At 55.0% G+C, this 224,623-nt stretch overlaps 9 protein-coding genes across 20 annotated transcripts; 5 read left to right on the top strand and 4 right to left on the bottom strand.

The window, feature by feature from the left end:
- Window positions 1-28,059: 28,059 nt before the first annotated feature.
- On the top strand, window positions 28,060-40,166 carry ANGPTL4 (angiopoietin like 4). Its single transcript, XM_080384683.1, has 7 exons — window positions 28,060-28,616; window positions 29,264-29,374; window positions 29,855-29,984; window positions 34,287-34,400; window positions 34,489-34,584; window positions 34,863-35,138; window positions 35,702-40,166. Exons 1-7 carry the CDS (start codon window positions 28,086-28,088, stop codon window positions 35,881-35,883), a joined length of 1,440 nt encoding a protein of 479 aa, XP_080240809.1. The 5' UTR covers window positions 28,060-28,085; the 3' UTR covers window positions 35,884-40,166.
- A 496-nt stretch (window positions 40,167-40,662) lies between these two features.
- On the bottom strand, window positions 40,663-46,033 carry CNN2 (calponin 2). Its single transcript, XM_080384684.1, has 7 exons — window positions 45,882-46,033; window positions 42,583-42,704; window positions 42,140-42,206; window positions 41,893-42,030; window positions 41,625-41,741; window positions 41,172-41,318; window positions 40,663-41,094 (listed from the first exon to the last, which is right to left on the bottom strand). The coding sequence occupies exons 1-7, from the start codon at window positions 45,942-45,944 to the stop codon at window positions 40,828-40,830; spliced, it is 921 nt and encodes a 306-aa protein (XP_080240810.1). The 5' UTR covers window positions 45,945-46,033; the 3' UTR covers window positions 40,663-40,827.
- Window positions 46,034-47,179: 1,146 nt separating this feature from the next.
- Window positions 47,180-67,752, top strand: ARHGAP45 (Rho GTPase activating protein 45). 4 transcript variants are annotated; one of them, XM_080384621.1, is made up of 23 exons: window positions 47,180-47,526; window positions 49,681-50,011; window positions 51,645-51,788; window positions 52,863-52,947; window positions 53,353-53,425; window positions 53,913-53,991; window positions 54,378-54,515; window positions 54,752-54,816; window positions 55,337-55,447; window positions 56,050-56,130; window positions 56,337-56,516; window positions 56,734-56,871; window positions 57,128-57,318; window positions 57,638-57,798; window positions 58,196-58,294; window positions 58,771-58,872; window positions 59,441-59,604; window positions 60,121-60,309; window positions 60,686-60,823; window positions 63,215-63,453; window positions 63,733-63,994; window positions 64,440-64,542; window positions 65,025-67,752. In XM_080384621.1, exons 1-23 carry the CDS (start codon window positions 47,437-47,439, stop codon window positions 65,384-65,386), a joined length of 3,525 nt encoding a protein of 1,174 aa, XP_080240747.1. In that variant the 5' UTR covers window positions 47,180-47,436; the 3' UTR covers window positions 65,387-67,752. The 4 variants fall into 4 exon arrangements, with proteins under 4 accessions (XP_080240747.1, XP_080240748.1, XP_080240745.1 ...); XM_080384622.1 differs by having other exon boundaries at window positions 47,254-47,526; window positions 58,217-58,294; XM_080384619.1 differs by lacking the exon at window positions 47,180-47,526 and adding an exon at window positions 47,851-48,319.
- A 434-nt stretch (window positions 67,753-68,186) lies between these two features.
- Window positions 68,187-70,899, bottom strand: POLR2E (RNA polymerase II, I and III subunit E). Of its 2 annotated transcripts, none has more exons than XM_080384632.1 (7): window positions 70,580-70,899; window positions 70,355-70,470; window positions 69,852-69,932; window positions 69,585-69,643; window positions 69,334-69,412; window positions 68,828-68,906; window positions 68,187-68,345 (listed from the first exon to the last, which is right to left on the bottom strand). In XM_080384632.1, the coding sequence occupies exons 1-6, from the start codon at window positions 70,809-70,811 to the stop codon at window positions 68,841-68,843; spliced, it is 633 nt and encodes a 210-aa protein (XP_080240758.1). In that variant the 5' UTR covers window positions 70,812-70,899; the 3' UTR covers window positions 68,187-68,345; window positions 68,828-68,840. The 2 variants fall into 2 exon arrangements, with proteins under 2 accessions (XP_080240758.1, XP_080240757.1); XM_080384631.1 differs by having other exon boundaries at window positions 68,187-68,502; window positions 70,580-70,897.
- Window positions 70,900-71,270: 371 nt separating this feature from the next.
- Window positions 71,271-73,585, top strand: GPX4 (glutathione peroxidase 4). The gene is made up of 7 exons (XM_080384633.1): window positions 71,271-71,412; window positions 71,667-71,761; window positions 71,898-72,042; window positions 72,119-72,270; window positions 72,466-72,490; window positions 72,906-72,965; window positions 73,303-73,585. Exons 1-7 carry the CDS (start codon window positions 71,338-71,340, stop codon window positions 73,333-73,335), a joined length of 585 nt encoding a protein of 194 aa, XP_080240759.1. The 5' UTR covers window positions 71,271-71,337; the 3' UTR covers window positions 73,336-73,585.
- Window positions 73,586-74,951: 1,366 nt separating this feature from the next.
- Window positions 74,952-142,906, bottom strand: SBNO2 (strawberry notch homolog 2). 5 transcript variants are annotated; one of them, XM_080384616.1, is made up of 33 exons: window positions 139,637-142,906; window positions 126,473-126,696; window positions 125,258-125,337; window positions 118,282-118,405; window positions 101,007-101,168; window positions 95,091-95,183; window positions 94,435-94,531; window positions 93,913-94,073; window positions 93,331-93,464; window positions 92,720-92,810; window positions 91,218-91,361; window positions 90,586-90,703; window positions 90,054-90,159; window positions 89,694-89,847; window positions 89,110-89,286; window positions 88,457-88,554; window positions 85,887-85,969; window positions 84,646-84,846; window positions 83,913-84,088; window positions 83,584-83,715; window positions 83,164-83,299; window positions 82,381-82,493; window positions 81,802-81,873; window positions 81,299-81,407; window positions 80,917-80,991; window positions 80,417-80,560; window positions 80,121-80,215; window positions 79,791-79,883; window positions 79,441-79,572; window positions 79,138-79,214; window positions 78,788-78,978; window positions 78,117-78,395; window positions 74,952-77,951 (listed from the first exon to the last, which is right to left on the bottom strand). In XM_080384616.1, exons 2-33 carry the CDS (start codon window positions 126,596-126,598, stop codon window positions 77,779-77,781), a joined length of 4,146 nt encoding a protein of 1,381 aa, XP_080240742.1. In that variant the 5' UTR covers window positions 126,599-126,696; window positions 139,637-142,906; the 3' UTR covers window positions 74,952-77,778. The 5 variants fall into 5 exon arrangements, with proteins under 5 accessions (XP_080240742.1, XP_080240741.1, XP_080240740.1 ...); XM_080384615.1 differs by adding an exon at window positions 129,427-129,550 and having other exon boundaries at window positions 74,952-78,395; window positions 139,637-142,904; XM_080384617.1 differs by having other exon boundaries at window positions 77,859-78,046; window positions 139,637-142,905.
- A 5,911-nt stretch (window positions 142,907-148,817) lies between these two features.
- STK11 (serine/threonine kinase 11) lies at window positions 148,818-197,612 on the top strand. 2 transcript variants are annotated; one of them, XM_080384630.1, is made up of 10 exons: window positions 148,818-150,290; window positions 160,632-160,715; window positions 164,534-164,623; window positions 165,866-165,998; window positions 166,432-166,568; window positions 167,082-167,209; window positions 174,854-174,911; window positions 186,768-186,961; window positions 195,191-195,425; window positions 196,908-197,612. In XM_080384630.1, exons 1-9 carry the CDS (start codon window positions 150,001-150,003, stop codon window positions 195,397-195,399), a joined length of 1,323 nt encoding a protein of 440 aa, XP_080240756.1. In that variant the 5' UTR covers window positions 148,818-150,000; the 3' UTR covers window positions 195,400-195,425; window positions 196,908-197,612. The 2 variants fall into 2 exon arrangements, with proteins under 2 accessions (XP_080240756.1, XP_080240755.1); XM_080384629.1 differs by having other exon boundaries at window positions 148,821-150,290; window positions 196,911-197,612.
- Window positions 197,613-197,797: 185 nt separating this feature from the next.
- On the bottom strand, window positions 197,798-206,141 carry CBARP (CACN subunit beta associated regulatory protein). Of its 3 annotated transcripts, XM_080384623.1 has the most exons (11): window positions 205,938-206,141; window positions 204,641-204,834; window positions 203,569-203,640; window positions 202,785-202,930; window positions 202,613-202,674; window positions 202,093-202,258; window positions 201,847-202,021; window positions 201,478-201,630; window positions 200,935-201,142; window positions 200,623-200,806; window positions 197,798-200,284 (listed from the first exon to the last, which is right to left on the bottom strand). In XM_080384623.1, exons 2-11 carry the CDS (start codon window positions 204,731-204,733, stop codon window positions 199,102-199,104), a joined length of 2,442 nt encoding a protein of 813 aa, XP_080240749.1. In that variant the 5' UTR covers window positions 204,734-204,834; window positions 205,938-206,141; the 3' UTR covers window positions 197,798-199,101. The 3 variants fall into 3 exon arrangements, with proteins under 3 accessions (XP_080240749.1, XP_080240750.1, XP_080240751.1); XM_080384624.1 differs by having other exon boundaries at window positions 203,569-204,834; XM_080384625.1 differs by lacking the exon at window positions 204,641-204,834.
- A 796-nt stretch (window positions 206,142-206,937) lies between these two features.
- On the top strand, window positions 206,938-210,480 carry ATP5F1D (ATP synthase F1 subunit delta). Its single transcript, XM_080384634.1, has 5 exons — window positions 206,938-207,111; window positions 208,115-208,268; window positions 208,723-208,811; window positions 209,343-209,470; window positions 210,351-210,480. Exons 1-4 carry the CDS (start codon window positions 206,977-206,979, stop codon window positions 209,463-209,465), a joined length of 501 nt encoding a protein of 166 aa, XP_080240760.1. The 5' UTR covers window positions 206,938-206,976; the 3' UTR covers window positions 209,466-209,470; window positions 210,351-210,480.
- Window positions 210,481-224,623: the final 14,143 nt, after the last annotated feature.

Genomic DNA, 224,623 nt, shown 5'->3' with positions numbered 1-224,623 from the left:
TGGGACTGAGCTCTTGTATCACCCTGCATGGAATGGTGAGGAGGCCTAGCTGGGCTTTACTGCTGCTGTAGGGGCAGTTTTGCCAAAACCCAATGGTTTTCTGGCACTGGAATGTTGTAGTTTGGCTGTCTGAGGCTCTCAGACTTTCATGGCATCGTGGCAGAGCCCGGCACGGCTGTCCCCAGTCCTGGACCTCACGCTGGCCAGGGAAAACATCCCTGACTGTCCCAAGAGCATCCACCTGAGCAAAAAACTCTGGGAACTGATGAGTTTTCAGTTCATGAGGAATATTAAAAAGCTTTTTCTGGTCCAGAAGAGGGTCTCAAAAACCAGCTTTCTCTGTGAATCCCATTCCTTTGCTCTCTGCCAGCTTTGACTGGGACTGTGCATGTGATCGTGCCTCAGTTTCCCCAATCAGGGTAGTTGGAAAGGGCATATGCGTGTGCGTGTGCGCATGTGTTGTGACGTGCACTAGTGTGGCAGCGTGTTTCTCTGCAGCGTGCCGGGGAAGAGAGCCCCAGGAGCTGGAAGTGGCTGCAGACCGACAAACAAACAGGCTGCACCCCTGCCCCTCCGCACACTGCACAGAGATGGAGTAGCGTCAGCACACAGGAAGACACAGAAAGCTTGGGCCGGCTTTCAGCTGGCTGCCTGCAAGCTTCTGCTGCCATTCTGCCTCATCTCCTGGATGGAGAGAGCCTGAGAAATGCTGCTGGAAATGCTGGTGGGGATGGGCCGCAGTCCTGTGTGCTGCAGCACCAGCTGCCTCACTTGCTGCAGCTCTAGGTGACCATTTGTTCCCTGGGCAGTGGGATCCCAACCTCTTGGGCAGCCTTGTCCCCTCGGTGGGCAGTAGGCTCCTGAAGCCCGGAGCATCTCGGTCCTCCCTAGGGCAGTGGGCTCCTGAAGCCCGGAGCATCTTGGTCTTCTCCAGGGCAGTGGGCTCCTGAAGCCCAGAGCATCTCGGTCCTTCCTAGGGCAGTGGGCTCCTGAAGCCCTGGGTGTCCAGGGCTGGCTGGTGGTGGCCTATGGCTAGGAGAAGCCGGGTGTGCTCAGGGTGCACCTGGAAGAGCAGCCAGTGGGATGTGTTCCAGCTGTTTATGGCTGTTGGAGTTCATCACCGCTTGCTCCAGCTCTGCCATGCCTGCCCAAGCCCCACTGCCAGCTCCATCACCCCCTCGGTGGCCCTGTGAACTGGTGGGCCTGGCCACGGTGTGGGACCCACGGGCAAGGGCTGGTGGGGCTGTGCCGGGAGCGATCCCTGGAGCGACGCCTGGAGCAGTGCCTGGAGCAGTGCCTGGAGCAAGGCGGTGTGAACGCCTCTGCGTTGTGTCAACAACCCAGCCCAGCACGCTTCCCCGCCTGGCCGCAGCAGGATGATGTCCTTGTTTTCTGCCTGTGGGTTTGGGAGCGGGCAGGAAGCTCGTTTCCTCGGATCCTTCCTCCCCGGGATGCTGCAGCAAAACAAAGGACCCGGGAGTGGAGCAGGAGCAGCTCCCCCAGCTCTCCAGCTGCCTGTGGGCTGCCAGGACCTGGGGAAGGGTCCTCAGGGGGCTGCTGGACACCCGCACTGGGCTCAGCCGAGCTGGGCGGGGGGAAGGAGCTGGTCTCCCCCCACCCCACCACCTCCCAGGCACCCCCTTGAACCTGATACAGCACCGCTGCACGGAATACAGAGCACCTGCCATGTCACCTGCTCCCTGGGGACCTCCTGCTCCAATGCCACCCCCTCCTACATCCCCCTGATGTGTGCGACCCTCTGCAACCTCTTGTCCCCAGCGTGGCCCTGTGGGACCAGCCCTCACCCAGGTGCAGGGTGCCCTTTTTCCCCATCCCCTCCCCCGTGTCCCCTCTGATCTAGCCGCCTGCAGGTGACATTTTGTGCCCGTGCGGCACCGCGGGAGCAGGCTTTTATCTCCGGCAATATTTCACGCTCTTGGCATGGCACCCAGCCAGCCTGGGGAAGGCCAGGATGGCTTTTTTGCTTTTTTTTTTTTTTTTTTATGGCTGCGTTTGCAGTTCAGCCTTATCAAGGCTGAGGAAAATGCCGTGTAGGGTTTCCGAAGCCCGGGATTTGTTTTGGCCAGAGGCCAGCCCTGCCAACAGCACCAGGGGGGTGGGGTGGGGGGGACAGGGACACGACGACCAGCCCCACTGGTCAGCAGCTTGCTGCTGTTACTTGGCTATAAACACACCCCAACGGTCGGTGGGAGCTGCCAGCACGATGCTCCTGGATCTGGGATTTTCCAGTTACCGGGCTCATGCTGTGCACGGAGGGTTTGGAGCCTCAGGTGCCTTGGAAAGTTGTGACCTTGGCTTAAACTCAGTACTCCTTAAAAATAGCCATTTTTATTTTGGGCCCCCTGGGCTGTACCCCTATGTCCATCTGTAGCCAGCGGGGCCACAACATCCATTTTGAATAGAAGTGCCCACACTGATTCTCCCAAAATGGGATCACCACTGGAAGGGGACAGTTAGGGAGGACAACTGCTCCTGTGGGTTCATGCAACCTTGGGGTCAGTTCTGCAGCAGGATGGACTCCAGGCTGCTGCCCCGTCCCTGTGGGGAATGCTCTTGCACAGCAGCGGCAGCCCTGGCACAACTTCGAAGATCCTGGGCTCTTGGTGGAAGGGGAGGATGCTGGCCTGCGTGGGGACACGGATGTCCCCACCACCTAGTGGATGATGTGGGCTCGGCTTCACCCACTGATTTCCAGCTTGTCCTTTCACCCTGCAGAACAGGATGGGGATGGGTGTGCACTGGGGGAACAAACCAGCCCCAAAATAACCTTCTTCTTCTTCTGCCCTCTAGCACCTGGCAAAGGCACCAGCTGAGTCCTTTGGACAAAGACGGAATGTCCTGGCCAGCGGATGCTCTTCTGCCCTGCCACAGCCACCAGCCAACCAACCTCCCAGTTTCTCCACAGGGAGTTTTTTTCCAGCCGTTTTCAGCTTTCCACTCACCCCTGCTCCAGCTCCACTCCCCCCTCTCCAGCAGAGCCCTCGGGCTGATGGCATCCGACTCCGTTTTGACATTTCCAGCGATGCCAAGAAAGGCCACATGTGTCCTGGTACACAGAGCGTCCTTCTCCACCCGGCACCCGCAGCCAGCAGGTTCCCAGCTGCCAGGGATCTGCCAAGGGCCAGGGCAGCGCGGCGGGACCTTCCCGGAGGGAACGGCACAGATCTGGCATTGAAAGGCAGCAGAAAAGCCTTTCTGTGGCCGTGCATCTGGGTCTGGCGCACAATCGGGCCATTGAGCTGGTGACAGCGAGCGAGGCCAAGGAGATGGGCTTCCCCGCCCCCACCCCTCCCAGGGCTGCTTTGGAGCCCCAATCCCCCTCCCCGCAGCACCTCGGCTTTTGCTTGCTGCCCTTGAATCTCCGCCAGGAACTTCCCACCCCATCCGCTGGACACAAACAGGTTCCCCAAGCACTGGCACTTTGCCACCGCTTCCACTAGCTCCCTCCTGGCCACCTTCTGCCCATGGAGGTGGCACCACCACAGCCATGGCCACGGTGGGCAGTGGAACAGCCCCATGCCAGCATCTGGCTGGGTTTTCTGTGCCAGCAAGCGGAGAGGAGCTGGAAGGTGGCTGGATTTTTCCTGCAGATGGTGCACGGTGAAGTCAGGGCTTCCTAACTTGCTGGGCACAGCGGGGACACGGGGAGCAGCGGGGTGTGCAGGACCTGTGTCACTCCTCCCTTGAGCAGGACGAGGGTGCTGCTGTGGCCCGTCCCTGCACCCCAGGACTTGGCAGGGGGGCACCCACAGCACTACAGCACCCAGGGGCTGAGCACTGTGGGCAGCAGGGTGCTGCTCCAGGCCTCCTGGCACTGCTCCAGGGTGCAGCAGCACCCATGGGTGCCCTCCAAACGTCACCCCCTGAGCATGGGACACCCGGCCAGCGAGGGCAGACACCTGAAAGAAGGGACATTTTTTAATGGGAGTTTAGGGGTTGCAACACAGGCTCCAGACGCCAAAGCTCCACAAGTTGTGGGGGGAGTGTGAAGCTGAGGAAGTGTCCCCCCAAACTGGTGTGGCTCCAGGAGATGGGGAGCAAAAGCCTTGCCCAGGGCCACCTGGCCCCGCTCGGAGCCAGGTGACAATGCCATGGCATGGCCAAAGGGCACAGGGCAGAGGGGAGCAGTGGTGGCAGCGGGGTGGCTGTGGGGGGAGCAGAGCAGCACGGCGGAGCTGGGGGTGGGGGTCCTGCCGAGCGTGGCAGGTTGGGGTCCTGCCCAGTGTGAACCCCTGGGGCTGGGGCCAGGGGGGCGTTGGGAGAAGGTTGTGACAGCCAGTGGGAGCTGCCGTGGTGCGGTGATGGGATGGCGGGGGGGACAGGGGGATGGGGTGACTGAGCAGGGCACAGGGTGAGGGGGGCACAGGGTGATGGGGTGAGGGGGGCACAGGGCGAGGGGGTGACAGATTGAGGGGGTACAGCGTGATGGGGTGGACAAGGGATGGGGTGAGGGGGGCACAGGGTGAAGTGGGGTGAGTGGGTTACAGAATGGGGGGACACAGTGAGATGGGGGGACAGGGGGACAGGGTGAGGGGGCTCGGGGTGAGGGAGGCACAGGGTGATGGGGTGAGGGGGTGACAGAATGGGGGAGAGGGTGATAGGGTAATGGGGTGACAGAGTGAGGGGGGAACAGTGTGATGGGGGACAGGGGGATGGGGTGAGGTGGTGACAGAATGGGGGGGACACAGTGTGATGGAGGGACAGGGGGACAGAGTGAGGGGGGCACAGGGTGATGGGGGGACAGGGTGGCGGGGACCCGTCACTCGCAGCTCCGGCGGTGCAATCCCGAAGCCACGTCCCCAGCCTTGTCCCCATCCGCTCGCCCCCGCACCCCGCACCCCCTCGCCCCTTCCCCACGCCCGGGGAGCGGCTGCAGGTGGCCCCGCGGCACCGGCCCGATTTGTCCAGGAGGGGGCGCTGCCGCCCCGGGAACGGCCGCGCAGCCACCGGGGGGGGCGCCGGGCTGCGGGGGCCGGGGGGCGCGGGGAGGGTGCTGGGTGCATGGGGGGGTGCTGGGGACGGGGTCTTGGGGTGGGTGCGTGAGGGGTTCTGGGGATGGGGGGTGTCAGAGACAGGTGCCTGAAGTGGGGGAATGGGGAGGGTGAGAGGGGGAGTGCTGGGGTGGTGAGGGGGTGCATGAATAGGGTGGGTGCTGGGGTGGGTGCTGGAGGGGGTGAGGGGGCGCATGAATAGGGTGGGTGCTGGAGGGGGTGAGGGGGTGCATGCGTAGGGTGAGCGCTGGGGTGGGTGCTGGGGTGGTGAGGGGGTGTGTGCACAGAGTGGGTGCTGGGGTGGGTGCAGGAGGTGGGTGAGTGGGGGCTGGAAGCACCCAGAGCCTGCCGGGAGGTGACAGCCAGATCTCTTCATGGCTGATGGGACGAGAGCCCACACAGCCCAGGTCAGTGCAGAGAAGCTTTTTGTGTCCCCCCCTGGCCCACGCAGCCCCTCAGTGGCTGCTCCCAAATGTCTGTCCGCAGTGCAGGGTGACACGGAGCGGGGGGGTCATGGGGGAGCGGGAAGCATTAGGCCCCAAACTGCATCTTCCACTCCAGATCCTGCAGCGCTGTTCTGCACCACTCGCTTGGCTGTGCACACTTGGGGTCAGCATCAGCCCCCAGTATCTTTGCTGGACCGGAGCATCCCTCCCCATGCCACGGCCTCATCCCAAGGCCCTGAGGGTGCTCCACCACCTAAAACATCTCCAGCAGACCAACAGCAGCTCTGTAGAGCTCGTGGTCACTTTTTTGGGGGGAGGTTACTGCCATGCTGGTTCTCTCCCCCAAGAGGATGCCCACAGTGGCAGAGGGGATGGCTGTGGACAAGGATGGGTGGCAGCCCTCAGGGAAAGCAAAGCTGGAGTGATCCGAGCTCTGCTGCAGAGCCTGGGGTGCAGGGGTGCCCGGCCATCAATCATTTAGTGCTGTTAATTTTTAATGTGTAAAAATCTCTTTAAGTAAGGAGCCCGGCGCAGAACAAGGCTGATGATTAATTCAGGGAGTGACGCACAGAGGCGAGTGCTGGGCCCGGCGTGTGTGCGGTCCCCGGCCACAAAAACAAGCTGGGGGGCAGGGAAGGGATGGAGCTCCCATAGGGCTGATGTCACAGGGTCACAGGTCAGTGATGGCACTTGCTGGCGTCTACCCCAGGACTGGTGGTGGTCCTGCTGCAGCCCCTCAGGGGTCGCGGGTGCCCCTGTTGGGGGATTATGAAGCTGGGGGTTGCTCAGAACAGGGTCTCCCTGCTCCGGTGATGCTGCTGGTGGTGTTGGAGGCTGAAGGCTCTGGCAGCCCCTTCACGCTGGTGTGCCCTTGGAGCCCCCCCAGACCATTTCCAGCTTGCAGCTGTGTGCCAGTAAAAGCACAAATTAGTAATATAATATATATATAACATAACATAACATAACATAACATAATATAATATAATGAGAAAATTCACTAATTATCAGGAATAACACACTGCTGGTGGAGATGGTTGGGCCGTAGGGCACACACTGCACTTCTTCCCCCTCCTCATCCTCCCCACCGGGGTGAGAAGACCCTAACTCTCCCACAGTGGCCTCACAGAGGACAAGCCCAATCAAGAGACCATTGGTGGGGTATGAGATAACCAGAGAATAACCCATCCATAGCAGGATAGGGAGAAAAAGCGTTGGCGGAGGGTGTCTTGCTGCAGCAATACTGCTCATGCCTGGCCACGGCGCAGCGCAAGGGCAGGGCTGATGCAGCCATTGCAAACCAGCTGCAAGGCCCCTGCTGTCGAGCATCCAGCAGGTTCAGGCATGCCGAGAGAAGAGCAAAATGCGTCAAACCCAGCTGAGTCACCCCCTCCCCTAGCTCCCGTGTCCCACCAGTATCCCCCAGAGCTCCAGCGAAACCCTCCCTTTTTAGCTGTGGTCGGATCCTGGCAGCACGGGGGTGTCCCCAGGGAGCTGCGTGAAGGAGAAAGTATTAGTATATATCTATTTTATTGAAAACTGCAACTCCCCAAGAGCATTTTGAGCCTCCGGGCTTTAACATCAAGTATTTGGAGGAGCTGGGCTCGGCACTCCTCCCTTCTAGTTAAAAGGCAATTAATTGGGGATGTCTCATTTGAGGGGGCAGGGATGGGATCTACCCTGCAGGGAGCCCTCGCTTTTAGCTTTGGTGATGCCGGCAACAGAGCAGCGAGGGATTTTTCTGATGTCTTACACGCTGCTTGTGAACTGTGTCGATAGAACCGCAGCACAGGGACAGCCGGCTCCAGACGTGCCTTTGGGGAGGACCTGCCACAAGAAGAGTGACGGCAATAATCCAAGAAATGTTGGAAAACACCACGTCATCCAGGACCCCAGGAAAAAGCACCAATGCATTGCTTTGGCTCTGAGGTTTTTGGGGCCGAGGTCTCTGCAAACATGTCCCAGGGTCAGGCTGGAAGGGAGTGGGGAGGGGACCCTGCAGAAACCTGCCGCTCCGCACGAATGCAAAGAAAACAAGTGGATCTGCAAGTCTCCAAATTCCACGTGTGCTGCAGAGGAAGGAGTGATAATGGAAGGGCTCTGCTTTCAGGGAGGCAAGTTTAAATAATTAAGAGGAATAGTGAGGTGGAAATGAATGTGCAGAAGGTTTGGGGCTCCCTGGAAGGAAGCGGAGATGAAAGGAACGGCTTTGCTACAATATTCATAAAGCTCTGAAGCAACAGCATGCGTGCCTGGAAGAAGGGCTATTGCGTGAGCTCGTCTCCTTTGGAGACCCCATCTCCTCTGGAGACCCCATCTCTTCTGGAGACCCCATCCAGCACCAGCGTGGGGGATGTGGCTGGCCCTGGGGGTGCTGGGCATTTCCAGGGCGCAGCGGTTCTTGTGGCTCTTTGCTAATTACCCCATGAGGGAGGATGGATGCCTCCGTCCAGCCCAGCCCCGGGCCATCAGGGGGCAGCTGCCCACCACAGCCCCTTTCCCTTCATTCTGGACTTTATTTATTCCTTTTCCCGCGCCAAGGATGCAGAGCTGGGAAAGACAGTGCACAAATGGGTCAAAAACGAAACTTTTTTGTGGCGCAACAGCTGGGACACTGGTGCCTTGTGCACTAGTGCTGGTTCATTTGTTTGCTGTTTTTCAGGGACAGGGATAGGAGCTTGTGTAAGCCACAAAGAGCCGGTCTCGCCTGTGTTTTTTCTTTCCGTGCGTTCCCCATGTGCGGGGGGCTGGTGCTTGGTTGGCATGGCACAGCACGAAGCAGAGCCATGAACATCTGGAACACTTTTTAGATAGAAGAACCTAATGTGACTGGCCTGGTTTTTTGGCTGCTAGCTCATTGGTGAGCCCAGGCTTCAGCTCCTGAGGGGTTTCCATTCCCGGCATTGCCACGGGATGCTGCCTTAGCAAACAGCCGGTGCAGTTGCCTCTTGTCTCTCTGCTGATGGTCCCCTCCGGCATGCGGCTCCAGGTCAGCTCCAAGCACGCTGCAGCTGGTCCCAATCTGGCAGTTCATTTATGCATGTGCTTGATGCAAAGTAAGTAAGAGCTGTTCTCTAAAGCTCTGGTGTCTGTGCAGGGCTTGAACTGCCCTGTCTTGGGCCCTATGTGCCCCATTTTCCTTTAGGAAATGCATGCTTTTCAAATGCGTGCTTGTCTGGAGTTGCCTATTTTCAAGACCAAATCTAAGTCAGCCCCTGCCTTTTCTTCCCAGGGGGCAGAGGAGGGGTTTTGCCTGGTTTGAGGTGCCTGTAGGAGTTTATCGCTGTGTTAATGTGAAGTCTGGCGTGCTTCACCGTGGCCACTGGCACAGAAAATCCGCCCCCCCCCCAGCGGGTGCATGCTTGCTCTCCGCTCACTTGGCTCTGCTCCACACCAGCCCATCGTCATCTTGCTCGGTCACTGGCCACTCCACATCATGCGAAAGACCTGTCAAATCATTTAGTTGCTGCTACTGTTACGAAATCCCATGGAGTTGCCACAGGGGAGGCTCGGCAGGGGCTGCAGACAGGCTGTCAGCAGTGATGGTGATGGGGGGGATGCAGACACAGCAAAAACCAGCCCACTAGCACAGTGTGCAGCCCATTTTCCTCGCCCTCCCCAAGCCAGGCTTTGCTTCACGAGTGGTTGCGGAGAGATCAAAACAGCAGGAACCTCCTTCACGCCATGGGGAGCGCCGAGATGCTGTGGGATATGGGGGTAGCCAGGAGCTGCTGGTCCAGGATGATGCAAGGACATGTGAGCAGGACCAAGTGGTCAGGGTCTCATGCAGGATTTTGTAGGGACCAGCAGCAAACTCTGGGCCAAAGAGGGATCTGTGCTGAGACTGGGAATGTGAGGAGGGGGAGGGGAAAGCAAAGCAGCTGCCACCCTGGGGGTGGGCAGCGGGATTAGTGATGCCAGGGAGGCAGGAGGGCTGTGGTTTGAAGACATGGCTGGTTTTCCCCAATGCCTGTGGCTGCTCACAGTGATGGGGAGCTCAGCTGGAGCTGAGGGGCCCAGGGGACCCCTGTGCTGCACCCCGAGGAGCACAGCCTCCAGCCTCATGGCCCCAGCACGCTGGAGCCCAGCCACGGGGGCTACCTGGCATGGCAGCCACCCCGCAGCGTGGCTTCTAGAGCTCCATCCCTACTGACATGGGTACTAATGGGGCTGGGATGCTAACGAGGTTCCTGGCTGCTTGCTCACCCTCTTCTTGCCAGGACTCAGTGGAGAGGCCACGGTGCAGCCTCCCAGATGTCCCAAAGCCCTTGGGAAGAGGAGCCCCCAGTGTCCCAGGGCGCCCCGGCCGGGTGAGGGTAGGCTGGGTTTGCACGAGCTGGGGCCATCCGCCTCCTCTCTGCCCTTGCACTGACAGGGTGATGCCGATGGCACGAGGAGCATTGTCTCACCAGGGGACAGAGGGACACCGCACCCCACCCCCTGTGCTCCACCTGCCACATGACCAGAGCACAGCCAAGGGGGACACCCCCAAATTCACACCTTTCTCCCCCAGATCTCCTAGCTGGGGAGAGGATCTGAGGGAGAGGATCCTGGAGGGGGGATGGATGCATCCATGGCGCAGAGCCCTGTCCCAGGGCAGGGGGTGAGGGATGCCCCAGGGACTCAGCTCCCCTCGCTTGGGGGCCACACTCGCTCCTAGCCCCCTGCCGAGGCCAAGCCCCAGGGCTGAGGGTCCTCCAGGTAGGAAGCCCCACCAGCTGCCTCCTGCAGGATTTCTGCTCCCTGCTGGGGCAGTGGAGGTAGCTGCAAAGCCTCCTGCGTGCTGCAAGCAGCCTTCAGGTGGAACCAGCACACCCACAGTCTTGCCCTCCACTCAAACCGGGAAGCCAACCTTCCTTCTTGGGTTGATTGCTCTTGACGTCGAGCTCTTGAAGCTGTCCCTTGCCTTCCAGCAAGTTCCACTCTTATTAAACCAGGACAGATGTGTGTCCGGGTGAAGCTGGAAGAAAGGCAACATGCAGAACCCAAAATACACTGGGAAATAGCCTAAAAATTCCTGGTAATTAAGCAGGGAAGTGGTGTTGGCCTGTTTTTAGGACCTTCTTGCAGTGGAGGCATTGCACTTGCCCCTCTGCCCTGGGGAGTGTCTGATGCTGGGGACAACAGCCTTAAACCTGTGTTTCTGTGGGGTTCGTATGCCGCAGCGGGGCAGAGGCTGAGCCCTGTGCTAGGGGAGGGTAACCCCGGGGGGCACAGCTGAACCCAAGGTGTTTGATACCCCCTTAAACAAAGCCCGTGTTGGTCTTGGATGGTAAAAGCCCTTCCCAGTGCTCTGGCCACAGCCCCAACAGATGCTCTGTGCTTGGAGTAGGGATGGAGCTGGGCAGCAAAGACCCCCCGGCCAGGCTGCTTTTGGCCTTTCCCCCTTAAAGTGGGCAGAGCTGTGTCTTTATTCCCCCCCCCCCCCCCCCCGCCCCGGGCAAGTGGCTCCTGGGTGATGTGATGATGGTGCCCAGGACCCTGCTGGTGTGGGGGTTTTGCAGGCACTGTCCATGCTGGAGCAGGGCTTGGCCGGGGGTCTCTGCAGCAAGGGGAGCAAAGGATGGGGCTGCAAAAGCTGCTTAAGGGATTTGAATTCTTAATCCCCATTAGAAATTAATGTCCAAATCCCTGGAATGGTGGCAAATCCCACTCCAGAAGTTCATTTTTCTTCAAAGCAAAAAGAAACACAAGCTGCAGCGTGCGGTACTGGCAGCCTGGGAGTGGGGCTGGCCAGAGCAGCTTGGGGCCACCTGCTGCAGGGCACCCATGGGTGCCATTTGGGGACAGCCACCCTCATTTCCCCTTGGACCCTGGGACATTTCCTCCCAAACTGGCTGAGTATTTCAAAGCTTGGGGACATGCCTCGGGATCTCATCCCAGTGAGCGCTCTCCCCTCCGCAGCCCAGCCATCAGTGAGTCCCCAGCACCTTCCTCCCTTACTTTAGGAAATATTTTCCTCTTTTGCAAAGCAGAAGGGTGGAAAATGGCTGAGCTCTGGGGAATCCAGGCAGGTTGTATCACTTTGAAAGCAATTCCCATCTGACTTAGCAAAGGGCTAAGCTAATTTTACACATGACTGACTTTCACACCTTTAACAAGAAGCAGTTTCTTTTTCAAGGAGAAATGCATATGGCACTTAAATTGATTGTTCATTGAACACACACAGCACAAACTGTGGTGGACACCCAAGGCATTGGAAAAGGGCTACAGAAACACATGGAAAAGTGGGTTTTCACCCCATGGAAATATGTGAATAGATCCAGACATGCTGAGGCTCACTGACAAGGACCACAGCTTGTGCTAAAGCCAGTGAAAAAATCGAGGTATAAATCAATCAGTTTTAACATCTGGCTCTAGCTGGCCTTTTCCTGGCATTTCTGCCCCTCGAAAGCTTCAGCAGCAGCGTTTCATCCACCAGCGTGTCTGCAGCCGTGGTGATGTGCTGCATGGGTGCTGGCACAGGGAGCACCCGGCTGCAGGCTGAGCAGCGCTGGGATGAACCCTGGGCAGAATCCTGGATCTGGGATGGCGCTTTGCCTTTTCCTCTTTTTGCCTCCGATCAACACACCCCCCATGGGCCATGGGGACTTATATTAACACCCTGCTAACGCTGCTCCTGGGCTGGGGGGGCCTGCAGGGGCTCCTGCTTGGAGGAGGATGAGCTGCAGGACCTTTGCGTGATGCAGGACCTTCTGCCTTTTGGTCACTAATAGGTGCAAAAAACTCAGCACAGCGTTTGAGGCAGACCCTGCCACGCTCGTCGTCATCGTCTCCCTCTGTACGGTAAGGATGTCTGTGCCTTTCCACCCACCTCTAAGAAAAGCCGCACCTGGGGCAGGAGACAGCGAGCGGTGGGAGAAGGAAGGGTTTGTCACAGCCCCACAAGCCCAGGGGCCACGGGATGTCTCTGCCCATCAGAGCAGGGCCAGCCCCAGCACCAGGTCAGGGTGGCTACAGCATTGGGTAATTTTTGGGCAACCACAAGCCAAAAAAATTGGGCAACCACAGGCAAGGAGGGAGGCAGCCCACATCTCTGGCAACCCATCCCAGGGCTGCATCTCCTCTGGGGAAGGAGCTTTCTGGTGGGTCCCACCCAAACCCCACGAACAGCAGCTGCTGCTGCTGGGAGCTTGTCCCCAAGGGTGGACAGCGACTAAATCCCCCCCAGCGAAGCCCCCTGCTCCCAGAGGCTCGAGGGGTTTTTGCATCTGCCCCTGCTTCCAGCGAGCTGCATGGGAACGGGCTCTTCACCGTTATCCCAGCCCCATCCCAGGGCCGAGGCTCCTGCTGGCAGAGCACCCCCGGACCTTGGCAGCACCAGAATTTTGCTGTCATTTCCTTGCACAGGCAGTAATCGTAATTAACATCCTCACGGGAGCACAGAGGGAGCCAGGCACTGTCAATTTGAATGATGTTTTAATTCAGGTTAATTAAAGGGTTCAGGCAAGAACAAACAAGCAGACAGTCTCCTCGAAGCAGGCAACAGGAGATCTGAACCCAAGCTGACAGCCGCCCACGGGAGACGGCCGGTCCCTGGGTGCTGAAGGGGGGGAACGAGCTGCTTGCAGCTGCACGGGGCACAAACCCAGCTTCTCCCAGGCAGGTATCCAGGGCATCACCCCAAGACCCCAAACCACCTCGCAGCGGGGAGGGAAAGGTCCCAGGTCAGCCCAGGACCTGGCAGGGGCCCAAACCACTGAGTCAGGGAGATGTTTCTTCAGGTCTTTGCAGGGTATCCCCCAGCCACTGGGTGCTGTGTGGGTGCCCCCCACCTCCGCTGCATCATGTCTGGGGTGGGTGCCTGGGATGAACCCCACATTTTTAGTGAGGCAGGATGTAGATTTGCTCTGACAGGCCAGCAGCTGGAGCTTAGGACCAGAAGAGCTTTCCAAGCTGAGCCAACCTCCATGGAGGTTGGCTTTCCGTGTGCTCGGCTCCCAGCATCTGCCTCGACAGGGGTGGCTTGTGCCAACCTGCCTGTTGGCACGCCTTCATCTAAAGCTGAAGTTGACAAACCCTAAAGTATTGTCCTAAATTTTAGGAGGAGGCAGGATCAAGCACTTGTGCAGGGTTTTCTGGTGCACAGCACAGGGGACGGGCTGTGGTGGAGGATGCCTGGGGCCATGCGTCATCTACGTGGGCTCTGTGCCTGGAGCGTGAATTATTTCTTCTTTTCACTGTAAAAATGTGCTTCTCAGGGACATGTTCATGAAATATAAATGTGAGGCTTGCTTTAAGCGGGCAGAGACCAGAGATGAATGGCGGGTCTGTGCAGGCAGCAGCACGCAGCCTTTCACTTCCCAGCTGCAATTAATAATTTATGATTTTCATAACATAAGCTGTAATCCGGGAGCCTGAAATGCCCTGGGGGCTGGCAGGGGTCTCCCACAGCATGCTGCCACCGGCACTTCACCCACACTGACAGGCACTGTCCCCATAGCTACCCTCACAGCACTGTGCAGGATCCAGCCACAGCTCGCCATCCCTGCGGGGAACTGGGTCCCCAGTGAGGGTGGGTGGTCACGGGTTAGTGGTGGGCTGGTGGATGGTGACGGTTGGTGATGAACTGGTGGTGGGTGGTGAGGGATTAGTGATGGGTGGGTGGTGGGTGGCAATGGATCAGCAGATGGGTTGGGGATGGGTGGCAACTGGTGGTGAGGGGTTAAGGATGGGGGACAATAGGCTGGTGTTGGCTCCTGATGGTACCATAAAACTTCCCAGTTTGGGGACAGAAGGGTCGAGAAGAGGGGTGATAGCCTGCTGGAGGGTTGGGTAAATCCGGATGAAAACTTCTTTCCATCACCATCCCTGGGTGAGAACCTGAGTCTCTGCTACACCCAGGCCTTCCATGAGGAAAATGACCCAGAACAGTTCATTTTGAGTGAGCTGACGCTAAGCCCAGGCCCAGGACATGCCAGGTGCTGGGCCAAGGTTCAGAGGGTTGGGGACCTGCTTGTGCCCCTGCAAGGGACAGCACCGAGCCAAGTTAGAGCCAGATCAGGGATGTACAACTGGGATTGTAACACAAGTGTGACCCCCGAGACACAGCTCCAGGCAAGTTGCCCAAAAAGGCTGAGCAGGGGTACAGTCAGGGTGCTGTCCTACAGGCAGCCCCATCGTTTCTGCACCAGAGCCCTGCAGCCCAGTTAAGCATCCTTCACTGCCCTTGAGACGAGGGTGATGCCAGAGCCACCATCACCCACCGTGAGTGGGGACACTGCCCTGGGCACATGTCCCCAGGCAGAGGCTGGCTCTAGGGCAGGGGAAGGGTCCCCAGCGGGTGTGGGGTGGCACTGGGGCTGGGTGAGGTGTCCCAGCTCCCACCTGCCTCTGTCTGGGCTGAACTTCCCCCTGCCAGCTTCTGCTCTGTTTTCAGCACAGATAGAAAACAAACCCTTTGGGGCTGTTGGTTTTTTCTTCCTTTCCTAATTTAGATGGTCCCAAGGCCCCACAGGCAGATAAAGGCAAGTTTATTCCTTCCCCGTGTTTATGACGCTGCTGGAACATGCTGCTCCCACAAATGTTACGCCAAGGGAGCGTGGGGAAGGCTCAGCTTCCCCAGCACGGCTTAACTTTCACCGACAGCTGCCCATCGCTGCTCACTGCCCCCTCCTGTGCCCCAGCATCGCACCCCACCATCACGCCCCAGTATCACACCCCAGCATCACACCCCAGCATCGCACCCCAGCCATGCCACTACTGCCTCTGGCTTGGCTTGGCAGTGGGGGCTCTGGCTGTGCCAGTCCCTGCATCACCCCTCCCGGAGCAGCTGGTGCCCTCAGCTCCTGCTGCGAATCGTGCTGGTGCCTCAGCTCATCCCATGAGCCAGGAGAGTCCCAGCGCCACATGAACCCATGGCTTCACGTCAGCCTCAGCCCCTCCTCACATGCCTGCCGTGTCCCCATGTGTGAGCACAGGGGCAGCACAGAAATGCCCTTGGAGGACCAACTAATGCCCCCCTGTGTCCCCAGCAGCCCTGCTGTGCCATGGGGGGCAGAGGAGGCAACAGGGCAGAGTGAATGCAGAGCTGGGCAAGGATGCAGAGGCACCATGGCACCCTGGCTGGGCTTGACACGGGGCTCCTGCCACACTAGTAGGGATGGGGGCTGTTTGGGATGCAGGTCCCTTGCATCCCGGGCTGCATCAGGAGAGTTGGGAGAGCTCAGCCCTCCTTTGTCCGTCTTGGTGGCTGCCCCCAACCCTGCCAGGAAGGGTCTCAGGGGGATGCCAGGGCAGCTCTTGCAGCAGAGCAGCTGCCACCGTGGAGCCCTCGCTGCTGAGGATGCAGGCATGGGCTGTGTCTGGCTGTGAGTGCCGGGCTGTGCAGGCTGTCGCAACGCTACACGAGGCACCGAGCTGTGTTTGCTTGGCTGGGACAGCATGTCACCACCGGCAGAGTCCGGGTTGCATCACGTCAACGGAGAGGGGAGAGCAGTGCCCAGCCTCCATCTGTGGCCCTGGCCAGGGGCAGCCACTGGCTTGGCAGGGGACAGGGGCAGGGGACGGGCAGGGAAGGGGAGAGGATGGCTGCAGGAGAGGTGGCGGGGACAGCAGAGAAGACAGAGGGCTTGTTGCCTGGGGGGAAGAAGCTGAGGGTGAGGAGCACCCGGAGGTGCCGGAGGGAAGAGCTCAGGGCTGGGGGCTGGTGTTAGTGGCTGCTCATTAATACAGCAGTAGTGGGTGAGGGGTGCCAGTGAGACCACCCCCCAGCCACGAAAGCCCAGAGGAAATGCCACTGGGGACGCCAGCGTCTTCCACATGAGCCCCAGACCCTGCACTGTGAGCATCCCTCCTGGGCTGCTCTGGGATGCTGCCAGTGTCCCGCCTATTCCTAGGGTTCGGCAGAAAAATGAACTCAGAAATCCCCCTTGTGGGACGGTCAGACAGCAGGAGGTCTCCAGGGGGATGCTGTTGACGGGGACCATTCCCTCTCTGCTGAGATCCCAAGAGGCAGAGGCTGCGGTGTGAAGCTGGTGGAGCTGGTTCCCCTGTGGTGGCTGGCACCCGGCGCACACCCTGCTGCTCACCACCGAGGTCCGACTGCAACGCAAACACCAGCTCGCCTGGCCCAGCTTCCCAAAGCTGTCCCAAACCCCAGGCCAAGGGCTTGCCAACTCCTCCCGGCCAAGGCTGAGCCACCAGCCCGGTGCTGCCTTCAGTGAGCCATGGTGGTGATGCTGGGCACAGCACTGACCCCAACCTGTGCCTGGTGGCCAGTGACAGGGTGCTGGGGTGAACTTGGGGTTGTCCATCACCACTGGTGGGGAGAGGGAGCTCCGTCCCCACCGATGCCCTGGCTTTGTGGGAAGGGACATCACCATCCTCTGAAATCAGCCCGGAGGCTGGGGAACGAGCCGATCCCTGGGCAGCAGTGGGGTCAGGGATACCTGGAGGGGAGCTGGACCTTGGGGAGGAGTAGGGTGAGGACAGTGAAGGAAATCAGAGATAGGGGCAGGAAATAACAAATGTGAGTCAGCCAAGAAGCACGTGGGCAAGGACAGTTTGTTATCTGCAGGAGATAATGCTGGCAGGATGGAGGAGCCTCGGAGACGGGCTTGTAGAAAGGGAGAATCAAGGCACAGAGGTGTCTGAAACTCCAGCAGCCAACGCAGTCCTTTGTGTCACACTCAGCTATGGCACCCCTGGGTGCTGAGGGGACTGTGTGGCTCAGCACCCAGCCTTGGGTGCTCTGGACAGCATGTACATACACTTTGGGATGCATTTCATAGCCTCCAAAGGTTTCCCTGAAATCCTGCACCGGGTGTTTATCCCCTGGCAGACAGGACTAGCTGCAGCGCAGCCTGTCTGCTTGTCTGCTTTTAGTCTGGTGGAGATTAAGCTCTCCAGGGCCTAATGGCAATTCTTTTGGCAAGCGTTCAGTGGGCTTTAATCCATCTTATCTCCACTCTGAAAGGATGAATTAGGCGCCTCTCCAAGCTCTCAATGGGGAGCAGGAGCGGCGGGAGCTCTGGCAGCACACAAGCTGCTGTGGGCGCCCCGGGGATGCCCTACATACGGCAACGAGCCCAGGAGCCAGAGGCACGCTTCCCTCTGCACAGCGGGACCCTCTCCCCCTTCTCCCCCTGAGCACCCAGGTGTTGGGATCACCAGGAGTCTTGGCCTGAGTAACGAAGGTCCCAGTTCCCTTGGGATTTGCCTGGGTATGAGCCAAGGACGGCTTCTTGGCTTGCGGGGGAAGACTGAGGACACCGCTGCCCCGCTTATCCCGGTGCAAAGGCTCCCGTGCCAGCACCATCCAGTCCATCCAACCCACCTGGTACCCAGGGATGTCCCTGCTCCCATGGTGCGGATGCAGTCAAGACCCCCAATTAACACAGAGGACATCCCGGTCATGTGGGATGGTCCCATCGTCCCACTCGCTGCCCTGAGGTCAGGCGCAGGGACTCTGAACTCGCCTTTTGCAAACCTGTCCTGACGTCTCTAATGATAACTGTGTTTGTTAATTAGGGAGTTCTTCCAGCCCTGCATGATTTGTTTGGTCAGTTGTGAGGGATGTTGTCAGGGTAATGTAAATGAGGGGTGGCATTCACCTCCCCAGCAGCTGTCTGGAGTGCTGGAGTCATGTCTGAGACCTGAGGCACTCATTGCACACCAGGGAGACCCGGTTGGTGCAGGTGCCACAGGCAAGGATGCCGCTTGGCTCAGCCACACATAAGTATTTGGCCCCAGGAATCGTGGCTCAGGTACCTGCCCAGCAGGGTGGCTGCTCGCGCTCATCCCCCCCGCAGGCACCCAAAGACTGTGTCCCAGCCAGGCTGTCTTTTAGATGAGTGCCCATCACCATGGCATCCTGCCTTCTCCAAGGGTCTTCCATGTGAGATCAGAGAGGAAAGCAAACCTGTCTGTGGGCTTTGCAGAGCCTGACGTTTCCCACTTTCCTGCATCAAAGCCCTGCTGGCGGTGGGCGGCTGGGAGCTTAATTTTTTTTTTGGCTGTGGTATCCCTTGGGTGACAGATGGCCCGGTGGCTCACTGGCTCACCCGCCCACCCAGCGGGGGTCAGGGCCATGGTGTGGCACCGGCACAGGGTCTCCCTGCATCTGCCGGAGGGGACCGGGTTGACCTGAGATCAGTCAGGGCCAATTTGCAGGGCAGTGGCAGAGCCCCCCGAGGCACCACCCGGTGCAAACCCCCCTCAGCTGGGAAACACCATTAGGGGGGAGGCTTCCTGCTTTGCCATGGCACAGCAGAGGCGGTGATGGGCTCACCACAGGGATGCTCCCAGCCAGCACCCATGGGTGCTGCCGAGGGGCCCGTCGCTGTCGGATTGCCCTCCTGGGGGAGGCGAGGTGTGGGTGGTTCCATGGCGCAGCATCACTGCCGTCCTTGCTCCTGGCCTCAGGCCTGTTTGCTCTGTGCCGAGCCATGCCACCCATGAGTCAGCATCTGGGGGGTGGCCAAAAGGCTTGTGGAAACTCTGGGTGCTGGGTGACACCCTGGCCAGTGAACCTGTCCCACCACACCGGCCCCCAGCCCACCCCTGTGTTGCATCACGGTGGCTCCGGGGGGACCCCAGACACCCCTCCTTAGCTGGTGAATCTTTGCTGGAAGGTTTAAGCTGTGTCTTGCTTCTCTCCTTGGTCCCCAATGCTCCTTTTCCCCCTTTGGAAGAAGAAGAGAATTAACTAAGCAAGAATTAATCAAGAAGCAGAAAACAAAGCTGCCGATTTGCAAATGAGACATCAAGTATTGCAGGACCTGCCCATGTCTTTCTGCTCGACGTGTGTACTTTGGTCCCAACCCAGGCTCGTCTGGCTCCGGCCACCGGCCGCCCGGGTGTCTATTCCTGGTCCGAAAGCCCCGCGCTGGCAGAAACCCTCTCTCCACGTTGCATCACCAGCTGAACTCCGGTGCATGCTGTCTCCAAAGCAACAAGCAGCTAAAAATGGTAGCAAGTTTGATCTGAGCCTGAGCCAAGCTTAATTTTTAATTGCTTCTAATTTCACTCTCTGGGCTGGGTTTACCAAGCCGGCCAGAAAGGTCGCAGGGCAGGTGCAGGCTCGGTTACCCGCGGGCACCAGCACCCTGCGGTGCCCCCGGCCCTGCTGGCTGCCTCGCTTCCCTCCCTCAGCTCCCCTGGGGGCCCCATTTGTCCCCTCTGTGGCAGAAGGGACTGGGCACCTTGCTGGAGCCCCTGAAGGCAGGGGGCCAATTTTTAAGCTCTTGGGTTTGTGCGTTCAAAAGACCAGCATGGTGTGAGGATTTGCCGGTAAATCCCAAACACATTGTGGCATTCCTGAGTCCATTCCCACCCCTGTGGCCTTCACTTTCCCAGCCCATGCCTACAGCCTCCCTTTTCCCATGATGTTCCAGCCCAGCCCAGCCCACCCTGCAACCTCCACCATCCCAGCCCAGCCCAGCCCATCTCAGCCCATCCTGTCCCATCCCATCCTGTCCCTTCCCATCCCATCCCTGCAGCATATCCATTCCCTTCCTTTCCCATCCCATCCCATCCCTTCCCATCCCATCCCATCCCATCCCATCCCATCCCATCCCATCCTTGCAGCATATCCATTCCCTTCCTTTCCCATCCCATTCCTTCAGCCTCCTGCTTCCCATCCCATGGTCCGGGCAACAAGTCAGCGGAGTGTTTCTGGCAGGGAGACACACGGGGAAGACCGCACTCCACACTCCCTAGAAGTATCTCCTCTCCCAAATCTCTCCCAGAGCAGGGATTAGGAGGCCACATTCCTGGTGCGGTTCACGGCTGCCAGCAGAGAGTGAAAACTGGCCCTGGCTCAGAGCCGCTGGAACCTTCCACAAAATCCCCAAACACGCTGTGCTTGCGCTGACAAAGCAAACAGTTATTCAAATGACAAAGGTCACCTCTCCCCTTTCTGACGGCTATTTTTGCACTGCATACTGAAGTCCAAGGGTAAAGAAACTGCAGAGCCAGGCATGGCTCCATCCCTTGCACCATCTTAGGGTGTTAAAAGGATTTGGGAAATATGAAGAAACCATCCCCGGGGCAGAAGCTGGGAAGACAGGGTCCCTCCCACCTGGTTTTCCCACTGATGTCCCCCAAAATCATCCCAACGAGCTCCAAGCAGGGGTTGCAAACATTTGCAGGATGTGGTTGCTTAGGGGTTGTGCAAACGAGCATCTCCCCAGCTGTCACCAAAGCCCCGAGGCTGCAGTGATGGGCTTCCCCAGAAAGCATGGGGCATGGCCATGAGCATCCCAGTGAGACTCAGCACCGTCGGGAAAGCAGCAAGTAAGTGCCAGCTCCATCCTTGCCCAGGGGTGCGGGTGCCTGCAAGGCTGGGACTCCCTCACTGCTTCCCTCTGCACCCTGGCCGGGATCAGAGGGTTGCCTGGCTGACCGTATTGATTGGGGTGGTTTTGGGAAATGATCTGTTAGCAGGAGCAAACCCCAAAGCTGCTATTTTAAAGTGATATTTGCCCACACAAACCCTAGTTTGCAGCTGCAATAGAGGAGTCGCAGTGCCTGGGGAGTCACCACCAGCCACGATGCTCATGGTGCCCTCAGCCACTTTGTTTGATGGGAAACATCCATTTTCGATTCCTGTTTTTGAGGTGGGGGGATTTTCTCAGATCGTGTTCAGGATTTACCTTTACTCTGCACTTTGCAATGGGGAAGCAATTTGTAGGCATCCCTGAGCTGCTCAGACGGGTTCTTGGCAGTGGGATTTTTTTCTCTAGGTATCTGCTTTTCCTTGTGGTGGGAGGATTCCCAGAGGCCAAATCTGAGCAGCTCCAAGGGCACACGCTCAGCACCAGGTGGATGAGGTGGTCTGATGTGAGCATCTGAACTCAAAGCTCAGATGCAGAATTGGACCCGCTTCAGCTTTGCTACCGTCTGCCGAACAAAGTCCCACAAATCGAAACATCCGCCTGCACCGGGTAAAATCCCCACAACATTTGTTTTTTGAAGAGATTTAAACTACACAGAGATTGCTCTGTCCCAGCCCTGCCTGAGCAGAACCACTTCACACCCACATGCTCCTTCTCTGGGCTGTGCAAGAGGACGTAAGGCAAAGCTGGGTGCGGGATGCTCCAGGCGAGGGACCTGTGGGTGCTGGGTGGTGGGGGTGGGATGCCCCAGGCAAGGGACCTGGGGGTGCTGGGTGCTGGGTGGTGGGGGTAGGATGCCCCAGGCAAGGGACCTGTGGGTGCTGGGTGCTGGGTGGTGGGGGTAGGATGCCCCAGGTGAGGGACCTGTGGGTGCTGGGCAGCTCCCACTTGGGAGACCAAACCACAGCAGAGCTGGGGCTGCTATGTGCTGGGGAGAGCATGGATCCACCCTGCAGGCAGTGAAATTCTCAGTTTACAGCTAAGGAAACCAAGAAGCAGTCGCTTCTTTTTGGCCTACAGGTGTTGGAAGCCAGCAGGTCTCTTCCCAGGGGGAAAAGCAGCTATGGCCCCCTGGGGGTGCAGGGACCAGCAGGAACCCCGAGGAGCCCTTGACTACAGTGGCTGCCGCTGGCCATGGGTGCAGCACAGCTGAGCCCAGCAGCAGCATCACCCCGGCCCTGGGGCCAGCCTGGTGCTGCCAGCCCGGCTCCAAGCGGTGCACGGTGCCCCTCGCTGCAGGGGTGTCCTGATGGGACGGGGACCTGCCCCCCACCAAAGGAGAAGGAAACAGTGGGAAACAACCCCATGAGCAAAGTGAGAGATGAACACAGCATGTGGCAGAGCTCAGGAAGCCAAGCGGCGCTTCCTCAGCACTCACCCAGCAAGGTGTCAGGCAGGAGTGCAAGCCCCCGAGGGCCAGTGTGGCCACCCATCCTGCGCATCCTGGTGTGCCAAAAAACCTTCCTGGGCAGCAGGAGTGACCCTGAGGTTTATCACACAGCACAGCCAAAAGAGCCACTTGTGCTGCATCAGGAGATCCAGCCTGTGAGGAGTTGTGCCAGCGGGATGCGCGGGTCATGGCCACCAGCAGATGCCAGCTGATAAGTGCTGAGTGGTACCAGAACTGCCTCCATCCTCATCGCAGAGGAGGGGACGGGTGGCTAAGAGTGACGACAGGACCATGGATGTGCTCGCGGTGGGCTCCCTCCTTCCAGTGGCTGTGGGCATCTCCTTCCAGAAACGGTGAAGGAAATGAAAGACTGTTCAGAAAACATCTGGAGAAATCCCCCGTCACCCCTGTGCCCACGAAAGGCTGTTCCAAAGCCACCGTCTGTCACTAGCCGGAGGGTGCTAATAAAAGGGAAGCCACCGTTGTCTTCTCGGGAAAGGAGAGCCCAGCCCTGGTTTTGGTGGCCTGGTCTTTCCCATCTGAGCTCGGGAGCCAACGGAGCGTGCCAAGGGGCAACCTCATCCCCTGGGGACCTGGAGCTCCCTGCACCGATGAGCTGCAAGGGCCAGCCAGCCAGAGCCCCTAATTCAAAACACATGTTGTTTAAATCAAGAGATGACTGTAAAAATAAGGGTCGGATTTCTCTAGCTGCCAAGTCTCCCATGTTAACCCAAGCCTTGCTGTTTCCTGCCTTCTGGCATGTTTGACCTTTCGCATAGTAACTCTGACGCTTTCCACGGAGCCCCGGGATGGCAGGAAGAAGAATAAAGGGTAGTGAGTGAAGACTTGCATAACCTTCATCCATCCCTAACAGTAAAATAAGGCTGCTTGGACTGAGTGTCACGGACCTTTTATGTCGGCTCTTTAAGGTTTCCCTGCTCTGGGCTGATGATGCCTGAGATCCTCCCTGGGCCAGAGGAACCCCAGAGTGGCTCCAACCCTTGCCCTGTCCTCTGGATCCCGTAGGGGACATTGCAGCCCGCGTACCAACATCTTCTCCCCTCCTGGGCTGCCAGCAGTTTACCCAGGGCTACCCTGGAAAGCTGTTGGAGAGAGGATGGGAATGGAGCCTGGGCAGCATGGCTGAGCTCCTGGCAGCTGGTCCTCGTTGGGGGTGGACGGCTGCAACTGATTTTCCATGTTTCTGACTCACGCTGCTTGGAAATTCGTCTCTGCTCAAGAAGCAGCACCGTCAAGAGCTTTTGTTAACTTGCTGACAGGGGCGGGGGGGTGTCCCTGGCCCTGGGGAAGGACGAGGCTGGTGCTCAGGCAGCCTGTGCCACCACACTGTCACCAGTCCCCTTGGGATGGTGGGGGACAGGGTACAACCCAGGTGGCCACCGAGCAGGTCTGGGCAAGCTGCAGGAGCCGGGCTGGTCCCTCGCTGCCGTGTGCTGAGGCCAGGAGCCACACAGCCCCTCTCTGGAGCAGGGATCTGGTCCGGCAAAGCTCGTGCTGGGGAAGAGGGGCAGTAAGAGACCCCAGTGCGGGAGGGTTTAGCAGGCAGAACTGTTTTGCTAGCAGGGCTGAGCCCCACGGATGTGTGACAGATAAATCATTGCCAGGACCAGGTTTGAGCAGAGACCAAGGCAGATGGGGTGCCTGCTCCAGCCGGGAATGCTGCCAGCGCCTGTCTGGGTGAGACGTGCTGCTGTGCTTAGCCAGGGGCCGGTAGGAAATCCCTGTTGGATGTCTCCGACCTTCGCTGAATCAGAATAACTGTTCCTCTGGAAAATCTAAATTTATCCCTGAAGCAGTGACGGCATAATTCACATATGCCCTATTCCCCTCTCGTTGGAGTCTCCTTTAAATTTGTCATTTTCAACAATAAAGCAACACTGTGAGCAACCTTCCTATAAATCAGCATCTTTCCCGTCCCTCCTGGTGACGTGAGCCCAGGGCTGAGCAGCTGCAGGAATTCAGGCAAGTTCAGACCGGGCTGAACTTTTGCACAGTGACCCGCAGGGTCAGCACGGGTAGGAGTGGAATGGGGAAAGGCAGAGAACAAAGACTCCCATCGCAGCCCGCCTGCTCACAGCCTGCTGTGCACAGGGCAGCGGGATGGGGACGGGGATGGGATGGGGACAGGGATGGGGACGGGCTGCCAGGTGCATGGGGGCTGTTTGGAGGAGCTACTTGCTGTGAGTGCAGGATATAACGCCTTTCCTGGTCGGCTGAGGTGGGAGAATTACATGGAAGAGGAGATGGGGAAGGCAACGGGGATGGGGCTGGTGATGAGGATGGCGATGAGGAATGCGCATGGTGACTGGGATAAGGATAGGAATGGGGATGGGAGTGACCCCTCTTCCCACAGAGAGACCTTCACAAAAAGTAACTTCTTCTGGAGTCTGCTGTTCCCTCCCCAGGGGGTGACCCCAGCTGGGGGGACCCCGATGAAGCACGCAGAGAGCCAGGGCACAGCCCTGAGGGTCACAGTACCCTGCTGCTCCCTGGGCTGCTCCAGAGTCTCAAAGGCCACCAGATCTGCTAGGCAGGGGCAGGCTCCTTGTGGGGTCCCCCCTGGGGGTATGCTCTGCTGTGCAGGACAGAAGGTCCCTCATCCCCCTGGGAGCAAACCTCGGCCCCTCCCCAGCCCCAAACCCAGCTGGGCGGTTGGGACCCCACAGGGATTTTGGCCACAGCTCTTCTCCATGCAGGACAGACCAGGGCTCCCTCCTGGCATGGAGAAATGCCCGGAGAGACCAGTCCCTGCTGGCCAGGCCAGTTGAAGCTTTATTTAAACCTGAGTGCATCCAGCACCTTCCCAGTGACCTGTGGTCACTCGCAGCCCAGGGTAGGTCAGGCCCTCAGGGAACTTCTTGCTTGTGGATGTGAAAAATTTCTATTTCTCAGGGCAAATTGGAGCTGTCCCAACAGGAAAATATAGCTAAAGCAAAATGCATAAATCATGTGGCTCCTCAACAAGCTTCAGCTTCTTACATCACCTCTCTCCTGCCTCGGCACAAACACTGCAAATGCAGAAAATAACCAGTGGGAACACGTCGGCTTCGACACCCGGCATAACCCCGTCATTTCCCAGGACAAGCTCCGGGGTTGGGTAACGGCAGGGCAGGGAGCAGAGCCGTACACAGGATTCATTTTGCCTGATGTCATTAACCCAGAGCAATAGTCAACACATGAAACTGTGCTTCCCAGTTTGCCCCAGTGACTGGGGGGGAGTTGGTGATTCCCAGTCCGGAGGGTTCGCAGGAGCTGGGTGCTCCAGCTTCAGGCTCAGCAGGCGCAGACGCTGCCAGCTCATTCTCTCCTGGCGTGCCAAAATCCAGCAGGACCAAGATGAAAAGAAGAATTTTCATGGGGTTTTTTTGGGGGGACAACCCCATCTGGGAATTTTTGGTGGAGCTGTGGCTGTCTGCATTCAGGGTGGTGGGTATGGGCAGAACGGCTCCTCGCCGGGGGGGGGGGGGGGCACAGATGTACAACATCTGGCATGATCTGGGTGTGCAAGGGGCACAGGCCAGCCAGGTGCACCCCAAGGTGCCACACAGGGGCCCCAGGCCCTGCAGAGAAGCCTGATGCTCTTTCTTTGCCAGGGGTGACCCCTCCCCATGACGCCCCCCCACCATGTCCCCAGCTCCTCTTCAGCAACTGCAGCAGGGCGAGCACAGAGGGGCCGCCAAACCTCAAATGTTTGGACAAAGCAACAAACATGCTTCACATTTTTTGTTGTTTCTTTTTCTCCTTCAGTGTTTCCTAGCTCGTTTGTGGTTTTTTCTCCTTCTTGTCCTTTTTCCTCCTTTGAAAAATTCCTTCTGACCATGAAATAAGTGAGAAAGCCCTCACTGGCGGAGGGGGCTGGGAGCTCTCTGGACTCTGCTGAAATTTCCCAAATTCCTCCTTCCCCAGCTCCTACCTCTGTGATTTCTCCCTGTGCTGTGCTGCTATTGCTTGCCCTGAGGCTATTGCTCACCCTTTCCCTTTACGCTTGGAGCCAAGCCCAGGGCCAGAACGAGAACAAGAAACAGGGATGACCAAAGGAAAAAAAATGAAATCCTGAATATTAATCGGCCACGGGAAAAGAAGTTTGGCCGATGGAAGCAGCGGGCGCACACACATCATCGCTTTGATTTGACAAGGCTGAGTGGCGTGAGAGAGGCTGGGCTTCAAAATCAGCTCTGCAAAATGGAGTGGCAGATCTCAAATGCAGGCTCTTGGTAAAAAATCCTCAGGGAAAAGCTGTGCAGGGTGGGAAAGCTGCCCCCAATGGCCACTGCCCTTGGGAAGCTCCCATGCCACCATGCTGCTTGCACCCCTGGGTGACACGAGGGCTCCCAAGTGGGTAAAACCTGCTGCCAGGTGGTTTGGGACAAGAGGAAAATTAGCTTCTCCCACCCCCCCAGGGACCGACGGGCCATGCCCAAGCTGCAGGCTGGGAGCAGCAGTGGTGGGATGGAGACAGAAGGGCTGGGGGCTTCTGTGGGGCCGAGGGGAGGCGAGCAGGGACCCCCCTGGTCCCACGGGGGCTCCGCCAGCCAGGCACCCAGGCAGGGCCCAGCAGGCGGTGGCAAGGGGGTATTCAGCCCCTAAAGGTGGTGTGGGTGGGAAGGCAGCTCCCTGCTCTAGGATGCGCGTTGCAGAGGAGGGACTGAGCGCTGGGGTGGCAGGAGGAGATGCTCGACGGAGCGGGAGCAGAAGGCCTCCATCTGCTCCGATCCGAAAAGAGCTGAGGGTGGCTCCACCACAGTGTGTGAATTCCTTCGTGGGGAGAAAACAGAGTGAAAATCCCTTTAAACTGGCAGAAAAAGGCAAGACAAGAGGGAAGAGCTGGTAACCAGAGTCTCAAGGATAATTGCAAATAAGATGCACATTTTCCACAGGGGAATGACTGGAGCCATAGAGGGGGGAGGAATTCATCCTTGGCACTCTCGGAGCCCATGAGCATTTAGAGGAGCAAACACCTTGCTCACCCCAGGTGTGCTGAGGAGCTGACCCCAAGCGTGCACCTTCCCCAGGGCTGGCAGCACCCTGCGAGGCATCAGCGGGGAGCCCTACACCTGCACCGTGCGCCTGTACCGGGGCCAGGGCCACCCTGCACCCACAGTGGGCACCCAGCCCAGGACCGCAGCACCCATTTGGGCATGGCCTGGGAGCCCTGTCCCTGCAGCGTACGCCCACTCCAGGGCCAGCAGCTCCCAGCGGGGCATGTCCAGGGGGCGGGCACAGGTGCAGGCACATGGTGGGGCAGCACCCAAGGCTGGGGGGCTCTGCGGAGGGGAGACCAAGTGGCAGCGACATGGATCCCCAGTGCAGGATGAGGGGCAGGACAGTTGGCAGGATGGGATGGGAGCGGAGATGGGGATAGGATTGGGAGGGGAATGGAGACAGAGATTGGGATGGCGATGGGGGTGGGATTGGGAATCGGGACAGGGATTGGGATGGGAATCGAGACAGAGATTGGGATGGGGATGGGGGTGGGATTGGGATGGGGACAGAGATTGGGATGGGGATGGGAGTCGGGACAGAGATTGGGATGGGGATGGGGGTGGGATTGGGATGGGAATGGGGACAGAGATTGGGTTGGGGATGGGGATTGGGATGGGGGTAGGATTGGGAGGGGTATGGGGGCAGGCATGGGAATGGGGACAGGGATGGGACTGGGGACAGGGATGCGACAGGATCCGAGGGCAGGCGCGGGCAGGGCTCAGCGGCAGGGACCGAGGCTGCCCCGGGCGCGGCGGCCGGAGCCCGGGGCCGGTGGGGGCGGGCGAACAAAGCGGCGGGGCCGGGCGGCGGGGCGGGGCCGGGGCGGGTCCCTCCCCCCGCGGTGCGATATAAGCGGTGGCGCGGTGGCGGGGCGCGCACTGGGAGCGGCCGGGCAGCCATGCAGCTGGCAGGGGCAGCGCTGGTGCTGTGCGCCGCCGCCGCGGGGGTGGCCGCGGCTCCGGGACCGGCGGCGGGGCAGGGACCGGCACCGGGGCGGGCGGGGGCCGAGCGGCGGGCGGCGGCGGGCAGCAAGGAGCGGCGGGCGCAGTTCGCCTCCTGGGACGAGGTGAACGTGATCGCGCACGGGCTCCTGCAGCTGGGCCACGGGCTCAAGGAGCACGTGGACCGCACCAAGGGGCAGATGCGGGAGCTGGGCAGCCGCCTGAGCGCTCACAACAGCTCCATGGGGCGGCTGCTGCGGGAGGCGCAGGAGCGGGGCGAGAGGCTGCGGGCCAGCGTGCGGGAGCTGGAGGGCCGTGGCCGGCAGCTCCTCAACCTCTCCGAGGCCCTGCGGCAGCGCCTGGAGGAGGTGGCGGCCGACAAAGCCGCCATCCAGGGCCGGCTGGAGCAGCTGGAGGGGCGCGTCCGGCAGGCGCTGCAGGCGCGGCCGCCCGGCAACCAGAGCGCCAAGGACCTGGGAGCGCTGCAGGTGAGGGGGAGCGGGGGGTCCCGCATCCCCGCGGGGAGAGCGACGGCGGCTCGGCTCTCTCGGGGCGACGGGAGCGGCTGGGAGGGGGCGAGAGCTTGCGGCACCCGGAGGGGTGGGTGGGGGTCGGCTTCAGGAAAGCGCTGGAGGGACCCGGTGGTCCAGGGGGCGCCGGGCGCACTCGCTGCCCCGGTCCCGCATCCCCGCAGCGGCCGCGGGGAGAGCGACGGGGGTCCCGACCGTCCCGGGGCGACGGGAGCTGCTGGGAGGGGGCGAGAGCTTGCGGCACACGGAGGGGTGGGTGGGGGTCGGCCTCAGGAAGGCGGTGGAGGGACCCGGTGGTTCGGGGGGCGCCGGGAGCACTCGCTGACCCAGCCCCGCCGAGGGTCCCGCAGCGGCTGCGGGGAGAACGAGGCGGGTCCCGACCGTCCCGGGGCGACGGGAGCGGCTGGGGGGCGGTGGGCACCTGGAGGGATAGGGGGACACTCGGAGCAGTGGGTGGGGGTCGGCCTTGGGAAGGCGCTGGAGGGACCCGGTGGTCTGGGGGGCACCGGGAGCACTCACTGCCCCAGCCCCGCCGAAGGTCCCGGTCCCCCTGGCTCTGCCTGTTGCCGCGAGGTTCACCGGGCTCCCCCCCTCCCTGCCCGCAGTCCCTGATGGATGCACAGAACCTGAGGATCGAGGAGCTCCTGCAGAAGATCAAGCAGCAGCAGTACAAGCTGGACAAGCAGAATCTGCAGATCAAAAGCCTGCAGAGCAAGGTGAGCTCTCCTCCTGCCCTGTGGCTGGGAGGCACAGCCCGGTCCCCCGCGCTGTGGGGACCCCAGTGTGAACCTTCCCGCAGCCCAGCACTCTGGTGACAGAAGTGGCTTTGCAGCCGCTGTTTGGCCTTGGGGACCCTATGGAGCCCACGGCCCCGGTCCCTGTGCCGCAGCATTGGTGTGAGGGTAGCAAATGGCAAAGCTTCCCAAAGATTTGCACAGAGGAGTAAGAACTGGTGTGTGGGAGCAGAGCCTCCCTGGCTCTTTCCTTTGAGTTTATCTGCAGACTAAACTCGTTAGCATGGGTGTGAAAAACCGCAATCACTTCTGGCTTTGCCAGCCTCACATATTTCCTGCTCCTCGAGGTTTTGGGGGAAGTTCAGCCCCAGCTCTGGTCATGGGGGAGCAAGCAGCAGCTTGGCTGACCAGCTCCCCTCGTAACAGCACTGAAAATGAGCCAAGATAAAACTGTTCTTTCAGGTCAATCTACTGATCCCCTTGCACCTGAAGGACAACAAAACGCAGTCTCCAAAGTGGAAGATAAACCTGAAGAGTCACAGCCTCACCAACCAGAGTCGGAATGCTAGTGGGGAGCCTGTGTCGATGCAGAGTGAGTATCAAGCCGTGCTGCCCCATGCTTCTGTGCCAGAGCAAACCTGTAGCAGCTGCAAGTGCTTGAAAACAGAAGATACAATTGTCCTGAGTCAGGATGTGAGATTTGCTTGCAAAACTGGAGCTTAGGAGTTTGGCCAGACTGAGGGTATCTGGAGCACGGGTGGGATACTCAGCAGGAATTCAAGGATTTAAGAGGATTTTTTTCTGCCTGATGTTTAGAATGCAGTCAGGAGTGGACAAACACTGCTGACAGGTATTTGTCAAAGAGGATTGGCAGGTGGGGGGGGTGAATGCAGGCAGGAAAGGAGGATCTGTGCTCCTCGGAGTTACTCTGTTCACCTGCTCTCGCTTCACCAGTCAGGGTCTGCTGTCTGCTGGTGGAGGGGAGGGTTAGGGAGCCCTGGATCATGAGAGGAGAGCTGGATCCTTGTGCATCCATCTCCCTTGGCTCATATTTAAGGCTCTTACATGAAAGACAAGTGCCTCAGCTCATGCTATCCTTAGCAGAAGGTGCTGAGCTGCACGAATGCCTGGGCAGCAGAGGCACCGGGCACTCACAGCCCTGGGAAATGTGCACTGGAGTGGGTGAGTGGACCCTGCATCTGGAGCTCCTGGCTCTGCCTGGAGCATCCTCTCTGCTGGCAAGGGGGCTGGAGGAGCTCCTGCAGAGCGAAGGGCAGCAGAGCAGGGGTCCCCAGCTGTGCTGCATCATGCAGCCTCCCTCCTTGACAGGAACTGGTGTCCCAGCAGGATTTGCTGGCTGGGAGCAGCTGCTCTCATGTCAACTGAATTGTGGTGCTGGCTCTGTCTGTGCAGCTGTCTGAGGATGTCCGCTGTGAGCCAAACAGAAACCAGGCAGGGTGAGGATGCATGGGGGAATCCTGCCCAGGGCTTAATGCAGGGATAGCTGTAGGAAAACACATGGTAATTTGTATGTGGAGCCTGGAAGCTGTCACTGGTGTGCCTGAAAGCTGGGTGGGCAGAACAAAGAGCTGCAGAAATTGGTGTGGACAAGGAGAGAGATGGGATGCAGGGCTCTAAACTGCCCTCCTTGTGCACTGGTCAGCCCGCAGTGGGGCTACGTGAAGTCTCCCTTGGTCAGAGCAGCAACTAGCCAGCCAGAAAACTCTCAGAATCTTTCCCCCACGTTTTTTCCCAGCTCTTTGTGACTTGCCCTCAGCAGTGTGTTATAGAATCTTAGAATCATTTGGGTCGGAAGGGACCTTCAAAGGTCCTCTAGTCCAAGACCCCTGCTTAGCTCTCTGGTTGTGCTGAAACTGGAGTGCAGGGTTCAGGTCTCTGCTACTTACTGGTGGCAGAGGTAGGGTGTGCTGTTGGCTCTCTGCTGGCTGATGAGTGCTGGGCGCAGCAACCCTTGTGAAGCACGGTGGGAGGCAACAAGGGCCCACAGCCCCTGGCATGCTGTGATGTAGGGTGTGTGAGAGCTCAGCACCTTCTTGTGCCATGCTGTCCCTGACAGAGAGACCCTGAGCATCCCTGGCATCCTGACTCCCTCCCACCTGGCTGAGCCGTGAGCCCCCCCTTCTCTTGCCTCATCCCTGATGTTGATATCACTGACAGAAAACAAATTGGCTTCCTCTCATTAGCAAGTCGAGTGAGTTTTCTGGCAAATCTTAACAGCACGTTGTAGCTGGTGGGCCAGCCCTGTGCCCTCTGCCTGGGGAGGCTTGTGGCTGCTTCCGAGTGCTGGGAAGGCTTGTGCCGGCAGCTCCCTGTGTATTGTTGGGCAGAGCCAGAGCGCTGGCACAGCCCCAGGGAAGAGCTATGAACTCCACCAGCAGCCCTTTCAGAAAGACCCTTTTATTTGCATCCAGTGAACACAAGTGGGGTTTTTTTTTTTAAGGCTGGAGATGGCACGAGGCCAAGCATGTGAAAGTTGAAGGCTTGAAGCAGCCTGGAGAGTGAAAGGTTTAATCGCTTGCAGAAAGAGGATCACGTCTTTAGGCAGAGCCTGTGCTTTCTGGCAGCTGGCCGAGTAGGGGAAAGGTAGAGCCCTGCTTGCTCTCTCCCTGTGGTGCTGGGACTCCAAAATAATTGGGTTGGGGAGGGTGTGGGGGAGGCAATGCAAACAGCTCCAGGCATGCCCTGCTCTCTGCAGGGAAGGGTGTTTATCCCAGGTTGGTGACCTACCCTCATGCCTGGAGATCCTGTTGGGTAAATACGATGCCATGCCCGGGGCAGCTCCAGCCAGCCTTGTTGATTCTTCTGTCTTGTTTGGCTAAATAAAGGGGGAGGGAAAGAAAAACATCCAGAACAGCCAGGAGGTCTTGTTGTTCTGGTGCCATACGGATGTGCAACATCAACTGGAACTAACAAGCCTGTTCCTCAAAGACAAAGATTGAGCTGAGGCTGTTCAAGCAGCTGCATCTCATCCAGCTGCTTGAAAGTCCCTGTTGCACCAGGGAAAACAGAAGAGATCTGGGTGCAGTGAGTGTGGCCAGGGCCCAGAAAAAAACAAAACAAAAAACAAAAACAAAAAAAGACAGGGATGGCGTTGACTTCTGCACACTGGGGCCACTGGGCATCTCCCCAGGTACTATCCTGCTGATGCTGGGAGATACAGTGGGAGAGGAGGTGAGGGGCTCTGTGGGGTCAGGCAAGCCCAGCAGCCTGTGGCACCTCTGGGGGGCTGGGGGTGCTGGGGCTTTTCCTTCCCCTGAGCCCCGTTTGGCTTCCCTGGCTGCGTTCACCTAGGAAGTGGGGATATCAGGGATACACTTGACCTCCCTGCCATGCTGGGTGGCTTTGTGTGCTTCTGACGGTGGGGGTGTCCCACTGCAGGCAGTGGGGTAGAGGCTGCCTGTGCTGAGGAGGGGTCTGGGGAGGAGGGGGAGAGGGTGAAAGGTGGTGGCAGGTGTCACTTTGCCATCCTCTCAGTCCCCCTATGCTGACCTTTCCTCCAGTTGTGGCTCTGCTCTGCCCTAACACAGCATCGGGGCTATCCAGGCACCCAGCAAGGACGGGGACAATGCTCTGTGGGGGCTGCTCTTGCCCTCAGCAGCTCAAAAGCCCCATTTTCCCCCTCCTGTCCCAACATGAAGTCCCGTGGCTGTGGGGGAGGCCCCTCTCCCCGCTGCCAGCCCTGACCCTGGGGACAGCTATGGCAGGGGTGACCCCACGGGGGGCTGCGTGGGCAGCCAGCACCCCAGCACAGCCTAGGGCTTGTCTTCAGGTTTCTTCTCCCGTCTGTCTTGGGGTCATGCTGGCAGCAGCTGTGAGCCACCAAAATCCATCCCATCCTCGTGTGGGGAGAACAGACCCTCTTTGTCTGGGGGTGACGGGGGCACCTGTCCTGGCTGACAAAGAGCCCCTTGACTGTGCCGACAGCCTGGGGGCTGCAGTCCCTGCACATCCCCCTGCAGCCTTTTGACTTGGGTTTTGTAACAGGTTCCCCCCTGCCACCCCCCCACCACCCCACCCAGTCTCTTCTCGGCTGCTGCGGGTGGTGGTTCCTGGATGGACTTTTATCAGCGCTGTTGAAATGGTGCTTTGCTGGCAGCTCCGGGCAAAGTCCTTGCAGGGGCAGAAGGAGAGGTGGGAGCCTGGCCAGCATGGGGATGGAGGGGGACAAGCTGGGGGGGGGCAGCCTCACCCCTGGCAATCCACTTGTGCAATGAGCTGAGTCTCCCTGGGGTCCACCCACCCCTTCCCTGCCCCGGTTGGTGCACCTTGGGCAAAAGGGTCACCCCAGGCTGGCCCAGTGCCTGCTGGTGGCAGGTTGCCCAGCAGGCTGGTGTCTGGCTGGGGCCACCACAGTTGCCAGGAGCAGGAGTAGTGTGCTGGATGCTCAGGCATCTTTCTGACATCGGGACTTGGGGGGGTTCTTTCTGCCCCTGAGAGGCCCTTTGAGGCTGCTTCAGCCTCGGGGTGGGGTGGGGATGCTTCGCCCCGCCTTGCCTCTGGCGTTATCCCACCCCAAACGGCCTGCTCCTGCCTGCTGTGGACATGGAGGGAGCTAGGAACTCCCTGGGGCTTCTCGATGAGGAGCCATGCTCTCCAGCCTAGGTCATCCCAGCCTGGCCCAGCGCCTGGCTTCTGCCTTGGATGGAAGCCCAAGGAGCTGTGTTTGGATAAATGGGAAGATACGGGGTCACAGTGTTTAAAGATGCCGAAGTTGGAGGCTGTCATCTCTAGCGTGTGGCCAGAGCCACGGCCACCGCTGTGCACAGCTGGCTGGGCTTGTGGCCAGGGCTGCAAGTGCTGTGGTAGGAGCAACCTGCTGAGAAAGTGGGACTCGGGGCCATCCTCAATCCAGCGCTGTTTCCTTCCCCTGCAGAGCTCCCAGAGGATTGCCACCAGCTCTTCCTGGCCGGGCAGCAAAGCAGTGGCGTTTTCCAGGTGCAGCCTGTGGGGTCTCAGCCCTTCAAAGTCTACTGTGACATGACGGCAGGTAAAGCAGTGGAGATGTCCTGCAGCACTTTGCGTGGTGGTCTTGCAGATGGTAATTCCCTCATAACTGTGTTTCTCCCTGCCCGCAGAAGGTGGCTGGACGGTGATCCAGAGGCGCATGGATGGCTCTGTGGACTTTGACCAGCTTTGGGATGCTTACAGGGATGGCTTTGGAGACCTTAGAGGTAGGTGGATGACAGTGTCTATCTTATCATGGGGTTAAGTGATACCTTTGCATAAGTTATTCCCCCTTGCTGGCTCCTGGAGGCCTCTGCTGAGGGGAGGGGGGGGCATTCCTTGCAGAGGAAGAGTCCTTGTTCTTCCTGACTTGTCCCGCAGGTGCCAGTGATCCAAATGCTGCGGTGTCCTGGGTTGTCCCTCTTTGTCTCTGGAGCCTGTTCACATGTTTGTTTTGCACGGCGTGTTTGTGTCCCTGCAGCCAAAGCAATGTGTCCTGTTTCAGGTGACTTCTGGCTGGGCCTGGACAAGATACATCACCTTGTCCAAGAGGGAAGATACAACCTCCTGATTGAGCTGGAAGACTGGGAGGGAAATTCCCAGGTGGTTCAGTTTGTCTTCAGCCTTGGTGGTGAGAGCACAGCCTACACGCTCAACCTGCTGGGACCCCTGTCCGGAGAGCTGGAAAATGCCATCGGGGATTTCAGGCAGCTGCCCTTCTCCACTCGGGATCGTGACCACGATCTCAAAGCCGACACAAACTGTGCCAAACACCTCTCAGGTTGGTATGAGCTCTTCCTTCCCAGTGATGTGCACTCTCCATTCAGGCTTCTGCTCTCCGGTGATGGGCGTGAGCGGGATGCTGACCCTGTGGGATTAGACCCCTGTGGTCTTTAGCCTGGCTTGTCCTCTGCTTTCCTGGGAAAGGCGCATCCTTGGGAGGAGTGGTGTTGGGGGATGGGAAGCTGAAAGCAGGAGGAGCTCATGATTCAGGTCTTTGCCCCAAACATCTGTCTAACAGCTTTGCTGGCTGCCACCTTGCTTGGAAACCTTTCCAGCAAAGCAGAGGCTGGTCCCCAGGCCTGGGATGGGGCTGCTGAAGGGTTTAGGGGGTTTTGAACACAGGAAAGCAGCAGGGATTTGCAGACGCATCTTGAAGTCAGATGGGATCTGTGCCAAGGTTTCCCAGTGCGTGGGACCCCTCGGGTGTGTATGAGGTGGTCTTGTAAGGTGCCAGAGCCCTGGAAGACTGGGGGAAATGAGGGGCAGCAGCTGCCTTGAACCTGGGTTTGTTTTCTGTTGGGAAGTGCCATGGGCTAACCCTGCCTCTCATTGCCTTGCTAGGTGGCTGGTGGTTCAGCACCTGTGGCCATGCCAACCTCAACGGGAAGTACTTTCGCTCCATCCCCCGGCAGAGGCACGAGCGCAAGCAGGGCATCTTCTGGAAGACATGGAAAGGCAGGTATTACCCGCTGAAGTCAACCACCATGAAAATCCAACCCGCAGCACTGGAAGCAGAGCCCTAAAGCTTCCACTTGAGACTTGACCTTCTCTGTGGAGTGCAGACCTGAGCTCCCTCAATTTGTGTTTACAGAAAAAACAAACCCACCCTCCCTGGGAAGTCCCTGGAGGAGAGTTTCCCTTGGTTAGCAGCCCTTTAGTGGCATGACACAGCTCTTCCCTATAAGTAAAAACAGCTCCTTATTGCTGAAACCCTTGGATGGGAGCTCCTGAACCAGAAGAGGAGCCACCACCAGGGAGATCTAGCTCCCGAGCATGCACAAGGGTCTTCCAACCTGCCACGCGCTGCTGTGGCAAGTTCAAGTTGTCTGGTGCTTTCTGTCCTGTCTGAACACTTCTGTGCTGGTTTTGATGGGCTGGGGGGGGAAGGGGAGCCTTGCTGTATCCTGTCTTTCACTGTTCCCAAATGATGTCCTGTGTATCCTTCCCCTGCTGGGGCTGTGGAGCAGTGAGCCTCGGGCAGCTCCATCTGTGCAGCCCCTGCTCTGGTGACTTCAACCCACTGAGAATGGAGGTTTTGGTGGGAAAGCTGAAGGACACCCTGTGCAGGAGGGGACCTCGGACTTACTTGGCTTCCCTGGCCCCCACGGCTTCAAAGCCCTCTTTCTGGCTGTGCTGGAATTTGCCAGGAGCTGGGGAAACCACTGCCAGCTCCAGGAGATGATGGGTGGGATCCTGCAGGGTGGCACAAGGGCCAGATCCTGGAGGGCTGCTGGGTCTCAAGCTCCACCTGGAGCCTACCAGGGGTGGTTGGGATGGGCACTAGGACAGCACAGGTACAGAGCAGTGACTGTCCCTGGGCAGGACCAGCCCTGCTATAAATCCCCCTCTGGCCTGGGGGCTGCCTTCTTCCAGCAGACTCCACATCCTTGGCAGTGGGAATGGTACCATCCTGCACATTTGCCCCAAAACTTGCTCTGAAGGGCCAGGGGACAACAGGGTTTCTCTGCCAGAGCCACACCACCTTGTCAGGTACATACCCTGATGTACAGCATCGCCTCTGCCTTTGGGCTGGGTGGCTGGGGAAAGGTGGGCAAAGCAGGTCCCCAAAAACTGTTACGGGCCAAGCTGCCGTCTTGGGGCTTCCCAAGCATCCTGCCCTATTGAAGTCATATTGACTACTGTGCTAAATATTGTAAATAGTCATTTGTAGGATGTTGGGTCTTGTCAGTGAATTTTCTGGTTTAATTTGTTCCCATATTTAAATGCAGTGTTAATAACAATGTGGTGTAATTTATAAATGTTGATGCTGGAAAAAAAAGCAACTGTAGTTTGTGTATTTTAAACTTTTTTTTGTACTAAAATATCTTTTCTGAAGAAGTCTTTTAATAAAAACAAGCCTGTAACTGTCCTGCCTGGATTATTTGCCTGATGGTTTACCAGTAAATGTGTGGGAAATGTGTGAGGACTACGGATTCAGAAGCTTCACTTGTTGGGAGTTGGACCTGAGCACGCTGCTTCCTTCTGTCCTCAGTTTTCAGCTGCAGTCTTACAGAGCTCTCTGGGATAAATCCCTGCTATAGCCCCCAGCAGTAGTTTTTAGTCTGAAATTTATGTACCTCCAAATTTGTTTTCCCTCTGGCAATAAGGCCCTGGGGCAGCAAGTTTCCAAGTGCTGATGAGCTGGCTTTTCTTGCTCCCTGAAAGCAAACCTTTACACCAGGGAGGTGTTCCTTGTAGCTGGCTGGAAAACCTGGTGCTGATGCCTTGAACAAAGGCTGAGGTCTGAATTATTGGGGTGGATTAAAGTCAGACCCACTCAGGGCAAGCCCTTTTACCTGCTCACACCATACACGCACAGCTATCTCCCAAAAGCATTTATTGTGACTTCTGGGGATTAATTGAATTAAATAAACTGGGGATGGAGCAGGAGCCTTGAAGATGAGGAGGGGTAAACTCCAGCTGTGCTCATGATTAGAGACATGTGGCCTGGTACTGGAGGTGAGAAAAAGAGTAAGTGCTAAGAGCTTCTTCAGCTGGTCAAGGAAAGGGGACAAAATTGCTCATTGCAGAAAGATGAGACTGCCCTAGTCCCCTAGAGTAGCTGTATAAATACCTGATGCACCTGACTAACCCTGGCTCCTGCATCTTCCCTGTGGAAAAGCCTGGGGTCAGCCCGTTATACCTGTCTCTGAGCTATCTGTCTGCTCACCCTTGTGTTCAGAAATACATTTTTAATTTTCCATTTGATTAATTCAAAGCTTGATTAGTCCCTGGGTGTGCCAGCAGTTGCTGGAGTGCCATGTTTCGGTCTGGATGCTGAGGTCATCCAAGTGGATGTTGTGCCTCGGAAAGCAGCTGGTGAAGGAGCTGTGGCCCCAGCACCTCCAGGGTGCCCGGTGGGCGCCCAGCACCGGCCGGGGGTGGGCTGGAGCCCCGGACCCGGACCCTACCCCGGACATGGACCTGGAGCCAGCCCCGGACCCTGCCCGGGACCCCTGCCCCGGACCCCTGCCCTGGATCTGGACCCTGCCCGGGACCCCGGACCCGGACACTGCCCCGGACCTCTGCCCTGGACCCGGACCCCGCCCGGGACCCCTGCCCCGGACCCAGACCCTGCCCCGAATCCGGACCCTGCCCCGGCCCCGCGGCTGCAGCCGCCGCTTCCCCCGGTAGCTCGGTCCTGCCGTGCAGGTCCCCGCGTCCCAGCAGCGCCAACGCCACCCCGTGTCCCCCACCCACAGGTCCCACTCCGGGGCCCCTGCAAGGTCCCCTCTGCAGTCACCGGTCCTGGGTCCCTGTTTCCAGCTGGAATTCCCTCGGGATCCTCCAGCTCCCTCACCCGCAGCAGCACTGGGAACACCTGGGCGCGGTGGCGTAGGGCGCAGCGCCCCCCAGCGACAGCGACAGAAACGGCACCGCGGGGGGGGCGCGGAGCCACGCTCCGACCAACGGACCGGGGGGGTATGGGGGCTGCCTGCGGCGACATGGGTGCAGCCCGGGGGGATGCTGGGGGAAGCCCCGGGGGGATGTTGGGGACATGGGGACAGTCCCGGGGCGGGTACTGACAGCCCCGGGGTGGTGATGGGGACACGGGGACAGCCCTGGGGGGGCGATGAGGACGGGGGGGGGGGGGGGGGGGGCACACGGGCAGCGCTGGGAGAACGCAGCCGGTGGTACAGGTCCCCCACCCGCAGCACCCCCCGGCCCGGGACCCCCCTTATCTGCTCACGCTGCCACCGAGCGGCCCCTTTAAGAGGTCCCGCCCTCCCCGCGCTACAAAGTAGCCACGGGCGTGACGTCATGGGAAACGGCTGTTAAAGAAGGGGGCAAGGGGTGTGCGAGGGGTAGGGGTCTATCCTCGTCGTCCCCGTTCCCCCCCGAGCCCTTGGGGTGGACGCCCCACGGGGCAGCGGGAGCCCCCCCATAGGCGCTGCAGTCTGGCGGGGGGGGTGCTGAGACCCCCCCGGGGGGACAGGTCCACCCGGGGCAGGGGGCGCACCCACCCTGCGTCTCCCCTCGCCGGACCCCCGAGGGATAGACCCTTCCCCATCAGGGTCCCCGAGGCTGTGGCAGCCTCGAGGTGGGGGACACCGGGGTGGCACCGCGGGGCTGGGGGGCAGAGCTGGCCCCAGGAGGGTCCCGAGGGCTGAGACCACCGAGCCACTGTGGGCAGCACCCAGGGCCACCGCTGGGCACGGTCCTGGGGGCTCCCGGGGGACCCACTGCGGTTTGGGTCCTGCAGGTCCCTCGGCCGTGCTCAGGGCGATGGGGGGTCCTGAACTCATGCCAGCGGGGTCTGGCTGCCCCGTGTTTAACGGCAGCGCCCAGCCCTGTGTCGCGGGATGGCACATCCTTCGGGAACCTTCTATCGCCCATGCTTGGGACCAGCATACAGTGGCACCGTGAACCCCACAGCTGGGTCCCGGCTCTGGCTTGGCCCCACAGGGACACGCAGCAACTCTTCTCCATGGAGCACAGCACCAACACGAGGAGCTTGCACCAGAAACCAGCTCCTGCTTAAGTTAAAAAGGTATTTTTTAAAAAACAACAACAAAAAGGTTTCAATATAAGAGCATCTGCATTAAACGCCCCCCAGGAGGACAAGCAGCCAAGGGGCACAGCAATGTGCTGCACCATGCACCGGCGCTGCCCTGGCAGCTGCCCACACCGGGGCATCGCCCTGCGGTGCAGGATGCGGCCCTTGGAGCCAGCCTTGGCTCCAGCCTGCCCAGCGAGTGGATTACTGTGGCTTTGGGAGCTGTAGCCGGGTGTGCCAGTTCCCAGCCCAGCCCTCTGGCCACCACCGGGGCCTTGGAAACTTGGTCCCTACAATTTCGGGGGGGGGGGGAACCAAACCCCAAAAAAGGCATTTTCAGCTTTGCTTTTAGGGAACATGTAAGAGTGCAAGGCTGCTGGTGGTGCACACACATGCAAACACTCGCATGCATACTACCCATCCCCAGGCCAAGGCCCCACAGTGCCCTGGGTTACCCCCTGGGCTCCCCCTGTGCCTGGGGGTCTCTCCCAACCATGCTCACACCAGCCTGACCCCCCCCTTACTCTGCAGGGCTGAGCCGGGTCCTGCCAGCACAGGGACGAGAAGCAGTACTGGTGGCTGCGTGGGCAGATGCCCCCGACTCCTTGCTGAGGGATCCAGGCACTGCCACAGCAGAGCATCACAGGGATGGGGTGGTGGGCGCCGGGTGGGAACGCATCTGCATGGCTGTGCGAGAGGAGATGCTGCTCCTCGGTGCTGGAGCATCTGCTACCTTCGTGCTGCAAACACTAGGGCTGTGCCAGGGCCTCAGGGCTCCCATGGGCTGTGGGAATTGGCCAGTCTCTTCTCTAGAAATGAGGTCTTTATTTCTTTGCTCAGAAAAATAGATTCATTTCATAATTACAAAAAAAAAAAAAAGTTTAAAAAGAAGGAATGATGACAGTAGAGGCTGGAATGTCGCTGGGTCTGTACATGAGATGCTGTGAGACGGGGCTGGGCAATGTCCCACTCAGTAGCTCTCCTCCTCCTCACAGTAGTAGTGGTACCCTGGGGGGTCCCCACTCTGGTCACAGGTGGCATTGGCCACCTCGCCCTGGCTGCCCTGCGGGCAGTACTTGGGGTCATAGATCTGGCGACCGAGGCCGAAGACCTGACCGCTCTGGTTGGCACCCTGGTTGGAGCCCATCTGCAGTGACATGGAGGAGTTGTCGCACTTCTCTGTCCCCATCTTGGCATCGTAGATGTGTCTCCTGGTGCCCGGAGCTGTCATGCCCACCTGGAAGGACAGGATGGAGCAGAGCTCGGCCATGGTACCCTGTACCATCCCTCCCCACCACAGCCACAGCGGCTCACCTGGCTGGCACACTTGTTGGTGCCCATCTGGAGGCTGATGGTGGAGTGGTCCATGGGTGGCAGGATCTGGTTTTTGGGGTCATAGAGGTGCCTCCTGGTGCCATAGGCAGTCATGCCGGACTGGCTGGCACACTTGTTCGTGCCCATCTGACAAAGGGTTCTGGTGAGGACCATGTGCTTCCCTACACGTGCCCCTTCCCCTCCCTCCCCATCTCACCAGAGGCACAGCCAGTGCTCCCCTACCCAGCCCGGGTGCAGCCTCTTCAGACTCCTGGCCATTGAGTGCCAGACATGGAACTGAGACGGTCCCAGATCCTGAGGACATCTGAGGCACCTTGAGCCTCGGGGCCTCCCAGCCATGCTTGGAGCTGCGACGGAGCTGGGGTTTTGATAAAAGTGGGGCTGCCCTCACCCAGCACCCTGGCCCCTGGGGGCACACGCAGGGCAGCCCACCTGCAGCCCAATCACACACTGCCCAGCCTTCATCTTGGCCTCGTCAAAGTTCCTCTGCTGCTTCTCTGAGTACTTCACACCGATGTCCACGCCGCTCTGCATCCCCTTTGTCTTGGCCTGACGGGGAGGAACAGTGAGGAAAGATGGGGGTCCCAGACCTCCCACCCTCTCCCTGGGCAGGTGGTCGGGGGGGGGGGGGCTGTGGGGTCCCACGGGCACCACCCCAAGCTGGGGAGCCCTCCCAAACCGCTCACCCCTGCACGCTCACCATGCCCGCCAGTGCCAGCAGCGACACCTGCACCTGTGTCAGGTTCCCGCTCTCAAAGAGGTCGTTGGCTTCAAAGAGGTCCACGGGGTTCATGCCATAGCTGGCCATGGCCTTGATGAAGTTGGAGAGGTTCTCGAGCTGGGGGCAGGGGGAGAGGGTTAAGACCCCGGTGGGTGATGGCGGAGGGGCTGAGGTGGAGCCGGGGCTCCGCAGCAGGTGGCTCGCAGGCAGGGCTGCCCCCACCTACCTGGTGCCAGTTCTGAGCTGAGCGGTTGATCTTCCTCACCGAGTTGGGCTGCAGCTTGTTCATGAGCCTGGGGGGAGGCAGGGGGGAGCGGGGGCTATGGCAGGGCAGAGACCCCAGGTGCGGTGGGGCACGGGCCCCTTTCAGGAAGGTTCAGCCCAGGTCTCCCCTGCAAGCGTGAGGTGATCCCCCCCACCCCCAGGTCCCGGCTGATCCCCAGGGCTCCCCCCAGGCGCAGGCACTTTGGGGGTGACTCCAGCCAAGCAGCACCACAGAGAAAACCTCTGACTGCCATTAGCTGGGGGGGTCCCACCAGCACGGGCATGGCCGGCCCCAGCCCACTCTTCCCACCCCAAGGGCTGGCGGGGGTCCCCGGGAAGGCAGGTGCCCTCCTTCCCCATCCGAACGGGGACAAGGGGCTGTGCTTGGCATTGCCCGGGACTCACTCGCAGAGGATCACTCCATCTTTCAGCCCCTTCTGGAAATCGGGCCCGATCTGCTGCCCCGTGACGCTCTCGATCCATGTCCGCAGCTCAGCCTCCTTCTGCGGGTCGTACTTCTGGGCGAGCTGGGGGAGACGGCACGGGGGCAGCTCAGGCACGGCCCCAGCAGACACCCCAAAACCCTTACGAGGGACAGCTCCCCCACCACCACACACAGACCCACAGTGAGGTCTGGGGACAGCAGCCCTGTCACAAGCACTGTCTCTGGGAAGCCCTGGGGACGCTGGCAGTGCCAGGCTGGTCCCCAGGCTCTGCAGGGTGGTGGAGTGAACCCCCAGCCCCAGAGAACCGGGTGGTAAGTGGGTGCGACAGGCCAGGCAGGCACGGCGGGCAGCGTGGATGGCCCCCTATTCGTTCAACCACAATTTTCTGGTGCACGGGGACCCCTCCGGGGCGGCAGGTGACAAGAGCCATGGCTAGGAGTAAAGCCACAGTGTGACTCCATCACGGGGGAGGACATATACCCCCACCTCCAGGCTCCCACATCCCCATCCATCAGCTGGTTTTAGCCTGTCTATACATACAATCTGGGGAGCAAGAGCAACTGGGATGCCCCTGCCCATGCCCCTGCCTGTGCCCCTGCCCATGCCCCTGCCTGCACCCCTTGCACGGGAATGGGGCCAGGAGCACGAGCACGATGCTGCCATCAGACACAGGTGCTGGTGTGGCCGGATCCAGCGCGAGCCCACAGAACCCAGTGCCCCTCACACGTGGCAGCTTCTGAACCTTCGCAGGAGGATGAGGAGGAACTGTCCACGGGGGCTGGGGGGAAATGCACCCTGCAAGGGCCTGTTCATCCCAGTCCCCTGGAGCCCATGGGAGCCCGGCACTGAGCCCTGGGGGTCCCAGCCAGTGATGCTTTCCCCTCGGTGGGGCCAAACGCACGCGCTGCAGATTCCTTGGCCGCAGATTCCTTGGTCACCACGGCTATGCCAGGAATGTGGACGCCTCCTCCCAAATGGAGACCAGCTGCCCACGCCAGCAGCATCACCGCCAGCAGCATCACCGGCAGCGTCGTCTCATCCCTGGCCCATGAGGGAAGGAAAAGGCACCCCAGCCCGGTGCAGGAAAGAGGGGGCTGTGCAGGAAGCCCCCGCAAGCCCCAAGTGCTGTCCTGCCCCAGACTGGCCCCTCCTGCGCTCAGCTGGCACCTGGAGATGGCCACAAGGCAGCCACCGACCACTAGCCCACCCTGTCCCTTCCTGGTCCTCATGCATGCTGGGGCTGTGAGTCCCCAGGGTCCTGGACATGGGGAGACCCCAGGATGGGCATGGGCTTGCCGCGCTGCGTGGTGGGGAGATGCTAGCCATGCCTGTGGGCTGTGCAGAGCTGTGGTCCTGCAGCCCCGGCCCCAGAGGGCAAGCTTGGCTGGTGTGGGATGCAGGGATGGTCCAGCTGAGCAGGGTCACGCTCACCACACCATGTGAGTCCCAGCCGGGGCTTCCCACTGTCCTGCCAGCTGATTTTCTGGAGCGTGGGCTGTCAGCACCAGTTCCTTTTTCCACCCCACGGCAAGCACCGGGGTTTCTCAGGGGCAGAGGGGACCAGCCCAAGAGCAAAACCCACCACAGCCCAGTCTGCAAGGACTTGCATGGACTGGGAGAGTGCCACTGGTTTAACTGGTTCCCAGTCGGTGATGTCAGCCTCCAGCAGACACAACAGGGCAGTTAAACTGGCTTAAGTCTTGCTGAATCAAGCTGAAGCACCCAAGAGCACCCAGCAGCGAGGCTCCAGCACGTGTCCACCTGCTCGGCGCTGGTGCAGCCCTGCCCAGGTGCAAGCAGGGGCCCGTCTTTGCTCGGTGATGAAATGCAAATCCCCAGCGAGGCTGAGCAAGGGGAGCTCAGCCCCAGCCACGGCTGCAACATCCCCGCAGCCACGCGTGGCCGAGTCCTGGCAGCGGTGCGGGCAGTGGCTCATCACCCCTTCTCCTCCCTGCCCCAGTCCCGTCCCCATCCCAGCAGCTCCTATGTCACCGGGCAGGGCACAGCCACGCAGGGCCACCGGCCAGCTGCCCCAGGGCCAGCAGTGACCACAGCTCAAGCTCTGCTCGCCCAGGGCCGGGCACAGCCCAGCGCTGTGGCTGCTGCCCGGGGTGGCAGCGGTCCCTGGAGCCCAGCCCCAACCACAGCCCCGGGCTGCACAGCCAAGGGAAGGGTTTGCTGCACCCGCTCTGCTGCCCCCAGCCCGGCGGGACCCCTGTGCCCATAGTGCCAGAGCCCCCCGCCACAGCAGCGCAGCCCCCTGCAAGGGGCACAGCGAAGGCAGCGATGGTGGCACCTCGAGCACCCAGCGCTGCCCGCCAGCACCCAGCCCCCTCCGGCACTGTGGGGGACGGGAGGGCCGAGCTGCCCGGGCAGGGGGTGCTGGCAGCCAGGGCAGCTGCCTGCTGGCCGGGGGGCCAACAGCCCGGCGGGGGACACCGGTTCCCCTTTCCCCTTCCGGCCCCGCGGCGGCTCGGTGGCAGCTCGGCGGGCGAGTGGCTCGGGTGTGCGAGGCCTGGGTGGCCAAGGGTGCCCCGCGGGTGCCCGGCCGGGGGTATCCGAGGGGCAGCTGTGGGCCGGGGGCTGCTCCGGCCCGAGTCCCACCGGGGCCACCAGCCCCCTCCCCAGCGAGGCCGGGCCGGAGCGTCCTGCCCGAAGACGCGGAGCTGCGGGAAGCGGAAAGCAGAGAAGCTCCGGGGAGCCGCAGCGAATGGTGTCCGGAGCCGCGGGGGGTCGGGGCCATCGCCCCCAGCCCCGGGTGCAGCCGGACGGGAACGGTGCCCCGGGGTTTGCTGGGGGCGGGGGCGACAGCGGTCACTGAACCGGGGTGGGCCAGGCAGCCGGCGCCCGGGACCCCTCCCAGCCCCGGCATCCCCGGCTCCCCATCCTCCCGGGATGCCCTGTTCCGCATCCTCCCGGCTCCCTCTCTTCCCACAGCCCCCCGGTTCTCTGCCCTCCCGGCACCCCGGGCTCTCTGCTCGCCGGTGGCACCGGGACCCCCCGATCTCTATCACTGGGACTTCTCTACTGTCCGCCCCGGTGGCACCGGGACCCCTCCGGCTCCACATGCCCGGAGTGCACCGGGACTCCCCGACTCTCCAGGACCCCAGGATGCAACCGCGACTCCCCAGAGGCACCGGGATGCCGGGTCTCCAAGGCCGCCGGGAGCACCGGGAGCCGCAGCGCCCGGTGGCCCCGTTCCCCCCCGATCCCCGACTCTCCCTCGCCCGGTGGCACCGGACCCCCGCTGCGGCTCACCCTGTTCTTGACCTCGGCGGAGAGACCGTAGGACGGGCCCTTGTTGAACTGGGAGCTGCTCATGGCGGGGAGCGGGGAACGGAACCGGTACCGGAGCGGGGCGCGGGGCGCGGCGGGGCGGGCGGGGCGGGCGGGGCGGGACCGGGCCCCGGCCCCCCCGCGCTGATTGGACGGGACGAAATGCCCAAATAAGGGCAGGAGCGGCCGGAGCGCCGGGGCGCGGGGGGGGGAGGATTGACGCTGCGACATTGGGGACCGGGTCCCGTCCCGTCCCGTCCCGTCCCGTCCCGTCCCGGGCACGCACTTATAGACAGACAGACACACACCCCCCTACAGACACACAGACACACAGACACACACCCCACCCCTACACCCCCCCACCCCACCCCCCACCCCTACACCCTCCCACCCCACCCCCCCCACCCCTGTAGGCGGGCCCACCCCCCCACTCCCCCCACCGCCATAGGCAGGCACACGGGCGAGCATCACCCCATACACACGCATACACAGATGCGCGCACCCCGGCCCGCACTCCCACCCACGGGCGCCGCCGGCCACGCGCACCCGCGGCCACGCGGACAGGCGGGGCACACGGAGGCGCACACCTCCCCCCCCCCCAACCCAGTACACACCCCCCGCTCCCCTCGCCCCGACCCCCGGAACCCTCCGCAGCCGGGCCCGGGCCGGCCACCCCCAGCCCCGCTGCCGGCAGGTGGCCCGCTAGACGCGGCCCCGTCGTGGGGTCCCGGGCCCGAAACGGGGTGTCGTCCCCCCCGGGCCACCCGCGGGGACCCGAACAGCCCGGGGGGCAGCGGCAGGGGGTCCGCACGCTGCGGGAATGGCACCCCACGGCCGAGCCGCTCCCGGGGTTTATCCGGGTGCTCTGGGCAGTAGAGGGGCTGCGTTACCCCACGGGTGGGTGTCACGGGTGGGGGGCCAGGGGCAGCGCAAGGACCCCAGGGGGGCAGCTAGGGCCGGGCCATCCTGGCAGTGCCACGGAGCCCACGGGAGACAGAGCTGGGAGCACCCCGCGGGTGGGGGCCCAGGGCCCTGCAGCCCACCCCCCACACACACACCCTCTGGCAGTGCCCTGTGGGAGGGGGCTCGTCCTCCCCAGACTGATGGACACCCCCAAACAGGAGTGAACCCCACAGAGGCCTGGGGTCCCGCAGGTGTCAGCCCTGCTCCCACAGAGCAGGGCTCTCTGACCACCCCCCTACCCCCCCATGCAGCCCAGGGGTGCAGCACTGAACCCCCCCCTTGCAAACAGCCCCCAAGAGCTCCAGCATCTTCTCTGCAAGGCTGAGAACAGGCCCGAGCCCCGGGGGGGCAGCCGGGGTCCCCCTTCCCCCCGGCTTGGGTGAATATTTGGCTTTTTCCTGTTTCAGGTTCGGCGGCGAAGCCGATGAGGAAATAAGGCAGCGTCACACGCGCCCTCCTGACAGTTGGCCCCGGCGAATGTGGCCGACGCGGTGACTCGTGTGCTGGAAGCCAGACACCGGCCACGCCAAGCGAGGGGCCACTGAGGCCAGGGGCTCGGCCGCCCCCCAGAACCATGTTCTCCCGGAAGAAGCGGGAGTTGATGAAAACCCCCTCCATCTCCAAAAAGAGCCGAGCGGGAAGCCCCATCCCACAGACGCTGCCGGTGAGTGCCCACCATCCCCCCCCCCCCCGAAGTGGGGTGGGGGGCGCAGCACCCATGGAGCTGCTGGGAAGAGTTGTGGGGTGGGAAGGGGGATCTGGGTACAGCCAGGAGGTCTGCGAGGAGGAGGAGGGAGCTGAGGAAGGACCCTGCTCGCTGGGCCTTGGGGGGGGAGGATTTTTCCCCAGGTGAAGGGGAGGGGGCAGCTGCCTGGGGAGGCGGGAGGTCAAGGAGGGCTGGGGGAAAAAAGGGGGCTGTGGCAAAGAGTAGGGAAGCCTGGTGGTGGGTGGCTGCGGCCGAGTGTTTGGGGAGGGCAGAGAAACCCCCAAACCTCCCCGGGGAGAGGGGCAGGAGCGGGGGGATGCCTGTGATGGGGCAGCCCTGGTACCAGGGCTCTGCCATTTCTCTGTGTACTTGTGGGCACCCCCGCCTCACTGTGGGGGTGGCCGGCAGCCGGGGCCCCCCTGCGCACCCCAGCGCTGCCCGTCCTGCGCCTGCGCTGCGCCCGCGCCCCAGCCCACAGAGCATGGGGAGAGCCATGGCCGGCGGGGCAGGGGCGCCGGGGCCTGAGAGCCCACCCGCTGCTCCTTAGCTGGGGGCACCCATCCCCTTCCCCACCCTTCTCCCCGACCCCCTGGGGGAGGGCCTATGGGTGGCAGACGGAGGGATGCTCGGCCGGGCGGCTGGGAGGAAGAGCTACAGCCCCTATCTGGCGGGGCGTCGCAGGACGGGTAAAGCCAACTCGCCCAAACGCTCCCTGGACTCGCTGCCCCACGCGCCCGCCGTGTGGCTGACGGTACGGCCGGGTGCACCCATGGGTGCTGGATGGGGGGCACTGGGGTCTCCAGGGCCACTGCACCCCGGGGTGGGACAAAGACAGGCTTTTAAGGGCTGGGTTGGCCCCAGCCATTTTGGGGTGGGGGCCTTGGGCAGCCCCCTTGCTGCCCCACAGTGATCTGGCCAGCCCCGGGGGCAGAGCGGTGCTGAGTTGCCCCAGTTCGCTCTCCCCCATGGCAGCCTCGTGCTCTCAGCCAGCTCGGTGTCTGCCCCACCAGTGCCAACGGCGACTTCCAGCAGCACCCGGCTGGGGATGCTGAGACCCAGCACACTCGTGTCATATCTGGGTGCCTGGGGGTTGCTGATGGGAGCTGCTGGAGGGGTGAGGATGGGGCCCCCTCCCCGTGCCACAAAGACACTTGCTAGATGCATGGCCCCCACTAGATACACGGCCCTGGAAAGCGCCATTAGTGCCGGTACCAGCCCCTCCCTCCAGGCAATGTTACCCCTAGAAACTGGGGGCTCCCTCCAGCTGTAAACATCTCCAGAGAGTGGCCTGGGAGGGGACCCTGGGAGGTGACCCCATTCCTGCCCCATCCCTGGCCGAGCAGGGCCTGTGCCTGACCTGGGGATGGGACAGGCAGAAAGAGGAAGGGATGTGCGGGGCCAGATCCTGCTGTGCCAGGGTCCCCAGGACCCCTGAAGATGGGGAGCTTTGGCATGGTGTGTGCTGGTGGGGACAAGGCAGTGTCACCCAGATGGTCATTGTGTGTCCCCCAGGACAAATCTAGAGCCACAGGGGCTGGGGGTGGGGGTGGTCAGTGGGGGCTGTGGGGTGCTCCTGTGCTCTGGTTTTGGAGCTGATGCTCCTTGCAAAACCCCTGGGCTGGGGGTGGTTAATCCGCTGGGAGCCGGGAGCGTTGGGCAATGCCAGGGCTGCCTTCGATGTGGTGGAGGGGATGGTGGGGATGGTGGATGCGGCCAGGCGAGTGCCCAAACCCTGCCAGCTGCTGTCCCACCCTTGTTCCCTTGCAGGTAGAGCCACTGCCTTCACCCTGTGGGGTCCTGAGGCTGTGCCCGCCAGCCCCCACCCCAAATCCCCAAAGGGCTGGAAACACTGGAGTGGGCTGTGCCTCGTCCCCGTGCCGCAGCAGGGCAGGATGGCTCTCAGTCTCTGCTAGGGTATCTAACTGGGGAAACTGAGGCACAGCACAGCTGCAGGACCCGGCACCAGCCCCTCAGACACCAGCCCATCCCTCCAGGCTGGTGGAGTGGGGGGTCCCGGGGTGCTGTCCTCTCCCTGCCCAAGCTGGGGTCCCGGCCGTGCCCCGGAGCACTGGCTGTGCGTGCTGGGACCTCACGCTCATCCCTGCTCCCCAGGACCTCTCCCGCAAGGATTGCCTGGAGGCACCTGGCACCGGCCCTGGGGAGCTGCCCCCTGCCAGCTCCAAGCTCAGCACCAGCCCCAGCACCGCCGGTACCCTCAAGCGCCCCACCAGCCTCAGCCGCCATGCCAGCGCCGCCGGCTTCCCCCTCACCACGGCGGGCCCCAGGCCCATGGCCAAGGGCCACAAGACCCCCACATCCTACAGCCCCATGGACGGCACGGAGGGCCCCTTCATCGACACAGAGGACATCTCCCAGCTGCTGACGGACGTGGCCCGCTTTGCCGATGCCCTGGAGAAACTGCGGGATGTGGTGCTGCGGGACGGTGAGTGCAGGGATGCTCCCGGCTCCTGCCAAGGCAGCACCAAACCGCCTGCCTCCCCGGGGACAGTCCGGACCCATGGGTGGGGGGTCTCTGCTTGGGTGGGGGGTCTCTGCTTGGGTGGGAGGGGACTGGGACCCCCAAGGGGTCGTGCTGAGCTGCGGGAGCTGCTGGTAAGAAGGTGGTGGGTGGCTGCCGGGAGCTCGGAGCCAGGATAATGTGGCTTCCTGCCTGCAAGCTATTTTCATCCGCCCGTTTTCCTGTTTACAGCACAGTGGTGCCAGCTGCCTGCCAGAGCCCCCGGAGCCCCAGGGGGTGCTGGGCATGGCCCCCCAACCCCACCGGGCCAGCCTCACCGGGGCAGCTGGTGGGATGGGGTCAATGCGCCAGCATGGGGCTGAGTGGGCTGCAGGGCCATGGGTGGGTGTTCGTGGCCACCCACCCGGGAGGGAAAGGGGATGGTGATGATCTCGTGGTCCTTGTGGCGAGGTGGGGCTGGGGGGGTCACATGACACTGTGTTTTCGGCACTGGCTTTGCAAACATGTTGACGCATCCCCACTCACCATGGAAAATGGCAGCACCCAGCCCGGGGCACCGCTGCCCACAGTCCCAGCGGCCGGATCCACGGTGCGGCTGGGGTCTGTGCTGCTGGGGGGGCCATGGGATGGCAGCTAGCAGGGTGATGCCCCCCAAAGTCCCTGCAAAGGTTTGGGCATTACAGGGCAAGGAGGAAACAGCCCTGAGCTGGACAGGAACCGTCCCGCTGCTGTCCCCACTCGGGGTCTGCGGTGATTGCTGGACCCCATGTGGGACAGCCAGAACGGTGCCATCCCCAAGCTGACAAAGAGACAGGGAGAGGTTGGGGCTGACCTGCAGGATGCAAGCATGGTTTTGGGGGCTAACTCTCCCCCGCACCCATCCATCCTCATTCCTAGCCCCACTGGTGTCCCCACTTTCCACTCTGGAAGGGGCCTGGAAATGGGAAACAGAGGAAACCCCTTCCCAACCCTGAGCAGGGGGCTGGGACAGGGAGCGAGGTTTGCCTAGCCAGGCGGTGGGTGCCAGTCTCCCACCCCAGTGCTTCCCTACAGGAGGGTGCTCACCTCCTAACAAGGCTGACAGCACCCAGCCCCAGCACCATGCTGGCGGGGAGTCGGGTCGGACCCCTGGGCTGGCAGCTGCAAGCCCACGGAGGGGACAGTTCCCTGGGAAGGACCTTGTGGGACTCGGCGAGCCCGGCTGGATGGGGCACAGCGCAGGACAGACCTGCTACATCCCTCCAGTGGCTGGGAGCGCCCAGCCGGTGGGAGGGAAGGGAAGGAAATGAGGAGGAAATTCCCAAACTGCTTTCAAGGGAAAAAATTACTACTAAGGACAAAATGCCTAAAAGGTCAGGCTGCCCCAGGCCTGCCGCTGCGCCGGGCAGGGGACACACTGGCTGGGGACGTACCGGACAAGTGGGAGGTGGCCATGCCAGTCCTGGGAAGCCCCAAAGCCAAGGGGATGGGCTGCATTGTCTGGGAGCCTGGTGGGACCCTGGCTGGGATGTAGCTGGCAGGGGATGGATGGCAGGCTTTGGGGATGGGAACACAGGGCAGGGTTTCATCCCCCATCGCCCCCCCCCTTCTCTTGCAGACCCCAAGGAGCCCCAGCGGCCACTGGCCCACGAGTGCCTGGGTGAAACCCTGCGCATCCTGCGCCAGGTCATCAACAAGTACCCGCTGCTCAACACCCTGGAGACCCTGACAGCCGCTGGGACCCTCATCTCCAAAGTCAAGGGTGAGACGATGGGGCTGGGAGCTCTGCCCCCTCCCCTCCTGCCCCGTGCCAGGGTGTGCAGGGCCCGGGGAGCCCAGGGGTAGAGGCAGGGAGGGCGAAAGCATCCTGCTTGCTGTGTTTTAATTTTAAGGATGATGTAGTATCAGAAATGACAGAGCCCAGATCCCTGCCTGCGGGTTTCCAAGCACAGCTGCAGGAAAAACACTTAAATAATCAGATCCTGCTCCTGGCAGCACCTCGTGTTTATAAGAGCGGGGTCTGTGGCACCCAGATCCTGGCCAGGGCACTGCCTCCTGCCCGCAGCAGCAGCAGCAGGGAGGGGGACAGCCGCGCTAACCGCAGGCAGAGCACAACATTCTGCGTCACTGCGCTGCTTCCTGGACACCGAACAGCAACCAGCAACCGCGCGGGGACAGGAAACCTCGGGGTGGGTGGCAGGAGGGCTGGTGTGGGGCTGGCCCCACGCGGGGCTGGGATGGAATCAGTTCAGGCTGTCCACGTGCCCGGGCAAAGGGGTGGGAGCGCCCACCTTGTTGGGGTGGGGGTGGGGGGCTCAGCACCCCGCAGAAGCTGACCTGAAAGGCACCAGGGTCTGCCCAGAAGCCTTGGCTGCCGGCAAAGGCATCACGAGCATCCCTTGGCTTGGGTGTCTGCCAAGCGCCGTCTGCCTCAGCTCCCACTGCCGCTGATGGTTCCTCTTTCAGCCGTGGGCGAGAGCCTTCCTGGAGGAAGCCATCCCGCCTCGAAGCAGGGGGCTCTGGGGGTGCCAGAAGGCAGTGGGACGGGTCCACAGACAGCAGCACTTTTCCAGCAGCCCTGGGTAACGGGAGTAAATAGAACCGTGAGCCAAGGGATGCTGGCAGGGAGTCAGTCCTGGGAGCAACGCGGGGTCAGCGGCACTGCGCTGCACTGGAGAAAGTCCATCATCCATAGGGATGATCGTCTCCTCCCCACTGCTCCCTCAGGCTTGGCCCAGCCCCAGCCCCCCAGCAGGGCTGAGCTGGCAGGTCCTGCTGCTGCCTGAGACAGGGATGCGCTCGCAGTGACAGGGCTTCTGCATCTCCTCGTTTCCAGGTTTCCACTACGAATCCAACAATGAGACGGACAAGCGGGAGTTTGAGAAGGCCGTGGAGACCATCGCGGTGTCCTTCAGCAGCACGTAAGGGACTCTTGGCCAGCTGTCACCTAGATGGATCCCATCACCTCCACCCCTCGCCCCATCCCCTCCCCACACACACAGCCCCAGTGACCACTGGTTTGGGGGGTGGTTTGAGGACCAGAGAGACCCCACGGGGAGGGCAGGTTCACTCCTCCTGGAGGGACCCCCAAAGCCTGCTTGAACCCACAGGCTCATCGCCCTCTATGGTGCTGGGCTCTGCTCCTCCACCTGGGCTGCCAAGGGCACGGGGAGCTGAGCTGATCCCTGCTGAGAGCAGAACTGCGGCTCTGATACCCCAGCCTCACCCGGTCCCTTGGATGCGGGTCGGGTTCTGCCAGGTGACAGCCCTGCTTGTCACTGCCCATCCTCCCTCTGCTGAGCCCAGCTGTGTTCCTCTTGTCACAGCGTGTCGGAGTTCCTCATGGGGGAGGTGGACAGCAGCACCATCCTCTCCATCCCACCCAGTGACCAGAACCAGGTGAGTGATGCCCGCTCCCATCATGGGGGTCTCGGGATGTGTCGGGGCGCTCAGACCTGGCCCAGGAAGGGGCTGAGCCCCCAGCCCCAGACGTGGGATCCCCAGCTCACCTCCAAGCCTGGTGGAGCTGGGTGTAGGCTTTGCCTGCTTGCTCCTGCCCTCACCACCATCCCAAGGAGGGGAAAAGCCACCTGGCAGCTTGATCCAAAGGGCAAGGTGGATCGGGAAGGGATGGAGCAGCTCTGTCAAGAGGCGTTAAAGAGGGCTCTGGTCACTCTCCTTCGCTCTGCCCTGGTCTGGTGTGTGCACAGAGCAAATTATTTCTCCAGCGACATTCCCCTTAGCTCCTGGCCACAGGCACAGCAGACTTCCAGCAACAGCAGAAAGGCTCCAGCATCTTCGGGTTTCTGTCTCCCCTCCATCCACCAGCCCCTCCGACTACTCCCCTTTTGTCTGATCGGTCCCTTTTCTTTCCCAATTCCCACAGAGTATGGAGAGCCTCTATGGGGGCATCCCTGGGCCTGGAGGGGATGCCATGCCTTCGGGCATGGAAAGCTATGACACAGGTAATTCCACAGACTCTGGGTGCAGGGTTTGGGGTGGTAGGGTACCTGCCTGAGCAGATGGGCTGACAGGAACCAGCATCTTCCCCACCGCTGCCATGGTCCTGAGCTGCACATGGCTTCTTGGCTGAGAAAAGGCAGCAGAGCTGCTGCTGGCAGCGGGGACACCAGCACAGCGTGATGCTGGCACAGATACGGGGAGGTTGGCACTGAAAGCTCAGGGAGCTTGCAGGGGTGAGCCGGGCTGTCCTGGGGTTTTCCCAGCTGTCCCAGTGCTCCTGGGAACAAAAAGGCACATGGAGGGAGCAGGTCAGTGAGCACAACAGCAGGAGCACATTCAGCATGTCTCTCCTCTTTCTCTCCCCATCTTCCCCTGCATCCCATCACAGGCCGTCCTCCGGCCGAGGAGGTGGATGTGATGCTGCAGCGCTGTGAGGGAGGGGTAGATGCTGCCCTCCAGTATGCCAAAAACATCTCCAAGTACATGAAGGACCTCATTGGATACCTGGAGAAAAGGACCACGCTGGGTGAGACGGGGAGCACGGCGGGTGGGTCCTCTCCAGAGTGGGGCTGAACCCCTCACGGCAGCATCAGACCACGTCGAAGTCCTCTATGATAAGAGAGATGGAGGGAGTCAGACCCTGCAAGGGCAGTGGTGAACTTCAGTCCTGAAGTTCCTGATTTATTTTTCAAAAGGAACCCAATCAGCAGGGAAATCCCAGCGTCTCATACGTCTTTTTCCCTTCCCACCTTTTTCTTCCAGAGATGGAGTTTGCCAAAGGGCTTCAGAAGATGGCAAACAGCTGCAAGCAAACCATCAGTCAGGAGGTAAGTCCACATGTCCCTAAAGCCACCAGCATCCAGGCTGGTGGGCTGTGTCAGGAGCAAGCAGCCCTGGAGAGCTCGCTTTGCACGGCCCAGGAGAACAAGCGTGCAGCTCTCCAAAGCTCTCTGCTTGGCCAAATTCTTGGGTCCAAACCAGAGCAAGGGATAATGCCGAGACCCTGCAAAAGCTCCTCCATCAGTGGCCAATGCTTCTGCCCTGGACCTGCCAGGTATTCCAGCAGGGAGAGCCCGGGCAGTCTCCCACGCCAGATGTGCCCCAACCCCTGGCTCTCCAGCCCAGGCACTGGGCAGGTGACACCACGGAGCCCTTCCAGCCTCCTCCAAGCAGCCCCTGGGCAGCCCGTGACTGCGCTGTCTTGCCCAGGACAGGGCTTGCACCAGCAGCAGGCAGCCAAGCCGAGCCTCTGGCTCTTCTTCCCTGAACGCCGCGCTGCAGGATGCGTCTCCTCTGGTTCAGGCTGCGGTGCTGAGGCTCAGGATGCTGCATTTTTTTGTTCCTCAGACGAACATGCCTTTCCTGTCCATCTACCTGCTGGCCCTGGAGCAGGATATGGAGCACGGGACGTCGGTTCTGCAGGCTGCCATCACCCTGCAGCACCAAACATTCCTCCAGGTGAGAGCACAAAGGCCGTCTCTCCCCGGTGGCTGGGCAGCGAGGGTGGCTGGTGGTCTCCTTAGTCCTTCTGCCACAGGCAGCTCTTCCAGAATTTGGAATCCTGCTGCTGTTCGGCTCAGCCACAGCTTGGGCTTGGCATTCCCTGGCTTTGCTCCGGCCTCGGCGGATCAAGGAGCCCAAGCTCTCAGCCAGCTGCTGGGTCCTTTGAGGGGTTAGATACAGGGTCTAGGAGAAGCCCCCCAAGTCTGGAAAATCGAAGAGCACCCCCTTACTGATCCCCACCTCATCTGAGGCCTCTCTGCATTGCCGCTTCCTCACCTCCACCACCACCAAGCTGCACCATCTCCCAGGGATCTGGTGTCCTGCCAGAGGGTGGATCTTGCTTAGCTCGGGCTGGAGGGAAACTGCGTCTGGCAGCACATCCCAGGCTGCAGATTTGTGTCCATGGCACGAGCCCTCCCGTTAACCGAGCCCAGATGTGCTGGGGAATGGTAACAACAGCCACAGGGAACTTCTCCTTGCAAAGCCTTTTGCAAAGGGAAGAGCGATGAGCATTTAGCTCAGACCACCATGGGGGTTGTTTCTCCCTCCCGATTCAGCCGCTAACGGTGAGACGCCTTGAACATGAGAAACGGAGGAAGGAGATCAAGGAGCAGTGGCACCGGGCACAGAGGAAACTGGTGAGTAACAGCCCCCCTGGCATGGTGGATCCTTTGAGGGTGCTGGACCCCTTGCCCCTCCCTGGTGGTGGTAGATGCTTTGTCCTTGGGTGCTTCTGGTGTGCTGGGGGGTTCTGGAGAAGCGTGGGGGCCCTGGGAGCTTGCAGGAGGTAACCATCCCCTGGCAGAGCTCCGTCCTCACCTTGGGTCACTGTCTTCGCTGGCAGCAAGAGGCAGAGGTGAACCTGCGCAAGGCCAAGCAGATCTACATGCAGCGCAGCGAGGAGCACGACAAGGCCAAGTACATGGCGGTGAAAGCGGAAGAAGAGCAGCAGAACACCACCAGCAGCATCACCACCAAAACCCTAGACAAGAAGAGGCGGCTAGAAGAGGAAGCCAAGAACAAGGTAGGAACATGACGGCTCTGGGCTGGGGCTGAGCATCTGCCTGGCAAGAACCTTCTCACTCCTCGCTGTCCTAGCACAGGAGCAGCCCTGAGCTCCCCGCAGATCCTCGGACACAGCACGGAAATGCCTAGAGGCATGGGGTCCAAGCGCAGAGAGCAGTTCCCCTTGTCCTCCTTACCCATGAACCGCTTCCATCCCTTCCTCTCCCACCTCTCAGGCAGAAGAGGCCATGGCCACGTATCGGACCTGCATTGCGGACGCGAATACCCAGAAGCAGGAGTTGGAGGATACCAAGGTGAACTCCCTGCGGCAGATCCACGAAGTGATCAAACAGAGTGACCAGGTCATCAAGATGGTGAGTGGGGCTTGCTTGGGATGGCCCCCCAGGTACGAGGGTGGCCGTATCCTGCCCAGGAGGGGTTCAGGTGATATCCAGGTGGTGCAGAGCTCTCCTCACTCCCTTGGGCTCTGCAAAGCCAATGCTGAAGGCTGCAGACCAAGCACCACTCTGTGCTCCTGACTTCTCATCTAACCTGGAGCTCTTTGTCTCTCTCTTCCTTGCAGCTCAGCTCACAAAGCTCACGTCTGATTTCCTTCTACGTTCTTTTTAGGCTACAATCTCCTTCTATCAGATCATGCACATGCAGACAGCTCCGCTGCCCGTCAACTTCCAGACGCTGTGTGAGAGCAGCAAGCTCTACGACCCCGGGCAGCAATACGCCTCTCACGTCAAGCAGCTGCAGCGAGGAGACGAACCTGACACCCAGTACGACTTCGAGCCCTACGTGTCACACAACACCTGGTAGGAAAGGAGAAGGGGAAATCATTCCCGGTTTACATTCATCCTCTCTGTCACTGGCAGCCTTCCCCTGGGCTGGCACTACCTCTGCTGCACAACCAGCATGCTTTCAGCATGCCTGTGGGCGGCTCCTGCTGGGAATACTGGGGCTGGACCAGCTGGGAATTCCCTTCACATCCTCCGATGGATGAGACAGGGTAGCTAGTATTTAAGTGAGGACGGTAAATCCCACGGCAGGACAGCAGCCATGAATAAGGTTTTCAGGTGTCCATCCCTCCCACCCACTCAGACACAACCTTTTCTCCTCCTCGTCACCCACCAGGTCCCCCTTCACTCGGGCGCGGAAAGGCAGCTTCAATGCCAATGATTTCTCAACAAACACCGGCTCTGACGGGGCCGGGCTGCCCAAGGACGGGACCCCCTCGGAAGGAGGTGCAGGAGCCAAGGAGCAGCAAAGTGGGGCCCCGGCGGCTGAGCGGAGAGGTGAGTCTGGAGCACCCACCCCCACAGCACCGCTTGCAGCAGGCTGCATCCTCCCCACGGTCAGGATCAGACCCCGACCTCCACGGGTACCGAGGGGGGCTTCTCCTTGCAGCAGGAGGACAGGCTGGAAGCCTTGCAGGCTGAATTTCCTGAAAGATGCAATATCAGTTCTATGGGGTTTATTTGCTGCCCAGTGCTACCAAACAGACCATTCTCCATCTTCCCATCTTTCTTTCTCTTCCTGGGTGTGTTACTGAAGGTATCACGACCCCCCCAGCCCCTCCAGCAGCCTGTCAACAAGAAACCGAGCAGCTTCCTTCAGTAATTTCAGTGTCTCCCGGAGTCCAGGATGTTCTACTGTGTTTCTCTCCTGAACACAGAAAACAATCTCAAATAGGCTGTGTGTTTTCCTCTGCAGGTGGTAGGGGACACCAGGTCCATAAATCCTGGCCAACCTCCATCACTGAAGCTGACAGCAGCCTGGATTCCAACACAGGTAATTACCGAAAACAGCCCAGGGTGGGCAGTCCTTCCCCTTCTGGGATGCTCAGCCGAAACCTGGAGCATCGGAGTTAGGCAGTTATCTGCTGCGTAATAACATCGTGGTGTAAATAACTGCTCCGATCCCCATCTTCAGCGGGACGGGACAGGATGGGACGGGACGGGATGGGACGGGACGGGATGGGACGGGATGGGACGGGACGGGACGGGATGGGACGGGATGGAATGAGATGATGGGACAAGACAGGGCAGGACAGGAGGAGGAACCACTGGACCTTTGCACTATGCTGGCTGCAGCCCGCTCCCTTGCAGGGCAGCTCCCCATTTCCCATTTTCTCCAGAGGCAGCTCCGCCGGCAGCGCCAGGCACACGGCTGCTTGCTGGAGGATTCGGCCGCACGCATCAGAGCGTGCTCAGAAGAGAAGCAACGCTGGCAGTAGCCTCACTGGCTTGTGGGTTTTCTTCTGGCAGGTGAATTCAGCCATAAACTCCAGCGACTGTCGTCCAACGGCACCATGTCCTCCAGCGAAGAGCTGGGGGAGAAGGACGAGAACACCACCCCCTTTGAGCAGAGTAGGTGACCACGTGGCAGGTGACACCATGCCGTGCGCCCACACAACACCCAAAGCTCACTGCGGGTTGGCTTTCCCCAAATTCAGTAGCTCTGGAGGTGAAGTGGACAACTGCCGGGAGGATGCCTGGCAGTGACCCCTGGAGGAGCCCACAGCGTTGCCTTTGCCGGGGGATGAGCTCTGCTCAAGCCAGTGGGAGCAGATGAGCTAGGGCTGTATGCCTCGGCGTACCGGTTAGCTGTGGCACCACTAAACCACAGGATGACAGACCAGTTGGGGTGTGAAGGGACCTCTGGAGACCATCCGGTCCAGCCCCCGCTCCAGCAGCTCTCCCAGAGCACGCTGAACAGCCAGGCAGGGTTTGAACATCTCCAGAGGAGACACCGCAGCCTCTCTGGGCAGCCTGGCACCCTCAAAGGAAAGAAGTTCTTCCTGATATTCAGGTGGAAGAACTGGTGCATCCAGCTGGTGGTCTCCTCTGTGACAGCGACCCTTCTGCTCAAGCTTTGCTTAACATTGCCTCCTCAGGAGCCAGGATGCAGATGCATTTATTTTTGTTCTGCTCACAGGCATCAACGGCATCACCCCAGAGATGACGGCTCCAACGGGGCCCTTCCGAAACATTGGCTTGTCCAAGGCTGCCCAGACTCATCGGCTGAGGAAGCTCCGTACCCCTTCCAAGTGTCGGGAGTGCAACAGCTACGTTTATTTCCAGGGAGCAGAATGTGAGGAGGTAAAGCTGGGAGAGGGGGAAGAGAGCTTGGTGCATGGAGCAGATGGACGATATGTCCCATGGAGGGGGTGAGCTCACCGCTGCCTGTGCACGGTGCCGTGATTCGCTGTGTCCCGGATGAGAGCAGCCTGCTGCAGCGCAGCTTTGCACTCCGGCATCAAGGATTCACTGTAGAAATGCAGCCAGGAGCTCTGACACACGCATTGTCAAAACCGTGGATGCAACCACAGCCAGGAGTTGCCAGCTGGCTGTGGAAGCAGAGGTGCCAGCAAGGAGTTTGGGGCAGGACTACCTTAGCCCAGCTCTAACCTGTGTGTAGGAAGACGTTCCTCCCTGGGGAGGGGTCCACGCGCTTTGCATTGGTCCTACAGTGTCTCCGAGGCATTTTTCCTGGCTGCCACCAAGCTCAAGGAGCTCCTCCATCTCCAAGTGATGCCTGGTGGCTCCTAGCAGCTGCCCTTCCCCCTGCCCCACGGTGCTGTCTCTCATCCCCACGCATCCCCCTGTGTTTTCCAGTGCTACCTGGCCTGCCACAAGAAGTGCCTGGAAACCTTGGCCATCCAGTGCGGCCACAAGAAACTCCAAGGGAAGCTGCAGCTTTTTGGGCAAGACTTCACAAAGGCTTCTCAGAGTAGTGCCGACGGCATCCCCTTCATCATCAAGAAGTGCATTTCCGAGATTGAGAAGCGGGCACTGAAAACCAAGGTGACGCACTCTCTCTTCCCTCTTCTTCAGCTGGGCTGGCTCAGCTCCCTTCTCCTGGGTCCATCTCCTGCCTTGCCATGATCACGGACGGACCCGTTTGCCAGATGACTGGGAGGGCAGGAAGCCCTGGAAAGTCCCAGTGGATAAAATTGCCCCCGATACCTCAAACTCTGACCTTGGAAACTCTCTCCTCTTTCTTCCCTATGAAGGAGGAATGACAGTGATGCATGAGCTGGAAGGGAATGTTCCAAAACGGTGCCTGAGGGGCACTTCCAACCCCAAAAGGAGAGGGCGGGAGCTAGAAGCTCACTATCTCCTGCAAACACAAAGACAAACATTCCTCCTCATTTCAACTCCGCTTTTCTTGCTTTTACAGGGCATCTACCGAGTTAATGGTGTCAAGACCCGTGTGGAGAAGCTTTGCCAGGCATTTGAGAATGGGAAAGAGCTGGTGGAGCTGTCCCAGGCCTCCCCTCATGATATCAGCAACGTCTTGAAGCTCTACCTGAGACAGGTACGGTGCTGCTGATACCTCCTGCCGGCGGGGAGGCGGCCAGAGGATCTAGCATCCCAAAAACCCCAAACTTGCCTTTCCTGAGCCGTCTCTGGCAGGAGGAAATCTGCACAAACTGGGCTTCATAACCGTGTGGCTGTGGGTGGTGAGAGGGGTCCCTCCCGGCTGGGCGGGGGTCAGCGGTGGAGATGGGAGCATATGCATGAGTGGGGACGAGCAGGCACGCTGCGCTGCCTCCGAGCTGCCAGGTTTCTGCTCTGGGTGACCTTCATACAACTCTCCCACCGGCGCTTCGCCCGGCTCCCCCGCCACGGTGGCAGCGGCATGGCCATGGCCACCCACAAAACACCACGTCCCAACTGGGGAACCAGGGACACAACAAGGGAAGGGACCCAGCAAAGGTCTCTCCGCACAACAGAGCCAGGGCTGAGCTCACGTCACCCCGAGCAGGGCTGTGCCCCTGGGGTCACCCTGCGGGGGGCTCAGCCCTGTGCCATGCTCCTGGGGTCACCCTGTGGTGGGCTCAGGGTCACCCTGCGGTGGGCTCAGCCCCATGCTGTGCCCCTCTGGTCACCCTGCGGTGGGCTTAGGGTCAACCTGCGGTGGGCTCAGCCCCGTGCCGTGCCCCTCGGGTCACCCTGCGGTGGGCTCAGGGTCACCCTGCGGTGGGCTCAGCCCCATGCCGTGCCCCTCGGGTCACCCTGTGGTGGGCTCAGCCCTGTGCCGTGCCCCTCAGGTCACCCTGCAGTGGGCTCAGAGTCACCCTGCGGTGGGCTCAGCCCCGTGCCGTGCCCCTCAGGTCACCCTGTGGTGGGCTCAGCCCCGTGCCGTGCCCCTCAGGTCACCCTGCAGTGGGCTCAGCCCCGTGCCGTGCCCCTCAGGTCACCCTGTGGTGGGCTCAGAGCCCTGTGCCATACCCCTCAGGTCACCCTGCAGTGGGCTCAGAGTCACCCTGCGGTGGGCTCAGCCCCGTGCCGTGCCCTGCCACCCGCAGCAGCTCTGCCCCAGGCACCCTCTGCTCCCGGCGCTGGTACCCAAACTGGCAGTGCAAACAGTGTCACCCACATCCTCCAACAGCCACCACAAGGCAGAAGGAGAGGAAGCAGCTTCTCCTGCACCCTGCAGCCTTACCACTTCACTCTTTAGTGCTGCTTCTCTCTGAGGGCCAGTGTAGCTCCACAGAAGGGCTCCTGCGTGTTAACTCGGGAATCAGGCCCAGCTCCAGCAAGGAGGCTTGTCCCTGGGTCCCCTGCACTTGAGAAGGGCTATGAATTGCCCCCGTAGTTTTTCCAGAGAAGAAAAGCTGAGTGGGAAAGAGAGGAAGAAATCAGTCCTGAGCCACGATCCAACCTCTCACTGCAGAGAAATGGGTTTAAAGTCCCTCTGTAAGCTGCTGGAGTGGAGGGAACTGCTCCGCTGTGCGAGGCAGCTGGTCCCCAAACCCATGTTTAAGCCATTCTGAAAACATCCCCAGCCCTGCAAAACCACCAATTAGTTAAAGTGCTGCTCTGGCTGCTTTATACAAACCTCAAAGCAGGAGTTTCCACCTAAGCCAGCCCCACCTTTGCTGCAGGCTGTGCCGGTGACATCCTGCCTCCCCCAGCCCACAATCCATCCCTGTCCTCCTCCTGCTGCCGTGCCCACCCTGGGCCAGGGCTTTTCTAGGGGGGAAAAAAAGAATCCCTTAACCTTGACCCAGCAGAGAGCACCCACGGGTGGAGCAAATGCTGCTTTTTGCTTGGACCTCCCAGGTACTAATTGAGGAGGGCAAACAAGGCTGGATTGATGCTCTTCAGGAGATGGATAAATAAACATTACCTCCTGGGTAGCAGCATTTGCAAGTGTTGGGGATGTTTCCTTGCTGGTTTTCTCAGCTCAGCAGCGCTGGGCAGGTTGATTTAAAGAATCAATTAGCAATATTCGAGTGAGCGGAGGTTATCTTTATTCGGCAGCGCTGGGTGCATGGGGGATCGCTCCACCGAAGTCATGCACCCCGAGGGGATTTTTCAGTCCCCTCTTTATACAAACTCATACATATTCATTAATTTTCCAGGAAATCGTTTACATATTCATTACAATTCCAGGAACTCATTTACATATCTCACTGAACTAGTGACCATGATTTAATTCCTTGTCTTTGCCACGTTGCCACAACAGGAACTTAGGACCAGATAGCCTTTTTAAAGGTGACAAATCCAAGGACTTGGCAATTAGTACATCCCGCATGTTAGCAATAAGGGCCCTTGGACGTTTCCCAATTTTTAGATAAACATAAGTACATCATCCTATAGATAAGTGGTACATCATTCATCATTCAGGGTCTAGGTCTGGCGGTGGGGTGACCCTCCTGGCACGGCTCTCCGGCACCCATCTCCCTGTTCTCGCTTGCAGCTGCCGGAGCCCATCATGCCCTTCCGTATGTACAACGAGCTGATGGGCCTGGCCAAGGAGAGCTTACAGGGCGGCGAGGCCAAGGGCAAGAGCGGGAAAGGGGGTCCCGAGCTGGTGGACAAAGGAGCCGACACCGACAAGGTGGTGGTGAACCTGGTGCTGAAGCTGAAGGAGCTGGTGAAGGAGCTTCCCTGGGAGAACATGGCCACGCTGCAGTACCTCCTGCAGCACTTGAGGAGGTGAGGAGGGCAGGTCCAGAGCCCATGTGGGTGCTGGGGCACCTTCCCTTTCTTCCCAAGAGTGCTGCCGTGGGGACAGCCCAGCTTTCCTGGGAGCAGGGAGGTAGATCCGTGGCTGCAGCTACTTCTGTGCCACTCACGGAGCTCGCGTGTGCCACAAGAGAGGACTCTGTGCTGCCAGCCCAGCATCTCCTCCAGCCTGGATGCACCAGGGTGAGCCCTGCCCGTCCACCCATCCCTCCTCCCTGCTTGCTCTCACGAGTTCCTCCTCCTCCTCAGGATCGTGGAAGTGGAACAGGACAACAAGATGACCTCGAGCAACCTGGGCATCGTCTTTGGGCCAACACTGATGCGCCCGAGGCCCACGGATGCCACTATTTCCTTGTCCTCACTGGTGGATTATCCCCACCAAGCTCGCATCATTGAGGCGCTCATCATCTTCTATTCGACCATCTTTGAGAACAAGGAGCCCACGGTGCTGGCCGACCCCAGCAAATACGTCACAGATACCAAGGAGGAGGCAGCCAGCTGCTCCAACCTGGTAGGAGTCCCTGGGGAAAAAGGAGCACCTTTAGGGGATGTGGAGCTGGCCCGCAGCCCTAACACCCCCCACGCCCCGCACCCCTCTCCTGAGCAGGGTCCCAGCCTCATGCTCTGCCCTGTGGCTGGCACCGGTGATGTTCCCCATCCCTGACGTGCCAGGGTCCAGCCAACACCGTTGCCTTTCTCTTACAAAACTTGCCTTGCTTTGTCACATCCCCGCGGGCATCCCACTCCACCTGCAAGCAATTTGCTGCCCCAAAAGTCCTGTCTCAGTAGGTGAGACAGGTGGGGGGGGGGGGGGGGTGGAGAATGGAGCCTATGCGCTTTTACACAGGGATAAAAAGATGGCATTTTGCCAGTGAACGTTTTCTGGAAGCACATCTCGGTGAATGAGAACGTTTTCTTCCCCTCCGTGCCCTCACCGCTGTACCCCTTCCTTCCAGGGCAAGGCAGGCTCCCAGCCCACCGCTCTGCCCGGCAGCCTCCCCTATCTAGAGCTGCCTTTGGAGAAGGGGAATTTGGGGTACGGCGCTGACTCATTCACAGGTAAGTGAAAGGCACCCAGCGGCTCCTCCACAGTGGGCACCAATCCCTCGGGAGGTGCAAGACACGTCCCTGGTGGGCACAAAGCCCTTCCCCTGTCCTGAAGACCCCCACATTTACATGTCCCTGGTGGACACAAAGCCCTTCCCCTGTCGTGAGGACCCCAAATTTGCACGTCCCTGGTGGACACAAAGCCCTTCCCCTGTCCTGAAGACCCCAAATTTGCGTGTCCCTGGTGGACACAAAGCCCTTCCCCTGTCCTGAAGACCCCAAATTTGCGTGTCCCTGGTGGGTGCAAAGCCCTTCCCCTGTCCTGAAGACCCCACATTTACATGTCCCTGGTGGACACAAAGCCCTTCCCCTGTCATGAGGACCCCAAATTTGCATGTCCCTGGTGGGCGCAAAGCCCTTCCCCTGTCCTGAAGACCCCAAGTTTGCCGAGCAAAGCTCCTGCTGATGCCGTGGTGGTGATCTCTGTCCCATAGAGTCTGGTGACCGCTCTGTTGACTCTGACTCCGAGCTGGAGGACAGTGGGGAGCTGCTGGCCGCTGCGGACGGGACCCCCCGAACCCAGCTAACGAAGCAGGGCAGCGAGACCAGCACAGACGAAGCTCAGTTCTGTGATGAAGGGAGCGAGGGACAGCGGAGCCGGAGCTGCAGCATGGGCCAGTCGGACGCGGAGGGCACCGCTCCCCGCTGCTGCAGCCCCCCGGGAGAAGAGCAAAGCGATGCAGAGGAATACCCCGAGAGCCGCCTCGCCGCTGCCGACACGGACTACAACACAAACCAGTCCAACAATGCAGCCAGGTGCCACGGTGGCCACCAGCAGCAGCCCTGGTTTATCTGAGCCACAGAACAGAAATCCCATGGACCCTGGGATGGGACAAAGGGACAAAGCCCAGGAACTCCCCAGGCGTAGCGATGCGGGACGCTGTGGTGCTGAGGGGTGGGGAGGGAGGGTGCGGAGCCGCAGGCAGCTCAGGGGGCTTTGGTGTGTCAGCTGCAGGCAGGTCCTGGCTGGTTCGTGGCTGGAGCTTTCACATGAAACCCCTGAGCCTCCAGCTCCCGACAGGGAGAATCGGGTCAGTCTGCTGCGACTGCCGACGGAACCCACCTCCTGGAGCAGGGCAGATCCTACTTGTTTGGGGCTGGGCAGGAACCCAGGGCTTTGCTGTGCCCGTGCCAGGTCATGGGCTTAATTCTTGCTGCGCTCCTTAATCCCGCGCCTCTACTGCAGAAATGGAGACAAGATGAGTCAAAGGATCGGACCAGCCTCGCTGGCTGCAGCCGGGAGGTGACGCAGGGAGAGTTGCCCCGTGGCTGGCAGGGGAAGGGGACGTGGCTGGGCACGGGCACCACACGGACACAGGGACACCTGGCTCTGCCACCTGGGGGGCAGCACCCCGGGCAGGGGACACGGCCGGAGGGGCACCAGGTTCGGCGCAGCCCAGTAAAAGCCACCGCACCATCTCTCACAGAGCCAGCCTTGGCTCCGGGGCTGTGGCTGCACCACTTGCCAGCCCCTGCAAGGTACATCCATCACTTCTAACTGTCTGTACCAGGCAGCCAAAGGCCAGCAATGAACCTACTGCCTCAGCACCTCCAGCCAACACAGGACTCAAGTGGCCACGTGCCTTTGCCGGCTCGGCTGACGAGGTTTGCGTTGCTGCTCGTATTTATGGTCATTTTTCTACTCGGCAGGAGCTGCACAAAGGGCAACCCGCAGGCTGTGAGCAAGCTCAGGGGATGGGATTTCCTGGCTGCAGGGTCCGGAGCATTGCCTGATCTCTCAGGGTTTGGGTTTTTTTGACAGATGTTTGACCTTAAAAAAAAAAAAAATAATCTAAGCTGCCAGTCCAGGACTACATGTCTGCTCTTCCACTGGGTCCTGAGATGGAGCTGGGCAGAGAGCAGGTCATCCAGGGGCGATGCCTCCTGCTCGGGACCACCATGGCCTGAATTGAGTCACAGCCCCTGCCAGTGTAAGAGGCTTCTTTTTTTAGTTGTTTTTGGTTTGGTTTTGGTGGGTTTTTTTGTAAACTGATGACCTTTCAACATGAATCCACTACCTCTGCTGGCAAAGGAACTTCAAAGGGTTAAACGAGACCAGCCAAAGTATTTTTTTTTCTTTAAAGCTATGAGACTTTTCTGCACTGAAGCATAGAGAAACAAGTAGATATTCTAGCTTACAAAGAGCTGAAAGCTGTTTCCTTCTATTACCCTGTTTGTTTTGTACCTGGGCTGCGCTCCTGCCTCTGCCATTAGAGCCTCAGCCCCGGAGGGCACGTGGCCAGCAAAGACCAAGAGCTCGGGACAGACACCCAAGGGCACCTGGCACACCAGCAACTCCCAGCCCACGGCTCCTAAGAAATTGCACAAATCCAAAGCTGTTTTCTAATAATTACCTACCCTTCATGATGAAGATCATCATGAGATGCTGGGCTCCAGACCGTCCCTCGCTCTGCTCACGCACCCAGACCTCCCTGCTCCGGGTGTGAAGAGACAGCAAGGGGGAAGGCAGAGCTGGACCTCGGGCCGAGGAAGCCCAGTGAGCGAAGCAGCAGTGATGTTCTGGCTGAAGACACACCGAGCAGTGCTGGGGGCTCTGCGCACCTCACTCCTGGGTGACCAGCCAGACGTTTGGCCCCGTAGAAGGTTGGTCTCCAGCAGAGGGGAGAGCCTGGGTTAAGGGCTGGACTTGGTGAACTTGAAGGTCTTTTCCAACCTGAATGATTCCATGGTTCTACCATCACAGCTGCCAGAGCTCTCAAAGACTAATCGGAAACACAGCTCAGCATAGTAGGTCAAAGGTACACAAAGCCAAAGTTAATTTACAGCTGAATGGTTTATAACTGAGCCAAAGAAGAGCTGGAGATATCTGCGAGATGTTTTTCCAGCAGGTCATTTCCACGGTAGCAAGAGTAAGGAGGCCGGCTGCCCCCTCTTGCTACCAGCACTGCTACGGGCGGTACCGTGTGTGTTTGCGAGGATGGATGATGGTTGAATGCGAGTGAGGGAAGGGACAAAAGCGATGCTTGAGCTTCACATGGTAACAGCCACCCTTCTCTTGGTCTATTAATTCAGCATGGGAAAAGTCAAGCGTGTTTGTTATGACATGCCTGTACTGCTGTATGAAGCTGTGTGACATGTTTTGCTGTGTTCAGATTGACATGCTTCTGAAAAAAATAAATAAAATCAGTGTGTTCAAACCCATTTGTCCCAGAGATCCTTCCAGACTCACACACCCATGGCCGCAGGAGGCTAAGCACTGTAAGGAAATACTCCCACATATTTCTAGCAAGTAAACTGAAGTTTAAACACCCTCAGAGACCTGGAACAGATTAAAATGAAAATGACTGGGGGGTGATATGCAACTCTCCACGGCAATATCTGAGCACCAAGGTCTCAAAACAAGGTTAAGCTAAGGTAAGAACATTGAACACCTGTTCAAAACAAGAACAGACAAGGTAAACAACAAGGGAAGTCTGAACTGCAGCATTGAAACTGCATATGACAGCTGGGCCAGAGCTCCGCAGGGTGGGTGCTTGGCTCAGCCGTGATGGAGAGTCCTAACACAGGGACTCGCAAAGTCTAGAAGGCTTTGCTACAGAGAGAGGCTGAGAAATACAACAACAGTGAGGAACAGCCAGAGTACAAATCTTTATTAAAAATAAGTTCCTATAAAATAAAATAGGAAAGCAAAGGTCTTTTTCCACTCGCTTCTACTCTGCACGCTTCTGTTGCTTCAGGTTACTTCCATGGCTTGAGTCCTTAATGACAACTAAGGAGTTACAGCAAAGTCCATGCTGGAAAACAAAGGGATGAGGCCAAGTAACACGACTGCATAAAGGCAACAAGGAAAGAGCATTTTCTTGGCCATCTAGGGAAAGGCAGACATCTCAGAGTGTCTGTAAATCACCAGTGGATGGGAGGATCGGCAGTTGTCACACAACTCTTCCACACCTGGAAGAAAAGAGAACTCGGGATGTGAATCCCCCGACACCTCCCTCAGCAGACTGCTCTCAAGGCCAAGCCCCATGAACAGCCTGAACACTGACAGGCACATCCTGCACGGCAGACACCGAGGCACGTAACCAGGTAAGCCTTGATCTGGTCTGTCCTCTAACCTAGGAGTTAACAGTTCCCTCCATAAACAACTTAAAGCTCTAAGATCACCTTTTCCTGGAGGCTGTTTGCTTCAAGTCAACCCTGGAAAGCTCCAGCCTAAGTCTCAGGCACTATCGCCCAAAGCTCTCTGCTAGCCACAGGGTTTTGTGCTCTGCCTTACCCAGCGCTCCAGATCACTGCACCAGCCTGTAGGTGATGTACCGGCCTGCAGTTTCACTCGGTCTTATGATCTTCACTACCTAGGAGGCCAACAGAAGGAACTCATGAGGGAGAGAAGCTGGTGGCGAGTCTCCCCTGTGGGGCTCTCTGTCCGACACAGGCAGGCGCTCAGACCCGGATGACGTGGCTGCAAAGCCATGGCACTCGGCAGCCACAGAGATGGCCAGCGCTGAGCTCCCTGCATAGCGTGGAAGTGCCAGCCTCCAGCATGAGAGGAGGGGGAGATCACAGAGCATGGGGCTGGCGTCACATCTGCTGCCTGTTACCAGCTGGTTCAGCAGGCAGCCAAGCCTGCTCAGCGTGCATGCATCTGTGCCTGACCCACAACAGCTTTTACATTTGAAAGAGATGTCTTTCCTGTCTCCAAGAGTTCTGAAATACACCGAAGGACCTCCCCTTCTTGCCCTGCCCACCGGGAACTGTTGCCTGAGTCTATTTCTCTCTTACCTGACCACGTTTTATTCCGAAGTACCGGGCCACAGGATCCCCAGCTTGTATCCTTGGGAGCTGGTTCTCCCTCAGCTTACTGCACAGGGAGTTAAGGAGAAGCTCCCCCAGCAGATGGGCCCAGGTGCCCGTTCATTAGCACAACTCATGGAACAAAGTAATAAACCATCACATGCAGATGTATTCATTTTCAGCCCAAAGCAAGTGTGCATCACACCCAAGCAGGAAGGGAAGGAACAAACAAAGGATACTATCTGGCCAGTAACTCAGTTACTTCTTCCTTTGTCATGACAACATGCTCTGGGACCAACTGTAAACAACAAGGGAGAGAGACTAAGATTAGAAAGCAACTGGTTCTTCACAGCACTGGGAAGAGCAACGCATTTGTAAGAAAGAAACCCAGGACTGTGTCACTTAGCCCGGTCTTCCAACTGAGAGGTCTCGGGAGCTGCCCAAGCCACAGCTCAGCACAGAAGACTGAGCATCCCGCCCTCACTCCACAGCCCGACACTGCTCACCTCGTGTTCTGTGATGTTGATGAGAAGCTCTTGCTGCAGGAACTGCTCCAGGATGTATTTGGGAGCCATATCCACCAGGGACTGGAAAGGGAGAGGACTGTCAGACGGCAGCGCCGCTCTGGGACAGCCCTGCCTGTGCCCAGATCTGCTCCTCAACAAAACCGTTACTGCAAGCGTGGAATGGCTACACTTGCGCTCACACAGCTACAGCTATGCAGGCAAAGAGCACACAGAGCTCCTGACTGCTGGCAAACACTCCCTTTTCTCTCAGGCACCTCCTGCTCCCACCTGTTCGCTGGAACCAGAACCAGCTGTTCCGGCGATACACACCTGGGTGTTAAGCAAGTGCCTGTATCAAGGTACAACAGGCTTTAGCAAGTATCGGGAAGGAAAGTTTAGGCTTTTATCTACCTCAAGCAGCACTGACAGACAGACAGATGGAGCACCTGTGGCCCACAGCAGCCCTGTGGTGCAGGGGCGGCCTCCCCCACGGCCCCGGGTACCTGCTTCGCCGACGGGGTCATGCCCTGCTGCACCACGATCAGCGCCCTGGTGATGTTCTCCTCCTGCATCCTCTGGCAGTACATCTTGATGGTCTTTATTCCCACCTTGGGCTCCTCTGGGAAAGGAGGTGGCCCCGGCGTCACCCAGGGCCCTCCCAGAGCCCCCCACAGCCCACAGCACCCCCCACCCCCCCAGGCCACGGCCCGGCGCCGGGCCCCGCTCACCGGGGAAGAAGACGAACATCTGGTCGGTGGGATCGTCGTTGTGCGCCACCAGCACCGTCAGGTCGGTCCGCCGAGGCCGGCCCTCGCTGGGCTTGTCCCCGAACTGCGCCTTGAACTCCTCCAGCGTCTGGTCCAGCTCGTCCTGGGTCACCAGGTAGCCCCGGTCGTGGCAGAGCTGCATGATGGTCTTACGGATCTTCCACAGCCGGTACGTCTCCTCCTCGTCGTCCATGGCGCCCGCCCGGCCCGCACCGCCCCAGGCCCCCGCCGGCCGCCCGCCTCGGGCCTGCGCAGGCGGCCACAGGCGGCGCCGGGGCGGCCACGGGGGCCTCGGCCGCGGGGGCTCCTGGGAGCTGCAGTCCGCTGCCGGCCGACCCCACCGCCCGCTCGGTGCGGGGGGCAGCGCCTCCCCCTCCCGCAGCCGCGCCGGATCCCCGCCCGCCTGTGCCCCAGCCCGAATAGGCCGCGGCCGCGCACAGGCCAGCAGGGCCGTCGCCGCCGCGGGGGGGCCGGTCTGCAGCGCCCGGCGGCCGGCCCCGCCGCTCGGTCCATCCCTCCCCCCCCCGCTCCCGTGGTTTCGCCCGCGCCCCCCCCGCGACCTCGCCGAGGCCACCACGCCTACCTCGCTCTTCCATTGGTCGGCTTCCCATCCATCACCCTGCTGGGCACGCCTCCTTGCGCGTTGACTGGCTGCGGACCGGGAAGGGCGGGGCTCCCGGGGCGCCGATTGGCTGAGGGGCTGGGGGCGGCGGGGCGCCATGGGATGGGCGCGGGCGCTGCGGCGGGCAGTGCGCTGTGGGGCAGTGGTGGTGCAGGGCCCGGCCCGGAGCATGGTGAGCGCGGGGCGGCGGGGCCCGGGGCGGGCTCCCGTGGGGCGGCCAGGGTGGGCGGCGGGGGCTGAGGCCTCGCTGGGCCGGGGGGTGTGGGGCGGACGGGGGTGCGGGCTCCCCCGGGGTAGCCAAGGCCGCGGGGCCGCCGGTGCGGGGCCGTCGGTGCGGGGGCTGCCCTGGGGCCGGGGGCGGTGGGGGCCGCCCCGGGGCCGGAGGGGCTGCGGGGGTCGCTGACGGCGGCTCCCGGCGCCCCGCAGTGTGCCCAGGCGGAGGACTGGCGCTCGGCCAAGGCCATCTATGATTTCCACGCCCGAGACATCGACGGCACAGACGTGTCCTTGGAGAAGTACCGGTAGGGAGGGGGGCTGGGCGCCGCGGGGCCCGGGGGGAGGGGAACGGCTCGGCAGGCCACGGTGCGGGTCACCGAGCCGCAATGGGTGCAATTGCGTAACCCGGGAGAGCAGCACCTGACTGACCCCCCTCCCCAGGGGCTGCGTCTGCATCATCACCAACGTGGCTTCCAAATGAGGCAAAACCGCTGTAAACTACACTCAGCTTGTTGACCTGCACGCCCGATACGCTGAGAGGGGTTTACGCATCCTGGGTTTTCCCTGCAACCAGTTTGGAAAACAGGTACGTGGGGGAGCGGGATGAGGGGGCTGCTTGGCTGCGGGGCCACTCAGGGGACCCCCTCCGTGGCTTTCACCAGGAACCCGGGGACGACGCTCAGATTAAGGCCTTTGCCGAAGGCTACGGTGTGAAGTTTGACATGTACAGCAAGATCGATGTCAACGGGGACGATGCCCACCCCCTCTGGAAATGGATGAAGGAGCAGCCCAAAGGAAGAGGCACCCTGGGCAAGTGAGTGGGGGATGGGGGAGCCACCAAAAGCCCCAGCCCCATGACAGGCGGGGGGGGTGGGGTGGGGTGTGTGTGTCAGCTCTGGGCCACTCCAGCTGAGTGGGCGGCTTGGCTGTGGCAAGAGGAAGGGCTTTTTTTTTTCCAGCCAAAATCTCACTTCTGTTTCTTTTTTTTGTTTGTTTGTTTTTCATCTAGTGCAATAAAATGGAACTTCACGAAGGTAGGATACAGCTGCCTTCTCCCAGGCTGCACCTGCGTTGCACCCACACTCTCTGGGGGGTGCAGGGAGTCCCCAAGATGTTGCAGGGAGGGGGGATCCTCATGCACAGGCTCTGCTCTGTGTGGTTATCCTGCATGTTGGGGGCAGAGCATCCTGAGGGGCTCCTGCGCTGCCCTGGTCTCTGTGACTGGAGACCCCTATGGCCATCTAGCCTGGTTATCTCGAGCCCTGTCCCAGAGAGGCAGTAACCAGCTGAGGTGGGGAGCAGGTCTGCCAGGGGCTCCAGCTCTGCAGACAGGGTCTACCACAGCCAGACCCCCACCATAACCAGCTCCCTGGGCTGCTCTGCTGCTCACAGGGCTGCAGAGCCCCATGTTACAGCTGGACTTACCTGGGTGTTGTTTCCCTTCCACAGTTCCTCATTAACCGGGAGGGCCAAGTGGTGAAGAGGTACAGTCCGATGGAGGATCCCTATGTAAGTCTGCCGCTAGCGTGGCTGGTGTTACAGCTCTGCCTGACCCACAGAAGCGCACCAGCCGCTCTCTGTGGATCCCATTATTAGTCAGATTGCATCTGTGGAGAAATGCAGCGGTGCTGGGGCTGAGCACTGCTCCAGGGCAGGCTCCGCTGCTGTGTCTTGGCTCTCTTCCTCCTTTGGCTGGGGGAGAAAAGGCACTCCTGTGCTCTATGGCTCCAGGGAAGGGGGGGTGCATGGTTCCAAGCGCTCCTTCTGGGGCAGGATGGAAGGGGCTTCGGGTACGTTCTTGGGGCAGTGACGTTCTCATAGCACAGTGCTCCCTTTGTTCTTGCAGGTGATTGAAAAGGACCTGCCTGCCTACTTGTAGATCTGCTCATGTCGCCGCTGCACTGTCCCTTTGCCCCAGCACCAGCCCTCCTGCTACCTGTGGAGCCTCCTCATCCAGCCCCAATGACGGTCTGTCTTCAAGCCAGCTTGCTGGTGAGGCAGACCTGACGATCTGGCGTGCACCCGCTGGAAGGTGACTTCTCAGGGCCGGTGGCTGCTGCTGGGCAGCCCTTTTCTACAGGCGTAGAGCAGCACCAGGTGTCCCTTTGCAATAAATGTGTTAGAAGTGACTGGTTGGTTCTGTCCAGGTGTGAAATGGAGTGGTGGATGGGGCTGGGTTTGTTTGTGCTGCTCCCCATGAGAACCCGGAGCTTTGCAGGGGAGCTAAGACCTTACACAACTTCCTGAGCCCTTCCTGAGCCCAGCAGGGATAATCCTTATTAGTGCTGAGGGGGGAATTGCACACAAATCCTGGGTCAGCCAGTGCTCCTGATGGAAAGCCAGAGGAGGGGGAAGGTGTGTATCGCCTCTGGGACTGCAGCTGGGCTCCCTCCTCGCCCTCAACTAACAGGCAGGTGCCTTGCTGAGGCAATTGCATTGGTTTTCTCTAAACACAGACTGTGGGCAAAGTCTGGGTGCTCAGCAGCACAGCCCTGGCCTGGATAGCCCTGGCAGGGCAGCAAAGGGGACTGTTCCAGCCATGGCGCAAGCCCTGGCCAGAAGCAATTGCTGCAAAACACCACCAAGTCGTGTTGGACACGGCAAGAACCTCACGTAGCTGGAGACATGTCTGACTGCAGCGTGTGGGACCACGGGTGCACCAGGTCATCCCTCCTCCTCAGGAAGGCTCAGCTGCAGCTTGTTGGTGCTTGCAAAGGTGCAGCCTTGTCTGGCTGAGGCCAGGGTCTTCCCAGGGGCAGGGAGAGCTCATGTTTTACACGTGATCTGTGGTGCTGGAGTGCTACCTTGCCTCTTTTCCCCAGGGTCTGGGGGAGCTGCTGGGTCTCCCCTTAACACCCACAGCCTCCAACCACCCCGGGGAGCCCTGTCCTCAATGCTGGGCCAAGGTGGAGTGGGGAAGATCCCCTGGATCCTTGCTGGGGTCCCCCCACAAGTCTAGTCCCCCTACCACGTGCCTGCCAACAAGCCGGCTGGACCCCCCCCCAGGATCGGTGGGCTGGTCTGGGGAAGCCGCCCCACGCGGTCTCGCCATGAGCTCCACCAGCAGCACATGCTGCACGGCCACACAAGGCTCCCCCCGCATCCCACCACCCACAGGGACAGAGCGGGGCTGGCAGTGCCTGGGTGAGATGTCCCGGCGCCACAGCAGCTTGGACAAACACGCCTGGACAGTGGCTCCTTTATCTGTTTGCCCAGCAGAGCCGGAGGGAGCCGCCGCACTGAAGGCCAGCGCTGGCTCCAGGGAGGATCCTCTGCGTGACCCCTGCCTGGCTTGTCCTTGGGAGAAGGGGATGATGGCTGGGGACAGCAGCCCTCAACTGCCACCGAGCTGCTGGTGACACAGGAGGTGAACTCCAGCTGCCAGTAGGACCCTGGTTCTCAGATTCCTGATCCGAGTCCCAGATGGGATCCTGGGGCAGGTCTGGACAGACGGACAGACAAACAGAGAGCTGGGACTTAAAAAATTCTCGTATGTGGCTTCCTTTCCATTTTTACTGAGCAGAATGAAAAATTATCTTCTGAGGCAAGTAGAAAATTCAAGAATTATTAGTCAAAGGCACATATTCTAAAAAAAATTCTTTACATATATACATCTCAATTAATTATAAATACACATAGAAAAACAAAGGCAAACAACAAGCGGATTAAAAAGTGCTAACAAAAAGGTGTAAGGGAAGAAAAAAAGGGACTCATTTAAAAATACATACAATCAGTAGGACAAATGCATAATAATTTAGTTAAAAGATATTGTTACATATTATTAACCCTGACAAAAACACAGGATCGGGGCAGGGAAGGGCTTCTTTGAAGGTGCTCTCTGTCTTTCCAGAGATCAAGGAGGGAGAATTGCATATATTTTAAAATTAACGTCAAAGCCACCAGGCAGGGCTCCGGCTGAACGGCGGCGAAGTGGCTGGCGGAGCGTGCCTAGCAGGAGAAATCCTCCTGGCTATTCCTGAGTTTAAGCCTCTCTGAAATGGGTTTTTCCTGGCATCTTTTTCTCTCTCCTCGCTGACAACTCAGCGAGCACAGAGCAAACGAACCAGGACGCCGGCGAAGCCAGGGCCTCGCCATGAGTGGTGTGGACTGGGACAGCTTTTAAATAGAGGAGGGTCTGGGGAAGGGGAGAGCCTTGCTCTGTTCTGGACCAGGAAAAAGGCTGTTGCGGCACCCCGAGCAAGCGGCGATCCCTGGGCAAGAAGCAAGCAAAGCTGCAGGAAAAGCAGAAACCTCTCCGGGCAGCAGCACGGGGGCATGCAGGGGCGCCCCATCTTTGGTGTTTACTTTGAGGTAAGGAGGTTTCCTTGCATGCAGTGAAACGCACCCCCGAGCTGCCCTGGCTGCAGGGCTGCCCCCCGGCCAGGTGGGCTGGTGGGAGGCAGATGCCAGCTGGGGAGGGTGGGGGGTAAGGACAAGCCCCCGAAAGGAAAAGCAGGGACCAGAGCAACCTCAAACACAAGCCCAGACGTGCAGCTCCACGGTCTCCATGTGACAGGGAAGACGGTTCCCGTCTCAGCAGAAGCACAAACGCTGCGGACACCGACCCAAAGCACTTCTCAACAGCAAAGGGGGCGCCTGGCCGGTCCCCGAGCCCCGGCGGGTGGGCATGACGGGGGTCAAGGCGAGGGGACCCCACCAGACACTGTACAGCTCCAGCACCCTCAAGAGTGACCTGCCAGGGCACGGGGGACTCCAGCAAAGGCCTGTCCCCGCTGCACCCCCTGCCTCAGGCCCTCCCTGGAGACGGCCGGGCCAGCCGGGGAAGGCGTCCCATCGTTCTGTTCCCCTGAGAACATCCTGGTGCCACTTCTAGAAAATGCCTCGATGACTCAAGGCAGAGAAAAGGAACAGAGCAGAGGGGAGGGTGGCAGAGGTGCTGCCAGGCCTGGAGCATCCCTGCCAGCAGGCAGCTGCCTGCCAGACTCCTTAGATTAAAAGAGAGAAAACAAAAGTTTCCCTGGGACGAAGACGCTGCTGGATTTGGGATGGTGGCAGTGGCGGCTGGAGGCCACCTCTGTCCTGGGGAGGAGGCAGCTCGCCCAGCCGCTCCCGGCCAAAGGCTGGTGGGTTGTTTGGGGCAGTGCTTTGCAAAGCGGACTTTTGCTCTTTGGTATCGGAGGTTGGATTTGCAGCATGAGCAGGGACACGGCCCATCCCCGGTGCTCACTGGGGAACTTGTCCCTTCTGGGGCCTGGGAGCAGCTGTCCCCGAGGTCAGCGGTGGGCAGGGCTGGGTCGGCCAGGTCCAGCCACCCGGGGCTGTGTCCGTGGCCCAGCCAAGGACAAGCCCGATGGAGCGGGGCCAGCGAGGCGGCCAGCTGAAAGGACAACATGCAACAGCAACAAGCTGGGCAAAGCACGGTCGGCCACGGCGAGCTGGCAAAGCTAAAGTGCAGGACAGGCTGATGGGACACGTGGCCCTTCTGCTCCGGGGAACCCCCCCCCAGGTCCTGGTGTGGCTGAGTTCTGGCAAAGTCCCCAGCTCTGTCACCACACTGACAAACGGGGGGGGGGTGGGTGCAGCCAGCTCCTGCCCTCTCCCGCAGAGCTTGGGCAGCCCCAGAAGTGTCCTCCCCAGGAAGGGCAGAGCAGGCACAGCCAGTTTTGCTTTGCTCAGCCCCGCACAGAGGGATACACCAGCTCCGTGGCTCCCAGCTCCTCTGGGACAGCACCCCCCTTCACCCCTTCCTTCAAAGCCAGCCCTCCAGAGCAGCCTCGAGGTCCACAGCAGGGCCGGGGCATCCCAAGGGAAAGCTGGCAGCAGCCGATGCGGATACAGTTTGGTCAGCCAGCTCTCGGGGGAACCGGGCTGTCACCCTTCAGTAACAGACCAGGTCACTCTAGAGACCAGACGTGCCCCCTGCCCAGCTCGGGGGGCAGCAGCTGCTGGAGGTTGGAGGGCTGGGGAAGGCACGACCCAGCTCGGAAACTCAGTAGTCTGCAGGGGGATGGGCACAGAGGAGGGGGCATCTCTCCTCAGCCCTACACGGGCACTGACCTTTGAGCAGGACTCCACCACAGCAGAGACCATCGGTCCAGAGCAGCTGAACTTGGCAGCACTCAACTCCCCCCAAGCGCATGTTATATACAAATCTATACGTGCCTGACTGTATATTATATATAAATAAACTTTGCTTTAAGGAACTATAGGTTGTTGGGTTTTGGTTTTTTTTTCTTCCCTCAAAAACAGAAAAGGATCAGTCCAAACCAGTAGAAAAGCCGGGGCTCCCCAGCTCTCACCTCTGCACCAAAGGATATGGATCCACAGTGGCCAAGCATCACCCGGTGTGCCCAGCTGGCTTTCAGAAGTCTGGGAAAGGCCCACTGAACTGGATCACACTCTGGCGCTCCTGGGGGGGCCCATTTAACGTCCTTAGCATGTCCTCCAGGATCTCTCTAAAGTTGATATTCCCATCCTCTTGGGCAAAATCTTCCTGCTGCTGCTGCTGCTGCTGCTGCAGCGCCTGCAGGGGTCCTGGGTGAGACAGAGGCAGGTGTTCATGCAGCGAGGAGCTCAGAGGCACGTTTCCCTCCAGGACAGGGGCCGGGCTCTGGAAGGCAGAAGGGTGACTGAAGCCAAAGGGTAATCTGTGCTGCTGGTGTGGTTGGAGAACGGGCTCCGAGGGGAAGCACAACGCACCGTGCTCGGGGTTCATCGCCACGTCGGGAATGCTGTTGTTGGGAGGGCTGTAGGTCAAGTCCAGGATCTCATCCTGGCACAGGGGGTGCCTGGGCAGGGGGACCCCGGCCCCCATCTGAGTGAGGTCCAGGGGCTGTGGCAGGATGTGCAGCGGCAGGGAGAACTGCGAGCTCTGCTCTTGAGCCTGGAGGAGTCGGCTGTGCTTTCGCTTCACGTTCTCGTCCATCTGCTTCAGCTCCTCCAGCACCTTCTGGACACAGCTCTCGGGGATCTTTATCCCTAGAGAAGGAATGTGCATCAGTTCCCACAGCACTTCAGGAAGGGACGGGGCACTGTGGGGACAGAGGGATGGGCAGCAGCACCAGAGCTCGTTTTGTCAAGCTTGCTCTGCCTCTCAGCCAGGCTGCAGAGCAACCACAGCAAAAGCAGCTCCACTGCAGGCTCGCAGCGGACAGCAGCAGCACCGCTTCACACGGGCACAGAGGGGACAGCCCAGTGTGCCCAAACACATCAGGGTACCCCCAGCTCCCCTGCTTTCCCGTGGGGTCACCTAAGCAGCGGGTGCTTCCAGGCTAGAACACACCCTTTGAGGAAGGGAATCTTAGCACTGGGTAGTTGGGCCCCTTCCTCCTTCTAAAACATCCTGCTCCCCTTCCCAGCATTTCACCCACCAACTTGTTTCTTCTTCTCCTTGGTCTTGAGGCGGACGATCTGCAGGTAGCTGGTGTTGGTGATGTCTGCCATGATGCTGGCGATCTTGCTCCAGACCCGCAGCAGGGCCCCACACAACATGTAGTAGTGACGCAGGCGCATGCCCTGGAAGCACTCCTTCCCCTCCTGGATCAGCTTACAGCTCCTGTTCCTTCAGTTCCAATGGAAGAAACCCACCCGAATCAGCACGGGCTCCCACGGCAGAGCAGGACTCCCCACCCACAGCCTCCCTGGTGCAGCCAGGGACCCTCTCCCCAGCACCAGCTCTGCCATGGGGAGGGCAGGACAGCGGGGGCTGCAGGTGCCTTACCAGGCAGCATGGTTACAGTTCTTCAAGGAGAAGCGGTAACTGCTCTCCCAGTGCTCCTTGGCTTCCTCAGGCAGCACCTGCAGAAGAACCACAGAGATTAGAGATTTTCCACCATCTAACATGCAGCTGAGACTTGAAATCCAGGGCTGGTTGTCAGAACACCCGGGTGCTACCACTATCTCTGCCCAAGCCAGGGCTACAAGGAGCCGTGAAGGGGTTACAGTAAATGTCCTTGCAAAGCCAAAGCTGCCCAGAGGAGGCTTTTCCCTCTCCCCACGTTGAAGGGCTGCAGCTCCCACCTACCCGCCGGTACTTCTTCTGCAGACTGTCCAGGCTCTCAGGCTGGCTTTGCTTCCCAATATTTGGCTTGTAGAGGATGAAGTTCTTGCCACGGCTCTGCTCAGCCAGCAGACAAGTGTGTTTGTAGCCTCGCATCTGTCGGGGTAGAGCTGATGGTTACAGTCACAGCCTCTCTCCCAAGCCCGTATTTCCCTGAACTAACCCCCTTTCTTCCAGGATGGAGGTTCTCGGAGGCATCTCCCAGCCTCCAGCAAGAAGTCAGACACAGACCTCTTAAAGCCATGGCAGACCTTCTCCCATTGGAGTCACCCTCCAAGCTGAGGGGGACACCTGGGCAGAGCCCAGGGACCTACCTTGTAGGAGAGGTAGAACCCATCGAAGGATCCTGTGAGTTTGAGTGACTTCTCATAAGCTTCCTCCCACTTTAAGCCTCTGTCAACACTGATCTAAACAGGGACAGACAGAGTGATTCTGTAACTTCAGGGGGCAGGACAAGTGCATCGCTGTCTGTCTCACAAATCCCACCCTCAACACAAACTCCCAGCATCAGGCACCTGCTGATGACCGAGGCAGATGCCACACAAACATGACACAAAGCCACAGGACAGGGGGAAGGACCCACAGCCTGACTGGGAAGCACCGGAGAAGACTGGACTGCAGACACAGCTGTGCAGGCTGCCTACCTTATAAAACACGACCTGCCCATCCTGCGGGTGTCCAGGGGTCAGGAAGACCTCCTTGCTCTCCTCGTAGATCTCATCCACTCCTGGGGCTAAATCTGTAGAAGAAGAAAAGACTGCTGTAAGATACATCTTCCCGTCCCACCTCCCCTCCCTGCAAGAATCTTTAAGATCTGTGCTGTGTGGGGACACCGCAGTGCCCGGGACGGCCGTGGAACTGCCATCAATCAGCACAGGGAGGAACAGGGAACTGCAGGGGTGCGGGAGGGAGAGGTCTGGCCACCTCTTTTTCTCAGTACCTAGAATGCCCATGTCGTATTTGCCCTCCTTCTTGTCCTTTTCAATCAGATAGTCAAAGGTGTCAGAAAAATACTGGAAGAGCATGTTCTGCTTGTCCACCTCCAGACCCAGGATGCGGTTCAGGAACTTGGTGATGGAACAGTCTGCAAAAACACGGTGGGTCAGGGAACAAGACACAGCTGGGCACGGAAGCCAGCAGCACAGTCCCGCAGAGAGCCACCCAGTGTCCCTTCCCCACGGCAGCCCAGCACTCCAGCACAAGGGAGCAGCCCCAGGGCTGTTCCTCCAGGCTGCGGTCAGCTGCCAGGCTGCTGCAGGGAAGCGGGATCTGCACTGCCAGCTAATCCCGGCAGGACCTTCCCCTCAAAGCACACATCCTGCCCCAGATGCACAGCAGCCCCCTCAGGACTGTGCTCCCGTGCAGACGACTGGGTGGGCCACCACACCCCCACCTTTCTCATTTCCCCCCTGCTCTGGGCAGGAAAGGCTTGACACGTACCCTTCTCCACCGAGACAGTGCCATACTTCATCTGATTGCAGCAGATCCCCACGGAGATGAGACCTTGCTTCATTTCTGGAATGGCAGAAGGCAGCTCATGCATTTTAGGTTTTTTTAGCAATTTAGCAGTCCTGCAGGGCTGCTGCCGCTCCAGCTGCGCCCATTATTTTGCAGCTAAGCCTCTCCCAGACTCTTCCTCCCCCAACACCTGGCAGCGTGACGTACATCTGGGTGGCCAATTGCCCCACTCACTAATGAGCTGCTAAGCCAGAGGTACCGTTCCCTCTCCCGACCTTCTGCTCGGTTCTTCAAGCACCACCAACCTGAGACCCACCCGGTCAGCAAGACGCAGCAGAAACCCCAGAGCTGGTGATGTTCTCACCATGGAAAAATGCAGCCTCTCCTCGGTCATAGCTCTTGGGCACAGGAACCCTGTTCTCCATGTGGTTGAGGATCGTGGACAGAACCCTGTCGAGTGCTTTAGCACCATACTGTGAGAGGAGACAAGAGTCACGCACAGGACAAACCTACGCAGCCCAACAGTCGCAAGTCACTTCTGCTGGCACTACAGAGAAAACCATCGCCTCCAGGAAAGCCACTGAGCTGGTGGCTGTGCTCAGGGGGGAGCTGGCAGGGGGATCCTCTGTGCCCAGGGGACCAGAGCAGAGGAACCTGCACCCCACACCGGCACTGGCAGGCGGGCAGAGGCGCTTAAGGCTGGTTATTAATTCGGTTCTGAGCGCTGCAGGTGCGGGGAGCTGGGTGCTAGGACCGATCCTGCCTGCAGATGCCAGCAATGATCTTCCTGGCTCTGGCTCCCGCTAAAGGCACCGGCTGCTTCAACCCCTCCTTGGCTGAGCCACCCTGAGAGCAGCCCCAAATTACCTTATTCTCAAAGTTGTACTTGCTGAGGTCTCGGGATTCAGTGGCCCGTCGGTCTCCGTGAGTTAAGGCACCCTAAGGAAGGCACACCAAGCAAAATATTCTTACTTTTCACTGTTGCAAAACCACCAGAGAAGGATGGCCAAAGCTGCATCTCAGAAGAGGCCAAGATAAGAACGTGCTGCGGGGAGGCAGTGCTCCTCCGGAATATTGAGGCTTTACCAAAGTATTTGGGGATTTATCAGAAGTGAAGAAAACTTAAACAGAGACAAATTATTTCACTATTTCATCAGCTTTCTGGAAATAAGACGGGTGTACGCTCCTGTAATGGTGGGGGAATTCCAGCATCTGGAATTGGGTTCTGCTTCCCTGAAACTCCTCCTGATGCCTTAGTTACATATTTTTCTTCATTTCCTTTCCCAAATCCCAGGGTGCAAAAATCCTTTTGCATTCCACAACAGCAGTTCCTTCAGGCAGGGGTGATGCAGCCCCCCGTACTGTTCACACTGGCCACGCTGAAACGGCAGCTCTTCAGAAAGGTGGGGAACTCACACGTTAATCTCGCTGCTGTGGGGCACTTACTAGGCTCTCCAGACGTTTTGCCACGATGGATGCAAACCTCCTCTCCCCTGCCAGCTCAGAGATAAGGAAGACGTACTCTGGAGCAGAAACCTGGTTCGATCGGTGCGTCCGACCTACGGGGACATGAGCACAGAGGTGAAAGGAGAGGTTGGTACAGCCTGTCTGGTACAAGAAGGGAAGCAGAGTAAGAGGTGAGAGCACCGCAACGATTTTCCATGTCCTGATGGTTTTCAAAGGAGATGGCTCTTTGGGGGAAAAGGACAGAGGCACAGTCGCATTTGGCACCCTGGTGCTGGCAGAGGTGAGTTTGTAGCTTTGACCCTCCGGAGCAGAGGAGTGACCCCGCAGTGTGAGCTAAGATGTGCGTTATGTCTTTTGTGCTCATGTACTGAGGAACCATCCTTCCCCATCCTACAGGGCCTCCCCCCAGGGTGGAACAGAAATCCCCAGGCACCTCAGCACATTTCATAAGGACACAATGCTAACTCCTATGGGAGGGTTCCCCCCCTTCCCACACGGCAAATCACTCCTGAAGTCAACACAAACCTTCCTCACAAGATAAAAGCAGTCACAACTACTCTGGGTCTGCATTTCCATCCTGGCAAAGCATGGGAGTGCTGTGCTCTGCATGGTGCTGTATCTCAGAAAGCTAAATACACCTGCCCTGGCTGCAGCACAAGTGTGTGGCCACGCACACCTTTCCTTCCCCGGGCTGCCCATGGCTTCGTGCTCTGAACGATGCTCAGGGGAAGGGGACAGTGGCCACCACCCCCCAGCCCTCACCAAACTGCTGTATGGCCCGGTCTGCACTCCAGGGCAACTCCAGCGTCATGTGGACCCGGCGCTTCTGGTTTTTCACCCGTCTGTCTGCTTGGAGAGAGATCCCTGAGCTGGAGGCCTCGGAGATTATTGCTACAAGCTGAGGAAGAGAGAGGACAAGTGAGAAAAAGGAGAGTGAAGCTCCTGGGCATCTGCAACACTGCTTCGAGAGACAGCCAAAAGTGTCACTGCAGCCCCAGCCCGCCAAGGGATCCAGTACTCCCTGTCACCTCCCAGCAGGTCAGAGACAGAAAGCTGCAGAGCCTCGTGGACCTGAGGCTGGCAAGGCACAACCGTGCAGTCACCCTGCCTTCTCCTTCCCCTCCCAGCGTACTCACTCCCCTGCAGACGTTTGGAGGTGTCCTCAGCTCTAACCTGACTCACCTTTTCCCCTTTCATGAAACGCTCCTTCTCCTTCAGGTTGACGTGGTCTATAGAGAGGCCTTGCTCCGCACGAGACTCGAACATGACGGAGCCGTCTGGTCTGCAAACCACCCGGCCCTTCCGCCCCGTCATCTGCACACACCGCACAGGAGAGAGAGAGGGTGTCAGAGGGGAGATACCTGCACGGCACAGCAAGTCCTTTTAGAAAGTTTTTTCAGCTCGCAAGGAAGGAGAGAAACCCCCCCCTTCCAGCAGAAACCTTCTTTGCTGGCCCCTTTTTTCCTGTCACCCAGTGCCACCCGAAATATACTCTTGATTACGAGGAGTACCTCAGCCACATGCTCTGGGCCCCCAAAGTGATTGATCAGTTCATCCAAGGTATTGAGAGGTAGCTCTTTGCCCAGTGCTTTTACTTTTGCTAGGAGGTCCTTCTTCATCTTCTCCACCTGTTCTACTTCTCTCAAGCCATGCATCTCTTTCTGGGAAGGCAGCATGTGAAAATTACCTGCAACGTAAAATGCAGAAGTTTAGAGTTACCTGGTAATTACAAATGGGGGGGGGAGTTGTCCCCAGGGGCTTCTGGGGGCACTAGCTGATGAGCAGGCAGACCCCTTGACTTGCAATAAATGCTGTTGAGCATGGAATGCAATCCCTCTGTGCTTCCCCCTGCTGTGGCAGGGAAAGGAGCACGCACGGCAAATCCTTCCTGCTCACTGATCACAGCAGGTTAACGTGAATCAACCTCACAAGCCCAAGTTTGACCATCACCGGGTAAGACCTAGCCAAAACCATAAGGCTGTCCCAAGCACAGCATTCCAAGCAGATACCAAGAGAGTCTCCTCGCATCCGCTCGTTGACTCCCCAACCCTCTCAGCCAGACCCCCCCAAAAGGGTCATATCTGATCTGCCGCCCTCCGTGCTTGCGGGGCGCTGGGGTGGGTGGCTGCCTCCAGTTGCATTCCCATGCACTGGCTGCCAATGCTGTCCACACCAAAGTGACTCCAGTTCCCAGCTCCCCCCAGCTAACCCCAAGAGCTAACCCCCCGCCGCTGCTCTGCTTACTTCTGTCCTCAGCCGCGAAGCCGTTGAAGGTGTGCTCAACAAAGATCACATCATCTGTCTCAAACACAGACTCCGGGGAGGAGTTGAAGTCACTGTCGAGCCCCATGTCGGAGTCGGTGCTGCTGTCGTCGCTGATCTTGATGACACCCACAGGGTCACACATGCCCTTCAGAGCCTTGGCACAGCGGCCCCTCTGCTTCCCTGCAAGGGAGAGCAAGCGGCGTCAAGGGAGAGTCCCCAGCCCCGTGCATCGGTGCAGAACAGCAAGTGCCAGCTCAGAAAAAGGAGGAGAAATCACAAAATAGCTGAGATTGGCCCAGATGAAAGGCTGATCTTGGAAAGACAGAGCCTTTTGGGCGGGGGGGAGGGGCGGCAGTTAGGAAGGAAGGGAGAGAGGAGGAGGGAGGGAGAGAGAAAGAGAAAGGAAGAGAGAGAAAGGAAGAACAAGGCAATCTTTATCAGGGCTGAAGCTAGTTGCACACATCAGGATGAACACGCAGCCGGCTGTAAGCAGCGCTAACTCCTCGGGAAGGAGTCCGCAGGTCTGACTGCCTCCAGAGGAACGTGCAGGACACGGGAAGGTGCCAGTGTTTCGGGACGTTGTTTACTTCCAAGCACAGCAGGACGTGCCCCTGCTACGTGAGAGGGTTCACAAACCAGCTTGCACAGGCTGCTCTGCAACAGCAGCCAGTCAGGGTAACCTCCACGGTCTGCCAGTGCCACTGTCCCCCTTTTCCCCCTTTCCCACATCCCACTGGAGGAGAAATCCCCAAACTCTTCTTACCTGCAGCCGCAGCCAATAATTTGGCAGGGAAGTGATTATTTCGCCCCCCTCCCCCAGGACACCTGCCATGCTATAAAATACGGGGTTAGTGCAGAAACCCCTCTTGCTGCAAGAGGGCTTCAGACATGCAGCCAGGACTCTTGTGCAATCTGCCCACCAGTCTAGGCCAGGGAGCGGCTGAGGGAAAGGGGAGAGCTACTGGGCAAGTGGTGGAGGCGAGGACCTACGCTGGGGCAGGGAAGTGAGTTAGAGGGAGGGAAGGGTGAATGACCTAGAGCTGCTGTCCTCCAGACGCGAGAGAGTGATGGCAGATGTGCGGGAGGGCAAACTGAAACCAGGGCAGAGTAGCAAAAAGCATGAAGTAGGGAAAAGGGAAAAAGGAAAAGAAAAAGCTGAGTGGCTGGGGTGAAGCAGCAAGGCAGGAGGTCAGATGCTGGGCAGTGGAGTGTGCTCTTACGTTTTCTTTTAATGCCAGTTCCTTTTTCTCTCTTTCTTTTGGTTGAAGGAAAGTGCTTCTGAATTAGTGATAGAAAGACGCCTCTGAAAGTAAGATGCAAAATTTATTCTAGCTACCAGGAATAGGAACATCTGCCGGTTATCACGTAGCAATGTGCATTTGAGATAGCACCACATTTCGTGAAAAGAGGGGTAAACCCTGCACAACAACTACCAGCGCGTGCTCAGCCAGCCGCTGGCACAGCGTGGCTCTCCAGGACAGCAGCCACCGGCACTGAGCGCGTCTCACCAAAGGGTTCTGCCGTTGGGGCAGCAGATCCTCAGCCTTGAAATGGGCACGCTGAGGGAAGGCAAAGCACTGTCATGCTGAGAAAAACGCTCTCTGCCGTGGCCTCCCTGTTGGCAGAGGCAGCGGGGCTATTCCAGGGAGCCACTGCAACGGCAGCAGCACAGCCCCTGGGCGCTGCACTATCACACGGCACGTCAAAGTTGCAAGACCTTTATATAGCAACTAAGAGGGAGTTTTAAATGGGAAACACTATACTGGGAAGCTGTTACATCGCTACTGAAAAATCCAGTAAGTCCCAGTGTCCTAGCCCCTCTCCATGCTCTGACAGCAGAGATCACAGTCAGGCTGTCTGACAGATGTGCTCCGCCAAGTCCTCTGGTTAACGGGACGTGGGCCTCCTTGCCCACAAAAAAAGTGACAAAACACACATACGTAGTGTTTTTCAGATACATAGTGGTTTCAGGTGAACGGAAAAAAATCAGAAGAGGTGGGAAATAAATGTTTCTGTGGGCTGTTCTGCAAATAAAAGAGCAAATGCTTAAATGCTGATCATGTCGGGTGGGGATGAACCCCCAGTGCAATGAGAAGGCAGTGCTGAATGAGCTCTGGTTAAAAAAAAAAAACAAAACAAAAAAACAACAAAAAAACAACACCAACAAACGCTGAAAGCGACAGCTGAGAGGTATGGACATGACATCTTGCCCATGTGAGAAAAGGGGAGCCTTGGGAACCAGGGAGGGAGCTCCAAGACCCTTGGTGTGAGGGGCTGAAGGAGGCAGAGACAGTCCCACTCCCTGTGCTGGCTGTTAAGCGACTGCAATGACACGGTGCCAGGACGGGCCCTTTTGTCCTGTGTGCTGCAGTGACCCTGGGCTCAAAATGCCAACGCTCACTCTACTCTCAGGTCTGGAACCTCCCTGCCATGAAATCTGGTTCATTTTCCCACCACTTGCACTCCCGTCTTCCCTGCAAACAAAGGGTTGGGCTGGTATTCACTCACTGACCAACCCACTTATTTTTAACCCCATTTCTCGGCATCGTTTAAACAACTGCTTCTTCCCAGCAGGCTCCCCTCCAGAAATCCCCTGAAGTGCTGTAAAAGCAGGACGCCACATTTGGAGGCTCAGCAGATGCCAGAAGACACTCAGTTATCTGGCCAGCGCTGCTGAACAAAGAGCTCTTGCCTCCAGAAGTGGGGACAGAGTCAAGCAGAATGTGCGCTCAGTGACAGCTGAGCCAGGCCCCAAGGGACCACGCAGTCCTCTAGGCCCAGTTCCTCTGGATTCGGTGACGGGAAAACCAATCCAAGAGACTAAATCAATCCAAGCGGTTGTTTAGACCTGCCTTGCTCACTGTCACCAAACTGGTATTTCTTTTTCAGGAAGGGTCTGGAGAAAGTAGAGTAACACAGACCAACACAAACCCCCCATCAGTAAGGGAGGGAAGCTGGACACGTACCGTCTCTGGTATTTCTCATTGCTTTTACCTGCATTAAAAGTCACTTCAAAAGAAAAGAGGAACAGCCCTGCCACCTGCCTAACAGAGGAAATGCAACTCATCCCCGTGTCCCAGGTTTTTGTCACCCATGGGGCAGGAATAGCCACGTTCGCAGGACGGGCTGGTGTTTTGGAAGCTACAGAAATGAGGGGGAGCATAAGCATCATTCCCTGCTGAAAGGGTAGCATGGGTCCTGCTGCTGGCTTCACCTCAGGCACAACCAACTCTCCTTTTACCCAGAACGAAGGCATCACAACCAGGACACCGGTCCTGCCTTGTACATGGGCTGAAAGCCAAAACTGGCAAATCTGAACTCCTCGGACCACTCCTTCCTCTCACTGCTCCAGCGATGCTGCCTCACATCATCATCCCAGCCTCTGTCATTACATGAGATTCTCTCACTCATTTCTTCAGCGTCAACAGCCCCATTTTTCCAGAGTCAGACCCACACAAGCTACACCTGAGCTGACATTTCTGGCTCTCCTATGCCTGCTAATTGTTTTACGTGTGTTAAGAGTCAAACCAGGCTGTTGTTTGGGCAATGTGGACCACAGGAGACTTCAAAATCCAGGATCTAGCTCATAAAGTCACACCGAAGAAACAGTGCATCAAGGATCCAACTAAGCATCCTCTCCATTTACAGCTTGTACAGGGCAAGTAGTTATAAAACTGCTTTCAAGAAGTGCAGGTGGTAAGTGGCCCCAGGGAAGGGCTTTCCCTAGCAGCCTCCAGCCTCCCATGCATCCCCCCCCCCCCCCAAAGAAAAAGAGGGATTTTTAACTCACTCTGCAGCAGAGACAAAACAATTTAGATGCCCATCATTTTCATCCAGTACTTCTCTGGTGCGAGCTTCCCCGGTGGACTGCAGGCCGATGACAATACACTGCAGGGAAACACAAGGGATGGCACGGCAAGGTGTCAGGGAGGGTATACAGCAGCCGGCATCAGGGCAAACAGCTACAGGCTCAAGAGATTGTGTTTCAGTCCCAGCGGCATTTCCCCTGGACCCTGTCCCAGAGATGTGCTGAGCCTGTGGCAGGGCTCCTGATGAAGAACCATCTCTCCAGTCTTTCAGCATCCAAAGATGCTCAGACCACGAGAGGATGACTCTGATCTGGTACCTCTTCTAGCCTGAACATCACCCAAAATACCCTTCGAGATCAGCTTGCCCACATCTACCATAAACAAACAAGGTGATGCCTTGGAAGATGAGGCACGTTAACTCCCCAGCATCGTTTACTGTGAATGTTCTCGGAAACCTGGACACTGCACTTCATTGTGGTTTATCAGGAGAGAAAATCAGCCTTAAAGAGGTTTGAAATTGCTTTCAAGTCAAGCTGAACAATAATTAACTCCCTTTGGTTGCAGACTACAAAAAAATAATTTCTAACATAAGACTGATGGCTGCTGCCACTGCAGCGAGGCTCTGGTACCACACCTTATCCTTTGCCAGCTCTTCCTTGGCAAGCTCAACGAGTCGCCGGACTTTAGCAGCAATGCAGAGATACTTGAAGAAGCGCTGGTGAGCTGACCAGAACTGACCCCACAAGGATTTCCGAGATTCCAAACCGATCCAGTCGGCTGCCTGCTGGAACACCACCAAGGCCTCTGCCCACTGCAAACAATACCGAGAAAGGCTGAGTTAATATCTTTGGTTTTATTTGCATTACTGCTGTGCAGGAGGTTATTAGAACAGTCTGGGGCTTGAGAATCTGATTTAACATCAGTATTTATGTTGCTGTGTTAGGCTGAACAAACTGATCATTCTCTCCTTTCTGCATTAGTATGATGTTGCAAGCTCTGGTTTGCAAATATGGAACTTTTAAATAGAAGCAAAAAAAGCCTACAATTATTTTTTTTTTAACATAAGCTAAGCGTGCATATTCTTTTTTTTTCCTTATGAACAATCTAATTTTGTAGTCATGGCCACATCTACGGTCCTCCAGCCCTCGGGTACAGCAGGTGCCCATGCCCAAAGCACGACTAAACATCACTCTCCCCGGTGCTGCAGGACCAGCTCACCAACTTCGCTGCCTTGTCGTAGACAATCTTGTACTGCTGATCCAGGGGGATCTCCTCGATTCTGAAGGTCACTCCAGTGAAACTGAGCTGCCTGGCAATGTACATTCCACTGACCTTCATATCCATTGCCACGATCTCCATTGCACCAACTCCCCTGGGAGAGGAAGACAGCTGTGAAATCCCTGCCTCTGCTACAAGGCAGCACTGGGTAAGTGCCCCTGGAACCACCACCACTCCTGCCTGGCTCAAGCTGCCCTCAGACACTGTCCTCAGGCTTTGCACCCATTTCCCAAATGAAAATATTACATGAAGTATGGAATGAAAATATTTACATGAAAAGGGATGCTGGACACGACTTACCTCTTTTCAATTGCATGCAGGAACTCATCAAATGCTCTGAAAGGGGTGCCCTCCCCCCAGATCCCCAGGCGGCTCATGTAAATCATGTTTTTTGGCTCAGAGGCACCTGTTTGAACAGAATTCACTGTTAGCAAGACCACAGCAGTTATGAATAGTTCTGACTCAAGTGAACTCTTCAGAGGATGGTCATTTGCCACTGCGCCTTAGGAGACCCAAGGACCTGTCCAGATATTGCCCCCCATACTCTAAGCGGGCAAGCGTCACCATACAGCCGAACAGCTGGCCAGGAACAAGTTAAACTGGAGAGAAAGTAGCCTGACTTGCCAAAAAGTCACAGTAACGGTAGTGTGATGGGGCTTGGGGCAGATTTTAGCACCCTAGGCTCTCCTCTGGCACTGCAGCACCATTCACCTCTCCTTGCAGGAAGGTGTACTCCCAGCACATGCCCTCTCATCCCAAGGACATCCTTCAGATCCGAGGTGACCAGCAACTGTTTACAGATGATGCCCACACGGTGCCAAGAGCAGCTCACCTGTGGCACTGGCATAAACAACCCTCGCTCGAGGCAGTTTGTTCTGAAGGTCCAGCACAGCTTTGCCCATTTTAGTAGAGCTGGCGTTTTTGGCTTTGTGGCATTCGTCAAACACAATCTGGGTGGGAATGTCAGTTAAGGAGAAAAGATTTATTTTCATCCCGAGGACGGGAGCAGACAGAAAATGCAACAGCCTCCTCCAACCAGCTGAACAACCAGCCCCAGTATCAACAGGACTGACTCACTCCCCGCACCACATGAAATCTGTTGGGTTTTGCTTAGTCCTTAGAGCCCAAAGTCATTTCCCCCTCCTTCTCCTTTCACTTCCAAGGTGCGTCTTGTAATGCTGAGGGAGAAGAATGCTGAAAAGGTTAATTCCAGCTGCATTCTTCCCCTCCTCCTCCCATCACCAGCGCAGCCTGAAGAGGAGGAGAGAGGAGCTGGGGGGATGCATGCCTTACAGCATTTAAATATCTACCGAAGGCACCAGGCTGCTCAGCACAGCTGCTCCCAATGACTTCAGATGGCCACACACTCTTTGTTCCTTGGTGAAGTACAATCACAAGCATTCCATTCTTTTCTCTCTCCAGTTTTGGTTTTGGTTTGTTAAGTATTTTTTTTTTAAAGGATACAACTCCATCAAAGTTTTCCCTGCACCAGTCCAAAATCTGTTTTAAGCGCGTCCTGTGCTGTCCACCAGCCTGGCTTTCACCAATCAGCGCAGAATAAGTGGCAAAGAGGACTCCTTCTGAGGTAGCTGTGTCACCATATTTAATCTGCAGAAAAAGAAGAGCAGCGCACACGCTCACGATGCTTGTCGCCTGTATGTCGCACCCATCCTTTGCCCACACTCAACACTGTCGATTGTGCTGCGACTGTGCAGGACACACACTCCTGCCTTCAAGAACAAAACCCAATCTGAGAGCAGGGCAGACAAAAGACTGTTGGTAGCTGACGTCTTTAGCACTTCTATTTGGCACTGAGAGATGGTGATGACAGGGACTTTAAATGTCTGGAGAAGTTCCACTAGCCAATGTGTCAGCACATCTGGATGCATGCAGTGAAATGGGGAGACCACGCTAGGACTTCAATTTTCTGGCCAACTGGAGGCACTTGATTTTTTTTTAAGCAACAGTTTAGAATGTTTAATGGTTTTGAACGCTCCCATCTGTTTTAAATACTTCTAGAAGCTAATTTTCTCTTTGACCAGGTGAGATTGTTGCCTATCTTACTGTCATAGGTCCCACCTGTAACAAAATAAAAGGTAGCGGAAAAAACCCCACGGTCCCAATCTGAAGAAAGTTCCATTTAAAGCCTTTTTGGTTTGAAAACAAACACCCCTTTCAGCCTCTTAGTAGAGTGCACTCAGAGGTGTCAAACACATGTGGTTTTCATTGACTTCACGAGGGCTGGTTGTTTGATACCATTAAAAACCAGAGGGAAGTGTTTCAGTGAACTGGCAGACAAGCCTGGACTAGGCTGATGCACTGGACAAGAGACTAAAGCACAGGCTGTGAAGAGCCCGTGAATAACCATTACATCACTGCTGGTTGTTTCTTTTGAGAAATGCTTCATCCTTATCACTGAGTAACTGGAAGAAAGTCTGAAAATTCTCCGATTTGCTCAGCTGGGGGGAAATACCACGTGCTCAGCCCCAGCACCAGGTGTCTGCAGCAACCTGCCAGGCACCAATCTGTGCACTTTTATGTGCTCCCTTACTCGCATGCTCTGAAAAGCAGTTCCAAGAAACCAGTGCTGGGAAACGTTAGCCCAGGAGAGCAGAGCACGGCCACAGCTAACAGAAGTTGTTCCCTCTGCGGGACTCTTCAGGAATGACGAAAAAGGTTCACGTCCTGCCGTACTTTGCACTTGCCTGATGCCACTTCTCGCTCCCTGCAGGAAAAGAGCTCTGTGCTCACAGTGCAGCTCTGCAGAGTGTATAAAAATAGCAAGAGCCCCGAGTGGGAAGAGCACGCTGAGGGAAGGGAACAGCAAGCAGCTTGCTGTCTGCTACCGCCTGTGCCACCAGCCACACAGAGGCAGAAGCGACTGCTGCTTTACAGGCTAAGGTGGATCCCTCTAACCGGTACTGCAGGCTGATTTTCCAGAACACCATTACAACTTTTCTCCCTACCTTATTCAAAGCATGCACAGGAATGTGGGAGGCTTCAATGTCTTTCAGGTCTCTCTCAGCATCATACTTGAGATCGTTAGAGACGCTGAACCTGCAAAGCAAGACGGCGGGTCTGGTTATCTGCTAAGGAGCTAGTCAGGCCACGCAGAGTGATTAATAGCTCTGACTAAAGCACCAGTAGGTGCGCAGAACTGTCGTATTTCCAACTGCCCACACACCTCAATGCAAAATCCTACAGCAGACTCCAGTCTGCCACTTACAACAAGCTGCATGTGTTCTGCAGTAAAAACCCCCTCCCCAGGGGCCTGAGACTGCACGCAGGAAGTCCACGAACACCCCCAACCCCCCCGCTGACTTCAAAGAGCGTGGGGACAGGCTCGTGGTACATCATCTGCTATTTCACAGTGACTCACTCTCCATCACCGCTGCAGGGGAAGTCTTCCCGTTTCCCAGACAGCAAACAGGCGCGAAGAGGTGGAAACGACTTACCCAAGGCCACAGCATGAGTCAACTATAAAGCCAACATCAGCACTAAGGAATTCCTTACTCCCAGATCCAAACTAACTCCAAGGTCTTACGGGAAAAGAGGAAAGAAAAACCCAACAACTTACCACAGAGCTTTTTTCCTCCCTTTAAGATAATTTTCAAAAATGATGCCCGCAACTGTCCTGCCCTTTCCAACTCCAGCACCGTCCCCAATCAGGAACCCAGCTCGCTGCCCGTTGGGTAATAAAACTTCATGTTGCTGCAAAATCAAGAACAGAACTGGAAATTAAACTAGATTTGCCTTTCCTAACAGCTTTGATGTGAGGTTATAAGAGCACCACTTCACCCTTTCACATATCCCATCAATGCCAGCACGTTTCCTGCTCAGATAAACAATGGCAGGAACAGTCGCGTGTCACGGCCAAGCTCACAAGTGGCAGTTCACAGAAACGGCCCCCAAAATGTAAAGCACTCCCCTCTGCAATAAAAGTCAAGGATTCTTGCCTCACTGGGAAACAGACCCCACAGAAGTCCCCAGCTTCAAATAATCCTTTCAAAAGGCATTTAAAATCCCACATGCCAAATCTTCCGAAGTTTTATCACCTACACGACAGGTTATTGTAAAACACACTTGAACATTTGTTCATATGAAAGGCAGATTCCTTCTGGTGTAAGACATGCAAGCTGGGCAAGCTGGAGCCCTGTACCTGGCAGGCATAAATGATTGCTTCCAGCTGTAGTGCAGAGAGTGACCCTTTGTCGGCAACAGAGCGTGGCAGGGAAAGGCTGTAGGTGATGTCGGGCGGGGGGACGCTGGACAGAGTGCTTGTTTCAACCACAAGGTCAGGGTGGTGCTTCCCAATCTTGGCTAAACAACACAGAAAAAACATAATTCAAGTTCTTCACACCTACGGGGCACCTCCTATGAATAGTCTGTAGCCCCCTGTTCAGGAACAGAAGCGACAAGCCCCACCCCTGCTCTTTACTCTTTTGTTCCATTTAAATTTCAGATTGCCACAATCAAGCCATGCCTCCCCCAAAAGCAAGCAACCGAAAAGCGTTAAGTTAGCGTAGCACCGATAAAGGATCAGTACACTGGTGAAGTTCTAGAAAATCACAAGCCTGCAAACACCACATAAGGCTTGCAGGAAAATAAGGGAGCCGTTAATTAGGTTGGTCCACAATGGAGTTAACAGAACTTCCCACATTCATGCGATGGCAACACTCACACTTCGAAGGTATATATTCTGCATAGGTCTCTGTTTGCCCCAGCTCTTCTGTTTCCTCCTCCTCACCTTCATCCTCCTCCTCTGCAGGAGCCTGAGACTGAAAAGAAAATGTGAATGTTCTCATTTTGCTACGGACACACGCCATGCTAGAAACTACACCATTTAAGCCATCCCTATGCAAATTCACAAACCCTTCAAATACAATTAATCTATAGACTCCAGCAACACAAGGAAAACCATCCGTGAGAGCCTGCCCAGGGGGCCCAGCAAGTGCTATGAAGCTACTTTCAGCGCCTAGTCCCCACCAAATTAGGGAAAAATGTTTACATCGTTTTCAGATGGGCTGTGGGCTTGCATGAATTCTGCCCAGCTGTGCTCTGATCTGGCCCTGAGTAAGGGACCCAGAGCAGCTTTAAACTCAGCACGGCACTCAGCAGCATAAAGCAAAGTTGTGAAAGCACAAATTATTCTTTAACAAAGCCAGGTTCCACCAAAGGAAACATAAGACACTTCTGGGAAAGGGCAGTGACTTGTAGATGCCTGATTTTCTCGTCCCACTCCCTCTGAAGGGCAAACAGAACTGCTCCCCTCCGTGTGGATGTCACCGAGTTAAGAGCCTGGTGTCCGACCCTACCGAAGCCACCCGTTGTTCTCACCTGGTAGCTTATGAGGAGCGGGGTGCTGGGGACAGCAGGAACGTGGTCACTCGAACTGTTCAAGCCAGTGAACGATCTGCTGGGTGAGAAGAGCTGGAACAGAACAGGTGTAGGTGAGAAAGCAGTCTTACCCCTCAGCCCTCCGACCCCAGAAGATACAACAGTAAAAATACTTGGGCTCTGTACTCAGATTTTACATTCTGATGTTGTCAGTGGACTTTAATACCGTTTGTGAATGAAAAGCCCTGGGCAATAATTCCAGAAACAAATAAATCTTGCAAATGTCAGCCATGCCTTTGTCAACATACACACAGGGAACAACTGGCCAAGGTAAATACATTCTTGCAAGACGTGAACGTTTTGTGTAGAAGCCCACGTGGGTTGAAAGCCTGCACGTCCTCCCACACCCACGGGACAGGAACCTTTCTGCACTGGCTATAGTAACTACAGGACATTAAGACGGGTCATCCCGAAATGCCACGTTTTGCCTTGATCCATGAGATCTCGGGCATAAGCCAAATTTTCATACCCCTCCCACTAGCACTAACAGATTTCTTGTGCAAACGTTGCCACTTTCAAAGGACTCTTACAAGCCAGCAGTCCCCGTCAAGACCCGATTGAAGTTTATTATGGGAACACTGGACTTGCTCTGCACTGGAGCAGTTACGCTAGTTGCTATTTTCCGTTTGCTTCAAAGGCAGCTCTGTACAAAACGGCTCTGCCGTTCCCAACAAGACAGGACCTTGTTAAAAGGAACTGTGTAGATTCCCATTGCGGGATCATGTGTTATATTCTAAACCGACAAATCCAGCTGCGAGCTCTGGGTTCTGTTGCTAATGGAAGAGAAACAGCATCGCTTTGGGGACCAGAAGGGGAGACAGGAGCACAGCCAAGGCGATCCAAACTGGGGGGGAGCGGGAAAGACTGAGCAAAATTGCAACTAAAAGCGAGCGCTGGGAAAGGACCGAGCATTAAATCAGAACACCGGCACTTTACATCTTCTTACAAACTGCCCTTGAGGCAGGCATTTACTTAATGATTGTGCAAATTTTTTTTTAACATTAAAACCACTGTTCTAAGTAATTACCGAACTGCACCAGAACACAACCCGCGGGCCAGCACCAATTAACAGCTGTCCCAAGGTGAAGAACCACCACCCTTTGCCTGAGACCACAAAAGCCTGCGCGCTTCCAGCTGCCCCCTCAGGCTCACCAAATTCTTGCAGAAAACAGGACCACTGGTGAGGACCTCCACTACAGAGACCAGCCATGAGGCCTGGGAGCTCAAGCCGCACCAAGACCCCCACCCAGCTGGCAATGTGGGGGTCAGGGTGCCACACGGGCCGGCTGGGTCTCTCCAGGCACCAGCTGCTGTGTCGGAGTTAATGATGGCTTTGGACCATCCAGCCTGCTGCACCGCAGCCTGCCAGGAGAGCTCCTGAGACACTCCTAGCTGGGAAGGTACAATCGAGGAGATCCTTCGTGTGCCCCCACCCCAATAAAATCACCCTGGAATTTCCCGACAGCGAGCAAGGTCAAGCCAGCAGCTCATGGCATCCAAAGCAATCAGCAACTCCAGAAGCAGCACGACTGCAAGTTTAGAGCCTGCAAAGAGTGCCAGACTTACAGAGAGACCAGCAGAAGTGAAAGATGGGAAGTTCTTAAGCATAAACATGCCGATTATTTCCTATTTTTAAATTAAAAAAAAAAGAAAGAAAGAAAATTTAAAAAAAAAAAAAAAACCACCCTCCATTACTGGAAGCCTGAGTCAGAATTACCAGAAGGAAGCTGGACGGAAGAGCTATTTTCAGTGCCAACAAATCTGGAGAGCAGGTGAAACATCTCCACCTACAAATCTGAGCTCAGTCTAAGAGTTTCTATTTAGGCAAGAGAAAGGCCCAGATCTGCTGGAACAGCAGGACTTGCTCCTCTCAGTTCCAGCACTGGAAGGTTAATCCAGGTCTGGGTTTGTATCACGCAATCTGCAGAGTACAAACCCCTGCCGTCCCAGTTCAGTGGGGCTCTGGCACACAGCGTTTGACCTCAGGTGTTGCAAAGGAAGTGACAGAAATCCTGGTGGTTGGGAGTACTGGAAAACTAACCACCTGGCCGAGAAATGCTGTGAGGGCTAGTCCAGGTGGGACCAGCAGCTGGACTGAAGGATAGGGCATCTTTCCCCAGCCTGAACTTGTACCATTTCTTCCTTTCTCTACTCTCGCTCACCTCCCAGTTTGATTTTTCTCCTTCCTCTATGCTGCGTGTCTAAAAACATTCATAGAAGAGGCATGCAGGGCATATGGGAGAACACTGGGGTGTAAGCAGGAGAGACTCATTCAGTAAAGTTGCTGACACATGCACAAAGACTCGGTCTTACTCCATTTTTTTCCTTTCTGCATTATTCTCCATTTTGCCTCACCTTGCCATGAGTTCAGTGGGAAAAGAAACAGCGACATACGGCTGACAAGCCACCTCCCCTCTGCATAAATTCATTCCCTATGTATTGAGCTAGGACAAGGCTGTTCACATTTTTCAAGTGCTGTGGATGAGTTAAGAAAAAAACAGATCAGCAGCTCACAAGAATTCTAGCTACAGGCTTCAGAGGCAGGGCTTTGCTTCCCCAATCTTAAAAACACTGTAAACTTGTGAGATGGTTGTGAGAAAACACAATGGATTACAGGAACTATTTTTAAAAGGTATTTCACAACTTCATTACAAATGCAGCAAGCATGGGTTTTGTCTGCTAACTCCTGCAAGTATGTAACAGTGGAGTAGCTCTTCCCTCCATGCCCATTCCTGAAACGATAAACACATTATATACGTCTCCGTTCTTTACGGATAAGAGCTCTCCCCACGCCTGCACATGAACACAGCTCTGCGTCCAGCCATTTCCCCTTCAATCACAAACACTCCACCTAAAGCTTCAGCGCTGGGCACTTGAGATAAGGGTTTCTTAGTGAGCTTGACATGTTCAGCGTTGCGCAGTCTCGCTGTGATGCTTTTAACTGTAATTTTGCTCTGTCCTCGCTTCTGAAAACCCGTTTCCCCAGTGCTAGTGACAGCTGATAGAAACAAGGGGGAAGCTAAAATAGGGATATGGTCTTTCCCATGCCATGTCTTCAAATTACTACACAACAGAAGGCAGTTCATAATTTATTTTATTTTTTTTTTTTAAAGAGGATGAGGTACAAGGCCGTTCTTGTACCTGGGATCTACACGTGGGTCTCGCAGGCAGGACACACCCCGTTTCACTCTCAAGGTATCCCACGCATCACAGCTGTGTAAGGATTGCCATTTCCACTCTGCCTGAACCTTGGGAGACTGAAATTCAGGAAAAACTACCACCCTGACAACACCGTGTGAGGCTAGCCATCGCTCCTGGGTAAAGCTGCCTACACAGCTGCCACTGGGATGTCCTGCATCAAAACAGACTGGGACTGCACCTCCCCAGCTCACATACGGGGTAACAGGACCGACACGCAGCTCTGTACGGCAGCTTCGTAACTGCTCTGGCTACTCAAAAGCCAAAATTCCTGCAATTTTATGGAAAATTACAGTGATGTAATGATGTGGCGAGGGACAGGGAAGGATTATCTAAATTGCTTGTATATTTGGTGCAGGCTATCAGCAAAGCCTCCATCCTGCACTGAATGTTATAGTAAGGAACGTTATCTTTGGCACTGCCTTCAGATTTCGCAACAGATCACTTGTTTGCCTCCTTTAAGAACAACAACCACAAAAAAAGCATATTTGAAACTCAGGTAATAAAACAGTTGTCAATCACGATCCAGCCTGACAATCCGTTTACCTTGTGTCCCGTGAGTTATCACCTCCCACAGAAAAATGAAACCGAAATCTCCTGCCTGGGACCTGCTTAACTGAGGCCTCAGGAAATAAAACTCAAACTCAAAAAACCAAACAAAAAAAATCAAACTCAGTGAAATTAAAAACCAATCAAAGCCACCCCCAACCACCTCTGTATTCAGAAAACACAGATAAGGCAACGTTTAAAATAGTTAGAGATTCTTTTCTAAAGGAAGTCGTTTATAAATGGAATTCCAAGGAGTTAATAAGCTTTATCTGAACCCAAGTGCTCTGCAGAACAAGGGGCAAGGGGAGGAGGTGAGAGCGGCACACAGCAGAGACCTAGACGGCTGCTCCCCCAGGCCAGAGAAGTTGGTCTCACACGTATTTGTTTCTCACTTGCATTCTTTACGCTGGGTTTAAAACGGCTTTTCCCACTAAGATTTTTGCTGTATACTCCACAGATACAAAACTACAAGCTTTTTTAAGCATCGAGTATCTCGACCAGAGTTCACACGTTTAGAACAAAGGACACCAAGGAACTATTTCTGTAGTGATTTAGGCTACGACGTAAAAAACACTCAATAATAGGAAATTGGGAGTCATAAGGCATAGGCCTTCTCTGTCTCGGGGGATGCATCTGCTTTCTAGCTTTTTTCATCCCCCAGTTTACAAGCCTGTGATGTCTTCAGCCTTTTCTTTTGTGCAAACAGCTCAACTCTCCTTCCTGCTGTCTCAAACCGCAAAGGGGTCCAGCCTGTGCGTGGATCGCCTGTGCAGCCCTCACTCGGTAGCACAGCAGCGTGACCCTTGGTGTCCAACACGATCACTCGCGGGCAGCAGAGCAGCAGTACTCGCTGCCTCCCACTACAGACACGCTGCGGGCCAGGAGGATGCTGCACAGGTCTATGAAGGTGATGCAACCTCAGTGATTTCAGCAAGAGCTCAGGTGTCTGATTTGAGGATCTGCATAAATGGCCTGAGATCTCACAGAAAGTTTAAGGCAGGCAGGAGCTTTGATTGCCTGAGTGCCAGGCTAGGACCCTCACCACCAAGCCACGTTCCTTCAGTGCCCAACCTGTCACTGAGCCACACAGCAGCAGCATCTGCCAAGACTCTTACTTCCCAGCTGTGACAACCAGCCAGCTTTCTTCATGGAAATAGGCAGACACACCACTAAGTGAAAATGCAGCCTCTAAACACAACAGAACCTCAAAATACAAGAGCAGCTAAAGCACGGCCATGCCAGATTGCCTTCTGGGGCATTCACACTGAATCTTTTTCCCCAGTGTCTTTGTAAGAGAATGACCTACAAAGGAAACCGACTGCACAGCTGGGCATTCACCGTGACAGCCGAGATCCAGAGATTCCACAGACACGTATGATATTGGTTCCGCCAACAACCAAACCCGTAGCGACTGATACCAGGTTGTGCAACAGTGAGTAACCAGTCCCAACAGATGAGGGAAAACAGATGGCAGAAAGCTGGTAAAAATGCACAGAACCACATGTTGCTGTGGGACTGTCGGGAGATCACACGCCCAGGGAAACTCAAGAGACGTAAAAGCTTGTAGGGACTTCGACTCACAAAGTAAACACAAATGGTTAGTATTAAGTTGAGACAGGGTTGGGGGTTTAGTCATTGTTACTAAAATATCTGCCATGGAGAATAAACAAATGGTGGCTGCTGCTGAGGGCAGTTAATGATCTACACCACAGTGTTTTTCCTGCAGTCCTTCTCTTCAGCACTCCTGAGCACCCCGTCACAGTCCACTCTGGACCTGCTGAATGTTTTAGGGATAGACCTGACCCATTGTGCACCTACCCACCACTGCCGTCAGAAGAAAGAGCTAGTGCCTGCACCACACTCTGAAAGAGTGCAGGTATCCCTTTGAGGATGTCCGGATTCCCTCCTGCTTCCAGGAGACTACAGTTTGTGTCATCATTTCACCCCATCCCTCCTCAAGTGAAGTTGGTAATAGCAAAATAACACCATTGTACCACAAATCCATCCCTGCAGGGAACTGAGTTGTTTCTTAATTCCTTGGTGAAAACACCACGGGATGAAGCCTAAGGTATTTATTGTCAGGGACGATGGAAAAGGAGCAGCCCATACCTCTATTTGGTTCTGCTGTGGTGTGTTTATATCCCATAGTGTTGGCACGTGGTTCAGACCATCGGCAGGCAAGAAGTCCTTAGGATCCGCAATGTCAGAGAGGGAATCCGCAGGGGATGAGAAGAGGGAGTTGTTGGAGAGCTCATCGAGGTATGAAGAATCCTGAAATGGAGAAACAACCCCAATTAGAGGAGGCAGGATGAGAAGACCAGAGACCTCCTTTCCCACACCTACTCATCCAGGAATTTTTAATTTCTTGCTATTAAATGAGCAGCTCCTTGACTTCATGCTCCCCAAAACTTAGAAATTAACTTTTAAATGAGGACATGCTCTAAGCAGCTGGTTTAAAATCTCAGTTTCTTGAAAAAGTAAGAAAAACATGGACCGGACAGAAGTGCTGGTACATGTTCAGGACTGACTCAGGCTGCGCACAATTCTACATACAGACTGGGAGAAAGAGGAGCATTCAACAAGCTCTGTCACCTCAGCTTTGTATTTGACCTTGAAGAAGTCTGAGGGGTGAAAAGTCCTCAGCCTAACACTCGGAGGACTCAAGTATTTCATTCATGCACAGAAACCCACAGAGTACTAGCTACACCTAGTAATGACACAGCTGTTTAACTGCAATTTCTAACACAGCGATACCTGGAGGCTTCGGGAAAAATTAAGTCTCCTCGTGCCAGGTCGTGCACAAAGAAGGCTGCCAGGAGCAGGGGGAAGGAGCGCTAGTGTCATCTGGATTTGCATCTAGATGAATCTTGGCAAATCTATTAATCCTTTTCTCAAGGGCATGCCTCAGTCCGGACAAGAAGAGAACGTGCTTCAGTGATGAGGATCAATCTCTGCCCCCATTCTTTTTCTGCTGCCTGTCCTGAGATGCCTTACAACCGTTTTATTTTGCGCAAACCCGGTGATGATGATGGTTTGAGTCACACGAACTCTAGCTCAGAAAGAGCCTTCAATCCCCATCCTACGATCAAGTCCTTGTCTGTTTTTTCAAATTTCAGGTGGCAAGAACCAACAGCCAAGAAGCACTTCTTACTCTGCATCCTACAGCACTTTCCCTGACTCCATCACATCATCTCAGTTCTCCTTCCACATCAAATACCACTTTTAAAGTTTTTCAAAGCAGAAAAACCTTGTCTGCTGTTTATTGAAGAGCAACATACTTCCAAACGCCGAGGTCCTGCTGGAGGCAAGCCTCTGTCCCAGGGGGACAGGCAGACAGACCAGCAGGTCTTTCTTGGTGCCCCACAGGACCCTGCCAACACAAACGAGTTTTGTGGTTCCTCACAAGGGTCAGGTCTGTCAGCAGATGGCCAGCTCAAGCTCTCCGCTAGCCCAGATAACCTCATGAGTGCGTTATTACCGCAGCGCGGCTGCCAGGAGAGCCACCGTGTCTGATACAAGGAGAAATCACCGTTCATTTCCAGTTAAGGGCCAATTTCCTACTACAAGGCAGAAAGGCAGCCAAAGATTTTTAAAAGTCACTTAGCCCTGCCTGACATGAAATCACGCACAGCTGAGCCTGCTTGCACTATTCCTAAGGGCTTCAGGCCAAGAGCTGGGTCAGCCTCCCTCCCACGACTGCTATCAAAAGTTACAGGTTTGCAGTATTTAAAACCATCAGACATATTCCCTTCACCTTCTTCCCAGATATGTCTCGTCTGGCACCTGAGGAGACACCCTGTCTGCTCCGAAGCCACAGGTGCAGGTGCTGCAGCTACGCAAGCGCATGGATGTGCTGAAGCAAAGGCAAGCGGTGACAGAGGTCACAGCGCCACGTGTGACGTTTGCATCCTTCAGTTACCGACGGGGGGGACCCGAAGGCCTAAAGAGAAAGAGCCGGTTCGGTTGTGCCACCAGGGTGGTGCTGTGCAGGACACCCTCCCATGCCACACGTGCCACCGCAGCGGTGCGCCCAGCCGCAGCCCTCGCTCACCATGCTTCTGTGGCTTGTTTAGGATCACCCAGAAACCAAGGCTTTTCCAAGACTGAAGCAGGCACCGAACTTTATCCTCTAAAAATTACGTGACCCCTGGAAATGGGACTCCATTTCGCACCTGACCAAGTAGGAAGGCAGCTGGGTAAGTCTGGCCTTTCTCGGCCAGAGCAAGCACCTTCTCCATCCTGCAGCAACGTGCCCACCTCCCACAGCCTCAAGTTCCTGATCTGGAGTGCCGCACGGACAGTACACGTAGGATTCAAGCAAACATTGCTCAAGCCACTGAGATTTTTTTTTTTTCCCCATTAACTCCCCCCTCCCCAGGTCTGTAGCCTCTCTCAACCTTCCAGTCCCCTGCAGAGACACTCGCCGGTTACCCTGAACCGCTGTGCTGCTGAAACAAGCCACCATCTCCCCTCACTGTCTTCCCCACCCTTCTGCTTCGTCCTCTGGGCTCACCATCCTAAAAACAAGCGCTGCAGGAGTTCAGCAGCCTCGGGCTATCACCACGATCTACGCTCCTCTGCTACCAACACCTCTTCAGATCCAACCAGGACACGGGTAAAGCAGAGCGCGTTGACATCTGGGCTTACTGTGGAGCTTGGGAAGAGAGTTTATCACCTGATGCTACTCTTCCATATTATGCCTGTTATAAAACGGTTTAGATCCATTTTGTAGCAACTTTTCTGGACATTCCCAGAAAGGAGGAAGAGAGAGGTGGACAGGCAGATGGACTGCCCCTTCACCCATCCGCTCCGGTTCCTGATACACCGGGCTTAGGCATAGTCAGAGGACCCAAAGCAGCTGAGAACTCCGCTTGGGGTGTCTTGACAATCTAGATGCTACACAGAGGATAAATACAGACTGATATCAAGAGGCTCATAATAATTGCTTTGAAGACGTTACTTTCAAAGCCCAGCACTAGAAACAACAACAGTTATCTTCTATGAGCACCCACCACAACAGTGGTGGCACAAACAACTCCTGGAACTACAACTCTCCCACTCAAAAACCATGATGGTCCAAGCAGCTTGTCCACACGCGGTGAACAGCGGCTGGTTATCAAGACACAGGCATGCTGCTTTTCACAGGTGCCTGGGGAGATCCCGAATGCAAACCTAAAAAGAAAAAAAAGCAGCACACCTCATCTCAGGCCTGGCCACCTCGCAGGGGTCGCATGGTTTCCAGTAGATGGGAGGAAGGGCAGAGCCCTCAGAGCTCAGCTCACACGGTGATCTGCAAGAGCTAGTTCCTATTCATAACAATCAAAAAGAGGCATCATCATCCTCGATTTTAAATCTACAAGATTACAGGCATTATTTACAATCTGCACGCTGAGAGGAGAAGCTTGTTTTTCCTCTCTCAAGGACACCTGGCAGATACTACGCTATGCACAAGAAAGAGCTAAACCAAAAGGCTGGAGTTACAAGGCAAATCCAGCTTTGTTTAGCCAGGGATTTTCTTTTCATTACGAAAAACTTTCGTTACATGGATCCATTTCAGCATTTCCCTGACAGCGTCCCAGTTGAGGGCTCCACCACCCAGGGATGGCGGCACCAGCATCTCAAGGAGCTGGAAGCTCTGAGATCCCCACCTGGTCTCATTGCTGAGCTATGGGGAGACACCTCTGCGCTGGTTTTATTCATTTGCAAATACCCCTGGCAGAAGGCAGTTCAGTAGGAAATGTCTGCAAACACACGGGCACGGCACGGCAGCAAGAAGGCTGTGGAGCAGACTGGAGTGGCCGCTGCACATTCAGATTCTGAAGACCAGTAAAGTGCTGGGCTGGAACAGCCACGGGAGATGTGAAAGCACTGCACCACGACTCCAGGTACCCCAGCGGGCATCCCCTGCTTTCCCGAGCCCAGCACCTTCAATCCCCCAGCAAAGGCTCCAGCCCCACCACCGCTCCCTCCACTCAGGGCACCAGACTGAAATGGGAAAGAGGAAACCAGCCTCCAAGTCCGAGGAAGGATAGCATTAGTCCTGGAAATTATTTCAGTGATCCCATCCTCTTGCAGTATTACTAGGTATTAGTCACAAGCTTCCAGTCTCCCATTTGTCTTAGCTAATTATACTATCCAAAGAGCACTAAAAGTAGTGACGTGCTAGATCCCTGCCCCGAAGAACTTAAGAGTGCAATCTCAGTAAATTAGCCTCGCTCGTACACAAAACACAGTGTAATTGTTTATGCAAGGCCATACTGATAACTACAACCTGTGTCATTATAAACCGTGCCTTGACTAATTACTCCACTGGTTTATATGGGGCAAACGGGAGCAGCGAGCTTAGTCTCCTCAAGGGAAAGGAAGGATCATCACCTAAACCGTCAGCTCGTGAAATGACAAAGTGAGCACGAGGACTCCTTTCTGCAGTGGGATAAAGCCACTGTCAGACCCATCGATACCAGTTACAGCTGCTCCCCGCCAGGTGAGACCCTCAGCCAAAAGGTGCTGAGCACTGACACGCAGACAGAAGCAGCTGCAAACAAGATGCCAGCGTTAGGGGTGGAAGAGATGGCCCAAGAAACCACGAGAAGCAAGGAGGTTACAGGTGCAGCAAGCACTGAAAAGGGGCGATGAGCTGAGCAGGGAGTGCAAAGGCAGCTCCCAGACCTGCGATGTGCTACTTCTACTTCTCGAAGAGTCTGACGGGCATGAGAAGCTGCTCAGCGACACCACTCCAGAGAGATCACCCACCTCAGTCATCAGGATTAGAAGCAAGTTATTTTGTCCCTGTTTGATTAATAAGATTTTTTTAATCTTCTCACTGGAAACGAGGTGTTTTTTTACAGTAACAGCACTTATTTTATGTTTCAGTGGAAGCTGAATTTCTGCAACAGACAGACGTTACCCCACAAGGCAGGATCTTTATCTCAAATGCTATTCTGCAGCTATTCTCCACATAAATTTTATTTCTGGAATTAGGCTACTTTGGTTTAGGGGGGTTGGAGGGTTTTTTTCCCTGAGTTTTTGGAGTTCCCCCCACCCCTAATTTAGCGTAGCAGCTAACTCCAGGCAGCACATTGCAGATCATCACTGGTGGGAGAATTTTCCTGCAGGGGGGCTGGCAGACCTGCTTTGCTTCCATCTCCTCAGCCTGCTTCGTTAAACACTCCTCTGCACTGGGACAGTGAACACCTGGGAGAAGCACCAGCTCGAAGATCTCAACCCTGAGCCCTGCATCTCCCAGACTTTTCCCAGATTCTCCCGTTAAAAAGACAGACAAAGAGACCTTGAAGTCTGCTGTGAAAACACAGTTCAGAATTAACTGCTCAAGTCAAAGATTAAGTTTAGAGAGGCCCACCATAAAACGGTGAAAGGGCAATTCCCTCACAACAGAGTGACCACTTAACGGAGACTTTTATAAAGGGTCAACAGCCAGCTGATGCAGAAGCTATGCACAGCTCCTGGCTGTTGGTCTTGCCAGAGTGTTCTTTTTTCACACTGAGGTTGAAATAACATCAACGTACTAGAACATGAGATGGAGGATCACAAATCGTTGTCTGGTCTTCATATCAGAAGATGCTCTGATGAGTAACTCGGTAAATCAATGCCAATCATTTGATGGGAGATCTAAACTGTGAGTGCAAACCATAGAATAGTTCGGGCTGGAAGGGACCCTTAAAGCTCACCTAGTCCAACCCCCCTGCCACGAACAGGGACATCTTCAGCCAGAGCAGGTTGCTTAGAGCCCCATCCCACCTGACCTTGAATGTTTCCAGGAATGGCACCTCGACCACCTCTCTGGGCAACCTGTGCCAGCATCTCACCACCCTCATCCTAAAAGATTTCTTCCTTATATCTAGTCTGAATCTACCCTATTTTAGTTTAAAACCATCACCCCTTGTCCTGTGACAACAGGACCTGCTAAAAACTCTGTCCCCATCTTTCTTACAAGCCCCCTCCAAGTACTGGAAGGCTGCTGTAAGCTCTCCCCACAGCCTTCTCTTCTCCAGGCTGCGCAACTCCAAGTCTCTCAGCCTTTTCTCCTAGCAGAGCTGTTCCAGCTCTCTGACAATTTTTGTAGCCTCCTCTGAACCTGCTCCAAGAGGTCCATGTCTCTCCGAGCTGAGGGCTCCAGCACCGCAGCGGGGTCTCACCAGTACGAATTGCCAGTCAGTGCCACTGGGGCACACCAGATTTCTATCATTATCCCACAACAGTTAGCAAACCCAAGAATTTACTTTTTAGAAAAGACCAGAAAAAAATCTGAGCAAAACAACCCAAACACTTAACCTCTTCCTCCCAACCACTGGAAACATCTCAGTTCCTTTAGTCAAAACAAAGTCTTTCTTAAAAATAATGAAAGAACAAGTGAAGTCTAAATACAGAAGGAGTATGCATCCTAAAAATATTTTTGGCCGCCAAGCTATCAATATAAACAGTTTATTTGCTCACAGTCCAGACACAGGGGAAACAAATACTTCTACACAGCAACTACGGATTACTCAGCTACATACCACACAGTTGATAGAGGGTTGTTTTTTTTTTAAAAAAAAAAAAAAAACACAACAAAAAAACCCCACCACATAGATAATATACACAGGGACACACAAATAAACATACCCAACAAAGCTACACTGCCAAACAAGAAAGATTCGGTGTCTCAAAAATCACAGATTAAGCAAATTACATTTTAGAAAAGACAAAATCAAGAATTAACAGCTGCAATGTAAGCAGCCGATGACTAAAACAGAATCTTCTAGCTGCCAAAACTCAAAATCTTTCTAAATGTGGGGCAATAAACTTGCAGTCTTAAGAGTTCAGTTCTCTGGCTGGGATGGCGTTTCCCTTGCTTTTCTGTACCCGGCATCTGGTTTAAAAATAAAATGCCTGAAAGCCATTACAACTACATAAACACACCAATCAATTCTCCACACAACTCCTTTTCCTCTGAGCTTCACAGCTAGCGACCAAGTTCTGAGAGGAACAGCCTCCAAGTAATGCACATTTCAGCAAAACACAAATCACATCTTCACCACAGTAAATCCGCTCCCACTGCCTCGCATCGAGTCGTCGCCCCTAAACCTCTGCTGCCAGTGCAAAAAAATACGGGGGGGACACAAGCTTGGGGGAGCAGCTGGAGCTGGCTAGCCTCACAAACAAAACACACAAGGAATTCCAAGGAGGAAGGGGGGGGGAAGAGGGAAAGGAAAAAAAAAAAAAAAAAAAAAAAGAAAAGAAAAATCAGGCATTACCTTGTAGCGAAATGGGAACTTTAGCCAGAACTGCATTTGGGACATTTTAAAACAGCATTCAGTTTGCTGTCGGCAGAGCAGGACGTGGATGAAGCAGTAAAATGAGATTTTTCGGTATATAATGGAGAAAGGTCTTCATTCATGACCGCAACAGCAGCAACAGCCAGGAAGAGAGCTCATCAAGGGTTTTTAAAAATTAACATGCAGAAGAACGGAGTGAAAATGGAGGAAAAAAAGACAGCCATCCAGCACGTCTGTCCTAAGCCTGTGGAAATTTGCATATAGTGTTTAGTCACGAAGGAGAGTGCTTTTACTTCCTCTAAGTACGAGGGCTGACTTTCAGGAAATGATGCCTGCTTGGTAAGTCAGTGAAATTACTGGCAATGCGATGAGAATTACTGTATGTGGTGTAATTCAACCACAGATACACTGTAAACAAAGCCGTGCTGCGCGGCCAGCCGCCGAGCAGGAGGTCAGGCAGGAGCTCCTGGGTCGTCCCTGGAAAACCAGCGTTTCCCCCCCACAGCTTTGGGGCTGGGGGGGTTCTCCCCCCCACCCCAATTCCAGACGAAGTGTAAATGTCACAGATATATAAACTGAAAAAGATCATGAGAAGGATTCACAACTTGGGGTCCCCAACCCCACCCCAGGTCCATGGGCTTCCTTCTGTCTTCAGTATCTGCCCCACCCTAAATAGTACAATTAAAAAATTGGGAGGGGAAAAAAAAAAAAAAAAGTACAGCCAGTTTCTTAACTTGCTTTTCTAGATCATTATTTCTCAGTGTCCAGAAATATTGCTTTTTCTCCCCAAGGCCTTCCCTTTTAACTTTAACTTGGTAACAGAAATATACAGAATTTCTAGCGGGGAAGAGAAAAAGGCACAAAACCCGGGATATCTGAAAAGGAAGAGAAAAAGGCACAAAAAACGGGACGTCGGAAAGGGAAGAGAAAAAGGCACAAAACCCGGGATATCTGAAAAGGAAGAGAAAAAGGCACAAAAAACGGGATATCTGAAAGGGAAGAGAAAAAGGCACAAAAACCGGGATATCTGAAAGGGAAGAGAAAAAGGCACAAAAAACGGGACATCGGAAAGGGATTTGTTCAGTGTGAGCTTAAGGAACATCTGCACCACCACAGAGGGTGAAGGAGAAGTGAGTTTGCCAGAGCACTCACCGCCCTGCAATAAACCCATGAGAACTTCTCTGTTTGCTCCGGGTTCCCGTTTGTTTCTCCCTCACCCAGCCAGCAGCACCGGTGCCAGGCTCCGGCCACGGCATTAGCCCCCCACCAGCTCGGCTACCCCAGCCTGGACCGCAGCTGGAGGTGGCACCGCCGTGTCCAGGAGCGCAGCTCCAGCCAGGCTCGCTGCAGGACACTGGGACAGCTGTGCCATGGCAGGGCAGGGAGAGGGGCTCAGCCTGGCCACCAAACCCGGCAGCCAACGAGCCCAGCAGCATGGGTACACGTGCTGAGGACGGCGAGAGGAGCGCTGGTTGCAGGTCGCTCCGTCCCTGCTCTGACTCCTTCCACGCAACCATAGCAGGGCTTCACATGAAACGCAGCTCATCACTGCTCCGCGCTAGAGCCGGTGTGCGGTGCCTGCTGTCATTGCTGATGCAAGTGCTCCTGGGGCCTCGTGCTGAGAACTGCTGGAAAAATCCCACGTTGCGAGGCACTTCTCAAAAAAAAACCCAAAACTTTGGAGCAGCCCCTACCAGACCTGCAAGAGGTGAGAGCAAAAAATGAGGTGCTCTCCCAACCCTTCCAAGAGTCAGGGGAGACAAACTGGAGGGGAGTAGGGTTTTTTTAGGACATTGGATGAGGAGGGAGGACTAGCCCCTGCCAGGAAGATGCGCTGGGTCCTGGCGCTGGAAAACCACCCACAGGGCATAAACGTGCAACAGGGCTCCTTCCAAGGAGCACAGCCCAGCCCACCGCAGCACAGCAGTTCCACAGGGATTCATACATTAATCGCCCTTAATAACGAGGATCCACGTTCCATCATGCAGAACACTTAGTCCAAAAACGTTTTTGCAATAAGCAAATGGGAAAGCCAAATGCCTTTCCCCAGGCACTCAGCCTGCAGCCAGGGATGCTGGTGCCACGCTCACAGCAAGCGAGGAAAAGGCAGCACCAGCAGCCCTGGCCCCAGGAGGAGCTGGAGCATCGCTGCCGCGTTCCTCCCATTAATAGAGCACATTTCACCTCCGGTGAAGGCTGCAAGCAGCGGTTACGCAGGCGCTGCGATGGCAGAGGCGTTCTGCAGGAACTGTGGTAAAAACGAAGTGTTTGGTTTCTGTGGGCAGCTGGTTTGGGGTGGAAAATGGCAATGGGTTTTCACTGCTGCTTTTATTTCAATTTGATTGTTTTAATTAGCTGGTAGTGCCCTGGAGCTTGGGATAGGTGCTTTAATGATGTGCTTGAAGAGACCAAATACATTTTTGAAATGGCTTAATTAGTGACTTGCTGGTGACTACCTTGCTGTGTGACCTTGATTAAACCACCAAGCCTTGCCTGACACTACTGAGGTCTTGCTGTTTATACAACCTTTTAAAAAGCAGGTGGTTTATTTCCTCTTCCCTTTCTGTTAGTGGACAAATAGGGCAAAACGTAGGCAATAAAACTGGATCACCAAAAGGAAGCACGATGTATGACATCGTTATAGACAACCAGGACTGCTAAACTGATTTTGCAAGGCCACAGTAATATAATCACATAAGATAACCCACCGAGAAACCGTCACCTGGAATTTTAACAACCTGTCCTAGGGAAGAAGGCATGCCACAGAACTTCTACTCTCCACAATTAATTCACGAGCACATGCTGACAGACAGGAAGAGCAAAGCAGAATTATTCTGTCATCTTCCAGCAAAAACTGGAATGTCCAACCCAGTTAGTTACATTGTTGGGTAACCTTTAAGCATCCTCTACCACCTCCTAACCAGTGCCCTGCAGGACAGCTTCCTGAACACGCTGATGGTTTCTTGAAAGCACGTGCTGAGCTTCTAGGAAAGCCCAGATACAAATCAATCTAGAATAACACACCTGTACACAAGACCTGCCAGCTCATCACCCTCGTGCAACCAAAAAGTTCAGGTTTAAATTTCCCGAAACACAGGCGTTTCAGACAGGTCCAAGGACACTCCAGGCTCTGCTTCCTGACCTGGTGAGACACTCGTGGAAAAAGCCATCAGGCCGCTGCAGGTCTCTGCAAGCCAAGCTGCTGGGCACCATCCCATGCTAACAGGCAGCTGCACAGGCAGGAGGGATACCTGAGCAATGAGTAGGCTATACTATCAGATCGCAGCAATATGTCTTGAAAAAAGAAGTCTAAAAGTAGCTAAAGGGCGGCAGAGTACTGAATATCTGAACACTGCAGTTTGTGCGAGCAGGGTTGGGGTTTTTTTTCAGAGGGATGAAAGAAGGGAGAGTATGTATTGTACAGACCATGCCTTGCTTCTCCTGTTCCCATGACACAACTGGTTTCACCCAGCTGGGTGTAAGGCTTTGCTTTGCATTTTGGCTGTTTTAAGAACCAGGGGCCATTCCTGCCCCGCACAGGGCAGCCTCTGCTCTAGTTTCAAAAGCGAGTGAGATGCAGCAAGGTGCATGGAGAGCAACTGCACTGAGAGGCTTTGACAAGTTGAGACCACAAATGGTTTATTTTTAAAAGACACTAAGAGCAAGGATAACAAACCAGCTGGTAGGTATTTTATAACCAGAGCTGAAATGCAGTGTATGTGAGGGGGGTGTCTGGATCACAGCAAGCCCTACCAGCACACCGCTCCCTCGAGGACTGGAAATTTGGAAGGCGACCACTGCTTCTTCGGGACCGGGGAGAGGAGCAGGGGACAGCCAAGCAAGCCCAGAGGGGAACTCCCAGGCTGGTGCTCCTCCTTAAAATGAGGAGAAATCAGGAAAACTCACGAAGCATGAAGGAAAACCAGCGAGAGAGTAAACTCTTGCAGGTGATCCCGAAAGCTGGAGGAAAGCGGTGCACAGCAGCAGGCAGCGAGATGGTGCGACTGGGGGAATAACACACACGTGAGGCCAGGAAAAGGAAAATGACTGAAGGCAGCGGTCATGTTGCAGGCAGTATTTCTTGTGGTGACTGCTGTGACAGCACCACTGGTGTTCTGAGCACATTATGGATCAGGACACACTGTGACAGCCAGCAGAACCGGAGATGGGGAATCTCACTTGATCACACTGACCCAGACCGATTCTGCTTTGAATTAACAGGTCTATTTTATAACATCTCCCAGTGGTCAGCTATTAAATTATATTACCGGCATTTTTTTAAGAGCACTCTGTGTTTCAGACCCGTTCCTTTTCCCACTTTTGTTAGCTTTATGAAGAGGAGAAGGCAGAGAATGGTGCTTGCCAAGAATTTCAGCAGGCAGTTCTCCATCGCCTCCTGTGCCTTCTCTCCTGCCCAGAGGTGGACATCGCTCTTTGAATGTAGCAATACAGATGAAAACTAAGGCTGAAACGAGGGAGATGTCTGAGCCTTCCAGCCTCTTGTACCCCCTCCTAGGGCCACAGGCATCCTGGCCGGCTCCTGCAATCCACAGCCAAGCACAACTGACAAATTATGTCTCAAAAGCAGAATTATTCTCACTTAACCACAGGTATCTCCACCTGAGATGGTCCCAAGAGCTCTTTTTACACATACAAGGGAAAGATTTATTCCTAAAGCACAGTTCATCCAAACAAAAGGAGACATTGCTTTAGAATAACGTCAGCTGCATCCCAGATGTGTCCTCTCCTCCTTGATCACCAGCTCAGGGTGGCTAAATCAGATGATCAGAGACTGAGCACTTGCTAGGTGAATTTTACGCTGATGCCCAAGCCCTGCAGTTCAGGAAAACGCTGCAGCACCCACACAGACCTGCCTGGTCTGGCTCTTGGCTGTGAACCGCACACACAGGCACTGACCAGCTACCGGTGTGCCTGGCTCCAGCGCAGCTCACCATCAAAGCAGCCAAACCCTCTACACGAGCCAACAGCCTGGGCTGATGCCACTGCATCCTCGTGCACCCATGGCCACACTCGCCCAGCTCTAAGCTGGGAGCTCAGGGGGGTGCATGGCCGTGCCGTCTGGTAGATCATCTCCAAGTGCATTATCCGAGGCATCCTGACCCAGGCACGCACCCTACATGCGATGGATGACCCCACGGCAAGGCAGGAAACCACAGTGAGAGCAGGGCCACAGCAGACACGCAAACATCGCGGTCACAGCCGTCCTGCTGGGAGTGCATGCCATCATCACCAACACGATCTCACCGTGCTTACTGTAACAGGGTCAGGTGAGCCGCTATAATCACAGCCTTTATTTTTCTAAACCAAGGCCTGAAGTAAGTGTTAGGCATTTCACCGAAAGTGTTTATAAAGTGTAATTAAGCCAGCCAAAACTCCAACCCTGAAGTGCAAAAACAAAGACATGAGCATGTAAAGCAACTTGTTCATAAAGTGCTTCAAAGGCACCAGAGCCAGTTAACTGTCTTCAAATTGATTTTAGTATCTCTGTTCCCTGTAGACATAACTCCAGGACAGCAATAGGAAGTTCCAGGATGTTTCTTATTCCAGGAAACTCTTCATTTTAGTCAGAACCAAGTCTTTCATATAATTTAATAACTGTTACATTGATTTCTCTTAAATCACCACAGCTCTGTGCACTGAAGCACTTTTAAAAATTAATACTTTTTTTTTAAGAGTAGGTTAATTTCTCCCCTTAATAACAGAGATTAATAGGAGATTGCAAGGGGCTGGTAGTGAAAAGAGGGCTGGTTTATGATTAACACTCATGGTCAAGAGCCCCCATATACCACGAGCAGATCAAACAAAGCGGTAACTGCATCTTTACAGCATTACTGCAAATGACTCTACCCAAGAGCAGCCAATTCCTCCCTGCCCCCACAAGCTAAATCGATCCGGACTGACCTCCTTCCTCCAATCCAAGCACAACTCCAATTTTACAAAGCGTACCCGAGTTTACTGCCAAAGCGTTTCTGCGTAGAGCTGCTTCGCCGAGAACAGGAAGGGGCTTGTGCGAAGCCCCCTTGCACACCCACCGTGCCCACACCTTCCACACTCGACAGATGCTGCTCACCCTCGCCACAAAAAGACCAAGTTTATTTTTCAGCGTAACTTACGGCAAATGAAGTCGGAAGAAGAGGCTTTTGGGCGTTCAGAAAGTCCTGATCCGGAGAGCCACAAGGAGCAAGTCAAATGAAGTTAAGCAAAGGGATATATAGCTTGACTATCAGAAAACAGGCAGGATCATCTTAAATTACAAAAGGCTCAGAGGAAATGGGCAGAGTCGTGTGGTTTAAGTAATTCTAAACAGGACAGAACAGTGAAGGTTAAAGAAAAATCTGTGGTGGCTAAAAGCAGCGAGTATTTACGTGATAGGTATGCTTTTCTAGAACAGGCTGCTCTGCTTTTATAATAAGGCTCTGGGGACAGACTACAGCTCAACACACCTGCAAAGGGACAGCAGATGCCAAAGCAGAAGTTAAAGCCTCCTGCACTGTGTGTTTTGTCGTAGCAGTTAATAGCTCTTACCATCAAGATAGCACTGAGACAATAAAAATGCCTTTGCAGCAAAATTACTGCCCACAAGTACTGGATTCCAACTCACCAGCACCTGATAACTGGAGGAATAAACAGCAGAAAGGGAAGGAAGCAATGGAAACCAAAAGCAGCTTCTCTTCAGGACTTTGATTTCCCCAGACATGTGTGCAGTCAGTAGACTTTTTCCATAAGGAGATGACACCACAGGGTTGGGGCACGACTTTGGCTTAAGACAACAGTTGCCAAGATGAAGAAGTGCTATCAGACCCCAATATGGCCTCATATAACTGTTTTCTAAACCTCAGTTTAAGCCACTTGTTTATATAAAGAATGCAAATAGACCGGCAAGGGTGCATCACTCAAAAGCAACCCAAAAACCAAAAATATTGTGGAGGGAACAAGTTCAAGTTGACACTAGGCTGTTCTGACCATGCAAATGAAGCACCTTGTCCCATATGCATATTGCACTGAGCAAGGCTGCTGTGATACACACAGAAATCACTCCTCACCAGACCTAATGGCAGCAGTGAACAATCCAATTACATAGAAACTCCCAGAGCAATTAAGAAATGTGGCAGCTCCCACTCACGGCATCCTCAGGCCAGCAAAGGCTTTACACTCTGAAGGTGCAACTGAGGACCTCCAAAACAAAATACGGAGAGAAGACAGCAGGGAGCAAATGCCAGCGCTGAGGAAGATGCGTCAGCCTTCCCACTCTCCAAACCCTCGAGTCCCCCAAACCCCAGGGCACACGAACAATCCTCCAACCACTGCCACCTTTACTACGCAAATACCTCAAAATCATTAGTCGTTAGACCTTTTAAATCCTTTTTCCTTGAAAACTCTGTAAGAAGCCAAGCTGCCTAGAGGCCACGCAATCCGAGAGGAGGCTGGGGTCCTGCTGCAGCCCAGAATGGTTCCAGGTATGTTTTGGGGAGGTGGCGTTCACCGGCTTGCTGTCAGGTCGCACACAGGCATCACAAACACCACTCCAGATCAGAGATGACACTGATTTCCAGCCCTTCCTCTGCCCCTCGGGACAGCATGCAGAAGTCAAGGACTGGCCGGCTGCTGAGATACACAGAGAAGGATGTCACCCAAAGGGTGACATCAAGCTCTCTTGCACCACTGAACAGGCTGGATTTTGGTACCTCAGCAAAAGAACAGTCTGTGTTCATGTACGAAGGCAGCACAAGTTCTCACATAACCCAATCTACCTGCCTGCCCAGCGACCACAGATTTAATCAAGCATCTCTTACCAAAGCATGCAGCAAACTCCTCATGTTCTCTCTTTGGTTTTGCTCCTCTGTTTGGCATGGTCGTAACAGCACGAAGTTTAACAGGACTTGCCACTCCTACCACTGCACCGGGCAAGGATGGAAAAGACAGGTACTTTCCTATACAGTCACCTGGAAAGATGTAACCACCCAAGCTGCTCCCACACCTTCTGAACAGCATGTTTCAGCTTTCCAGGCAGACTGTTAATATTTAACGGTTTGGCATCTGGGACAGTAAAAAATCAGTAAAGTGGAAGATATTGCTGAATCAAGGGATGGAAAAGCTCCAGGACACTCCCAGATGACTCCAAACTGATGCCACTGCCTCCAGTTAAGTGCCTGCTGCTCTACTGGATCCAGGCTCCAGCACCGGCTCCTGTGAAAAAATCATCAGCTCTTCTTTGGATGAGCAACGATGAGCAGCTCAGAAAGCCCTAGGTTTTATCAATGGATTTCCACACTGGTGCTCATGGCATTCTAACACGTGAGAGCACTAGCAGCAAACAATGTAGAAAGCTCTGAAGTCAAAAGGCAAGTGTTGAGGAAGACCGATCTGGCTCCGTACCTCAGCAGAATATGCCATTTGAGCTGGAGGATGACTAAAGAGTGAAACACCTCTTCAAGAGCAGTAGAGCACACCACTACTATTATTTCAGATTAACGGGCACTGTCACACTAGACACCTGGTGAGTGCTGCCAGTCTGCCCTGTGGCAGCTCGAGACAGACACCATCCCTCTGAGGTATGAACTCCATCAGATCAGTTTCAGATTGGAAAACAAAGCTCTAACAAAGGTCCTGCTCAGTTTCAGAGCACACAAGGTGAAACATCACTGCCTTGGGTTATCTGTGGGAATCTCCAGAAAGCCCTAAGCAGTAATGTTCAGTGCACAGACCTACAGACAACCAGCAAACAGGAGAGAAAAGCACCCATAAAAATGCTCTGTTCTTTGGGGGAATGTACGTGGCACCTGCTATTACATGGCACAATGCTCGAGTGAAAGAACCACCTTGGCTGATTCAGAGAAGGATGCTTTATTGTTTCTATACTTAAAGCAGAATACTTCAAAGCACATTGTAATAGGTGCAGTCTCACAACAGGTGGCTTCAAAAGAAAGAGTCCAGGCAAAGTGTAACTGCCTACAATCACCTTGCTCCTATCTGTCACTTCCTCTCCACAAGGAAGAGAGTGGCACAAGAAGTATTTCTTGTTCTGGAAATCATTTGAGGTCATTTATGGCTGGTTTGTCTCAGAGCCCTCCTGCTCTTTTGTCACCTAGCCGACACAAAGCATCATCTCCTTTTCACAAAGGATCTCAAAAAATCTGCTCTTCCAAGCTGGTCAAGATCAATTTCTGTGATGCAGCAGGGGAAGGAAGCTGATCGACCACTTGGGTACTAGAAAATACATAAGTTAAAGAAATAATAAAGCCCTTTCCCGTCAAACCCATCAGCCAAACTACACCAGACCTGCAAGCTGAGACCTCTGGAGAGGACCCCTCTCCCTCTTCCCATCGCAGCCTGTTAAATGGCTTCCACAAGTTCATGAGATCACATTTCTGTCTCGTTCCTCCCACAATTAATTCTGCAGGGGGCAAAGATCAATGCTATTACAATTCATTTACTTATCTGGTTTTATCCAGTCAGAAGATACTGGTCAAGAGCTACTGGTGATGACCAGACCCGCTGTGCCAGGTGACTCACTAATGTGAGGCTTTGCTCAGGGAGCTGGATTTGGACTACCACACCAGTGGCCCACCTCACAAGGCACAAACCATTTTCTCCCACACTCCAGCTCTGCAAAAAATGAACTGGCTCCAATCTCGGCTTGCTAGGCACTGAGCTGATGCAATCCCTAAATATTTACTATTCAGGAATCCACCACTTGTAATCGGTGAGAAGCACAGGCAACGTACGCAAGTGAAGGGTGTTTCAGGATGCAAATGATTTAACTGTCTGAAGCACGTTCAAATTCACACTTACCTATATCCTCCTGCAAGTGGGATTCTCCTGTGCACTTTCAGTGTTTATGTTAAACACCACTTTAAAAGACAGAAGCAATTTCACCACAGATAAGCTCCTACCAAGCCAGCAGATAGCTTCTGAATTGCCGTTGTCAGAGAATCTATCCCAATTGCACGCAATTCCTATCAGGCGCTAGACAAATTTAAGAAATTGCCCGTCTCTTCCTTTCCCCTTAGTAAGGCAATACTGAAAAATAAAACCCATCACCGCAAAGTACCATTCTCCCCCAAAGCCATCAGTAGCTATGTACTTACCTGAGGAAAATCACCATTTTTTGGTAAGAAGTCAGTGGGGTCCACAGATGCATAGTTTGTATCCAAGAAATGTGGTCTGCTGATGGAATTCATATAAAAATCGCGAGGGGAATTAAAATATTGCCTGTAAGGAAATGGGAAAAGCAGTTATTTCCTGTCAGTCCTGAGTATTTCTCAGGTTGCTTCAGACTCCATCATCAGCGGTGAAGCTGCAACTATGGGATGACACGTAAAGGAGATTGGTACTAAAGAAAAGCTGTGTTTATCCAGAAGAGATATCTAGGCAACTTAATACATCTATACCAGTTATATCCTACTTCCCATACTCCGTAGCGTAAGAGTCTGGAGAGCTGATTAAGAATTCAATTCTCAGCAATTTGTGTAAACTGGGAAGCATTTAATAGATAAAAATGGTCTGAAGGGCTAAATAATATTGCAGTCCTGACAACAAAGCAAAATTAAGCCTCAGCAATGCGCCCGGGTGCAACGGAACCTGACAATCACGCTCCGTAAGGACAAGCATCAAGTTTCACAGGAATGTCACACCCCAGCGCTAGTTTGGGCCATAAAATTGAGACAGCCCTGCAAACCAGCACAGGCAGGGAAAGAGAGCACCCCCTTCACACCCCCTTGATGGCGAGGTTTATTGCTCCCAGGTCTTAAAAGGCAGATAAAAATGGAAGGGTGAAGGACAGGCAGCCCTAGGCAGAACTGTGCACCCAGAGCTGAATGATGGACCTAACCAAACCCACCTAGTGACAAAGCACGATCCCTGCCGAAGGAACTAGTGAAAAAAAGCAAAGTGAAAAAAAGCAAAGGTCTATGCCAGCACTTCTTCTGCCTCCTACCCCCAGCAGCCCCCCACCCACCCCCCCTGAGCAGAGAGAAGGTAAAAACTGCAACCGAGCAGACAACTCCCTTCCTCCCACCCAACCCAGGAGCAGCCTCTGGCCCGAGTTAAAGCACCGTCTTCTGGTTTTACTATTACACAGGCAAAGCCCTTTCCCTCTCCTGCAGGAGCAAGGAATGTGCTTCGTAATCTTTCCCGTAAGGGCTGCGCACTGGTTGCTTGGGCAATCGCCACCCAACACGCTCGCAGGCTGGAACCACTGGAACGTTTCACCCCATCTGACTGGTTTCCTCTTGTGGCAAAAGTTGTACGCTCTTCGCAACGCCAGAGTTACAGAACCCACAAGCAATAAACTTTAACAAGGCACGGGGGGGGGGGGGTGGGGGGGGAAGAAACAAAATTTAAAAAGAAATCCTACCCAGGAGCAGAGCAGGGAATGACTGCACTGCCAAAGTACTATTAAGCAATTAAAATGCCATGTGCGGCTAGCAGCTCATTAATACGCCATGCTTAACATTTACATATGTATTTATGTGCAAACACAGTTATCTCACTCCGCTAAATACATTTTTCCTGCTCTTTTTTCATCATTAAAAAGAATTTCCTCCCAAGGAACAGCTCCCTCCCGCTCTGTTCCTTGTTCTCCCCTTATTTTTAGTGCTGCCGGTTTCACCCCGTGCAAGCACGGAGGTGTGAATTTAGCACACCTGACAGATCCTCTGACAATCCAGCACCGACTCACGGCTCCTCCTCATCTATTCAGGCAAATTAAAATTCTGGGAATGACTGTATTTACACACAGGGAAAGGCTTGTTTAAACTGCTTTCAAGCTGTGGTCTCACTGTCTCTCTTGCACGAGGACAGAGCTTGGCCAGTGTTAACTAGCTAACCAGGGAAGGAGAAAACTATTTTTACCGGAAAAGTGAACGCAGCCTCCAATTTCACCAGCACCTCGTGGTCTGGACAAGAGTCAGTTAAGGTAATGGGAAGGAGACCAAAGCAGCCACAGTGTCCCTGGCCTGAACTGCTGTGGAATGACCAGCCCTGGTATGTTATTTTGCTTTCCTTCTTAACCTTGGTTTTCAAATCTGTGAACGCAAGACGCATTTTTTTCTTGCCATCTGAAATAAGAGCCAATAGCAAAACTCAGTGCACTGCTTCGAGATCCTCTTAGGAAAGCCGCTGAGTATGCAGCATTTGTCAAACTCCAGATTTCAGTACCTTTGGTGCTGTGCTTTACCCTTCTTTGAATAGGACCTTAAAGATCTTCTCTCTCATTTGAAGAGCTGGCGTAAAGACACTGACAAGTTACCTTGAATTAAACTGGGGGGGAGGGTGTAATAGTAAGTGTTAACTGGAAGAATCAAGTACATGAACCTTGCTGTACTGCCAAAGCAAAGATGTAAAAACAGCCTCATAGCAAGATGGCCCTGTATGTACCTGCTTACATTCTCCAGATTTAGTTACTGGTGAACTGCTCCATGGAAGCTACTCTGGGTCAACTGCCTCCCCTCAGAGGCAGAGGGTGTTCACTGGGTAAGTCATCATCATTTTAGAAAGGAAATTGATACCGGCTTTAATCACACTGGATTTACTGCCCATTCACACTCCTATCATAAGATCTGACTTTGAGCTGCAGCACTAAAGAAGGAACCCGGTGTCCTGGGCAATAGAAAACACCACCTGCATTTGTCAGCTCCGACACTGCGAGCCGTGTCCTGTCATGGAGACACTCAACTTGCCCACAAAGAGCCAGACTACAGCTAACCTGGCCCATCCCAGAGCCAAAATCCCTCTGATCAAACTTGGAGGACAGTCAGGGACATGCACAACCAAGGTCCATCCGATGACTACGGACAAACGCTACACCAGCTCCTTTCAGGACAGGATCACTCTCCCCATTGAGGTTGGCTCCTGAAGCAATTGAGGTCCTACATCAATCACTAACCTCTAATAACACATACACTTATTATTTAGTCAGGGAAACTCATCTCTTCAGTGCCAAGACCAGCGTCTAGGCTAGGGAACAAATGCTAGGGAGTTTGGAGTTATCTCATTTTACTTTTCGGCTGCAGAAAACCCAGTGCTGATCTTGCTGAATAAAACCAGACTTTTTTTAACCCCAACAACTAAATGCATTTAGTTGTAAGTTCTTAAAGACACTGTTCCGCACAAGGTAAAGCTGATTCCAGAGAAGCACTGTGCTCTTCAGGCAGAAGAGGCTGCACTGGCACCAACCAGCCCACCCAAAGAGGAATGGTCCCCGAATCCTGCCACCACCAGCACCACCTTGCCTTGTGGAAAGGTAGTCACTCCCAGTGAAACCACACAGACAAAAGGGAAGGAACGCTGGTCTCCCACTTGTGTTTGAACTCTTGTCTCAAAAAAGGGAAGGAGGGGATCTGGCTGAAGAGCATGGTCTGAAGAAATCAGCCTTTTGCTGCGTGAAGAGGAGGTTGCATGTACTGACCCAGTACAGTCCTTCAACAGGTACCGGTGAAGAAAAATAAGCACCTGCTCCCTGCCCCACAAGCAAAACAAACCAATAAAGCCCAGCCCAAAAATTCAGCTAGAAAAAAAAAAAAAAAGAATATTTAGAAATCTAACTAGCCCATGAAGGCGTGCAACATTCAGAACCCAACAAGCACCAACAGTTTTACCACAGAGAGGTTTTCTACCCTTCTTTAAGGAATAAAGCAGCTGGCCCACAGAAATTCTTTCACCCCCAGCTCCTCGGGGTGGGGACACACACGATATGAGCTGGGTGGGGAACACCTTTGGGTTACATCAAGCTTGGAAAATTCCTCTGAGGAGCAAGACTGTGTCTCTTGCTGCCACCCACTCTAAAGGGCAGCAGTTGAACAGCTTGGCACAAGGCAAACCTGAGCCGACAGCTGATGACCCAAACCATTTGATGTCAATCCAGCCGCAGGGTCCCAGGGTAGGATATTTCACAAACTCCCAAAGAATCTTGGGGGGGGGGGGGAGATTTTTTTTGTTGGGTTGTTTTCATTTGGGTTTTTTCTTTTGTCAAGAAATTGATCATTGCCTTCAGTTTTTCCTGAAGCTCAAGACTTTCAACAGCAGGACCCAGAGGAACACACTGTGGCCGGGCTCTTCCAGGAATCTACAGCTCAGAGGTGAGCGCATCCCTCCCAGGAGAAGGGTCAGCATACTTTGTCAGTTCAAGCTTGCTAGGCTACTGTGATATTGTGCCTACCTCGCACGCTTCATACCAGCTGGCTCATCCATGCACCTGAAGCCCTTCTGGGGCCACGCTGCAACTTCACTGGGGTCCTCCCATGTGTATTTTGGCCAAGCTTTATGCTCTGTTACATCCATTCAGAGATGCAAATTCCACATCTCAGGCTGGCAGATGAGCAGAGATGAGCTGCCAAGGTCACAGGCTGCCTCAGGATCAGCTGGGTACTCTTCTTCCCTATCACTAGACCAATTCATGTTTTTCAAAGCCTGTTTTACTGTTTTAGCAAGCAATACTCCATACATAGGTGGCAAAGTGGGAAAGAGCCTAAAAACAGCAAGAAAAGGGGGCTGTGTGTTTTGGAAACTGGGGGAAAAAAGCTTTGCTCCAGGTTTTGAGAAATACTTTTTTGCAGATATGTGACATCACTTCCAACAACACAACTGGACCGACCCAGATTTCCCCGGAGCAAGGAACGTGTTGAGCCTACAGCTGCAAAGGAAGCCCAGCTCCTCAGGGGTAATTGCCTTAGAAATGAACTGAGCTGCAACTCTTCCCTACAGGGGACCTGAATCTTATTTGTTCTTTCAGCAAGGTTTAATACACTGTTTACATTTTTCAGGTTAAGAGAATCTGAAACAAAGAGGCAAGCTTGGGTATCTTTTAAAGAAATTCTCTGGCATGAAAGTTAACTACCGAAAAGAAAAGAAACGGGAAAAACCTGCTTCAGGACAAAGCTGTTGCTATGAGAATAAGCCACAGATACTTGCAAATGAGATTTCTTCTGCAATGGTTTTGAAAAGGAACTTGTCCTAACTCTAACGCCACCTGCATTTTTCTATTTTACAACATGGGCTATAATTACAACACCCTTTAAAATCCCATTTTTTCAAGGTTTCCATCCTTTCCAGGATTCCTACCTAGAACACCCTAAATCCACCTAAAAAAAGATTCAGCTGCAGTTTTCAAATAAAAAAGGACAGATTTTTTTTTAAATACACATGCAAGTTGCACCTGAAAGGTAATTTTTACAGTTATCAGGATATGAAAAACAGGATGCTAAAGGTTCAGCCTTGGCTACATCATTCTCTAGCAAATAATTACAACAATGAGCCTCATTTCCAAAAGTAACTATAGCAAAGTCAACAAGTTTGCATTTGTAAATGCAGGCATGTCTTTGCAGGATCAAGGCTGTAACGCTTCCAGCAGAGTTGACATGAGCAGCATTAAGCAGGAAGAAAGTGAGGGGCAAAACCAGAACAAATGGTCAAAGAAAAAAACACCCAACACAACAGATAAACACAATCTAATCTTGTGGTTCAATACAGCAAAACAGAAATTCTGTTATAGCTCTCTTGAGGATTCACAAAGTGTAATTTACAGGAATCATGCTCAAAAAGTACACCCTCTTCCAATCAGAGACAGGCTAGCTAAGAGCAAAGATACGGAACTTGTCTGATAACTCCCCTCAAATTCTCACTTTGGGGAGTAACTAGCAAGGCAGAGCTCCATTCAGCACCTGTGGGACAGCTTCTTGGTAATCTTATATCGAGAACTGCCCTATTCCATGCACCCCATCATCACCAGCTGGCTCACTCTGCAGGCTGAGGTGGACCGGGCTCACCAGAAGCAAGGAGAACCAATACAGAAACAACATGTGTCTCATCCCTCCGAAGAGAGGAGCCGATTCTCAGGCTGGAACTTAAAGACACTCATGAGGATGGATCTCTGCTTTTCCACGAAGGTGCAAAAATCCCTTTAGGAAGGAGGTTAAACTAAATCCCCAAGCACCAGGAACACAGTTATTAGTTCACGCTATCACATTCCGTTTCTTTTATTTCTCTTTCCCCCCCCACCTCTGACCTAAATAAAAAAACATCCTGTATATCTGTGCCACTCCCTGTATTCACAGAGACCAAAGCAGCTGTCGAGCAGGCTTCACACCTTCTTCCCAACAATCAGCATCTCCCAGTCCCAACCCAAGTCACTCAGTGGTGGCACAAGGCCACTTTATGTTGTCCCAAACATCTCCTGTCACATTCTACCTTCGGACCCAGGATGGAGGTTCATCATAAAAGGGAGAAGGAAGAACAGTGTTTATTGTTATGCAAAGATCCCCAAAAAAATGCTATTTTGAGCATGTAATCTAGGAAAGTTTTTGCACCGATTCTAGAAAGCACATGGCTGATGTCTTCCCCATCAGACGGGGCCACTGCTGCTACGCGAATGTTTCTGAAACCCATCACAGCTACACTTCACAACACTAAACGGTGCTGTGCACTAGACAGCTTTGAATTTCCTCACACAAGCTCATACTCATCACCTCACACCTTGTGGGACAAGGTTATCAGTGAAGAACATCAGCTACAACCAGAGGAAAACATCATGACTCTTGATGGCCTCTGGGTTGCAGTCAGGGGCTGTTTTTTCAATATAGACGTGAGCTGGTAATATTTAGTCAGCTTCCAGTCACCTACATGGCAAAAGATTTTAACCTCACCCTCTGCCACCTGGTACCAGTAATACCTTCTCCCTTGTCTGCACCGTCTGTATAAAGCTAGAAATTGCGTGATGCATTTGCTCAGCTAGACTGTGCTAATGGGGTGTTTTTAAGAACTCCATTAGCATAACAAACCCAGGTTAAAACAAGGCTGTTCCTCGTAGCAGCCTTCAGGTTTACCAGAAATCAAAGTTTTTCTCATATTTAAAAAAAAAAGAAAAAAAAGAGGGAAGAAAAAAAAAGCTGTTTGCCCCTTTTTCCAAGATGTAGCAGTTTATGAAATGCCACAAGATCAGTGCATGATGCAATTATTTCCCCATCAGTTAGTGAAATAAATAAACAAGGAAAGCAGTAGAGAAAAACGGTTGAATCATAAGGGTGTGCAAGAGCAGAGGGGAATTATACAAAGGAGAACAGCACTCACTGGTTTTCACTTGGGAAGGATGAGGTTGGGAAAGAGGCAGGGTAGCAGCTACTCCATGAGTCGGCAACCAGCATGGAATTCTGAAAGGAGAAACCAGAACAGTTACAGCAGCCGAGGTCTGGCACAATTACCTGCAGCTGCAGATCTGAGGCCAGGCTCGTGATTTCTCTCCCTTGGTGCTTTCCGTAAGCAGAGGTGGATCTTCATCTCTCATAGCAGGAAAAATCGAGTGCTGCACTCCAGTTTCAGCTTTTGAACCTACTTTCCTGTTACCATCCCCAGAAGGGCAATAGGGTCAGTCCCCTTTCTGAGCCCTTCCTTTAACTTCAGTCTCTGCAGAAAGCGAGCACCAACCCATTAACTTGAAATTGGGTTGCGTAGTTAAACACCCCAAAACAGTCTCTTCTTTTCGCCTTCCTACCTCCTAAACAGTCTCCCAGCATTAACAGGAAGCTTTCAGCTCAGCACGTACCAATACAATCATGGAAAGAATACAGTATCTCATTACTCAGCTACAGATCAGTCTTTCATCTGTCCTTTTTTTGTGTTCAGAGGAATGATACTTCATGCTTGAAGCAACATGCACTGGGGGGAAACAGGCCTCTCTTTTTAAACTCTAGTTTCCTATATGTGACAAAACTCAAAGAAGTTATAAATAGAAAACTGCAGGAACACGCTATGTTAGGATAGAGGTTTGCTTTTTGCCCTGTTGAGAACAAATGCATCGAGTACTTGGTCTTGTTTTAGCAGCTGTATCAGGACAAATACAACCACATTCATCTCTGCCACTCTCAAAAAAGGCACAGCTGGACCCAGCAATAGATTAAGCTTGGCTCGGGGAGACAACCTGGGTAGGAACAGAGTCTGCAGTTCTGCGTAAACTCTTTAGCCCCTTCCCAAGGAGCCTGGCACCTACCAGCTTTCAGAGAGGCATTGTTTTAATCACAGCTTTGTTTTTCTCTTCCCACTTCAAAGGCAGCAGACAGCTGGCACCTCAGCCCTCCAGTGTTCCCAATCAATATTTCATGCCCCTGGACAGCTGCCTAGCAAGTCTGGTAAATAGCTCCCGTAAACATGCACAAGGGCTCCCAGGACCCAACAGGCTGGACTGCTCTGCTCAGACCCCTTCTGGTCTCCAACCAGACCCTTCAGCCCCCTTCACCCTCCAAACAGCTCCTCCCTCCCCCTCGCCGAGAAGCTGCTGGGGCCCCTCACCTCCACGGCTGGCAAGGTGAGCTGGGAGCGGAGGCCAGGGATGCTGTACAGCGTATTGCCCGACTGCTGGTGCTCGTGCTGTGGATAGTTCTGCCCCCCATCCATGGCAGGGTGTGCTGAGGGCATCAGCCTGTGTCCTGCCGCATCAAGTCCTCCGGGCAGGTGGAACAGGCTGCGGAGTGGTGGAAGGTTCTTTATCTGTGCTCTTCACCCTGCACCATGTCCTAGCACGGAAAAGAAACACACGTTTAAATTTTATGAAAGGAGAAGAAAAAAAATAACCCCCCACATTTCTAAGACCAAACGTAGCTAAGAGATCAGCAAACAGGCGTCAGCCTGTGAAGTGCCTGCTGCCTCTTTATGAGAGAGAGGATTTTACTGGGGAACAGGTCTCAGATTCACCCAGACCTGCGAACTCCCAGCACACCTCTCCTGCCTCAGTGCAAGCACACTGCGGAAGGCTGACAGATCACACCATTGTCTGCGATTTCTGCAGTAGACACACACAGCTGCTTTTTAGCTTGAGGAATTTTCTTGCCTAATATACAAAAAGATTCTGCACTTCTGTGCAAACTCACGACAAGCAATTCCCCCCAAATAGCTTGTTTTCATGAAAATATGCTACGTAGGTGGAACATCATTCCACAGAGTACCAATGGTCGTGCTGAGCAACGAGTGACTCACTTCACAGGGTCAGTGCGCTGTATCTTCCACCTCACTGTACTTTGATATCCCCCCAACTTCACAGCAGATGTTCAGTGTGCACTAATACTTTTCACCACTGCTATGCACAAAGGCCAAACCAGACAGTAGACTTCTAGCATTAATGTTATTAATCTAAAAAATATAAGAATTTATCAGCTATCTTGCGTTTTCCCTGTTGCTAGCAAGATGAGATTTCAGAATCATGCTTGCTAAAGCAAGAGTATTGTTCCGGCAGGGATCAACCTCACGGTAACTTCTTCAGTGTAACTTCTTGTCTTCAGTGTTAACTTCTCAGTCAAAACCTCCAAAGTAAGTTCTGATCCCCCCAAGCCCCTAGATTCTCCATAATCCCAAAGGACACCCATTTCCAATTGGATTTAATGGATTTTAAAAAAAAAAAAAGATAGTAAAAGCAACCTATACAACCAGAGAAACAAGAGAAAAGCATCTGTGACATCTTTACACCCACTGCATCTTTCTTTGCCCCTCTTCTGCCTCCCATGACCCTGTCTGCCACCAGAAGCCCGTAGCACGACAGCCAAGTAAATGAAACTGGCCAATATATTCTCATCAAGCAAGCCAGCCAAGCAGAATAACTAAGTAGCAGAAACTGAAGCTGCAATTTAAAATATGCCATCTTTGATCACTTGGAAAGATACTATTGGCTCCACGTAGTATTTCTGAAAAGTTGTTTCTGAGTCAGAGCCCCTTTAAAAATAAATGACCTTTCTGTGGACTAAATTATTTCTGCATTTGTAATGGAAAGTGAAATTAAAGTGGCTCTTTCTTTCTCTGGTGGCAGCAGCCATGCCAGGATCCCTCTCCAAGGGGGGCTTGTGTGTGCAGGCTGCAGAATCTGCAGGGGATCGATGAGATCCCCGCCAAACCCGTGGTGGAGGAGCTGACACTAATCCCTTGGTGAAAAACGACCAGGTAAAGCCCTGGTTCAGGGGAGTTTCTGGGTGAAGAGCAAGGACCGAGGACCCCACTGCCTCTGCTCCTCTAACACACTGCGGGTGCACAAATGCCTTCACAAGACACAGACTTCCAGAGTGAATCAGATCATTTGCCAGAGGCTAAGCACTCCGCAGTTTGAAAAAGTATTCCCCTTTTTATTTTAGCTGAAGAGGTAGTCACGCTGGGATGCACACACTTGACGTATGCTCACGAGCTCACGAAAGCTGCTGCTTTGGGGGGGGGGTGGTGCTGCAGAGCAGAAGGAAACTTTTGCAGGAGCAGGCTGGCTGGCAGTGGGTTTAAACAGACTGCAGTTCCTAGAACGTTGCTAATCCAATCTTTGCCTCTTCCCACAGCCTGACAAATCATAAAGGAAAAAAAAAAAAAAGAGAGAGAGACACTAAGTGACCAAGACACCACGGTGCAAACTTTTTCCCTAGGAACAGCGCACAATGAAACATCCCCACCAGAAAACCAAGTTTATACACCAGCACAACTAACACCAGGCTACCTGAAAAGATCATTAAGCTACAAAAATCTGAGATCATTTTAACTGATCACTAACAGAATAAATTCTTTTTACAAAGGCCCGGAATCACCTAGATCCTTTTCACTGGCTTTATTTCACCAGAGATTTATTGCAGTCTCATTCTTTTACAAGCAGAAGTGTTTCTTTTTACTACACTATAAAATCCACACTCAGGCTTTACAGTCCATAAGCCCAGGAGCAAAAAATAGCTAAAACCACTTAGCTAGCACCCCAGCATCCTAATTAATATTGTTCTACTGGCCTCAAGCCTCTTGATTTATTAGCCAAATGTTAGCACCAGGGTTCCCAAAACACAGCCTTGTCGAAAAGTTGTAGTCTTGAAGCCTCATTAGAAGCTGCTTAATCACAGCCTTCCTTGACAAAAGTCAGCTCACCAGCCCGGCTGCAGAAGCAGCAGCATTAGTAGCGGGTGCTCTGGCCCCATTCACGCAAGACCTAAGTGTGTTGATGCTAAAGTTCTATCATTTAAGCAAAAACCTGCTTTATGTTACATGTCCTGAAAACAAAGCACTGCAGATTAATTTCCTTAGGCAGCCCAGCCTTCACATCCCACCTCTCAAAGTAGCTCCACACACAAAAGACTGCAAAGAAGACATTAAAATATTCAAGGACTTCTTTCTCCCAAGTGACATGACTCACTGCAGCAGAACTCACGAACAGGGATGCATAAACGCAGACTTTGACCCCAAGCCCATTGTGAAGAAATGCAGTAAAAAGCTTCAGCAGCGAGAAATGAAACCACCTATGTTTCAAGCGTGAAGGCTGCCCAGTCATCCCAGGGGATGCTTTCCTCTCTGCACTTCAGGGCTGATTGCTTCTTTTCCTTCCAATTGTTCTCTGATGCCACTGGTGCTCCACAAGAGATCCTACAAAATTTTAAGTTACATCTAAGGAAGAACGTAGTAAGAGACAAGAGAAACGGTTATCATGATGCCACTTATCTCCAGTGCACAAAACAGATTAAACTGAAGGGTTTGCTTAGAAAATAGCCCAGCCTCATGCCTTCTTCCTGTCATGAAATTCACAGCTTTTCTTCTTGTCTTAGTGGATTTGACAAGAGGACCTAGATTAGAAATTAAGCCTGTGCTACAACATCCCAATCCCCCAGTGAAGCAGTGGGGAGCGGAGACCTACAGCAAGGTTTGTTTTCCACTTCCATCAAGCCTTCCAACTCAAGAGAGACATCAGTGGTACAAGGCTGTACGGAAAACAACAGGAAAAACTTTACAAGGCTCTTTTCAAATGCTTTATAGAGCTACAAATGGCACTGTATTGGGGTTTTCTGAGGGGGGAAGTGTCCCTTTAAAAAAAAAAAACAACAACAACAAACAAACAAAAAAATCCCTACCTTTAAATACTGTTCAGCTGTTCCTGAACAGAAGTGGTGAGGTTTGCTGATCTAAGCGTCAACGTTACAGACTGCTTTAGAAATATCGATATCCTCGAGTAACTTTAAAATACCGTGTCTGTTCTTTTCACCAGAGTTCAGGTTTTTTGCTGCCTTTTTTTTTTTTCCCCTATTTGTAACAGCTTTTGATAGGAAATCAGAAGCAGTTATTCCCGTAACAGCTGTAGCAAATATACAGCTTTACTTACACATCCGAAGTAACTTACGAAGGCTAAAATCAATATCAGAATTTCTCCCGGCCTGCTGTACATTATCTTGTGTCTTGACAACACCAGATTTCACTGGCCAGATTCTCTGCAGAGCAGTGCCTTCCTTTACAACAGCATTAGTTCTCCAAGAAAACTTTTGTACCATAGATCATGCCCAATTAACAAAACGAAGGAAAACAGCTTAAGGAACTGTAAACCTCGATGCTTAAGCAATGGTCAGATGGTAGAAGATGCCTTACAGATGGGCAATCCGAATACTAGAGATCTTTTGTTCACAGATGCCAAGAAAACCAGTAACACAGCTAACAATGAAACAAACCTAGACGTCGTTGAGACGAGATGAATCCCCTCGACATTATCTAGTTAACCCAGAAAACAGAGCACGCTGAAGAACCATTACCGTAAAGCACAAGTGTCACCCAACAACTAATAACCATCACAAGGCTGCTGTGAACTGCCCACCCATGTGAGCTTCTTCCTAGTCTGATAAAGGCAATCACGCCCTGTCAGCATTTACTTATACAGAACAAACCGCTAAAACAAGCTGAGCACAAACGTGGCAATAAGCAAGCTGGAAGCCTTGGTTTATGCGGGGGGGGAGCTCTCTAGCTACTGGGTATTCCAGAATACATCCAAGCATCAACAACAGTGGGAAGCAAGAAGCTGCAAGGATTCACTCTCCATCCCACACCCTTCCATCAGTTGCCTTGATGCCAGAGGATGCTGAAGGTGCTTCTTGTCCGACCAGGAGAATGGCATCAGCGATGCGGCAGCAGAGCACGTGCTGGATGTCACCAAACCCAACCTTCTCCTCCCTGCCAAAGCTTCAGTACTGCAAAATAATCTATTTGCCACGCAGGAAGATTGGCTACATCAGGTTCCTGGGACGATTAATGTGGAGTTTGCAATAGCTCTCACTATAAACTCAAGCACCTATAAGAAAGGGCTGCTGTCTGCCTTACACAAATTCCAAGAAAAAACCTCACTAAAGCCAGTTCCAAGGATCTACAAGATCCCAAGGGCAGCAGGACAATACCTGTCCCAAGAACAGAAGTGGAAACAACCTTCAGTATGCGCATGTCCTACCATCCTCCTCCAGGCAACCTCGTCATGGAAAACGATGAAAATCAGCAAGTTCCTTGCAAGCCAAAGCAGGCTCATTTCCACATCCCATCCTGTCCTCTTAACAATAAGAACTGATAAACACAGAGGCCCTCAGTCTGCAAGTGAACCCTTACAGCAAACTTTTTTCTGAAGCATTCTTTCCACTTCTTCTCTTACCAAATACACTCCAACAAAGCAACAGTTCCCACCATCGAGGCAAATCAGAGCTCACCAGTTTAAGATCATTTCCATGACAGAAGGATGCAAGTGGTCCACCAGGATTTTTTAATTTCATTTTTTTTAATATACTAGGGTGCCACCAGTGACCAGTTTGACTTGGGAGTATTACAAACTCCAAGGCCAGCAGTGAACAAAACTTAATTACTGATACCAATTTTTTTTATCTTTCCAGTCAAAAAAGGTTCTAGTTACATTGACTAATACTTATTTCTTCTAAAGTTTAAGAGTAACCTCTACTACCATCTAAGATTCAAACCACAGAGTTAAAACTCTTTCATGAGTCATAGATGAAAAACACTTTTGAAACCCTCTCCTTTGCCCTGTTAGCCTTTGAGAACCAGACTTGGGATGCTTGATCATTATTCACTTTTAAAATTTCTACTTAGGAAAAAAAAAAAAAAAACAAAACACCAAGGAGAGTGCTACTAGAAAATTCAAGAATCGAGATTTGACTCAAGTTTTTCACAGCACTAGAAAATAAAGAATGCAGAATCATGGAAAACAGTGGCCTTGAACTCAATGACAAAAGTCACACCAGGACATCATACTGAAACAAACCCTGGTGCGTGGCACACATCACATCCCCGGGAGCACAGGAAAAGGTCGTTAGCGCCAGGAGGTACCTAATGCTAATAAGGAATTTCAAAAAAGCTTCCCAAGTGGATTATGCTTCAAAATGTAACTGCAAAGTAATTAGACTAATTTTACAGATGGGCTATTTGTCATATAGAATTAGTTGAAGCACTCCAGTGCCACAATAACTGTTCAGGGAGCAATACAACAACCAGAAAACCCAAACCCATAAAAACAAAACAAACAAAAAAAAGAAAAACCACAAACAGTGCAAGGATAAATCCACTGAAGAAAAATAAAACAAAATCACTAGAATGGATTTTTTTCATTTCCATGACACAAAACCTATACGATTATCAAAAGTTATCTCAAAGCACCATCTGTAAAGCTGCTTGCTTATAACCAAGCAGAGGAGTTTTCTGGAATCACCAAAGACGAGGCTCCCGGTCATGTTAAAGGTGGCAAAAAGGGTAAGGGCTGGGAGAGGAGAACGCCAGCTCTGCAGACCGGCCTGTGGTACAAGTGGTAGCTGGGACAGAACGTAAGGGAACCCCAACAACACAAGGATAAAGTTCCTAACAGCAAGAATTTCCTTCTGTGAGCATCACTCATAAACAGCGATGTCCCGCATTCGGAGCGATGGCATAAAGCAATGATTACATGACCCTGAAAAAAACAGAGGACTTGCTCCTTTGAGGCTGAGCCACCTGTGTTTAATAATGAAACTGGTTCCCTGCATAGCGTGATAAAGCCTGGTGAGCAATTTGATTATATCACAAGTTCTTCCGATTAAGCTATAGGAACAGTTTCGGTATTAGTAACAGTTGGCTTAAAGGTTTGCTGTTCAGCCCAGATGGTAAGGGGGAACTTCAGCCTGGAATTCCTGTGGAATTCAGCATGCCTAGAGGTTACAGAGCACAAATTTCAAATTTTAACAGCTTGAGCTTTTTAGGAATTTATCAGACCAGCACCACAGCAGACAATCTCCAATTTGAAAGGCATAATGAACTGCTCTGCAATAATCAGGATGAATAAAACTGCAGGTAAGAGCTCAGCTCACGGATACCTGCAATCAGGAGAGGTGAAAACAACCCATTGTCCACGCAGTAAATGCGAACACTTCCTCCTGTTGTGTTTCAGTCTTTGTTAAGTGTATTTTAAATTGTCTCCATTAAAGGCAGATAGCTGGGCAACCACAGGTATGCAGGGCACAGTCAGAGCTAGACCTGCTGATCCTGAACTACCCTGCACTCGACAAAAAGACCTCAGAAATCTGATCTAATTCCTTCTCCTGCTTGCAGATTAATTCCCCTCCCGCCTGCCCACCCACACCCGTGGAGCAGAAAGGGAGCCCCCCAAGCCTTGTGCCCCCTCCCCACTCCATCCACCCTTTCCACCAACACACTGCCACTGCTGAACCATCGACACGGGCACCCGCAGGAGCTGCAGCTGGAAGCAATTCCTCAGAATAAAATTAGTACATAACGGCCCAAAGAAATGGGAACTTACTACTACAGAACTCTTAAAAGGCATTTTTATATCTCAAGCACCAAGCTAGCTTCAAGTTCCTCTTTAGTGTTTCTCCTTGCCACATTTTTTGATGGTTGAGACCGATCAACATTTTGCCTGGAGGGATGAGAAGGGAAGCCTTTGAGTCAGAGCCCCAGTCTCACTCTCAAGAAACAGGAAAACCAAGGGAGAGAAGCTAGGATCTCCCCTTCTGACACAGTCATGGTCCCCTCACAGAGCTACCATGAGGCTCCATCATATTTAGCGTAGGGACTATCAGATAAAAGATAGTATCAGAGTACAAAAGTTCAACACAGACGGAAGTATCTGATCTTTTCCCTGTGGTTAAGTCAAAATATGACTGGAAATTTTTTCATTCGCTTTGCTATTTGCAACATCACCCTTTTTCATTAGGCAAATCTGGCTCTTTGCAGAGCAAAATTAAATACAGTACGACTTGTTTATGTATCTGAAACTGTGTTGGAAAAGGGATTTCAAGTTAATTTACAAAGAAGGCAGAAGTTAATGCAGAAACAGAAAATACGGTGGATGACTCACTCCAGCTCTCTACTAATCTTAAGCAAAAGACTGGTGAATTTATATATGCAAGCCAAAGAATCTGACGTTTGTTCCTCACCAGGAGCCATCTCAGAAGAGGGACCTGTACTGATTGCATGTATGAAAACACAGAAAGGAAGAACACATCTCCGACCTTCACAACACGGAAAAAAGTGAGCCTGCTGCAGACAACTTCAAAGTAACGTTAGAATGAGTTACAGAAAAGAGGGGAGAAAAATCTAACCTCAGGCAGACATGTGGCTCAGTCCAGTTACAAATGCCAAGGACAACACCCATCTAAAAGATTTATTATCTGTGATGAAAACCAAATCACTTTGGGGCATCCCAGCTGCAGCCCCTCTCGCCACCCTGACCCCCCGAACACTTCCTGCAAGGCAGAACGGGCACAGTACTTGTGCCACCAGAGCTGCACAGCTGCAGGCACAGCACGGCCGGGCTGGCAAGTAGCACCCAAGAGGAGACCGGACAAACCGTGTAACTAACCCGGGTGCTGCAAGCCAACGCAGAATTGCAGCGTGGAGCAATCTGACAGATTAGTCCGTAAGCAAAGGGAAGAAGAACTCAGATTATTCCAAAGCTTCTTGCCAGACCTATGCAAGATACATGGTGGTGCAGGCAGAAGAGCAAACTCGTCCTCCAAAGACAGTAGTGTTTCGAGAATGAAAAGGAAGAACTTTACTCCTCAAGCAGTGCTAGCTCCTCTTCATTTGAAGCTCAGATCATACAGGGAATAAAAATAATTAAAAAACCAAAGACAGCTTTTTGGAGGGGAAAAGTCCTCTTTACAAGAAAACAACAGCTGTCCCAAACAGGTAGACTTACTTTAAGTCAGACAGGTTTAAATTAGTATACAACAGACTTAATAATTAAGTGCCAGGAAAAAAAAAAGTTGACAAACAACACATTTGGAGACAGGTCAGGTTGCAAGGATCGTAAAGGCAGAGGCAAGAACAAAGAACAGAACAAGGAACTGCAGCTGACAAAGTCAGGCCAAAATCTGACTTATTGGGGAAGAGCACAGTGGCTATATTTACACTATACAGGTTCACCATGGAAACAGCCATACCATTAGTGAGGAAGTGCTGTACAGTGCGGCCAAGTGCATCCACATATGGAGACGGACTGCGCAGACAGCAACTGCCACCCCATCCCATGGGAATGAGTTCAGGCCCCAGAGCCAGTACAGCTAGTAGGGAAAGGAGGTTCACCTCCCCATCATCCTTCCACCCCTACCAAACACCAACAGGGTCATTCTCCTCCCCATGAGAGGGATCAATGCTGGTATAAAGCACCTTGCACCAACCAAGGCCGGTGCTGTACCCAGAATCACACTGCCCATCACCGGGATGCCCCTTGGTGCTGTTTGGATACCTGTGAGAGTCACAGTGGCTTTAATCCTTGCACAGAAATGGAAAACTAAATAATGAGAGGGGAAAAAACCTTAACCTGGAGTCTTGTTGCTGGCATCTGCCCCAGTGTGCCATTCTCTGAATTTCCAGGGATTACTATTAGGCAATTAAGTGGCCCAGCAGCTTTAGCAACTGGTTCATTAATCTATATCCAGTGACATAAATCGTCTTAGATCTTCCACAGATACTTTTGTTTCAAGGCTGCACAATTAAAGTTAATTACTGATGCTACCTACAATGCTGACCTCACTTCTCATTCACTCAGCTCACTGTGACTCCAGGACATCACCCACACACACACCCCCACTACACTGTCTCTCCACCAGCTTCACCGTTTCATGTTTCGCATTACCTCCCCACCATGTAAAGCAGACAGCCGTTCTCTCGACTCACAGGCTGCCCTAATGCTCTGTCTCCAGATTCAAAAGATCTGCTTTGAGCAACAAAACGCTTCTCCAAGAGGGACCCAGAGAGACTCGACGTAAAGCTTGCTTGCAGGGCAGAGACAGATTCCATCTGTCCCTCCTCTTCCACCTGAGAGAACAGACATGACTATTTCTGGACAGAGCACAAATGCCTCCCCATACACTACACGCGCCTCTGCCAAGAAACACTCAGCACATTTTTGTGTAAATCTATACAGCGCTACCCTCACACAACCATGCACTGAAACCTCCGCAGCATAAACACACCAGCCCTGTACGGCAGAGCTTGGGCATCGGCAGTCCAGCGCCTCAGACAGCAAACGCACAGAACAGTTCTCAGCAGCAGGAGCCCGAACACCCCCCCGCAGTGGGGCAGACCGCGGGGGCTGCTCCCCTTCTCACATTTGTCGCAAACACGGTCCTGGAAGGACACAGACCACGGCAGGATTGGGGCGGGTGCTGGCTTCCCGCTAAGCCGGCCGCCCCGGTGCTCAGCACAGCCAAGGTCCAGCAGCAGCACAGCACACCTGGGCAGCACTGAAACACAAGCCCAACACAAACACTAATGAAGGCAACCTCAGAAGCACACCTGCAAGGTAGAAGCGCGTTATTACACTACTTAATTAAAGGGAATGAGAAGAGCACAAAGAACTTAGCTGACTAAGGTCAGAAGCCAAGAAAACACAGGCCCTTGCTTCTCTACATTTTGCTCTACCCCCAGTTTCAATCACGGGAGACGCGTTGGAAGAAACACTCTCCTCTGGCGCTGAGCAGGTCTTGGTGTTCTGTTTCACATGCAGCCTTTCACGGCGGAAAAAGTACTCCAGGACATCAAAGCCTGCTGCTTCCCTATTGATAATAAGCACATAAACACCACCTCAAGCCAGCCAAGCTTCAGGCATGCTCAACGTATGCTTTCTCTGTGAAAGAGGCATATATTCACCTCTTTCATAACTACATGTTTACAGACCTTGATCATGTTACCAAAACAGACTGCAGAGTTTTAAGTTTTAAGCTGAAAAAAATGTTTCAGGAGAATATAAAACTCCTAATTAAGCCTAGAAGGCTTTCCTGAGAGATCCAGGCTCTCACAATTATAAAGCACAGTGCAGTACTCAGTGACTACACAGTTAGCTCTTTATTACAGTGTCACTATTCAAAAAGCTTTAAACCTGCGTCAGCATTTTTATTATAGACCTTCCATTTCAGGGATCTATAACTTAACCATGAAAAAGGCCTATTCAGTCAGGAAACACAAGCCTCAAACACACCATATGCTCACTACTTTAAACAAAAAATAAAAATTTTTAAAAATTCCTGCCCGTGTATACTTTAGCATTAATAAAAACCTGCGATGAAAGTAGCTGTAGCTTTTCAATGAGCATCCGGTCTGGCAGACGCAGCCTGTCCCATGTCTGGCACATGACGAAACATGACGCTTGGTCATGCTGTTGTTCCAAAGTCGGGGGGGGGGGGGGGCGGGATTAGTGGGGGGATCCACTGCATGGAGAGCTCCACAAGCACAAAACAAAACATCGACACTCAACAGTGAGCAACCAGGCAGCTAAAGGGAGGACAAATGATTTTCTAGAAGTCTGCTCCCGTTTGAGGATGAGGATGTAAGACCCTGAAAAAAGCAAACTATGGGAGGAAACTACATTTCACAAAACACTAAAAATTTCTAGGGTTTTGGTTGCTTGGGTTTTTTTTAAAGGTGTGAGTTCATACACAAGAAAAAAATCCACACACGGGACTCGGCAAAATCTTTCAGAACCCTTTTAAAAGAACCAACCTTGAGATCTAATCATTAAAGAAAAATAATGTTGCAAAACGCACTGGCCATGCCATCTTCTGCTAAGCTCCCTGGGTTTACCGTTACATTCTCGTTTAGAAAGGAAAAATATCTTGCTGGCCTGAAAGCCCTGCAAAAGCACAAGTACAATTCCAAGAACAGAAAAAAACACTATTGAAGGAAGACGGTGGGGGAAGCATACCTTTCTTTTTCAACTTTAGTCAGCCATCCTAGCTACTACATGAAACAGTCCCAGATAGAAAATGACACTGTTTAATTAGACAAAGATCCTCTAATGTCCATCACAGTTCTGTTAACTTCAGCATCTGATACTGGGCAAGCTGGCAAACAGAATTCAGGGATTTCAGGCACTCCAGGATAATGCCAGCTTTGCACTACACCAGGGCTAAGCACCAAGATTTCAGATGGCTTTAGGTTGCTGCTTTGGCAATGACTGAAAACGTACTTTAGACGATTCAAACAGTCTTCCTTTAAAGAGTACTCACACTAGTGTTTGAACGAGACTTCGTTCTGTTTTGCTGTTAAAGGTACAGGCTTATTTTAGGAAAACGAGGGTGCAGACATCAATCAAACAGACGCCCATCAAAAAAAAAGCAAGCGGCAGAGACACAAACAGAATTCAGGCTTCCAAAGGCTCCAGCTGGCATCCTACCATAGGAACCCTGCAAAAACTTTTTTGCTGCTTTTTGAGATGCTCAAAGTTCGCCGAACTCACAGCAGAGGGGAAATACATTCCCATCGCCAGCCGCTCTTCAGCTCAGCCGTACCCACGAAGGTCGGAGATGGCTCAGCACTTCAGGCGACACACGGACCATCCGCAGAAGACAACAGCACCGCGCAGCAGGCAGGGCCAACACCTCCCCGCCGGCGGAGCTCAGCATGGGACTGCGGGAACCAGAACCCCCTCACGGGCCTCTGGATCCCCCACGGAACCTGCCCTTGGAAAGGTTTTATTTTAATGGTAAATCGCGCAGGGTAATTCGAAGTCACAGCCTCACACCGACCTGTACGGCTGGGACGGCGCTTTCCTCAGTCTCGCCTGAGTGTTTAACCGTGTTAGAGCCGCGCATGGCTGTGACCGGCGGCAGCCCGGGCCGGGGCCGTGAGGGGCCGCGGCCGTGAGGGCCCGCACCGGGGCCAGGCCGGGCCGTGAGGAGCCGGGCCGGGGCCGGGCCCGCCGCGCAGCCCCGGGCGCGTTTCAGGGCAGCGGCCCCGCCAGGAGGGCACCGGCGGGCCGGGGGAGGCCGGGGGGGCGCAGCGGCACCAGGTGAGACGTCCCCGGCGCACGGAGACCCCCGCGCCGCGCCCGGCGGGACCGGGCCTGGCGGCCGCACCCCACGAGCGGTGACCGGCCCACGGCAGCGACCCTGGCCCCAGCCACGGGGCCGACACGCGTGGCCCGGCGGCTTCGCGGTCCGAGCCCCGGTCAGCCCGAGAGCCCCGCCGCGGCACGGGGCGCTCCTCAGGCGGCCCCGGGCGGGGCAGCGGCAGGCCGGGGCGGGTGAGTGCGTTCCCCACTGCCCCAGGACCCCTCGGCCTGACCCGACCGCAGGGGCTGGCCCTGGGCTCTCCGCCCGCGGAGGGAACCGGGCCGGGGCGCGGCGGCAGCCCGGCCGGGCCGAGCCCTCAGCCCTGGGGCAGTACCTCCGGAGGAAGCCAGCGCGGGGCGCGGGCGGCCCTTACCTGCGTCCCGGGGGGCTCAGGCTCCCGCCCGGCAGCCACCGCCTCTCCGCGCTTCCGGGTTCCGCGGGGCCATCTTGGACACGGACTTCCGGGCCGGAAGTGGGCGGCGGGCGGGACCGGGCCGGGGGAGCTGGGAACGCGGCCTGGCCGGGCGGAGGGGCACGGGGCCCAGGCAGGCGGCCGCCCCGGGGGAACGGCAGGCCCCGGGCCGGGAGGAGGCAGGACAGGGACCGCGGGCCCCTGCTTGGTGTAGGGGCAGCGGGGGCCAGGCAGGGCCCGGGGCTGAGGGACCCGCCGCGGCCTGTGTCACCGCCGCCGGCCCGGTGCCCTGCTGGCCCGTCCGGAAGGCGGCACTGCCGCCTGGGCTTTTCCGACCTGGGGGGCTTCTGGCAGGCCCGGCCCTGCCACCCCGCCGGCGGCACGGCTGGGGAGCGCTCGGCCTGCCTCCCGCCATCGGTTCCTCGGGGCACCCCGGGGCCTTGGAGCTTCCTGGGCCGCCCACAGCCAGAGCGGGCCCTGGCAAGTTGTTTTCCTTGCCAAAGGAAAGGAAATTCCTCCGTTTCCCTACCTGCAGAGCAGTGCAGTAGCTATCTGCCCGCAGAGAAAGTGGGAAAGCTGGAAAAGGAAACACTTACATCCTGACCAGCTTCCAAGGAACCTCTGCCCGCTGCCATCCCACAAGAGCCTTGCTCTAAGAATTAACAGCAAATCAGCTGAAGTGCTGAATCATGGAGCTGAAAAATAAACTGCTCTGGCAAACCATCCCATGCTCCTTGCTTGCTTCTCCCTCCCTCCGGTTCTTGTAACATTATTTATCTTTAATTTCCTATTGCTTACGTTGGATCTGTGCCTCTTTTTAAGTCTCAGGATAAGAACAAAAGCTGGATGGGGTCATATAAAAAAGCACACCAGATATGTCTGGTTTTATGTTGTCATCCCCAGCGCAGCAGTGGCAGGAGGATGTCTTGGGTTGGATTTATCCTCAAGAAGGAAAGCACCAGCAGACCAGAACCACCACCATCTGTTCTGCCTTTTGAAACACCGGGCTCTTGCCAGAGGCACCGGTGGGCAGGAGGGGGGGACCTCGACCAGGGAGGTCTGTGACACCATGGCCAGAGCAGGAATGGGCAGACTCACCTATCTGGCTCACCAAGAAGCTTGGCCATCAGCAGCAGCTGCGTGAGGTGCTCTGGTTTAACCTCCAGCCTGTCTGTTCCGGTGTAGGGATGATCCCGTTGATAACGGGGAAGCCAGCCAGCTAACGGGAAGCACCAGGAGCCCTGTGCCTGCAGCAAAGCCCCAGACAAGCAGCTGCAGCGAGGCGTGGATTTAGGGATGTGCAGGAGCCCTTGTCTGACGAGGTGTGCTGGTTCTGGCTGGGGTGGAGTTAATTGTCTTCACAGTAGCTGGTATGGGGCTAGGTTTGGGATTTGTGATGGAAACAACATTGATAATTCAGGAATGTTTTCGTTATAGCCAAGCAGTGCCTACACAGAGCCAGGGCCTTTTCTTCTGCCCCTCACCCCGCCAGCAAGGAGCTGGGGGGCACAGGGAGCTGGGAGGGGACACAGCCAGGACAGCTGACCCCAACTGACCCATGGAATATCCCATACCATAGGGCATCATGCTCAGCATGGAAAGCTGGTGGAATAAGGAGGAAGGGGGGGATGCTTGGAATGATGGCATTTGTCTTCCCAAGTCACTGTCACATGTGATGGAGCCTTGCTGTCCTGGCGATGGCTGAACGCCTGCCTGCCCATCAGAAGCAGCGAATGAGTTCCTCGTTTTGCTTCGCTGGCGTGCACAGCTTTTGCTTTACCTATTAAATCAGCTTTATCTCAATCCACGAGCTTTCTCACTTTTATGCTCCCAGTTCTCCCCCCCATCCCAACCAGGGGGAGTGGGTGAGTAGCTGAGCGGGGGCTTAGTTGCCGGCCGAGGTTAAACCACGACATGAGGCTGGGAGGATAAAAGGTTCCTTGAGGAGCTGGGTGGTCCCAAGCCCCGCTCCCACCAGGGGAGTGGCTGCAGGACCCTCCAAAGGCTTTCAAGGAGTCAGGGACCCTGGCCCTGCCAGGGTTTGCATGGGAACCCCAGCAGCATAAGCCCAGCCAGCGGCTGGCGAGAGCAGCATTGCAGCCATCAAAGGAGCTGTCTTCAAAGGAGGCGATGAGAACAAAAGGTTTGGAGTTTACTCACAGTAGCTCTGAAGGAAAGCAGCCTGCCTCCCGCTCTGCGTGGGACCCTCAGGCGGGCACTTGGCTGGGCACAGACATGTTCAGCTGGTGTCGTTCCCTCTTCCAGGAGCTGGAAACCTCATCTCAGGTTGCTTCAGAGCCAACAGCAGCAAAGCCTCAGCCTCCTGGGCTCCTTCACCTCTCCCATGGCCAGCTGCCATTAGCAGACAGCTTGCGTGACCCCAAACCCCAGCCTCCTAAACCAGCTGAGGACCCTTACAAAGGTAGAGGGGAATGCAGCCCCCCACCACCACCCAATGGCCATAACATATGTGGCGCAGCTGGAGCACCCCAAACCAGGACCCCCATCCCGCAAGCTCTGCTGTGGGGAAGGGCATTGCTGCCTCTGGTGACATCCCCTCCCAGACCCAAGGGGAAGGTTCCCTTTCTCCTGCTCAGACCCAAGCACAGCATTTTATCACGTTTGGGCTTTTAATCCCATCAATGAGCACTGCTCTCAGAAGACTTGATTCATTTGCACGCATTAATTAATCAAAGCAATTGTGTCATGGTTTCTGAAATATCCTTTCTCCAGAGCTTAACACCAAAGGCTCTGGCTGTGTTAAACCACAGCCCTGTAATAAATCACCCTGCGCTGACTCTTGCGCCACACATGGCCACGGGCACACAGGAGGTGTGAGTAGCATTGCTGAGGGCCAGGTAGGACTGTCCTCATCCCCTCCAGGCTACCAGCCATCTTATCCGAGAGCAATCACTGGAGTCTAGCTAACCATACGTTTTAAGGGTCTAAAATCCCCTAGAGGTATTTATTTAGTGTGGTGTAAATCTGACTAAGTAGATATGCTAGAACACACACTGATCCATTCAGCAATGAACCAGTCTCCTCCTGTAACCACCACCGCCTCTGCAGCTGGTGCCACAACCTCTTATGTCATTTACCACGATTGCCGCCTCCTCCCTGTCCCAGCCCGGTTCCCATTTTAGATGTGAACCCACTGGCCACGCTGCCCCAGCCCACGGGCCCTGGGGCCACTGCTGAGGAAGCCCAGCAGCCCTGAGGAGCAGGATGTGCCATGGAGGGCACAGCCTGCGGGGTGCTGCCACACTTCAGACGTGTGGGTACCCTGCCCCACAGAGCCCCCCACACTCTGGCTGCACCACGAGATGGCCTCAGGAAGGTGCTCCAAAGGCAGCTGGTGCCTTGCGTGCTGCTGGGCATGCCCAAACCCACCCTGCAGCTCTCTTGCAACAGCACAGCTCCCTGGGCAGGGATATAGATAAAGCCTCTGCCCTAATTGCCACCCCTTAATAAGCAAGGGGAGGTCTTGCAGGTGCTTCTACAGGAGCCTCCCTGGGCTCTGCTGGTAGTGGGCTCTGGGTGGGCAAGTATAGGGGTGGGTGCTGGTGGGGAACACCTTCCTCCTATGCATGACACCACTGCTCTAGCAGTGCAAGGAGAGGGCAGCATCCTGGAGGGGACCCCAGCACAACTTTTCTTGTTGAACCTGTTGCTGCTGTGACACAAGACAGGAATTTCCCAAACACTCGGAGCCATGAGGCTGCAATGCAGCCCTTGCTGCAGGCAGGGCTGTAACCACTGGCTGCTTCCAGCTTCAGCCCCTGGAGCTGGGGAGCTGGCAGGGGTGCTCCTGGCGTGGCATGCCCTGGTATCCCCCCTCCCTGTGTGGGGTGTCACTCCGGTGGTGGCTCTGTACCTCCCTGCCCCACAGCTGTGATGCGCTGGAGAGGAAACCCCCAAGGAGGGGATGAAGCAGAAGGGATGCTGGTCTGGGGTGGTGGGATGGGGGCACTGGGGCTGCCTCGCTGGGGGTGTGAGGAGGAGAAACACAGTGTTGGGGGTGTGACTGAGCTGTGTGATGGTGCTTTGGCCTGTGGAGGGGAACAAAGTCCCTGGGAAATGGCCTGGTTTCCCCAGAAAAAGCTCCTCCTGGGCAGCTGGGTCCCTGGGGGCACCCAGACTCGGGGAAACGGGGTCAAAGATGGCAGTTTTAGGGCCCTGATCCTGCAGGCTTTGCTCTTGTGCATGCTGCGGAGCGGCTCCAGCTGTGTCGGGGTGAGCCTGGCTGCTGTCACATGCAGCTGGTTCCTGTTTTTTCCCGCAGCCTGGAAATCCCCTGACTTTCCACCGGGGTGAGGAGCGAGGATCCCTGCACCCAGCTGGCCCTACACCTCCTTGCAGCTTTGGGAAGAGGTGGCGGTGGGGACAGACTGGCAGCCCCCAGGGAACTGGGCTGCCTTGGTGCCAGGGTCCCATCTGTGCCAGTGGCGGGGCTTGGAGCCACGCAGGGAGGCAGGGACGGGACCTGGCAGGGACCATCCCAGGCTGGGAGAATCCTGCAAAACCATCTCATGTTTCGGCATCCTTTCCTTGCCCCTGGAGCTGGGGGCTCTGGGCTTTGCCCCATCCAGTGGAGGGGATGAGGGAACAGCAGTGGCACATGTGCAATGAGCTTTGTAGGTCTCAGCCTGATTGATCCATCCCAGGAGCCAAGGGGACCTCCCAGATGGAGGTGAGGATGCTGGTGCAGATGTTCTGGAAAGCTGATGTGGCTGCAAGCCCCTGATGGGTGACGGTGCCGGAGCATTCAAGGCTGCTCCGGGACACCCCACGTGTGCTGGGGGGGGCTTGCAGTGACACCCCAGCTTGTCTCGCTCTAGCTGCCCATTCCTGGAGGGACAGGCAGGTTTCCAGCTCTGGGGGAGCCTGTTTTCCTGCCACCCTGGTGGGGCAGGCCGCAGGACCAGCAGATCCGGAGCTGCAGCTGAAGCGATGGGAGCTGCCTCCTGCCTGGGTTTCTTTGCCCTGGATGGTTTCCAATCGGTCCTGCCCTCCTGCTGCTGCTGGGAACCCATCCCTCTCGGGAAGGGGAAGCATAGCACTTACCAGAATTTGGGTGATCGCTTTCCAGCACTCTAGACTTGGTGCCAAGATCGAAGTAAATCACATGTGGCTGGGCGCTATCATGAGAAAAGCCTGCGAGGGAGCAGGGGGGGAGATGCAGTGCTGGCAGGAGCCTGGGGGGCTCGGCGGGCCACTCTGCCCCTGTGCACCCCCTCTTCTGCACTCTGGAGATGCTCAGCAGCCCTTGGAGCCTCCCCTACCCCCACCCACTGTTATGGGGTCAGACACCCCAGACAAACCAGCAACAGAGCACTGCTGTGCTCTGACCCCTGTCCCCGGGACCTGCTGAGCCTTTGGGGGTGCTGGGGGTAGAGGTGTGCTGTGACACCACTCAGGCCCCCCAAAAACAGGCTCAGTGCTTTGTGATCCTGTGCAGTGCCAGTAGCTCCCATGAAAAGGCAGAACTTGCGGATTTGTCCTGTCCTACCTCAAAATAACATCTCAGCCCTTGGAGCCGGTAGCCCACACGCGATGCCCAGTTCCATGCCTTTGCTAAGGGGGCTTTTAGCCTCTGGTGCAGCGGGGCCTGCAAGGAAGCCGCAGCTACAAACATCTTGTTTCCTCCGTGTGTTTGGAAGTCAGTGTGCAGCTGGTAATTGCACAAGCCAAGTGTGCCGGCACCTGCAGCCAGCTGCTCCCTGCTGGGAGCTGGCACGGCACAGGCTGTGCCAGCAGCCTCCATGGTGGAGTCAGCTGTCATAATGCAAACCCTCACCCCGGCAGCTTGGCAGGACATGTGTCCCTGTGCCAGCTGGGCTGAGAAGGGGGCTGCAGCATGCTCTGATGTGTCCCGTGAAACCCTTCCTCTCAGGAGACCTTCTAATGTGGATGGGGAGAAGCAGTGGTGTGAAGCCCAACCTTTATTAGACAGTGGAGAATCCCCACAGAAGCATCTCTGCTGTCCTGGGCAGGTGGCGGTGCCAGCACCGGTGCTGAGAACAGCCTGTTCCCCATGGGATGTGCTGGAGTTTCTGGCAGGGATGATGGAGCTGGGTGCTGGGCCACTATTTTGGAGGATGCTCTTGCAGCTGTTTGGCCTCATCCAACCATGTGTTCCTGTCCCGTCCCCCATCTTCCTGCCTGTCACCCCCCCAGTGCCAGCTGTCCCCTTGCTCAGGGTGGGCAGGAAAAGGTGCTCCCACTGCCTGAGTACAGAAAGGGGCTTAAGGAGACCATGGACTTCTCCAGAACTACTGTGCTGGGGATTTATTTTATTGCCCTCTTGTCTTTTTTTTTTCTCCCAAGCCTTTTCCAAGCTCTTGTGCATGGCCACAAGGGCCAGCAGACTTTTTAAATAAAGGTAGACCTTCCCATGTAACCAAATCCTTTCCAGGAGAAGGGCTTAAAATATCACTTAGTGCAAAATTCAAAATAAAGCAAATCACAACTTATAAAGAGAGAACTCTCAGAGATGTTTTCTCCAGTGTTTTCTTCCCTTTCTGTAACAAACTGACCAAAAGCAAATAGCAACAGCTGGAAACTGTGTCACACAAATAACAGAGCCTTTAAAAAACACAAACAAGCCCAGGCAGCTGCTTGCTCCCTTGCTGCTCAGGGCCGCTGCAGAGCTGGCTGTGGGGTGGTTGCAAGCCCACCAGCCACCCTGCCTGGAGGGAACAGGTCCCAACTCCCTGTTTCTCCCAAATGAGAACTTTCCTGTTGAAATAGAAAGGGGGAAAGCAAAAAAAGCCCCAAGTTTTATGCAGATTTCAGCAGTACCCAGCTTACGGAGGGGTTTGAGGAATTTGAGTGCTGCCTTTAAGTGCCCTTAACATGCACTGCTGGAAGCACAGCACCATGGACACAGGCTGGGAGAGCTGCAGGAGAAGCTTTTCAAGGCGGGTGAGTGAGTACAGAGCCAGAGACACCAGACTGCAGCCAGTACAGTGTTTAGTGCTGGCAGAGAAAGTGAAAAACCTGTGGAAACGTGGGATCTATGGCACCAAGATGACTTGCATTACGTACTAGGAAAAAATCTTCAAGAGATGCAGTTTGGCACCAATGCAGGCTGTGCTGGGGGTGGGGAGGTCTCTAAAGGCTGGATCTAATGTGTGCTGGAGGCTGGGGGCTCCTGGCAGCATTTCCTGCATTTCCAGGCCTGGCTGTGCTGGGAGGAGCATCCCTGCCTGTCCTGCCTGATGGGGAGATAAGCTGTCTGGGCAGGATTCTCTCTGAGGGTGCCCTGTGCCTCCCTGGGTGATCCCTGGGCGCTGATGGTGAAACACAGCAAAAGGCAAATAAATAGTTTTGAGACGAGGAAAGGGTGAGGGGGGCAAGAGGGCACGTGTGTGAATGAAAAACACAAGCAATGTTGGTAAATTCCCCAGTAAACTCAGCTCCCACAGCCAGAGCAATGTCCTTGGCCGCTCTCTGGGCAGGGAAGGGTTGGGATGTACCCGGGACCGGCAGTGGTCTAGGGAGGAGGCCATGGTGCTGCTAAGGGTGGGCAGTAAGGATCGCCTGTGGGGTTTAGGCTCGGCAGGAGCACGAATGCTGCTAGCCATGCTTGACTTGGTGGAAACCCTTCCCCATCTGTGTTTTTGAACAAGAACAGCAGACCTCAGTGCCTGCATTGACATTGCACAGCAGAGACAGAACAGATGCTGCCCCCAGCCCAGCGCTGGCTTCACTTCAGGGGCTGCCGCAGCGCCCCTGCGCCGGCATCGCCTCCAAGGGCTACAGACAAAAATCTGCGTTCTGTTTTATTTACTGTCCATTATTTATTATTACCCTCGAGCCTGAAAACATGTGTTGGGACTGAATGTCCTCATCAGAACACCCAAGTCTGCCGAACTGTGGGGAGCCTTTGGCAGGGGGAGGGAGAAGCCTGTGAGTGTGCGCTCACGAGGGGTGGACGAAGAAAGGGGACCTGGGCCAGGGCCACAGCTACGGAGGATGGAAGGGGCACCTCGCCCCGGGAGAGCTCTTGTAGCAGAACTCCCTGTGTGCGTTGCAGAGGTTCAACGCACACATTTAGCAAGAAGCGTACAGAACAGCAGCAGAGGTCCCCAAGACAGACGCAGTTTGGAAGAGTCAGTGCTCTGCTAAAACCAGGCAGCGCCAAACCACGGAGTGCTGCAGGAAGGCGGGCAGTGAAGGAGCTGTGGCCTGGCCGCCTGCCTCCGGCCGGGCCTGGCCCCACTCGACACGCACGGCGCCGCAGGCCCCACCGGCAGCGGCGGGGGTGGCAGCGAGTACACCTGGCAGCACCGAACGCCCGGCCTGGCCCTGCGCGGCTGCCCCGGGCGAGGGTGGCTGGGTCACGCCGGGAGCCGAGCCGGGTTCTGCAGGGATGGGGAACGGGCGCACGGCGGGCCCCGCGTTCGCCCCGATCTCGGAGGCGCCGCAGAGCCGCCCAGGCGCGGCCAGCCCGGGAAGGCGGCGGCGGGACTGGCTGCCGGCGGGGCAGGCCCTGCGCCCCGTCTCCATACCACCCACCTCCCCTTCGCCCTCCGCCCCCTACCCTTTGCCCTTTGCCCTCCACCGCCCCGCCGCCGTTCAGCCCCGCCCCTGCCGGTGACGGGCAGCTCCCGCGGCCTATCCCAGCGCCCCGCCGTCCGCCGGCGCGGGTGGGCGGGTTGGAAGCGCAAGAGAACCAACCGGAAGCGAAAGCCGCGCCGCCGGCTCCGCCCCCTCGTGGCGCCGCCGCAGCCAACCGGCGAGCGCGCGTGGGGGGGCGGGGCCGTCTCGGCGGCCAATGGGAGCTTACGTCGGTCGCCAGGGAGGTGCGAGGCCCGCAGGGGGCAGCGGCGGGAGCGCGGCGGGGCCGGCCGGGTGGGGGCGGGAGGTAAACAAAATGGCGGTGGCGTGTGCGCTGCGGCGGGGCTGGCGGCGGGGGTAAAGGGGCAGCGGGAGCCGGCGGGACTGCGGGGCGGCTGGAGCGGGCCCTTGGGCAGGGCTGCAGGGGCAGCGGCTGGCGGGGCTCCCCCTGAGGCGGGGGGGAGGGGAGGGGAGCGCGGCGCCGGGCCGCGGCCCGGTTCCCGAGCCCGGCGGTGGGGAGGGGGGACGAGGCTGCCCGCCCCCCTCCCCCGACTCGACAGCGGGGTGCGGAGGCCCGGGGAGGAGGGAGCGGCCGGAGCTGCCCGTGGGGCCCGGCCCGCGGGGGAAGGCCCGGCCCGGGCGGGCTCCCCCGGCCCGCTGCGGGAGCGGGGAGCTCGGCTGCAGCTGGGGAGGAGCCGGAGGTCACCTCCGCCCCGGGGATCCCTTCTCCTACCTCTGTCGCTAATCTGGTTGCACTTAAAGTGTTTTCTCCCTTTTCCGCTCCCTTCCTGCCTTCCCCAGCGGTGGCTGCCGTGTCACTCATTTCCCTGCCTGCCCCGACTGACACCTGTGGCAGGGGTGTGAAGGAGGGGGGCAGAGCCCGGGCCAGGCCGGCATCTCCTCGTTGACCTTCCCGTGTTGGAAAGGGAATGGGGTGTTCTGGGTGCTGGGCAGAGAGAATTGCTTCCTCCTGCTTGTTTCCGTTCTAAGGTGGGTCGGTAAAGCTGTAGTGGGTTTTGCGTTGTCTGACACCGGCTGACACCTGGACCAGTGGTGGTGACACATCATGTGCCACGCGGAATCCAGGTGGTTGAAGGATGCCCCTGGGAGATCTTGATAGGCACCGAAGGCCTCAAACTTTTGTAGGCGTGAAAAGCGAAGACGTTAGAATTGTTTCTGAAAACTCCTTCAAAGAAACTTGTTTTCAGCTTCCAAACGGCTGAAAGAAAACCCTCATCTGTGCTCATAGCTGGATGGTGAGGACAGCAGGGCAGAAACGTTTACCCTGCCATCCACTTTGGAGTTGGTGGCTATGATCTACTAGGAATGGAAAGTCACGAAAGAGACTCGGTAATTGTCTGTTTTTATGTGGTGGCCTAAAATCCCAGAGGATGACCTAGCACTTAAGAATCAAACTGGGCCAAACTAAAGGCCAAGTTGACTTGAAAGAACCCTAGCAGTGGGACCAGGTCAGAAGCAAAGCAAGTCCCAAACTGAGTGTATCTTGTCAAAGATATATGTTCTTTTTAAAAGACATTGTGTTACTGGAGCCAGGCCTGGATCTTTTAGCATCCAGTTGAGCTGGAAGCAACTCATAGGTTTGTTTTGGTTTTGGGTTTTTGTTTGTTTGTTTTTTTATTCATGTTTGTACAATCTTCTGGATTTTTTTTTTTAAGAAGGAGTAAAAGGGAGTGTTGGAAACTAACAAACAGGATTAAAACCCTCAGCGCATAAGGAAAACAGGTTAAGGAACTTAATCCAGGATGGATATGCAGGAGCCACAGCAGCTGGGTATGTTTGCAGAGAGTGAGCTGATGTCTGTGGGGATGGACACTTTTATCCATCGCATTGACTCTACGGAGGTCATCTACCAGCCCCGGCGGAAAAGGGCCAAGCTCATTGGCAAATACCTGATGGGAGACTTACTTGGAGAAGGGTCTTATGGCAAAGTCAAGGAGATGTTGGACTCTGAAACCCTCTGTAGAAGAGCTGTGAAAATTCTGAAGAAGAAGAAGCTACGCAGAATTCCCAATGGGGAGGCAAATGTGAAAAAGTGAGTAAATATTTCCAGTAGCTGGGAGCTGAGGGATTAAACTTGGTTGGTTTTTTCCAGCTGAAGTTCTGTACAGCTTTAACTAACAACATGGCTTTCTGCTGTGGAAGTGCTTCCTAAACTGTAGGTACTCGGGAATGTCTTTGCCATTGAACTGCAGCCAGTGCTCTTGTTGAGTTTGAGAACGGGGAAGAGAGCTAGTTCTTGAGAGCCAGGGAGGCAAGTCCGTCTGCCTGAACAGACAGACTGTAATGCACCGCTTATTTAAATAGTATTGCTTAAAGAATAAAATAGGATTTCTTAAAGTAATTCCTTTTTAAGATTTCACCTTGAAGAGGTAAACTGGTGCCGTTGGCGAGGGAAGGTGAGAAGTGGTGTACCCGAGTGTAGAAATGCGCTTTGCGTCGTTCCAGCCTGCATTACTTGGGTACCCATCGAGGCAATGCGGCTCCTCGACTTTCTGGGATGGCAACTACTGCTCCCGCCTATGTAGTAGGTGCCTGGGCCATGATCCAGTGGGCACCCAATGGGTGTAAAAAGTCTTGGTGGTGTTTTTTTGTTTACTTCGTTTCATTTCTGACTGATGAGTTTGGGAAGTAATTCAAGGCTCTTTTTCAGTTGATTTCTGCAGCTGTAAAATGGGGACAAGGGTTGTCAACCTTTTCAATTTCAGTGACCGAAGATACAGGCTTGGAAGCTTTTGAAGTGCCAGTTACATGCCGATTAGTCAGGGCAGAAGTAACTAATTAAAGTTAAGTGTGGGAGAAGCTTGGTGTTACGCTTCATCTGTTGGGCTGGGTGTATGAAACTTTCCCTTTTCTTGGGGCTGTGCTCTGCTTGCAGGGACCTCGCAGCCAGCTGTGTTTTCTGCAGCAAGCTGTCTGTCACAGCCCTGCGAGATAGTTGTTTATCTGCTGCGGAGGGGAGCCTTGTGCAGCCAAAACAAACTACTTACAAGAGTTTATCTCATAGTGGGAGGGGAAAACTTGTGAGATGTTTAGAAGGTGTTTGTATTGGGTTTTTAGCTGTGGCGTGCTGCGTGTGGAGCCCTGACCTAGCAGAGTCCTGTTCTGTTTCTCAGTTTGGTTTGAGTTTCCGAGCTCAGCTGTGAGATATTTCACATCCTGTACCAGGACTTCTGGCAGTGAGTTGTTTAAGTTTGCCTTCTAACCTTCATTGACAGACTTGGCTAAGGACTAGTCACAAATGCTAATGCCGGGACCTCCCTTTCTTCCTTTGCTGGCTTAAGTTCAGAATCAGAGTAAACTGTTGGTTAATATGTAATAAAATCTTTCTTGTTTTTCTGGTAAAGGCCTGAGTGCCCCTTTACAGCTATGCCCCCTCCTTCAGTTACATCAAGAGTTGCTGCAGAAGGGGGAGGTTGTTTCCTCCTTAGTGAAACTTTTAAATTTAAATTTTTCTCCCCTGTAGTGAAAAAGGACTTATGAAATACCAGGGGAGCTTCTTGATACCAGAACTATGGTAATGGTCCTGTGTCCTGGAGTGAACTCTAAAGTTTTATTCATGCACTGAGCCGGTCTGTGAACATCTTGTTTGGTTTCATTAAGGTTAGTTATTAAAGCAGGCTGGCCAACCACCACTCTGTTTTGCTGTGGATGTTTTTCTGGCTCAGCTGTACCTGCTTCAAAACACCGAAGCAGATTTTGTGTGTTGTCTTGTAACAAGGGTTTACTTTCATTCAGTTCCTGTTTTTGTCCCCTTGTTCTTCTCTCTTTGTCCACATATTCATTTTCTTTACCTGCTTCTTCAGTGGTGAAATTTTTTTAAAGGCAAAATGTCTTTTTTTTTGTGTGTGTGTGGTTCCCTAGTACCATTGCACTCTAACCTTACCAAACCCTTCAGTGCTACTACAACAGGCAGGGCAAGCCCTCTCCACTCTGAATAAACCTGTTGTGGTGAGATACGCCATCAAACCTGTATGGTTTGCCTGGTCAGTATGGAGGGAGGGGGAAACTAAACTGTTGCTGTATTTCCATGTAGTGCTGGAAATACTCTAACATTATTTTTAACATTATTTTTGTAATGTCCTGTTCCTTGGCCAGACTCCCATTGAAATTTCACTTTCTACAACTGTGTTTGAGCAGCTTTGCTGAGTGGTTTATACCCAATAAACTACTTGCATGTAACAGAACAGCAGGAAATCAGATTGTAGACTGAATCACACCATTAGGTTCTACTTGCTGTCTTGAAAGCTGATAATAAGTAAATATGCAATTCCTGTGTTACACTGAGGCCTGCTTCCAGTCCCACTTGTGTCCTTATCTGTACAAGGATGTCTGCAGCTCAGTACATGTGAGAGATGAGTGTGATTAATTGTCTAATCTTTGTAAACATCCAGACTTCAGTTGGTGCCCTTTGAGATTAAAAATCTCTTAATCTGCCACCAGAACTAGAGCACTGCTTGGTGCTCTCAGTGGCATGTGCAAGCAGGCGGCTCTTCCAAAGCATTTGCATTCATGGTAAATTGGTCAGGAGCAAGAGTCTTCTGAATCCCTAATGAATTGTTTTCAGTGCTGTAGAATCATTAATGTTTTAACTATTAATCTGATCTGTGGGGGTTAATTTCTTCATACAGTGCTGCAAGTATGGCAGAAGTGCGCTGGCAGAGGGTCTGAGCAATTAGGGCATGCATTCAGGCTTGGGTTGAAGTGCTTATCTCTTGGAAGTGACTACTTACTATTTTGGTCTCAAAATACCTTGTTGTATGTACAGTTTTCTCCTAAATGCAAAGACAGTGTCTGTTCCTGCTGGTGATCTCCAGCATTTCTTAACCATACAGGGAAAAGCTACGTATGTGACTTAGGTTTGTTTGACAGAGATGTAATTGAATTATTACAATGGGTTTGTGCCTCTGCCGTTAACACAGGATGCCTCAGTATTGCTGCTGCCGTGGTGAAGATGAAACTTGCATTGATAGTGTAGTGTGTCATCAAAGAAATTCCCTAGAAAACAGTTCCTAGACTGTTGGCCCTTGAGTAATTACATGAGCAAGTAATACACAGGGAGTAATGACAAGGGAGAGCACGGTAATGATGAGCTGCAGAGGACTGTGCAGGTGTATGCTGGGGACGCTGGATACGTGGGGCTGTAGTGACAACTCAGGGGGCTCTGACTGTTAGTACCATCTCTGTGTTAATTCCTTCCTAACATTCGAGTCTACAGCCTCCTCCTGCGTGTGCAGGCAGGTTGCCCCGGCCCTGTGTCTTGGTGCAGTAACAGAGTTCTTGAGACCTAGAAATTAAGCCTGAAATATCTTTGAGAGTTAAATAAAATTGAATGATTCTTCTCTACCCTAAAATATTCCAGTTCTGCCGCCTGAAAATGAGCCCTTGAGGTATCTGTGAGTTCTGGTGAGGACATTGAGAGTTTCAACTCCTAAGACACATGTTTTGCCTAAATCAATATAGGGAATTTTCACTTCTTTTCAGTTATTTTAGAGAAATTTTGGGGTGGCTTAGTCAACCAGACAGTACTATGGCTAATTACTGCTTCCAGTTAATAGAAAAAAATGAGTTTAGTAGGATTGCCAAAAAGATGAAAGAAAATTTGGAAGACTATTTGTCTCTAGCAGCACAAGTTTAATAAAACTGTGTGCTAATAGCCTCACATTTTAATTAAGTGTTTGGGACTTTCTGTGCGTATCCCAAGTGTTTTGTACTGTACTTACCACACTCGGTGATTACTTTGATTTGAATATATGCTCATTAGAATTCCTCGGAGGTTTCAAATGTGTAGTAGGTCTGCACTTGGACAGTTTGCTCCTTGGGTCTGACTCAAGAGTCTTGCACCTCAAAACATGGACAGTTCTGCTGAGGGGAAGGACTTGTTGCAAGCGGCAGAGGCGTGGAGATGGGCTAATGCTGACTCATACGATTTCCTGTCCCTCCTAACAAGAAAGGTCTGTATGTAACTGGGTGGCTCTGTCACTTTCTTTGCTAAACTGGATATTCGCTCAGATTCAGTGGCAAAACGTTAGAAACTAATCTGTAGCAGAGCACGGGTCGCTGTGCGGTGGTGGCTGTAGGGCTTGTAACGTCAGAGATCCCTGCTGGGAGTGGGATGTGGATGGAGGCCTGGAACTAGTAAAGAGGAAAAAATATCACCGTGATCCTCCCCTCCCTTAGCAGCCCCTTGGGCTCACAGACACTGCTCTGGAGTAGGTGCCTGGCTGTCGCTGTCGGCTTCTGCGAGGCGAGAGCTGGCAGGGTTCAGATCGCCGTGTTGGGTGGCGGAGGGTGCGCTCTGATTTGTGTCTGCAGCACTTCACCTCTCGTGGGCTGCTTCTGGCTGCACGTAAAAAAAGGAGCGTGGTGACCACAGGGGATGTTTCTGTATCTTGACATCTCTGACATTGCCTCCTCCAGGGAGGGAGGGGCAGTGGGGACGTGTTGCAGTTCTCACAATGTCCTTTTGGGTAATGGAGAAAAACTGTTAGGATACTGAAACCTGAAAGATGTAGATCAGCGCTGGGTTCATCAACACATAACGATGTCAACCCCTCCCCATATCAGGCGGACCTTCAGATGTGTAAAGCTTAATTTGAAGAAGGAAATAGTGAAGTGCTCTGCTCGGTCTCTTATCTGAACTGTGTTTGTGCTTGTGAGAGCAAACTTCTCACATGGTGCAGCTTCTCACATGGATGAAAATGACAAGTTGCATCCTTGTGAGTGGGGGGCTGGGTTTTTAGGTGAAATAAACAGGAAAAAGCTGTTGACAAGCTACATTTTAAATAAGTTAATCTTTGTGGTGTATTGGGGATACTAATGTGTAATTAAAACTTGCTTTGGCTATACAGGATTACAAAATCAATCTAAATAAATACCTAATGTAGTTGTTCATTGTGTAAGGACCAGATGAATGATTCTTGAGTCCCTTGTAGCAATTAGCAAGAATGGCATTAGTGGCTTTATGGTACATGCCAGAACTGGCATATGGAGCTGTTCTCTGTGCACGTCTCCCAGCCCTTCGCTGTGGCACCAGTGCTGCAGTGGAGCTATGCCAGTTCCTTGTGCCTGGCTCCTCAGTGCTGTTCGTAGAGAGTCTGAGATGGCCCACGGTTGTGCGCAGAGGAGTAAAGGGGTGGCTGAGGGTGAGCTTCTCCCAGGCTGAAGATGTCAGTGCAGACCTGCTACAAACCCACGTTTCTGACATGTGATCCAACCTGGTGGGTAACATGGAGAAGATTCACTGTCAATTGTCTCCAATAAAACCCCAAAAGCTTGGACCTGAGGAGGAACCTCGGGAACCCAAGGAAGGGAATGAATCTTTTGGCTGTATTGCTCGGTTTTCTTTAAGCAAAAATGGCTTTGGTGAAACTGAGGCTTGAAACAAGCTGTAGAAGGAATGCTAAATCTTAAGGTGAAGATGTGATTTTACTAGAATGGCCCAGGAAAGAATGTCTTTCCAGGCTGTCCTTCCAAAATTGTATAGCACGTGGTACAGGTAGGCAGTTTTGCTATATACAGTTCTGAGCACCACCACCCCCCTGTTATTTGCCAGAGCAAGGTACGTTGCTGGGGATTAATCTTAATCTGTCAGGATGATCTTAATGAGTCTGACAAAACCACATGGAAACCTTGAAGTTAGAAGATCTTTTTTCTTCTTCCTCTGAGACGGTTATAGTTTGAAGCGGGCCCTGTACTCTGCCAGCCTGTCTTGTCACACGCTTGAAATCTTTCTAGTTTAGAAAACAAGGAGCAGGATTCATAATGGAGACAACTCTAGCCAGGTAATAGTGGTGTTAAGTAGGGTGGGTGTGGAAGTGACTACCCCATAGCAGAAAGCACAGCCTGCCCCTTTGCTGGGCTTCTCCTCTGTGTTTGGGAAGAGGTCTGATCTCAAAAGCAGCTGTTGTGATTTAAATTTCATGTTAAATTGTAGGGGTAGCAAAAGGAGGCAAAGTTGCAGCAGCAGCTGGAAAAGGTATGCTTAAAATCTGAACCGGATTCACTAGGCTAGTGTGGGAAAGGCAGGAAGCCACCTTGCCTGGGTTGAGGGGAAAGGCAGCAAAACCACAGGCATGCAAATCCTCCTTTCCCTGCACTGTCAATTAAAATGCTGTTGTGCAGGCAAATTGCAAAGAAAGCAGTATGGGCTGGGGTGGGGGTTTTGTTGTTCATTTTGAAAAAAGTCAATTTAGGCACCTTCTGATGAGATGAGCACCTATGTTCGCTCGGTGAAGTTTGAAAACCAAAATGGAATTGGAGGTGACTGTGGTCTGGCTGTGTCTGTTCCTCAGTCATTCTAGAATGCAAGAGTAGCTAAAAATAGAAATAATCTTTCCTCTTGGAAATGGGCTGCTTGGCCTCTGCCCCAGAGGTGGGTGCACTTCACTGGCATTTTAGATTGGTTGACAAAGTCCTCCGGGGCGGGGTGGGGTGGGGGGAGAATCATTACAGAAATATGAAATATTTATTAGTTAAAGGTGGAAGGAATTAGCGTTTGTGCTTTCAAGCCGTATTACAGGGAATGAGCTGTTGGGATCAGGATTTTAAATGCGTTCCTAATATTGGAAGCTTTCTTTGCCTTCACAGCAAAGTAGTCTTATGTAAATAAGTATGTGTTCACTCCCTCTCTTCCTGGCTTGGTCTGAGCACGCAGCCCGTCTCCCTTCATTATGCAGAAACTTCTTAGACCAACACTTACGCTGGCTGCAGTTTCTATGCTAATTTAATCCACTTCAGCCTTTTGGTCATTACTATAATTAGAGTGGCTGCATCACTTTGCAAATCTGTCTGCCATTTAAACTAAACACTCTTCTGAGCTTTGCCTTGTTATCCTAGGTTTTTGTTTAGCTATCATTAAAAAAAAAAATCTTTTTAAGGCCGTTTAGGCCAGGCATTCTTCCTTTATCATAAACTTTGGTAGTGAAATGATTAATACCACTGCTCAGGGATCCTTAGAAGATCTTTAAGGAACCAGTAGCTGCTCCTTCAAAAAGCCTGTAAGATGCAAGATCTTTTTTAATCAGATGTGATGCGTCAACAAGCCTTTGTACTGGCCACAGCTTGTTATTAGAGGCTGGCTAATTGTGCAGGCAAGGGGTGATGGCTTTCTGAGCTTGGTGTGTCATGTGTTTGGGCAGAGGCTCTTGCTTCTGAAGCTGTGCTCTGAATTCCTGGTAATACTGCTTTCAAAAGTCCTACCTATTGAAATGTAACCATGTTTCTTAAAGCAACTTACTGAATGGCCAAAGAGAGAAGCTGGATAGAGGAGTTTTTATGCAGTTTAGCCCAAGCCCAGGACTGAACAGCAGAACAAAGAGCAGTATCTGTACTTCCAGACACTGACAGAACCACTCTGACCTGACTGTCCTGATCCTCCTGTTTCTCTTCACAGTTGGCATCTAGTGGGATTTTGCTGGCTGAGTTTAATGCAAAAGGTACTAGAATGTGGTTTGGGGCACAGTACAAAATCCCAAGAGACAGAGATGAAAACAGTTGATACAAGATGACATACAAGGGTCCATTTTCATAGCCAAGAGAATATGTCTCCTCGCTCATTTTTACATTCTTTACTCTCTGCAAACAGAGGATTCAATCCAGATCTAATCTGTTCAGTCAAGTTAGGGCTAAAGTTTGGAAGAAATGGACTTACTAGCTGGAACTTCTGTTTTTGACTCATTCTTCAGGCTAGTGTTGTAATTCTTAGGTTGGTTGCTTCACTTCTGAATTCTCCTGCAAGTTTCAGCTTTATTAAAGGGTTCTGTGAAACTGCCTCAGTAGTTTCCTACTGCATGTGAGTAACTTGATGGATTTTCAGGGTGATTTCTGTGCTAACTCTACTGAAAATACACTTAAACTGATCACACAAATGGATTAATGGACTGTCTGGCTCAGGGGTCTTTGGCTTGCCACCACAACACCAAACAGCTTGTATGCTGTATCTGGTGGTACTCGGGGGCAAGCAGCCTGTAGCTGTTAAACTGTGCATGACTTCCAAGCGGTTCCAAGTGTGGTTCATGCGGTGGGGAGGTCTCCCCTGGGCAGCCTGCCTCAGGAGCTGGAGGTGTGCTGAGGCAGAGTGTGGAGTTGCTGGGAGCCAGCCAAGGCCAGCTCTGCAGGAGCTGGTGGGACTGCTGGGAGGCCGTTGTCATCTGCCACTCGTGAATCGTATGGTGGGTTGGGTTGTATGGGACCTTAAAGACTATTCTAGCTCCGGCCCCTCTGCTGTGGACAGGGACACCTTCCACTAGCCCAGGTTGCTCCAAACCCTATCAAACCCAGCCTTGAACACTTCCAGGGATGGGTCATCCACAGCTTCCCTGGGCAACCTGTTCCACTGCATCACCACCCTCATAGTGAAGAATTTCTTCCTAATGCTAATCTAAATCTACCTTATTTCAGTTTAAAGCCATTCCCACTTGTCATATCACTCCATGCCCTTGTAAAAAGTCCCTCTCCAGTTTTCTTGTCGGCCCCTTTAGGTACTGGAAGGTCTCCCCAGACGCTTCTCTTCTCCAGGCTGAACAACAACTCTGGAGTTCTTCCATCCCTCAACTCCAACATCCATCACGCTTGTCTCCTGGCCACGGGAAGCTTTTGGTGCATGACTTTTTGGGTCAGGAATGTTGGAGATTCGCTGCCCCTTTGGCAGCCTTGGCACGTTGGCTGTTTTCCCTGTTTATAACCTCTCCTTGTTTTTCTGTACTTTATATGTTCTGTAGGAAATCATATTCTACTGAACAGTGCCTCTTCACACATTTCATGTGGTATAGTAAAATAGTTGCATTTGGTCATGTCTCTAGTAGATTAGCCAGTTTCTGATGTTTTTATATTTGTTTAAATAACTGATATCTGTTCACAGCTATCAGAAGTAACTGATTGTTAGGTATAGAAACATTTTTATTTTTTTTGCGAGTACTAATACTCAAGTTGCTTCCCAGTTAAATAATTGTTTAAAAATTGTGCTGAAATGTGCTATATACTGCGTTAGCTGCTCTGCCACATTTGGCACCGGGCACTGCCTGCCTGTGACAGCAGGAGCACACCTAACTGCATGATGCTGTATCGCACTGACATCTGTGGGGGTTGTTCCTGCTCACGATGCTGATTTAAAAACATACCCTGAAATGTGAAGACTGGAAGCCCGAGCAAATTTACTTCTGCTCTTGTAACTACAGATGATGCTTACATATAATGAAGCACGAAGTGCAAACATGAAAGGTTTGTCTTGGAAGTGACTGGCCTAGATATTACAGTAAACACCAATGTAGCACATCTCTAGGGCTTTAACCGAAGAGAGTGACAGTGAGCTAAGCTCCTAACAGTCCAGCATCATTTGAAAAGCTTCAGTTGGAGGGAAACTGATAAAGCCACACGTTTGGCACGCGGAGCAGCTTGGGGTAGGCTTTGACCTGCCTGAGCAGTTGATGGGGCAGCGATTCGGTTCCGCTGACACCTTGCCTGTAGTCACCACTAGCTTGATCGGGGAATAGTGAGGCACTTGCCCAGGCCATAGGGAAGGGTGTGAGCTGGAGAGGGGACTGCTGGGGACACTGTAACCCCCTCCTTATGGCTGGCAGGAGGAGGAGGAGGAGACAGCTTTGCTTGCTGCACCAGGCCCTTGCAAGTCCAGTGCTGGTGCTGCTTGTAGAGGCAGGGGGTTTGGAGAGTGTGTCCTTGGGTTGCTTTCTCTTTCTGTGCAGCCTGGTGTCCGAGGGTCTGGTGGGATCCCACCGGGAGCCGTTTTCTGTGTGTCAGCTCAGCATGACGTACCTCTGCCGATCAAGCTTGCTGTTCTCTTGCTCCTGCCTGCTTTGAATGGGGCTGTTTGGCTGTCAGCGTCCCACTGTTGATCAGTCAAATATTAAAGGGGAGCACTGCACAAATTTTACAGATAAAACCAGAATAAAGCTTACATGGGAGTGCAGAATAAAACTTTACATTAGCAGAAGTACCACAGCCTGTGTTGACTGGCACCAAAGCGTTGGCACAGGGCGTTTTTATCACCAGGTTCATGTCCAGCACAAAGGCACATTGCTCCTTGAGGATAGTTCTCCTGCTGTTGTTTATCAGTGGACTAAAACTCCTGTCTAGAGAAAAATTGACTGCCTGCGTAATGTTAACTGAAAAGGGTACTTGTTTATAGTCCTAGTTAGTGACCAGTAAGTATTTTCATGGTCTAACCTTGGACTAATGAATTCAGGAATACACAAGACCTTCTGTCAAACAGCATGCATAGGTAGCCTTAGGTGAAGCAGCTGGGATTAATATGGTTTGAAATGTCTTTAAAATCCCTGTGACTTAAAAAACATTAATTTTATCCTCGTAAGCAGGTAAGCTTTTTAAACATAACTTTTTTCTTTTTCTCTTCCTGCAGGGAAATTCAGCTCCTGCGACGATTACGGCACAAAAATGTTATCCAGTTGGTAGATGTATTATACAATGAAGAGAAGCAGAAAATATATCCTTTTTTTTTCCACACAGTTGTTAATAAGGTTTGAATTCGCATTGTTCTCCACGATAGTGCTGAATTGTTACAGTTCTGCTTTTTTTTAAGACCCTTTTGAATGTTTCTTAAGCTTAAAATGTCTTTCTCTGGTATTAAATATACCGCGTGTCTGGAGTGTTTTCCACACAAGTACATTTTCTTAAGTTTTCCAGCTTCCCAGCTGAGCAATGTGATATTGTCCCCAGGTTACAGATGCAGGGCTAGAGTAGGGAACAGCTGACCCTGAAATACTGTGTTTTGTTGTGTGACCTTCAGCAACTCAGAGATGAAAAAAGAACTGTGGATCTGGCATTTCTAGCCTCCCGTCCTAGCTGTGGCATGTTAGTGCTTTTTTTTCCTGAAGATGGGCCTTTTATCATCTCAGCTATGTGAAATCAATTTTTGTAATGCTTTTTTCTTTAAGTCCTTGGCAGTGGTGTAGATGTAGGGTTTTTTTCTTTCCCTCAAAAGAAGAAAAAAAAAATTACTCGTCGTCTGGCATCTGGATGCCTGCAACTCTCCCCTTTTGGAGGGTCTGTACTGCTGCAGTGCTGCCTTCTCTGTGGGCAGTTGCTATGCTTTGCTGCTGGTTATCCTTAACAAGATAGGATGAACTCCCAAGCCTCCCCTGGTTGTTGTTTGTGTGAAGGTCCCTTGTGATGGTGTTTTAAGTGACCTAAATCTTGTAACAGTCATGAGCGATTCAAAGCATATTGTTCCTGAGAGACCTACAGCCCAGCTTTTTGAGACGAAACTGTTCATTTCTTGAATCAAAGCTGTGGCTTGTGATCTTGGTGCACCTTTCAGACTTGAACATGTTATTCCGGTGCACTGCATCACCCAAGCACACATGGACACTAACCAACGTAGTTACGTGCCATAACTTGCGAGTGGGTGGCTGGATTTCTAAGGAGTCTGCCGCAGTTGGAGTGCACTTTGATTTCAATCAGTTTTTAAGTTTATTGAGCTGATTGCTGTAGTAAGTGTTGTAAATGGTTGCTTTTATTTTTGACAGTGTTTTCTGAATACTGTCTTCCAATTACAGTACTTCAGAAAATGCATAATTGTATGCCTTAAGTAGTGCTCTGCCACCAAATCATTAGTATAGCAAAAAAAAAAAGCATGACAACTTTTGGTTGTGTTTTGTAGCCTGAACAGACCGAAGAGACTGCAATTCAATTACTGTCTATAGAAAGATACCATTTAATTAATAAGAAGCTGGGCTGCTAAAGCAGAAGGATGGGGAAAAAGAGCCCGAGAGAGACCTCATGTGTTGGTAACAGGTGATGACAACCCAAAATGGTCCTTCAGAAATGTGACCTCTCTAAGCCGGGAAGCATGGTCCTTGCTTTATTTCCTGAACAGAAGCGTTTGAAAAAGAACAAACTGTTTTTCAGTACTTTCCCCTTGCAAGTGTAGGTTGACTTGACTGTTTTTTATCTTTTATCTGCTTCTACGCTCTTTGAAAGTTTGTTTCTAATCGGTGCTTATTCTGTGCACGTGAGCAGCATTAGCACTGGGGCTGCGAGCGGGAATTCATCCATGATCATGTTCTCGTTTAACTTTTCTCCAGGTTCTCGTTGGCACTTGCAGTGCCTGTGTGGCACATCCAAGGATGTGGCGGTAACAAACACTTGTGCCGTGGCATGGTAAACAGGCTTGGGAACAGATCCAGATGAAAAGTAACTTTCTCTTTCAGGCTGGCTTCTCTGGAGGTCAGTTCCCTTACTAGTTTCACTGCGTCATCGTGCAAATGTCTGTATTAGTGCCTTGCATGGAGCAATGCAAGGTGAAGGTTGAATGGGGTATAGAGGAGGGATGTCGGTCTCCCCCTTACTAATAAGAAAATGTCCTCATTTCCAGAATGAGTGTTGTGGCATTTGAAACTCAGCCTGTAGAAGAGGGAAGGGCTCTGTTCTCACCTGAGTTTTCTGTTGCTGATAGAAGTGAACTGCAGGCTTCAGCCATGTTTATACTTGGGAAGATAACTTACCTGCCTAGTCCAAAGCCTGCAATGATATTCTTTGGTAAAGGGAAAGCTGTGATGACTGGATTAAAAATATCAACTACATTTAGTATTTAATGGGCTGCTTTGATGACCTGCTGTGGCTGGGAATGCAGAGCTGCTGCTGAATGGAGAACTAATCCAGGCAGAAAATAAACCCAGTTCAATAAGCAGCATCCCAGCTGACACCATCTCTGACAGCTTCTGTTACCAGTATGTGCAGTTGTGCGTGGGAGCAGAACCCTATTGATTAGAAGAATTGAGAGCCTCGGTCGTCTTGGGGCAGCTGTAATAGATCTGCCCCAGCCTGAAAGTTTGTACTCTAATCTGGCTGATGGACCAGAGATGGATCAGTTACAAAAGGAGGGGTGAAAAACAGTCTGGCAGCTAATGAAACCAAAATCAGGCTGTCCTTTGTAGATGAGAACAAGAGCTGGGTTTTGCTTCCCAGGAGCTACTCTATGTAATCTGCTGTTAGTATTACTATCTTGAAGGTGGGAAAGTTGATGTCTTCCACATTACTGTAAGTATTTCGCAGATTTTTTCCAGAGTAAGAAACAGTAGGAATGAATTTTGGGAGCTCTTTCTTCTGTTCTTGCTTCTTCTGATCTACTGGGTGGCATCGTAAAATCTTACAGTATTTTAGCATCCCTCTGAAGAGCAGCTCACATAGGGAATGTAACGTGATTTTTAATGGGTTTGCACAGTGTTTTGAGCTCCTGGATAGAATGCGCTGCAAAAGGGGAACGCAGTCTTTAGCACAGATCCCACTTAAAGCACAGGTCATCTCTTTAGCCTCTCCTGCCTCAAGAGTTAAGATGGCATCCTGGGACATAAGCAACTTATTTTAGGCTTAGGTTAAGAAGGCATCTGCCAGGAATAATTAGAGTGACCAAAGAAATGCTTTGTGTTACTGGAGAACATGCATGGGCTTCTTGGCAATCAGTGCTTGTCTCAGCTCTTTATCTTGAAGGTGCACTCCCTTGGCGATGCCACCAGATGTCTCAGGGTCCGTCCTTGCTGGCCCCTCTGGGCTCACGTCTGCCTTAAAAGCTCAGGGAGGCGAGGAAAACAAAGGCAATTATTGCTTTAGGGGGTTGTGTCATTAAGGAGATGTAAACTAGAATAAGCTGCAAGGGAACAAATGCTAAAAAGTGCCACCAGTTCTTGGCATTCTGTTCTAATTTTCATGCATGCGGTTTTGAAAAAGCTTCCCAGCTCTCTAGGGGTCCTTTCTCCTGCTACTGAAGTACTGCCATGGGGATGGGGGTAAGCAGTGGCTGTTAGTGCATACAGCCGTATCATTTTGAGAGAGGAAATGAAGAATAACAGAAACTTCGGGGAAGGTGATGGGAACTCACTGTCATGTCAAGTGCAGAACAACTAAGGTGTTGGGAGAATACACTGCAGCTCTTCTGCCAGGGCTTTCTTAATTTTTTTGTAGCCACTTTAGACCATTACCCTATTTCTGTCCCACTTGTGAGATCTCTAACTTAATTTCTGTGGAGTTTGCATCCCGCTTTGGGTCTGATCACGGAGCTGCAGCTGGTCATTAAGCAGGAGAATTTTCCTGTGGGTTCTTTGCCACCTTCTGTTAGAGTTGGAGGAAGGCAGCTACCTTGGCAAGTGCCCCACCACTCGGGCTCTAGCTTTCCAGTGTCTGTAGACCAGTAACAGGTCTGTCTGTGCAGCAGCCGTCCAGTTGCACTGGAACAGGGCTGCAGTCCTCACACAGCGTTTGCCTGAGAAGTGTTTAACCTTGAAGTTTCCTTAACTCTGCCTTCACGTATATGGTGATGGAGTACTGTGTGTGTGGGATGCAGGAAATGCTGGACAGTGTCCCAGAAAAGAGGTTTCCAGTTTTTCAGGCTCACGGGTAAGTACAGCTTTGTTCCTTAGGCTGCGTTAGCCTCTCACCACTGTGCTGTCTTGAATTCAAGAGCACGTTCAACCGTGTTGCTTAGACTGCTGGCTACACTTTAGAGTAAACCAGGCTTTGTGTAATAACTGCATCTCTTACATCCATAGAACAAATGAAAAACTGATGAAGTGGGGGCAGGGATAGCACTTAGATTCTGGGAAGCGAAAACATCTTTGTATTGAATTTTCTGTTACTTTTTGGTTTACTTCATGAGATGAATGGTTTACTTCATGAGAGACCTGGCCCCTTTCCTACAGCTCTGCCATTCAGCGAAGATGGGTGCAGGGGAGGAATCTGTAAGGACTCTTGCCCTGCCTAAATGGAAGCAAACCATACAGTTCAGCGTCAGAAGAGAGACTAAAGGTCTTTGGATGGATTAAGGATTGACAATATATCCAGCATGATCTGTTAGCTTGTTTAGTTAGTAGACAGGATAAGCTGAAGCCCCTTTCACTCTGCAAGTAAAGTAACCTTAGAATTCTGGAAGTAGATGCAGGAAGATTGTCATGTGTATCAAATCAGTGTAGATTAGCAAATCTGTGGTAACTATACAATTTTATGGTCTTACTTTCCCATTTTGTTTAAAAAGATCTTTGAGATTGCAGATGGCTTAAGTGAAATACAGGCACATTAAGTCAAGTAGTATTTCTGGATATTACGAAATAAAAAACATGCATGCACCATTGTTGCCAGGCTGTCAGTGTGCAATGCTTGTTATGTTCTGGTAACGGCTTGCCAATAATCTCTGACCATAAGTGCAGTGAAAGGCTCCTTTCTACTGGCTAAAGGAAACTTTTCCCACCCCCTGTTAGAGCAGACTGTGCCACTGAAAGAGCATCTTTTGCTGGCTTAACTTAGCCTAGACTACAGCAGGTGTCAGGATTAACTGTCAGGTCTGTGTCAGTGTGGTGCTCAGCCTTAGAAAATACACAGAGGTGTGAAGAGGGCTTTGGAGTGGAGGAGCCTGGAGTCTGAGGTGGTTAACACAGTGCTGCAGAGCTCCAACAGGTAACTTCTGACTTTGTCAGAAGATGAAATGCCGTTTCGTACAGACCACGGTTCAATTTCAGGTTCCTCATCAAATGTAAATGTATTTCTGACACGTTTCCAATAACAGCACTCTTTGCTTTATGTTTATCAGTAGTTCTTAGTCTATGGAAGTGCTTGGCTTTTTTTCCTCTTAACTCTTTCTTGCAGGTACTTTTGTCAGCTTATAGACGGCTTAGAATACTTGCACAGCCAAGGGATTGTCCACAAGGATATAAAACCGGGGAACCTCCTGCTAACAACCAATGGGACGCTAAAAATATCCGATTTAGGCGTAGCAGAGGTATGTGGGAAGTGTGACATTCCAGGTTTAGGTCACCTTTGTGGTGTTGATTGACTTATTGTGCTTTTATTCTGTTGAACTTGCAGAGTGCTCTAGAGTGACTCTGAATATGTATTGCAACTGGCAAAACACTTTTGTTAACAGCAGCACAAAACTTCCATCCTGGAAGCGTGCAGAGGAAGGCCACAATCTCAGACAAACCCAAAAATGTGGTGAAATGGGGATAAGCTATATAACCTTATCCTTCTTACTATATGAAGGCTGTCTCAGCTAGGTAGGAGAGGTGCAAGAGGTGTAGTGGCATGTTCTCATGATACGTAAGTAGATGTTCAGTGGCAGAGTTTTCCTGTTTTGGTTCCCAGGTGAAACTTTTCTAACAGTTACAATTTGCTTGCCTTGGAAGTTTGAAACTAATCTGTCTCTTCTACTGCAGGCATTGCATCCGTTTGCAGAGGATGACACGTGCAGAACGAGCCAAGGGTCGCCAGCATTCCAGCCACCAGAAATTGCCAATGGCCTTGACACCTTTTCAGGCTTTAAAGTAGACATCTGGTCCGCAGGGGTCACACTGTAAGTGCCCATCCAGCACTCCGGAATCGCAATAAAAAAAATTATAAGCCCCCAGATAGCTCAGTCTTGTGCATCTGCTGTCATCGCTGCTCTTCTGTATGTTTTGGGGAGGGGCAGGGAGGGTGTATGTCTGTTGGTCCCTCCTTCGGAGGAGTTTATGTTCCCCAAAGTCCTTGTAATTCTGAAGAAAGCAATCTTTACTTTCAGTGAGCCAGCCATTTCTCAGCATCCGAGATGCACAGCTACTGCAATAATAGAGACCACAGATATCTCCAGTATTTATTTTTAAGTTTCTTCTACCCAGCTTGTCAGGGAAATGTCCTGGTGGTTTTGACTCCTGTGAATGAAGAGGCTGTGATGAAGGAAGGCTAAGTTTAAAGAGGCGTTCCAAATGCTGTCAAATATTCGTCTTTTAGTTTCCTCTTGGCTTCTCTTGGTTTACGTAGTCACATAAGAACTGAAGACCTGTTTTGTGAGCTTTATCTTATACAGCTTCTCCTTCTGCCTTTACAGATACAACATTACAACGGGTCTATACCCTTTTGAAGGGGATAATATCTATAAATTATTTGAAAACATCGGGAAAGGTGATTACACAATTCCAGAGGATTGTGGTCCTCCACTCTCAGACTTACTGAGAGGTGAGTCTCCCAACTGTCTCTAAAAGGGTAAAATTTATAGATGCCGCAAATGCTCAGCTTGCATAGTGCCGGGGAGAGCTTCATTCCAAGTATCCTGTGAAGATACAGGATCCTATTAGAAAGGGAGGTTGTGCTTATGAACCTCATAAGACTTTGAGAGATCTTTAAAACTGGTGTTTTCATGAGATACCGTAAACCCTACGTGGCTTGCAGTCACTACTCTATAAAGAGTTGGTTCTTGCATTATGTTTCTTGTGTTCCAAGAAGCTTTTAAATCTAAAGGCAAAGCCCACAAGAAGTTAAATTTAAAATGGCATCACAGCACTGATGCAGGTTTTGTAAGTGAGAACACTCAAATTCCTTGTCTGAGCTTTCTGTGATGAGGAATAGTGAGTACTCGGGTTCTACTGTCCTTCCTCATCAGCCTCTGCTCTGAATTTCTGTGCTGCAGTCCTGGCTGTTGCCTCCTTCCCCCCAGATTTAGAGTTGCAAGGATACTGGAGCAAAGTGACTGCTGCCCACTCTCACAACAGGGCTGTGGTGGAAGCAGGAGTAGCGCTTTCTCGGTAGAAGCAGCTTGTGGGTTTTGTTTGGGGGGGTTTGTTCCTGTCACTTACAGCAATAGTTTGAGGTTTAGCGTTGAACAGTCTCTACTTTTGCAAGCTGAATGGTCAGGGCAGCAGTTACGCTGTGCGTAGCAGCCTGCTTGGTGATGCGCATTTGGCAGCAGATGGGATATGATTTGAAGACATGGGAGATGCTGACCAGAGTTCATGCTGCTTTAACTGGCAGTGGAACAGCCAGGTGTGGTAGTGGCCCCCAGCCCTCAGCTTGGGCTTGCTTCTCCTTCATTGTTTCCAGCTGTTTGTGAAAGATCAGACCTCAAATATGAAATGACGCTGCCTTGTTTCAAGTGTATTTTTCTGGTTTTTGTGCTACACGGGGTTAAGAAGTTAGTGTGGGTGAAGGGCTGTGGGTCACTGAGCAAACCAAGTCGGTTTGCCCTCCTCCCATTAGCAGGTTTGCTCATACTATGTGTGTTATTGCTAAACCGAGGGGTTGTGTACTGTGCCGTGTCCTCTGTGTGGTCACGGTGCTGTTGCAGTTTGTGGCTAGCCAAAAGGTTCACGACTCCAAAGCGGTTTATGGCTGCACTTCATGCTAGAAACGGCAGCAGTTTTGCCTCGGCAGGAAGGGCTGCGCTGCCCGTGGGCTCCTGGCCTTTCCGTGGATGGTCACAAGGAGCTGCAGCTCCAGCCTGGCACCACTTTCTCGCCCCATCGGGTCACACCGCAGCCTGGTGCGGTGCTAGCGATGCCGGTGTCCTCACACGGTGCCAGCTGCCTGCCCGGTGCAGTGCCAGGGACACGAGCATCTTCACGCAGTGCTGGCTGTGTGCCCAGTGTGGCGTTGGCGACTTGAGCATCCTCGCCGTGGAGCCAGAGGCAGGCATCCTCATTCGGTGCCGGCTGCGTGCCGGGCGGCGGCAGGTGGTGCTGTCTGTCCGAGCTGTGCCTGCTGCTGCCTCCAGCAGGGCTCCCCGCAGCCCCCCGCTGCCGAGGAGGTGGCAGACCCCCTGCAGTCCTACTCATAGGAGACTATTTTAGCTTATCTGGCACCACGCCGGTAAGTTATTTCCATGTGTTTCAGAAAGCATTAACTAGCGTTAACAGCTTTCGGAAAGCATTACATAAGGCATAGCTTCAAATTGCACTCAGCGCAGCTGGTATCTTGGCCGTTCTGCTGAGACTAATGTGGCTACTGCTCACAGCCCAGCACTTTGACTGATGTGTGTTTCATGTTGGATCTGCCTGCCCCAGGGAACGATGTCCTGATCTACGTGTGGTGTTTGATTTGCGAATGCTGACTCAAAACATAGCCCTTTTTATGAGCTTGGGAATTGCCCAAATGGAGTAAATCCAGTAGTCCGTCTAGACTGGCAGCCAGTCTTCTAAAGCATCCAGCAGAAATCATTTGAGGTTTGTGATAAGCCTCTCAGCTGCACTTAGTGTTGTCCCCCAGGGAAAATGAGTGTGGCAGTTGTTTCTCTTTTCTTGTCCTGAGGATATTGGTAGCTTAAAATCTTATGCTTCATTATCAGAATAACTCCCATTTTAAGTTCTCTTTCCATCCCTTGTATGAGACCTGGAGTCAGAATTTCTTTCTTTTCTTTCTGCCTCATTTTAAACAGAGGAGCCCTCGCACCTAATGCCCTTTGTCCATCTCTTACAGCCTCAGTTGCCTCGTTCATCCTAGCAGCTGTCTGTCTTCATCCCTTCTGTGTTTGGATACTACAGAGATGCAAGTCGAGTGTGTTCCATAGGCAGAGGAGCTTGCCTGGGAGGAGATATCTGTGTGTCTCTTACCAATTTGACCCTTTCTTCCAGGGCAGTGGGATGCCCTAAGGATTCTTCTTTCTGTCCTCCCTCCATCTCACCTGAGAGCACTCTCCCACCCCTCATCTTGTCATATGTACCTGTTAAGCAGTAAAAGCTGGCAAAAGCTTCTAATATTCCCCTTGTTTGGTTTGACACACTTTTTCTAGTGCTTAGAGTAGCTGGCAGACCTGAGGTGATTGAATTAAGGAGTGGAATTGCTGCGGCTCGCTCCACTCTGGAGGCCTGAGCACCTCCACAGCCTGGCAGATAACAAAGCATCTGCTGCAGATGAGGGCTGAGCCTTGCAGTGGTGATACTACGTAGCTATGGTGACAAAACCTGAATGCTTTATTTAGTTCATGCTTTTCCACCAGAACATCTGCATTTCCTGGTAGGTGCCTGCTACTTCTGCAGCAGGCTGAAACTGAATCGAAAGCCTGCAGATCAGATATTGTCAATGACTGGCTGATGCTTTCGTATGAGCAGCACAGACACCCACAGCTCAGCTCTATCTCACTAGAGACTTTGTTTTGCCTTTGCATTGCTTTTAAAAGACTTTTAAAGTACTCTGCAGTGCTGCAAGCATTTGTTCTGGTTTTCTTGTAAGGAAGAATTCAGCATGTTGCAGAGTGCTTATTTGCTCTCTGGCTAGAAGTGCTGTGTTGACCAGAATACCAGTCTAGCTGTGAAGCAAACACTAGCATGCACTTTTTAAGGTTGGGGTTTTTTTTTCCTGTTCTTTTGTTGACTACTTTTGTAGTGGGTTTTTACTTTTTCTTCCCCTTGAGCTTGTTTTTCTTTGTTCCTCTTTCCAGAAGAAGTGGAGTTTAGAGGACTTAAAGCTTCTGCAGTATTTGAGTTGTAAAGAGACTTGCATGACTGTATTTCAACAGATTAGTTGGGATGCTGTTCCTCTTTTTGTCTCCCTAATCAGGGATGAAGCTTTATTTATACTCTTCACTGAGGGAGAGAAGGGCTAGTACTGTTCTGGCTTTTGTGTGTGCAGTCAGTAAAGATGTGTCAGAGTGGAAGCATTTATAAATAGCCATAAGGTTCTTCTGTCACCATCTGCACATGACTTATCAACTTGTAGGCAATTTGTTTCTGGACAAGAAAAATGCACAAGGTCAGCTTTTCTTCTTCCTTTTCTAATGTACTTTTACTGAAAGATAAAGCTCTGAGACTGCAGTCTCTGCATTAGACGTCTAGATTGACTTCCAGGCTCTGCTACAGACTTTGACCTGGAACAAGTTAGTTTGTCAGAGTTCTGTTTTCTCACTTTTGTGTAACCACCGTGACCTTTCATTACAGGAGTGGTGAGAGGATGTGCATTCTGATGGCAGTGGGATGCTTTAATTCTGTTAGAAGCAGGGAGTCCCTGGATCCAACTGGTGTCTATAACCCATCCAGTGGCAAACCTTCTGCACTTGTTTGATCAAAGACTCAAGGTTTGCCTGCAGAGGGAGTTTCTGATCAGAACTCCAGGCTGTGCTTGCAGAGGATGAAGGAGAGAGGAAAAGTCCTGTCTCATTTTACCAATTGGACTTACACTGCTTTTATATCGGTTCTTTTAAATGTTGATCTGAGTTGGAGGCTCTGAAGTGAAATCCAGGTGGAGTTCATTAACTCTTGCTGTTAGATTTCTTCCTTCTCAAACAACATAGCTAAGGTTGTGCTGTCTGCTGAAAGCGAGATATTCTACCAGATGATATAATGCTGTGCTTGCTCAGCATTATTGAAGTGTGTGGGCTGGAGTCTGTAAGGAGCTCAAGATGGATTCATGGTCTCCAGTTTCTGGATTGCCACTTGACATGATTTGGAGGGGGTTTGAGACTACTGGTGTGCTGTGATGAACACAATATCCCATGTACGGGCATAGTGAATCCTGAAATACCACGGGAGCAGAGGTTTGTAACGTAGGCATCCTCATGAAGAATTGCCCTGTTACACTGTGTCTCATCTCTAATCACAGATAAACTCCATGGAAATCTTTACCGTAAATGGTAGAGAGTATGTGTGGTTACTGTGGGCAGACACTTAGGTGACTTGACTGGTGAATAGTACATGATGTTGTGTCTTGATGAAGTCTCTTTTCAGTACAAGACTTCAGCCACAGAGCTGCCATGGGTGAGTCACAGAGCTGAATGCATGAACATACATTTTTAGTGCTTGGACCTTCTGCTTTCCTTCAAACGTTGCCCAAAATACAGTCCTTCTTCATTAAAGTAAATTTCTTCTTGGTCAGTTATAATCTTGCAACTCTTTTTCTGCAGCACCCTAGTGAAATGAATCCCAATCTGAAAGTGCAAGAGCCTTGAGGAAATCCCACTGTACTTCACATTCCTGTGAAGAGTTTCTAGTTGTATCTGCTTGGATGTGCAGCAGCTTATCCTGACCTTGATGATAACATGCTGGATTCCAAAACAGTCTTGAAATAAATAAAGGCGGGGGGGGGGGGGGGGGGATGATGTCCTGACTTACCTGTTTCTGACTACATTAATAAGGTAACCTAGCCAGTTCTTGCTTTGGTGTCCCCTAGACTTCATGTAAGATCTTTCTGCAGTCCTATTTCTTCTTTTTTTTTTCCCCTTTTAAAAAAAAGCCAACACATTTGTGCAGCTCAGCTGTGAAACTACTGCCTAATAACCTTATTAATAGGTTATTTAATTAGGTGTGGGATTTTTTTTTCTCTGAACCACCTTCCTGTCTTGTTTCTCTTCTTGTAAGGTGAGGCGAAATTCCATCAAAGCAGGAGAAGATTCCTTTACTGCAAGGGAGGTTGGGTGCTCGAACAGGTTGCATAGGAGGGTTGTAGAGTTTCCTTCCCTGGAGGTGTTTGAAACCCAGCTGGACATGGTCCTGGGCAAGCTGACCCTGCTTAGAGCAAGAGTTTTGCACGAGGTGATCTCCAGAGGTCCCTTCCAACCTCAGGTGGTCTGTGATTCTGAGAAGGCTGCAGGGACTGCTAGGGATGCATGCTGGAGTACAAAAGAAAGGAGGAATGTGCATTGCAAGGACCCTTGTTGCGGAGAAAGGCCCTGATAAAGGCTGTGTTCAGTGTTAAACTAATTTATTATTTATTTTTTTTTAACTGTAGGAGTGTTTGTTTTGTAGTACTCTCTGAAAAAAGAAGGGCTTTCTCCAGCATCAGTTCATTAACAGTGGATAAAGTGAGGAAACAACTTGGAATTAGCCCTGCAAAAGCTATGTATCTTGCATTACAAGCATTGCAGCACCTTGCAGCAAGATTCAGGATCAAATCCATTCTCTGCTGAAGGTGGTTCAACTGTACCTTCCCTTCTCTCACCCTTACTGTGAAACCATCTCAAAATACCCTTTCAGTGGTGTTCCTCAGTAACAGACCTAGCAGCTGAGCTGTTCGGCTTTTGGCACTCACTGGCATTAATCACCTCCTGCCACACACGGGTTTGGTCTGGAGCTGCTGGTTGCTTGTTTCTGGGGCTCTGGCCTATTCAGGGGAGAAGATACCAGATATAAGGAACTAGGGTCAAGGTTCAGAGTTCTTGAGCAGGGAGCTGTTGCTGTAGCTCCAGTTGAGCTCAGCCATGTACCCCTAACATAGCCAAGTGGTGGTTTTTATGGTCTCAACAAGGCAAGTACAAATTTCTGGTGTGCTCTGTCTAAATTGCTCTGAAGAATTGGGCTCTAAAGATCCCAGTGCCTTGAGTTTGAGGCCAGATGCCTCTGATGCACTTGACCTTCTCTAACCTGGAGAGGTCTTCCCATGTTTCTTTGACCTCCTTCATGGTGATGTCATGTCGATCAGTAGTGACTCCATCTGCCTTAAAGCTATTGGTGCTGTCATCAGCACTGATAAACCTTTATGAATTGCCATGGTAAACTGTACTTCGGTTTCTGGGGGGGAAAACTTCGGTCCTTCCACCCTGTACCTTTTCTGTGCCCATATTTGTTACTGTTAGTAATGTGATACAAACTGAACTGGCAAGGAAGATGTTCTGGATCAGCTTTTTTTTAATCACATGTACTGTTAGTGATTTATCTCTTCCGTTGGCTTTGGTCAACAGTATTGCACAAACTTGTCTGTGAGGCCCTTGCAACTTCTTATTTGAACTGCAACGTCTCTTTCCAGCCCTCCCTTCATAAATGTCCATCCAAATGTATCTCCCATCCTTGTGTTTTTCACAGTGTCCTTGTACTGGCTCTCACCAGCACTCCGCACTGTTTGCTCCTTGTCCTGATGTTAACTCCTGTTTGACACTGTTCTGCTTCCTAGCCTTTCTTTTCTTCTGGTTGCTGGAGACGAGGTCCTGTTCTCCCACCTCTTTCCAAAACCTTCCTCTTTGTGCTGCCTGTGCAAGACTCCAACGGTGCTAGTGCTTTAAGAGCAACAAGGAGATAGCATCCAGTAAAAGCAAAACTCCTTGTAACGTACAGCAGTGAGACTTTGTTAGACAAATATATTCTTGGAACCTTCATTGGAGAAATCTTGGTTGCTGCTGCATGAGACTTGTTAGGTCACGTTGGGGCTAGTTTCTGGAGAATATGGCAAAATTTGCCACTTCCCTTCTGTTGAGTTGTGAAGCTTTTTAAAGGCAGTAGAGCAGAGTGGGCATCTCATGAATCTAAGGAATCCACCTCCCTCTCTCCTAGAGAGAATACAGATAAGCTACTTTTCCTCTCCCCCACTCTCTTCTCACCCCCACCCCAGTTGTCTTAGCAGATGATGCCAGAAATCAAACTCCTGGCTAGGGCAAAAGGATGGACAGTAGGATTATTTTTTTTGTCAGTTCTCCTCATCTGTATTTCCAGAGTAGAATTTCACTAGACTAGAATTTCTGGGATGCTGAGCAACTGGATAGATGCTGTGCCTAAGGCTTTGGCTCTTCCATGGAGAAAGTTCAATAGCATTATCTATGAAATGCAAAGTCTTGATGTTCTTTGCCTGAAAACATACTTGGACATATGATCCAGGGCTGTGCAAGCCTCTGTCCCTGCAGCGTGGAGGAGGAAAAGGTCATATCCACTTTGCAGGTGGGAAGACTGAGGAAGGAGACTTGATCAGGTAGTCAGCAATCGAGTTGGGATTTTGTGCTGAGCTTCCTGTGACCAATGCAGCATATTCTTCCTGGAGGTAAAGGCTTCCTAAGCTGCCAGGAGGACTGGACACACCAGTTGCTGTTGTGGGGAGGGAGGTGGGAGGGAAGGGTAGAGCTTTATGCTTCCTGTCTTCAACTTGGCTGAGAGCATCTGTGATCACACCTGGACTTTTTTTCCTTCTTTTCAGGGATGCTTGAATACGACCCAGCCAAGAGATTTTCAATACAGCAGATAAGGCAGCACAAGTGAGTGTTCAGCTTCTTCCTATTAGTCATTCTCTTTCTGCTTCTTATGCTAATGTACCTGTGCTATTGCTCTCAACTCATTTTTCCTTTTGACAGCAGACACATGGAAGTCACTAGATACCCTTCCTCCAGCTCTGCTAGAGCCCTGGCAACCCCTACTTGGCTTTTTTTCCTCCTATTAGAGCATCCGGTTAAAACATTTGAATTGCTAACTGGTAAATGATGAATATGTTGAAAATATGTTCCTAGCATGACTGGTTCTTGATAATTAAGGGTTCTGGATATTTTTTTCAGAGGTTAGCTAGTAATAATGGAGCAGAAGAACAGGGGTTCCTTAGAGCTGGGTTATTGAACTAGGACTGTTTAGTACTGTGTGTTAGTTCTGGTTTTCTGGACAGTCTGGTGACAGAAATATCCCTTGGTATTTGCTCCATATGGAATCAGTATGTAAAGAAGTGTTCCAGGACAATAGGAATTTTTTTTTCTTTCTCTTTAATGTCATACTCCTCCCTCCCCCGTATCCTGCCCCTTTATCCTTGCCATTGTCTGGGGGGGGGGAGGCCCCGTTATCTCTGAGGATTTTTTTTTTTTTCTTAAAGGATCTGTTTGAACACGCTGCCTCTGAGCAGAGATTTCCTGGGCGGATAAAAGTACAAGAACAAAAAGCATCATAAGGATGCTTCATTGCGGAGGCTGCATTAGCTTATCTCCTATTTGAATAGGAAGTGCTTCTGAGGACAGGCAGAGCTGCCTGCTGGACTGCAGCTGCTCGGCAGAGGTCCTGCCTACAAGCTTGCCCAGAAAGCTTTTGGGAACCTTGTAAAAACAAGACTCTGATCCTGGAAGGTGATGGGGCCTGCTCTGTGCTGCCTTGCAGGCAGGAAAAGCACTCTTTTCTTGTTGTCTCTGGAAAAAAAAAACGGGCGGTGGTAGCCATGTGCTGTCAGATGATGATCCCTGGTAGATGTTATGGCATGGGAGGCATCTGCAGGAGCCACAGAACAAAACCTGACAGGCTTGAACTGCACTAGCGTTCTGCAGAGGAGCAACTGCAACCTACCCCTGGCAAAGATCAAAGAGGCTGGGGAGGCAGGTCTTATGGAGCTGCCTGGTCAATTAATTAAGCAGTCGGGCTGACTCTTTTAATAGTAGCCAAGCACTGTGCATTGCTTGTTTCACTGGGTCTGGGAGATGATGGGAGCAGGCATTTGCTTTTCAAGCCTGCCTTGCCTTGTGCACATGCCTCCCAGTAATAGTGGGCCATAAAAGAGACTGCTCGGGGCTGGCCTCTTAAATGCTGCCTGGCATTTAAAGCACCATATAGAGCTGGTCTTCGAAACAATAGCTCCTGCTGTTCCTGACTGTCCTCCCCTCTACCACTGAGGACTAGAGTGCTTCAAGCCAGACAGCAAAGGACTGTATGCTTTTGTACTTCGTAATGAAGCAGTTCTCCTGTTCATTACAGCTAGTGCTAGGGCGGTGATCAGCTTGCCGGGCAGTCAAACCGATGCTTTGTCAGTGAGCACTGTAAAGGAGCATGGCAGGAATTAACTCAATGGAGTAATTAGTAGGTGTTGAGAAAAGTGCTTTCTTTCCTATCGATGCTGTGGGTGCAAAGGCTGCGGGTGAACTGCCCCGAAGCTTGGGGCGGCGTAGCTGGCTCTCGTGTGTCACTGTCTGCGAGGTATTTGAGCTAGTTATCCAACTCTGTATACTTGATTTTATACTTCTCCTGTGTGGCAGGGAGTTTTTGTGTCAGCTTTGCCCAGCTGGAAGCAAAGAGGTTTCTCTAGAGAATCTGCCTGTAGTTAGAAAGCAGGAGAAACTGGAGCACCCTTCTGGCATGGAGGGCAGTCGCAAATCTCCCGTGCTGTGTCGGCACAGCCTGCCCTCTAATCGGGCACAGCTGCTGGTGGTGAGGCTTTTCATCTCATAGCCCTGAGAGGGGCTGAAGAAAGACTCTACCTGCAAACACAGGAGCATTTCCAGGGCTTAGTCCCTTATTAGTTTTCTGTGAGCTTAGCCAGTGCTTCTTAACAGGCTTTTCTTCCCTATTAGTAATTGCCTCCTTCCTCCTGCTGTGGCATCCTAGTAATTACATCAAGCACAGCAGAGCTTGCAGCCTTGGGCTTTGGATGTGTCTGTCCATCTCCTTTTTGTGGAGTAGCATTGTGTGAAAGAATCCAGCGTTTGGTTCTCCTGGCTGTTCTTTAAATAGAAGAGAAGCTTAGCCCTGACCCTGATTTCGAAAATTTAAGTTGAACAAAGCAATCGGAAGGACAGCAGGTAGCCATTCAGATATTGTCAGAGGGTTTTTGGAAAGCATTTTAGTAGGAAAAGTCTTGATTTCTAGAATCCTTAGATTTCTAGTGTATGTGGGAGTAATAGTCATTAATGATTTCGGGTTTCTCCACACTCCTCCCACAAAAGCATGTGTTAAGGCACAGGAACTAGACTATAGAGACATCAAGCGACTTACCCGGGCTGCCCTGCTGAGATGGAGACTGGCTCAAACCAGAATTACCCGGTGCCTTTCCGTGCTGCTGGAAGTCTCCTTTTATGTCTTTGAGCTGATGTTACTGGTGCCTTGCTCATATGGAGAGCTGGGATTATCAAAGTGCACTGAAAATCAACAGGAATAGCCCCTGTGTCCTGGGCAGCGTTTTTTTGCGGTAGAGCCAAACGCTGCTAGACCAGGCTCGTGCCAGCACAACAGCAAGCAGCTGTGTTCCCCTGTCCTGCAGGGAAGGGTGCTCCCAAGGAAAGCATCACAGAGCGGGTGTCCTGTGGCCATGGAGCTGCTGGGCACTCGGCATCCAGCCAGAGCTGGCTAAACAGCTCGCGTGGCACCTTCTAGAAAGTGATGTTTCTTGCTCTCGTAGTGGGATCAAGGATAAAAGGCTTAATCAGCGCGTCGGGGGAAACACTGGGGAAGTATTGAGTGTTGCTCCATGAAACAACAGAGCTGCAGCGGGCAGAGAAGGCAGCCTGGCATGTGTTTATTGCCTGGCCGCAGTAATTCTGCCATTCCTCCCTTTATTCTCGTCAGCTACTCCACATGCTTTCCCCCCTTCCAGTGGCAGCCCTGTCTGAACAACGCTGTAGGAAGTCTGCTTAGTTTTAATACCTGCCAGCTGCCTTCCTCTCCTCACTTCTGTAGCTGAACTCTTGCATCAAACTCGTGTTTCTGCACTTTGTTTTAATTCAGCAGGACAAAGCTAAATTCTCTTCGCTTTCAGAGGCTTTTCAAACCTAGTCAATCTGTGCAGTGCAGACCTACAAGTTGTAAATTGAAAGGAATTAAAACTCTCTCAGCCTGTCATCTTAAGAGTTTATGAACTGCCAGAAGCTGACCCCTGAATAACAATGAAAGAGCCTTGAAAGCTGCTCTTCCCAAAAGGAGCTGGATAGGATGATGATCAATAGAAAAGGGATACATTTAGTTCACCTCTGTGAATATTTTGTACTCCCGGGGTGGGGATGTGGGGCAGTGAAGAAAAGCTGCCAAGAGCCAGGGAGTTAACAACCTGTTCCCTATAGATTATTCACCATCTCCTCTCTACCCAGTGCTTTTGCTGAAGGGCTTAATGCTCGTTCACTGCATTTTGTAACCAATTCACTGACCCTGCTGCAGCACTTAAAGTGATGAAGTGGATGCAGAATTCTACCTCTGTCCCTTGTTTCCAAGGCAACCATCTTGCCTTCCTTCTCTAGAAGTGTCACACTTAATTTGTTCAGTCATAGATATAATTGCAAGAGTTTATAGCAAGAAAAGGAAGGCACTTCCACCTTTTATTACTGGAGATGCAAATTAACCTGCTGGGCTAGTGTCTCCTCCTGACCTCCTGGAGGCTGCTGTGCTACCTTCCTGAGTGCTTTTGCTCACCGCAGAGTCCTCCCCGAGAGGTTTGGAGGGTAGCTGTTGGGTGCTCTGCCATGCTGTTCAAACCCCAGGTACTGAACCCCTTGGAAATTGGGATTTGTTGCCACTGCAGACTCCTTTGCAGGCACTGAACGTGTTCTTTGCCTTCTGTGCCTGCATTTGAGGGAGTGGAGGAGTTTCCCTTAACCTCTGCTTCAGCATGTACACTCATGGGCTTTTCCCATCCCTTCTCCATCACGGTGTCATGCAGTAACCTCCCCTCAGCAGGACACAGACAAAAAAAGCACTCCTCTCCTTTTTTTGCCGAGGCACCTGGGTCTGCCTGCCTTCTGTGTGGCAGGCATGTGGAAGGAATCTGGTTCTTCTGCCCATGTTCTGCAAATCAGTTTCATAATGCAACTGTGTGGGGCATGTTAAAGGAATGTGAGTCTCTAGAACCCCTGTCCTCATAGGAGTCTGAACTATCCCCTTTGGCCCTGGGATCAGCTAGGGGAAAATGGCTTCTTTCTTACTCATTTGTATTTTTTTTATGAACTTGGCTTTAAGAGCATGGATATTTCCCTATTACAGGAGTTGGAGCAGTGATTGGAGTGATGCCGATATATATTTATTGCTAGCATGTGTTGCCTTTCCCCAGGGCATACTGTTGTGTGTCTTCCACGTTTGTCTGCAAGAGGACTGAATTAAACTGGAATGCTGTTAGTTGCTTCTTGTGATGCCTGTGACCTTCCAGTAAGCTTGAAGTCCTCGTGGTGTCACGGGAGGTGGAGAATCATTCATAACCGATTCTTGCTGGCAGGATGGTGATCTGCAGCTTTGCATCTGGTTTCAGAGAAAATTGTCCGTATACAAAACAAGCAAACTGAAATATTTGTGACCTAGAATGGGAAGTGAATTAGCTGTAAGTATTTGGAAGCTGCAGCTGTGCTTACTGATTCTTATTTTAACCTTGCTTATCCCAGGACTTGAAAAGAGCAGAGCGATGACTTCTGATGTAAAATTTGAGCTTGGAAGCTGCAAACCAGACAGGCTCATTAAGCATTGGTCAACCCAGATTCCTTTTTTCATTCAGTCCTTGACCCTTACTGTCTTATCCCCCCGTAGATTATAGCAACCCATCTGGATGCTACTTCTTAACTGGCAGGATCATAATTAATACTTGTGCAATAATTAAAACTTGTGGTGGTTTCTGTGCTTTGCAGGCATTCTCAACAAGCTTGCAAAGTAATAGGAAACAATCTCTTACTACTGTTCCCTTCACTCTATTTCAAAGGGCTAAGAGTAGCTAAGAAATGTTTCACAGACCAGAGAGGAATCTGCCTCTTCCTGGGGATGTTCTGGGCAAGGGGCGCTTTTGAGATCTGCAAAAGCTTTTCTTTTCCTTCAGCGGTAAAGCAGTAGTCTGCGAGCACCAGGTAAATGGCTCTGTTTGTGCCGGTGTAGTTGGCTCAGAAGACATCAGTGAGCCTGGGAGTAAATGGTGAAACGGGGCACTCTGTCAGCAGTACTCTAATCCAGCCCGTGTTTTAGGGTCAGTGGTTGAAGGCAGGATGAGGAAGGACTTGATCTGCATTGCTGACCGATGGGAGAGTTGCACTGTGGGAGGGTAGCTGCTTTCTGGCTTAGTCAGTGGCCAGTTGAGCCAGATTAGGGCATTTGATGGAGCCAGTGATCCTCAGATGAAGAGCAAATCTTCACTAATAACATTTAGCACCAGTGCAGAAAGCAGAATATCTGTCCCTGCTGGAAAATTGCTTGCCAGGAAATACTCTGCTACTCGATACAGAATTGCTTGAGGCTCCTTCCAAGAGTCTTTGATTTTTCTTAGAACTTCAATGAATTTCTCTTCTCACTCTATATCCTCATTACCATATATGCATATGCAAGTATTTGAAATCACCTCCCAGAGGATGGAATCATTATGACTAGAGTACAGTGATTCAGGTTTCTGCTGTTAATAAAAACCTATTTTTACTCTCCTGGTAAGTAGGGCAGAAGGAAAGAAAAAAGCAGAGCTGAGATACAGCAAAATGAAAACACTAGTTGCTATAGACTTCTAGGCTTTCTCCCGTTAAAATACTCCTTTTAACAACAGTCATTCCGATCTCATTTGTCCTGTATATTCTATTTTTCTTAGGTCCCTGGCATTTAGTTTGGATCCCTCTAGCTCCAGTGCCCCTGGCAAAAATAACTGGTGGCTGTGTTGGCTTTTCTGTTTCTGCACTAGATGATCCTGCCAGCCTGGATCAGCCTAGGCTGAACTTGCTATCTTGGCAGTCACTTCCTTGACGAAAGCAGTCTCCCAAGGAAAGGAAATCAAATGATCACATTAGGAGTGCTGTGTGCCATGCGCATCACCAGGAAAGCCATCCACAGGCTTTGTTAAAACAAACGGTTGCCCCAAATCTAGTTACGGTGGACCTGCTCGCTCCTGTTAGTCCAGCGGCTGGGATGACTTTTTACTTAACTCTTGTAACCATTCTGTGATGATTCTATGCCAATGCTACTCCACAAACCAGAGGTTGTACTGACAGATGAGATCTGCATTCGGTTCTCTGCCGTTTCCCTGAAGTATCCTGCAGCTTCCAGTATGGTTGTGGTATGACCGTGGAAGAAATGCCAGTAGATCAGCGTCGGTGTAGAGGTGGAACATCCCAGCCTCAGATTTTTGGGGTCTTGCCCATCCGTTCAGACTGTCAGCATGGAAGGACAGAACATGATTGCTTGCACAACATGGACATGCTCTGTGATTAACCAAAATACATTTCTTTTTAAAACTTCAGGCTATAGGGACTGCTTCACTTTTTCTTTTTTTTTTACTGTCCTTCATCAAGCAGTAGTCTTACTTTAAAACTCCATCACTACAGAGAAAACAGTTCAAAGATGCTAATTGTGAAGCAGGGTGTTTCTGGGTCAGGGTTCACTCCTCCTTTGAATCCTAGATGATTTGTCCCAAAAGCTGCATTTTCATTTATCTCCTAACTCCTTGCGTTTGCTGGGTAGTTACGTTAAAATGCCACTTTTTTTTTTTTTTTAGGCCTACTGTCAAAGCAATGCAAGACTAGAAGAAAATTATAATTACAGTTTTTCTGTGCAGGAGGTGCATCCAACCCTTACTTCCTAAAATGAATTTGGAACTGGAGTGATAAAAAACAGATGGCTCAGGTTTATCAGAGCTCTTTGGTGACTGGCTTCAGGCCCTCCTCGGTGGTTATTAGCCAGAAGTTACTGGATGCCTGTGCAAACTATGGAGAGGGAAGCACTTAGGTCACATCAGGCTTGTCTAGGGCAGCAGTCAGCAGCCCAAGGAGTGACTATGCCGTGAGGGGATAATTTTAGATCTTGCTCTGCTTTTGAGGTGTGTTTTCAGAGAGACCTTAAGTTGCTTCCTAAGGCAGCACCCTTTTGTAGCCTAAAGTAAACTTGGAAAACAGGGGGGAAAAGCTTAAACTTTCTAGGCTGCCTCTGTGAAAGGTTCTGAGTGTCCCTTTGTGCAGGTGGCATCCACATGATATTTAGCAAGGTGACAAGAGCGCAGTTGATCTGGTGAGGCTTTTCTTTCCTTTGCTGCTGTGCAAAGACCAGGAAGAACAGGTCCCAGGGGGCTTAACCGACATCCAGCCCACAGTGTAGAAACGGGGAGGCTGATATCCGTGCCAATTCAGAAGTTTATCAGGAAAGCAGGCTGCAGTTCAGGAGATAATCCTAACTGTGGGAGGGTTTGATGCTTTCTGACTCTTACTTTGTGTCCAGCGAGCCTCCAGGGTAAGGTATGAGTGAAGTGCCCCTGCAGGACAGCCTACCTGCTGGCAAGGGCAGCCAGCTGCTTGGCACGCCACCTTTAAAGGCAGCAGAACATCATCTGTCTGATGTTGGCTATCACCTGACCTTTTCATTTGCTAGCCTGTGGCAGCTGATTTTTCCCTGTTGCAGGATGCGTTGCAGGGAAAAAAGGAGTAGCAGGAGGTGCTTGGGCTGGAAAGGTGGTTAGAAGTACCTGGATCAGAAGGAACTTCTGGTCCCACCTGCATTTAAGAGAGGATCGCTAGGAGTGTGGAGGCTCCAGCAGTACTTCTAGGAAACTTTCGGTGCCCACGTGCAGTGCTGCTAGATGTCCCAGAGACAGGCCAGCATTGGAACCACCTATGGAAATATGATAAAAATGTAAGAGGCCACCTATATGGCTTCTGAGATGCTGATGTATGTGATGCAAGCCTCTTGGATTCTTGATCTGATTAAGAGCAGCTTTCAGAGCTGATACCCTTCGCTGGGCAGATGGTAGCACTGTGGCAATGGTAATAGAAGTCCCTTGAGATGGGTAGGATGAAAAGTGTTAAGCATTTTTGCTGTGGTCTTGTTGAAAACTGCCTGTTAAAGGAGCTTGTGAGTAAATACCTCTCTCCTTAGACTGACATTCTGCCCGCTCTTTGTCGTGTGCTGGGTTATCCTCAGCTTCAGGACAGGAGATGTTTCTTCTTTTTCTTTTTATTGCTTTGACAATAAAACTCGGGAGCTCTCACAGCTCTGCTAATAGGTTTTGACTTACAGGTGGGTACTTTGGCCTTGAGTTGGCAACGGAGAAAATGTTTGAGCCCTGAGTGTTCCCAGGTCCTGAGCTGCCCTTCTGTAGATGTCCTGCACTCCGGTGCGTCTTGCAGCAGACTTTAATATGCTAAGTTAGTTTCTCCTTAGCTGATAAAGCACCTGGTGGATGGAGCACCTCGTGGAGTGGCATACACAGCTGCTGGTGTCCCTGCAGAGTTGTCAGCAAGACAGACTTGCCTTTCTTGACACTTGCCCTCTCTTGGTTGTTACATATTAAAAAAAAAAACCTGCAGTGGTATAAAACTGGCTGGGAAGTGTTCCGTCAACAAACCGCACATACTTTTGAATATCGGGGTAGAATGGGACCATCTTGTTATAAACGATAACAATTAAAACATTTTGGGCTCAATCAATTTAGGTTGAGAAACAATAAGCAAAAACAGTGCTGGGTGCGCGGAGAACTCAATTAGTTCCACCACATGCACACCTGAGTCCTAAAAGCAGCAGCATCTTTTATACCAGTATCTTGAACAATCTCTTCTCGCGGATATTCATCCTGCTTTTTCTCCACGGGGTCGTTAGGGTACACCTTCTCCTCCTCTTGGCTCTTCTTTGGCAATCTTTTCGAAGTAGCGATTGCCTCAGAGGAAGGGGGAGGTTTTATATTCAAGGAGAAGCACATGCGCCTATTTGTTACAATTGTGATACAGGTTATAATGGTCACAAACAATTTTAGATTTACACAGGGTACAACAATTACACTTATCAGACTATATTCTATTTTGACGTGAATCATGATTGCGTTTATCACAAGCCCCCCTTTTGTTTTTGTTTATCTCATTGATTCATGTCTTAGTTTCCAATTCAATAATAGCTTTTCGTGTTGTAGTCATTCCTTATTTCTGGTTGCATAATCTGTATCGCTGATAGTATTAATCAAATAAAACATTGAATTAAACAGGGGATAAGTAACAACCCCCCAGATATTCCCAGGAGTACAATACTCACTTTGGTAACTCAATTACATACAACAATTGGTAAGATTAAATAACTATTACTCTTTGTTATATTTTTGACAAGTTTTACGAACAGATTTTTAGCAGCTGTGGGAACTTCATATTTGACTTCTGTTTCCATCTCATGATGTAACATGTAACAAAGGATGTTCTTTACCTTCTCCTTTCTTTATCCATCCCTCTGTTTTCTCAATATAAAGTTGGAAGTATAAAGGATGTCCACACCTTCCCACAGGGTTACAGTCAGGACCCATACCAAGAGAGGTCCGGTCAGGGTCATACTGCTCAGCGGTCACCGCCCAGGGGTTGCAGCCCTCGGCAGACCTTGTCAGCTGCAGCACCGATTCCCTCTGGCCTTGCCCTCTCCAGTTTTATCAAGGTGTGCCTTTCTTTTCCAACACAACCAACACAAACAGAGGTCTGGGAAAATTGGGGAAAAGTAGGTTCTATCAGCTACTAAAGATAACATCGGTTCTCTTGTACTTTAAATTTTTGTAAATTCAATTAGAGTTTTTACCCTTTTACGGAAGTCAATATAAATTTCCCCAGCCGTTACATCAAGTTCTTTTAAAAGTAAGTTTGGTATCCCCGGGTTCAGTTACGACTCTCCATTCCTTTATTGGTCCCTTTACCCTTGAAGCATGTGTCCACCCCTTTTCAGCCGTCCTTATTGTCATTTCTGTAGTTTACACCCATAAAATTTTAGGAATTGATCCACACAAGGGCTCTAGTTCCCTTTGCTGAGTTTCCCAGACTGCCACTGCAAGCATTTTTGCTTTCACTTTTTGTTTTTCCTCATCCCTCTGTACATACACTTTCTGAGCTTCCTTCAACAATTCTTGTAATCCTCGATCTTGCCAATCGCCCAGCTTTTCCAGCTTCTTTATTATATCCCCCCATGATCTGGCCACAAATTGGATTTTTAGAAATGCTTCTCCGACTGGAGAGGCTGGATTGGTTATTCCAATTCTGGTTCTGGTTAGGCCATTTCTGTTCCCCGGGAAGGCCTTGTTGATACCTTCTTTCCCACATCTCTATTCCTGCCTGTCTAATCATAGATTTTTCTTCGGCTGTAAATAATATTCCTAAGATAGATTGTATTTCTTCCCAGGTATAGGTATTAGGACCTAGGAACTGGTCTATTCGCTTTCTTCCTGACTAAAGGGTTCTTTATTATTCACATATATAAGTTCAATGTCTTACAAATCCAAAACATCCAAATATTGGCCAATATACATAATTTGGTCGAATTTCCTCTCTCGTCCACACTTCCATACAGTAATGGACCATTTTTTCCTTAGTTTTTTCCTCTTGAGATGGCCAGTAACCCCAATGCCTGACATTGTTCCCAAGGGACTATCTAGGGGAATAATTTTTGGGTATTCTTTTCCCTCCTTTGTTTCCTCTTCAAAACTTGACTCCTGTTGGCCCATTTTAGGAATTTTGTGGCAATTCCTATCGCCCTTAGCAACCAATAAGCATCTTGCAGGGGGTCTGCACCCACTGACGATACCCGGGAGTGTTACACTCTTGGTTGCCGATACCAATGTCTACAGGGGGTTTAGGGCCTACCACCCACCCGCGAATCCTAGGACTTTTACAGTGGCTTCCTATCACCCGTAGTTACCGGTAAGAGTGTCCTGCAGGGGGTGAACCCTTCACCCACCCACATACCCTACAGGAGTCGCGATCCCACCCACGAATCCTATAGGAACCGCTTCGGTCCTTCACCGGCCAAGCCCCTCATGGGAGTTTGGAACCACGGTTAGAAGACCTCCACACTCGCTTCGGAACTCAACTCCTGGCTCCGAACCTAGAGTCCGTTCCCAGAATTAGGTTCCGTCTCAATCACACTCTTACACACAAGCAACCGATCCCATCCAACGGCTTCCCTTATACTCACGACTCTGTCGTCTTCGTTCAGATCTTTGTGCACCAGAATTACGGGTCCTTTCTACTGCAGCTTTTCCCTAGGAGCTCCAGTCCCTTTTGGTTATTGTTTCTCTTTTGTTCGTTGGTCTCTGGAGAGTGACCCAGACTGCTACTCTCGAGCCACAATCTGTGGGGCACCCCTCGAAGAGTCACAGTCCTGGAAAGCACAGCGAGATCACGTCGGGGTCACCAGATTGTTATAAACGATAACAATTAGAACAATTTTATTTTGGGTTCAATCAGTGTATTGAATTTATTTTTCAAGTACATGTGCCTATTCATTACAATTGTGATACAGGTTATAATGGTCACAAACTATTTTAGATTTACACAGGGTACAACAATTACACTTATCACACTATATTCTATTTTGACATGAATGATGACTGTGTTTATCACAATCTCATAGCGTCAAGGATTTCTCCGTGCCTTCTGAAAAGTGAAGCTGTACTGATGAAACTGCTCTTGGATTCTTTGCAGTTGGTTTCGTAAGAAACACGCTCAGGCAGAGGCTCTGGTGCCCATACCTCCCAGCCCCGAAACAAAGGACAGGTGGAGAAGCATGACGGCGGTGCCTTATCTGGAAGATCTGCATGGCTACAATGAGGAAGAAGATGATGACTTGTATGACATTGAAGATGATATCATCTACACTCAGGACTTCACAGTACCAGGTAGGAGAGGATGATGCTGGGATGGGTAGGGCAGAAGTGGCTTTTCGTTTTTTCTTCTTTCTTTCTTTGTTAAAAGCTTTTTAGGAAAGGGCTGGAGGTCTGAATAATCCTTTCAGCTGTAGAGGAGACTATTGATTATTAAGTGGTGTGAGTGCCCACGATGCTCCAGAGGCCTCGGTCCTTTATTTGATCAACCAGAATGCTCCTTCCTGTGTGTTACCCATGTGCCGATTTCCTTCCTTCATCCAGTAACAGCTTGTTCCTGTTGGACCCCACTGTTGAGCGCATTTAATTCTTTTGGCCAGTTTTGCTAGACTGAGTTATTTTGGAGCTGAGCCGTAAAATGACACGGTGTTCAGAGTAGATGGCACATCTGGGGAAGAAGGGTGCTTGTAGGCTTACACCGAGACCTTTTTTCTGCTCCAGTCTTGGTAACTATCTGGTTACAGAATTACTTCTTTCTTCTATTAGGGATTTCCTGTTGTTTTAAGGTAAGCAAACCAGTAAGTACCGGGGGTATGTGGTTTTAACCATGTAGTTCTTCCAAAGTGGTGGTAATCGAGTAGCTTTCCTTCTTTGGCCTCTCTGGGCCTGTAAGCCACGTAGTTTGTGAGCAGAAGGCTGAAGGGCACGTCTTTAGTAAGACTAAAGACAAAAACTGCTCAGCTTTACAGTCATCGAAGCAGCGATGTCTGATACTGTATGATCAAGCCAGCAGTTTGTCTTGCTGCCTGTGTTCTCACTGCCTACATCAACAGAACATGAGTTTCTAGATTAATTGCTCCAGCCTAGTTTAATTGTTTTGGAGGCAAGGTGTCAAATACTGTTTGTAGGGATGCTGATTTACTTCATCACAGTGTGATTGGAAGTACCTTTCCTCGTGGTAAGGAAAGCCCTAGTTTCTGTAGTTCAAGGTTAACCAAACTGCTTTAGTTTTTCCTTAGTGATGGCCTGGTGGGCTTCTGTGGACCTGAGTAAAAGCAAGGATTCACCAAATCTTGCACCAAAGACCTTGTTTTTTCTCTTTGTTTCCTGGTTAGGCGGAAATTGCTTTTTTGAAGCACTGTCATGGAAGAATAAAACATCAGGCCTTGAATTTTAATAAGCCTCAAATTGTACCCAATGCTTAAAATTTATTTGGGCAACAACTGGAAGTAGGGTTAGCTTTCCAGGCAGTGCCTTCCAGGGGGAGAAGGGGAGAAGTTGCTCTGAGCTCAACTGGCTAAGCCAGCGCTCCGCTCTGTGCTGTATGACATCGGGGGGTGACAGTCCCCAACAGGGTGGCTGTTCAGATGTTCAGCCAAACGGATACGGAGGTGGGTCGGAGGTGGAGCCTGCCAAGATGACGGGAGCCTCATCAGAGTGAAATAGATCTGTTTCCAAGTGCTGATTCACTGGTGACTGTCAGGTAATTTATAACCTTTTTCTAATAGAACTAATGTCCCAGTGCCAGCTGGGTGACCTGCAGAGCTCTGTCCTTTGCTCTCTTCTTACATCCCACAGATTTTGTGCTAGAATCTGAGCGGGGGCCAGGCCTTTCCTCCCAGCTTAGCGGGGGCTTTTTGAAAGGAGGGATCCTCTTAAAAATGCAATAGACACACTGAAGCACCTACTTGATTGCTGGGGCCTCTCGAAGTGCAGAAGCAGGAGAGAAAGGGACTTGCCAGATGCGTTCCCTGTTGTCAGAGGTTAGCCATTTTCTTCTGCAAGAGCTCTCACCAGGAGCAGCCCGTGCGTGAGTGCCCGAGATGTAATTCTGCAGAAGCGTTGGGGATGGAAGCCCTGTCACAGTATGGCCTGAGCACAATGGTGAGGCTGCGAAGCTTGAAAATCCGTAACCAGCATCACTTACATCCCTTTCTAATTTTACATTTTCCTTTCTGAACTGGCTTCAAGAGGCAGGAGGAAGGTATGGTTGGCCTGTGTGCGCCCATAACGTCCCTTGGAGGGCCAGCCTTCCAAGATGAGGGCTTCTGTGAGAGTGGACCTGTTGCTCTTGGTACCTGGACTATCTCCCAGCCAACCAAAGAGCCCACAGGACAGGCTGTTAACGCTTTCTTTTTTGGTGTCACTCTGGAGAATAAGCTTGTACGTGTCTCTAACGGTGCTCTGTTGCTTCCCTGTGCGTTCCCAGCGGCAGAGGAGGAAGCTGAGGCAGGGCTTAGAGGACAGAGCGGAGCACTGAGCAGTCATGACCAACTCTTTGGAGAGGAAGCCATGTTGCCATCGGCCATGGGCGCAGAAGAGGAGCGTCAAGCTTAGCCTAGGCCCCAAAGCCACTGCCCTCTCGGGCTTCCCATGGCCTGAGCTAATGGCAGTGGCCGGAGAGCGCAGGATCCTTACTTCCCCAAGTGTCATCAGGACCCTACTTATCTCCAGGATAGTTGTATTATTTCCAAAGCAGGTAACTTTGTTGGGCAAGGGGATAATCCCTTAGGTTTCGGCTTTGTATTTTTAAGCAAAGGGGAGCTGTAGGGGTTCAGCGTGCTACAGAGGAAGGTGGTTTGTGACCCCTTTCTGAGTGGGTTATTGAGCTTGTAAAATCCAGCCCGTTCCTGCAGACCTGCCCCACAAATGATTGGGGACAGAAGATGCATTCCTGTCTGTTCGCGCTCCACTTTAAATGTTTTGTTTCTTGTTAACCTCTCCAGTGGCGATTAGCCTGCGTTGCTGTCTGGTTCACGCACTTCGGTGTGGTTAAAAAGTGGAAGCTTAGGCAGACTTCCAGCGTCAGAGAGCGGGTGTGTGTCTGGCGGGCCCTGGACAGGGCTGGCTGTCCCGCTTGCTCTTGAGGGTCCCTGGCCTGTGACCCCATCTGCATTTGGAAAAACATTGCGCTCTGCCCCTCCTCTGAAGAACGGCCGAGTATGCGGGGTCCTCTTCCTCGGCCGGGTGAGAGCCGAGCCCTCCGCACCGAGCGGCCGAAGCCTCGTGCCCGCCCGTGCGCGGTGTCCGCTCCCAGGCTGCGGCTGCGTCCCACGGGCTGCATTACTGCCCCGTGCATGCCCTGGAGCCCGAGCCGAGCCCCTGCTGGTGCAGGCGCTCCTCCAGCAACCTGTGTACCTGCTGGATGTACCCACACACGCAAGCAGGTGACTGCGATAGTGGGAGATCATCTCCAGAGCAGTAATATCAGCTATTATACGCTCCTAATGCAAACAGCAGTATTTAAACCCAAATAAGAGCTGTCATTTCCAAAGATGACAGGCAAATTACTGGAAGATTTTTTAAGTTCTCATGTGTAATTTGTGCTGTTTCAGAGGGATTAGAGACCCGAAGGTTAACTGTGGCCCCCGTAGACCAGTGCTTCCCATGTTACAGTTAGCCAGGGTGGATAGGCTGGACAAGATTGTGGTTTAACTTGATGAATGGTGACGGTTTTCACCTTATTTCAAAAGTTGTTGCTTAACTGCTTAGGTAGATAGTGAAATGAAGCGTTGCTTCCAGCCACTCTGAATGTCCTCTTCCCAGCACTCGGGTGTTAAGCTTTTGTAGCGTTGGTGACTTGAGCTGGGTGCATCCATGAAGGGTGGATTCTTCGGGGGCTATCAAACACAGCAGTTAGGTGGCGGCTAGAGCTCGGGAATTCCCCAGGGAACCATCCAGGGCAGGAGGAGGATCTCTCTGTGCTGGATGTTCTGGTGCTGCTCCTGCACAGCTGTCACTGTAGGTAGGTCACTGAGTATGAACAAATGCGGGTTTTTTACCACCCTTGATTTGGGAACATAACTTGCACGTGGAAGAAATTCTTCTCCCTCAGACAAATCACCACTGACTTGGCTTGCCCTAGAAAGGACAGAAAGCATAGTCCAGCGTGCCCCCAAACCCGGCAGGAACAGATTTCATTCAGGGTTAAGCACTGAACAGCTGAAAGCTGGTCCACCGTGGTGGGTCCTCTACCTTACAACTTCTGATCCGGCTCTGACGGAGGTCAAGCTGTTCACGGGACTTGTATGGAGCCCTGAAAAGAAGGCTGTTGCCAAAAAACAAACAAAACAAAAAAAGGTTAAGAGGGGTTGGTGAGATGGGATATGAAGGTGCAGTTTCCAGGTCCAGTGTTTGTGATGGACAACAATCCCCTCACCAGAAGTGCAACACTCTCAGCAAGCTCCTGGGAGGGTTGGGGTGAGGAGGGAGCCTGGTGTGGGTACACCATGCTCGGGTGGGTTTGCATGGTGTTCACAAAGGCAGAGGGGCAGCTTGCAGAGAAAATAAATGTGGTTGGTTGGTTGGGGTTTTTTTTACCCGAGTCTTCCTGCAGGATCCTTTTGAACTTGCTCAGCTCCATGCAAGTGTTACGTTTCTAACAGTGACAGCATATTAAAACAAAAATTAAAAAAACCCTTGTAAATGACTGATCGATTCAGTTGTGGTTCTGCCGGGCAGCGAGAGCAGGAGTACAAGTGACTCATAGGTGGGAGTGGGTGTTCAATTTGGGAGGGGAAAAAGAGGGAACCTCATTAAATCGTGTGTTTTTCAGAGGAAGAAGAGGCTTTGAGAATGTGCTTTTATTTTTATTTTTTTTAAAGGCTTATTTAAAGATTTATGCAGCTCTGTAGAGAGCTTTAAATGCTGCACGCCCCTGGTTCAATCGGTGTTAAACATCTCATCCGAGGGAAGTGCTGAGGAGAGAATAACTGTGGCATTGAGCACGTGACAGAGCATCCTCTCCAGAAGTGGCTGCCGCCTTATTTGTAGAGAGGCAGCATATGTCATAAATGGATGTAAGCATCTTGCTTGTTGCTTTTGTGCTGCGTTTCAGATTTGGAAGGCTGTGCTCTGCTTTTTTTTTTTTTTTTTTTTTCTCTCTCCCCTTCCATTAACCCCTTCCTCCACTGCAGTCCAGTCCTCCTGCAGAGGCAAACGGCTGCATAGCTTGATTCTGGGTTTGGTTTTGTTGTGGTTTTTTTGTTTTGCTCCCTTAGCATGCAGTCTGGGGTTGGAAAATAACCCCAGGACTGGAGTCTTTGAGTCAGGCCTGGTCCTTGGGAAGGTGCGTTTCTAGCCGCAAATCATGTATGCGTGTTTGTGTCTGACAAACACAGCAATTCAAAAGCTCTTCGTGGTTTTATTTTGAAACCTTTTTTGTGCCTGAATGAGCTGAATGGAGCCATTAAGAAATGTGAGAGGTGGCAAGGACGAACATGCACGTTCTCAGCGCCTCTCTCAGCCCTCCTTTTATTTATTTTATTTTTAGTGCTGTTCAGCCGGTAATGGTAAGGTAGGATGTAGCTGTTCGAACAGACACAGCGCTGGGTCACTGGCTTCCGCGTGGGCAGACAGTTGCCAAGACTTCATCCCATGTTGAATTTTTATTTTCATTAATTTGAACGTCAGCAACTGTCATTGGTGAAGGAGGTAAAATTAGCTTGCAATTCACCCTCCCTCCTTGGTATCCATAATAGACTCCCGGGACTGTGCTTTTGAAGCAGGGTGGGAGGGGGAGGAGAGAAGTTTGGATATATTTTTTTTTTTCCTTCCCTGATCAGAAATGTTAATTGACTTGGCCTGAGTTCAGCCGAGGGAGGGGAAGGATAAGTGTTCAGCTTTGCTCTGAGCAGGGTTATTTGAGGCAGACGTGCAGTTGGGATGTAGGGAGGAGAAGAGGCAAAACCTTGAATTCTGGGGCAGGTTTTGGGCTCCAGCTTGGCCCACGCTGAGCCGCCCCGCGCCGGGTCACAGGGGAGAGCCCCATCCCTGGAGAAGCTCCGGGGCCAGCGTGTCCCCCTCCTTGGAAGGGGCTCTCGGAGCTTGGATGCCTCAGCCCTTCCTAGCAAGTCCCTACCTCTTAAGGGGCCAGAAGGTGGAATGATCGGATCGGTAGCAGGTCTGTAAGTGCACGGCCAGGTACGACTGACGTTTCTGCTCCTGAGCCTCTCGCCTTGCCAGTTGTTTTCAGAAAGCAGCCTGACAGATGTCCAAGGCACCCCCATCCTTTGCGCTGGATCTGTGCTTCTAGAGGTGCAAGCCTGGACAGGCGCCCCCGGGGGAGCGCAGTGGGTGTCATCAGCTCTGGCAGCGACAGGCTTGGGTGGCCGGAGCCAGCAGCCGTCCCTGCTGAGTCAGTGCTTGTCCCCGTCCCGCGGCAGGGCAGAACGCTCGGGGCAGCAGCAAGCCCGTAGCCATGAGCTGTGGCAAGGCTTGGAGCCATCAGAGAGGGATGCAAGGGGCAGGTCCGCAGGGGAACCAATCGCGCTGGTAACCCGGGATCTCCCTACAACAGGTGGATCCATCCTACCCACCCTTTCTGGTTTTGAGCCCCTGTACCTGGCTTCACCCCCTTTTGCATGGCCAGAGGCCCAGCTCTGCCGTGCTGGGGTGTCCAAACCACACCACCGGGAAGCTGCTCCCGAGCTCTTAGCAAGCTGAATGGCTTGGAGAACCGACTGCTTTGATCTATAGATCAATCAGCAGGGTAATTTCTCAAGATAATTCCTGCCTGGGTCCAGCTCTGCAGCTAAGCCTGCTTTTAGGGGGAGAAATCCGCTCCCTGGCGAGCACCCTGGTTCTCTGGTACTCGCAGTCTGCGCCAGGCCAGGCCAGCCATGGAAGCACCTGGTCTGCCTGATGTCCAAGGACGTGTTTTCCCTCCAGCCTGCCGGATATTGCCCTGCTGCAGCCCCCACTTCGCTCCCACTCTCTGCACCAGTAAGATTTTACCGAAGCCGGTCTCCACCGGGCAGCAGGACTGGGCTGGGGCTGGGCTCCTGCTGTCGCTGCTGCTTCGGGTCTCTGCGAGCGTTCAGCGAGGCTGATCCCTCTCCCCAGCACTAGCCCTCCGGGGAGAGGAAGGTGGGTGTGGAAGGTGACTTTGTCCAAACAAGGTGACCTCCATGTCCCCTCACAGCTTCTGTTTCCCAAATGACTCTTCACCCGTGGAGGACGAGGACTGGAGGATGAGGACGTGCCGTGCGTAGCTGCCCGGTTCCCGGTGGGGGCTGTGCAGGGGTGGAGGGACCGGAGCAGAGCGGATGGGAGCCCGCAGCAATACCGGGGAGGGATGCAGCGATGCAGAGGAGAGCACAGGGGTCCGAGGGGGACCCCCGCCACCCTCCTCCAGAAAAGCAGCTCTCCCACCACCCCCATCCAGGCATGTGCCCCCCTCCTCCCCAAGATCAGCGGCAGTGGGGTGATCGTTGGCGCAAGTACAGAGGGATGACGTGCCATTCAGCCTTGGCGGAGAAAGGATTGAGCATCCTTTAAAGAAAATTATACATAATCGTCTTACAGCCTTCGCTTCCACTCAAACCTCTGAGTCATAACTGAAGGGCCCTGGAGCGTGACGTTCCTGTTGGAAGGAAATTGCCTCGGCTGGATCCGGTGGGGGGGAGCCGGGAACCTGACGAATCCTCTCATCAGCCCTGTGGCTGGCTGGGGGATGCGCAGGGCTGCCTTTGGTGATGTCCCCTCCTGCTCCAGTCCAGGGCTGCTCTGGGGGGGCCCTTTGTCACTCCCTGGGTGAATGGATGTGACCCGAGCCCCGTCCAGCCATGGCAGCGGGCAGATGCCTCTGGAAAGGGCTCTTCATCTGCTCTGCTGAGTCACACAGAGCTGGCCCGTAGAGGAGGGGAGAGGGGCTGATTTGAAGCCATGCTCCCATCCAGGTGTCCCTTTTAGGGGACAGTGGCATGGCTGAGCTGCTGCATCGCTGCCTGAATGGGCAGTGCCCCCAGCCCTGCCAGCCGTGGCTGCGCGCCAGCGGGTGCCGCTTGCTCTTGGAACACACCGAGCTCCTGGGTGCTCCGCAGGTCGGTGGATGGGGCTGGGATTTGCATTCTCCTCCAGAGAAACCAGCAGGAGAGAGGAGGAGGAGGAGGAGGAGTGACTTTCTCCACTGATGCCCCCGCTGCTCCCCAGCCAGGAGCCAGGCTGCTGCCTGGGGGTCCAGGGTGGGCATGGCAGCTGCCCAGGGAGCAGGGGACATGCTGGTCTTGAGGTCCCGACCGGTTGTGCCCATCGTTCTTGCTCCCAGCTTCAGGTTTTCTTTTCTCTTGTGTGCTGGGGACCACCAGCTGCTGCGTGCTGGAGAAATGGGGGTAAATCCAGTGGGGGGGGTCTGGGTGCAGCCTCGGGCTCCCTGCCTCACGCATCCCCTGGTCAGGCTGCTTCTCCTGAGGTCCTCAAAGGCCCGGAGCCGGGCCCCGACAATGGGGAAGGTTGCTCTTTGGTGTGGGTGATGCTGCGGGGCTGCTGCCCTTCCTCTGCCTCACCGTCTCTCTTCCCTTGCAGGACAGGTGCCTGAGGAGGAGGCGGGGCAGAACGGGCAGAGCCGTGGCAAAGGGCTGCCCAAGGCCGTGTGCATGAACGGGACGGAGACGGGACAGCTGAGCACCAAATCCAAGGCAGAGCGACGGGCGAGCGCCTCTTCCAACCCCTCCCGCAAGGCCTGCTCTGCCAGCAGCAAGATCCGCAAGCTCTCCACCTGCAAGCAGCAGTGAGGCGGGAGCCCCCACACTCTGCACAGGTACAGGCAGCCCGGTCCCCGGGGTGGGGGGTACCCTGGGTGTCTGCCCAAGGAAGGGGGAGGGGGGGATATCTGAGCCTGCCCCAACGGTGGGCGGCAGGAGGGCGCTAGAAGGGGTGTTTGGAGTCCCAGGTGTGGAGGGAGGGGGCCCGGTCCTGAGCATTCCTCTGCAAATGGCCCTGGCAGCCAGAGCCTGGATCCTCCGTGGTGTTGCGGGGGGCGCAGAGCCCAGTGGGGCCCCCCCTGTGCTCCCCCTGCCCTGCTCTGCCACCTGCCTGGCTCTGCTCTACCTGCTCCTCGTGAGCTGCTGCTGTGGTAATCCTTCCTCCCCTCCCGGGCTGCAGCCAGGCTGCATCACGACAGCCCCATCCCTGGCACCGGCATCCCCCGGCTCTGCTCCCTGCCCAGGGGGAGCACCAAGCCTCCAGCACGCAGAGCTGGGCTGCGCCACCTCCTTACCAGAGGCGTCCTCGAGAGAGGGACCTTCCCCCTGGTCCAGGAGGTGGCTGTGTCACCCCCTGGCCAGGCCACAGCCGTGCCCGAGCCCCTTCCTCTGCTGGGGGATGCTGAGCACCCTCCCTGCTTCCCCCTCCTTCCGGCTCTTTCCTCCTCGGTTCCGCAGCCCCGTCCCCTTCTTCCCACCCCTCATTCATAAGTGAGCCAGCGATGACTCATGTTCAGTGCTCATCCACCCCCAGCCTCATGCTTGTGCTCGTCACCGGCGCTCTGTGGGGCTGAGGCTCTCTTATCTGTTTGGATCACGACCAGCTTTGTGGTGTGAAAAAAAGCCAGAAATAAAAGCCTGTTCCTCCCCTTGCAGCTGTCAGCCCCGCGTGCTCAGCCCCTGTGGCAGCTTTCATCTTTAATTCATGGCTGGCAGTGAGTCACCTGCATGGGGAGTTACTGCATCGGCAAGCGAATGCCTCGGATCTGGGGCTCCCCGGGGATCTGCTGCTCCTCTCGCCCCTTCCCACCGGGGTACCCGGCCTGGGGGCTCCCCAGCAGCTGCCCAGCGGCTTTGGGAAGGGGAAGGGCCCTGCAGGCTGCCTGAGCCTGGGGGCTGTCGCTGCCTCCGCTCCCCCAGCCCTCCCATGGGCCTTGCAGGGGCAGCCAGGCTGGGATCACCCACCAGTGATCCCAGCACCTTAGAGCCTTCGGGGGGGGGGGGGGGGGGGGGGGGGGCGGGGAAATCACGCAAGCTCCCTCCTGCTGCCTTTTCCTCTGGGGGTTTTGCTTCCCGGCTGCAGGGGCAGGTCGGGGGCTGCAAGCACACCCACCCCACCCGGGGGCAGAGCAGGGACCCCTGCCCCCTCGCTCCCATCCGCATGGCACTGTCAGGAGGGAGACCTGGAGCAGGATGCGACCTGCCCGTGGGCACGCCGGGGGGCCAGAGCAGAGCGAGGGGGGGGGGCTTGTGCCCCACTCCCCCCCCCCCGCCCCCGGTTCGGCCCTCACCCCGCCACCTCTCTGTTCTCCCGCAAGCAGCATCCCAGGGCCCAGGCCAGCCTGCATCCCCCATCCTTGCCCCATCTCTGCATCTCTCCTGGGAGTGGACTGTGCTTGCGATCCAAAAAGAATCCAGAGGAAACCAACCAAGGAAACAGCCCCCCACCCTCCCTGCGGCCCCCCGCTCCGGCCAGCGCCAGGAACCAGAAGCTGATGGGTGGCCAGACCCCACTTACCACCTCGGAAGATGAAATCTCTGGCTGTGAAGATGCTGCCCCTCCTCCCCAATCACTCTTTGCCAATCAAGACACTGATTCTCTTTTTAATTTCGCGATGGGAAGGGTGGGATGAGGGGGCCGGGGGGCGGTGGGACCCCCGCCCCTCTCCCTGCTGGGCCCAGCTGTGCCCACCCTGGCTGTGTAGAAGTCGTGCAAAGCCATTGCCGTGCACTTTATGTTTTAGACTACTGTTATATATTATATATTTTCCTCCTTTTTTTTTTTTTTTGTTTTGTTTATATTTGCGGTATATTTAGAGATTTCTACACATTGTGATGTGTTTAAAATAAACCAGATGAGGAAAAAAAAACAGGTATTAAGACAAAGCAAAACTCTATTAAACCTGCATGCTGTAAAAGGGCTCGGAAAAGGGAATGGGTGCGTTCGTCGTCTTTTTTTTCTCTTTTTTTTTTTTTTTTTTTTTTTTTTTTTAAAGAGAAAAAAAATAAACTGAAAACAGCGAGGTGGGTTTCATGTCCTTCCTCCTGCAGCAAGCGGGATGGGGGCGGGGGGGCACGGCCAGCCTCTCTCCCTGGGGGGCTGTGCTTCTTTTGGGTGGGTGCGGGGCCCCCCCAGGCAGGATAGGACCCCATCCCCAGGGGGTGGAAGGTAAGAAGCAAGTTCAGAAAAGTCACAGTTGTTTGGGTTTTGGGGTTTTTTTGGTCTTTTTTTTTTTATAGACTTAAAAATGCTGAGTTGTAGATCCAGTTAGCGCTTTGGACAGAGACTTTGCGGAGGGAAGGAGCGACCCAGCCTCTATACTCACATGCAACTGGGATGCCGTGGAGGGGTGTGGGGGGCCCTCGCTGAGCCCTGCCTGCCCCTCCTGCCCACCCCACTGCCGAGTCTCCCAGGTACCACATCTTCGGTTTGGGGGGGGGGCGACATTTTTTTTTTCTCCTTTTTCTCCCCCCGTCCTTTGAAACTCACATAAAAACCCACTAAAAAGCAAACCCCTACCCCAGAGCAGCAGCAGCCACCTCTGTAAAAAATCAGTAAATATCCTCTGAACACCTCGAGCCCAGCACTGAGCTCCCAGGAAGGGCAGGGGGGTGTGGAGGACTCGGGGGGGGGATGGGGGGATGGGGGGGGAGGCCCGACCCCAGGGTCTGCTCTCGCCCTGTACACATGGGCAGAGGGGACAATGCCAGGGGCAGGTGACGGGCAGCCCCCCCTCCTACTGGGGGTATTTACAGAGGGGGCCCGGGGCTGGTCCTGCTTCCCCAGCCCTAGGGATACTGCTGCAGCTGCGCCCCCGGGGGTGATGCCCGAGCCCCTCGAGCATCCTCCTGCCCCAGCACGGTGCCCCTAGGCCCCCCCACTTCCAGTTTAGATCCCAGGCTCCCTGTAGAACTGGGAGGGGGTTCATGGGCTTGAGGAGGCAACTGTCCCCCTCATCAAACAACTGCCCCCCCTGGCAGGGCAGCACCGCAGCATTCCCCAGCCGGCCAGGGGATGCCGAGCTCTGGCCCCTTCCTCACAAGGATGTTCCCAGCCGCACAGGAGGCATTATTGCTTGTAAAACACCAGCGAGAGGGGGGAGAGCGTATCTGCTACACAGCTCTGCCGTGAGGTAAGGATTAGGCCTCAGCTGGGTTTGGGGGTTTATTACCCAAGTCCCTCGTCGCTGACCTCCCGGCCAACGCTCTGCTCCACCTCTGCACCCTGACCCCCGGGGCACCCCCAGCCCGGGCCCTCTGCCGCTGCCTGGCACCTCGGCACCTCGCTCTCAGGAGCGAGGGGGCTCGGCCACCCCACGCTACCGGACCCCCACGGTGTGGGGGGGTACGGCCAGGGGACCCCAGGCGCCCTCCTGGCCTTCCCGTGCCAGGGTGACGCTTCCCGCAGCACCCCAGGCTGGTCCCCACGCTGGCAGCAGGAGGGGATGGAGCCCCGAACCCCAGTGGGGGCTGTCCCCCCCTGTGCCGGGGTGTCTCCCCCTCGTGCTGGGCCTAGACAGGGCTGTGGTCAGGGGGGGCATCGCTGGCCGCCACGGCCACCATGCACTCGGTGCTGTCTCCTGCCTTCCTCAAGTGCCCATAGAGCCGCTCCTCGAGGCCACCGGCGATCTTGTCCATCAGCTCCGAGCCGGAGCCCAGCCCCAGGCACCTCCCGGGGCCAGGGCAGTCATCGTCCCTGGGGGGCTCGGAGCCAGCCTTGGGCTCAGGGACCACCTCTCCGGGCTCCTCCACGATCACCTGGATCTCGGGGTCGGGCAGTGCTGGGGCAGGGGGGACCCCGTCAGCCGCCTCCGCCGCCTCCTCGTCGCCAGCGCTGACGATGCGGGGCAGGGGGCTGTGGAAGCGGGCATCCAGGGGGTAGTTGGCGCTGTCCCCACGGCGCAGGGGCGTGCGGTGCCGCTCCAGCGCGGGGTAGCGCACGCCGGGGTCGCTGTACTGCTTGGTGTGCTGCCACTGCTTGCGGAGGTGGGTGCGGGAGCGGTGCTTCCCCCGCAGCGGGGACTCGTCGAACTGGGGGTCGTGGCGCACAAAGGCGTTGAACAGGGCGTCTGTCTTCTCGTCGATGCTGTAGTCCCGCCGGGGCAGTGCATCCCGCCCTGGGAACATCTGCCCGTAGGGGGACCAGGCCAGGGGGCTGTGGGGACGGGGGGGTCCCCCACCCGCTGCGCCCCAGGCCGTGCTCCCCTCCTCCTCCTCCTCCTCCTCCTCTTCCTCCTCCTCCTCCGCCTCCAGCTCCCGGCCCTCGAAGCTCTCAAAGATGGTACCTTTCCGCCCTGCGCTGGTGAAGCAAATGCGCTTCTCGGAGGCCGTCTGGTCCTTGGGGGGCCCCTCCTCGCCCCCCCGGCTGGGCGCCTCGATGGAGGCGTAGCCACTGTCCATCTGCAGCAGCTTGCGCGTGCCAGGCTCCGACTCCTCCACCTTGGGCCGACCCCAGAGCTTCTCCTCGGGGCCTTCGGCCTCATCCAGGGAGGAGGAGGGGCAGGGGGGCATGCCACCAGCAGAGGAGATGCTGTCCCCGCCGTCACTGCGCACAGAGTCCTGGTCGTTGCTCCGCTCCGAGGAGGCGTACAGCTCCAGCGAGGCACGCAGGCTCCAGATGTCATGGTAGGCACTGGGCTGCTCCGGGCCACCAGCCTCGCTGGGGCTGCCCGTGCCCCCCTCGCCCGGCTCTAGCCTGCGGGCACCACCCCCAGCATCACGGCAGGGCCGGGATGGACCCAGCGAGCAGCAGGCAGGGGCAACGCCAGCCCGGCAACCACAGGCGTCGCAGTGGTGCTGTGGTGCCACACGGTTCCCCCATGCTGTCCCCAGCACCCTGCCCATGCACCGATCCACCCTCCCCATCGCCCGCTTCCCCTGGACCCTCACCCCACACCCTGCTGCCCCCCGGCCGCCCCACCAAAGCTGCACGAAGGCTGGAGCCCCCCACGCATGGGGGCAGCGTGGGGTCCCTTGGTGCCTTCCCAGAGCCCGGCTCGCCCATCCCCATCCCCTCTATCTACTGAAAAATACCTGCCGAGAGAGGGTGGGGGGCTGGTGGGGGAGGGCAGGAAAGGGCCGCCCGCGGGGTGGAAGGCCACATCATCCGTGTGGGCGATGTACTGGATGATGTCTGTCTGGTGAGGGTCCCAGTCCTCCTGGTCCATGCTCTCGCTGGCCGCCCGCTGCCGCTGGAACTGCCGCCGTTTGGGGGACCCTGGAGGGGGCACAGGGCAGGGCTGGGGGAGACAGTCCCATCTTGGGGCACAGCAACCCCCCTGCCCACACACGGCTCCACCCTGCCGGGCACAGCCCCGTGAGGCCGTGCCCCCCGCGGCCCCCCACCTCTCGTGTCCAGGCTGGACGCCCGCTGGGTGCTCTCCAGCTTCCACTTCTTGATCTTGAAGTAGGGGCTGGCCCCGTCCAGGCTGGCATGGCGGCGCAGGCGGGTGAAGAACTGCAGGACGGTGCCCTGTGCAGGGGCTGGGGGGGGCTCCCCGGGGCCAGCACCGCCACCCGCAGCCACCTTCCCGCTCCTGGGTGCTGCTGCGAACTGGGGGGGTAGGGGGGGAGGGGGACATGAGTGCTCGCTCAGCTCCAGGCAAAGGCCCCCCCCAGCCCCAGCTCGGTTCCTTTGTCACTGCCGAGCTCAGCTGCAGCAGATGCACAAACGTCCCCTGGGGCCGGGGCTGGGGGGAGGGGGGAGCAGGGCCCGTTTCTAGCTGGATGCCCACATCTCTCCCCAGAGAGCAGGGGGGGCAGGAAGCCCCCCGGGGCCTGGGGCCGGCCCTGTGCTGGGGGATGGGGCCAGGGACAGGATCCCTGGGGCTGCCAAGGCTGGAGAGCCCCTTCCCCTGCCCGGTCCTGGCCGCTCGCCCCCGCACTCACCAAAGGGCCCTCCCCGGAGTCGGAGGAGGCGGACGGGCTGGCCTCGGTGAAGCTGGTGTCCACGGTGGAGTTGTAGGTGTCCCCGGGCAGGGCAGAGCTGGGGCACACGGCATGGCTGGGCAGCGCCGGCTGGGGCAGGGCCCCTGTGGGGGGCTGCAAGGCAGAGTGTGCTCAGGGGGCTGTGCATGAGGGTCAGGGACCGGGAGGGGGCCCCTGCACCCCAGGGCCTCCCATCCCCGCATCCAGCAATGCCCTGAGACTCCCACCCCGGGTCCAGCATTGCCTCCTTGGGGTGCTGCAGGACACCTGGACCCCTGTCCCCACTGTGTCGTGTCCCACCATGTCCCCCTTGGGGTGCTGACGGCTCACCTGGAAGATGGCAAGGCCGGGCTTGGGGGGGGGCAGGCGGGGGGTCATGGCCAGGCTGTTCTCGCTGGACTCGCACTCGTGGATGGTGACAATCTTGAGGGCAGGTGGCGGGAGGTGCAGGTGGGTCAGGCGGGCGTTCTTCAGGTGGTGGAAGTCCCCCTCTGTCAGCGTGTACCTGCAGGGCACACCGGGTTAGGAGTGGCGTCCCTAGCCCACCCAGCCCACCCCCTCAGCCCAGCGTTTCACCTCCTCCCCTTCTCCTGGGTCTTCTTGCCCTGGTCAAAGAGAGTGGCCTCGTTGAAGGAGACACGGCGGGCAGTGGAGGAGCTGGAGGACAGAAACCGCTCGCTCTCCACATCCCGGTAGCTGGAGGATGACAGGCAGTCGGGTTCCTCCACTTTGATGGTGATATCTGTAGAGAAAGGGGGTCAGCAACCAGGGTCCCCCCTGCCGTGGCGCACGCCAGCTTCCCCTGCTGAGGCCTGGAAAACTTGCTGCACCCAGGGCCTCAATGCCAGCCCGGTGGTCCCTGCTCCTGGCCACCAGTCCCAGGCAGGCCACCACTGGGATGGATGATGGGGGGTGCAGGGTGTGCATGACCATCCCTGCCCCAGGGCTGGGCAATGCACCCAGGAGAGGGACAGTCCAGGAGCTGCTTTCCCCCCCACCGGGGAGCTGGGGGCGCTGCTGGGGGTGCAACTGGTGTTACTGGTGGGCAATCGCTTGCAGGTCACCATGGCACCCCTGGCCCCGCCGTGGCACTCACCCTGGGCTGGCTGTGAGTCGTCCAGGTAGGTGGTGGTAGTTTTCTCAGGGTCATCACTGGCTCTGTGGGGGAAGGAGGGTCAGCGGTGCCCCATGCCAGCCCCCTGACCCCTTTAGCAGTGCCACATACCCCAGGGACAGCCGCAATGCCTGTCCCCGCAGCCCATCCCCACCTGGAGTGCCGGCGGTTGGCCTCGCAGCACCGGCGGCAGATGATCAGGATGCCAGAGAGCAGGACCAGGGTGCCCCCGATGAAGATGGAGAGCAGGGCAAGGAGCAGCACGTAGCCATCCTGGGGGGAACCCTCGCCAGGCACCGCCTGCGCAGGACGTCAGGGGCCGAATTGCTGGGGATGCACTGGAGGAGGGGACATGGCCCAGCCCCAAACCCTGCCCCACTGGGGTGCCAGAGCAGCCCCCTCCTGCGCTGAGGCTGATGCTGAGCGCTGCTCCCCAGAGATGCTCGCGCTCCCCCGCCACCCCCGGGCCTGCTGCCGGCTCCAGGGACCTGCCTTCACCAAGGAAACCGCAGCCAGCGGGGGCAGAGCCGTCAGCGGCCCCCGCACCAAGCGGGAGTGGGGATGGGGACAGGACCCCAGCCCTGCCCCAGCATGGGTGTCTTGGTCACACCCCTGGGCTATGGGAGAGAGGCTGACCTGGTGGCAGCACCCAGGCTCCCCTGAACCCCCAGCACCCGGAGTGTTTCAGGGGGTTGCAGAGGACACAAAGGGGTGTCACCCACCCCCAGGATGGGTGGAACAAGGTGAGCGACAACGGGGCTGGGTGGCTGCTGCCATCCCCACTCGGGTGCAGACCCCAGCCCCACAGCAGCCACGCAGACCCCACACCTCCCAGGCACTGCCCCACATCAGGACACTCATCCCCACCCTCCCCTGGGACCCCGAGGATGGCAGCATGGGCAGGGGCAGGCAGGGACGGGCAGGGTGGCCTCACTCACCGTGGCACTCTCCGTCGCGTTGTCCCAGGGTGTCGGGTCATCGCTCATGGTCCGTCCTGGCCCGAGCGCGTCCTGCAGTGGGGGGAGACAGTGGGAGGCACCGGGCAGGGGCGGCGGGGCCGGGCTGGGGCCAGCGGCGGCTCCTGCCCGGCCCCGGGCCCTGCCCAGCACCGCGGTGCGGAGCTGCCGGGAGGGACGGAGAGGGAGGGACTGGGATGGATAGATGGAGGGAGGGATGGAGGGAGGGACCGGGATGAAGGGATGGAGGGAGGGTGTGGTCAGGAGGGAGGATGGAGGCGCGGAGAGAGGGAGGGAGGGAGGGTGCGGCCGGGAGGGATGGAGAGGCAGGGATGGAGAGGCAGGGATGGAGAGGCAGGGATGGAGAGGCAGGTGGGGCCCGGGATGGGGAGAAGGAGGCAGGAGCACTGCCCCTGCCCGAGGAGCCCCCAGGCACTACTCCCACGCCACACTCACGCCTGGAGCACAGACCCTGTCCCCGTGGAGCCCCATGCCAGGGTGGAGAGATGCTGCGCCCCCCGTGCCAGGCTGGGAACCACAGCACCCAAGCGCTGGTCAGTCCTGACGGCCAGAGCTGCCCCGGGGTGGGGCTGATCCTGCCCCAGGGTCCCACCCGGGGTGGCTCGCAGGGAAGGGGATGACATCATGCTGCCCCAACACTGCCGTCCCTAGGGAGCCATGGGGCCAAAGCGCAGCCCCCAGCACCCAGGCACCACTGCTGGAGGGGATGAGACTGCCAGGGGTCTGGGGGTGCCCGAGGGCCCCTCAGCAGGGAAGGGCAGCAGATGGCTGCCCCACACAGTGTGTGAACAGAGCTGGCGTGGGTGTCACTGGAGCGTGACGGGTGACGCTTCTGAGTCAGCCCAGCAGTGGCTCCGTCACTGGACTGTCACCATGCAGGAAGGGGACGGGGCCGCAGAGGGGCCCACGGGTGATGGAGAAGGGCCAAGCACCTGAGGAGTGAGAGCCACCAGAGCCAGGGGACACAGGGCTCCGCGTCCCTGCCACAGCATAAACCCTGCGGCCTTTGGGCATCTGGCCGAGAGCTCCTCGCCCTTCCGTGCTGCCAGCACGGGCCCGGGGGGGAAGGGGTCTTCCCTGGGATCTGCCAAGCTCCAGCTCCCACTGTGGGCCTGTGTGTCCCCATCCGCGTGTCCTGGGCTGCTGGGGTGGACGATGCTGGTGGCAGGGGAGCCCCCTGGAGCGGCAGGCAGGGGTGGGCGTTGTGCCGGCTGGGGTGCTCAGAAACTGCCCAAAATCAGATCAGTGAAAAACGTGAATGGAGCCCGTGGCTGGGTGGGAAAAGCCGCTTGCAGGGACAGCGCAGGGGGTGACAGTGTCACAGCTGGCAGCGAGAGCCGGTGACAGCTGTGCTGCACGGGGCTGGGGGCAGCCCTGCCACAGCTCCGGGTGCCAACTCCTCCGGGGGATGTCAGGGTGCCAGGCACCACCTGGGGCAGAAACCCCTCACCTGCACCAGCCCTGGGGCATCTCTGAGCTGCCGGGGCAAGTGGGGCAGCGTGACGTGACCCTCAGGGGCAGGAGAAGGGGGTCCCTGCTCCAGCCACCAGCTGTGCTGGGGGGCACCCCAGGCCTGGCATGGGGGACCCCGGGGTGGGCGGGCTGCGGCTCCATGCGGGATGGGTGCCCCTGGGTGGGATCCCTGCGGGGCACCCTCTGGCCAGAGGCGGGGGCGCGGGGGGCCGGGGTGAGCAGGAAGAATGTCCCTCCTGTTCCCCATCATGGAGGAATCCCGTCTCCATGGCGACCCGGCGGGAACAGGACGGCCATTGTCTGGAGGAGGGGGCCGGTCCCCGCGGTCCCCGGGCTGTCCCCCCACGGCGGGGACACGGGGCCGCCGCCGGTGCCCAGGGCGGGGGCCGCGGGACCGGGGGACACCGGTGCTGCCGCGGTCCCGGACGTGGGAGCCGGTAGGATGGGACGGAGGGGATCGGGGCGGGTCTGCTCCCCACGCGTGTGCGCGCCCCGCGGGGCCCGGCTGGGCTGGGGGCGGGGGGATCCGCTCTGCTCCCCCCGGGTGCAACGCACCCCCGGCCCCGGGCCGGTGACGGGGGATGCGGGCAGGGATGCGGGAGGGAGGCAGGGATGCAGGCAGGGATGCAGGCAGGGATGCAGGCAGGGACGGAGGCTGTGGGGCAGGGCTGTGGGAGGGGGGCGCAGGCAGGGCTGTGGGGCGGAGATGCAGGCAGGGATGCGGGCAGGATGCGGGTAGGGATGCGGGAGCCCCCGGGACCTCCCCGCGCGGTGAGGCGTGATGAGCTTCCCTCGGCCGGGCCGGCCCTGACTGTCGCGATAGGGGCTGTCGCGAGGCGGCGGGGCTAGACACTCACCTACAACTGGGACCGGGGCTCCATCGCCGCCGCTGCGCTCGGTGCGGCGGGGCGGCCCCGGGATTTATGAATGAACCGGAGCCGCCCCCGCGCGGCGCGGGCGTCACGTGGGGACAGGGGCTGCCCCGAGCCCTGCCTGCCCCCCAGCTCTGCCTGCCCCACCGCCCGGGCTGCCCCCCAGCTCTGCCTGCCCCACACCCCTGCCTGCCCCCCAGCTCTGCCTGCCCCACCGCCCGGGCTGCCCCGAGCCCTGCCTGCCCCACACCCCTGCCTGCCCCACCGCCCGGGCTGCCCCACACTGCCTGCCTCACCACCCAGCCTGCCCCACACCGCCTGGCTTGCCCCCCAGCTCTGCCTGCCCCACACTGCCTGCCCCATGACACGCCTGCTTACCTCCCTGCCCGGCCTCCCCCCAGCCCTGCCTGCCCTAAAACACCCCTGCCTGCCCTCCAGCTCTGCCTGCCCCACACCACCTGCCTGCCCCTCAGTCCAGCTTGCCCCCAGCCCAATCTGCCCCACTGCCCTGCCTGCCCTCCAGCCCTGCCTGCCCCCCAGCTTGGCCTGCCCCACCACCCGGCCTCCCCCCAGCCCTGCCTGCCCCACAACACCCCTGCCTGCTCCACCACTCTGCCTGCCCCAAAACCTGTCTTGCCCCACCGCCCAGCCTGCCGCCCAGCACCGCAGCCCTGGGCCAGCCACAGGCTAGGGCCCCCGCGGCGGGACGGGACGGGAAGGACGCAGGGCAGGAGCGGCCCTTGGAGCCGGCGGGGCACGGCCAGAGCCGGGGAGTCGCCCCCGGGGCCCCACTGCCCGGGGGGGTGGGCCGGGCAGGGCCGGGGCTGTGCGGGGCCGCGGCCCCACCACCTGTCGGGGAAGACTACAATTCCCATGCGCCCCTGCGGGCCAGCCCGAAACGTCACTTCCGGGCGGGCGCGACGCCCCACGGGCCGTGTAGTTGCGCGGCGCGGGGCAGGCCGGGAGCTGCAGTCCGCCGCCGTCCCGGCCTGCCCCGCGCCGCCCGCTCGCCCTTGCCGCCGCCATGTTCCGCGCCCGCCGCCTCCTCCCGCGGCTCTTCGCCCGCCGGGCGCTGCTGCCGCCGCCGCGCGCCCGCGGCTATGCCGAGCCTGCCGGCGGCCCGGTGCCCATGGCCTTCACCTTCGCCTCGCCCACGCAGGTAGGCCGCGGGCCCGGGCCCGGCCCCCTCGGTCGCCTGCGGCGGCCGGTGCGCGCTGCGGCGGGGCGAGGCCTGCGCTGCCGCCCCCGCGGGACGGGCTGTGCCCGGGGCCGGGCTGAGGGGCGGCGGGGCCGGCTCCCGGCGCTGGGCGCGGGCGGACGGGCCGGGACAGGAGCGGGGCCGGGCATGGCGGGGCCGCGCGGTGTCCCCGCCGCTCTGCCCGGCCCGGCCTTGCCCCGAGCTCAGCCCCGGGGCCGCCGCGCCGCCCCTCCCGGCCCGCTGCCGCTCTCCCCCGCCGCCCTGCGGGCGCCCCGCTCCCGCTGCAGCGCTGCCGAGGCCCGCGGGGTGACGTTCTTGCTCTTCCCGCCCGGCCCTGCTGCTGCAGCCACCGGCTGCCGGCGCTGCCGCCCCGGGGCGGTGTCCTGGCCCCGCTCCCGGCGGCGGGGCACGGCCCTCGCCCGCCCCCGAGGTGCCCGCCGCTTTCCTGGGGCAGGGCGCCGGGGACGGAGCTGCGGTGTCGCAAGGCAGGGTTTGTGCTGCATTGGCAGAGCTGTGTGGGACGCTCGCACGGAGGCTGCGGCGCTGACTCCCATCGCAGCGGTGACGGTTGGCGTCAAGGTCTCCCTACGCTCTTCTCAGGCTTCTCCCAGCTGCACCCTTTGCCTCTCGCCCACTCCCGACTTCATGTCTCCGTATGCCGCCTCCCTGCCTCTGCCACTGCGCACCCACCTCTTGGCAGGCTGGGAGCGCTTCCCCACTCTGTTTGCCAGGACCCCTCCTCCAGAGCCCAGCCCAGCCCCGCTCCCACCCTGTGAAGGTTCAGGCTGTCCCGGTCACACCTTGCTGTGCGTTAAACGCCGTGGCCTGCCAGCTGCTGGGAGCAGGGCTGCTCCCTTGGGGTGGGAGCAAGCTGCCTGCCGCACCCCTTGGTTCTCTGGAGCCACCTCTCTTCTTGCCCTCCATTCCTGGTGATGGACTGCTCCCATCTGCTCTCCCCGGCCAGGTGTTTTACAACGGTGCCAATGTGAAGCAGGTGGACGTGCCCACACTGACCGGCTCCTTCGGTATCCTGGCCTCTCACGTCCCCACCCTCCAGGTCCTCAAACCAGGAGTTGTGACAGTCTATGCTGAGGATGGCACGGCCACCAAGTACTTCGGTAAGGAAAGCAGGTTGGGAAGAAGGAAAGCGTGTGTGTGTGAGGTCCTCTCAGGGCTTTCACAAGGGAGACCCTGCCCATCAAAGTGTGCCCTCATGCTCTTCCAAGGATTTCTGCTTTCCTGAACTCTCAGGGGCTGCTGGAGGCTGCCCTCTGGGGAATCTGCCCTGGAAGATGGGGCTTAGCACGAGGCCCTGGTCTGGGGTCAGGTTTTCTTAGCTTTGCTCAGACTCTCTGGGAGCATCCCCTGCTTTAGCTTCCCTTTCGGTAGGAAACAAGCCTGTGCAGAACAGGAGAAATGTTCTGGGAGGGCACGAAGGTTTTGGCAAACGGATCGTGGAGGTTCCAGGGATGAGCTTGCCAGTTCTGTCCTGTGTGTTGACCCGCAGACGAGGCCCATCTGGCAGCCCTGCCCGTGCTGCCTGACTCAACTGCCGCTGTTGTGCCTTTGCAGTGAGCAGTGGCTCAGTCACGGTCCACGCGGACTCCACGGTGCAGGTGCTGGCAGAGGAGGCGGTGACGATGGACATGCTGGATCTGGTTGTGAGTACCCGATGCCCGTGGACCACGCTCTGCCTCCCTTGGGCAGGCCCTGGCAGCCAGGCTGCCTCCTGGAGGGGAATTTGCTGCCTGTTTTTCTCATGTGGGGTGGTTGTCTCAGGAGCTTCCTGTGGCTGCGGAAAGCATGCCCAGACCAAGGGCTTTGCCTTCACCCTGAGCTAACCCATCCCTGCTGATCGGGATCAAAGGCTCAGAGCTCCTCCACAGTGAACTGTCCAGAGGCTTTGGGGAGAGGAAGCCATGCAGTCGTTAACCCTTCCCCAGGCCACTTCCCTCGCCTCGGACAGATGCTGGTCTTGCCCCTCCCCACCCATCTTAGTCTCGGAAACAGCTTTTCCCCAGCAGTGCCTGCGGATAAGTTGTCTGCTGTGCATTAGGGGGTCTGTGGGGCCCTGTGCGCTGGGCTAACAGCTGCAGTGTGGGGAGGGAGAGGGGTGACTCAGGGGCTGTAGGACAAGCCACCTGTCCTGCGGTGGTCTCTCAATGACGCACTCCTTGTGCTCTCATATTCAGACCGCAAAATCAAACCTGGAGAAGGCAGTTTCAGAGATGGCTGCAGCATCTGATGAAGCAGCTAAAGCAGAAGCTCAGATTAAAGTAGAAGCTAATGAAGCCCTTGTAAAAGCCCTGGAGTAATTAAGGTAAGTGTCACCTGTATCCGGGCTGAGATTCCCAGACCTGCTCTGGAGCCAAGTCCTGGCTCTGCTGCCCATCGGGAGCTTCCCCTCGCAGTGGCCAGGCCTGCTGGGCTGTGTGGGGGCGGACAAGGGTCTGTACCCGGGCTTCAGGGAGCAGTGACATGAGAGCTGTTCCTTTCTGTGGCCAGCTGTCAGCTTTGGGGGGCTCGTGGGGGACCCCTGCCCAGAGCTGCTAGATGGCAGCAGGGCCCAGTGCTGTGCTGTGACATGCCACGCTGCAGCACGGTGTAGTAGGACTCAGCTTGATGCTGGGGCAGGCTGGGAGCCTGCAGTCACTGGTGGGGCCTCGCTGCTCCCTCCAGGTCCCCACTGGGACAGGCCACGCCGGGGGCAGCTTGGGAACAGGCTGGATGCCTGGGGCCCCAGAGGGAGAGCGATGCGTGGCCTCTGCTCTGTGTACGCTCCTTCCACTCAAAACAAACAGCTTCTGTCTCAGGGGAGGCAAGGCTGGGCTGCTCGCCTCGTGGCCTCTTTTCCCTCTGCCCTGCTAAGGCTGTGCCTCGTCCTTCTTCCTGCATGCTGGCAGTTGGGGGACTTACTGCACAGCAGTGTGTGTGCTGTGCCTGGCAGGTGAGTCACCAAAAGCCTCTCCAATGGCCTCTGCCTGGAGCAGGTACAGCAAGGCACCGGCTCCCCTGCTATCTCCCTGATCTCTGGTCCCTGTGCTCTTTGGCCCGTGAGGTCAGGTCCGAGAGAGCCGGTGGCTCTTGTTTACTCGCAGCGGTTTTAACAACCTGAGCCAGGGCCAAGCCTTCAGATCAGATTCCACCGCTCTGCTGAGCCCACCCCGAGTTAAACCCAACTCCGCTTCTGTGTGTTGCAGGAATCCCACTGTCGATGTAGAGAAACCCCAGGCTGTCCTACTTGTCCTGGCTTCCCCGATTGTACAGATGGTGCGGGACAAATGGAGGCGGAGAAAACGCTCTGATCAATTAAAAGGAAATGTAATCCCGTCTCGTAGCATGTCACCTTCTTCTGAGGCAGCAAATTGCAGCTTGTGCTGCATGGGTGGCTGCGTGCCTGGGTGCAGGCTCCTGCCCTCACGCCGGGGTCTGCTGGGGTGCAGTGGCTTGGGGAGGGTGTACCGCCAGCGCTGTTCTGGGGTTCGGCAGGGCATTCCCGTGGGAGATTCACCTACAGGAGGCTTATCAGGCAGATTTTATAACCCCCTCCCTGTGCTGTCAGCCACCTCCACCTCCAGTAATCCACCTGGAAGCAGGATTACAGCGGCGCGGGAGGCATCCACGGGGCAGCGCAGGTCTGTACCAGAGGCTTCCTGTCCCAACTCCCCCGCCCCATCCAGCGCTGGCTCTGCTCAGCCTCCCGGCTCTGTTGCTGCAGAAATTCACATCGGCTGGGCTGTTTCTTCACGGTACTTCTTGCAGCTGGACAGCAGCTGCCGGGGCTTTGACCCATTCCCCTAGTCTTGTGTTTCCACCGCACGTGTGGCACAGTGCGGGGGAGATCTCCCCTTGCTCCTTGGAGACACACTTGGTGTGGAGAGGGAAGCAGATGCCATATGCGGTGGGAGTCTTCCCTGAATCCATGTGTGGTGGGGGTAGCTGATGATACTGCTCTGCTGGAGTTGCCGCTTGCCTGGGGGCTTGCTAGCCAGCAGCCCTGTCGGAGGCGGCAGCCCTGGGCTCCTCGCAGCCTGGAGGAAGCAGGAGACACTCGCTTGTGTGTCTGCAGCGAGCTCACCGGTCCCCACGCGCCTCCAGGAAACGGCGGCACTGCTGGGAAGGAGTGGGCTCCAGCAAGGGGCCGGTTCTGCCTGTGCCAGACGCCTGAGGATGCGTGTCTTGCCAACGGCACCATCTGCTCCGAGGCTCCTCGCTGGGTGCCACCCTCCCCGGAGGCATTTCAGGTTCCCTCTGCTGTGCAACTCACCCCAGCGCAGGCTCGCCAGCTGGGGGAGGCTGAGGCAGCCACCGGCCCTTGCGTGCGTGCGTGGGGCTGCGGTCCCTCTGCCTTGCTCTAATCCCCTTTTCCCTGCGGTTTTCCAGCGCCTGCCTGGGAACGCGAGTTGGCTTGCCTGTGTGGGCAGCTGCCGCAGCAAAGGTCAGCGGGCAGCAGGTTCAGCCTCCTGCCTGCCCTCCCCGCGGGCCGTGAGTCGGCTCCCTGCGGCTCCGCAGTTGGAGCAGGGCACAGCTATTTTCAGTGCTGCCACCCAGGATGTAATCTTGGCTGCCTCCTCTTCTTCTCACCACCGCCTCCTCCCCCTCCTCTCGCTCGCTGTGTCTTTCTCTCCCCCCCTTCACAAGTGATCAAAAATAGTGCCTGTGGTGTTAAATTTCTCACTCTCTAGCTTATTAAAAGCCTCTGAGTGCCTGACGCTGAGCCTATTTGAAGCTCAGCCGACTTCCCGGTTTCTGAGCTGCTCCAGTCCCTTTTTCTTTCCTTCCCCTCTCTCTCTCTTTCTTTCTTTTCTTTTTTTTTTTTTTTTTTTTAAAGGTCATACATTGCGCCGTGCAGAAGCAAAGCCTCAAAGTCAGAGCGAGTGCTAATTAAAACATCTCAGGAATAACTGGGGACGGATGGCTTCGCTCCCTCTTCCGTTCCCTCTTGCTCTCCTCTGTCCCTGGTTTCTATTTGCGGCGTGTGTGTGCCTCCCTCGACACACGCAGCCGCTCTCTTTCTGACGGAAGGTGGCTGTGTGTGTGTGTTGGGGTTTTTTTTTTGGTGGGTGTTTTTTTTGTGTGTGTGTGTTTTTTTTTTTTCATCTAATGGAAGAGCGTTGGCGAGGCCGGGAAGCTGGGGAAACGGCCAGCTGCTATTTTTAGGATGGGAAAAAAGTGTCTTCGTCAGCGTCCTCTCACCAGCTCTTCCCACTGCCTCCCGCCAGCTCAGGGGTGGATGAGGGGGCCAGCAGGGATCCGGCTCTGCCCCCTTGCAGGGTGCCCTCGGCTGGGCTCTGCAGCGTGACGCTTGCTGGGACTTGTAGTCTGCATTTGAGGGGAGCAGCGAGGGCCCCTCTGGCTCGCCCTGCACCCAGAGTGGCCAAGAGACCCTGGGGACATCCATGTCCCCATGGTGCTGCGGGAGGCTGCTCTCCCCCTGGGCCGTGGCTCCCCAGCCCTCCTGAGTCTGGGGAAAGGGTTTTTTTGTCCTAAACGCTGCCCTGCCGGCGCCCCTGCCACTGCCAGGCAGCACTGGAGTGGTGCTGAGTGGGCACTGCACCCCGGCTGGCAGCGCTGCAGCCCTGCTCACCCTGCCCTGTGGCTCTGGGGTGCAGGATGATGTGGGGGGCATTCCCCGTGCTCTTGCATGCTCCCCCTTGCAACCGAGTCCCGGCAGGGTCCATCCACCCCCCGTAGCCTCAGCTCTGAGCCCCTCACCTGCCTCTGTCCTTGCCCATCACTGCTAATTATCTGGTTCTGTCGAGAGCAGCATTATCCTCCTCCCCCGGCTCGCAGCGCTGAGCTCTCGGCTCCCTCTGCCCACGCCAGGAGCCGCAGTCAGTCACGTCTGTCCTGCTGGATGCCACAAAAATGGTCTCTGACTCTGCGTGGCGCAGGAGGTGTGTGGCTGAACTGGAGGAGAAGCCCTTCCCGGCTCCTGGGATCTGGTGTGGGTGCTGCAGGGTTGGACCTTGCTGGGGGGAGGTGGGGATCAAGCCCCGATGTGGACCATGCCTGTGCTGCTGATGTGATCCAGCAGGAGAATCCTCCCTGATCTCCTCCCCAGGGCTCAGGGTGGCTGTGGGGCCATCCCAGCTGGTGGTGGCACCAGCGTGGTGCTTGGCATTGGCACATGCCCTTGCAGCCCGCAGCCTTCATCCGTGGCCGAGGCAAAAGGTCTTTCCCCGCCGCTTCATGGGGCGGTGGGTGCTGGGGCAGCACCTTTTCCCTGCACTTTGGTCCCCAATCTGGGCAGGATGCAGGGCCACGGCAGCTGGAAGCACGGGCACGGCGCGGCGGAGTTATTACGGGCAGCCTGGGATCTGTTTCCCTCCAGCTTTCAGCTCCCTGGGATCTGTTTGTCTCCAGCTTTCGGCTGCCGCGGGGTGGGGTGGGCGTGAGAGGGAAACGTTCATGTGCAAGAGGGAAGGGCTGCCTGGAAAATGGCGTGAGCGGGGCGGCGGGCCGGCGTGTCGCCCTCCTTCCTTTCCACTGAGGGCTTTTGCCCATGACTTGCATCTTCTGCTGCCAGATGGAGGGTGGGGAGCTGGGCCGGGAGCACTCGGAAAGTGAAGCATCACCGTTTCTGCCAGTGTTGCCACTGGCAGCTCTTCTCTTGGGGGATGATTTCCGAGAAGGGCCGAATCTCCGGGTGCTGTGTCCCCTCCCGGTGCTGTGTCCCTTCCCGGTGCTTGGCCACATGACATTTCCACCGTCCCACCCAGATCCCGAATGCAGGGGAAAGGTTTAAGCTCTCTCGTTTCTTTGCAGGGAAAATAAAAAACACAACCCCAAACCCCACCGCAGCCCCAGGATTCCCCCCGCTCCCAGCTGGGCTGACTCATCTGGCAGAGCCGCTGCTTTCCCTGCCCCAGCCCTCGCTGCTTGGGATCCTGCCTGGCCTCTGGCAGCTGCCGCATCTTCGGTGCCCCCCTTGTGATATCGGGGTGGGGGCTGCAGGGACTACCCCCCACCCCTCGTCCCTGCCAGGGGGGCTATAGGGGGTGGAAGGCAGCCCTGCTCGCAGCCCCCGAGGAGCTTGGGAAGCCTTGGAGCCAGGAGCACCCTGCCAAGGCTTTCTGGCACCCGGCCGCAGACCTGGCTCCCGCCAGGACCCCTCCCCAACCCCCATGGCCATGGGGGGCTGTCTGTGGCCCCAGTGCCGGCGGCATGGGAAGGTCAGCAGAGGCTCCGCACGCTGCCAGCACCAGCCCGGTCACGTCCTTGGGCCAAGTTGCCCTTGGGTGGCTCGAAGGCCGAATCCTCACAACTTCCTTCTCCGGGGGGGGCAGCGCTGCTGTAATGATTAACCCGCGCTGCGTTAGTCGTTCCATCCTGCAACCTTTTTTTCTCTTGGTTTCCAGCACTGGAAAATGTTCCGCTTCTGCTGATCTCCCATGCACGTGGCCCCCGTGGTGGGAGCGTGGCAGAGCTCGGGGAAAATCCCCACAGGCAGGGCAGGCAGGAGCAGGGGACCTGGGCTCGGGGCACGGTGCCGGGCAGGATCTGGCCCAGCTGCAGCTTCTGGGTCCTGGCCCATTTTTGGGGCGATGTGCCGGCAGATGGCAGTGAAGCTGTGGGGAGATGTTGCCCCACCAGCCTCCCCGGCCTCACCCCCCCAAAATCTGGGCGCAGCAGCAAGTGCCGACAGGTGCTGTGGAGGGCGGGTGTTGTAGCCAGCACGATGGTGCTTGTCATGCAGCTCCAGGGCCAACAGCCTCGCAGCACCGCGCTGGCGAGAGCGGCAAACCCTTGGCCTGGGGCAGGTTCTCCCTTGGGGATACTGAGGCACAGACGGGGAAAGCCACTTGCAGGCTGGGGAGAACAGGGACAGGACATGGGAATCCCAGACCCTGCTCGGGGGTGCCACCCCTGTGGGGGAGCTGCGGGGGTCAGGCAAGGGGTGGTGGGGGCGGTGCGTTGCCCTGGGGTCCCAGGTGCCTTGGCAGGGGCTCGGTGGTCCTGGGAGCTGCGAGCACAGCCCTCGCTTGGGGCAACTTGGGCAGCCGCTCATGCTTGGCTTCGCTGGAGCCGGCCCAAAGCCACGGGGCGCGTGGAGCGGGGCACATGGCCCCGTGCTGGAGGTCCCAGCGAAACCCCCTCCCACCACCCCCCTGGCCAGGGCCGTGACCCGCACAGGGCAGGGGGAGGCCGGCGAGGAAGCGGCTGCCAGCTGGGCTCAACGCCGGCTACAAAGACGGCCCAGAGAGCCCGAGCGGAATGAGGTGGCACCCATCCAGGTTCCCACGGCGGCCCTGGTGCAGAAAATACACCCGGAGCTGGTGGCGGTTGCCACAGCGATGGGCTGGGTGCCACGCTGCAAGGGGGGCACAGCCCCAGACCCAGGTGTGCCGGCACAGGACCCCGGCTTTGGGTGGTGGGGTAGCAGAGCTGGGAGCTGCTGGGGACCAAAGGCTCCTGCCCCGGTTCCTGCTGCCCCCGCCTGCCTTTGATGTGCCGGGACTTCGCCCTTGGTAAAGCTGGGAGGTTCCCAAGAGTTCCCGGCTGGAGCCCAGCATCCAGCACCCAGGCGTCCCCGCTGCAAGGCCCCGCAAGCCCTGGGGCTTCATCCACCACTCGGTTCCCTTTGCCGTGCCGTAGCTGGGGGGCTCGGAGCCCCCATGGCTCCCCAGTGCCTGCTGGGGCTGGCTGGGAGGAAATGGCTGCAGCTGGCCCCGGCAGCGGGGCTCTTCCTGGTGATGCTGGCGCCGGACTGGGGCCTGGGGTGGGGAGGGGAGGCCGGGGGGCCGGGGCCGGCTGCTGTCCGGGATGCCCTGGCACACGGCGGGGAGGAGGAGACGGCAGCGGCTCAGAGGCCTCCCGTGTGCCGAACACGAATAACGAGCAGGGCTTGAGGCCTCGTGTGACACTGGAGTCACTTGTGCCACCGCCACCTTGGGTGCTCCCCCCGCCGCCCCGTGAGACCTCAATGGGGTTATTGTGCCCCGCAGCCCCGCGGGGCACATCCTGAGCAGCTGCTGAGCCTGACCCTTCCCCCCCCCCTGCTTCCCTCCACGTGCCGGGGCCGCTGTGGGGCTCGGGGTGCCCCTCACTCGCTGCGGGACACGCTGCCCCTCACTCGTCCTTCTCCGCCCCGGCGGGCGAGGGCCACGCATGGGCTCCCTGCCATCCCCGTCCCCACCTGGCCGTGCCGGCTGGCTCTGCCCCGGCCCTGCCACCCTCTCCCTGCCCGGGCAGCGCCGGCAGCTGCTGTGGGGCGTAATGATGGGGTGTGCCTGCCTGCCCTGGGGTGGAGAGCGGCACGGGAGGCTGCTGCCACCCAGCAAGACGGGGCCAGCCGGGCGCGGAGCTTCCCTGCCTGCAGCCGGCGTGGCCACACCTGTGTGGGCTGAGCGGACCCCGCTCCCACCCCGACGCCCGGCTTAACCAGCTCCTTCGCGTCCCGGCTGCCCACGGACAGGCCGCTGCAGGCAGGGCCCCCCCGGGCCAGGCAGGTGCAGGGTGCCGGGGAGCGCCCAGCGCGGTGGGGGGATGCGGGGGGCCTGGGGGAGCCAGAGCTGACTCCATCCCTGCCGCACCTGCCTGCTGCAGCCCCCACCGAGATGCCGGGGCAGCTGGGGGCCGGAGGGGCTGTGACCCCCTACTCCTAGCTGGGGGCTTTCCGGGCATGCCGGGACCCACCTGCCTGTGCCGCCGCGGGATGTCCCTGTCCCTGCTCACCCCTCATCGCTTCCCCGCATTGTGTCCCCCCATCCGGCCCCGCATCCTGCCTCGGCAGATGGGCCCCGACCCCGGCCAGCTGCAGCCCCCGCACTTCGTGTCCCAGCCAGGGCACCCCAGGGGCGCAGGTCTCCGCCGGGGTGGGCAGTGATGCGCCCCCCCCAGCTCCTGTGGGCACGGGAAGAGCCAGATCTCCCATTGTGCTGCGAGTGGGGCAGGCAGGGCAGGCAGGGCAGGCAGGGGCCCCTCTGGTGGGGACAGGTGTGGGCACAGAGCATGCACCCGTGTGCGCTGCACCATCAGTGGGGTGGGGGGTCGTGCAGCCCACATCCCCCCCATCTGCTCCCGCCACGCTTGGCCAGCCCCCGGGGCTGCTTTCCCTCCCGTCCCAGTTTGGGGGGCGAGGTCTGGCTGTGCTGCAGCCTCCTTGCTCTCTGTCCCACGGGACACGGGAGCACCGGGAGAGCGGCACGGGGCCGGACGGCTCATGCCAAGGGCCTCCCGTGAGCAAAGAGCCGGGTAAGCAGAGCCAGGCCGTGCCAGCCACCACGTGGGGCCCCGGCCGACAGCTTTCTGAAGCCACCTCAGATTCAGCAAATGGCTGTGGCTGGTTGAAAAGGGAAGGAACTGGTCTGGGGGCTTAATCGGCAGCGTTTTCCTTTGGAAATGCATCTCCTGTAAAACGTGAGCTGATGCTTTTCACTTTGAAGGCTGCCTGGAGCGCCTGAGCAGGGCAGGCGGCGCAGGAGCTGATGAGTTCTTCTTTTGCTTTTGTCTGGCTCTTGTTGGGCCAAGCACCCCACGCCAAGCACAAGCAGGCTCCCGGGTCTCTCCGGTTTCCATCAAAGCATTAGCAACGTCACTGCGTTTTTGGCTTGTCCATGGGTGATGAGGGGCTCGGCAGGGTGGGGGGCCGGTGGGGGCCGTGCTGCCCGGGGAGGGCGGCGGGAGGCAGGCGCTGCACCACAGAGGTTACACAAGAGCCCTGCTCTGCTGATGCTCCCAAAACCACAGATGATCTAATCTCCTGCAGCCTAACCTATCGCTGCCGTATCGCATTTCCCCTCAAACCCTAATCCTGCAGAGAGCACACGACGCCGGCCTGGCCCAGCTGGCAGTGCCCCGGTGGGAGCACGAGCAGGCAAGTGCCGCGGCACCCCCGCAGCCCCCAGGGAGCCGCTGGCAGCGCTGGGACCGCAGGCACCGGGAGAGCAGGGGGGGCCCCCACCTCGGGAGGGTTTTTTTCTGGCCGGGTGCTGCAGCCAGCCTCTGCTGAGCTCAGCCACCAGCAGAGCCCTCTCTCCCTCCAACCCCAGCCCCACATGGCACCGAGTTCCAGGGATGGTGGCCTGGGAGCTGCTCTGTGCCAGCTGCCCTGAGATGCTGGCTGCCCCGGGATGCTGGCCTTGTCTGGTGAACTATCGCAGCCTTGAAGCGAATGTCGCTGCAGCTACCCACACCCCGCCGCCAGGGCCGAGCTCTGGGCACTAATTGCACCCTGTGAGGGACAGGAGGAAGAAGAGAAAGGCAGGAGGAGAGCCTCGGCACAGCGCTTCCTTCCCCCTCCCCGTCCTCACAAGTGGTTCGAGCTCTGCCACCACATGTGCCTCTTTCATCACTGTGACTAACGCAATCAGGGAGCTCCAATTCCTGCCCACTGGACCCCCCCCCCCCCCCCGAGCCTGGTGGGTGCCGGAGCTCCCTGCTCCATGCCTGCCAGAGGGGCTGCCTGCCTGGCAGCATCCCAGGATGCTCTCAGCATCATCCAGGCAAGGGGCTGGAGAAGCACCCGGCTCCAGCTCCGGGCTCTCCAGGCAGCAGGGTCCCAGCAGGGCTTGGTAGGGGTCTGGGACCCCGCTGGCAGCTGGGACAGTGCCTTGCCTTCACTGGCACGTGGAGTGCCGGGGTGTGCTCGAGCCCGCACTCATCCACGCCACCAGCCACCCGGTACAGGTGTGAGCAAGTGTGTTTTGGGGCAGGGCTGCCTCCGAGCCGGGCCAGCACTGGCCCAGCATGGCCAAGGTCTCCGTTGGGAGCTGAAGGCGCTATGGGCAGACAAAGGTTTAATGAGGGTTTGTTCATCTCTCTCTGATCCTTCCGCCCATTATCTAATCAGAGCAGGGCATTTAAAAGGCCACAGTGCAGGGTGAGTCACTTCCCTGGTTGGTGCCTCAGTTTCCCCACAGGTAGCGCGCTGGGGGTGAGCTGAGCCTGTCTCCCAGCAGCGTGCCTTGGCGCTGGGGAATGTGGCGCAGTGGGTCCAGCCCAGGGCCAGATTCTTCCCTCTGCTCTTCGCTCCGCATTGACTCACCCTCACCCTGAGCACACCACCTCCCTCCATCCCCCGGGGGGCTGGGGAAGGGGGGTGCAGGGTGGCCTCGCTTCGGCAGGCACCCCTGAGCACCCAGGGAGGGTCCGGCAGGAGGGAGGGGGAAAGCCAGCCCTGCCTGGAGGTGCTGGGACACCCCGACATACAAGTGTCCAAGCACAGGGCAGCCACACGGCACCCACACCTCCAAGCATGGCAGCTTTGCCTCTGCCCGGCCGCTGCTGCCCAGCCCTGTGGCAGTGCCGGCGGCACCAGGGGTCCGGCTCTCCTCCCGCCAGGATTTCCTGCTGTTCCCAGAACAGGCTGTAGCCCTGCATCCGCGGGGGAGTGGGTGACCCCACACAGCCATCAGCTGGGGACCAGCCTGCCACCCCGAGCAGCACCAGGACCTGGGGTCAGGCACGACGTGCGGCGCCAGCACTGGTGTCCCACAGCCGGGGCCACGTGGCAGCACTTGTGGCGGTGCCCCCTGCCCTGGCCAGCCCCCACCCACCCGGTGCAGGGAGGGTCGGGCAGGCAGCTCCATCACTGTAAACAGGAACCGCAGCCGGAGGGAGAGCGCAGCCTGGCCAGGAAGCGAGGGGGTGCGTGCACCCATGACGGGATGTGTGTGAGCAGCGTGAGCCAGTGTCCGGCCTGGTTGGGGGGGACGTGGGTGGGGGTGCAGCCCCCACCTGGGTCAGCGTGCATGAGGGTGAGCATGTGTGCCGGTGTCTGTGTGCAGAGCAAGCATGTCTGTGTGTGCATGGGTGCGCCCGGTTGGGGCTGTGCTGCTGGAGGAGTTGCACACGCGTGTGCGAGGATGAAGCAGGAGGAAGCGCCTCCTCCCGGGGCCAGGGCTCGGCAGGGTGACCAGCATCCCCGTGGCACCTCTGGCACAGCAGGATGGCACAGACATGGGCGGTGGGCACGGGCACACTCATGCAGACACATGCCTCGGTGAGTGCCAGGCTTGGGAGTGGGGCCGTGTGTCAGCACGCCCACCGCCCATGCCTGCACCATCCCGTGGCCCATGCAGTGCCAGAGGTGCCACAGGGCTGCTGCTCACCCTGCCAGACCCTGGCCCTCCTGGCAGCAGCCCTGAGCCCCCCGAGGTGGTGATGGGGGCGCCGGGCAGAGGGGCACCCGTGGCCCTGGGCTGGCACCATGACCCCTGCCCAGGTGAGGTTCCCACATTCCTGATGTGGGCCTGAGCGGAGCAGCGGGCAGGCGGGGATGGGGATGTCACCACGCTGAGTGTGTGCCCACATGTCAGCGCGTGGGGTGGCCCAGCGGGACACGCCACCCCCACCCCCCGATGGCCATCCCACACCAGGCCCCAGGGCCTTGCAGCAGCATCACCCCCGGCCCTTGCCACAGGCTCAGGCTCTGCAGGATCCATCCCACGCTCTGCCCTGTGTGCAGGCAGGATTTGGCCGGTGTCCCCTGGGCAGCAGGGACAAGCCCCCACGGGTGGGCTCAGCACCCCCCGTCACCAGCCGTGCTCCCGTGCGACCCCCTGGGTGGTGGCACCGAGCGTTCCGCAGCCACGGGGCAGTGGTGAGGGTTGGGTGCTGGGGATACTGCACACCAAGCTGCGCACCCCGAAGGGGGGCGGCCAGACTACACCCCCCATGATGCATTGCGGGAAACACTGGCCCAACCCACTGCGAGGTCGCCTCGGTGCATTATGGGGTGTGTAGTCCCGGGGGGTGGCCGGGCTGCGGGGGTGGGGTGGGGGGTGGGGAGTCATGGGGTCCTGGTGTCTGCAGCGGTGGCACCATGGACACCCTGTGGCAATGCTCCCCGGTGCCGGGCAGTGCCAGAGGGGCAGCCCCTGCGCCCCCCGGCTGGGGTGCGACGAGGGCAGGGGCAGCTTCGGGGGCTGGGGGTGGCCATGGCTGCAGGGTGAGGGGATCAGCCCTGGGGCGGCGACGGAGGCAGAGTGCGGGTGGTGCTGGCTGGCTTGTGGCCACCGCAGCTTTGGCTCCGCTCTCGCCCTGGCTGGACCACAAACCGCCCCAGCCAGCCCTGTGGCAGGAGCTGAGGGATGGGTGGGATGGGATGGGGTGGGGTGGGATGGGGTGGAATGGGATGGAATTGGGTGGGATGGAGATTTTACTTTCCCCCTGATTTATGAGCCTGGGTCATCCCAGGAACAAGGTTCAGCAGGTACCCAAGGAGGCTACTGAAATCCCAGGTCCTTCCCCTCCCCAGGGCTGGCAACTCGCTTCAGCATTTATAATAATAATAATAATAATAATAATAATAATAATAACAACAACAACAGCAACAAGCTGAGTTGTCATCTGACTCCTGGAGCTGGTGATTTAAAGCGAACCAAGAAATGTTGCGGCAGCATCTGAGAAACGACTGCACAGGCTGGGGCCGGATCCAGCCGGAGGTCCAGCTGGGAGGGGGCTTTCCGTGGGAGGGAGGGGTGCAGGGTCTCGGGGCTCTAGTTCCTCTCAGCCACAGCAGGCAGGGGGCTGTTCCCCGGGTGCCACTTCCCACCCCAGCAGCCGCCGGATGCCTGCATTTCCAGGGGCTTTCTAGGAGCAGGAGCCAGGTCCTGCCCCACAGGGGGGTCTCAGCCCCCAGGCTGTGCCCAGGAGAGGGTCCCATCAGTGGGCACAAACCAGCAGCATGTGCCCACAGTGCTGATGCAACTGCCAAGACCTCTCCTGACCCGCAATTTCTGCGATTGCCACACCGCCCCCGGCACTTGCACAGGGCTGGCACTGGGCTCCTACATGGGCTGGGGCACAGGACAGGGCTCAGCGGGGACAGGGGCTGCGGTGGCAGAAGGGCAGCAGCAGAGCTGGGGCATGAGGAAGGACTGGATATGGCCCGTGCCGGGGTTCAGGGTTCCCCCTGCCCTCTCCCAGTATGGCTCTGGGCTGAAGCCCAGGCAGGGAGCGAGGCAGGGGAAATGCCCCCAGCCCCCACGGTGGTTTCAGCTGCTGCCAGAGCCCCGGCTACACGCCAGCCCAGGGATGCTGCGCAGGACTGGGGCCAGCTGGCTGCCCGTGCCTGGCCCCGGGTGCAGCCGGGCCAACCTGCCCGTCTGCTGCTCCGGCTGGTGAGAGGGGAGAGTCAAAGCTCCGCTCCCACCCCGTCAGGGGGTGCTGGCCACGGGCCGGCAGCGTCAGGGGCTGGCAGGGAGGCAGCAGGGCTGAGGGCAGGGAGCCACTGACCCTGCGTCAGCGGGGACAGAGAGCTCAGCGTCCCGAAGGGGACCGTGAGCTCAGGGAGCCAAGAATAGCCTTGGCCTCACCGTGGGCAGCGGGGCCACGGCCCAACACAGCCAAGTATGGCCCCACACCTGGGCCCACGGTGCTGCTATATCCAGAGGGATTCGCCATCCTTCCCGGAGCCGGGGCCAGGCCGTGAGTGGGAGCCTCTGCAGTGACTCCCCCTGCCCCAGCCCCGCACCAGCACGGCATGGCTGGGAACTGGCTCATCCTGGGGTCCGGTGGGAGCTCTGCAGCCCTGCACTGTGCTGAGGTCCCCCCTGCCTGCAGGGCTGCCCAGGGTGCCCGGTCCCCCCTACCTGGGTGGCCGCCTAAGTCATCCCAGTGGTGCCTTCACCTCTGGGGCTCACCTGGACTCAGCCAGACCCGAGGTCGCGGTGATGGGCAGAGCCCCGGGGAGATGGGGTGCCCCAGAGCCAAGGCATGGCAGGCAAGGCCAGGCTGGGCCACTGGCTCCGGCTGCATGAGGCCGGCAGTCAGAGTGTCCCCGGGGCTGTGACGCCTGGACACACTGCCAAGGGCCACCGGGACACATCCCGGAGAGCCGGGAAACACACGGAGCCAGTTGTGTGTTTCTAAGGACACGCCTGGGTGTTTACAGTCCCACCAGCGTCACCGGCCCCGGCCCCACCATCCTGCCCAAGGACGCCCCGCGCTTGCCACGAGCTGCCGGCCACCAGGCAGCCTCCGAGCTCGGTGGGAGGGGGGGCTCTGGCCACGGGGGTGTGTGCCTGGCTCTGTACCGGGAAGGTGGGGATTGCTGGTTCCCGGTTCACAGCAGCAAGCCATGTCTCACCTGAGCGCGCCAGGGCAACGTGAGTCACCGCTTGCCACCATGACTAAGGCTGAGCCGCTTGGCCCTGCAGGGCTCAGGGGATGGGGAGGGGGAGCCGGGACCCCCAGCCCTGCATCTCCCCCACTGAAGCAGTGCTGGCTGTACCTGGTGGGCCAGACCCTGTGGGTGGAGGTGAAGTGGTTCGGCTGCACCCTCCTGCCGGGGTGTGCCCGTGCGAGCCCTGCCGCTGGCCCTGTGCCCATGGGAACGCTCCCACTCCTGCCGGCAGCTCGGTGGCGGGGCCCCGGTTGGGCACCATGCGGCTGGGCCCCGCTGCCTGTGCCATGCCCGCCGGCATCGGCCCTTTCATGGCCACGCCATTTCCCCATGGAAATGGGCTCGTTCCCCTCCCCGGGCTGGGGGCCAGGTGAAATCACAAAGGAAAAGAGTCCCTGTCCCACATGGGTCCCCCCAGGCTGCACGTTACGAGAAACTCCCCCTCTTCCCTTGTCTCCCCGAGCTCAGCACCAGCTCTGCCCTAGTCCCATGACCCCACACCTGCAAGGGGAGCGCAGAGACTTGGGATAAAATCCCCGTTCGCCCAAGTTGTGAAGTCAGCCAGGAATTCAATCCAAAAGGGGGTTAAAAAAAAATAATAATTCGGAAGAGAGAAAAGAGAAAAGCTGCTGCCTGGGCTGGTGGGGGATTTCCCCAAAGGAGGGCTGGGAATTCCCTTCCTTCGAGGGACGGGACTTCCAAGAACCAGCCCCCAAAAGATTCAGGGCTCCCATCCGAAGCTGGTGGGGATGGAGCAGCACCAAGGGAAGCGGAGGAGATGCCACCATGGTCCTGCCCGAGGAGTTGTCACCGTGGTCCGGCCTCGAGCGTGCCCCTGTGCCGGGACGTGCAGGCTGGTCAGGCCCTGTGGGAAGCGTCCCCGTGGGACCCCGGGTAAGCCCCTCTCCTCCGCCCCGGTGCATGTGAGCCGCCGCAGGGGCTAATCCGCAGGGCCCAGGTTAGCTAAGCGGATTGCGGGAGCTGCGTGTGGCCTGCAGCGGGATTTGTGTAGGTATTTGCTTGTCGGATCGTCTCTCCCCAAGCTGCTCAGCCATGCGGGGTTTGGAGAACGCTCCCTCTGGAGACGGCAGGAGCCTCTGATGCCGCACAGCAATTATGCCCAAGTCTGACTGTAATCTTTAACGATTTATTCCCAAGGCAACACAATAAACTAAACACACAAAATCTGGGCTGCTGGGAATCCTGGGATCTCCCAGCTTGCGTCTCTGGAGGCTCCGGATACCTTTGACCATACTGAAATCTGCACATGCTTCCTAAAGCACCAGCTCCCGGAGTCATGGGACTGCCGAAGGAGGTGAGCTTCCTCCCAGGCAGGAGATGGAGGCGTGCAGGGAGGGTGGCGACCGTGAATCTCCTCGGGGCTGCAAGGACGTGGGGAGA

Source organism: Falco punctatus (genome assembly GCF_963210335.1).
Source record: "Falco punctatus genome assembly, chromosome: 4".
Taxonomy (NCBI): Eukaryota; Metazoa; Chordata; class Aves; order Falconiformes; family Falconidae; genus Falco; species Falco punctatus.
This window is presented reverse-complemented; position numbering and strand designations above follow the sequence as displayed.

Excerpts from the sequence above, each read along its gene's own strand:
- ANGPTL4 (XM_080384683.1), top strand. The coding sequence starts at position 28,086 with ATGCAGCTGGCAGGGGCAGCGCTGGTGCTGTGCGCCGCCGCCGCGGGG. Across the intron at positions 34,401-34,488 it reads CTACTGTGACATGACGGCAG|AAGGTGGCTGGACGGTGATC; the intron begins GTAAAGCAGTGG and ends CCCTGCCCGCAG. Across the intron at positions 34,585-34,862 it reads TGGCTTTGGAGACCTTAGAG|GTGACTTCTGGCTGGGCCTG; the intron begins GTAGGTGGATGA and ends GTCCTGTTTCAG.
- CNN2 (XM_080384684.1), bottom strand. The coding sequence starts at position 45,944 with ATGAGCAGCTCCCAGTTCAACAAGGGCCCGTCCTACGGTCTCTCCGCC. Across the intron at positions 42,207-42,582 it reads GATGGAGTGATCCTCTGCGA|GCTCATGAACAAGCTGCAGC; the intron begins GTGAGTCCCGGG and ends GCCTCCCCCCAG. Across the intron at positions 42,031-42,139 it reads CAGCTCAGAACTGGCACCAG|CTCGAGAACCTCTCCAACTT; the intron begins GTAGGTGGGGGC and ends CCCTGCCCCCAG.
- ARHGAP45 (XM_080384619.1), top strand. The coding sequence starts at position 48,191 with ATGCTCGGCCGGGCGGCTGGGAGGAAGAGCTACAGCCCCTATCTGGCG. Across the intron at positions 60,310-60,685 it reads AGCGGGCACTGAAAACCAAG|GGCATCTACCGAGTTAATGG; the intron begins GTGACGCACTCT and ends TTGCTTTTACAG. Across the intron at positions 63,995-64,439 it reads CAGCCAGCTGCTCCAACCTG|GGCAAGGCAGGCTCCCAGCC; the intron begins GTAGGAGTCCCT and ends CCTTCCTTCCAG.
- POLR2E (XM_080384632.1), bottom strand. The coding sequence starts at position 70,811 with ATGGACGACGAGGAGGAGACGTACCGGCTGTGGAAGATCCGTAAGACC. Across the intron at positions 69,644-69,851 it reads TCAACATCACAGAACACGAG|TTGGTCCCAGAGCATGTTGT; the intron begins GTGAGCAGTGTC and ends TGTTGTTTACAG. Across the intron at positions 68,907-69,333 it reads TCGGAATAAAACGTGGTCAG|GTAGTGAAGATCATAAGACC; the intron begins GTAAGAGAGAAA and ends TTGGCCTCCTAG.
- SBNO2 (XM_080384615.1), bottom strand. The coding sequence starts at position 126,598 with ATGCCCTCAGCACACCCTGCCATGGATGGGGGGCAGAACTATCCACAG. Across the intron at positions 125,338-126,472 it reads TCACCTTGCCAGCCGTGGAG|AATTCCATGCTGGTTGCCGA; the intron begins GTGAGGGGCCCC and ends TTCTCCTTTCAG. Across the intron at positions 89,287-89,693 it reads ACGACAAGGCAGCGAAGTTG|TGGGCAGAGGCCTTGGTGGT; the intron begins GTGAGCTGGTCC and ends TATTGTTTGCAG.
- STK11 (XM_080384630.1), top strand. The coding sequence starts at position 150,001 with ATGGATATGCAGGAGCCACAGCAGCTGGGTATGTTTGCAGAGAGTGAG. Across the intron at positions 164,624-165,865 it reads CCAGTTTTTCAGGCTCACGG|GTACTTTTGTCAGCTTATAG; the intron begins GTAAGTACAGCT and ends TCTTTCTTGCAG. Across the intron at positions 167,210-174,853 it reads ACTCTCAGACTTACTGAGAG|GGATGCTTGAATACGACCCA; the intron begins GTGAGTCTCCCA and ends CCTTCTTTTCAG.
- CBARP (XM_080384623.1), bottom strand. The coding sequence starts at position 204,733 with ATGGGGACACACAGGCCCACAGTGGGAGCTGGAGCTTGGCAGATCCCA. Across the intron at positions 202,022-202,092 it reads ACCCAGGAGAAGGGGAGGAG|GTACACGCTGACAGAGGGGG; the intron begins GTGAAACGCTGG and ends TGTGCCCTGCAG. Across the intron at positions 201,631-201,846 it reads CCGGCCTTGCCATCTTCCAG|CCCCCCACAGGGGCCCTGCC; the intron begins GTGAGCCGTCAG and ends TCTGCCTTGCAG.
- ATP5F1D (XM_080384634.1), top strand. The coding sequence starts at position 206,977 with ATGTTCCGCGCCCGCCGCCTCCTCCCGCGGCTCTTCGCCCGCCGGGCG. Across the intron at positions 207,112-208,114 it reads CCTTCGCCTCGCCCACGCAG|GTGTTTTACAACGGTGCCAA; the intron begins GTAGGCCGCGGG and ends CTCCCCGGCCAG. Across the intron at positions 208,812-209,342 it reads TGGACATGCTGGATCTGGTT|ACCGCAAAATCAAACCTGGA; the intron begins GTGAGTACCCGA and ends TCTCATATTCAG.